Source organism: Lepus europaeus, chromosome 19, assembly GCF_033115175.1.
Source record: "Lepus europaeus isolate LE1 chromosome 19, mLepTim1.pri, whole genome shotgun sequence".
Taxonomy (NCBI): domain Eukaryota; kingdom Metazoa; phylum Chordata; class Mammalia; order Lagomorpha; family Leporidae; genus Lepus; species Lepus europaeus.
The window spans coordinates 34,418,062-34,682,123 of record NC_084845.1 but is presented as its reverse complement, the minus strand read 5'-3'; the positions used below and the strand labels follow the sequence as shown (position 1 = coordinate 34,682,123).

The following is a 264,062-nucleotide window of genomic DNA, read 5'->3' as shown; positions in this document are numbered from 1 at the left end:
CCTGCCAACCACATGGGAGACCAAGAAAAAACTCCTGGCTCCTAGCTTGGGCCTGGCCCAGCCCTGGTCATTGTAGCCATCTGCGTCTCTCCCTCCCTCTCTGTAACTTTGACTTTCAAATAAATAAATCTTTAAAAAGAGGGGGGAGGGGAGTATGAAAAGGTAAATACTGTCTTGCTAATTTTTTTTTTTAAGATTTATTTATTTATTTGAAAGGCAGAGTTAAGAAAAGTAGAGACAGAGGGAAAGGTCTTCCATCTGCTGGTTCACTCCCCAAATGGCACAACAGCCAGAGCTGCACTGATCTGAAGCCAGGAGCCAGGAGCTTCTTCTGGGTCTCCTTCACGGGTATAGAGATCCAAGGATTTGGGCCATCTTCTACTGCTTCCCCAGGCCATAGCAGAGAGCTGAATCAGAAGTGGAGCAGCCGGGTCTCCCAACTGGTGCCCATGTGGGATGCTGGTGGTAGTTAAATGGGTGATAGGCAGTCAGAGTGGTCCCTTCATAGAAATTTTGAATTGCGAGGTGCCTGCTCCCCCCAAAACAAGTCTATCTTTGGCAAATCAAATTATGCTGCTTCCTTACAAATCTCTGCATTATCTTTAGCAGATCAGTGTGTTACAAATTTACCATTGAAAATAGCCAGGAAGTGGTGAATCCTCCTCTGCCCTTCAGGGATGATTTTTATCTTAAACAAGGCAAACAGGATGGAGAATTGTAAAACAGATCTTTTGTTGAGTTTGTTCCCACCTCCTTGGTTGACTGTTACCCAAGATTGTACTTAAAATCTTCATTACCACCAGCCCTTTGGGTCTCCCTCTCTTGGACCCCCCCCCCCCCCTTTGCCGCTCTGGCAGGAGGTTTCCAACCTGAATAAATCCTACTTTACTTTCAACGCTGTGTCCACGTGATAATTCTTGTGCCTGAGACAAAGAACAGGCAGCAGATTTACCCACTAAGCCACAAGCACCGGCCCAATGGTGGGTATTTTTAAGTGATGGGATTACTTGTAACTAATTTTTCTTTTTTCCTTAATGTATTTTCAAAGTTCCAAAAACTAATAAAATTTAAAAATAATGATAAATTTAAAATATAAATTTAAAAAATAAACATGGAATTACCATATGTTACAGCAGTTTAATTTCTGGATATATACTCAAGAGAAGTGAAAGCCAGGACTCAAACAGATATAAGGATACTTTAAAAAGCTCATTGGCAAATGGAATGAAAGGATTATACAGATTTTCCATAAACTTGTTGAAGGCTCCACCTATTTGTACACCAACATTCATAACAGCCTTATTCACAATAGTCAAAAGGTGGAAAGGATCCAAGTGTCTGTTGACAGCTGAATGGATGAATGAAATGTGGTACCTGCGTAGCAGCCTTAAAAAGGAGGGGAATTCTGACATAAACTACAACATGGATGTAATTTAAAGGTACTATGTTAAGGAAAGTAAGTTAGACACGAAAAGGACATGTTTTGTATGATTCCACTTACATGAGGAATGTAGAATAGTGTTGCATCCGCTCATCAGCTAAAATAGAGTATTACAAAAACCAGTGACAGTCACACATGAATTTTACTGAAAATGAGAGACAAATGAGAGGCAAGGCAACCAATCGGGACCGACACTCCTTACCAGAGTGCATCCCCCAACAGCGGGTTACACAGCTATTTATAGTAATCTGTTCACTAGGGCTCACAATTTCGAACTGGCCCCTGGTATGCAGTGAACAATAAAAAGAAATACGGTTGTAAGATAACAGTAAAGGACACATTTCTGTCAACCTAGCTGGCACACCGCGCTGATCCGGAGGCAGGAGCCAAGTGCTTCTCCTGGTCTCCCATGCGGGTGCAGGGCCCAAGCACTTGGGCCATCCTCCACTGCACTCCCGGGCCATAGCAGAGAGCTGGCCTGGAAGAGGGGCAACCGGGACAGAATCTGGCACCCCGACCGGGACTAGAACCCGGTGTGCTGGCGCCGCAGGCGGAGGATTAAGCCTATTGAGCCATGGCGCAGGCCTGCAATTAGTTTTTAGCCACGCTCACTCCATTTTGATTCTGATTCTACAATAGTCAAATTCATAGACACAAATTAGACTAGAGGTAAATGGGGGCCAGCCAGGTAAAGCTGCTGCCTGTGGTGCTAGCATCCCATATAGGTGCTGGTTCTGTTAGGTAGGAAGTCGGATATGAGATTATGTGTGTGTGACAAAAGGCCTAAAGAAAAGACATCTATGTCCAGCATATGCATCTGTATCTCAAAGTCATCCATTTCAGGGGCAGCCCAGTGTTCGCATCCTGCCCTGCCCCTTCTACCCAATAACCTGCCAGGTGGGGGTCCTCACCCCTTCTGCCTGACAATCTTCCACAATCTCCCAGATGCAGCCCAGTATCTGCATTTCAAACACCCTGCTCAGGATCCCCATTCTCCAGGGCTCTTGCTCACTTTTCCTCTAACAGGCCAGGCATCAGCCAGACTTCCCCCTGTCTGATAACTTCAGGGAGAAAACTCAGAAATTTTTCTATTTACATCCAAAAGTCCTTTGTTCCAAGAGGAGCAGAGGTGGGGAAGCAAGACCCATCTCCTTAACCACCCTCCCCCCAACCCCCCACCCCGGCCTCAACGGGACTGCTCGCTCAGCCCTCTGCTTCCCTGCTGAGCCGCCTGCCTGGCCAGGTGTAATCTCTCCACTCAACTGGGCACTCTCTCAGGTCCTGTCTGGAGAGGTGTCCATCCGTTCTTACAGATGTCCCTTCCCTAATAAACCTTGCTATGTTACCTCCCACTGCTCTCTGTCTCATGCCTGAATTCTTTCTTGCACGAAGACAAGAACCCTGCCATTCTCCGGTAACAGTTCCAGTCCCAGCTGCTCCGCTTCCAATGCATTTCACTGCCAATGCGCCTGAGAAAGCAGTGTAAGATGGTCCAAGTGCTTGGGCCCCAGCACCCTCATGGGAGACCTGGAAGAAGCTCCTGGCTCCTAGCTTCGGATTGGCCCAGCTCCAGCCATTGCAGCCATTTAGAGAGTAAACTAAGGGATGGAAGATCCGTGTGTGTGTGTGTCTGTGTGTGTGTCTGTGTGACTCTGCCTTTGAAACAAATAAATAAATAAGAAAATAGAGGTGACTGAGGGGAGGACGAATGGGGAATTATAGTTTTGGTTTAAGACAATGACAGTGTTCTAGATATGGATGGCTGTGATGATTACACAATAATGCATTTGTTCTTAATGTGAACTGTACACCTTAAAAGGGTTAAAATGGTAAAGTTTATGTATATTTTGCCACAAGTTAAAACAAAAGAGTAATGATTTCCTGCATAATACAAAAAAAAATTTAAAGGGGGGGGGGCGGCGCTGTGGCACAGCGGGTTAAAGCCCTGGCCTGAAGCACTTGCATTCCACATGGGCGCCAGTTCTAGTCCTGGCTGCTCCTCTTCCAATCCAGCTCTCTGCTATGGCCTGGGAAAACAGTAGAAGATGGCCCAAGTGCTTGGGCCCCTGCACCCACGTGGGAGACCCGGAAGAAGCTCTTGGCTCCTGGCTTCAAATCGGTGCAGCTCCGGCCGTTGCAGCCATCGGATGGAGGACCTCTCTCACTCTCTGCCTCTTCTCTCTCTGTGTAACTCTGCCTTTCAAATAAATAAATAAATCTTTTTTAAAAAAGAGAGAGAGAGAGAAAAATTTAAAAGGGATATGACATAAATCTTAAAGTGCTTATGACCTGATTTCAAGGATGGCTACTGAGCCATTTCTGGAGATGTTAGGGGGTATCTGCCTGTAGTCACTCTCTGTTCCTCTATCCCTCTTCCTCTCTCATATATTAGTCTGCTCTGCTTCCATCCTAACCAAAAGCCTCAAAGAAAAAAAAAAAAAAGGTCAGGGTCAAGATTTTAGAGCAAGTTTAGGGGGATTTCATTGAGATCCCATGTGCTCTGCAAAGCATATCATTGCCACTCTAACAAGCAAATATTAGTTGAGGAAAGCTAACAGCTAGGACACACATTTCAGTAAACTTTCAACATGACGTGCAAAGTGGGTTAAAGATAAACTGGTGATACCAAACTAAGCTTTGTATGGGCAACTGGCATGGTCAATGTTTATGCAATTTCAGGAGATTGAAACTGAATAACAACACTTCACAAAAGTGGTATTTACAGTTCAGTATTGCTGTGATAACATTTCAGAGCAAATGCAGGCACATTGTGTCCTTAGGAGCCAAGTCAACTGAATCCAGGTGGAGTGAGGAGAACAAGGAGAGGAGGGGGCAGAAGAGCAAAGGAGAAAGGGCAGTTGTATAATCTTCATGAACAAATAAAACCTCTTTCATTCGCAGTGTGTTTGTTGTTCCACATTCATCAATTTCTTGCTTCCTGGTCATGCAGGGATCTGAGGACTCTCTTACTTCCACCATGGACGATGTTTGGCAATGTTTTCAGAAGCAGTCCCAGGGACTTAACAGAGGATCCTTAGCAGCAAATTCAGGGACTTCAGCTACTGAGTGCCCTAAAACACAGACAAAATATTAAGCAACAGCTCGAGTCAATATTTCCAAATGATTCACTCATCAAGTTTCCCCAGATATTTTCTTAAAAAAAAAAAAAAAAGAATCTTTCATCTAGAGAAGCTTACAAAACAGTTTTAGGCCCTACAGACTTAGGAGAAAAATAATTGTGCAAGGGCATAAACCCTCTGTTGTATGCTTCTCACTTTTTTTTTTTTTTAAGATTAATTTATTATTGAAAGAGTTATAAAGAGAGAGAGAGAGAAAGAGAGAGAGAGAGAATGACCTTCCATCCATTGGGTCACTCGCCAAATGGCTGCAATGGCTGGAGCTGCATCAGTCTGAAGCCAGGAGCCAGGAGCTTCTTCCAGGTCTCCCATGCGGGTGCAGGGGCCCAAGCACTTAGGCCATCTTCCACTGCTTTCCCAAGCCATAATAGAGAGCTGGATCAGAAGTGGAGCAGCTGGAACCCATTCCCATATGAGATGCCGGCACTGCAGAGGCTCTACCTGCTACGCTACAGAACTGGCTCTTCTGTATTTTGAATTCTAGTTCTCATTTATTCTTCAGATGTGTCCATATTTTAAAAAAGGAAATATGTTTCCTAGATTATGACTAGAGAACCAGACACAAATATGTACCTAATACATACCTACTTGATTGTATTACCAGAGTGGACTGGCACAAAGCTTGCTTTATTAATAATACTGTTATTAAATTTTAAGCTAATATTTATTGAGTGTTTTTAATGTGACAGACACTGTGCTTTGTGCTTTATTACATCATCTCATATATGCCTCAGAACAACCCAGAGACGCTATTATCCAATCCCATTACACAGAGAGGAAAACTGATGTTGAAAGAGGTTAGATTACTTGTCAAGGTCACCTAGAAAATATAGCAGAACTAAGACTCAAACGTGAGCTCCAAAGGTTAAGGACTCAACCCTTCAAAACTGCTCCCACTTCAGACACCAACCACAAGTGTGGTCCTCAGCTACCTCCCAGCTAACTAAAAAGTCAGGAGTTCCCATGACCCAGCCATAAATTTGGTAATTTTCTAGAACAGCTCACAGGACTCAGGAAAGCACTCTACTTTTGATTATAATTTTGTTGTAAAAAATACAACTCAGGGTCAGCCGAATGGAAGAGATGCATAGAGCAATGTATGGGAGGGTGGCAGGAGCTTCCATGCCCTTCCTGGGTGTGCTATGCTTCTGCACATTGGTGTGTTCACCAACCTCTTAGTCAAGTTACAAAACAAAATTACAGTAATACTGGTTTTCATATTTGTTTGTGTATTTTTTACCTTTTTAAGAAAAATATTTTTCACCTTTATAGGAAAGAATGTAGATTTTGAGTTGCTTTCTAATGTTATTTCAACTTGAAGGACTCCATTTCACACTTCTTGTAGGACAGTCCTGGTTATAATGAATTTCCATAGCTTTCATTTATCTGGAATTGTCTTAATTTCTCACTTAAAATATACATACATACATACATACATACATACATACATACATATATTTGAAAGGCAGAGTGACAGAGAGAGAGGGCGAGACAGAGACACAGAGAGAGAGAGAGACAGAGATTAAGAGATCTTTCATCTGCTAGTTCACCCCCACCCCCCAACCCCAAATGCCCTCACCATGCACATCCAGGGCTGAAGCCAGACTGAAGCCAGGAACTCCACCCTGGTCTCCCATAGGCCCAAGCAGTCCGTCATCCTCTGCCTTCCTAGTGGATTAGCAGGAAACTGGATCACATGCAGAGCAGCTGGGACTAAAACTGGCACTCCAGTATGTGATGCCTGGATTGCAAGTGGCAACCTAATGCCCTGCACCACAATGCAGGCCACCCCGTTGTTTCTGAGGAGTAGTTTTGCTGGATATAGAAATCCTGGTTGAGAGTTCCTTTCTGTACTTATGTCATCTCAGTTATTTCTGGCCTGCAAAGCTTCTGCTGAGAAATCTGCTGGTCATACAATTGAGGATCTCTTGTGTGTCTTGAGTTGCTTCTTTCTTGCTGCTTTGAAGATTTCCTCTTGTATCCTTCTATATTTTGATTGTAAGTGTCTCACTGAGGGTCTACATAATTTGTACTCCTTGAAGTTCATTAAGCTTCTTGAATTATTATATTCACATCTTTCCTCATATCTGGTAACTTTTCAGCCTTCATTTCTTTAAGTAAACTCTTTTTTCTCTTTCTTTTTATTTCTCTTTCTCTTCTCCTTCTGGAATTCCCATAATGTGTATACTGATCCACTTAATGGATTCCATAAGTCCTTTAGGTTCTATTCACTTGTCTTCACCCTTGTTTCTTTTGCCCTTCAGAGGATCATTTCAAGGACCTCTTCTCAAGTTTGCTGAGTCTTGTTCTGCCTGTTTGAGTTTGCTTTTGTGTTCCTCTAGTGAAATTTTCACTTCAATTATTGTATTTTTCAGCTTTACAACTTTAAAAAATGTATTTATTTATTTGAAAGGCAGAATTACAGAGAGGCAGAGAGGTCTTCCATCCACTGGTTTTACTCCCCAAATGGCTGCAATGGTCAGAGCTGGGCCGATCTGAAGGAAGAGCCAGGAGCTTCTTCTAGGTCTCCTATGCGGTACAGGGACCTAAGCATTTGGGCCATCTTCTGCTTTCCCAGGCCATAGCAGAGAGCTGGATCAGAAGAGGAGCATCCGGGACACAAACTGGTATCCATATGGGATGCCAGTACTGCAGGCAGAAACTTAGCTACTACAACACAGCACCAGCCTCCGAGGTTGCTGTTTTTTTAATGCCAATTTTTCAATAAAGGTTGCAAACCACACCATGCCAATCTGGTAGAACAAGGGTGAGTAAAATTCCATGAACATCCTTCCATTTTCATTATGGCTATTTCTTGATTAGGCATTCATTTGGTTGTGGTAGATCTTTGACTGATTTCCAGAATTCCTAATAAGTTATCTTAGCCAGTTTTGTTGTTTTCTGTTTCCATGGAGGGAACAAAGGCACAGAGTTTCCTAGTCATCACCTTGCAGATGTCACTATGAGCATCTTCTTAATAGGGTATGCCTAGTAATGCAGAAGTTCCCTGCGGTCTCCATCAGATGAACCGGGTAACAGGTAACAGGTGAACTGGGACCCTGTTGTCTTTATTTCCCCTGCCCTGAGAAAAGTGCCAGGGTCCCTGTAGTTGTTCATCCCCAACCACATTATAAGAATAGAGGCCAGTGGGGACTGTTTCTCTTATCTTGCCCAGCAGGGAACTGAGATGTGAAATGAAGTGCTTCTGTCTCTCTTCCAGATATAAAATTAGCTGTCCACATTGAAAACAACCTAGAGTTTGCTATGTGCTTTCCCTTTAGTCTTCTCATTCAATATCTAACTTCTTTGAGAATGGTTGCCCTCAACCTGCTGGACAGATAAGAAAACAGGGATGGAGAGAACTCGAGATTTCCTTTGGGTGACACGGGTTATCTAGCGGCAGAGTCAGAACTTCCAAGTGGACACCAATGTCTGGGCCATGATGTAAGCCCCATGACTCTGCCCATGGCTGAAGTCACGTAAGGACAGTGTGGATCAAGGGCATGCTGCTTCCTCCTGCAAGTCACAGGGTAAGGGGCGGGGAAAGCCAGATTCCAGGACAGGAAGGGGGACTGACCTTTCGAGACTGTTTCTGATAGAGAATACAGAAAATGCAAACCGGTCTCAGATGGATAAGACTGCTTGTTACAGGCTTCTTCCCAAAAAGTGCAAAGAAAAGTGCCAGCTCATAGGCCAAGAGCACTATTCACAAGGAGGAACTGGAAGTATTTTTATGTTTAGTGAACCAGTGCCTCAATCTCCCACCTTTTCTTTCTTGCCTCGAACTTAAGTCCTCAGATTGCTGAATTAGATGTTGATTAGACAGCTTTGGCCTCTAGAGGAAGGCTCCTCTTTCTGGCTGCCTCAGGACATAGAACAGGAGCTTCTGGCTTTTGAAGAGCTTTGGGGAACCAAAACAGACAAAAATAACATAAATGAGAAAAAGGTAAATCTTTTTTAAGATTTAATTTATTTATTTGAGAGGTAGAGTTACAGACAGTGAGAGGGAGAGACAGAGAGAAAGATCTTCCTTCTGTTGGTTCACTGCCCAAACGGCCGCTATGGCCGGTGCTGTGCCGATCCAAAGCCTGGAGTTAGGTGCTTCTGTTAGGTAGGAAGTTAGATATGAGCTTATGTGTGTGTAACAGGCCTAAAGAGAAGACGTCTATGTCCAGCATATGCATCTGCATCTCAAAGTCGTCCGGATAATGTTTCAGGGGCAGCCCTGTATTCACATCCTGCCCTGCCCCCTTCTACCTGATAACCTGCCAGGTGGGGATCCCCGCCCCTTCTGCCTGACAAATCTTCCACAATCTCCCAGATACAGCCCGGTACCTGCATTTCAAACACCCTGCTCAGGATCCCAGTTCTCTAGGGGGTCCTGCTCACCCTTCCTCTAAACCCAGGACAGAGCCCGCTAGCCTTCCTCCTGTCTGATACCTTCAGGGGAAACCCCAGAAAGAAGTTTTTCTATTTACATCCAAAAAGCCCTTTGTTCCAAGAGGAGCAGAGGTGGGGAAGCAAGACCCATCTCCTTAACCCCCCCCCCCCCCCACCCAGGCCTCAACGGGACTGTGCGCTCATCCCTCTGCCTCTCTGCTGAGTCACCCTCCTCCCTGGCCAGGTGTAATCTCTGCACTCAACCATGTAACCTTGCTCCTTCCCCCTGTCTGAGCAACTGCGCACTCTCTCTCAGGTCCTGTCTGGAGAGGTGTCCATCCGTTCTTGTGGATGTCCCTACCCTAATAAACTTTGCTACTTTTACTTTCTACTACTCTGTCTCACGCCTGAATTCTTTCTTGGGCGAAGACAAGAACCCTGCCATTCACCTGTAACACTTCCTCCTGGTCTCCCGTGCAGGTGCAGGGGCCCAAGCCCTTGGGCCATCCTCCGCTGCCTTCCCGGGCCTCAGCAGAGAGCTGGACTGGAAGAGGAGCAGCCGGTACTAGAACCTGGTGCTCACATGGGATGTTGGCGCCACAGGCAGAGGATTAACCAAGTGAGCCATGGTGCCGGCCCCGAAAAAGGTACGTCTTACATAGACCTAAGAGCACCTAGGATCCTACTATGATGAGCTCTGGGAGACGAATAAAAGCTAGAACCAATTCCATGTTTGCAGATCACTGTCTAATTAAGGGGAAGGAGATCCAAGACAGGGTACAATTGTGCTTATTTTTATTTAGTAAATTTTTTTAAAAAGATTTATTTATTTGAAAGTCAGAGTTACACAGAGAGAGAAACAGAGCAATCTTCCATCCGCTGGGTCACTCCGCTGATAGCTGGGCCAGGCTGAAGCCAGGAGCTAGGAGCTTCATCTGGATCTCCCACGTGGGTGCAGTGGTCCAAGTACTTGGGCCATCTTCTGCTGCTTTCCTAGGCACGTTAGCAGGAAACTGGATTAGAAGTGGAGCAGCTGGGACTTGAACCGGCATCCTTATGTGATGCCAGCCAGCTTCACAGGTAGTGGATTAACCCGCTATTCCACAACGCCAGCCCCAGTCCTACTATCCTTGGGGTCTTATAGAAGTTTTCAAATGAATGAATGAGTGAGTATATGTGTTTGCTCTTATTCACTAAGTATGTGCCCATTACTATAATAGGCTCTGGGGACCCCAAGCCCTTGTCCCTTTGACATTACAACCTAATGGAAAGATATAGACTAGGTTAATGGTCACATATATCACCATATAATCTTGAACTGGTCAGAGCTTTAAAGGAAAAGATTGGATAAACAGGACTTTTATCTGGGGAGGAAGGGAGAGGGAGGGCCAGCAGTGCCTTCAGGCAATAGGTCTAGAGATAGGCTGAATGAGTAAATAGATGAGTGATCAGATAGCAAGGCCATCTGTCTGGCCATCTGGCCACCATGGGACCCTGCTGGCTTTCCTTGTCTGGTGTCCCTTCTTCAGGTGGCTAATCAATTTTATCCTATATGCCTGACTACATCAGCAGTACACTATTTTTTTTTTTTTTTAAATCCAAGTTCTCAGCGATTCTCATCCTGATATACTCCTCTTTCTTGCAAAGGACACTTGACTTAGCCCAATGCATATGTCAGCTTCCAGGTCATCATTAGAGATGAATTTTAACTTAAGTCTGGGACTTCTAGCATAACTGTATCTTTCTGCACTTGGGAGATTGTGCCTGAGAGAGAGGGGTAAAGATGGATAGAGACAAATAGATTCCTGATGATTGTTTAGAGAACCTGGTTCTAGCCATGCCTGAACACATGTGGATACAGTTGTGTCTAAATTCACATATGTATGGCTCTTAAATCTTTTAACTAAATAATGTGGGTTATTTTCTGCTGCTTTTTCAGGCCATTAGCAAGGAGTTGGAGAGGAAGTGGACCAGCCAGGACTCAAACCAGTGCCTATTTGGGAAGCTGGTATCACAGGCAGTAGCTTTACCAGCTATACCACAGTGCCAACCCGTATTTAGTAAATTTTTCATGTGAAAATTTTCCAACCCATCGAATAATAGGATGCATATATACACATCTCCCAGATTCAACAACTGTTAACATTTTGCCATATTTGCTTTATCTATATATGTTCTATTCCATCAAATCAAATCAAAGATGGCATTGCTTGTAAGATACTCCAGTATTTTTTGTAACAGTAAAAACCACTACTATTTAATTGTTAGACACTACTGATCTCTAAGATATTAGGGATATTGCAATGTAAAAAAAAGTGCTATCTGAAGAATATCCATTATATGATTTCATTTGTATGAAGCTCCAGATCATGAAAAACTGATAGGGAAAGAGATAAGAATTCTGGGGCCAGCATTGTGGCACAGTGGATTAAGCCACAACCTGGGATTCCAGCATCCCATGGGGTGCCAGTTTGAGTCCTGGCTACTCCACTTCTGATATAACTCCAGACTAGTATGCCTGGGAAAGGACAGCAAGATGGCCCAAGTCTTTGGGCCCCTGCCACCCAGGTGGGAGACCCAGGTGAAGCTCCTGGCTTCTGGCTTTAGCCTGGTCCAGCCCTGGTTGTTGCAGCCATTTGGGGACTGAACCAGTGGATAGAAAATCTCTCTCTCTCTCTCTCTGACTGCCTCTCATGTAAATAAATAAATCCTTGAAGAAGAAGAACTGGGTTTCCCTCAGTATGGGTGGTAGAAGGGATTCGCTAGAAAGAGGCAGGAGTGGGGGCCGGCGCCGTGGCGCAGTAGGTTAATCTTCCGCCTGTGGCGCCAGCATCCCATATGGGCACCAGTTCATGTCCCGGCTGCCCCTCTTCTGATTCAGCTCTCTGCTTTGCCCTGGGAGAGCAGTAGAAGATGGCCCAAGTGCTTGGGTCCCTGCACCCGAATGGGAGACCTGGAAGAAGCTCCTGGCTCCTGACTCCTGGCTTTGGATCAGCGCAGCTCTGGCCATTGCGGCCAACCTGGGGAGTGAAACAAGAAGGGAAGACTCTCTCTCTCTCTCTCTCTCTCTCTCTCTGCCTCACTGTCTGTAACTCTACCCCTCGAATAAATAAATAAATCTTTAAAAAAAAAGAAAGAGGCAGGAGGAAATTTTCTGGGGAAGCTATTCCATCCTTTAATAGGATAATGGCATTTGTCAAAACCTGTTTATCTACAACTCTTTAAGTCTGCACATAGTACATAATATTGTATGTATTGTACTTGAAATTAAAAAATTTAAAGAACAGGGCCGGCATTGTGGCCCAGTGAGCTAAGCTGCTTCCTGCAATGCCAGCATCCCATAACACAAGTTCAAGTCCCAGTTGCCCTGCTTCTGAGCCATTTCCCTGATAATGTGTCTGTGAAGGCAGCAGAAGATGGCTCAGATACTTGGGCCCTTGCCATCCACATGGGAGACCAGGACAGAGCTCCTGGTTCATGGTTTCAGCTGGGCCCAGCCCTGGCTATTCTGGGGAATGAACCAGCCAATGGAAGATCTTTCTGTCTCTCTCTGTCACTCCCTCTCTCTGTAATTCTGCTTTTCAAATAAATAAAAGCAAAATATGTTTTTAAGACTTTTTAAAATAGAGGCTGGTGCTGTGGCTTAGTAGGTTGAGCCTCCACCTGTGGCGCCGGCATCCTATATGGGCATTGGTTCCTGTCCCAGTTGCTCCTCTCCTGATGTAGCTCTCTGCTTATGGCCTGGGAAAGCAGTGGAAGATGGTCCAAGTGCTTGGGCCCCTGCACTCACATGGGAGACATGAAAGAAGCTCCTGGTTCCTGGCTTCTGTTCAGCTCAGCTCTGGCCATTGCAGCCATTTGGGGAATGAACCAATGGATGGAAGATCTCTCTGTCCCTCTCTCTATCTGTAAATCTACCTCTCAGATTCTTGTACCTGAGCAAGTACAAATAGAGGGGAGTCACACACTGATAAAATTTGATGGCCCTAGAGGTGCCGCATGACGGATCCATGTGTGACCTTCTCTGGTCAGATCCTGAAGACACGATAGGCTAGGGCGTGAGTCCCCACGGGGCCAGCTACCATTTTGGCAGTGATGTGGTGGCCCAGTTCAATGCAGCATCCACCAGCTGGTGATGGAGGGTAACGAGCGGCTTTTCAATGAGACGGCGCCCAGCTACTGCTGCCGCTGTGGGAATGTGGCAGTGATCTTGTTGCTGGATGAGCATCTGCGCAAAGATTGCATCATCTTTGAGGCCGCACCCAGGAGACCCGGGGCTTCCCCTCCAAGAAGCCTGTGGCTGACTACCTCCTGTGACCCCTGGTCCCTGCCCCTCCACCCCTCTGGCCCTCAGACCACTGTGACTCTGCTCTCTTCCCCAGATGGAGGCTGGGTAAGGTGGGGGCGGGGGGGGTAGGGCTGCCCCAGCTCTGCTCTCCCCACCCCAGGGCACTTGGAGGGTGAGGACTTCGTGGAGAGGTTGGAGCCTAGCGCCACTGTTACCGGAGAAATTGCAGGGTTCTTGTCTTCGCGCAAGAAAGAATTCAGGCGTGAGACAGAGAGTAGTGGGAGGTAAAATAGCAAGGTTTATTAAGAAGGAACATCTGTAAGGACGGATGGGCACCTCTCCAGACAGGGCCTGAGAGAGAGTGCCCAGTCCCTCAGACTGGGGGAGAGCGGGGCTGCATGGGTGAGTGGAGAGTACACCCGGCCAGGCCAGGCGGGCGGCTCAGCAAAGATGCAGAGAACTGAGCGCGCAGTCCAGTTGAGGCTGGGGGTTTTTAAGGAGATGGGTCTTGCTTCCCCACCTCTGCTCCTCTTGGAACAAAGGGCTTTTTGGATGTAAATAGAAAAACTTCTCTTGAAGGTCTGAAACAAAGGACTTTATGGATGCAAATGTTATCAGACCTGAGGAAGGAGCAGGGTGTTTGAGATGCAGATACTGGGCTGCACCTGGGAGATTGTGGAAGATTTATCAGGCAGGAAGCAGGAGGGGTGAGGGCCTCCACCTGGCAGGTTACCAGGTAGAAGGGGGCAGGGCAGGCAGGATGTGAAGAAATCTGGGCTTCCCCTGAAACATTGTTAGGATGACTTTGAGATGCAGATGCATATAGATGTCTTCTCTTTAGGCCTGTCACACACACATAAGCTCATAACTGACTTCCTACCTAACACCACTACCTCCTCTTCTTTCTTGCCACTTGAACCATGAAGTTTCCAGTAATTTTTGGTTTTATTTTTTCCTTTTTTTTTTGTTGGTTTTTAGATAAACATTTTGAGGGAAAAAAAAAAGGAAAAATTCTACTAAAAGATGAAAATTGGAAAAAAAAATTTGATGGTTCTTTATTGCCAGTGGTGGAGATCAGGCTCATGCCCAAAGAACTCTCGACCCTGAAGCCCAAAGCAACAGGGTTTATAAAAGCAAAACCCACAAAATCAGGAGGGGAACACATGGTTGCTAGGATCAGGGAGGAATACACAGTTACCGGGGTCAAGATGACCTAAAACCTATGGGAAACTAATATCAATTATAATCTGAACAATACTAGTTACAGTCTTAACAATTTCAATTATAATCTTGACATTAGTCCAGGTATTGGCTTAAATCACATGTAGGACACGGACAAGTTATGGTTTTATCATTAACTCAGGTGCAGCCTATCCACTTCCAAGCTTGAGCGATCATGCTAGGGGGTTTCTGTGTTTTGCCAAGTGCGATGTAGTGGACTGCTATTGTCTGAATGTTCTAGGTCATAGTTTCAGACCAGGGTCTCATGGTGGGGGGCAGGGGGTGCTTTCTCAAGATGGAGTCTCAGGTGCTCCAAAATGGAGTCCCTACTGTCAAGGTGTTACTACGAGATAAATAAATAAAATCTTTTTTTTTTAAAGTTATAAAATTTAAAAAAGTTCATTTTGCCTAGACCCTTCAAATCTTATCAGAGGCTCCTTTACTCAACCTATATGGGAGTGGGCAAACCCATCTCGCGGCAGCTGCCTTGCTCACTTTGGCTCACTGTTCCTTCCTGGGAACACCTATTTGCTGCCCCATCAGATGCCCTATATCCTCCCTCTGCTTTCTGCTGCATAAATGTGGGTATCATGCAGATCTTACAGTACTGCTGGTGGTTTGATCACGCTCTTATATTTGTAAAAGAGACTTAAAAATTACCCCACTGCTTTGTTCTTCCAGAACTGTGGATGAAAAAAGAGTCAGCAGAGTTTTGGAAGTAAATTATTTTGTTTGCTATGACAGCCAGGCCAGGACCAATTGCCACAAACTGAACCACAGATAGGTGTGATTAGAAGAAGGTGGTTCCCAGAGAGAGGCTGTCATTTTCTTGACAAAAAGGCAAACACAACAGATGTTCACTACTGTGTTTCAGATAAGGGTCCATTCAAGGTGTTCCATTACTTTAAGAGGGATGAAAATCTTCATCAAGACAGTGTTAATAATATAACTTGTCCTTTAACTCCAACTTTTTTTTTTTTTTTTTTTGACAGGCAGAGTGGATAGTGAGAGAGAGACAGAGAGAAAGGACTTCCTTTTTGCCATTGGTTCACCCTCCAATGGCCGCTGCGGCCAGCGCATCTCGCTGATCCGAAGCCAGGAGCCAGGTACTTCTCTTGGTCTCCCATGCGGGTGCAGGGCCCAAGCACTTGGGCCATCCTCCACTGCCTTCCCGGGCCACAGCAGAGAGCTGGCCTGGAAGAGGGGCAACCGGGATAGAATCCGGCGCCCTGACCGGGACTAGAACCCGGTGTGCCGGCGCTGCAAGGTGGAGGATTAGCCTGTTAAGCCACAGCGCCGGCCTAACTCCAACTTTTTAAAGTTAATTTTTAATCACATGAATAATCTACAAATACTTTCCTCTGGAATAGATTAACATGTAGATAAGGCTAAAGTCCTCTACGGCTACTCCTCACCAACCAGGTCCCCTGGCTGGGTTTTCGATGCCTGACTGCACCATCTTCAACAGCCTCTGGGCTGTGGCCCTCTCTGCTGCTGAGAAAGCATTTGAAGTCATTTTAACATTAGCCAGAGTTAAACATCCTTATGTATGTGAGTGTAGTTGTGAAAAGGAGTCCATTAAGAGCAGTTTGAAGGATTATCCGTGCTGTTGCTGTCCTTACGCTGAACATCTTGTAAATGCAGTCCTGGCTGCGGTCATGGTCTTCAGTCATAGTCTCATCTTTGACCAGTGAGCTCAGAGCCTTGGTACCTAATGGACTTTTTGGCTCAGCTTTCTCTAGGCTTATTGAGGTTTTTGTTTTTAAGGCTCCTTTATTTATTTGAAAGGCAGAGTGATGGGGAGGAGGGGGAGAGAGAGAAAGAGCAAGAGAGATCTTGCAATTTCTGGTTCAGTCCCCAGTAACCCACAACAGCCAGGCAGATCAAAGCCAGAAGCCAAGAACTCTATCTGGATCTCCCACATGGGTGGCAGGAACTCAAGTACCTGAGCCATCATCTGCTGCCTCCTAGGGTGCACATAAGCAGGAAGCGGGATTGGAAGCAGAGGAGCTGGGACTTGAACCTGCACTCTTATATATAATGCAGGTGTCCCAAGCAGGGATTTCATCTGCAGCAGCACAACACCAGCCATGAAATTGTTTTGATGAGGAAGTATCATGGGGCTGGCACTGTGGTGCAGTGGCTTAAAGCCCCAACCTGCAGTGCCAGCATCCCATATGGGCACCGGTTCTAGTCCCGGCTGCTCCTCTTCCCATCCAGTTCTCTGCTATGGCCTGGGAAAGCAGCAGAAGATGGCCCAAGTCCTTGGGCCCCTGAACCCACATGGGAGACCTGGAAGAAGCTCCTGGCTTTGGATCAGCTCCGCTCTGCTCTGGCCGTTGCAGTCATTTGGCGAGTGAACCAGCAGAATGGAAGACCTCTCTCTGTAACTCTGCCTGCCTCTCTCTGTAACTCTGTCTTTCAAATAAATACAATAATTCTAAAAAAAAAAAAAAAAAAAAAAAGAAAGAAGTATTATGATTCAGATGGCAGAAAACCTTACTTATGCTGGCTTTTGAAAAGGTGTATATGGACCTATGGAACCAAATTGTGTGGAGATAGTTAGTGCCTTAGGAGTGACTGGATTCAGAGCTCACATCAGGTGATGGAAATACTGCCTGGCCCAACCCCAAGGGTCAGATTTGTGTGGTATACAGGAGTCCTGCACCTTGTACACGTGGGGATGTATCCCGGAATCATCACTGCGGCCCCTGGCACATAACCTGGGTCCTTCCCTCTGCTCTGCTCTCTGGGCCTTGAATCCCCTCAAATGGCTGCCATGGCTCCTCTCTGGTCCTCTTCCTGTCATCAAAACCAGGCATAGCAGAGGACTGCTTTCTCCCTGATGTTTTAGCACAGGTCCCCTCGGGACTCACTGGCTCTTTCTGGGTCACAGCCCCAGCCTGAGCTGATCTCCGAGGTCAAGGGAAGGCTGGCGCCTGGACAAGGCTTCACTGCTACAGTCAGTGGTGGTGGTGGTGGGGAGCAGCTGCTTCAGAACCTTTGGAACGCAGGTGGAGGGAGGAGGGGCCGAGGCTCTAACAAAGGAGGGCGGTGACGGGGAGAGCTCAGTGTGGCTTAGCTGGTACCTGCTGTAGTCTATTTTCAGTGACTATCTCAGAATACCTGAGACTGGGGGGCAGTTAAAAAGGAGAGAGTTGTTTTGCCTAGTGGTTCTGAGGCTGGAAAGTCCAAAATCAGGATGCCATCTCTGGTGAGCGCCTTGTGCTGCTTTAATTCATGGCAGAGGACACGTTCAGAAGACAGAAAGGGGGCCAGGGACAGGCGTTTGACACAGCGGCTGAGATGCCACCTGGGGCACCTGCATCCCATATCAGAGTGCCTGGACTCCGGTCCTGGCTCAGCTCCCCATTCCAGCTTCCTGTTAGTGCACACTCTGAAAAGCAGCAGGTGATGGCTCAAGTATTTGGGTAAATGTAAAATGTAAAATGGTGCAGTCTTATCTATGATGCTATCTACATCCTGACACCATCCTAGGCTCTAGCCCCCGCTGCCATTGTTGGAAGCCAGGTGGCCACATGGCCCAACCACCGGAGTCAGCTCCACCCCCATCCTAATGGGATTCACTGCTCCTACTTCCCTGCCCGCCCACAGCAAAGTTTTAAAAGGACCTGTTCCTGAACACATGGCTCACTTTCTCTTCATCTCCTGATGTTTCTGTCTCTCTCTCTGTATCTCTCTCTTACATTCTCCTCTCTCTCTCTTCCCTCTTCACCCCTTCCCTCTGGTCTCCCCCTTACTTCGGTGTTTGGTGTGTTTTGTGGTGGCCTTACAGGGTTCCTGCTACCCACTGGGAGATCTAGATAGGGTCCTGGCCCCTGATTTTAGCATGGCCCAACCCCAGAGACTGCAGGCATTTGAAGTGAACCAGTAGATGGATGTCCTCTCTCTCTTTCTCTCTCTCTCTCTCCTTTCTTCTCTTTCCCTTTTTCTCTTTCCTCTCCTCTCATCCTTCTTTTCCTTTCTTCTCCATTATTCTTCCTCTTCTTCAGGTTTACTTGTTTATTTGAAAGGCAGAGTGACAGAGAGAGAGGGAAAGACACACAGAGAGATTGTCCATTCTCTAGTTCATTCCACAAATGGCCACAGCAGCCAAAGCTGGACCTTTTGAAGCCTTGAGTCAAGAACTCCAACTGGGTCTCTCGCATGGATGGCAGGGACCCAAGTCCCAGGGCCATCATCCTCTGCTTCCCCGGTGCACATTAGTGTTAGTGGGGATCGGTTGCTCAGGGTTCTTGTCTTCACACAAGAAAGAATTCAGACGTGAGACAGGCTAGCAAAGTTTAATGAAGAGAAATAGTAAGGACCGTATACCTGACAGAGTAGGGAGGCATCTCAGTGAGGTATTGAGAGCCGTGCCTGCATTCAGGTGGCAGTTTTTATGGATGTTGGGTGTGGGCCTCCTTGCTCTTCCCCCTACACCTGTTTTGGGATATTGTTGGCTGGAGGGCTTTCTACGTGTGTGGAATTCCTCCCAGAACTTCCTGACAGTCTCCTCGGTGAAGGGCAGATTGAGATTCCCCAAAGCTGCTCCTAGGGAGAGGGGATGGGACTCACCCAACCAGGTTCTTGAACAACAGCAAGATTTTTTGATATGTACATGCTGATCTGCTTCCAAGGCTTGCTCCCTTATTCCATCACACAGAAATTTCCATTGTTATTCTGCTCTTCACACACACAAAGACTCATGTCCACCTAGCTACCCCAACATCAGCAGGAGGCTGGATGGGAAGCATGGGGTAGCCAGACCTCTGACCAGGCACTCTGATACAGATTCTGCATTCACAGCCGCTTAACCTACTGAGCCACGCCAATAGCCCTGGGAACTCCTGCTTAAGAGGTAGCATATCACAGTGGCTGAGAGTGTGAACTTGGGTGAGTTAGCAAACCTCTTTGTGCCTCAGCTTCCTCACCTATGAAATGGCAGATAGGGGCGAGTGCTGTGGGTTAAAGCCCTGGCCTATAGTGCCAGCATCCCATATGGGCACCAGTTCGAGTCCTGGCTGCTCCACTTCTGATCTAGCTCCCTGCTAATGCACCTGGGAAAGCAGCAGATGATGGCCCTAGTGCTTGGGCCCCTGCACCCATAAGGGAGATCCAAATGAAGCTCCTGGCTCCTGGCTTTGGATCGGCTCAGCATGGCCATTTGGGGAGTGAACCAGTGGAGAGAAGACTTTCTCTCTCTCTCTCTCTCTCTCTCCTTCTCTTTGTAATTCTTTAAAATAAATAAAATAAAACTTTTTTAAAAAAAGAAATGGAGATAGTTATGATTTATTATGTGTAGAACACTTAGAACACCCACTGGCATGGGACAAGATCTCAATAAGCCTTTTCTGTTACTGAGATTTGATGATCCTTAGGAGAGAGTCTGGGAAATCCTCAACACAGCAAGTGTTTGAGGAAAGGAAGGATCCTTGGAGTGACTGGAAATGACTTCTTTGTCAGCGTCCAGCTTGCACCTGTTGGTATGCTGGGTAGGCTGTGGTTTGCCTGAAGGCTGGTCTGGAGGTGAGGGCATAGCCGGTGAATGCCATTAAGAACAATGCGTTGTGAGATCTGATTCACAAACCTTGTTCAGGAACATTAGACTGTGGTTCACAATTCTGCTGCCAGCCTGTACAGCAGCAACTGCTTCAATCTGTGACGCACACACCGATTTATAAACCATTTATAGCTCTCCTCTCTGCTTAACAAAGCCATTCTGCAAATGCACATAGTGGAGAAATTGGGGACCGCGATTGCACTTTCTCTTTGATGAAGTGTAAGCTGTCTTTTTGAGTAGTTACTTCTTCACAAGTCCCAGGTCTCCAACCCCATGAATAAGAGAAGCCTGAAAAATAAGAGGCTTGTGTCCAGGCCTCCGTTGCAGACCCCAAATGTTGAATTCTCTGTGCCTCTGTCCTGCACTGGCATCTTGTTTCCCTCAACCCCCTCCTCCCACCCCTTTCTTAGTCAACAATCTGAGATCCTGGCAGCAAACAGCATGGTAGGCTGGGCACATTTTCACACTACACAGACAGGGTTATGTAAATTTTCCTGTTTTAAAGTAATTTCTTTTGCTCTTTATTTCTTTGGATGCCTTTAGGAGTCTGCTTGGATTCTTAATGGGTTTTATCCTTGGCTGCCTTTGTTCTCTGTTTTAAGAAAAACATATCAACCTCAGTTACTTTTATCCAGGCATTCACATATTTATTGAGAGCCTACTATGTGGCAGAGGCCCTACAAAGCACTCACGTAATCAGTTTTCCATGTCTTTCTTTTTTTTTTTTTTTAAAGATTTATTTATTTGAAAGTCATAGTTACACAGAGAGAGGAGAGGCAGAGAGAGAGAGAGAGGGGCCTTCCATCCGATGGTTCACTCCCCAATTGGCTGCAATGGCTGGAGCTGTGCTGATCTGAAGTCAGGAGCCAGGAGCTTCTTCCGGGTCTCCCACGTAGGTGCAGGGGCCCAAGGACTTGGGCCATTTTCTATTGCTTTCCCAGGCCATAGCAGAGAGCTGGATCAGAAGTGGAGCAGTCTGGTCTTGAACTGGTGCCCATATGGGGATGCCAGCACTTCAGGCCAGGGCGTTAACCTGCTGTGCCACAGCACTGGCCCCTTCCATGTCTTTCTAAGCCAGTTCTTTGCCTAAAAAAAAATTCTATTTTTGATGCAACTCCTTTTATTTTCTTTTTTAAGATTTATTTATGTATTTGAAAGGCAGAGAATTACACGAAGAGAGAGAGGGAGAGAGATCAATCTTCCATTCTCTGATTCACTCCTGAAATGACTGCAATGGCAGGTACTGGGCCAGGAAAAGTCAGGAGCCTGGAGTTCATCCCGGGCTCCCTTGTGGGTGCAGGGGCCCAAGTACTATGCCATCGTCTGCTGCTTTCCCAGGTGCACTAGCAGGGAGCTGGATTGGAAATGGAGCAGCAGGGACTTGAACCTGCACTCATATGGGATACTTGTGTTAGTAGTTGGCGGTTTAACTAGCTGTGCCACATTGCCAGTCCCTTGTTTTCTATTTTTTTTTTTTTTTAAAAAGACATTAGCTCAGCTAAAGGTACTTCCTGTTCTGGAGAGTTAATGCAGTGAGTCTGAGACCATCAAGTCCCCCTAGAATATCAGGCTATGTTGTGTTGAAGGGTGGGTGAATCCAGGTCTGTATCTCCAAAGCACAGAGGAATTTGAGGACGAGATGTAGATAAAGGCTAGCAGAGGAATACAATTTCTTAACAAAGTGAAAGTACACACTCAACAGCGAGTGTGAGCAAACTCTAGAATGAGCTGTGACACAAGGTTTAGGGCCATTGCTTTATATGATCTGGAGGCATAGTGTACAGTGCTTTAGGTAGAGTTTTCCAGGAAAGGGTGATGATTTTCAGAAATTTGGTGACTGCCCATTTTCTGGCCCTTTTAGGAAGTCTCAGAAGTTTCATGGCATCAGGTGCATGATGGGAGCAGGAATGTCAGTCAGGGTAATTCTATTATATAGTTCTTTCTTTCTTTCTTTTTTTTTTGTATTTTTCTTATATAATTCTACTTTAATTAGCTGTAGCTCATGGCTGGAATGCTGCCTGTAGCCATGCTGGATATTTTTATTTGGCTTTGGTTTTGGGCAGCCACTTTGCTACAATGGTGATTTCAGGTTGCAGGCCACGAAAGAATTTCAGAGACAACCATGGTGGGAAGGGTATGGTGTGCATTCCCTCCAGCTCTTTCTCTGGTCTCTGTCTCCTCCAATGTGCTTCAGAGGGTACCTTCTCCACTCCTTCATCTCACTAACACCTACTCATCTTTCTAAAGTGAGGCCAACACCAAGCCTCTGCCAGGAAACTTTACTGGATCCTTCTGATGTGGACAGTCCTTCCCCGGACTCCCTTGAGTCCACCATTCTTGGAGAAAGCGTTGCAGCTGGACTGTGATCATTGATTATGTGTCTGTCTCCTTCACTGTAGCAGAAGCCAGGAGAGGACTATGTCTGATTGGCCTTACTATCCATTTTTAACAAATATATTTTATTTATTTGAAAGGTAGAGTTGCAGAGAGAAAGAGGGGGAGAGAGAGAGATCTTTCACCCACCGGTTCATTCTCTAAATGGTCGCAACAGTCAGAGCTGGGCCAGGCCAAATCCAGGAGCCAGGAGCCTCAGACAGGTCTCCCATGTGGGTGGCAGGGACCCAAGCACTTTGGGAGCTGACATACCCATTTGACTAAGTCAAGTGCCCTTTGCAAGAAAGAGAAAGAAAAAATGGCCCAGTTGCTAATGCCCTTTGCAGGCACATTAGCAGGAAGCTGGATTGGAAGTGGAGTAGCTGGGACTCAGAGTGGCACCCATAAGGGATACCAGCTTCACAGGCAGTGGTTTAACCCCTTATACCACAACTCCAACTGGTCCTACTATCCTTGGAGTCTAATAGATACTTTTCAAATTTACAACCTGGTGGAAAGATACAGACTAGGTTAATGATCACATATATCAGCATATATCTTGAACTGATCAGAGCTTTAAAAGAAAAGAACAAAGAATTAGGAGACTATGATAGGAAAATACAGAGATTGGATAAACAGGACTTTTATCTGGGGAGGAAGGGAGAGGGAGGGCCAGCAGATTGAATGAGTAAATAGATTAGTGAGTGGATAACAAGGCAAACAGGACTGGCTGTGTGGCCATCAGGGGACGCTGCTGGCTTTCCTTGTCCGGTGTCCCTTCTTAAGGTGGCAGAACTTTTTTTTTTTTTTTTTTTGAGAATCCAAGTCTCAGTGATTCTCATCCTGATATACTCCTCTTTCTTGCAAAGGGCACTTGACTTAGCCAAATGGGTATGTCAGCTCCCAGGTCATCATTAGAGATGAATTTTAACTTAAGTCTGGGAGTTCTAGCATAACTGTATCTTTCTGCACTTGGGAGATTGTGCCTGAGAGAGAGGGGTAAAGATGAATAGAGACAAATAGATTCCTGATGATTGTTTAGAGCACCTGGATCTAGCCATGCCTGAACACATGTGAATACAGTTGTGTCTAAATCCACATATGTATGTATCTATTAACTAAATTTCTCACCTTTTTATTTGAGTTAAGCTAGTTTGCGCAAGTCTTCAGTTACTTTAACTAGAAGCTTCTTTATTAACACAATGATTATGACTAAGGTTATTTATTTGCTAAGTCCAAAGAGGATGAGAGAGGCCAGCTAAAGCGATTGTGGAGGTCATTGAGCCAGAGGAGGGACAGCCCGCACACACAATAGTTCCTGCATCAGAAGTGTTCCCCCAAGCCTCTGTGTTCTGCAGCCTTTTCCCCAGAGGTCCGGGCCCTTGGGTCTGCGCCAGTGTTTTGGTGTTTGGCAACAGGGGCACTGAGGGAGGGCAGATGGAAGAAGACACAAACAGGAACTTTCCTAGGGCCTCGCAGGATAGGGAGGTCCAGGTACCCAAGGTGCTGGAAAACCACGAGCTGCTTCCGCATTGGAAAAAATGGAAAAACCCTGACTTGAGAGAAGAGAGCTGGCAGGAGAACCGGCTTTTGCTGGACTCTGAATAGTGAACCTGCAGGGCCAGGAGAACTGAAAAGTGTTCATGGGCTTTTGTGAGCAACCCCACTGGTGGGGCGTAGCTGCCCTCTAGTGCCAGATGTCAGCTTTGCATGTTGTTTACTGGCTGTTTCCGCAGGAAGGCCTCGGAGGAAGGATTTTTGGGGAAGCGGAGGTGGGTCGTTACTTCTATCCTCACATTCAGGAAGAACCTCAAAAGCAGACTTTCAGTATTTGCTCTAAATCAGATTATCACACATATAGGCCCAGAGCCAAGTTGACTGGATGGGGAAAATTCTCAATCATTCCACACCACTAAACTGTGCGTCACTCCAAATCTCTCAAGTGCCATGAATTTTATAGATGGCTTAGATGGACAGGTGTTCTTATTTTATTTAAAATATTTATTTTAAATTTATTTAAAAGGCGGAGAAACAATGAGATCCTCCATCTACTGGTTCTCTCCCCAAATGCCCACAACAGCTTGGGCTGGGTCAGGCCAAAGCCAAGAGCCTGGAACTCACTCCAGATCTCCAGGGAGGACAGCATGGATCCAAGTACTTGCACCGTAACCTGGTGCCTCCCAGAGTCTGCATGAACAGGAAGCTGGAATTAGCAGAGCTGGACTCAAACCCAAGAACTTAGATACGGGATGCAAGCATCCCAAGTAGCATCTTAACTGCTGCATCAAATGCCCTCCCTGATGGATATGCCCTTAAGAAATCCTCTTATGCTCATATTTATGGTCAGATTTCCGGTAGGGATAACTGGGGAGATTTTAACTAAAGATTATTAACAAAGATGTGAGAAATGACTCCCAGAAATAACCAAAGACCAGGGTTAGTGACAGTCAGAAGCAGCCACCACCCATAGACCTGATGGGGCAAAGAGAGGGAAGAGTTCCCATCAGGAACTGCTCTGCAGGACAGAGTGCTGGCCGGGGGCTGAGGCTCCAGGAGCTGGTTCTGGCTGGGTTCCTGAGAAGCATGCCCTAGGATGAGGATGCACGTGTAAGTGAATTACTAGTGAAGCACTCCCAGAGTGCAGAGAAGGAGAGGCTCCCAGACCAATCCCTGGGGAGAGCAGCTTCAACCCCATCCTGCAGGAGAGCTCTGGTGGGTGAGTTGCGCTCCAGAAGGTTGGGCTGCCGGAAAAGAGGCTTGACTCTGAAACTCCTGACTGGTCAGGCATTGATCAAGTGGAGGGGAGGAGAGGCAGTGAGAGAATTATGTCCAGGCACTGTGGACTTTCTGCATTTCAGAGTGGGCAAAGTGGCTTCAGTACTGAGAGCAGATGACCTGAGCAAAGCTGAAGTTGCTGGGTGTTGGAAGAGAACATGGAAAACCAGTACAGGTGCACTCGGACGGATATAGGTAAAGCAAAGGCGTCCTTTTCAGATGGGCGTAGGAAGTATTATGACAGTTGACAACTGAAGGAGGATGGAGTTAGGCATGCAAGAGGTTTGTTTGGAGGAAAGGGTAATGCCTGTGAAATACAAAACAGGAAGTAGGGCTGGGCAGGGAGAGGCTCCGAACACAATCAGAACTGACATTCTCAGAAAATGCCATGGGTAGCTCTGGAGCATAGGAGCCATCGGGCAGCAATGACCAGGCCCTGGTACACCTCTCCACGTCTAGTTGTTGGTTGGTGGTCGAGGGAGGGCATGGCCCTTGAAAGTGGTACAACTGGAAGCTGTTAACCAACTGTATTTCTCGCAGTTGAATGGCAAGTTATTTTTTGAAGAGAAATGCAAATAGAACTCTTTCCTGGTTGCCCCACTTAATGCACTGTAGCCTCTTTAGCTGTTCCAGTTATGCCCCAACACCAACAAGGAAAAGCCAACCTGCAGGGTGTGTAGAAATGTGGAGGTAGAGGAGGCCAGTGTGGTGGTGGAGTGGGTTTACCTGCTGCAAGCAACACTGGCATCCACTATGGGCACCTGTTTGAGTCCCGATTACTCCACTTTCCATCCAGCTCTCTGCTAATATGCCTAAGAAAGCTGCAGAAGATGGCTCAAGTGCTTGGGCCCCTGCACCCACGTGGGAGACTGGTATGAAACTCCTGGCTCCTGGCTTTGGCCTGGCCCAGTCCTGGCCATTGTGACCATCTGGGGGAGTGAACCAGTGGATGGAAGATCTCTCTGTTTCTCTCTCCCTCTCTCTGTAACTCTGCCTTTCAAATAAATAAATAAATAAATAAATAAATAAAATATTAAAAAGACTGAAATGTGGTTGTCACATGAACACACATATATATCCAGGTATGCCTGGATTCTTGGCGTTTTTGGTTGTGTGAGCAGAAAGCACTCTTTCTGTAGTCTATTTTGAGTTGGGTTTTTCATTTCAGTAAAGGTTCAGTTTCTTGATTTTATATACTCCCTGGGCTTTTCTTTCTTTAGCTGTAAAATGGGACTTAGGATACCAGCTCACAAGGCATATGAAGGAAGAAAGGTATATTTACTATGGTGTTTAATACTTTGAAAGGAAAAGCAAAGGAGGCAAAGAAAATTATGAGACTCATGGAGGCCTATCTGTAGAGGGCAGGCCAATGGGCTGAGTCCAATGCTTAATGAAGTCTGGTACCTGACGTGGTCTGTCCAGAGCTACCTAGCCCTAAAGGAAGACTGCCTTCTACGATGTTTGAGCCTGTGGCTTTTCTCCAATGACTGTTCTTAACCCGTGCATTTTTAGCCGTGAAACAGAAAAAGAAAAGCTCTCTTTCTGTCCAAAAATGAAGCTTCTTATGCTCTTTCTCTTCATCTGGATAGTTTTTGGTCTGCATTTTTGTTATTTGCAGACTATTCCTTTGTGGAAATATATAAAATTTGTAATAAAATAAGAAGAATGAATAAGCCATGACCACATTTGCAGCATTGTGATGATTCCGAGCCTTTTTTTGGGAAAAAATTAAAAAAAAAAAAAACAGGAAAGAACAAAGACTTCTTATTTATAACTCAGGAGCTTTTTTTTTTTTTTTTTACAGAAATGAAACAGTTTATATTTCAAAGATCTACTGAGCTTCCTACTGCTTCTCCCTTTTCCTACCAAAAATATAAAAGCTGTAAAAGGTTCATCAGTAGAGACTTTGTGTTCTGAATATTAAAACAACGCCAACAGTGGAGGTGAGGGCTGCAGCGTTTCATTCCTCCCTGTCTCCCCTGAGCAAACTCGGGTCCCAGTTACAAGAGGGAACAAGAAGCGGCTTTGAATAGCCATTTTGGTTCATCGAGCACTTAATACCTGTTATTAAAGAAGCTCCTACCTGGTCTAATTGCGTATCACAAGACTAGAACACCTACAGCCACTTTAGCAGCACACATGAAAGATCTTAAGCAAGGTTAGAAATAGGATGAAAGCCAGCGAACAATAGACTCCCCTGCCATCAGCCCTGCTTCCCTGTTTCCTTCTGTCTTCAAGCCAAGGGAAGACAAGACTTCTGCTGAGCCTTCTCTGTTTTCTCAGGGTCCGCCTCTTATGTGACTTTCTCTGCGAAGCCCTCTCCAGCAAGCTCGGACACAATCGGCTGCTTTACTGGGGTGCCTGTGTAAGACCCCCGAAAGGTATCTCACACTTCTACCGACCCCAGAAACACGAATTCCAGTCCAATCGATGCAAGTGCATGAGGAAGTTTATTACATCTGCGCAGATGGGCCAACTCTAAGCACAACAACACCCTCTGGTGCAGTGCGAGAAGAGAGGCCCCGATCATCAACCGCACAGAGTATTTAAGATTTAAAACCACAACATTAGCATATCTCCACAGCATTACAGAGGATCACAAGATAAACCACAGCATGACGAATTATCACAAGGTAAAGGGTTTTTCCAGGGTGAGGGGACAAAGTCCTTGAGCAAGCACAAACATGGGGTCATCATGACCAAAAACTTAACATAGCTCCTAAAATAATTGTCATATGCTCCATTATCTCATAAAAGCATTAACACATTCATCACATGGTTCAACTAGCTCATGAAAGCATTTTGCAAGCCCAGCTATTTTGTACAAAAGCAGAACAATATGCAGTTAGCCAAGCGACTCCATTTTAACCCCTTCCTGCCTTATTTTCTCACCTGTAGACAGCATCCAAATGGCCCCAGCGAACCTGGACATGTGCTCTTCCTTGTCCTGTCCCACACTGCATGGGCTGACCTGTGGAACCACGAGGATAGTGCAGAAACGACGGAGCGTGACTTGTGACATTAGGTCATGGAAGGTGTTGTAGGCCTCTCGTTCTCGCTTAGATCCATGCTCTGTTGGAAATCCAGCTGCCGTGTCGTGAGGACAGTTCAGCAGTCCTGTAGAGAGGCCCACGTGCTGAGCAATAAGACCTCCGGACATCAGCCACTGTGCTGGTTTTAAAATTGTCCGCAAATTCTTTGATCCACCTCCCTTCAAAAAGTGGAGCCTAGGTGCTGGCACAGTGACACAAAAGGTTAAACTCTGTCTGTGACATCAGCGTCCCATATGAGCATTGGTTCGGGTCCCAGGTTCTCTGCTTCTGATCCAGCTCCCTGCTAATGTACCTGGAAAAACATCAGAAGATGGCCCAAGGGCTTGGGCCCCTGCCACCCACACGAGAGACCTGGATGCAGTTCCAGATTCCTGGCTTCAGCCTGGCCCAGCCCCGGACATTGTGGCCATTTAAGGAGTGAATCAGCATCTCTCTCTCTCTCTCTCTCTCTAACTGCCTTTCAAGTAAACAAATATTTAAAAAAATTTTATTAGAGGTAGAGGAGGAGAGAGAGAGAGAGAGAGAACCATCCATTGATTCATTTCCCAAATGGTCACAACGGCTGGAGCTGAGCTGATCCAAAGCCAGGAGCCAGGAGCCACGAGCTTCTTCCAGTGGTCATCCTCCACTGCTTTCTCAGACACATTAATAGGATTAATAGGGAGCTGGCCCCAGTAAATAAATCTTAAAAAAAAAAAAAAAAAGATAGCGCTTAAATTCCCTCTCCTTAAGTGTGGGCTGAACTTGGTGACTCACTTCTATTAAATAGAATGTAGGAGACATAATGGTTTCTGTCTTTTTTTTTTTCTGACAAGCAGAGTTAGACAGTGAGAGAGAGAGACAGAGAGAAAGGTCTTCCTTCCGTTGGTTCACCCCCCAAATGGCCGCTACGGCCAGCGCGCTGTGCTGATCCTAAGCCAGGAGCCAGGTGCTTCCTCCTGGTCTCCCATGCGAGTGCAGGGCCCAAGCATTTGGGCCATCCTCCACTGCCTTCCCGGGCCACAGCAGAGAGCTGGACTGGGAGAGGAGCGACCAGGACAGAATCTGGCGCCCTGACCGGGACTAGAACCGGGGGTGCCGGCACCGCAGGCGGAGGATTAGCCTAGTGAGCCGTGGCACTGGCTTTCTGTCTCCTGAGACTTGATCATGAAAGTTACAGCAGAGCCAGTGCTGTGGCATAGTGGGTAATGCTGCTGCCTGCAGTGCTGGCATCCCATATGGGCGCCAGTTCGAGTCCCAGCTGCTGGGAGACCTGGAAGAAGCTCCTGGCTCCTGGCTCAGAATCAGCCCAGACCCAGCTATTGTGGGTATTTGGGAAGCGAACCAGTGGATGGAAGACCTCTCTTTCTGTCTGTAATTCTGCCTTTCAAATAAATAAATAAATAAATAATAAATCTTTTATTTTATTTTTTTAAAGAAAAGACAGTTATGGCAGTTTCACCCTTGGGCTGTCTTCAATCACACCATTTACAGGGAAGCCACATGCCTTATCATGAGGACACAAAGCATCCATGTGATGAGGACCTAAGACCTCCTGTGATAGCCATGTGAGTGAGCTGTCTCAAAGCATCTCTAGCTCTGGACAAGCCTTCAGACGCTTGCGGCCCCGGCTACAGCTTGACAGCAACCCCCTCATGTCAGCCCTTGAACCAGAGCTACCGTTACACTGCTCCCCAACTTACAATAATTTACATTGTTATTTAGGCTGTTCAAAAGATATGGTTCAACATTATTAGCCAAGTTGGGGAAGTAAATTTATTTTCATCCTAATATGACAAAACACATTTTATTGTTTTTGTTTTTTCTTCAAGAAAACCAAAATGTATGGTCAAGAGCTGAGACTCTAGTGTGTTATTTATGGAGATAATACTGACTAGCCAAACAATGAAACCATCCAAACTTAAATGACGTTTGCACACAAAACACAAAAATAAGAGGGGTTGAGGCCTGTGCTGTGGTGTAGTGGGTAAAGTCGCCGCCTATAGTGCTGGGATCCCATATGGGCGCTGGTTCTAGACCTGGCTGCTCCACTTCTTGTCCAGCTCTCTGCTATGGCCTGTGAAAGCAGTAGAAGATGGCTCAAGTCCTTGGCCCCCTGCATCCATGTGGGAGACCTGGAGGAAGCTTCAGGCTCCTGGCTTTGGAATGGCACAACTCTGGCTGTTGTGGCCAATTGGGCAGTGAACCAGCGGATGGAAGACTTCTCTCTCTCTCTGCCTCTCCTTCTCTCTCTGTGAAACTCTGATTTTCAAGTAAAATAAATAAATCTTAAAAAAAAAAAAAAGAGGGGTTGAGTGTTTGGGGTTGCTGATGCGGTGCAGGGCATAAAGCTGCCACCTATGACAATGGCATCCCATATTACAGCAGTTTTGAGTCCCAGCTGCTCCACTTATGATAAAACTCATGCTAATATGCCTGGGAAAGCAGAGGAATATGACCCAAATACTTGGGCCCTACTACCCATATGGGAGACCCAGACAGAGTTCCTGGTTCATGGTTTTGGCCTGGCCCAGCGCTGGTCATTGTGGACTTTTTGGGAGTGAACCAGCTTTCTCTCTGTCACTCTGCCTTTCAAATAAATCTAAAAATTAATCTGGCTCCCTGGTAATGCGACTGGGAAGCAACAGGTCATGGCTCAAGTACTTGAGTCCCTGCCAACCACGGAGAGACCCAGATGGAGTTCCTCATTCCTGGCTTTGGCCTGCCTAGCCCTGGATGTTGTGGACATTTGGGGGAGTGAAGCAGCAGATGGAAGATCAATCTCTGTCTGTCTCTCCTTCCCTCTGCCTTTCAAGTAAATAAACAAATATTTTAAAAATGAAAGGGGAAAAGGGTAAATATGGGGGCAGGCCTTTGGTATAGCAGTTAACATTGTACTTGAGACACCTGCTTCCCATATCAGAATGCCTGGATTTGAGTCCTGGCACTGTTCTACGTTCCAGCTCTCTGCTGATGCATACTCTGCTCAGGTATGGTCTCTGCCTCCCATGTAGGAGTTCTAGGCTCCTGGCTTTAACCTGGCTGTTGTGGGTATTTGAGGGTGAAACCAGTGGATAGAAGAGTTCTTTCTGTCTTCCTGTCCCTGTCTGCTTCTGTCTCTTTGCTTTTCCAAAAACTAAAAAAAAAAAAAAAAAAAAAAAAAAAAAAAAAGTTTCATTTAGTCTAGCAGTTAAGACATCCATATCCCACATTGGAGTGCCTGGGTCTGATTGCTACTCTGGCTCCTGCTTCTAGCTTCCTGCTAATGCAGACCCTGTGATGATGGCTCAAGTAACTGGGTCCCTGCCACCCATATGAGAGGCTTAGATTGAGTTCTTTGCTCCGGGCTGTGGCTGGGCCTAGTCCTAGCTCTTGTAGGGATTTTGGGCAGTGAATTTATGAATGGAAACCCTTTCTCTGTCTATTTTTCTCTCTCTGTCTCTGCCTCTCAAAGAAAAAAAAAATAACAAACACAGAGTTACAAATAACCTCACAGTTCCACTCCTAAGTATTAGCCCAGAGAAAAGTAAATATATATCCATACAAAAACTTGTATGTGAATGCTTATAGCAGCAGTTTTATAAAACAATCCAAATGTACATCAACTGATGAGTGGGTAAGCAAAATGTGGTATTTCCATACAATGGAATATTACTTAACCAAAAAAGGAGTAAAAGATTGGTAGATGCAACAACATAAATCATCCTTGAAAACATTATGCTAAGTGAAAGAAATGGACACAAAAGGCAACATACTGTGGATTTCCATCTATAGGAAATGAATAGAGCAGGTAGATCTGTAGAGAGGGATAGTAGCTCACTGGTTTCTAGGGGTTGAGAAAAGAGAACAGAGAGTGGCCACCAATATGCATGTGGTTTCGTTCTGGGGTGATGAAAATATCCTGGAATTCAATAGTGATATTGGTGAGTATATAAAAACCATTGAATTGTACATTTTGCATGGTATGGAACTTATATCTCAATAAAATTATTATTTAAAGTAAGCTAACGGGGCCGTCGCTGTGGCACAGTATCCCATATGGGCGCCGATTCTAGTCCTGGCTGCTCCTCTTTTGATTCAGCTCTCTGCTGTGGCCTGGGAAAGCAGTGGAAGATGGCCCAAGTGCTTGGGCCCCTGTACCCACATGGGAGGCCAGGAAGAAGCTCCTGGATCCTGGATTTGGATCAGCCCAGCTCCAGCCATTGCGGCCATTTGGGGAGTGAACCAATGGAAGGAAGACCTTTCTCTCTATCTCTCCCTCTCACTGTCTGTAACTCTGCCTCCTAAATAAATAAATAAAATCTTAAAAAAAAGTAAGCTAAGAGGAGCAGACCTTCTATATTTCCCACATAAGTATTACTGCTTTTTTATTTTAGCTTTTTTTTTTTTAAAGATTTTATTTATTTATTTGATAGTTAGAGATACAGACAGAGACAGGGAAAGACAAAAGAAAGGTCTTCTATCTGCTGGTTCACTCTTCTGAGTCTCCCATGTGGGTGCGGGGGCCCAAGGACTTGGGCCATCTTCTGCTGCTTTCCCTGGCCATAAGCAGAGAGCTGGATGGGAAGAGCAGCAACCAGGACACAAATGGGCATCCACATGGGATGCCAGCACCACAGGCAGAGGCTTAGCCTACTACTAAGCCAGTGTTGACCCTCCTTTTAGTTTTTTAAAAAATATAATTATTTATTTGAAAGTCAGAGTTACAGAGAGAGAGAGACAGAGAGAGAGAGAGAGAGAGGAAGAGAGAGACAGTAAGGTCTTCCATCCACTGGTTCACTCCCCATATGGCTGCAACATCTGGTGTGTGGCCAGGCCAAAGTCAGAGCTTCCTCCAGGTCTCCCACGTGGATGGCAGGGGCCCAGTTACTTGGGCCATCTTCTGCTGCTTTCCCAGGGGCATTAGCAGGCATCTGGATCATAGGCGAAACAGCTGGGACTCAAACTGGCACACATATGGGATGCCAGCATTGCAGGCCCTGACTTAACTCACCTCACGCCACAACGCTGGCTCCTGCTTTTTAGCTTTTTCTAAGATAACACTGGAACCAAAACGATCACTTGATTGCCATGCTGGTGTGAAAGATTGCTTTAAAATTATTTATTGTGAATATTGCATGACTCTGTGGCAAACAATAATAAAACAAAGCAACAGGCCGGCGCTGCGGCTCAATAGGCTAATCCTCCACCTGCGGCGCTGGCACACCAGGTTCTAGTCCCGGTCAGGGCACTGCATTCTGTCCCGGTTGCTCCTCTTCCAGTCCAGCTCTCTGCTATGGCCCGGGAGTGCAGTGGAGGATGGCCCAAGTGCTTGGGCCCTACACCCACATGGGAGACCAGGAGAAGCACCTGGCTCCTGGCTTCGGATCAGCGCGATGCGCCAGCCACAGCACACCGGCCGCGGCGGCCACTGGAGGGTGAACCAACAGCAAAAGGAAGACCTTTCTCTCTGTCTCTCTCTCTCACTGTCCACTCTGCCTGTCAAAAAAAAAAAAAAAAGTAAAAAAAAAAAGCAACAAAATATGCTCTGTTGCAACATGATAAATGCAGAGATGTTGCTAAGATATGCAAGTTAAACATGATGGTGAGATAAAGAAGTATTTTCTTCCATTCCTCTGTTCACAGGTACAACTGGCTCTGAAGTAGATGCAAAACCATATTGATTATATTGTCAACAAGTATGGATTAGAGTTCAAGAATTGTGGAGGGACCAGCGCCGTGGTGCACTGGGTTAATCCTCTGCCTGCGGCGCTGGCATCCCATATGGGCGCTGGTTCTAGTCCCAGTTGCTCCTCTTCCAGTCCAGCTCTCTACTGTGGCCTGGGATAGCAGTAGAAAATAACCCAGGTGCTTGGGCCCCTGCACCCTCATGGGAAACCCGGAGGAGGCTCCTGGCTCCTGGCTTCAGGTCAGCGCAGTTCTGGCCGTTATGGCCATTTGGGGAGTGAACCAATGGAAGGAAGACCTTCCTCTCTCTCTCTCTCTTTGTCTCACTATCTATAACTCTACCTGTCAAATAAATAAAAATCTTAAAAAAAAAAAAAGGAATTGTGGAAACATGCATTTGGATGGCCCAGGTACAACAGGGTAATATTTGGGAATATGTTTAAGGAACAAGGGTCAGAATGTGAATCACAGCACAGATTCCTTCATTAATGAAGTCATGGTATATAAAAAAGTCACCCACAGCAAACTCTGCACATGGGGATATAGTAAAATCATCAATTATATAAAAATGGATGCAATTATTTAAGGTTATTCTTTTCATTAGGTGATAATATGGAAGCTAACCATAAACAATTGCTATTGTATGCCATTGTAGCTTGTGGTATGCCTCCAAGGAGACAAACCCCCCCCCCCCAATGAATGAGGCTTTCTGGCATTTATAATCAATCTTCATAATTAGAGATTCTGTATTAGAAATTTAACTACTCACCAAATTGTATTTGTAACACCAACGTTAATAGTTGATGTGCTTTTTTAAAAGATATCATTTTAAAAAAAGTTATTTATTTGAGAGGTAGAGTTACAGAGAGAGAGAGAGAGAGAGAGAGAGGTGTTGAGAGAGGTCTTCTATCTGCTAGTTCACTCCCCAAATGGCTGCAGTGGCTGCAACTGTGTGATCTGAAGCCAGGAGCCAGGAGCTTCCTCTGGGTCTCCCATGTGGGTGCAGGGGCCCAAGCGCCTGGGCCATTTTCTACTATTTTCCCAGACCATAGCAGAGAGCTGGATCAGAAGAGGAGCAGCAGGGACTAGAACTGGTGCCCATAGGGGATACTGGTGCCACAGATGGAGGATTAACCTACTGCACCACAGTGCCAGCCCCATATAGTTAATGTGTTTTTATGGTCATTTATGAACATGCTCAATGAAACACAAAAAAAAAATGGAGTTGACTGACACACATTTCCAATTGAGGTTGAGCAAGATGATATGTGCAGTCTCATTTCAGTTCTCATATTGTAAACAAATTTTTTGTGGTCTCTTTAGTGAAATTTTAGTGTTTTTTGTTGGTGATTTCACTGTTTAAAATGGCTGAAGTGCCGTCTAGAAGCCTGTGATGTGCCCTACAGAGAAACTACAGGTGTTAGACAAACTTCAGGCATGAGTTGTGGAGCTTCTGGCCATGAGCTCAATGTCAAATCACCAACAACATATATAACAATATACATGAAATGAGGTGCCTTTAAACCCATATAAACCAAGGCTATGGATTAATGAGTAGAGAAAATTGTGACCAGATGCCTGTAGGAAACTAACTTTGCATTTCCCCTAGGAGCTATGGTTTATAGTTTGCTAATTTGGTGCTCATGGTGGCTTTATAGAATCTGACTTCTGCAAATAATGAGCGTCAACTGTATGTCCTTGTGTAGTTCCCTTTCACCAGGCCAGTGAGTATGGCTTAACCTCATGTCACCAACAGAGAACCATAGAAGGGATTCTCCATGACTTCTGAACTCATAGAAACCTGGAAGCTTCCATCTTGGTCTCCAGAAAAACTCTCACCCTTGGAGCCCTGAGCCACTACTTAAGAGGCTTTTTGGTTTTGCTTTTTTATTTTAAAGACACTGATTTATTTATTTTTATTCATTTGTTGTTATTGCATTTGATCCACTGGTTCACATCGCAAATGGTAGCAACAGCCAGGGCTGGGTCAGACCAAAGCCAAGAGCCTAGAACTCTATCCAGATCTCCTATATGGGTGGCACATGGGCCATCCTCTGCTGCCTTCTCAGGATTGGAAGTGGGGCAGCTGAGACTCAAACTAGAGCTCATATTGGGTACCAGGGTCATAGGTGGTGGCACAATCCACTGTACCACACCTGCTGACTTTCAAATAAACAACTAAATATTTTACAAAAAGAAAGAAAAGGAGAGAGAGTTTTCTGTCCATATGTTCACTCCCCAAGTAGCTACAAAAACCAGTGCTGGGCCAGGCCAAAACCAGCAGCCAGGCACTCAATCTGGATATCCCACACGGGTGGCAGGGACCCAACTACTTGACTATCATATGTTGCCTTCCAGGGTGCACATTAACATGAACCCAGGCATGTCTTAACCACGGTACCAAATGTCTACCCTCATAAAAGACGTGTGACTATCCTTTTGGAGTGAACACACAGAGAGGTACTAGGTCTAAGTGGAGAGGGAGAGAAGTCCAGTCAATTCCAGCTTTCTAGCCATCCCGGCCAAGGTGCTGGAATTGTGAGTGAAGTCACCTTGGACCTTCCACTCCTGCCCGGCTTCCAGATGAGCACCACTGGGTGACCCACAAAACCGTGAGATACAACACAAAAGTTGTTTTCCTTTTTTTTTTTTTTGACAGGCAGAGTTAGACAGTGAGAGAGACAGAGAGAAAGGTCTTCCTTCCATTGGTTCACCCCCCAGATGGCTGCTACGGCCGGCGCGCTGTGCTGACTCGAAGCCAGGAGCCAAGTGCTTCCTCCTGGTCTCCCATGCGGGTGCAGGGCCCAAGGACCTCGGCCATCCTCCACTGCACTCCCGGGCCACAGCAGAGAGCTGGACTGGAAGAGGAGCAACCGGGACAGAATCCGGAGTACCGGCGCTGCAGGCAGAGGATTAACCTAGTGAGCCATGGCGCTGGCCAACAGTTGTTTTCAATCACTAAGTCTTGTTTGCAGTGAGCAATAGAAGCATTTGAAATATGATGGCTGCAGGGGAAAATGTTCTATTGAAATGTTTAAGTTTTGGAACAAACTTCTAGTTTTTCCACAAGATAAAACAATGAGTATAGTGAATTCCATTTCTGAGATGGTGGCATGAGGAGCTCCATGGACATTCTCTTCGGAGAAGCAAGCATGACTGGTGAAAACCCAAAAGCAGATTTTGGAAATCTCTGGAAACCGTCCTAAGGGCAGGCAGCAAATGAAAAATGCTCAAGAAAATCTACTACAACTTGGTAAGAGTAACAAGAGTGTATGGCAGCGGAGTCATGACTTGGCAAAGGCAGTACTCCAAGTGTTTATGGGAAGACAGGGTTTCCTTTCCTCTTAGCTTCCGATCAAGGGAAATGGAATCTCACCAAAAGGGCCAATATGTCTCATGCCCTCCGTTTCCCAGATAAGTGACTAAATTCCTGTTCAATGAATCTGGTTGAGTTGAGCAGCTCCCTTCCCCCGCCTAGCTCATACCCATAGGAACTGAGAATCATACCTAAGAATCATTGCCTAATCCAGAGTCATGAAGATTTATGTATATTTTTTCTGAAAGTTGTTAGGTTTTACATGTAGGTCTTTGATCCATTTTGTGTTAATTTTTGTATACAGTGTCAAACATCATTCTTTTGCATGTGATACAGAATATACACTTGTCTCAGCATCATTTGTTAAAGAGTCTATTCCCTCCCTATTGAATGGTTTTGGCACACTTGTGGAAAACTGAACAACTGTAAGTGTGAAGGTTTGCTTCTAGACATTCAATTCCATTCCATTAGTCTATATGTTGGTCTTGTGTTAGTACAACATTGGCTTAATTCATTAACCTAGGTTTGCAGTAAATTTTTTAAAAGATTTATCTATTATTATTTATTTAAAAGGCAGAGCCAAAGAGAGGCAGAGGCAGAAAGAGAAAAAGAACCATCTGCTGGTTCATTTACCAAATGGCTGCAATGGCCGGAGCTGGGCCGATCCAAAGCTTCTTCATGTGTGGGCCTCCCACAGTGGTGCAGGGACCCAAGGACTTGGGCCATCTTCTACCACTTTCCCATGCCATAGCAGAGAGCTGGATCGGAAGTGGAGAAGCTGGGACTCGAGCCGGGGCACATATGGGATGCTGGCGCTGCAGGTGGCAGCTTTACTGGCTACGCCACAGTGCCAGCCTCAATTTGCAGTAAATTTTAAATCTGGAACTGTAAGCCCTCCAATTTTGTTCTTTTTGAAGATTATTTTCTTCTTTTTTCAAAACTTTTTCAAAATTTCAAAATTCAGGTATGAAATTCTGAGTCTCTGGAATTTATATGTGAATTATAGGATAAGTTTATCAAAGTTTTTGAAAAAGATCAATTGGATATTTTTTTCCTCTTTTCATTTGAGAGAGAGAGATCAATAAACCTTTCATCTGCTGGTTCATTCGTCAAATAGCTGTAATAGCCATGGGTGGACCAGACCAAAGCCAGGAGCCCAGAACTCAATCTGGGCCTCCCAAGTGGGTGGCAGGGAGCCAACTATTTGAGTCATCACCTGCTTCCTCCTGGGGTGTATGTTAGCAGGAAGTTGAATTAGAAGCAGAGTAAAAAGGCTCTTGAATCAATCATTCTAGTATGAAATTTGGGCATCCCAAGTGACAACTTCACCACTGCACCCAAAGCCTGCCCCAAGACATCTGGATAGAGATTGTGTTGAATCTGTAGATAAATTGGAGATTATTGTTATCTTAACAAAACTAAGCCCTCCAATCCATGAACGTGGAATACATGTCTATTTATTCCCATCTTTAATTTCAACAGTTTCTTATAGTTTTTGAGGCCATTTTGTACTTCTTTTACTAAATTTATTCTCAAGTACTTCATTCTTTTTGATGATATTTTAATTGGGATTTTCTTGAATTCCCAGGAACCCCAGTGGCTGGTGGTTGGAGCGCTGGCTGTTGGCCAGACCGAGTGAAGAGCAAGAGCCATACTGGAGTACAGATCTTCATAGGAGAGAGGCGTGGAGTAAAAGGGCAGCAATGCAGAAATCAGAGTGACCTGGAGGTGTATAGCTGAGAAACAGAGTAACAGGTAACTGATCACGGGTCATCGTCACGTACACAAATATAGCACGGGACTACAGTCCAACCAAGCAAATTCTCATCATCAACCAGTTCTCCAGAGACCGCCAGAAAGATTCATCCTTGACCAAGTGATAAATTTAACCCTAAAGCAATGAACCCTTTTAGTGGTCATAAGCCCCTTCTACATTTGCAGTTATTTACTCTAAATAAGGTGTTCCCTGCAGGTTAGTGCGTGGTTCAGTAAAGCACAGATTACACTGGGGATGTCCTGAAAGTCTCTCATTTGATCTTTTTATTACTTTAGCTGAGGGTCTGAGAGACTAAGCATTCATATACCTTTGCATCCAAGGAGTGTTTTAGAGAATTACTTTTTGGTCAAAGGTTAATATGGGAATCTGCAATCCCACTGTAAACATATGCAATCCCATAGTAAAGGTTACTCATTAGCAAAAAGTTAATAATGGAAAACTACTAAAATTTCTAACTTTAATATTTTTATCATTTGTATGAGAAACTGTTTATGTGATCAGATGGATTGGTACATATTTATTTTCTAGTGCCTTTTAATTTATAATACCCCTTTTGCAATCAGTTTGTAGCTGTGTATTTTTTAAAAGATTTATTTATTTATTTATTTATTTGAAAGAGTTACACAGAGAGAAGGAGAGGGAGAGAGAGAGAGAGAGAGAGAGAGAGAGAGAGAGAGTCTTCTATCCACTGGCCGCAATGGCCGGAGCTGAGCTGATCCGAAGCCAGGAGCCCGGAGCCTCCTGCGGGTCTCCCATGCGGGTGCAGGGGCCCTTTCCCCAGCCATAGAAGAGAGCTGGAATGGAAGTGGAGCAGCCAGGAGTCGAACCAGTGCCATATGGGATGTCGGCACTGCAAGGGGAGTTTTACCCTACTACGCCAAAACGCTGGCCCTTGGTATTTATTTTTATATATAGTTTACATTTCTGGTATTTTATCTTTACCAAGGCTATAGAAATTGAAAACAGGGAAAAACATCTGAATTCACAATTATTTTCAAATATGTATTTTATAATATAGAATGCTTGGAATTTTTAAAAAATGTACTTATTTATTTGAAAGGCAGAGTTACAGAGAGGCAGAGGCAGAGGCAGAGAGAGAGAGAGAGATCTTCCATCTGCTGGTTCACTCCCCAGATGACTGCAACAGAAGCCAGGAGCCAAGAGCCAGGAGCCTCTTCCAGGTCTTTCACATGGGTGCAGGGGTCCAAAGACCCTCTCTCTCTGTTCTCTGTCTCTGCCTTTCAAATGAATAACAATTTTTTTTGAAAATTAGAAAAAAAGAAAAGTCATTCAGTTTTTTATATAAATGTATGCCTACACAAATACAGAATGATATTTTTAAGAAATAAGTTATATCTATACATATAATTTCATAATTCCCCAAAACACAAGTGTATACACGAATAAATATATATACATGTATATATACATACAAAAAGTAAGTTGAAAAAGAAGTAAGATTATTTCTATGTGCAGGTGATATGATTTGTATATAAAAAATTCTAAGAAATCTACCCAACAATTATTTGAACTAGTGCTTGAGCTCAACTATATTCTAGGACATACAGGGGCTGGTGGTGTGGTGCAATGGTTGAGCTGCAGCCTGCAACACTGGCATCCCATATCAGAACAACGACTTGAGGCCCAGCCACTCCACTTTCAATCCAGCTCCCTGCTAATGAGTCTGGGAAAGCAGCAGAAGATGCGCCAAGAACTTGGGCTCCTGCTACCCACATGGAAGACCCAAATGGAGTTCCCGGCCCCTTGCTTCAGCCTTGCCTAGCCCTGGCTGTTGTGGAAATTTAGGGGGTAAACCAGTGAATGGAAGATTCTCTCTCTCTCTCTCTCTCTGTATGGGTTTTTTTTTTTTTTTTTTTTTTTTTTTTTTTTGCGTGTGTGTGTGTATGTTTGTGTCTCCCTCTCTCTGTGTCATTCTGCCTTTCAAATACATTTTTTTAAATTTTTTTTTGACAGGCAGAGTGGATAGTGAGAGAGAGAGAGAGAGAAAGGTCTTCCTTTTTGCCGTTGGTTCACCCTCCAATGGCCGCTACGGCCGGCGCATCGTGCTGATCTGAAGCCAGGAGCCAGGTGCTTCTCCTGGTCTCCCATGCGGGTGCAGGGTCCAAGGACTTGGGCCATCCTCCACTGCCTTCCCAGGCCATAGCAGAGAGCTGGCCTGGAAGAGGGGCAACTGGGATAGAATCCAGCGCCCCAATCGGGACTAGAACCCAGTGTGCCGGCGCCGCAAGGCAGAGGATTAGCCTGTTAAGCCACGGCACCGGCTCAAATACATTTTTAAAAACATTAAAAACATATACAAAAATCAAATTTATGTCTCTACACTTAAAGTCAACAATATGAAAATGAAATTAAGAAAATCTTATTTTTTTTGCTTGTTTTTAAACAGTTTTTAATATTGTAATTTCTGAATATCTTTATGTGCACATCAGTTTTTTTTAGGTTATGAAATGCAAAAATAACATTTATTGAAATAGAATCAAAACCTAAAGTCTAGGTAGTTGTTTTTATAAGATTTATTTTATTTATGTGAGATTTATTTATTTAGGGTTATAGAGAGAGGGAGCGACAGAGAGAGAGGTCTTCCGTCTGCTGGTTTACTCCCTAAATGGCTGCAACAGCCAGGTCTGGGCCAGGCCAAAGCTGGGAGTCAGGAACTCCATTCCGATCTCCCGCCTGAGTGGTAGAGGCCCATACAATTGGGCCATCTTCTGCTGCCTTCCCAGGCATGTTAGCAGGGAGCTGGACTGGAAGCAGAGCATCCAGGATTACAATCAGCACTCCACTATGGGATGCCGGCACCTCAAACAGCAGCTTAGCCTGCTATGTCACTGATGCCTCCTATTAGCCATGGGTCCTTGGATTCATCTTTGATATTACCATCCACTGTTACATCCTCCAAACTCCATTGCTAGCAAATAATTCACACTTTTCTTTCTTTCCTTTCCTAAATTGTGTGGCAGAGAAGCTGTCTCTTTCATCCTTTATTATTTTCTGTATACATCTTCAGTCAAAGTCCAGTTTGCTATCTCTCAGCCAATGTCAACTACTCAGTCTTTTTTTTTTTTTTTTTTTAAGATTTATTTATTTGAAAGGCAGAGTTACAGAGAGGCAGAGGCAGAGAGAAAGAAGTCTTCCATCTGATGGTTCACTCTCCAAATGGCTGCTACGGCCGGAGCTGAGTCGATCTGAAGCCAGAAGCCAGGAGATTCTTTTGCACAGGGCCCAAGCACTTGGGCCATCTTCTACTGCTTTCTCAGGCCATAGCAGAGAGCTGAATCAGAAATAGAGCAGGCCGGCACCGCAGCTCACTAGGCTAATCCTCCGCCTGCAGCGCCGGCACCCCGGGTTCTAGCCCCAGTCGGGGCGCTGGATTCTGTCCCGGTTGCCACTCTTCCAGGCCAGCTCTCTGCTATGGCCCGGGAAGGCAGTGGAGGAAGAAGCACCTGGCTCCTGGCTTAGTATCAGCGCAATGCGCCAGCCGCAGCACGGCGGCCATTGGAGGGTGAACCAACGGCAAAAGGAAGACCTTTCTCTCTGTCTCTGTCTCTCTCTCATTGTCCACTCTGCCTGTCAAAAAATAAATAAATAAATAAATAAAAAAAACCAAAAAACAGAAAAAGCTTTAAGTGGAGCAGCGGAGACACTTCCTATTCCAGCTTCTTGTCAATGCACATCCTAATGCCCACTTGGGAGATTAGGATTGAGTTTCTGGTTCCCCACTTTGGCCTGGCTCAGACCTGGCAATTGTTGGAGTTGGGGGGCAGTGAACCAGTACCTCAAGTTCTGTCTCTGTCTCTGTTTTTTTTTTTGGTCTCTTCCTTTCTAATGAGATTAACAAATAATTTTAAAAAATTCATTGAAAATGGAATCAAAAGATGTTTATTTTGTTTAAAAAAGTTTTTTTTTTTTGGAATCCCTGCATTGTTTTTCACAGTTTGTACTTTCCATGAATTTGTATGAGGAGGCTTCGAAGAGCTTGTGGGAAAGTGGAATTAAAAGATAATGCACACGGGCTGGCATTGTAGCCTCGCAGGTAAAGCCGCTGGTTCCCATATGGGTGCTGGTTGGAGTCTCAGCTGCTCCACTTCTGATCCAGATTCCTGCTAAGGACCTGGGAAAAGCATCAGAAGATGGCCCAAGTATTTGAACCCCTGCCACTCACGTGGGAGACAGAACTCTTGGCTCTTGGCTTTGACCTGGGCCTAGCCTTGGCCATTGCATTCATCTTGGGGGTGAACCATTGAATGGAAGATTTCTCTCTCTGTCTCTCCTCTGTCTCTGTAGCGCTTTCAAATACATAAATAAATGCAAATTTTCCACAAAATTTTTAAAAATTTATTTATTTTGAAAGTCAGGGGGGCTGGCTCTGTAGTGGATAAGGCATCCACCTGCATCCCATATGGGCACCGGTTCAAGTCCTGGCTGCTCTACTTCCCATCTGGCTCTCTGCTATGGCCTGGGAAAGCAGTAGAAGATGGTTCAAGTCCTTAGGGCCCTGCACCAACATGGGAGACCCAGAAGAAGCTCCTGGCTTCAGATTGGCACAGCTCCGACCATTGTAACCAGTTGGGGAGTAAACCAGCGGATGGAAGACCTCTCTCTCTCTCTCTGCCTCTCCTTCTCTTTGTGTGCAACACTGACTTTCAAATAAATAAATAAATCTTAAAAAAAAAAAAAAAGAAAGAAAGTCAGGGTTACAGAGAGAGAGGGAGAGACCGATCTTCCATCAGCTGGTTTACTTCCCAGATGGCCACAATGGCCAGTGCAGGACCAAGCGGAAGCCAGGAGCCAGGAGTTTCATCTGAGTCTCCCATGTGGGTGGCAGGGGCCCAAACACTTGGGCCATCTTGTGCTGCTTTTCCCAGGCCATTAGCAGGGAGCTGGATTGGAACTGGAGCTGGATTGGGATGAACTGGCATCCAAATGGGTTGTGGATGTGAGCATTGCAGGGGTCGACTTTCCCTGCCATGTCACAATGCCGGCCCTCCACAACTTTCTGAAGCCCTCTGTATGTATTCATATTTACACATATAAAAGCACTTAAGAAAGTTTGTGGAGACGTGAAATTAAAAGAAAATATGCTTTTTCCAAGAACTTTTTACAGAATCTGCACCTATTTGCCATTTTAAATTTGGGTCATTTGCCATGACTGGAGAGATTTTTTTTTTAAAAGCTTAATTTGGGGCCAGCATTGGGGTTAAGCCACTGCTTTCTATACTGGTTTCTCATTTTGGAGCAGCTGGTTTGGGTCCCTGGGAGGGCAGTTGAAGGTGGTCTAGGTGCTTGGGAACCTGCCACTCCTGTGGGAGACCAGGGTGGGGCTCCTGGGACCTTGCTGTTGTGGCCATTTGTGGAGTAAGCCAGCAGATGGTAGATCTCTGTCTTTCCCTCTCTGTTGCTCTGCCTTTCAAATAAATAAATCTTAAAAAACAAAAAACTGGTTTTAGTATAGTGTTTGAGGAATAGGCTTATAGGCTTTTAAATCTATATTATGTTTTACACAAATATATTTATGGGGGCTGGCGCTGTGGCATAGCAGGTTAAGCTGCTGCCTGCAGTGTTGGCATCCCATATGGGCCGGTTGAAGTCCTGGCTGTTCCACTTCTGATCTAGCTCTCTGCTATGGCCTGGGAAAGCCGTAGAAGATGGCCCAAACGCTTGGGCCCCTGTGCCCATGTGGGAGACCTGGAAGAAGCTCCTGGCTCCTGGCTTTGGATCGGCTCAGCTCTGGCCGTTGCAGCCATCTGGGGATGGAAGACACCTCTCTCTCTCTTTCTCTTTTTTTTTTTTTTTTCTCTCTCTCTCTCCCCCTGCCTCTGCCTCTCTGTAACTCTAAGTTTTAAATAAATAAATAAATCTTTTATTTGAAAGACAGAGTTATAGAGAGAGGTAGAGACAAAGAGAGAGGTCTTCCATCTGCTGGTTCACTCCCCAGATGGCCTCTAGGCCAATCTGAAGCCAGGAGCCAGGAGCTTCCTCTGGGTCTCCTACGTGGGTGCAGGGGCCCAAGGACTTAGGCCATCTTCTACTGCTATCCCAGGCCATAGCAGAGAGCTGGATTGGAAGTGGAGCAGCCAGGACTAGAACCAGCGCACATATGGGACGCCGGTGCTTCAGGCCAGGGCATTAACCCACTGCGCCACAGCGCCGGCCCAAAAATAAATAAATCTTTAAAAAAATCCAAATATATTTATAGGTCGTGGTAGAAATGTAATCAAAGAGAGATATGGCTTGTATAGTTTCAGTGCCACCAAGCATTAACTGTGTGTTATATAAAAATAATTTAGTGAGATTTACCAAAGCAAAGTATTTCTATTATTACTTTAAAATTAGATTTATTATATTCTGATATAATTTGACTTGATGAGTATTGACAAACTCTTTGTAAGAAATAGTTTTAATTTCTAAAACATTTTCATTTTTTCTGGTTAATTGAGTAAAAGCTTCCATTTTCTTTCTGTCACAAACCATTGCAGACCTCAAACTGTTTTACTTGGCATAAAATAATTATTTGGGAGAAGAAACTTTCTATTTTTATTTTAATTTTTGATCAATAATTGTAATCTTTATGAGGTATAGTGTGATTTTTTTTGTCCATTTCCACACTAACCAACTTAAGAATACTTGGGTTATCATTTCAAATATTTATCATATTTATCAATTTTTAGTCATGAGAACATTAAAAATCCTGTCTTGTATCTGTTTTAAATTCTGTGCTATAATTGTTAACTATTCTTACCCTCTGTGTAATAGAATGCCAGAACTTATTCCTCCTTTTTGGCTGTGACCTTGTGCAGAAGCCCGTTTTTCTGATTTTTTTTTTTAATTTTTAAAAATTTTTTATTTTTTGCCAGGCAGAATTAGACAGTGAGAGAAACAGAGAGAGTTATAGACAGTGAGAGAGAGACAGAGAGAAAGGTCTTCCTTCTGTTGGTTCACTCCCCAGATGGCCTCTACGCCAATCTGAAGCCAGGAGTTGGGTGCTTCTTCCCGGTTTCCCATGCTTGTGCAGGACCCAAGCACCTGGGCCATCCTCCACTGCTCTCCCGGACCATAGCAGAGAGCTGGACTGGAAGAGGAGCAACCGGGACTAGAACCCAGGGTGCCAGCACCACAGGTGGAGGATTAGCCAAGTGAGCCATGGCGCTGGCCATGTTTTTCTGTTTTATAAATTTTTATTTATTTATTTATTTATTTATTTTTGACAGGCAGAGTTAGACAGTGAGAGAGAGAGAGAGACAGAGAGAAAGGTCTTCCTTTTGCTGTTGGTTCACCCCCCCAAATGGCCACTATGGCCGGTGTGCTGCAGCCGGCACACCGTGCCGATCTGAAGCCAGGAGCCAGGTGCCTCCTCCTGGTCTCCCGTGTGGGTGCAGGGCCCATCCACTGCCTTCCCGGGCCACAGCAGAGAGCTGGACTGGAAGAGGGGCAACTGGGACAGAATCCGACGCCCCAACCGGGACTAGAACCCAGGGTGTCGGCGCTGCAGGCAGAGGATTAGCCTAGTGAGCCATGGCGCCGGCCTTAATTTTTATTTGAGAGAGAAACACACACACACACACACATACACACACACACATAGGAAACAAAAATACAGGGAGAGTTCAGTGGCCAGGGCTAGACTGTGGTGGGAACAAGGTACCAGGAAGTAGTCCAGTCTCCTCTATAGGTAGCAGGGGCCCAGTTACTCGAGCCATCACTGCAGTCTCCCAGGGTCTTCATTACTATTACTCCCCCCCCACACACACACCTTAGGGTATTAGGGTATTTATCAGCTGTCATAGCCCTTAAGGGTATATCATTTAGCATGGAAGTTAAATTATAATGAACTTTTAAGGTCACTCAGGCAGCCATATTGAGTCTTACAGGTTCTGACTGGCTATCCTGAGAAGGAACTTTTGTCTGCAAGGCATCCTGTTCTTAAGGAGAAATAATGCCAGGGTAAGGGTAGAAACAGACAGTGCAGGCATTTCCCTAATTAACATTAGCAGGAAGCTGTATTTAGGAGCTGGAGCCAGGAATGGGACCTAGGTACTCTGATATGGGATGTGGCATGCAGGCACTCTAAACACTAAGCTTAAAGCCCACTACCCCAAATCTGTTTTTAATATATTGGCTTAAAGAAAGATGGTTTCAAAAAATCCAAGAGCAATCAGAAATGTTTCTTTTATTAAGAGCCCAATTTTGGTCTGTCATTGTGGCTGTGGGGGTTAAGCTGCTACCTGCAATGCTAACATCCCCATTTGGGCACTAGTTCAAGTCCCAGCTATTCAGCTTCAAATCCAGCTTCCTGCTAATGTGCCTGGACCTACCCTGGCTGTTGCTGCTATTTGGAGGAGTGAACCAATGGGTGGAGGATCTCTCTCTCCTTTTACTGTTACTCTGCCTTTCTTTTTGTTTACTTAAGATTTATTTATTTATTTAAGATTTTATTTATTTATTTGATAGGTAGAGTTACAGACAGTGAGAGAGAGATATAGAGAGAAAGATCTTCCGTCCTTTGGTTCACTCCCCAAATGGCTGCAATGGCTGGAGCTGCACCGATCTGAAGCCAAGAGCCAGGTTCTTCCTTCTGGTCTCCCATGTGAGTACAGGGGCCCAAGAACCTGGTTCATCTTCTACTGCTTTCCCAGGCCATAGCAGAGAGCTAGATTGGAAGAGGAGCTGCCAGGACTAGAACCAGTGCCCATATGGGATGCCGGTGCGGGCGCTGTAGGCGGAGGATTAACCTACTGCGCCACAGCAACAGCCCCCTTAAGATTTATTTTATTCAGTTGAAAGGCAAAATGAGGAAGAGAGAGAGAAAGAGAGAGAGAGAATCTTCTATCTGCTGGTTTATTCCCCAAATGGCTGCAATGGCAATGGGCACTGTGGCACAGTGGGTTAAAACTGCTGTCTGTAGTGCTGACATCCCCTGTGGGCATTGGTTTGAGTCTCAGCTGCTCCGCTTCTGATCCAGCTCCCTCCTAAGGTGCCTAGGAAATCAGTGGGCCTCTGCACCCACGTGGGGCACCCAGATGAAGCTCGTGGCTCCTGGCTTTGGCCTGACCCAGCCCCAGTCATTGTGGCCATTTTGGGGGTGTACCAGCAGATGGGAGATATCTCTCTCTGTCCTCTTTCTCTCTCTGTAACTCTGACTTCCAAAAAGAAGAAAAGGAAAGAAAATGGCTAAAGTTACCATTTTAACTATGTTTTGTATATTCTTATTGAATGTATTGAATGTTACATAATTACATAATTATATATATATAAAAGTAAGCACATGTATATGTATATACACAAATTAAAAACATGTTTTATTCTTTAAATACTTAAGGGAACATAATCTTTTAGTAAAAATAACTGAAGAAAGTAATTTTGATTATAGTTGTGTCTTTAAATTTTTAAGCTCAGGTTTTTAATTCTTTTTTTTCCTTAAAGGTAGTTTAAAAACATCTCTAACATATAAATTAGTGAAGTGATAAACCAAAAAATTTTTATTTTTGGTTTTCGACTGTGTAGCATGTTAGAATACTAATGGTCCTATAGTACATGAGATGTGTTATCTTAAAATGTTATATGTAGGGTGGATGTTGTGGCTTAGCAGGTAAAGATGCTGCCTGTGGTGCTGGCATTCCATATGGGTGCTGGTTCATGTCTCAGCTACTCCACTTTCAATCCAGCTCCCTGCTAATGGCCTGGGAAAGCAGCAGCACATAGCCCAAGTGTTTGAGCCCTTGCCACCCATGTGGGAGACTTGGTTGAAGCTCCTGACTTTGGCCTGGCCCAGCACTGACCATTGTGGTCATCTGGGGAGTGAACCAGTGGATGGAAGATCTCTCTCTGTCTCTGCCTCTCTCTCTCTCTCTCTCTCATTTTCAAAAATAAATCTTTAAAATATATTATGTGTTTAGTACATAAAATGTAAAATCTTAATTTTCCCAATCAAGTGTGTACTGTGCTTTTTATTTTTTCTTGAAGATTTATTTATTTATTTGAAAGGTAGATTGATAGAGGATGAAACAGAACTCTTCCATCTGCTGGTTTACTCTCTGGGTGGCTATAAAGTCAGGTCTGGGCCAGGACCAAAGCCAGGAACTCCATCCAGGTACGTGGCAGGAACCCAAGCACTTGGGCCATCTTCCCCTGCTTTCCCAGGCATATTAGCAGGGAGATGGATGGAAGCTGAGGAGCTGGGACTTGAACTAGCTGGGGTGCTGGCAGCTCTATGCCTGATATTATAAAGAAATAGGTATTGACCCTCTTAGTGATTTTCAAACAAGCAGGAGCAGTTATTGTTTTTTTGAGTCCTGAAGGCAACATATACAAATTGTATTTAAGTCTATTAATAGATGTTGTTACTCAACTGTCTTGGACTCCTGGCAACAAAATTATGCAGAATCTGTCCAAATTGGAATATAGCAGTCAGTGTCATTACTACTCCAGAGAGCTCTTCATTATTAATGCTTTAGCAACTTCTTTAGGCCTCCTGGAGTCTGTAGACCACCTATTATAGGCATAAGAGGTCTGCAAAATTCTGATGTAATAATCTGCCCTCCTCAGCCTCATCCTGTACATTGTGGCAATTATTGACAAGCATACTGGGATTTCATGGACATGGAGGTGCCTGGAGGCCTTTAGCACATTAATCCTCTCTCCTCGGCTACCCACTATGCCTTTGCTCATGGAGGCAGCACCTATCAAGGCTTCCTTGCTAAAATGGAAGTAGTACCCATAGGATAGCTAAACTTGAGCCCTCTGGCATATCCTACCTATAGGAGGGGTTATCTCCTCTGGTCTCAGTACTTTGCTAGATGCCCAAGTGCTAGAGGATGTTCCCACTCAAGTGGACCCTTTGGATACTAAGCAAGCCTCTTAGGATCCACTGAGTGAACAAAAAAAGGAGTTTGCACAGTTGTGGATGGCATCATAGATGATGGGGCCCCTGGAAAGCTGTGGCTGACTGTTTCTTAAGATGTTCCTCATGGGCTGGCACTGTGGCATAGAAGGTTAAACCTCCGCCTGCAGTGTCAGCATGGGTGCCGGTTCAAGTCCCAGCTGCTCCACTTCCAATCCAGCTCCCTGCTAATATGCCTGGGAAAGCATCGGAGGATGGCTCAAATACTTGGGCCCCTGCAGACCAGGATGACGTTCTTAGCTCCTGGCTTTGGCTCGGCCCAGACCCTGCTTTTGTAGCCATTTGGGGAGTGAATCAGTGGATGGAAGATGTCTCTCTGTCTCTCCATCTCTGTCTGTCACTCTGCCTTTCAAATAAACAAATCATTAAAAAAAATGAAATGACTGAAGTCTGTCCAATTTGATCTTGATGAGGAAGATTTTAAAAAAAGATTTATTTGAAGGCCGGCGCCGCGGCTCAATAGGCTAATCCTCCGCCTAGCGGCGACGGCACACCAGGTTCTAGTCCCGGTCGGGGAGCCGGATTCTGTCCCGGTTGCCCCTCTTCCAGGCCAGCTCTCTGCTGTGGCCAGGGAGTGCAGTGGAGGATGGCCCAAGTCCTTGGGCCCTGCACCCCATGGGAGACCAGGATAAGCACCTGGCTCCTGCCATCGGATCAGCGCGGTGCGCCGGCTGCAGCGTGCCTGCCGCGGCGGCCATTGGAGGGTGAACCAACGGCAAAGGAAGACCTTTCTCTCTACCTCTCTCTCTCTCACTGTCCACTCTGCCTGTCAAAAATAAAATTAAAAAAAAAAAAAAAGATTTATTTGAAAGTCAAAGTAGAGAGAGAGAGAAAAGCAGAGAGACCTTCCATCCACTGATTCACTCCCTAAATGGCTGCAACATCTGGGGCTGAGCCAAGCTGAAGCCAGGAGCCAGGAGCTTCTTCCGGGTCTCCCATGTGGGTGGCAGGGACCCAGGCACTTGGGCCATCTTCTGCTTCTTTTCCCAGGTCATTAGCAGGGAGCTGGATCAGAAATGGATCAGCCAGGACATGGATTGGTGTTCCTACAGGATGCTGGCATCGCAGGAAGCAGCTTTACCCATTATACTACAACACTGGCCCCTTCTGTCTATTTCAAATAAAATTTTTAAAAAAGTTGTCACCAATCAAACATCAAAAATAGTCACGTACTTTATTACAATTTACTTCCTGGTGTTTATGTGATGATTGAAATGTGCTGTTTTTGATTTAACTGGATGAAAACCTGTTAAAGCAAGGCATTTGATACTATGAGGCCTGTAGCCTGAAACCAGCAAGGAAATCTGTGAACGTTCCGTTGAGTCTTCCAATCCAGCTCCCTGCTAATGTGCCTGTGAAAGCAGCAGAAGATGGCCAAGTGCTTGGGTCCTTGCTACCCTGGTGAAGCTCCTGGCTCCTGGCCTAGCGCTGGCTGTTGTGACCATCTGGTGAGTAAACCAGCAGATGGAAGATCTCTCTCATTATTTCTCTCACCCTCTCTCTCTCTCTGTAACTTTGCCTTTTGAATAAATCAATAAAAAAACAGAAATAGAGAAGGAAGGAGAGAAACCGAGACAGAAGAAGCTTACGTTCACTGATTCACTCCGTTTCCCACAGAAGTCAGGGCTGGGCCAGGCTGAAACCAGGAGCCTCGAATTCAATCCAGATTTCTAGTAAGTGGCAGGGTCTCAACTACTTTGGGCCATAACCTGCTGTCTCTCAGTACGTTAGGAGGAAGCTGAAATCAGAGGGGAGCCTGAACTTGAACCCCGGCACTCCCATGTGGATGTGGGCAGATCAACTGCCATGCCAAACACCTGTCCCTGCTGACAGTTTTGAAGCCTCACCACTGTCTCTCATCTGGTCAAGCTGAGAAAGCCCGTGTTCCTTCAGTACTTGGCACGAAGTTCGAAACACATAAGCCCCTGTGACCTTCAGGGGCTGGTATTGTGGTGCGGCAAGTTAAGCTTATGATGCCAAAATCCCATATAAGAGTCCCAGCTGAGTCCCAGTTGCTCTGCTTCCAATCCAGCTGCCTGCTAATGTGCCTGGGAAGACAGTGGATGGTAGCCCATATACTTGGGCCCCTGTCATCTATGGGGGAGACCTGGATGGAGTTCCTGGTTCCTGCCTTTAATATCACCTAGCTCTGGCTGTTGTAGGCATTTGGGGATTAACCAGCAGATGAAACATCTCTCTGTCTCTGTTACTCTGCCTTTCAAATAACTCTTAAAAAAAAAAAAAGAAATTTGAGCTTTTCTTTCCAGCTTCATTCCCTAATCACAATAAAAATTGATCTACTCTCCCTTTCCTGTTCTATCAAGCCATTTTTGGATCTGCTTGATGTCTTCCCTGCTCTCCCCAGAAAATCTCATTGTGACAAATTTTTCATGCCCTCTTAGTGTGTGGTTGGATGGAGTCATCTGTGTCAACATTGGAACTGAATTTTGGATGAGGGGTACATCTGTTTCTGTAGTGTGTCCACAACAGAAGAGGAAGGACTACATAGAGGGGAAAAAAATATATATATTTTTATATATTATATATATTTATGTATATTATATATATATTTTTTTCTTCAGTGAATGACACTGGAACAACTGGGGGTAAAAAAAAGGACATCTTGGTTGCTTTTTTAAAAAAATATTTTATTTATTTGCAAGGTAGAGTTACAGATAGAGAGAGGGTGAGACAAAGAGAAAGGTCTTCCATCCATTCGTTCACTCCTCAAATGGCTTTAATGGCCCATCCAAAGCCAGGAGCCTGGCAGGTGCAGGCTTGGGCCATCTTCTGCTACTTTCCCAGGCACATTAGCAAGGAGCTGGATTGGAAGAGGAGCAACCGGTACTAGAATTGATACCCATGTGGGATGCCAGCGCTGTAGGTGGAGGCTTAGCCCACTACGCCACAGCACCAGCCACATTGCTTTTAAGTCATTTGGGTAAATACCAAGAAGCACAATTGCTGGGTTATGTGACAAGATTATGTTTTTGTTTTTAAAGAAGTCACCAAACTATTTTTCATTTTCACCAGCAAGGAATGAAACTTCCTGTTGTTCCACATTCTTGTCAGAATTTGTTGATGGTGTGTTCTGGATTTTTGCCATTCTAATAAGTGGCATCCTGTTGTTTTACTTTGTATTTCCCTGATGGCATGGTGTACAGCATTTCTGAAAATGCTTGTTTTTCATCTGTATATCTTCTGTGAGATGTCTGTTAAGGGCTTTGGTGCAAGTACGTATCAGATTGTTTTCTTATTGTTGAGTTTTAAGAGATCTTGTGTGCATGTATGTGTATATATGTAAGTATGTATATAGTTTTAAATTTACCTGTAACAATTTTTAAGTTTGTTAATTTATTTTTATTCATTTGAAAGGCAGAGAGAGTTTAAATATAAGTGATTTCTTCCTTTAAGTAACTTATTGTAAGTTGGAGAGACTACATAAATACTTGAGAAATTTGATAGTAAAATAATAATATATTGTTTTCTTTTTTTAATCTCCAGGTTGCATATAAATCTTGTCCTTGTGGTTACATATTTATTAATAGGAAACATCTAAAAGTAAAACATCCAGAGAAATCATCACTTTTTACAGGTAATTGCTAGAGTTTACCACTTTTCCACCTTGTTTTTTTCTATTATTATAAATATAAAATTTTTGTGAGTTAAATTTTTTTCTTGTGGAAAAGATTAAAACATTAAAATCAAATGACATAGTGTTCATTTTTATTATATAAAATAATGTAGTTTATGACTATTTTGTTTATCCAGTTTAAGAGTTTACTCCTTCACAACTTCACAATAAGCTTGAAATAGCCCCCTCCTCAGGACATGGTCTACATTTTATTTACATTCAAAGACTAATTTCCAAACCCCAGATCCCTGTATCTATTTCCTTTTTTGTTGACTTAACTTAAACTTAAATACATGACTTGTTAAACAAGGACTTAGGGGGCCAGCATTATGGTTTAATGGGTTAAGCTGCTTCCTGGCTTCCCATATGGGTGCAGGTTTGAGTACTGTCTGCTCTGCTTCGGATTCAGCTCCCTGTTAGTGCACCTAGGAAAGCAGTGGACTATGGCCCAAGTCCCTAGGCCTCCACACCTGTGTGCCCCCACACCTAGATGGAGAGACCTAGATGGGACTGAAGTAGCACCTTGACAGTAGGGACTCCATTTTGGAGCACTTGAGACTCCATTCTGGGAAAGCACCCCCCCCCCCACTGTGCGACTCTAGTCTGAAACAATGATCTAAAACAGTAGAACAATAGTAGTCCACTACATCACACTTGGCAGAGCATAGGAACCCCCTAGCATAATTGTTCAAGCTTAAAAGTAAAAAGGTTGCACCTGGGTTAATGATAAAAATGTAATTTGTCTATGTCCTACATATAATTAAAACCAATACCTGGATTAATGTCAGGATTATAAGATTGTAACTGGTATTGTCAAGATTATAATTGATACTAGTTTCCCATAGGTTTTAGGTCAGCTTGACCCCGGTAACCATGTATTCCCCCCTGTTCCTAGCAACCATGAATTCCCCTCCTGATTTTGTGGTTTTTGCCTTTATAAACCCTGTTGCTTTAGGCTTCAGGGTCAAGAGTTCTTTAGGGCATGAACCCACTCTCCACCACTGGCAAATAAAGGACCATCAAATTTTATCAATGTGTGGAGCTCCTTTGTTCATACTCGCTCAGGTACAACAGGACCTAGATGGGAGACCTAGATGAAGCTCCTAGATTCTGGCTTCAACTTACCCAGCCCTGGCTGTTGTGGCCATTTGGAGAGTGAACCAGCAGATGGAAGATATCTCTCTCCCTCTCTCTGTAATTCTGCCTTTCAAATAAAATAAATAAATCTTTTAAAAAAAAAAAACAACCAAAAAAACCTCCTAGTTCTTTCCACCACCTCAGTGTCAGTAATTGGTTTGCTGTGCATCAGGCCAGAGGTAACAGATTTGGGGATTTTACAGCAGTTCCTCCAACTAGTTTAGAGATGTTTCATAAGAATATTATTCTAGAGGTTAATTGGAAACCTACTTTTGCTTGAGGTGACATTTTAGCTAAGATCTGGATATAGTAAAGGGGCTAGTCGTAAGAACTACAGAAAGCAGATTCTATGTAGAGGAAAAATCAAAGTCTGACATTATGAAATGGGATTTATGCCAGGCATGCCAAGTTGGTATAACATTAGAAACCTAGTTATATCATAGTAACGTATCTAAGGGGAAAAAAATCATAGGATTATCTCCATAGATACCTTTGACAAAATTTAGTACTCATTTATTATAGATAAGAAAATGGGAATTGAAGAATAATTTTAAAACATGATAGAGGGAGAGATGAAGGAAAGTATCATTATAGTGTTAGAATTGTATCTATGAATTACATGGAATCTGTTCTTTTTGTATTAATTTCACATTAACATGAGAATTGATGAAAATTGGATTATAGTAATTATCTTACATTTGGTGTGACTCTGTGAATCTAATGTTTAACAAATTCCTTTGCAAATTATATATATATATCTTAGTAAGATATAAAGTGTATATCTTAGTGTTAAGGTTAGTATCTTATTTAAATGAGGAAACACTGCAGGAATTTCCATTAAAATCGGAAACAAGGTAGGCATCTTCACCATCCCCACTGCTGCTCAGTGTTGTATTAGAGGTCAATCAGCTAATGCATGTAAAGAAGAAAAGTCAATTAGGAGTTATAAGAATGGATAATGAAGAGGTAATGCTGTATCTATTTGCAGACCATAGAATCAGAACCGATAATAGAGAATCATAATCAGTAATAAAACTAACTCAAACAGTCAAAGAATTCAGTGAAGTGACAGGATTTAAAATAACAAAAACAAATAGGCTTTCATATATTTAAACCATAAACAGAGAACATAATGTTAAACTCTATTTATAGCAGTAATATGAAAAATTAAATACATAGGAATAGATTTACTAATATACAAAACCTCTCAAGGAAAATTTAAAACATTCCTGAAAGATGTTAAAGTAACTATAATCAAATGGAAAAAATATTTTGTTTTTTATTATTTTTTTGGTAGAGATTTATTTATTTATTTGAAAGGCAGAGTTACAGAGAGGCAGAAGCAGGGAGAGAAGGGGAAAGGCTGTCTATCTGCTCTTTCACTCCCCAGATGGCTGCAACGGCTGGACAGATTTGAAGCCAGGAGCCACAAGCTCCTTCCAGGTCTCCCACGCAGGTGCAGGGGCCCAAGGACTTGGGCCATCTTCCACTGCTTTCCCAGGCCATAGCAGAGAGCTGGATCAGAAATGGAGCAGCTGGGACTCGAATTGGTGCCCATATGGGATGCTGGCACTCCAGGTGTTGGCTTCACCTGCTACACCACAGTGCTGGCCCCAAATCTCTTTTTTTTTTTTTTTTTAAGAGAATGACAACATTATAAAGATGTCTCTACTCCTTAAATTAATCTATATAATCAATAGAATCCTAATAAAATATCAATGTTATTTAATGGGATTAGACTGATTTTAATGTCAGTGTGGAAAAACAAACATGCAAAATTAACTAGGATGGTGCAAGGAAGTTAAATGATAAAGAATAGTCTTTACCACGGATGGCATTGAGATACCACGTTGGATATCCATTCAGAGGAGAAAAAATGAAATTGGGACTCTATCTCATACCATACACACAAATTAACTCAAAATAGATCATAGAGATAAATGTATGAGCTATAACACTCTCAGGAGAAAGCCTAGCAGTAAATCTTTGTGACCTTGGATTAGGCAGTGATTTCTTGAATATGATTAACATCAGCAAAAGGAATCAAAGAAAAAAAAAATTGGACTGCCTCAAAATGTAAAGCATTTATATTGGAAATAATACCATCAACGGAAAATATAACCTGTGGAATGTGAAAAAAATTCACAAATCACATATATGTGAAAGTATTTGTATCCAGAGTACATAAATAACTCTTATCTCAATAATAAAAAGAGGTCCAGCTTTGTGGTGTAGCAGGTGCTTCTGTCTGGGATGTGGGCACTGGTTTGGCAGGGGGGATCAGGGAAACATCCCCCAGAGGGCTCTGCAAGAAACAGCCTGCCAGTGGTGCTCTGCCAGTAATTTTGGGTACAAATGACTAGTGACCAAGGGCCCAGGGTGAGGAAACCTGGCAACTCACCCTACAAGTGTGTGTTTTGGGGCCCAGCATTGTGGTGTAGCAGGTAAAGCATCTGTCTGCAATGCCAGCATCTCATATGGGATCCTGGCTGCTCCACTTCTGAACTAGCTCCCTGCTAACGTGCTGGGAAAGTGGCTGAAGATGGCCCAAGTCCTTGGGCTCCTGCCACCCATGTGGGAGATCCAGAAGAAACTTCTGGCTCCTGTCTTTGGACTGGCCCAACTCTGGCTGTTGCAGCCATTTGAGGAAAGAACAAGCAGTTGGAAGGTCTCTTTTTCTGTTTCTCCCTCTCTCTGTATCTCTGCCTTTCAAATAAATCTCAAAAAAAGAAAATAAAATAAAAGGACTCAGTTAAAAAACGAGCAAAGGATTTAGGGGGTCAAAGTTGTGCTGCTTGTGATGCTGACATCCAATTTGGGTTTTTTTTTTTTTTTTAAGGTTTATTATTTGAAAGGTAGAGTTTCAGAGAGGGGGAGAGACAGAGAGATCTTCCATCTCTTGATTAACTTCCCAAATAGCCACAATGATCAGAGCTGGGCAGGTCTGAAGCTAGCAACCAGGAGCTTCATCATAGTCTCCCTTGTGGATGCAGGGGCCAGCCACTTCAGCCATCCGCTGCTGCTTTCCCAGGCACATTAGCATGGAGCTGGAAGTAGAGCAGCTAGGACTGGAACCATTGCTCATATGGGATGCCAGCATCGCAGGTGGTGGTTTTACCTGATATGCTACAATGCCTGCCCCCAAAATACACATTTGTGGGAGACCTGGGAGAAGCTCCTGGCTCCTGGCTTTAGATTAACCCAGCTCCAGCTGTTGCGGCCATTTTGGGGGGTGAACCAGTGGATGGAAGGCCTCTCTGTTTCTTCGTATCTTTTTCAAAAAGTTAGACATAGGAAGGACTCAGAACACATGCTTCTACATCATGTTCTTAGCAGCTTTTTTCTTTATTCAAAGACCAAAAGTAGGAACAGCCCAGATATTCATCAACTGATGATAAATAAAATACATATCTTAATAATTGAATGTTATTATTATTATTTTTTTTTGACAGGCAGAGTGGACAGTGAGAGAGAGACAGAGAGAAAGGTCTTCCTTTTTGCCATTGGTTCACCCTCCAATGGCCGCCGCGGTAGGCGTGCTGCGGCCGGCGCACCACGCTGATCCGATGGCAGGAGCCAGGTGCTTCTCCTGGTCTCCCATGGGGTGCAGGGTCCAAGGACTTGGGTCATCCTCCACTGCACTCCCTGGCCACAGCAGAGAGCTGGCCTGGAAGAGGGGCAACCGGGACAGGATTGGTGCCCCGACTGGGACTAGAACCCGGTGTGCAGGCGCCGCAAGGCGGAGGATTAGCCTAGTGAGCCGCGGCGCCGGCCCAAATAATTGAATGTTATTTTAAAAAATATTTTATGGGGCCAGCGCTGTGGCACAGCAGGTTAACGCCCTGGCCTGAAGCACCAGCATCCCATATGGGTGCTGGTTCGAGACCCAGCTGTTCCACTTCCAATCCAGCTCTCTGCTATGGCCTGAGAAGGCAGTAGAAGATGGCCCAAGTCCTTGGGCCCCTGCACCTGCATGGGAGACCCGGAAGAAGCTCCTGGCTCCTGGCTTCAGATGGGCACAGCTGCTGCCGTTGTGGCCAATTGGGGAGTGAACCAGTGGATGGAAGACTTTCTGACTTTCAAATAAATAAATAACCTTTTTAAAAATATTTTATTTATTTATTTGAGAGGTAGAGTTACAGATAGAGAGATGGATAGACAGAGAGAAAAGTCTTCTATCCACTGGTTTATTCCCTAAATGGCAGCAACGGCCGGGAGCCGGGAGCTTCTTCTGGTCTCCCATGCAGTTGCAGGGGCCCATGCCTTTGGGCCATCTTCCACTGCTTTTCCAGACCATTAACAGAGAGCTGAATCTGAAGAGGGGAAGCCAGGACATGAACTCGTGCCCATATGGGCCGCTGGCATCACAGGCATAGGCTTAGCTCACTAGGCCACTACACTAGCCTCTGAATGTAATATGACAATAAAAAGAAAGGAAGCACTGATATATGCTACCATTGAAAGCATTCTGTGTGAAAGAAGCCAGTCACAAATGCCACACATTGTATGATTTCAATTATATTACACACAGACCAGTTTATTTATAGAGATAGAAAATGTGCCAGAGATTTAGGAATGGGAGAGTGGCGGGGGATGAATAGGGAGTGAACCTTAATGAGTACAGAGGTTCTTTGTTGGGGAGGATGAAACTGTTCTAAAATTAGACTCACACTCTTGTGAAGATATAAAAATTACTGAATTATATACTTTAAATGGGTGAATTATGTGACATATGAATGATATTTCAGTAAAAAAAAATGGCCACCAAAACACTTAAGAAGAAAAACTATGAGGGCTGATTGCCCTATCAGTCATTAAGTATATCAAAACCTCTGTAATGAAAATTGTGACATTGACATATAAATAGATAAATACACCAGTGGAAAAAAATATAACATGGAGAACTAGACCCAAATTCATATGAGAGAAATGGCATTTCAAATCAATAGGGTAACGATGGACTTCCCTTTTTCTTTCTCTTCCTTCCTTCCTTATTTCCTTCCTTCCTTTTCTTTTTCTTTTTTTCTTTTTAAAAGATTTTATGTATTTATTTGTACAGATAGAGTTATAGACAGAGAGAGGTCTTCCATCTGCTGGTTCACTCCCCCAAATGGCCACAATGGCCAGAGCTGCGCTGATCTGAGGCCAGGAGTCAGGAGTTTCTTCCAGTCTCCCACTTAGGTGCAGGGGCCCAAGCACCTGGGCCATCCTCCACTGCTTTCTCAGGCCATACACAGAGAGTTGGATGGGCAGAGGAGCAGCTGGAACACAAACCGCGCCCATAGGGGATGCCAGTGCCACAGGCAGAGGCTTAACCTGCTATGCCATAGCACTGGCCCTTCCTTTTTTCTTTCTTTCTTTCTTTTTTTTCATATTTATCATTCTAGCCATTTGTAGCCATGTAGTTCAATGCCATTAAATACATGTTCAATGTTGTGTACCCATCACCACTTTCTATACCTAAAACTTTTTCATCATTTGCAATAAAACTATGTAACCAGAAAGTGTACCCTTCTTTCTTGCTCCTCTATCCCCTGATAGTTGCTATTCACCCTTGTCTTTGTGAATTTGCCTGTGTTGCTCATGTAAACAGAATTATATAATACTTGCCTTTTGTGTCTGGCTTATTTCACTATCCATGATGTTTCCAGATTCATCTATGTGTAATATATATCAAAATTTCATTCCTTTTTATGGCCAAATAGTAATCCATTGTGTGGATATACTACTTGTTTACTTACTTTATTAATTTACCCATCTATTTATTGTGTCTTTTAAGATTTATTTATTTCAAAGGCAGAGTGACTGAGAGCAAAGGAGAGACAGAAAAAAAAAAAGAGAACTTATGCTGATTCACTCCTCAAATGGCTGCAACAGTTGGCAGAGGGCCAGGCTGAAGCCAAGATCCAGAGACTCCATCTAGATCTCCTGTGTGGGTGGCAGGCCCCAAATACTTGGGCCATTTTCTGCTGCTTTCCTAGGTGCATTAGAAGGGAACTGGATCAAAAGTAGAGCAGCTGGGACTTGAACCAATACTCTGATATGGAACATTGGTATTACAAGTGGCACAATGCTAGCCTCACATTTTATTTATTTATTTTTTAAAGATTTATTTTTATTTATTTGAAAGACAGAGTTACAGAGAGGGAGAGGCGGAGAGAAAGGTCTTCCTTCCAGCTGGCGCCGTGACTTAATAGGCTAATCCTCCACCTACGGTCCAGCATCCTGGGGTTCTAGTGCCAGTCAGGGCGCTGGATTCTTTCCCCGGTTGCCCCTCTTCCAGGCCAGCTCTCTGCTATGGCCCGGGAAGGCAGTGGAAGGCCCGGGAAGGCAGTGCTTGGGCCCTGCATCCACATGGGAGACCAGGAGAAGCACCTGGCTCCTGGCTTCGGATCAGCGCAGTGCGCCAGCCGCAGTGTGCCGGCTGCGGCGGCCATTGGAGGGTGAACCAACGGCAAAGGAAGACCTTTCTCTCTGTCTCTCTCTCTCTCACTGTCCACTCTGCCTGTCAAAAAAAAGAAAGAAAGGTCTTCTTTCCATTGGTTCATTCCCCAAATGGCCGCAATGGCCGGAGCTATGCCGATCCGAAGCCAGGAGCCAGGAGCTTCTTCCGGGTCTCTACATAGGTGCAGGGGCCCAAGGACTTGGGCCACCTTCTACTGCTATCCCAGGCCATAGCAGAGAGCTGGATTGGAAGAGGATCAGCTGGGACTAGAACCGGCCCCCCCATATGGGATTCTGGCATTTCAGGCTTCTAATCCGCTGTGCCACAGCACCGACCCCATACATTTTATTTGCTTTCTTTTCTTTTCTTTTCTTTTCTTTTCTTTTCTTTTCTTTTCTTTTCTTTTCTTTTCTTTTCTTTTCTTTTCTTTTCTTTCTTTTTTTGACAGGCAAAGTTAGACAGTGAGAGAGAGAGAGACAGAGAGACAGAGAGAAAGGTCTTCCTTCCTTTGGTTCACCCCCCCAAGTGGCCGCTATAGCCGGCGCGCTGTACCAATCCGAAGCCAGGAGCCAGGTGCTTCTCCTGGTCTCCCATGGGGTGCAGGGCCCAAGCATTTGGGCCATCCTCCACTGCCTTCCCGGGCCACAGCAGAGAGCTGGACTGGAAGAGGAGCAACTGGGACAGAATCCGGCAGCCCAACCGGGACTAGAACCCCGGGATGCCGGTGCTGCAGGCGGAGGATTAGCCTAGTGAGCCGTGGCGCCGGCCATTTTATTTTATTATTATTATTTTTTTTTTACTTTTTGACAGGCAGAGTGGCTAGTGAGAGAGAGAGGCAGAGAGAAAGGTCTTCCTTTGCCATTGGTTCACCCTCCAATGGCTGCCGCGGCCGGCGCACCGCGCTGTTCCGAAGGCAGGAGCCAGTTGCTTATCCTGGTCTCCCATGGGGTGCAGGACCCAACCACTTGGGCCATCCTCCACTGCACTCCTGGGCCACAGCAGAGAGATGGCCTGGAAGAGTGGCAACTGGGACAGAATCCGGCGCCCCAACCGGGACTAGAACCCGGTGTGCCGGCGCCACTAGGCAGAGGATTAGCCTGTTGAGCCACGGCGCCGGCCCGGCCATTTTATTTTTTAAAAATTAGTTTTTGCTGTTCTCTCATGCATGGGGAGGCAGCCTGCTCCTCCCTCCTCCCAGCAATAAATCTTCTCCCTTACTCTGGTGTTTGGTGTGTTTTGTGGTGGCCTTTCACTGGTGCTGAAATCCAGGTCCAGGCTCTCCCGTCAACCTGGCTCTCCTCTCGCAGATATGAGCTGCTTCAGGATCCTGGACTTCTGCCTACCACAAAACTCACCCCCTGGACCTCCTTCTTTGCCACCGAACACCCTGATTCCTGCCCACACACCAGCCCTCCAAACCCTGAGTGTTTACAGGAGGTGATAATGGAACAAAACAAAGCCTTTGCCAATCAGCCATTAAACTGCTACAGGGATATACTCAGCTCCCCACCCAGGAGATCACGACTTGAGACATCGCCCCATGCCAGCAGAGAGTAACTCATCACCCCATGTCAGTAGGAAGCAGCTCTAGAAGATAATCAGTGTCCCTCCACCGCTCCTGGGCTTTTGTAACCCCATACAAAACTTGCTTTACAAAAAACAAAGCAGGGGAATGCTTGTAAAATGGTGTCATCTTATCTGGGGAACCATCTCAAGCCCTGTACTCTATCTTAGGCTCTGACCCCATTGCCATCTTGTACAATAAGCTACGATCCTAATGGAGTCTATCCATTTCTTCTAGGTTTCCCAGTTTGTTGGCATACAGCTCTTTGTAGTGGTTTCTGATGATTCTTTTTATTTCTGTGGTGTCTGTTGTTACATTTCCTTTTTCATCTCTAATTTTATTAATTTGTGTCTTCTCTCTCCTTTTTTTGGTTGGGCCAATGGTGTGTCAATTTTGTTTATTTTTTTAAAAAAAAACCAGCTCTTTGTTTTGCTGATCTTTTGTGTGTGTGTGTGTGTTTTTGTTTCAATTTTGTCGATTTCTTCTCTGATTTTAATTATTTGTTTTCTCCTACTACTTCTGGGTTTGGTTTGCTGTTCTTTTTCTAGATCCTTGAGATGCATTGATAACTCATTTATTTGGTGCCTTTCTAGTTTCTTGATGTAGTCACCAATTGCTATAAACTTTCCTCTTAAAACTGCTTTTGCTGTATCCCATAAGTTTTGATATGTTGGATTGTCATCTTTGTTTGTTTTCAGAAATGTTTTGATTTCCCTTCTATTTCTTCTATGACCCACTGTTCATTCAGGAGCATGTTGTTCAGTCTCCATGTGTTTGCATATGTTCTAGAGATTCCTGAGTTGCTGATTTCCAGCTTCATTCCATTGTGGCCCAAGAAGATGCATGGTATGATTTCATTTTTTTTTTTTTTAAATTTGATGAGCCTCTCTTAGTGGCCTAACATGTGGTCAATCCTAGAGAAAGTTCTGTGCACTGCTGAGAAGAATGTGTATTCTGCATTAATAGGATGAGAAGTTCTGTAGATATCTGTTAAGTTCGTTTGGTCTACAGTGTTGCTTAACTCTACTCATTCCTTGCTGATTTTCTGTCAGGTTGATCTGTCCATGGCTGAAAGTGGGGTATTGAAATCTCCCATTACTATTGTATTGGACTCTATGTCTCCCTTTTGATCCATTAACATTTCTTTTAAATAACCATGTGCCCTGTAATTAGTTGCATGTGCATTTATAATAGTTACATCTTCCTGTTGAATTGATCCCTTAATCATTACATAGTGCCCCTCTTTGTCTCTTTTAACAGTTTTTGTGTTAAAGTCTATTTTGTCTGATGTTAGGATAGCCATACCAGCTCTTTTTTGGTTTTTGTTATCATGGAATATTTTTTCCATCCTTTCACTTTCAGTCTTTTTTTTTTTTGTCTTTGTTGGTGAGATGTGTTTCCATAGGTAGCAAATAGATTGATATTGCTTTCAATCCATTCAGCTAGGCTGTATCTTTTAACTGGAGAGTTGAGGCCATTTACATTTAAGCTGACTACTGATAAGTAATGACTTGGTCCTGCCATCCTTCCAAAATTATTCCTATTTTTTACTTTGGATTTCCTTTGTATTTTTACTGGAAGCTTTCCTTCCTTTAACTTCTTGCATAGTGATGGCCATGTTTCTGTTTCTGTGTGCAGCACATCCTTAAGCATCTTCTGCAGGGCTGGATAGGTGGTGGCAAATTCTTTCAATTTCTGCTTGCCATGGAAGTTCATTATTTCACCTTCACTCATAAATGAAAGCTTTGCAGGGTATAGTGTTCTGGGTTGACAGTTCTTTTATCTTTTGACTTGGACTATATCTCCCCATTCTCTCCTAGCCTAAAGGGTTTCTAAAGAAAATTCTACTGTGAGCCTAATTAGAGATCCTCTGAAAGTAATCTGGTGTTTCTCTTGTGCACATTTTAGAATCTTTTCTTTACGTTTACTGTGGAGTTTGATTACAATGTGTCATGGTTAAGATCTTTTCTGGGGGCTGGCACTGTGGTGCAGTGGGTTAACGCCCTGGCCTCAAGCGCCAGCATCCCATATGGGTGCCGGTTCAAGACCCGGCTTTTCCACTTCCCATCCAGCTCTCTACTATGGCCTGGGAAAGCAATGGAAGATGGCCCAAGTCCTTGGGTCCCTGCACCTGCGTGGGAGACCCGGCGGAGGCTCCTGGCTCCTGGCTTTGGATTGGCGCAGCCTTGGCCATTGTGGTCAACTGGGGAGTGAACCATTGGATGGAAGACCTCTCTCTCTCTCTCTCTGTGTAACTCTGACTTTCAAATAAATAAATTAAATCTTTAAAAAAAAAAAAAGATCCTTTCTGGTCATTTCTATTAGGAGTTCCATGTGCATCTTGTACTTGGATGTCCCTTTTTTTCTCCAAATTAGGGAAGTTTTCTGTAACTATTTCAGTAAATAGTTGTGTTCTTTTGGGGACGTCATGTTGTCTTCCTTACTCTTGTTTCTTGAATTGGTGTGTTTGTTATTCAGTATTTGTGGGGATACTCATTTAGCTGTGGCAACTTTTGTCTTTGAATTATGTCTGCTTTCAGGAAATTCCTAGAGGTGTGTGGTAGGTATGGCCAAGGAGCTCTGTTCAAGGAGCTCCAGGGTGAAGTGCATGTCTGAGGTGACACACCCAGGTTTGGCATGATAAATTTCCTTTTTTTTCTTATCAGAGGGGAGGTTTGTTCTTGTTTGTTGGTGTAGACTCAGCTGAGCTCCTCTCCTCAAAGGAGACCAGTGCCTGGGTTCTAGCCACAGTGGCTATATTATTTGTCTGCTCTGCCACAAGGACCACACAAAGGATCTGTGCAGTCCTCAGTGTAAGCTCAGATTTCCCAGCAATGTCCCTCACCAGGTAACCAGGGAGCCCTGAGCATGGGAGCATCCCTCAGTGACTTTCCAAAGTCCTGGCCACACCCTGAGTCCTCCCATGCAGCCTCAATGTTTTCACAGTCCTGGCACACAAAGCCTCCCACAGTCACGAGCACCCAGCCCCTTGTCTGTTCCCCCCATCAGACTCAGGAGTCTCTGCTTGGCTGGTTGCTGAGTGTGGACATGAGCTGGTACAACTGTCACATATGTCCAAAATGGCCCTGCTCGCTATCATCTTGTTATAGGATGCTGTTGCAGGTGATTGGGGAGAGAGAAAAGGAGCCTCTCCCCTTGCTTTTTCTCCTCCAGCTTGGAAGATATAGTACCCCCCCATAGGGCGCCAAGCCAGATCCCATTGCCAGTGGCTTGGGCTGCTGCAGTCTGGTCTCACCTCACTCGGAGGCTCTTGGCTGCTGGAGTCCTGAGTTGTGCGCATCCTTGCCCTGCACGTAGGTCCACTGTGTCCCTCTAATGAATGTAGAGTTTCCTCTGCCATTTTCTCCCTAACTCTTCCCTGAGACTGCACTCTCTCCACTTTTTTTTAAACTATCTTCTCCTAGACTACAGCAGCAAGCTTCTTCCTTACTCTAACATCTTAATCTCTCCTCTTGGTTATGTCTTAGCTATTATATTTATCTGGAGTGGAAGAGGTGGCTTCTTGCCTCAATTAAATCTACTATACTGATAGGAAACCTCTTTCTCTTATTTGTATTACTTTCAGCAGTATTATCAAGGACTAAAATTAAACTACTTACTTCCCTACTTATAATTACAATGTATTTTTTTGGTAACAATATAACATAATAGAACTCAAGACACCCTCCCCCCATTTTATTAACAGTACATTAATTATCAATATACTTGAAATAGTTCAAGTGAAGAGAAAAAGAAATCTGTTGTCTTTCCATTCCATGCCCTAGAGGCAGATAAGTTGTAGAACAACATGTATTTTATAGGACTAGAATTAAACCATCACTTCTTGGCCATTTGGCTAAGATCAAGTGTAGGACTAGAATTAAACCTTACTTTAACCTACCCCAAGATTACTGTCAATTTAATCATTGATCAGAGTTTGAATTCTACTGAATCACTCTCCTTTAAAAACAAATAAACCAAATTGGCCAGTGCCATGGCTCACTAGGCTAATCCTCCGCCTGCGGTGCCGGCACTCCGGGGTTCTAGTCCCGGTTGGGGTGCCGGTTCTGTCTCAGTTGCTCCTCTTCTGGTCCAGCTCTCTACTGTGGCCCGGGAAGGCAGTGGAGGATGGCCCAAGTGCTTGGGCCCTGCACCCACATGGGAGACCAGGAGGAAGCACCTGGCTCCTGGCTTCGGATCGGCACAGCGCGCCGGCTGTAACAGCCACTTGGGGGGTGAACCAACAGAAGGAAGATCTTTCTCTCTGTCTCTCTCTCTCACTATCTAACTCTGCCTATGAAAAAAAAAATTGGCAAGATTTCCTCATTTGATTTCATTAGCAACAGATGTGGAAACTAACAGAGCTGTTTGAACTACAAAGTGTTCCTGGATTCCTACAAACATAAAATTGTAATTTCACAGCTGTAATAAACTTTTTACACAAAAAAAAACCAAAAATTATACAAATTTTATTACATGCCTGACTCCTTTTATTCATTACTTACTTACTTATTTATTTGAAAGGCAGAACAGCAGGAAGGGGGAGAGAGAGAGAGAGAGAGAGAGAGAGAGAGAGAATCAATCTTCCATCCACTGGTTCACTTCCACAGGCCTGCAGCACTGTAGCAGTTGAACTCCATCCAGATCTCTCACATGGGTGACAGGAACCATATCAATCACTTGAGCCATTACCTCCTGGCTCCCAGGAAGCTGGATCAGAAGTGGAGGCGGTACTTGACCCTAGAACTTTCATATGGGATGAGCCAAATGGTAGTTTAACTTGCCATGCCACATGCTCACCTTTATAAATATATTTTTATTCCATATACTAAAATTAAGCCCAGAGGAGTCAGAGAGCTTAGGCAAAGGAAGGAATTTCTTCAGTAAAGAAGATTTAGAAAATATAAAGACGCCAGGAAGTAGCAGTCATTCAGATCATATGAAATGAGGAAGAGAAAGATCTAAAAATACTTCTGTCAAAAAAGGTAAGAAACAAGTAGTTGTCAATTTATTAGGGGAGAATTTTTTCCTAAGCAGTAAATAGACTTGAGATCTTGATAGTACTGAAGAAATTGTTTGGTAGGCATTACGTTCCTGAATTCAAAAGTACAGCTCTTATTTCATTATTTTAAATTTTTGTTTATTTGAGAGGCAGAGAGAGACAGAGTGAGCTTCCACGCTCTGGTTCTGTTGTAGCAATGGAGGGTGGAAAGGCAAGGACCAGATATAAGTTCTTTTGAGCTTCAGACAATGACTTGAATGATGCTCACACAGACAATAAGTGTAATAGCAAAAGTGTGTTATAGGAAAAGAAAGTACACTTAAGAAAGTAGAAGCAGGCCAAGACACAAAGCTCAGATTGAGACTGAAACTTGAGGCCCTGAATGTGAAAAATGTATTTTTTGGGTGAGAGGCCCTTAGTGTGGCTTTGAAGATACCTGGTGTATAGGTTCTCCATTATCATATCTATATACTGCTTCTAAGTGAAGGCTTTTTAGCTTAAAGTTTTTTTCAGGTTCCCAATTAGCGCCATCCCCCCCCTCCCCCTTTGTCTTCTTCCTCGAGGATACAGAGACAAAGAGACAAACTGTGAAAGAGTTTTTGAGTTTGCTGTTCTCATCTTCCTGAGTTAGCCCTTAACTGTCTCTAGCCTCAGTTTCCTCCTCATATGTCCACGTAGCCCTGATCTGGGCAGGAACTGAAACCTGGAGCCAGGAGCTCAATCCAGGTCTTCCATACTGGTGGCAGGGATTCAATGACTTGAACTGTTACTGCTGCCTTCCGGTGTCTGCATCAGGGGAAGCTGAACTCAGAGGTGGAGCCATAACCACTGGGCTAAACAATTCTTATGTTTTTTTTTTAAGATTTATTTATTTATTTGAAAGGCAGAGTTACAGAGAAGGGGAGAGATAGATCTTCTATCTTCTGGTTCACTCCCCAAATAGCCACAATGGCCAGAGCTGGGTGAGTCTGAAGCCAGGAGCCAGGATCTTCATCAGGGTCTCCCATGTGGGTGCAGGGTCCAAGCACTTGGACTATCTTCTACTGCTTTCCTAGGCACATTAACATGGAACTGGATTGGAAGTGGAGTAGATGAGGCTGGGATGATTGCCCATATGGGATATCAGGTAGTAGCTTTACCTTCTATGCCACAATGCCAGCCACCCATGACTCCTATTTTAATTGAATGCATTTTCTTTTCCATGGTAGGTGATTATGAAATTACTAGAAATTGTATTCCTGTTGGAAGACAAAAAGCTTAAGAGTAGCATTCACCTGATATGAAATGATAGCAGCCAGAGTACAATGACAAAAATATGTGTCGTCCAAATGAAATTGGTGACATTTGACCAGTTGAAATGTAATCATGATTGGCAAAATTGATATCAGGTCTGTTTTCAGTCATGCTGTTAAGTATTTGTAACAGTAATACGCTCTTCATTTTTCTTTGATGATTGAGTTTTTATTGTTCAATGTTTCTTTTCTCCATAGAAGTGAGCAGTATCTAACTGATAGAACCAAAAAAAGGAGAGAAGGATCCAACATGGGAAGGGGGAGACACAGCAGACTCATAGAATGACAGATGTCCTAAATAGCACTCTGGCCTCAGAATCAGCCCTTAAGGCATTTGGATCTGGCTGAAGAGCCTATGAGAGTATTTTAGGCATGGAAAGCCAAGACACTCTGGGAAAAAAAAAAAAGAAAAAAAAGATGAAGAAGAAGAAGAAGACCTAAATGAAGGATCTCAGCAAGTGTGATCCCAGTGGAAAGAATGGACCATCAAAGTAGGAGGTACCTTTCTCTGAAGGGAGGAGAGAACTTCCACTTTGACTATGGCCCTGTCGGAATAGGATCGAAGTCGGAGAACCCTAAAGGCTTCCATAGCCTTGGCAACTCATGGCTAGATCCTAGGGAGATTACTGACGCCATAAACAAGAGTGTTAAATTGTTAAATCAACATCAGGAGTCACTGTGTACTTACGTCCCATGTGGGATCTGTCCTTAATAGGTTGTCCAAGGTGAAGTAATGATATAGCTAGTACTGAAACAGTATTTTTACACTTTGTGGTTATGTGTGGGTGCAAACTGATGAAATCTCTACTTAGTATATACTGAAGTGATCTTCTGTATATAAAGATAATTGAAAATGAAAACAACAACAAAAACCTTGGTGTTAAATTGGAAATTACATAGAAAAGTAATCAATCTTTTTTAAAAAATATCATGCAGGATCTCTGTCATTAATGTGATGTACACTGTTATTTAATGCTATAACTAGTACTCTAACAGTTTTTTTTCACTTTGTGTTGCTATGTGAGAGCAAACTATTGAAATCCTTATATATACTAAACTGATTTTCTGTATATAAAGAGAATTGAAAATGAATCTTGATGGGAATGGAAGGGGAGAGCGAGTGGGAAAGGGGAGGGTTGCTGGTGGGGGGGAAGTTGTGGGGGGGGGAAGCCTTTGTAATCCATAAGCTATACTTTGGAAATTTATATTCATTAAATAAAAAAAAAGTGAGCAGTATTGTATCTTTGAAAGAGTTATGGATACTTTTTTATTTTTTATTTATTTAACAGGCAGAGTTATAGATAGTGAGAGAGAGAGAGACAGAGAGAAAGGTCTTCCCTCCTGGTTCACTCCCCAAATGGCCGCCATGGCCAGCACTGCACCCATCCAAAGCCAGGAGCCAGGTGCCTCTTACTGGTCTCCCATGCGGGTGCAGGGGCCCAAGCACCTGGGCCATCCTCCACTGTCTTCCCGGGCCACAGCAGAGAGCTGGACTGGAAGAGGAGCAACTGGGACTAGAACCTGGTGCCCATATGGGATGCTGGCACTGCAGGTGGAGGATTAGCCAAGTGAGCCATGGCGCCAGCCCCCACGGATACTTTTATATATCTATAAATTTAAACTAGGACATAGTGCAGCTAAGGCGAGCAGAAACATCAATTCTGTCTTTGGAGAAGGCTTTGTTAGCGAAAGGACTATTCGGTGCTGGTTTGAAAAATTTCGTTTTGGGGATCTGAGTCTGAGAAATGAGCCTTGAGGGAGACCAAAATCTGTTTTAAATGAAGGTCATCTGAGAGCCATTTATCCCGAAACAGCAATTCGAGGTCTTGCAGCAAATTTAGGAGTTTCTGCCTCAACAATTTCTCAACTCCTTGCTGCAATAGATAGCAAAGGTCAAAGAGTTGGACGAGTGGGTAGGTAGCATGCCAGTTGATGGATGGTCATAATCAGAGATGGTTACATTGGGAAGAGCAGAGACTCATGTCTGATGCATGGATATCTATTGATATCTCTGTCTCGACTTCTCTCTGTAACTCTGTCTTTCAAATAAATAAAATACATATTTTTTAAAATAAAAAAATAATGAAATAAAAATTAAAAAATAAAGATTTATTTATTTATTTGAAAGACAGAGTTACACAGAGATAGAGGCAAAGAGAGAGAGAGAGAAAGAGAGAGAGAGAGGTCTTCCATACACTGATTCATTCCCCAATTGGCCACAACGGCCAGAGCTGCACCTATCTGAAGCCAGGAGCCAGGAGCTTCTTCTGGGTCTCCTACATGGGTGCAGGAGCCCAAGCACTTGGGCCATCTTCCACTGCTTTCCCAGGCCATAGCAGAGAGCTGGATCGGAAGAGGAGCAGCCAGGACTAGAACCGGCACCCATATGGGATGCCGGTGCTTCAGGCCAGGGATTTAACCTGCTGTGCCACAGCACTGGCCCCAAATAAAGCATTTTTCTCAAAAATAGAATATTTTCATGTTAACCTACAAAAAGATAATTTCATATAATTCAATCTGACACCTTCTCAGCTTTCGGCATAACATGAAGACTGAAAGATACCCAGAGTGCTGGAAAATTATAAGTTACTACTGAGTTTTGGTCTTCTTTCTTGAAGAATGTGGAGTAACCCTGAGTGTATGTGTAAAAAAGATGCTTAAGAGTGAGACATGCAAAGATATGCAGAAAGGAGATGTGAGATAAGGGAGATAAGGGAGATGGAGAAGGCTTTGAAAAGGCCCTCAGTCTCTCAGAAAATAATTTTTGAATAAAGAAATGAAAACTGCTGGTGCTGTGATAAGGTAAGCTAAGCCTCCTACTGCAGCACCGACCTCCCATACGAGTGCCCATTCAAGTCACTGCTGCTCCTCTTCCGATCCAGCTCTCTGCTAACGGCCTTAGAAAGCAGTGGAAAATGGCATATGTGCTTGGACCACTGTACCCACGTGGGAGACTGAAAGAAGCGCCTGGCTCCTGGCTTTGGTTCAGCACAGCTACAGCCATTGTAGCCATTTGGGGAGTGGACCAGCAGATGGAAGACCTTTCTCTCTGTCTCTCCCTCTCTTTGTCTGTAACTTTACCTCTTAAACAAATAAATAAATCCTTTTAAGAAAATGAAAGCATGTTTCTTTTTTAAAAAATGTATTTATTTATTTGAAAGGCAGAGTTACAGAGAGGCAGAGGCAGAGAGAGAGAGAGATGTCTTCCATCCTGTTCACTCCCCAATTGGCCGTAACAGCCAGGAGCCAGGAGCCAGGAGCCAGGAGCCAAGAGCTTCCTCCAGGTCGCCCATGTGGGTGCAGGGGCCCAAGGACTTGGGCCACTTCTACTGTTTCCGAAGCCATGGCAGAGAGCCGGATTGAAAGTGGAGGAGCCGGAACTTGAACCAGTGTCCATATGGGATGCCAGCATTGCAGGCAGCGGCTTTACCCTCTATGTCACAGTGCCAGCCCCGAAAGCATGTTTCTAACACAAAAACCCTTGGACACAGTAGACCTGGCTTAGTGAACGCTTTTGGATAATATTTATTCTGTCAAACAAAGCCAGTTTCTTTTTTTATGTGCTTCTCATTCTAATTCTCGATTTTGTAACAGTATGGGTGGCACATTACGGGTACTAATTAGTGGCCTGTGTGATTTATAGTTACTCTTTGTGGCTTCTAGGGGTTGAGCTGGGATAAAGAAACAGAAAGTCCTCTTTCTGCCTCTCCCTGCTGACTTCTGCTACGTCTCTTCCATAAGGGAGAGAAGAGTTAAAGAAACCTAAGAAAATGAGGAAAGGACATCCTGGAATGAGTTGTAGTTGGAGAGGAGAAGAGAGAGCATATGAAAATCACCAAAGTTGAACTGAATGTGAGTCCAGGATCAGGCCATGGGACATTAGCACAAATTTAAAAAGCGTCCATTCTTTTGGGTAGCAGTAGTCCTATACTGACATAAGATTTGGTGAGCGGAGTGTAGGTTGTTTTAAGTCCTAATTTACCCTCTTGCCTGAATGCCCTGGTTTGGGGTCTGCCCAGTTACTGCTCTGTCATTTAGTTTGTTGAAGAATCTATTCAGTTTTGAGTGAACAGACTCTTAGTCTCTGGCATAGATGATAGTTGTTTTGTGGCCATCGGCTCTGTCCCCCTCGGATACCTCATGAAGACTTAGAGCAAGATGCTGGACTTTGGTTTAAAACAACCAGTGGATATCTAGAGTGGCTCAGAGGTGGTAGGAAACCCAAACAGAAACAGTGAAACATGATGAGATAGGAAAGGGGACAGATATAAGACACTGCATTATCCTAGTGATCTTCCCTACCATCTCCAGCAAGGGGTACAGACCTGAGACACAGAAATGGGCCCTGTGGGCGCCAGCGCTGTGGCACAGCAGATTAAGTCACTGTCTGTGATTCCTATTGGAGTCCCAGATAAAGTCCTGGCTGCTCTGCTTCCAATCCAGTTTTCTGCTAATGCTCCTGGGAAAGCAGTGGAGATGGCCCAAGTCCTTGGGTCCCTGCCACCCATGTGGGAGACCTGGATGGAGTTCCTGGCTCCTGGGCATTTGAGTAATGAACCAGCAGATGAAAGAGATCTGTCTCTTCCTCTCTCTCTCTATTAGTCTTTCAAATACATAAATCTTTAGGAAAAAAAAAAAAAAAGCTCCTGCCTGATCTAAAATTGCACATTGTGAGATGAGATTGCCTGCAGCCACGCTAGCACCACCTATGATAGCTCTTGAGCAAAGTTAGTAATAGCATCAAAACCCAGCGAGAAGTCGCGTGATTCTTCAGCACCTGTCCTCGGTATGTTGAATTCTCTCTTCTTCTTTCTCTTGGTGCTGCAGCTACACTAGAACCTCTTTCACTTCCTTTCACCCTGGGTAATTTGCCCATGCTGTTTGAATATTTGCTGCCCTTCTTCGCCTCATTAAGTCTGCTCTCATGCAGATTTCCTCAGGGAACTCCTCTCTGATTCCCATACCCCAGAAAGGCCAGGTGTCCCCTGCCTAGAGCCCCAGTGAAAGAAGTTTGAGTTGGAATGGTATAGGGAGAACACAGAGGCCCCTCCTGCAGTGTTGAACATTTTCTTAGCCTAGCTGGGAGAGCAGCCTGAGATAGAAAGCAAGTGAGATACAAAAGAGACAGAAACAATTTCATTGATTAGTCAGAGAAAAACAGGCCCTGCTATAAAAACAGGTCACCCAGAAGACTGGTGGCTGAAGGTTCCTGTTACCAGTCTTGAGAGTACAACAAAGTCAAACAGCTCCCCACTGCTCCCCCACCCCAGCAGACCCCAGGATAGAACTTGTTTTCTGTCCTGTAAAAGTCACAACCTAATTGCAGGAATGGGAAATAGGCAGGCAGAAGGAGCTCACCACACAAGAAATGCTTTTCTTAACGGCCCCTGTACAAGCTTCCCTAGGGGCACAAAACCCTCAGATCCCTTCCTTCAGTGACTTCTTCCTTCTGCGCCCCTCCCAGCTGCTTTCCCAGGATTTCCTTTAAATTTCTCTCTGCTCTTTTCAATAAAATTCTTTTGCTGAAAGTTGCCTTCTCAGTTTGTTCATCAGTTTCATACTTCATCACAGATAGAACAAGTTCCTAGGGTTCAAATCAGCTGTGACATCTTGGTGCATTGGTCAGGAATTCTCCCCTCTACTATCGGCTGTAACACTGGTTCCTTCATAATTTCATAGTAATTACATATTTGTCTGATAGTGTTTATATGTTTATTTTCTCCAGTAAATATAAGATTCACAACAGCTGGGACTTTGTTTTACCCGTAAGGTCATAATGCCATCAAAAGAACACAAGTTCCCGTGTACAGTATGTACCTAATGGATATTAAATAAATTTCATTCACTTTGTAGAAAACTTGTTTCAGTATCAGTATAAGTTTGGGAGCAAATAACAAAACCTAATGAACACTGGCTTAAATAATTTGGATTTGTTTCCTACAGTAAATATATTACTATAATTATGGTAATTTGATATAGTTTCCTATAGAAAATTTTATGAAAAATTTCAAACATAAAAATAGTTGAAATTTATGGTGAATACCTATATACTGATTGTACCATTGACAACTTATTATATAGTTTTGCCTTATTGCCTTACCATGTATCCACTTAGTCATCCCCCATTCATATTTTTTGATTCTTTTATTTTACCTGAAAGGCAGAGAGAAAGAGGGATAACTCCAATTCACTGGTTCATTTTCCAGAGAGCTGGGGCTCAGCTAGACTGAAGCCACGTTAGGAACTCCAGGTCTCCTATGTGAGTTCCCAAAGTGACCCAAGTACTTGAGACACCACCTGTTGCATCCCAGGGTGTGCATGAGCAGGAAGTTGCAATCTCAGCTGAGCCAGGACTTTAATCCAGGCACTCCAGTACATCCCTGGCAGCATCTTAAACTCCATGCAAACAGCCCACACCAGATGCATTTCAGTGGGAATTGTGCATGAGCAGCTTTCATCCTAAACATGTCAGCACACACATCATTATGTAGGGTTCAATATGTGCTCGAGGTTCTTGTTTGAGACTGCTGTTGTGGTCCAGCAGGTTAAGCTGTTGTTTGTGACAACCTGCAATCTGTATTGGAGCATGGTTTGCATCTTGGCTGCTCCGCTTCTGATCCAGCTCTCTGCTAATACACTTGAAAAAGCAGCACATGATGGCCGAAGGACTTGGGCTTCTGCCACCCGCGTGGGAGACCCAGATGGAGTTCCTGGCTCCTGGCTTGTTGGGGCCATTTCTGGGGGGGTCAATCAGTGGATGGAAGATTGCTTTCTCTGTCTCTCATTCTGCCTTTCAAATCGATCAATTTTGAAACAATATTTTAAAAAAGTTTTCTTGTTTGAGGTAAAATTTAATTCAATAAGATGTTTAGGTCTTTAATGTACTGTTCAATAAGTTTTGACAAATGCAGACACCTGTGTAACAAAAACCTCTATTATGATACAATCACTAAATTACTATTAGCCCACAATATTCCCTTCTACCTCTTTTTTTTTTTTTTTTTTTTTTTTTTTTACAGGCAGAGTGGACAGTGAGAGAGAGAGAGAGAGACAGAGAGAAAGGTCTTCCTTTTCTATTGGTTCAATCCTCAATGGCTGCTGCGGCTGGCGCGCTGCGGCCGACACACCGCGCTGATCCAAAGCCAGGAGCCAGGTGCTTCTCCTGGTCTCCCATGAGAGTGCAGGGCCCAAGGACTTGGGCCATCCTCCACTGCTTTCCCGGGCCACAGAAGAGAGCAGGACTGGAAGAGGAGCAACCAAGGCAGAATCTGGCACCCCAACTGGGACTAGAACCCGGTGTGCTGGCGCCGCAGGCGGAGGATTAGCCTATTGAGCCGCGGTGCCACCCATCCCTTCTACCTCTTTATATAATTTATTTGGAAGGCAGAGTGCCAGAGAGAGAGAGAGAGAGAGAGAGATCTTGCATCTACTGTTCCCCAAATGTCCCCAACACCTAGAGCCGGACTGGATCCAGGAGCCAAGAACTCCATCTGGGTCTCCCACATGGGTGGCAGGGGCCCAAGTATATGAACCTTCATCTACTGCCTTCTCAGGCACATTAGCAGGAAGCTGGATTGGAGTGCCAGTGTTGGGAGTGGCAGCTTAACCTGCTACGTTACAACACTGGCCTCTGTCCTACCTCTGTATTTCCATCCTTACCTGCCCAAAGTAAATACCATGCTGATCTTTTTTCTTTCTTTTAATCATAGAATAGTTTTTCTTATTTAATAACTGCATTTAAATGAAATCATAATCTTTTGTTTAAGACTGTTTTACTAAGGCATGCTTTTGAGAGTAATCCATTATGGTGTATAAATAATTCATTTCTTTTTAAAGTTGGTTAGTAAATATCAAAAGTTGGTTTTTTATCTGTTTTATCGACCTTTTTTCCTTTTTCCTATTATGCATAAAGCTGTTAGGAATTTTTTTTAAAGATTTATTTTTTATTTATTTGAAAGGCAGAGAGTTAGAGAAAGGGGAGGAGAGAGAGATCTTCCATCCTCTGGTTCACTCCCCAGATGACTGCAATGGCGGGGCTAGGCCAGGCCGCAGCCAGGAGACAGGAGCTTTCTCTGGATCTCCCACGTAGGTGCAGGGGCCCAAGCACTTTCCTAGGTGCATTAGCACATTAGCAGGGAGCTAGATCGGATGAGGAGCAGCCAGGATTCGAATCGGTTCTCATATCGGCCTGTGTTGCAGGCATCTGCTACACCACAACGCTGGCCTCAGGAATATTCTTGTACAAGCCTTTTGTGGACATGTTTCATTTCCCTTGGATAAATACTTAGGGGTAGATATACTGGGTCATATTTAGATGTATATTTAGATTTTCTAGACCTTCCAAATTGTACCAGTTTACCTCCCCACCCCCAACAATGTGTGAGAGTTATGCTTGCTTTACATTCTCACCAACTTTGATGTCATTAAAAGCATTTTAATTTTATCTATTTTGGTGTACATGGAACTTCACTTTTAATTTTTAATTATTCTATATCCCACCTCTTCACCCCAACCCCTACCACACATGCATACACAATAAGGAATCTGCAGGAGGTAGGATGAGATTGAGGCATCTACTCAATGAGGTTGCCAGATTTTCAAACATTTTTAGCTTTTTTCCATCCCTAGTGAATTGGCCATAATCCCATGCATGAGACCTGTGGATAGGCAGCCTCTAAAATGGCTCCCATGATCCCTGCCTCTTGGTATTCTTGCTCTGGTGTAATCTCTTTCCTTCCTGGATGGCCTGGATTTAGTAACTTGTTTCTAATAGCATACAGCAGAAGTGATGGGATGCTACTTCTGAGATTAGGTCACAAAAGAGTGGCTGCTGGGCGGGATGCTCCCTCACATCTGTCAAATGAGTATCTCAGATCAATAATCAGGAGTGAGCTTTGGAGTGGATTTCCTCCTACTTGGGCCTTCAAGGTGAGACCAAAAAGCCATTTCTGGATTCTTGGCCCTCAGAAATTGTAAGATACTAAATGTTTGTAGTTTTAAGCCATTACATTTTGGGGTAGTATATAACAATTGATACCAATATAATACCCTCTTTGTCTAATTGTCAAGATGGCTACTTGTACCTTAAGGGCTTCATATTCTTGTCCAGACAGAACTGTGAAAGGCATTTTGAAGAGATGAATCTGTCCATTTTTATCAGGAAATCAAAAGCCTTGCCATCAATCTCACCCAGCAGGTTTAGGTTTTATCTTATTGGCCAGAGGTAATGCCATATGACTACTACTTGTTGGAAGGTGGCTACAGAGAAATGGCAATGTTTGCCATATTAACCATTGCACAAACCCCACAGAGTTAAAGACCACTTCTTTAACACTCACTCCAGCCAAGTGGCCTTTCTGGGAGGTTTCCAGAAAAAGCCTCCATTCAAATGAAGCTTTAAGAAAACTGTTGGGGCCAGCGTTGTGGTGCAGTGGGTTAGGCTGCTGCCTGCAATGCAGGCATCCCATATGCATGCCCATTAGAGTCCTGGCCACTCCACTTCCTATCCAGCTCCCTGCTAATGCACCTGGGAAAAGCAGCGGAAGATGGCGCAAGTGGTTGGGCCTCTGCCACGTGGGAGACCTGGAAGAAGCTCCTGGCTCCTAGCTTTGGCCTGGCTCACCTCTGGCTGTTGCAGCCATCTGGGGATTGAACTAGTGAATAGAAGACCTCCCGCTGTGGCTCTCCTTCTCGCTCTAACTCTGCCTTTCAAATAAATACATCTTAAAAAAAGAAAACTGTCGACAGGGCCTAGACGGAAGGACCTTGGCTTGCGGCTTATACTACTCTCCTCAGGGGAAAACTGAGATACTTACCTTCCTCTACTACTTCTGGGCCTTCACAACTGAAATTTGAGCGTCACCTAGGAAGCAGCCCTGTCTCTTCCCCTCCCCCAGCAAAACAGCCCAAGGTTTGTTAATATTATAACCTGCACTTTTTTCACTCTTGTCCCTATTTTCTCTACTGTCCTTCCTCTTCTGTCTCAGGAGACTATTCCTAAGGCATTTGCTGGACCAGTCATTGATGACCTTAAATCTAACCCTGTCTTACCTGCCAACTTAAAACTGTCATTGCCCCACTGCCTTTAAGATGAAACCAAATTCCTCTCTATGGTACTGAGCCAGACACAGGTGGATACAGCCCACCCTTCCAGTTGTAACTCTGCCCTGCACTGGGTGAATCTACATCAAACTGCAGGCCTCCTTGTTTCCCTCGCACTGTCCCATCTAAATGAAGTATGGAAGCCCTCCAGTTCCTTTTCTGTATGCATCTGTAAGCATAAATACAGTCATTTTTTGTAGAAGTAGCTTACATTTTGAGCAACATTTGATTTTTCAACACTATTTTGGAGATCATCCTATTCCATATACACCCATCTCATTTTTTTTTTTTTTTTGAAGAGCAGTGATACTCTGTACGTGTACCTTTGCTCACACAATTTGTTGATGAGCACCTAGGCTTTTTCTGAAATTTCGCTCTATCAAGCAGTGTTTTGAAGTGCAATATCGTTGCACAAATGATTGGATGATTCATGGTGGAGGATATAATTTCTTCAAATCCTGGAGGTGGGTAATGAGGTTATAGTCTAGGGGGAGTTTAAACAATTTTTAAAAAGCTTTATCTATTTGAAAAGCAGAGAGACACACAGAGAGGGAAAGACAGAAAACTTCCATCCACTGGTTTACTCCCATCAAAACCAAAACAGGGCTGGGCCAGGCTGAAATGAGATGCCAAAACTCCATGCCACATGAGTGGCAGAAACCCAAGTATTTGAGGCATCATCGGCTTCCCCTCAGGGTACACATTAGCAGGAAGCTGGATCAGAAGCAGAGGCGGGATTTGACCCCAGGCACTCTTATAAATGGGATGCGGTTGTCCCTTGCAGCAGCTGAAGCTGCCGTGCCCCAACACTCACCTCTTAGTTGATTTTTTTTAAGATTTATTTTATTTATTTGAAAGAGTTACACACAGAGAGAAGGAGAGGCAGAGAGAGAGAGATGTTCCATCCCCTGGTTCACTCCCCAAATGGCCGCCATGGCCGGTGCAGGGGCCCAAGCACTCGGGCCATATTCTACTGCTTTCCCAGGCCATAGCACAGAGTTGGATCGGAAGTGGAGCAGCCGGGGGACTAGAACCAGCATCCACATGGGATGCCGGCACTGCAGGCGGTGGCTTTACCTGCTATGCCACAGCGCTGGCCCCTCTAGCTTGGTTTTAAAAGCCAATCATTTTACCGTTATCAACAGCCCCAATCTGCATATTTGAATGGGTTAGGCTGCCCGCAAAGCTACAGATTTCTAGCAGAATTGGCTCTCAAAGTACTTTTGAGTCAACAGATTTATATCCCGCAGCGAAGAGTCCACGGTTAGGCATATAGTAGACTCATCAAATGTCTATTGCAATTTCCAGCGACTAGCCTTGGTAACACTTGCTGAAATTTTAAAGGCAAGGACCTACGTCCAAGTCCTTTATCCACCCCCTCCTCTTTCACTCTCGCGCCGTCGGCCGGGGGAAGGGGCGTGCCCAGCACTATGGCCCATCCCACTAGTGCGTTCAGTTGTTAAGCTCGACGCTCGTTATTGCTGAGTCCCGCCCAAGCCACGCCCCCACGCAGCCCGCCAGACCGGGAGTAGGCGTGGTCACTGCCACGCCGGGCGGTCCGGGCGGTCTCCTCAGCACAGAATCCGGGGAGATCTAGGGTGGGAAGGGAGTGGGGAACTAGCTGTCGTGAGAGCGCGTGTCGCTGCCGCGAGGAGTTGGCGACACAGGCCAGCGGCCCGCCGCCGGCCAACGCCGTGCCCCGCCCCCTCGGCACGCAAGCCCCGCGCGAGCACGCGCACGCGTGCGCGAATCCGCCAGAGCCTGAGTCCGGCCAGCGGTGACGGGGACAGGGACGGGGCGGGCAGAGGCTGGGCTGCTGAGGTACGAGGGGAGGAGCCCGAGCCGCCGCTGCCGCCACTGCCACCTCCGCTGCCGTCGAGGGAGAGGAGCATGTCTGCAACTCGAGCCAAGAAAGTGAAGATGGCCACCAAATCATGCCCGGAGTGCGACCAACAGGTGGGCGCCGAGGCCGGGCGCGCGAGCCGGCGGACCGAGTGCGCGCGGGCTGGCGGCCGTTGCTGGGCGGCCGTTGGCTGAGGAGAAGCGGCCTCGCTGGGGTCCCGGCGGCCGAGCGGGTGGGCAGGCCCTTGGGTGGGTGGCGGCGGCGGGCGCCCGGGACCCTCCGGGGTGAGCCAAGGGGTGTGGGGAAGCCCCCGGGCCGCAGCCTGGCCCGTACCCTGCGGCGGCGGTCTGACGGGCGAGTCCCTGGGTTGCACGGCTGGGGCCGCGGGAGGGGGCGTGGGTTTATGGTGATCTGACGGGGTGGGTGCCTGTCGGGACCCTCTGGGAGTCGCCTCGCAGACTGCGAGTGACAGCGCTGGGAGCCGGGGAGCCGCGGCCCACGAGCACGAGCGCGGCCCCTGGTCAGCCCCCTTGGCCTGGCAAGAATGCCCAGTGTGCCCGGCTCCGAGTCCAGGCCCCTGGCTCCGCAGCCCCTTCCAGCCACCCAGGGTTGCTTTGTTCCCATTTCTGCTGTGCACTGCGGCTCCCCAAAACTCCCCACCGCGACCTAACATGACAAAAGGGACCCCAGTGGAATGATTTTAAGATTAGGCAAATTGTGAGATTTCTCCCCCTGATGAATTATATTTTTGGTGTTGTATAACCGTGCAGGCTTTTCTTACATTGTTTTTAGTGGAACATTATTGAATAACATCCCCATTGAATCTTTTCCTTTCTGGGCGCTCCTTACTACCCCACCTCTTGTGGTATCCACTGTTACAAATTTGGCAAGTCTGCTTTCAGATCTTTAAAATACATACACACACATATATGTGCATACACACACATAGTCTTGTGATTTTTGAGTGATTCCTTTTGCCCTGAATTCATGGTATAGTTAAGATTTGAAAAATCTAATTTTGGTATTTCCTACGTGTAAGCCTGCCTCATTCTTTACTGGAATAATAGACATTCTTCTAAGCTTTACGGTCTGATGAGTTAAAAGTCTCTCAATTAAAACCATTTGTAAGGCCCTCATTTCATGCCAACATGCAGATCTGGGAGTGTTTTTCCTTTTCCACTGAGTGAATTTTTTCAAAGTGACTACCTCTCTGTCCTCCCCTTTTCCTTTTTTTTTTAAGTCCAGAGTAATTTGAAATGACTGGAGACTTTTTTTTTTATAAACTGATTTTAATGCACTCCTTAAGGAGCAGTCTTGTAGGTTGATCAGATCTTCTGACAGCATGTTAACATGTTTGATTCAGTATCATTTATGGGCAGTGGTAAAAATGATGTTCAGAGAAAGATTGTGTCAGAATAGTTTATTGAACTGTACTAGTATTCAGTATAAAAACAATTTAATCATATTTTCCAGAATAATTACTTTCATTCTTACATTAAACCAAATTTGTTAAATTCTGACTATTGGCCTTTTTTTGCACCAAAATAAACACATATTTCAATTGTATTTTTCCATCAACTTTTTGAAACACCCTACTTAATCTCTTTGCAGGCAAAGGTTATAGGTTATTTCAGTGTTTAAACATTTCCACTTATTCTGTAGTTAAATTGTATAAAAGTATAAGGTTTATGTGGTATGCATTATGCATTCCAGTTTCAGTAGAGCACAAGTCATTGCAAATCCTGTCCTTGTTTTAGTTGGCTTAAAATAACCTTTAGGGGGAAATAACCTGTTTTTAATATCCTGGTTGAAGAAAGAGTAAAGGATAATAAACTTTAGGAGTCCGTAAAACTGTTCAACAAAACATGATCAGTTATTTGGAAAGATCACATTAATTTTGTTTTACACAGAGACATCCACAAATGTTCTTAGATTCTTTTGTGTAAAATCAGCCATATCTTGGTGTGGTCTGGCAGCCAAAACAAAATACCATAGACTGGCTTACAATTTTTCTCCCTTTTTGGAGGCTAGAATTCTAAGATCAGGGTGCCAGCATGGTTGTGCTCTCTTTTTGACTTGTAGATGACTGTCTTCTTGTTTTCACATAGTGAAGAGAGCATTCAGACTCCTATTAATGTCATCAATCCTATCGTGAAGGCCCCACCCTCACAACCTTATCTAAACCTAATTATCTTCTAAAGGCTCCATCTCCCATTACGGTCACATTGGGCTTCGGTCTATGAATTTTGGAGAACACAAGTCTAGCCCATAGCAAGTTAATACATAACTTGTCCCTTATATTATATTCTCTTAATATAACATACATGAAGGCAATTAAAATTGGTATTCTTAAAAGGAATTTTCTTTAGTAAAAGTTACTGTTGAAGAAAGTAATAGGTTAATTTTAGCTTTCTGATTATTTAAAGGTACGAGCTTCTTTTAATTATATACCAGAAAAAAATTATAATCTAGAAAGCCATTTTCTAAACATCATATTAGAATATGGCTATGATTCTAAATTGCCTACCAAATACTAAATTAGAATTTAGGTATAGTTTATAAATGTAAAATATAAATTTTGAAATTTCTATAGCCGACTGTATTTATATGTCATGAGTGTGTTTGTGTGTAAATTTAAACAAGTAAAAGCTAGGTAAGGACAATGAGAAGATAATTGACTGATTTATAATATCTCCTTTGCAAGTCTCTTGAAAATTGGTTCTTGGGACCAGTGTTGTGTTTAGGGGTGAACCAGCAGATGGAAACTATCTCTGTCTCTCTCTCTCTACCTGCCCTTTTTTTTTTTTTAATAATTTTATTTATTTATTTGAGAGGTAGAATTACAGAGAGAGGGAGAGACCGAAAGGTCTTCCATCCACTGGTACACTCCCCAAAATGGCTGCAATAGCCGGAGTTGGGCTGATCTGAAGCCAGGAGCCAGGAGCTGCTTCTGGGTCTCCCACTCAGGTGCAGGGTCCCAAAGACTTGGGCCATCTTCCACTGTTTTCTCAGACCATAAGCTGAGAGCTGAATTGGAAGAGGAGCTACCAGGATGCAAACTGGTACCCATATGGGATGCCGGCACTGCATCTGCCTTTCAAGTAAAATAAATCTTAAAAGAAAAAAAAAATTAGATCTAAAGCATAGTACTTTTCATTTTAAAGGGATTTCACATCCATTAATCTCTCAAAATTACTGAGCTGTTTTGTGTGTAATAGTGGTCAGGACTGTTGCCAGTTTTTTGGGTGTCTGTAGTATATGTTTCTGTTTGTCTTTTGTAAAAATAGAACAGATTTTTTCATTTATAGGAATTTTTATGTCACATAGCAAACATGTCTGCTCTTGGTACCCAATTCTCTTAGCAGTAAAGAATACATAGTAGTCACCCTCTCCTCTGCCTTATCTGTGGGAAAAACATTCCAAGACTATCACTTTGCCTATCTTGGATAGTACTGATACATTATTTTTGTGTCTTTTTGTTGTTGGTGTTGTTGTTTTGAAAGGCAGAACAAGTGATTGAGAAAGAGAGAGAGAGAAAGACCTTCCATCTGTTGAATCACTGCAACAGCCAGGGCTGGGCCAGGCTGAATGCAGGAGCCCAAAACTCAATCTGGGTCCCCAATGTGGGTGCCTGAGACCCAAGTACTTGAGCCATCACCTGCTATCTCCCAGGGTGCAGATTAGCAGGAAGCTGGATTGGAAGTGGAGTAGCCAGGACTCCAACCAGGCACTCCAGATATGGGATGCTGTAGGATGCATTCATTCCAAGGGGTGACTTAATCACTGTGCCACAATGCCTGCCCACCCTGTTATTTTTTTGTTTTGTTTAATTTTTTGAAGAGAGATAAAAAGGGATCTCCCATTTACAGGTTCACTCCCCAAATGCCCACAAGAGCTGGGGCTGAGCCATCACTGCTGCCTCCTAGAATATGTGTTAGTAGGAAACTGGAATCCAGCAACAGATCTGGGACTCAAACCCTGGCATTGACATAGAAGGCAGGCACCCCAGTATGTGTCTTAATCATGGCATCCACCAAGTATCTACTCCTCTACTGTGTTTTTTCTTATACGCATACTGCTGATAAAGTTTAATTTTTAAATTAGGTTTAGTAAGAGATTAACAGTAATGAAACAATTAGGACAATATACTATAAAAAAGTTTTGTGAATATTGTTTCTCTCAAAATATTGTACATGGGACCAGTGCTGTGGCATAGCTGGTAAAGCTGCCGCCTGCAGTGCTGGCATCTCATATGGGTGCCAGTTCAAGTCCTTGTGGTGCCACTTCTAATCCAATTCCCTGCTGTGGCCTAGGAAGGCAGTGGAAAATGGCCCAAGTCATTGGGCCCCTGCACTTATATGGGAGATCCAGAAGAAGTTCCTGGATCCCGGCTTCAGATTGGCTCAGCTCCAGCTGTGTGGCATCTGGGGAGTGAACCAGTGGATGTAACACCTACTTCTCCCTCGCCCCCTCTCCCCCCCCCCCTCCCTCTCCCCCCTCGCCCCCTCTCCCTTACCCCCTCTCCCTCCCCCTCTCCCCCTCTCCCCCTCTCTCCCTCTGCCCCTCTCCCCCTCTCCTCCTCTCTCCCTCGCCCCCTCTCCCTTCCCCTCTCCCCCTCTCCTCCTCTCCCCCTCTCCTCCTCTCCTCCTCTCCCTCGTCCCCTCTCTCCCTCCTTCTTCCCCCAACCTCTCTGTAACTCTGCTTTTCAAATCTAAAAAAAAAAAAAAATTATACTTAGCCTTTTTGACTGTGGGTAAATTAAAACCTTAGAAAGTGAAACCATAGATAAGGGGAAACTGGTGTAAATGAGTTCTCGGTAATGTGATTATTTTGGAGTTTTTAAAAATCATAGGGTGAGCTTTCAACTTGGTAGTTAAGATGTCCTTGTCCAACATTATAGTCCCTGGTTCAGGTTCCTGAATCCAGCTTCTTGCTTATGCACATCCTGGAAGGTGGTGGTGATAGCCCAAGTGATTGGGTTCCTGCTACCCATGCAGGAGACTGGGATTGAGTTCTTGGTTCCTGTCTTCAGTCCCTGCCCCCATTGCAGGCATCTGAGAAGTGAATCAGTGGATAGGAACTTTCTCTGTCTCTTGCTCTCTTAGTCTCTCTCCCTATTTATTTATTTGTAAAGATATAAGTAAGGGCCAGCACTGTGGTAAAGCTACCACCTGTGACATTGGCATATAATATGGGCATCGATTTGAGTCCTGGCTGCTCCACTTCTGATCCAGCACCTGCTAATGCACCTGGGAAAGCAACAGAAAATGGCCCAAGTCCTTGGGCCTGTTGCCCCCATGTGGGAGGCCCGTATGAAGCACCTGGCTCCTGGCTTTGGCCTGACCCAGCTCCAGCTGTTGTGGCCATTTGGAGAGTGAACCAGCGGATGAAAGATCTCTCTCTGTTTCTCTCTCTCTGTAACTCTGCCTTTCAAATACATAAAACAAATATTTTAAGAAAAGATACAAATTGGCTGGCGCCGCGGCTCACTAGGCTAATCCTCCTCCTGTGGTGCCAGCACACCAGGTTCTAGTCCTGGTCGGGGCGCCGGATTCTGTCCCAGTTGCCCCTCTTCCAGGCCAGCTTTCTGCTGTGGCCCGGGAGTGCAGTGGAGGATGGCCCAAGTGCTTGGGCCCTGTACCCCATGGGAGACCAGGATAAGCACCTGGCTCCTGCCTTCGGATCAGCGCAGCGCGCTGGCCACGGCAGCCATTGGAGGGTGAACCAACGGCAAAAGGAAGACCTTTCTCTGTCTCTCTCTCACTGTCCACTCTGCCTGTCAAAAAAAAAAAAAAAAAAAAAAAAAAAGAAAAGAAAAAAGAAAAGAAAAGATACAAATAAATAAAAATCAGTGAAACAACATAGGACCACATATGACCAGGATTGGAAGTAGTGGTGGTGGTTTTTTTACTTTTTTTGCAACTTTTTTTTTTTTTTTTGACAGGCAGAGTTAAACAGAGAGAGAGAGACAGAAAGGTCTTCCTTTTTCCGTTGGTTCACTCCCCAAATGGCCGCCACAGCTGGCACGCTGTGGCCGGCGCGCTGCGCCAATCTGAAGCCAGGAGCCAGGAGCTTCCTCCTGGTCTCCCATGCAGGTGCAGGGCCCAAGCACTTGGGCCATCCTCCACTGCCTTCCCGGGCCACAGCAGAGAGCTGGGCTGGAAGAGGAGCAACTGGGACAGAATCTGATGCCCTAACCAGGAGTAGAACCCGGAGTCCCAGTGCCGCAGGCGTAGGATTAACCAAGTGAGCTGTGGCGCCGGCCCACAATTTTTTTCTTTTTACCTGTTTTACTTGTAAAACATACAACCCAACTACGCTTTTTTTTTTTTTTTTGAACAAAATATTTATTTATTTGAAAGGCAGAGTTACAGAGAAAGAGGGACAGACAGAGAGATCTCCCATCTGCTGGTTCACTCCTCAGATGGTTGCAATGAACAGTGCTGTCAGGCCAAAGCCAGGAACAAGGAACTTCATCTGGGTTGCGGGGGCCAAGCACTTTGGCCCTCTTCCACTACTTTTCCCAGGCCATTAGCAGGGAGCTGGATCAGAAGAGGAGCAGCCGGGATTCAAGCCATATGGGATGCTGGCATCGCAGGTGGCAACTTTACCTGCTATGCTGGTACACTGGCCCCCAGCTATACTTTTCAAGGAATGAATTGATACAGAATAAACCATCAGTAAACATGCTCTAAATATATTTTCCATTTTAAAATCCTTAAAGTGTAGCATTAGAACTTTCATTACTGTTATCTTTCGTATTATCAATTGAAATTTAAAGGAAGTTTAGGGTGTTTATAATCCAAATTTATCATTTAAAAGATACTATAAAACAGTATAAAAGATTATACTATAATCCAATAAGATTAGTATTATCAATGCTAATTAGTTGACCGGTGCCTTGGCTTAACAGGCTAATCCTCCACCTTGCGGCGCCGGCACACTGGGTTCTAGTCCCGGTTGGGGTGCCGGATTCTATCCTAGTTGCCCCTCTTCCAGGCCAGCTCTCTGCTATGGCCCGGGAAGGCAGTGGAGGATGGCCCAAGTCCTTGGGCCCTGCACCCGCATGGGAGACCAGGAGAAGCACCTGGCTCCTGGCTTCGGATCAGCACGATGCGCCGGCTGCAGCGGCCACTGGAGGGTGAACCAATGGCAAAAAGGAAGACCTTTCTCTCTGTCTCTCTCTCTCACTATCCACTCTGCCTGTCAAAAAAAAAAAAAAAAAAAAAAAAAAAGCTAATTAGCAATACTAATAACTAAGTAGCTAACCTTTTTTCTAATCATTTTTATGGCATCTGGGTTGTAGTGGTTGGCTTTTTGTTTTGGGGGTGGAAACTACGGATGGTGGGGGGAAGGGACTTTCCATTTTAAACACAACCTTAGAATGAATTATCTCAGGCATGTGGGAGATTCTTGGTCATGAAACACTTCCATTAAGGGATGAAAATCAACCTATGAATTAGTCGGTGTTTATGCATTGTGAATTCCAAAGCCAAATGTACATTTCTCACATAACTGCCTCACTCTGTGGTGATTCTGGATATGTATTTGAAAGGATTTTCTCATCTAAAAGAGATCTGAATTCAATTTTATTGAGGTCTGGTAGCTAGAAGAAAATGCCTGCTAATTAGCAAAGGAGCTGTTCAATGAGAACATCATGCTTCTGTCTTTTTTGGGTAGCATTAATTTAAAACAACTTACATTGCTGTGGATGTTCTTAATGATACGTGTAAAGGAAATGAGTCAGTAGCTTTGAGCTTGGTTTCTATCAAGATGTGAAATTTAAAAAAATGACAGACATCTATTTTCAGCAGATTTTTCCACTATTTAAAAAATGTAACATTGCATTTTCCATCATGGTTAAAAGGATTTCATTCGTCACATTCTTAATAAGGAAGTTGTTAGACCTGAAGTTTGATTATTTTTATGGGATTCATTGTTAGGTTTCTTAAATGTAAATTAGAGTTCCTTTGTCTAGTATTTTAGGCAAGGAAAAAGAACTCTGCTAAAATTTCAGTTTAGTTTAATTAAATGAAGTATTTATATTTTAGAATATGAAGCATTCTGTACATACATGGATAAAAAGCTTTATAACAAAATGTGTAACACCTAAGTAGGGCATCTAGCAAATGGAATTTATCTTACAAAGGGAATTATAATTTTCTGACTGTTACAAATCTGAGAATGTGTTTTTGTTGAGACTAATTTCTGAGTTTTGGTGAACAGTCTTGATTCCAAGGATCATTAACCTTAATATTAGTGAAACAATTGAAAGAGAAAATAGAAAGTTTTTTCCAGTGATTTTTCAATAACATTTGGCTTAAGGAAATATTTATAGGCTTGAAATAGAGAAGGGAGCCATAAATATTTAGTAGATTTAGAAACAGAAGCCTAAGAAATTTAAGTATTTTCTGGGAAAAAAGGGAAAAAAAAGAAAAAACAACACGAATTCAAGTGTTTTTATCCACAGTCCACTTCTTGGAGTTGAGACTTTAAGGCCCTAGATCTCAATCCCTGTATTCTATTTTTTTATACTTTGGCCTCTCAAAGTAGTTGCTATAAGCTATTCTTTTTCATTGGTAGTCATTGGCATTTTTCCCCTCTCATCTAAGAACCTTAAGTTATTTTTAGTCTTTCCACTTTATCACCAGAAATTAATCTGGGTCTGAGCCTTGTTTTTCCTAGTTTGAAGGATCTGGCAGCTCTACCTTTTTTTCATTTCCATTCTCACTATTCCAGTTGGACTCATAATCTTACGTTGGGATTACTTTCCTGACTTCCTATTAGCCAGTCTCCCAATTCCATTTTGTTATGAACTGAAATGAAAATAACATTTTAGGAAATGCTACCTTTAACCCTTTAACACTCCTACCTGACCCTGATCACACTATGGTTTTCTACTGTGGAAGTCACCTGGACACCTGGCAATAAGCAAGCCCCTAGTAAAAATTCCCAGCAATAAGGAAGTCACTAGTAATGTAAAATCCCCTAGCCAGTGGCAGTCTCTCAGATATGCATCTCCTAGTTTATAACCCATGTTGCAGCAGAAGTCTGTTTTCTTTCTGTCTTGCTCTCCCACTGTTCCCTTGAAGTGTATTTGAATAAATCTTAAGTGCTCACTCCTCTCTGTTCTGCTGATGAATTCCTTCACCACCTGTGACACTGTCTTTAGTCTGTGGCTTCCTGTGACATCAGCACATTTGCATGTATTTATCATGCACTTCCTGCTAAATTATTGGTATAGTGTGGTATTCATAGCATTATTAAGCTATGAATATGTATATTAAATGATACCCATCTCAAATAATTTGAAGTAAGGAGTTTTTTAAATAAATATTTATTTATTTGAAAAAGGAGTCGAGTCAGAGAGAGAGAGAGAGACAAAGGTGGGGGCAGGTGGAGAGACAGATACAGAGAGATAGATGTCTTCCATCCACTGATTCACTCTCCAAATGGCCACAACAACCAGATATGGGCCAGACTGAAGTCAGGAGCCAGGAGCTCTTTTGGGGTCTCTCATGTGGGTGGTATGGCCCCCACATATTAGGGCCATTCTCTGTTGCCTTCACAGGCACATTAGCAGGAAGGTGGATTAGAAGAACAGTAGGTGGGAAGCACAGTAGGTGAGTGGTGACTTAGCTGTGTCACAATACCAGCCTCTATGAAGTGATGTTATTTAAAATCTATGATTCCTTCTTCAAGTAATTTATGATTCATTTGAGGATGCTCCATAAAAAGAAGTTTAATGGTAGAAAGATATTAATAATATGATTTTTCTTTTTTCTACAGGTTCCTGTTGCGTGTAAATCATGTCCCTGTGGTTACATATTTATTAGCAGAAAACTCTTAAATGCAAAACACTCAGAGAAATCACCACCTTCTACAGGTAATGGTCAGAGTTTAACATATTTTTAGCTTTTTGATGTAGAAATTCAAAGTTACTTTTTGTGAATTTACTATTTATATTTTTTGTTGATGTTAAAATGCATTGAAGTATGTCTTTGGCTTCTATTAACCATTGGAAATCAGCTTACAACATTGGTTTTGTATTTATTCCATTTAAATGTTAACTATTTCAGAATGCTGGTTAAGTTTCTGGCACTTTTTTTTTTTTTGGAGAATGGAAAATCATTGAAGGCTTTATACAAAGGAGTGACTTGATGTGATTTACAAACACTTTTTTTTAAAGGTTTATTTATTTATTTGAAAGAGTTACACAGAGAGAAGAGAGGCAGAGAGAGAGAGAGAGGTCTTCCATCCGATGGTTCACTCCCCAGTTGGCCGCAATGGCTGGAGCTGTGCTAATCCGAAGCCAGGAGCCAGGAGCTTCTTCTGGGTCTCCCATGCGGGTGCAAGGGCCCAAGGACTTGGGTCATCTTCTACTGCTTTTCCAGGCCATAGCAGAGAGCTGGATTGGAAGTGGAGCAGCTGGGTCTCGAATCAGTGCCCACATGGGATGCTGGTGCTTCAGGCCAGGGCGTTAACTCACTGCACCACAGAGCCAGCCCCAAACACTTTTTAACAATAGCTTAAGTAATAATTAACATTCTGTGGGGCCCGGCACTGGCGTTTAGCGGGTAAAGCTGCCTCCTGTAGTTCCTGGCATTCCATATGGTTCGAGTTCTGGCTGCTCCACTTCCCATCCAGCTCTCTGCTATGGCCTGGGATAGCAGTAGAGGATGGCCCCTCCTGTACCCATGTCGGAGACCCAGAAGCTCCTGGCTCCTGGCTTCGGATCGGTACAGCTCTGGCCGTTGTGGCCATCTGGAGAGTGAGCCATCAAATGGAAGACTTCTCTCTCTCTCTCTGCCTCTCCCTCTCTGTAACTCTGCCTTCAGATAAATAAATAAATCTTTTAAGAAATTAACATTTTGTAAGACATTTAAAGTATATAATTCGATAAGAGTTTTGATATATTATACACCTATCACCACTATCAATTTTATGAATATTTATCATTCCCAAAAGTTTTCTGGTTCCACTTTGTAATCCCTTCTTGCTACCCCTATCCTAGTGAGCCACTGATCTGTTTTTTGTCTCTTCATATAAATGGAACCATATAGTATATACAGTGCTCTTTTTTTGCTTTCTCACTGGGAATAGTTATTTAAGATTCAACCATGTTGTGTGAATCATTGAGCCCAGTCCTTTTTATTGCTTAGTAATAGTTTCGAATGTGTATGCCACAGCTTGGTTATCCATTTATCTGTTGATGGACTTTTTTTTTGTTAAAAGGTCTTTTTGTTTATTTTGAAAGTAGAGTTAGAGGCCAGCTCTCCTCCCAGGCCAGCCAAGTAATGAAAGTCAACAGAGTGCCTTCCCCTAGGAGGTTCACACCTCCCTTAGGATATACCCCATGTGAAGAGATAGATAGGTCTGGGCCTCTTAACTTACAAGGCCTAAAACCCAACAGATTATTATCAAGCCCCTTCTATCAGGTTCTATTTGCCTCTCAATCAGAAAAATTACTTGTAGCTTAGACAGCACCTTTCTTAGCTCCTCTAATAATGACTCTGTCCTTTGTTCTAGACCCTGTCTAGTGCACTTGAGCCTCATTCCTTTGTAATCATAACCTCTACTCTACCACCAATGGCTCTACTCCCAACCTGTGTGTACTGATGGTCCTCTTCCCCACTTAATGCTGTATAATTGTTCAGACCTGGTTAAGGCCACTCTTAGGATCATTGGTTACTATCCTCACCCTGTCTTTTATGACCTTGTCTAAATATGATCAGAGTCGGCGAACTTGGAAGGCTTCCATAGCCTTGGCAACTCATGACGACAGCCTAGGGTGGTTACTGGCGCCATAAACTAGAGTGTCAATTTGTTGGGTCAACAACAGGAGCCACTGTGCACTTGCTCCTCATGTGGGATCTCTGTCCTTGATGTACTGTACATTTTGATTTAATGCTATAACTAGTACTCAAACAGTATGTTTCACTTTGTGTTTCTATGTGGGTGCAAACTGTTGAAGTATTTATACTAAATTGATCTTCTGTATATAAATAGAATTGAAAATGAATCTTGATGTGAATGGAAGGGGAGAGGGAGCGGGAGAGGGGAGGGTTGCGGGTGGGAGGGAAGTTATGGGAAGGGGAAGCCATTGTAATCCATAAGCTGTATACTGGAAATTTATATTCATTAAATAAAAGTTAAAAAAAAAAAAAAAAAAAAGAAAGTAGAGTTAGAGGGAGAGGGAGAGAGCTAAAGTGTCCATCCACTCGATCACTCCCCCAAATGACTGCAACGGGCAGGTTGGAAGACAGGAGCCAGGAGCTCATGTAGGTGTCAGAGGCCCAGACACTTAGGCCCTCTTCTGCTGGAAATAGATCTGAGGTTGAACAGCTGGAACATGAACTGGTGTTCTTATGGGACTCCGGTGTTACAGGAGGCAATGCCAGCCTTGTTGATGAACATTTGGGTTTCTTCTTTCACACTGCTGGTTAAAATTTGCAAGTTTTGGTAGTTTTTTTCTTTTTTTGGTCTTTTTTATTGGTGTGTGTGTGTAAATTAGTACCTATGGGGAAAACATAACTTGATTTGGTTTGAATATAATTTTTAGACATTGGTTATTTTTTCTAATTCCTAGAGTGAGATTTTTTTAACTTTATAAACATATGATTAACTGTGTACTAAGTAAACTGTATATTAAGTAACTGTATACTAACTCAATTTCTCTATTGAGCTGATTGTATGTTTTTTGTTTGTTAGTGTGATGTATCACATTGATTGATTTGTGAATGTTGAAACATCCCTGCATACTTGGTCTGGGTGAATGATGTGTTGTTGGATTCAATTGGTTAGCATTTTGTTGAGGATTTTTGCATCTGTGTTCATTAGGGAAATTGGTCTGTAGTTCTCTTTCTCTATTATATCTTTTTCAGGTTTAGGAATTAAGGTGATGCTGGCTTCATAGAAGGAGTTGGGAGGATTCCCTCCCTTTCAATTGTTTTGAATAGCTTGGGAATAATTGGAGTTAGTTCTTCTTTAAATGTCTGGTAGAATTCAGCAGTGAAGCTATCCAGTCCTGGGCTTTTCTTTGCTGAGAGGATCTTTATTACTGATTCAATTTGTGGTTATTGGTCTGTTCAGGTTTTCTATGTCTTCATGGCTCAATTTAGTTGGGTTGTATGTGTCCATGAATCTATATATTTTTTATAGGTTTCACAATTTGTTGGCATAGAGCTCTTTGTAGTAATTTCTGATGATTCTTTTTATTTCTTTGCTGTTTTGTTATGTTTCCTTCTTCATTCTACTTCTATTTATTTGGGTTTTCCCCCTCTTTTTTTTGGTTAGTTGAGCCAATGGTGTGTCAATTTTGTTTATTTCTTCACTAATTTTAATTATTTCTTTTCTTCTACTACTTCTGGGTTTGGTTTGCTATTGTCTTTCTAGGTCCTTGAGATACATTGATAGCTCATTTATTTGGTACCTTTCCAGTTTCTTGATGTAGTCACCAATTGCTATAAACTTTCCTCTTAACACAGCTTTTGCTGTATTCGTATTTTTTTAAGATTTATTTATTTATTTGAAAGGTAGAGGATTACAGAGAGGCAGAGGCAAAGAGAGAGAGAGAGAGAGAAAAGTCTTCCATCCACTGTTTTACTCCCCATATGGCTGCAACCGCCATAACTTGGCCGATCCAAAGAGAGGGGCTTGGAGCTTCTTCTGGGTCTTCCACTCAGGTACAAGGACTCAAGAACTTGTACTGCCTTCCACTGCTTTTTCCCAGGCCATAGCAGAGAGCTGGATCGGAAGTGGAACAGCCAGGACTCGCACCAACACCCATATGGGATGCTGGCTTTACTTGCTACACCATCGCGCTGGCCCCTCCAATAAGTTTTGATATGTTGTATTGTCTTCATTCATTTCCAGAAATTTTTTGATTTTTCTTTTGATTTCTTCAATGAGCTACTGTTCATTCAGGAGCACATTGTTCAGTGTCCATGTGTTTACATATGTTTAGAAATTCTTGAGTTGTTGATTTCCAGCTTCATTCCATTGTGGTCCAAGACGATGCATGGTATTATTTCGATTTTTTTGAATTTGCTGAGACTTGCTTTATAGCCTAGCCTGTGGTCTGTCCTAGAGAAAGTTCCATGCACTGCTGAGAAGAATGTATATCCTGCATCTGTAGAAGGAAAAGTTCTGTAGATATCCGTTAGGTCCATTTGGTCTATAGTTTGATGAACTCTGTTGTTTCTTTGCTGATTTTCTGTCTGATTGATCTGTCCATTGTTGAAAGTGGAGTACTGAAGTCCACCAATACTATTATATTGGAGTCTATGTCTCCCTTTAGATCCATTAACATTTCTTTTAAATAGCCAAGTGACCTGTAATTAGTTGCATATATATGTTTATAATAGTCACATCTTCCTGTTGAATTGATCCCTTAATCATTACATAGTGCCCCTCTTTGTCTCTTTTAACAGTTTTTGTGTTAAAGTCTATTTTGTCTGATATTAAGATGGCCACACCAGCTCTTTTTTGGTTTCTGTTATCTTGGAATATCTTTTTCCATTCTTTCACTTTCAGTCTTTTTGTATTTTTGTTGGTGAGATGTGTTTCTGTAGGCAGCAAATAGATGGGTCCTTTTTTTTTTTATTTTAAAGATTTATTTATTTATTTGAAAGGCAGAATTACAGAGAGGCAAAGAGAGAGAGAGAGAGGTCTTCCATCCACTGGTTCACTCCTCAGTCGGCCACAATGGGCAGAGCTGTGCTGATCCAAAGCCAAGAGCCAGAAGCCAGGTGCTTCTTCTGGGTCTCCCACATCGGTACATTGGACCATCCTCTATTGCTTTCCCAGGATATAGCAGAGAACTGGATTGGAAGTGGAAAAGCTGGGACTCAAACTGATGTTCATATGGGATGCAGGCACTGCAGGAGGTGGCTTTACGTGCGTCACAGCGCTGGCCTAAGGATCTTGTTTTTTAATCCATTCAGCCAGGCTGTATCTTTTAACTTGACAGTTGAGGCAATTTACATTTAAGGTGACTACTGATGGCCCTGCCATCTTTCCATAAATATTCCTGTTGTTTACTTTGGATTTCTTTTGTACTTTTACTGGGAGTTTTTCTTCTTTACCTCCTTCCATAGTGATGGCCATGTTTCTGTGTTTCTGTGTGCAGCACATCCTTAAGCATCTTCTGCAGGTGTGAATGGGAGGTGAGAAATTCTTTCAATTTCTGTTTGTTATGGAAGGTGTTTATTTCACCTTCATTCGTAAATGAGAGCTTTGCAGGGTATAGTATTCTGGGTTGACAGTTCTTTTCTCTTAAGACTTAGACTCTATCTTGCCGTTCTCTCCTAGCCTATGGAGTTTCTGATGAGAAGTCCATTGTGAGTCTAATTAGAGATCCACTGAAAGTAAACTGGTGTTTTTCTTGTGCACATTTTAGAATCTTTTCTTTACATTTTACTGTGGAGAGTTTGACTACAATATGTCATGGTGAAGATCTTTTCTGGTCATGTCTATTAGTAGTTCTGTGTGTTTCCTGTACTTGGAAATCCTTTTTTTCCTCCAAATTAGGGAAGTTTTCTGTAATTACTTCACTAAATAGGCCTTCTAATCCATTTTCTCTTTCCACGCCTTCAGGAACTCCTAGAACCTGTATGTTGGGTTGTTTGATAGTATCACATAAATCTCTAACACTGTTTTTTAGTTTTCTAATTTCTTCTGTTTCTTTGATCTGACTGTAAAATTTCCAGTGATTTGTCTTCTAACTCGGATATTCTTTCTTTTGCCTCACCGAGTCTGTCTTAGGGCTTTCTATTATGTTTTTTATTTGTTCTATTGAATTCTTTATTTCCAATATTTCATTTTGATTTCGCTTTAAAATCTTAATTTCATGGGAAAAATTTCATTCATGTCATGTATGGATTTTTAGTTCATGAATTTGCTTCTGATTACTTCTAAGGAATCCTACAATCAACTTTTTGAATTCTGTTTCTGTCATTTCTTCAATCTCTTCATCTTTACATTCTAGTATTGGAGTGTTCTTTTGGGGGTATCATGTTGTCTTCCTTATTCTTGTTTCTTGAATTGCTGTGTTTATTATTAGGCATTTGTGGTGATATTGTTGATTTTTTTTTTTCCCCCTGTGATGGCTTTTATCTTTTAACTGTGCCTCTGTGGCTTAGTGGAGTGTCCACTCTTTCAGTGAATATCCAGAGGCGTGTGCTGGGTGTGGTCAGGGAACTCTGTTCAGTGCTCCAGGGTAAGGGGAGTATCCAAGGTGACACCCAAATTGGGGGTGGTAAATCTCTTTTTTTTTCTTTTTCATTAATTAGAGGGGAAGTTTGTTCTGCTGTGCTCACACTCACCTCCCCTCAGAGGAGACCAATGCTTGGGCCTTAGCCCCAGTAGGTATAGTTTTCATCCCTATTGCCACAAGAACCACACAAAGGATCCCTGCAGTCCTTGGTGTGAACACGGATCCCACAGCAGTGACCCTTACCAGGGAATCAGGGAGCACCGAGCATGTGGTGTCGCCCAGTGACTGCCCAAAGTCCCAGGCACACCCTGCACCCTTGCATGCTGCCACAGTGTTTTCACAGTCCAGGCACACAAGGCTCCCACAGTCACCAGCTCCCAGCCCCCTGTCAATTCTCCCAGCCAGACTCAGGCATCTCCTCTTGGCTGGTTGCGGGCACATGGGCATGAGCTGGTGCAGCTGTTATGTATGTCCAAAATGGTGCCCACCCTATCTCAGCTAGTTACAAGATACCCATACTGGGTGGCCCGGAAGAGCAAAACGTGCCCCCTTTTTTCTCCTCTAAGTTGGCAGGTACACTGTCCCGCTGAGCATTCCAACCCCGACTTAACGCCAGGCTCTTCCTGCCGCTTTATTGCCAGTGGCTTGGGTCCTGCAGTCTGGTCTCACCTCACTCCAAAGCTGATGCTGAGGCTCTTGGCTGCTGGGGTCCTGAGTTGTGCATGTCTACACTCTCCACATAGCTACACAGTGTCCATCTAATTTGCATGGAGTTTCCTCTGCTGTTTTCTCTCTAACTCTCTCCACTTTTTTTTTTAACTCTCTTCCCCTTGACTAGAGCAGTAAGCTCCCTCCCTATTCCACCATCAGCAATTAATTGAGAATTTTTAAAAATAATTTTATTTGAACTTGTGGCTTTCTCATTAATGTAGACAGATTGGATTTATTCAATAGATATATTTATTAAAGGAAAATTTTGGGGGCTGGACTTGTGGTACAGTGGTTTAAGTTGCCACCTGCAATACCATCATACCACATGGGTGCTGGTTTGAGTTGTGGCTGCTCTACTTCTGATCCAGCTCCCTGCTAATGCACCTGGGAAAGCAGTGGAACACAGCCCAAGTCCTTGAGCTCCTGTACCCATGTGGGAGACCTGGATGGAGTTCCAGTCTGGAGTTCCTGGGTTCTGGATTCTACCTGGCCCAGCTCTGGACATTGTTGCTGCCATTTGGGAAGTGAACCAGTGGGTGGGAGATAGATCCATCAACCAACCTCTGTTTCTCTCCTCTCCTCCCCTCCCCAACTCCTCCCTCCCTCCCTCCCTCCCTCCCTCCCTTCCCTCTCTACTTCTCTCCCTCTCTCTTTAACTTTGTTTTTCAAATAATTAAATCTTAAAAAAGAAAATTTTATTACTATTTCTTTGATGAAATCAAAACTTCATGCAGTGGTGACCTCAAAATAGGAGTAGATTGTTACAGATATTTATATTAAGAACCTGCTGTATATGCTAGGCACTATTCTAAGCCTAACAGTGAATTCACATCAAGACATGGTGCTTAAATTCTTGTGAATGAGAGATAAAGAGTAAACAGATGAACATAAAATATGGCCTTATGATAGATGCTTTGTAGGAAATTAAAATAAAGCTGTCTTAGACTATTACTGGAAGGCTACTTTTGATTTACTAAAGATGGCTTCTTTGGGCAGATGACATGTAAGCTGAGTCTGAATCAGAATAAGGAACTAGCCATGATAAGATCATGGAGAAGAATGTTCTTGACAGATGGAAATAGCAAATAGAGAAGTTCTGAGGCTGGACAAAGTTTTGTATACTTTAGGAACAAAGCGATCAGTGTGGTCGTAGTATAGATAGTAAGAGAGAATGTGAGATGAGTTCAAAGCAATAGGTAGGGCTCGGGTTATATGGGGTTTTGTAAATTATTGTAAGAAGTTTGGATTTTGTTTGTAAAATGTAAGAAGAAACTGTCCCTGGACTTAATTTATAATTAAATTTTTAAAGAAGATTGATGGTGGTAGTTTGGAGGGGCATGTGGCAAAGCAGGTTAAGCCACCACTTGGGAGGCCTGCAACCTATCAATGTGCTGGTTCAAGTCTGTGGGCTGCTTTGCCTCTGATCCTGCTTTCTTCTAATGCTTCTGGGAAGTAGAAGATGATGACTCAAGTACTTGAGTCCCTGCAACCCAACCCTTATGCAGTTTCTGGCTCCTGGCTTCAGCCTGGCCCAGAAATGTTGGGTTTGGTGAGTGAGAGTGAACCAGTGGATGGAAGATCTCTGTCTCTCCCTTTGTGCCATTTCAAATAGATAAATCTGTCATTTAAAAACAAATAAGAATTTAAAAAAGTAAGATTTATCTTCTGTAATATGTATAGTATTAGGATATCGAAAAGAGTACAATTTCAAGATTACTATAATTCGGCTGGCACCGTGGCTCAATTAATCCTCCACCTGCGGCCCTGGCACCCCGGGTTCTAGTCCTGGTTGGGGCGCTGGATTCTGTCCTGGTTGCTCTTCTTTCAGTCCAGCTCTCTGCTGTGGCCTGGGAGTGCAGTGGAGGATGGCCCAAGTGCTTGGGCCCTGCACCTGCATGGGAGACCAGGAGGAAGCACCTGGCTCCTGGCTTCAGATCAGCGCAGTGCGCTGGCCGCAGCGGCCATTGGGGGGTGAACCAATGGAAAAGAAAGACCTTTGTCTCTGTCTCTCTCTCTCTTACTGTCTAACTCTGCCTGTCCAAAAAAAAAAAAAAAAAAAAAAAAAAAGATTACTATAATTCAAGGAGAGAAGTGCAGTTGAATTGAAATACCATTCTTGGGGCTGGTGCTGTGACGTAGCGGGTAAAGCTACCTGCAGTCCTAGCATCCCCTATGGGCTGCTCTTTCAATCTAGCTCTCTGCTATGGCTTAGGAAAGTAGTGGAAAATGGCCCAAGTGCTTGTTCCCCTGCTTCCAAGTGGGAGACCAGGAAGAGACTCCAGGTTCCTGGCTTCAGATTGGCCCAGCTCTGGCTATTGCAGCCTTTTGGGGAATGGACCAGTGGATGGAAGACCTCTCTCTGCCTCTGCCTCTCTGTGTCTTTGCCTTTCAAATAAATAAATAAATAAATAAATAAATAAAATCTTTAAAAAAGAAATATCATTCTCAGGGACTGGTGTTGTGGTGTAATGGGTTAAGCTGCCGCCTGCAATGCTTCACTTCTGATCCAGCTGCTCTGTTAATGCATCTGGGAAAGCAGCAAAAGATGGCCCAAGTCCTTGGCCCCTGCGCTCACGTGGGAGACTCCTGGCTTCTGGCTTTGGCCTGACTAAGCCCTGGCCATTGCAGCCGTTTGGGGAGTGAACAAGTGGATGGAAGATCTCTATCTCTCCCTCTCTCTGCTTCTCTGCCTTTCAAATAAATAAAAATCTAAAAAAAAAAAAATTTAAAAAAGAACAAAAGAAATACCATTCTCTTTGTCCGAATATGACAAAAAATGTTCAGAATTTCTTAAGCGCTTTTATGAGTATGGCAAATTGGATACTCTTACAATAGTAGTGGGAGCATAAATTGACACAGCTTTATTTATTTATTTATTTATTTATTTACATTTATTTATTTGAAAGGTGACACAGAAAGAAGAAGAGATACAGAGAAAGAGAGAGAGAGAGATCTTTTTTCTGCTGCAACATCCATATCTGAGCCAGGTCTGGTCCGGGCTGAAACCAGGAGACAGGAACTCTATCCTGGTATCCCATGGGGGTGATAGGGTCCCAAGTACTTGGGCCATCTTCCACTGCCTTCCCAAGCACATTAGCATGAAGCTGGATTGTAAGCAGAGTAGCTAGGACTTGAACCAACACTCTGATATGGTATACCAGCATTTCTAGTGGTGACTTAACCCACTTCAGAACCTCAATGACTCTTCTGGCACAGCCTTTTTAAAGAACAATCTTAAATTAGGTGTTAACAGTTTTAAGAGCTTTGAATCTGGAGTTCTTTATCATTAGCTATGTAATATAGAAAGCCTGATTGTATATACACACAAAGAAATGTTCACTAGGATTTTTTGAGGCAATACATCATAATGTCAAAAAGCTGTTAATAAGCCAGATGCCATTAGGAGGGGGAGAGTTAAATAAAGTAGGGTACATCCTTTAGAGAACAGTATGTGTTAATTAAGAGTGATGTAGATTTTTATGTACTAACATAGAAAGATATCTGAAACACTGTTAATTTGAGAGAAGTGCATAACAATACTTGTAGTATGAACCTGTTTGTTTTTGAGTTTTTATTTTTTATTTATCAGAATGATAGAGAGACAAATAATGGGTATCAGCATTAGCCAAGTAAACAAATAGCCTTCTCATTTTCTTGGAAATATTTATTTTCATCTACTTGAAAGACAGAGTGACAGCTTGATTGATCTTCTATCTGCTGATTCATTCCACAAATGCCTGCAACAGCCAGGGCTGGGCCAGGATCCCAGAACTCCATCCGGGTTTCCCACTTGGATGGCTGGGGCTCAAGCACTTGAGCCATTGTTTGCTACCTCAGTTAGCAGGAAGCTGGAAGCAGAATAGCAGGGATCAAATTGGCTCTATTATATAGAATGTGGATGTCCTAAGTGGTGGCTTATCCCACTGTACCACAATGCCAGCCTCAGCCTTCCCATTTTTTTAATGGGAGAGGAAAAGGGTAAAACATTAAACCTAAACTTTTCATTTATTTTCTAAGGGAAGTTAACAGGCAAAGACTGATAAACAGTGACATATAAAAATGACAAATTCACTGTAATTTAAAAAAATAGAAAAATTATAATTATCACTTGTACCTTGTGTAAACCTCAAGTTTTTGAATATCAGTTCAGTAATAAGTGGTTCTCAATTCTGAATTACTTGAAAATGGATGTTTGCTGTTATTTCAGAAAGCTTTGTTCTTAATACTGATTGCTTAAAAATGCTATATATTCATATATGGAACATGGTTTTCACATAATTTTTCTTTTGCCAAAAAAATGTACTCTTACCTCTGGATCTATACGTTTAAGTTCTTAATCATATGAAAATGTAATGATGTCTATATTCAAATTTAAGATGTTTTCCTTAGATTTCTCTGATTTCTGGTTAAGACATTGCTTTTAGGTTTGCTGCATAGCTCTTGCTCTAGGATTTCTTTCCATTTTATTTCCAAGATAATTCCACTCTCATATACCAAATATTAGATCAATTTTATTTTATTAGAGATTGTGCCCATTCTTTGGTTTGCTCCCCAAATGTCCTCAATGGCCAGGGCCACGTGGTCATGCTAAAGCCAGGAGCCAGGAACTCAGTCTGCGTCTAATGGTTTGGCAGGAACTCAGTTACCTGAGCCATCACTTGTTTTCTCCCAGGGTGCAAATTAGCAAGAAGCTGGAATCAGGAGTGGAGCCAGGATTTGAACTCAGGTATCTGATATGGGCTGCAAGTGTCCCAGGTGGTAGCTTAGCCACTAAACCAAATGCTTACCTCCATTTATTTATTTTTTAGCCTATGTGTTTTTATTTCTGTAACAAATTCCATAGAAATTGTCTCAAACCTGGAAAATGTCTTCAGAAAAGACACATAATGGTACATTTCCTATCTTTCATTGTGGAAAATTTATTTTGCATTTATTCTGTAATGTTCTCATTCTTTCTTGGCATTCTTCGGGTCCTTTCTGTGTGAAGACTCAAGAATTCAACTCAAGGCAGTTTTTATCCATTATTCTTTTTTTCACATTCCATTTTCTCCTTCTGGCATATTTACAAGGTGAAATACGAAGATTAAAGCTCACAGAAACTGACTTTGTATTGGACAAATGTTTACTTTTCCTGTTTAGTGAAAAAGGATAAAGATAGGCAGGCAGGAGTAGTGGATCTATGATGTCATTGAAGACCTGAGCATTCTTTCTTTCCATGCAGAGATGTGCACCTCCTGGGCTATCATAAGCATTCTAAGCAGGAAGAAAAGAGAAGAGCAGAGGAACAAAGGGGCAGTGTTAGCCATGTTTATCTCAAAAAGAGGGGGGAAAAAAACCTTTCTGAAAATGTTAACCTTGTTCCATTTTATATGTCATTGGCCAGAGTGAGATTTCATGGTCATCTGTAGATGAATCTTGAGAAGATATATATTTTATTTGTATTCATTGCTCTCTTTAAAAAACAGGATTCTGTTCTTGATGAGGAAGGGGAGGAAGAATATTGGGTAGTTAATTAGCAATCTATCATAGATTATATATTAGTTTTTTTTTTAAGATTTATTTATTTATTTTGAAAGGGTTACAGAAAGAAAGAGATCATCTATCTCCCCAAATGGCCAGGATGGACAAGACTGGGTCAGGCAGAAGCCAGGAGGCTGGAACTCCATCTATGTCTCTCACATTGGTGAGAGGGGCCCAAGCACTTGAGCCATCTTCTACTGCTTTCCCACGCGCATTAGCAGGGAGCTAAATCAGAAGTGGAGGAGATGGAACTTGAACCAGTGCTCATATGAGGTGCTGGAATTGAAAGCTACAGCTTAACTTGTACTACAACATCAGCCCCATATTAGGTTGTTTTTGATCTTTCATTCATTTCACTCTCTGTCACATTCTTTTTTTCTTTGTTGAAGGAAATTTTATTGAATTCCATTTCCAGATTTGTATTTCTGTCATCTGACATATCCATTATTTAGCTTATTTTTAGCATTTTATCACTCTGTATTACTTTTTTGTTACTAAACAAATACATGAGATAAACTACCTATGAAGGAAAAGAGAGGATTATTTAGCTCACAGTTTTTATTGCTGAAAGTTCAAGTGACATAATACACGCTTTGGCATAAGCCTCATGGCAGGTGGCATTGGTGGAGCAATGTAGAGGATCACATGGTGAGCCAGGAAGCAGTCTGAGAGGTTGGGCCCAAACTCAGGTTTTTATAATAAACCTCTTCTGAGATCTAGGCCCAGCAACCTAAAGACCTCCCACTAGGCCTACACCTCCTCATAATCTCCCTACAGTGCCATATAGGGACCAAACCTTTTAACCATGGGCCTTTAGAGAATATTAAACATCCAAATTAATATCCAAACCATTGTTCAGTTTTGTTTTCTCCTCCCTCCCTCTCTCTCTCTCTCTCTCTCTCTCTCTCTCTCTCTCTGTCTTTCTACAATTTATTGTATTGTTCACTCCACCAGATTGCCTGGAGATTCCTTTTCTTATATTGTTTTCAGAGTGACCTAATACAACAAAATCTACGTTTACAAAAACTTCTGCAAATAGGTCATAGAATCTGCATGCTTTTTTTTTTTCTCTCCCAACAGATTAAATTATAAATCCAGGAGATTCTGACATTTGACAGCCTACAAAAAAACAATGCTTCCCTGGAAACTGGGCTAAGCTAAAAAAAGCCATCTGCTGTTAGGTAAAATTCCAAGAACACTTTATTTATTTATTTTTTTGACAGAGTTATAGACAGTGAGAGACAGACAGGTCTTCCTTCCGTTGGTTCACTCCCCAAATGGCCGATTATGGCTGGAGCTTCGCTGAGCCGAAGCCAGGAGCCAGGTGCTTCTTCGTGGTCTCCCATGCAGGTGCAGGGGCCCAAGCACTTGGGCCATCCTTTACTGCCCTCCTGGGCCACAGCAGAGAGCTGGACTGGAAGAGGAGCAACTGGGACTAGAACCTGGTGCCAATATGGGATGCTGGCGCTGCAGATGGAGGATTAACCAAGAGAGCCACAGCACCGGCCCCTTCCAAGAATGCTTTATTAAGAACATTAAAAGACTAATTTCCAGCATTTACTTATTTTTTTAAAGATTTATTTATTTGAAAGAGTTACACAGAGACGGAGAGGCAGAGAGAGAGAGAGAGAGAGAGAGAGGTCTTCCATCCACTAGTTCATTCCCCAATTGGCCACAATGGCCAGAGCTGTGCCAGTCCGAAGCCAGGAGCTTCTTCTGGGTCTCCCACGTGGGTGCAGGGGCCCAAGGGACCACCTTCTGCTTTCCCAGGCCATAACAGAGAGCTGGATCAGAAGTGGAGCTGTGCCACAGTGCTGGCCCCCACTTGTTTATTTTTTTAAACAAAAAGTTTTTTTCCCAAGATATAAGCAGTTTTTGTTAAATCTAATTTCTTTTTCATAAAATATTCTTTTTTCATGTTTTTAATTGTAAAATATGCAAAACATAAAATTTTCTACTTTAACAATTTTTGAAAAAGATTTATTTATTTATTTGAAAAGCAGAGTTAGAGAGAGAGGCAAAGACAGAGAGAGAGAGAGATCTTCTATTCACTGATACACTCCCCAAATAGCCATGATGGCTGGAGGTGGGCCAGTCCAAAGCCAGGAGCCAGGAACTTCTTCTAGGTCTACCATATGGTTGTAGGGGCCCCAGGGACTTGGGCCATCTTTCACTGCTTTCCCAGGCCATAGCAGGGCATAGCGGGTTAAGCCCCATACTTTAACAATTTTTAAGCATGAATTCATAGCATTAATCACTCGTATTGTATACTTGTCACCACCATGCTCCTCCAGAACTTTTTTCTTAAAGCTCTGTACTTATTAAACAGTAACTCCCCATTCCCTCTACTGCTACTATGGTTCTGTTTGCTGTGTTTGTGAATTGACTACTCTTAGTACCTCAAGTAATGGAATCATACAGTAGTCATCCTTTGGGGTCTGCTTTATTTCACTTGGCATAATGTCTTCAAGGTTCTCTAGAATTTCCTTTTTCAGGTTGAATACTATTCCATTGCATATGTATTCTGCATTTTGCTTTTCTATTTATCCATCAGTGGACACTTGGGTTGCTTTCATGTTTTGGTTATTGTGAATAGTGCTATAGTGAACATGATGTATGAGTATCTTTTCTAGTTCTTGCTTTCATTTCTTTTGAGTAGATACCCGGAAGTGGAATTGCTGAATCATATGGTAAAGCTGTTAATATTTTGAGGAATCACCATGCTATTTGCCACAGCAGCTGTACTATTTTACATTTCTACCCGCAGTGCACAAAGGTTCCAATTTATCTTCATCAGCATTTGTTATTTTCTGTTTTTTTTTTAAGTAGTATACAAATGAATATGAAGTAGCATTTGTGGTTTTTGATTGGTATTTTTCTGTTGATTAGTGATGTTAAATATCTTTTCCTGTGCTTGTTGGCTATTTGTGTATCTTTAGAGAAATGTCTGTTCAAATCTTTTGCTTATTCTTTAATCATGTTCTTTGGTTGATTTTTTTGCTTATTTACTTTTTAAAATATTTCCTATTTTTTAGTTTTTAAAAAAATATTTCCTCATTCATTTACTATTAGTATTTTCTTTTTTTAAACTTTTTTTTTTTTTTTGAAAGGAAGAGAGGGAGAGAGATAAGTACAGAGCTCCCATTACCAAGATGAGCCAGGCTAAAGCCAGGAACCCAATTTAAATCTCTCTTGTGGGTGGCTGGTCCCAAGTACCCCTGCTTCCCAGGAGGCTTTGAATATAGAACAGAGTGGAGACTCAATGACAGGCACTTCAGTATGGGGTGTGGACATCCCAAGTGGTGTCTTCACTGCTGCACGAAATGCCTTCTCTTGTTTTTTTTTGTTGTTGTTGTCAAGTTGTAGTTGTTTATATATTCTGGATATTAGTCCCTTATTTGATAATAATTTGCACGTATTTTATCCTCTTCTCTGTGTTGCCATCCCACTCTATTTGTGGTGTACCCTGATGCACAGAAGCTTTTAATTTTGATCAAGTTCAGTTTTTTTTTTTATTCTGTTGCTTGATTTTTGGTGTTCTACCCAAGAAATTATTGCCAGAATCCAATGTCATGAAGCTCTCCTTTTTTCCTTTTTAAGAGTCTTTATAATTTTAGTTGTTATGTTTAGTTAAGCCTTTAGCCCTCCTCCCCCCTTTTTTTAACCTTTGATTCTTAACATTTTTATTTAATTTGAAAGAAAGAGAGGGCACACTGGAAGTGGAGTAACTGGGGCTTGAACAGGTACTTCAGTATGGGATGTAGTTATCCCAGGTGGCAGCTTAACTCACTGTGCTACAGTGCTGACCCCAACGAATCTTCTTAATGATATAGTCTTTCAGATCTCTCTGAAGGTGTATGTTTGAGTTTTTTTTTTTGTTTGTTTGTTTCCTGAACAACTTTTGTTCTTGTTTTAGCCTGGTCCTTGTCTTTTGTGCTTTTTTGTTTTCCTCAAATAGCTGTTAATCCTTAATTGCCTGTTTATGTTATTTATAAATAAGGACTTGGTTTATTAGTATAGATAACTTGCATCAGTATCCTACGCTGTTTTAAATGTCTCTTTTGGCAGCAGTTCTCTTTAGTGTATAATTGGGAAGAGTTTAGTGGCAGGTGTTTAGATGTAAACTATATTAGGTGAGCAGGCAGAATAATTCTCTTATTCAAGGAATAGGTGGACTTCATTCTGAGGCAGAATATGTAATCTGTTATAGTACTTCACTCCTTGGAGAAGCTTTCCAGTATTTTGGAGATTGGAAGTTCCCTTGTACATTGCTGTATTCCCTAAGAAATTCTTTTTTGTTTGTTTTTATTTTTAAAGATTTGTTTATTTGAAAGGCAGAGTGACAGAGAGCAAGTGAGCGAAGGTGTGTTTATATCTACTGGTTTACTCTCCAGATGGCCACAGCAGCCAGGTCTGGACCCTGCTGATGCCAGAAAGTCCATTCTGGTCTCCCACATGGGTGGCAGTGGCCCAAATACTTGGGCCATCTTCCTCAGCCTTTCCAGACATGTTAGCAAGAAGCTGGTTCAGAAGCAGAGCAGTCTGGGATGCCTGGGATACGGCATTGCAAGCAGCAACTTGGTGTGCTATGGTGCTGTCTCTGAGAGCTTTACTTCTGTCAGTTGCTGTGTTTACACAGACTCAGCTGTTTTGCAATACTCATAGCAGTTCAGATGAGCACCTTCACTATGCTTTTCGTCCAATACTGGGAATATCTTTGTGACTCCTTTGGGAAGGACAGCTTCCCTTTCAATAGGAGCCATCGCTTACTCATATTTTGGATTATATGCTCATAGTTGTTTTTTTTTTATTTATTTTTTTTGATAGGCAGAGTTAGACAGTGAGAGAGAGAGACAGAGAAAAGGTCTTCCTTTTTCTGTTGGTTCACCCCCCAAGTCACCGCTACGGCCAGTGTGCTGCTGCGGCCGGCGCACTGCGCCGATCTGAAGCCAGGAGCCAGGTACTTCTCCTGGTCTCTCATGCGGGTGCAGGGCCCAAGGACCTGGGCCATCCTCCACTGTACTCCTGGGCCACAGCAGAGAGCTGGACTGGAAGAGGAGCAACCGGGACAGAATCTGGCGCCCCAACTGGGACTAGAACCCGGGGTGCCGGTGTCGCAGGTGGAAAATTAGCCTAGTGAGCTGCAGTGCCGGTCTGCTCATAGTTTTTAAAGACATTTTATTTTTTGTTCTATTTGTAAGGCAAAGAGGGAGATGGAAAAGGGAAGGGTGGGGCGGAAGATCTCTCTTTTTTTTTTTTGACAGGCAGAGTGGACAGTGAGAGAGAGAGACAGAGAGAAAGGTCTTCCTTTGCCGTTGGTTCACCCTCCAATGGCCGCTGTGGCCGGCATGCTGCAGCCGGCACACCACGCTGATCCGATGGCAGGAGCCAGGTGCTTCTCCTGGTCTCCCATGGGGTGCAGAGCCCAAGCACTTGGGCCATCCTCCACTGCACTCCTGGGCCACAGCAGAGAGCTGGCCTGGAAGAGGGGCAACCGGGATAGAATCCGGCGCCCCGACAGGGATTAGAACCCAGTGTGCCAGCGCCACTAGGCTTGCAGAAGATCTCTTCCAGATTGCTAGTTCACTCCCTAAGCGCCAGCCACAGCCAGGAGCTCAGGACTCAGGTGGGTGAGGACTCATTCTCCCACATGGATGATTGGGACCCACCTGATGCCTCCCAGGGTGTGCATTGGCAGGAAGCTGAATTGAAAGTGGAAGAGCCTAGACTTGAACCAGGCACTCTGGTGTGGAATTTGGATGTCTAAAGTGGGGACTTGACTGCTGTGCCACATACTCACCCTACTTGTAGTTCCTTCTATTCTAATTTCTTAATCAGAACCATTAGCTTGGTAATTGCTGAAATTCATAATTTTGGATCATTAGTAGTACCTTTTCCTTGTTCCAACACTAAGGTTTTTGTTTGTTTGTTTGTTTTTCCTTTCTCCCCTTTGCCATGTTTCTTCTCATTTGTGGATTTTGAGCAAATGGTAAAATAATACATGTGCTCAATCTGATTTTATTTATTCAGCTCTGTACTTAATATGCATAGTCTGTTCTAGATTCTGAAATATGATAGAGTTCTAACTTTCAAAAGATTATAATTAATTCAATGCTGGAGACTTTGAGCAGATAAGTAAATGAATAACAGATTGTAGTTGTAGTAGAATATAGGAAGTAATTTCAGTTAGGAATGACCTATAAACTTAATATCTGAAGGGAAAAAGCCTGTCAAAGGAAGAATTTCAGGAGAAGAACTCTAGGCAGAAGGATTAGCAAATACATAGATTCAAGCAGAGGGAGGAACTTATTTTACTAAAAAGCATCATGTCTGGGTAGAGAGAACAATGCAGAGTGTTACAAAAAACAGTTTGAGTAAGAGTCAAGTGTGAGATCCTATTGGGGATTTGTAGTCTTTGGTAAGGGATTTTGACTTTAAATATACTGAAAAGCTGGGGCTGTTGTTGTGGGTTAAACTGCTAGGATGCCAGTATCTCATATTGGAGTACTGGTCCGAGCCCTGGCTGCTTCACTTCTAATCCAGTTACTTGCTAATGTGCTTAGTAGGTAGCAGATGAAGGCCCAGGTAGTTGGGCCCCTGCCACCCATGTGGGAGATGATGGAGTCTTTGGCTTTGACTTAGCTCAGCTTTGCCTGTTTGCAGCTATTTGGGGAGTGAATTAGCAAATGGAAGATCGATCTCTGTCTCCCTTTCTCTCTCTCTATCACTCTGCCCAAATCTTAAAAAAATTGTTTAAAATTGCAGTGGGTAGGGCTACCTCCTGGAGCACCAGTATCTCTTGTAGGTACTAGTTCAAAGTCCAGCTGCTTCACTTCCAATCCAACTTCCTGCTGATGTGCCTGGGAAAGCAGTGGAAGATGGCCCAAGTGCTTGGTCCCCTGCACCCCCATGGGAGACCTGGAAGAAATTCCTGGCTCCTGTCTTCAGCCTGGTTCAGCTCTGACCATTGAGGCCATTTGGGGAGTGAACCAGCAAATGGAAGATCTCTGTTTCTTTCTCTCTGTAGCTCTGCATTTCAAATAAATAAATCTTAAAAAAAAAAAAAAAAAAAAAGGGAAAGCTAATGAAAAAAGCAAATGAAAGTCCTTATGAAGGGAAGCTATACAATTTGCTATATATTTTAAAATATTTATTTATTTGAAAGGCAGAGAGAGAAAGATTGAGAGCAATCTTCTGTCTACTGGTTCATTTCCCAAATTTCCCTAATAGCCAGGGCTGGACCAGGCCAAAGCCAGGAACTAGAAACTCAATCCAGCTTCCTGCTAATCATATCCTAGGAGGCAGCAGTTGATAGCTGAAGTCCCTGTCCACCCACATGGGAGACCAGGATTGAATCAAAATTCCTTACCAAAGACTACAAATGAATTAAATCACAATATTAGTTAAGGTCTCCTATTACTATTCCATTTATAGAACACAATGCTCTTATGTCAGAAATTAGCTCATCTGTGGCTGAAATGAAAACTCACTTCTCTAATGTTTTCTGTGGATGCTATTTGATATTATTGTAACCTTAATATATATACTAAGCTCATTTTGCTTCTATGTATTTGTAATATTTCAATTTGTAACACAGATAAGAGACAAAAAAGAATAAAATATTTTTTCCTTTCCTAATTCTTCACCATTTTTAGTTTGGAAAAAGAAAGGAGGAAAAAGGCAGAAAGGAGGCTATGAGTTGTTTGAACTTACATGAGCTAAATTTAAAGCTCCCACATAAACTTATTTTCTTGTCTGACATTCCTTTTATCTCATTTGTTATGTGGATATGAATTCTGTTGAAAAATTTTTTTTCAATGTGGGTGTGGGAGCATTTGTGTTGTGGTTGTAGTTTTGTAAACGATGTCAGGAACTACAGTGATGTTTAGAGAGTAAAAAGAAGAGAATGAGAACTTGGGCAAACAGTTCTTGCTAAGCCCTAAAATATATCACTTTTATTCATCCATACAGAAAACAAGCATGAGGCCAAGAGGAGGCGAACAGAGAGAGTTAGGAGAGAGAAGATAAATTCTACAGTAAATAAAGATTTAGAAAACAGAAAGAGGTCTCGAAGTAACAGCCATTCAGATCATATCAGACGAGGAAGAGGAAGACCAAAAAGTGCATCTGCCAAAAAACATGAGGAAGAAAGAGGTATGAATAAATCGAAGCAGTTTTTGTTTTTTTGGGTTTTTTTTGAGAATTAAATTGATCTGAAATTTTAATTAGATAGTAGGGAGGCATTGTACTCCACACAACTCATATTTTAGTTTGAAAGCATGCCCTCTGGTAGATGCTTAATTAAAAAAAAAAATCACAGTACATTAACTCTACTTGGAAAAAACTAACAGCTTAAATTAGGTAAAATCCACCTTGGTATATAAACTACCATTAGTAGAGTTTAGAGATAATTTGTGTGTGAAATCCTCAATTGAGAAGCCTGTTAAAATGATTGAACTTTTTACAAAGGATTAAGTTTGAATCTTTTATAATTTATTTTAAACTGTATATACAATGAGTTTTAGACATTTACTATTTAAAATGTTTTTGTTATGGATTTTAATTTTGTTTTGTTTTGCTTTTTAATTTGAGAGACACAGACTGAAAGAGACTTTCCATTAACTGGTTCACTCCCCATATGAATACAGTAGCCCATGGGGGAGGGGGAAGAGCCAGGAACTGAGTCCACATCTTCCACATCTGTGGCAGGGACCCAAGTACTTCAGCTATCACCACCGTTGTTCCAAGGTGCACATTAGCAGGAAACAAATTGGGAGAGGAGCTGGGATCACAAACCCAGGCACTCTGATAATGGATGTGCACGTTCCATGTGGTATCCTAGCTGCTAGGCCAAATGCTTGCCCCAGTATGAATTTTTAAATTGCTCATTGGGAGATTTATATGCTCTCTACTTTGAGACAGATTTTGCATAGTTAGATGAATTCTTGATCCAAATTACATTTCTATTTTTCCTTAAAAGTCCTGTCTTCTAATAGGTAATATATCTACCAATAACTTGCTTTTAGCCATTAACTAAAACTTAACCTTCTCTTTTTGATTTACACATCTTTTTTTTCTTTTTTCTTTTCTTTTCTTTTTTAAACAGGCAGAGTTAGTAAGAGAGAGAGACAGAGAGAAAGGTCTTCCTTTTTCTGTTGGTTCACCCCCAAAGTGGCCACTACGGCCAGTGTGCTGCTGTGGCAGGTGCACTGCGCCGATCTGAAGCCAAGAGCCAGGTGCCTCCTCCTGGTCTTCCATACGGGTGCAGGGCCCAAGGACTTGGGCCATCCTCCACTGCCTTCCTGAGCCACAGCAGAGAGCTGGACTGGAAGAGGAGCAACCGGGACAGAATCTGGCGCCCCAACCGGGACTAGAACCTGGGGTGCCGGTGCTGCAGGTGGAAGATTAGCCTAGTGAGCCACAATGCTGGCCAATTTACACATCTTTTTAAAAAGATTTATTTATTTATTTGAAAGTCAGAGTCACAGAGAGAGAGAAGGAGAGGCAGAGAGGGAGAGAGGTCTTCCATCCACTGGTTCACTCCCCAGTTGGCTGCAATGGTTGGAACTGCACCAATCTGGAGCCAGGAGCCAGGAGCCTCCTCCCGGTTTCCCACATGGGTGCAGGGGCCTAAGGACTTGGGCCATCTTCTTCTGCTTTCCCAGGCCATAGCAGAGAACTGGATCAGAAGTGGAGCAGCTGGGACTTGAACTAGTGCCCATACGGGACGCCAGCACTACAGGCGGTGGCTTTATCAGCTATGCCACAGTGTCAGCCCCATGAATGTCTTTTTAACATTTTAGTTTAATCCCTATATGCCCATTAAATGCCTTGTATATGTTTTTTTTTTTAATTTTTTTTTTAATTTTTTTTTTTTTTTTTGACAGGCAGAGTGGACAGTGAGAGAGAGAGACAGAGAGAAAGGTCTTCCTTTGCCGTTGGTTCACCCTCCAATGGCCGCCGCGGTAGGCGCGCTGCGGCCAGCGCACCGCGCTGATCCGATGGCAGGAGCCAGGTGCTTCTCCTGGTCTCCCATGGGGTGCAGGGCCCAAGGACTTGGGCCATCCTCCACTGCACTCCCTGGCCACGGCAGAGAGCTGGCCTGGAAGAGGGGCAACCGGGACAGGATCGGTGCCCTGACCGGGACTAGAACCCGGTGTGCCGGCGCCGCAAGGCGGAGGATTAGCCTAGTGAGCCGCGGCGCCGGCCTGACCTTGTATATGTTTTAACTTTCAAGCCAGTAACTAACTAAAAAGAGGAATAGTTGCTCCTTTTTTTTTTTTTTTTTTTTTGGACAGGCAGAGTGGACAGTGAGAGAGAGACAGAGAAAGGTCTTCCTTTACCGTTGGTTCACCCTCCAATGGCCGCTGCGGCCGGTGCATTGCAGCCAGTGCACCGCACTGATCCGAAGCCAGGAGCCAGGTGCTTCTCCTGGTCTCCCATGTGGGTGCAGGGCCCAAGCACTTGGGCCATCCTCCACTGGACTCCCTGGCCACAGCAGAGAGCTGGCCTGGAAAGGGGCAACCGGGACAGAATCCAGCACCCCGACAGGGACTAGAACCCGGGGTGCCAGCGCCACAGGCGGAGGATTAGCCTATTAATCTGCGGTGCCAGCCATAGTTGCTCTTTGTAATTCTTTAAAAAACTCTGTCAAAATTATTTTATCTTCAGTGAAATCCCTTTATATTTTGTTATAAGTTGTGCTTTGCTTCTTGAGGTATTTATTTTTAGGAACCCAAGTGCTTTCTGCATAAATGTAAATTTCTGCTATTTTAGACATTGAGGATTTTTACCTATTTGCCATTTCTTTATATTTGTGTGCTTTTAATTGAATAATGTTAACAACCATTAGGTAAAATAACACTGGTTTGCGTGTACTTAGCTTTTGTCAAACTTAAAAATGTCTTAATATTTTGTAAGTAAAGGAATAAGGCTTATATCATATTTGACTATATTTCCACGAAGGCTGTATTTAAGTACTGTTTAAATCCATGGGTGATTTTACTTTTTTTTTTTTCCTCTTCTAGAAATTTTGAGTTCTTTGCTCAGTTTGAATATGCTGCTTTATTTTTGATTTATTTATTTGTTTATTTTAATTTGAGAGGTAGAGAGAGAAACAGAGAGAAAGGTCTTCTATCCACTGGTTCTCTCCCTAAATGGCCACAACAGCCAGAGCTGAGCTGATCTGAAGCCAGGAGCCAGGAGCTTCTTCTGGGCCTCACATGTGGGTGCAGGGGCCCAAGGACTTGAGCCATCTTCTACGCTATCCCAGGCCATAAGCAGAGAGCTGGATGAGCTGAATCAGAAGAGGAGCCACCAGGACATGAACTGGCGCCCATGTGGGTGGCTGGCGCTGCAGGCAGAGCCTTAGCCCACTATCCCACAACATGGGCCCCGAATATGCTGCTTTAGTAATGGGATAATCAGAAAATCAATATTAAAGACTGTTTTAGAAGGAAAACTGATTTAAAAAAAAAATTGACAGAGAAAAAGAGAAATACTGCTTGTCCCCGAAATCAGAATATTTCTTTGCAGTTGGAGTTAAGGGGATATAACTGAAAGAACAGAGAAGGAATGATTCTAGTGGTAAGAGGAGATGAGAAAACAAATAATGAACGGTCTTTTAGTTAGAGAAAGGAAGTTTGTATAATTGTGCTGGGACTTTATATATGTGGTCTTGAACTTTCACTTTATAACTTGAAAAAAGATGCATTTATTTGGCTCTAAATATTTTTCAGGTGTTTTTAGTTTACTATTGGAGAATTTTAAGAAATTTGTTTTTAGAGAAAGATATGCTTTTGATTTATTTGCTTTTTATAGCTATGATAAGATGTTGCTTAACGCAAATTTTGTAGTATTAACAGGCATTTTTTAATACAGGCCAGGGTATCAGCAAATTTTTTCTGTACAGAGCCATATATTTGCTATTTTAGCTTTGTGGGTCACAAGATTTCTGTCACAACCACTCAGCTCTGTCATGGTAGCTGGAAAGTAGCCATAAGCAATATGTAATCAAAAGGGCGTGATTGTAATCTAGTTAAACATTAAAAAAACCTGGTGATGGACCAGATGTGGCACCAGGGCTGTTTATTAATCCTTGATGTAGGCCATTGTTCTTTAAATATAATATAGATAGCAACAATAGACTTTTGAAATGTTTAAATAAAATTCTTTTTTTAGAATAGATTTCTTTGATATACTTCTTAGGCTTAAGTAGCTTACTTGCTTAATTAATTTTTTTAAGATTCATTTATTTATTTAAAAGTCAGAGTTACACAGAGAGAGCAGAGGCGGGGGCGGGGGGCCTTCCATCCACTGGTTTACTCCCCAATTGGCCACATGGCTGGAGCTGCGCCAATCTGAAGCCAGGAGCCAGGAGCTTCTTCTGGGTCTTCCATGTGGGTACAGGGTCCAAAAGACTTGGGCCATCTTCCCACTGCTTTCCCAGGCCATAGCAGAGATCTGGATTGGAAGTGGAGCAGCTGGTTCTCGAACTGGTACCCATATGGTATGCTGGCACTTCAGGCCAGGTCATTAACCTGCTGCGCCACAGTGCCAGCTCCGCTTAATTAATTTTATTAATTCTCCGCTCTTAGGACACTTGGAAAACCAGAAGCAAGCTTTAGCTTCATTTTAACATAGGGATTAAGGAAAACCTGTCAATATCTGTGAAAAACAAAACTTAATAATTGACTATTTTCTATTTTGGAAAAGATTAGGAAGAATGGAAAAGGAAATCTCCCTTTCCCCCAAATTTATCTTTTGAAAAAGATGAGAAAAAAGTCTCTGATCTTTGGGGCTGGCGCTGTGGCATAGAGGGTGGAGCTACCGCCCGCAGTGCTAGCATCCCATATGGGTACCAATTTGAGTCCTGGCTGCTCCACTTCTGATACAGCTCTTTGCTGTGGCCTAGGAAAGCAGTTGAAGTTGGTCCAAGTCTTTGGGCCCCTGCACTAGCATGGGAGACCTGAAGGAAGCTCCTGGCTCCTGGCTTTGGATCAGCACAACTCCAGTTATTGTGACTATCTGGGGAGTGAACCAGTGTTGGAAGACCTCTCTCTCTGCCTCTGCCTCCCTGTAACTCTGCCTTTCAAATAAATTTTTAAAAAAGAAAAAGTCTCTGATCCAAGGAACACCAGGCTTTGGCAGGGAAACTTATTAGGATCAGGATGATGGGTAAAAATTGAACATGATAAATGTTGAGTTCTTCAGTTTATATCTTCCACATAAAAATAGAGTTTGGACATATCTTCTCTGGGTAATCTGAAGAGCCCAGGAGAAAAGCACTAAAATAATAATACTTTCATTAGTGATTTAAGAGAAATGGCTTAGTGAGATAGTCCTGATCTGATGACTGGTCAAGCTCCACATATGTGTACCTGCTTCTAATCAGCTTTTTTGGACATATTCCTAAATATGAATATTGCCAAGAATTACCAAGATATCTGGAAGCAAACAGTATGAACAGCTGAGTCTAACTCAACAGGAGAGAAAAAATAACTTAGGAAAGCAAGTTTTTGCTGGTGTTTGGGAGGAGAAAAGTATCAATATCCTTAGCAAAAAAATACATTGTAATCATGAAACAGAAACAAAATTATATTTAAAAGGAAATTGCAGAAGTCGAAACACACCTGGAAAATGAACTTTAACGTGAGCAGGCATTTAGCCCAGTGGTTGAGATGCCTGTGTCCCATATCTGAGTACCTGGGTTCGATTCTGGGCTCTGTCCCCTGACTCCAGCTTCCTGCTAATGCAGACTCTGGGAGGCAACAGCGATGGCTGAAGTAGTTGGGTTCTTGCCACTCATGTGGGAAACCCAGATTGTGTTACCTGCTCCTGGCTTCAGCCCTGGCCATTGTAGATATCTGGGGAGTGAACCAGCCGATGGGAGCTCTGCCTGTCTGTCTCTGTCTCTCTTCCTCTCAAAGGAAAAGATGAACTTCAAAATATTAAAAAGTTCCAAAATATGATTCACATAAATGAAGAACTTTAATGGAAAGATTAAAGATAAAATTGAAGGAAGGTAAAGAGATGAAAAGATCAGAAATTTAGAGGACTAGTCTGAGGTCTAACATCTGTAAATATTTGAAGTGTCAGGAAAAGAACATAGAAGGAGAAAGAAGTCATCAATGGAATAATCTAATAAACTTCCCCAAACCTGAAGAACATAGTTTCCATAGTAAAAGGCCCCACAAAATTCCTAGCCCTATGCATGATTAAAAATAAAAAGTATATCAAAGCATATCATCATATTTTATATCTCTTTGGTTAAGGAGAAAGTCATTAGATTTTCAGAAAAAGCATAGAAATGAATCAAATGGATACTGGAACTAACAGTGGAATGCTACCTAGCAAGGAACAGAATACTGAGAAACAGCATCAGTGAATTTCAAAAACATCAGAAGGAACAAGCTAGACATAGAATAGTATATATTATATCATTTAGAGGAAGTTTAATGGCAGAGAAAATGAAGCTGTGGTAATAGAGATCAGAACAGTTCATTGCTGTGAGGATAGGGAGGGATTAACAGGAAAAGAATGAGGAACTTTCTGGAGTGAAGAAAATTATCTTGGTTGTGTGGATTACATGGCTATATATATTTGTCAAAACTCATCCAGTTGTTTGCTTCAAGGACCTATGTATTTCACTGTATCTAAGTTTAGCAATAATTTTGAAAATAACTATTAAAAAGATACTAGTTTTTCTCAACATTGGCACCAGTAGTCAGAAGGCAGTTTAATGCCTTCATAATTCTAAGAGGAAACCTACATGTCTTTGCTTAGACAAACTATGAATGAGTGATAGAATAAACATATTTCGTGATATTCAGGGTCTTGGAAAATTTGCTACTCACACTCCCTTTCTCAGGAAGCTATTGCAAGTTACATGCCACCAAAATGAAGAAGTGATCCTGGGCTCCAGTACAAAGAGGATCCAACTTGAGAGAGAGAGATGAGGATTTCCAGTGATGTTGAAGAAGGCATGCAAGATAATTGTGCAGTAGGCCTAGCAAACAACAATTACAGATTGGAGCAGGTCAGAAGACTTAGAGGAATTTCTTCAAGAAGATGAAATTTATAGAATACCTGATATGTGTAAACAGCCTGAAAGAAGACTTATACAGTGGGGACAGAGTTTGAACTAGAAATGAAAACCAAGCGAATGGAAAAGAAAATCACTTCCAGGAAAAAACTGTGTGCAGGAAAAGTGAGGTCACTTACATAGTCATCATAATGTAAACACTGAAAAATTGATGTTACTGAAATTGTAATTTGTAATGACAAGATGAGAGAATGAGCATAGTGTTTGTTTTGGGAGCAAGAGATGCTAAACAATAAAATCCTAATTTTACATAATGGGAAGTGAGTGAGTCATGCCTAAGATTAAGCAGTGGCATTTTATAAAAATATTACTTAGAGATAGATTTGTTCTTGTAAAAGCAAAAAGGAAAACTAAAAAAAAGTGGTTGTATTTGGAGAGTGGAAAGTAGAGGGAGAACTGTTTTTTTGTAACCTAGTAAAAATAATTTGACTATAAATTATATACATGTATAGCTTTGATTAAAATGTCAAGACAAAATAAATAAAAATAGAATCATAATGAGCTTGAAAAAAGAATTTGGAAGAATACATACTACAGTGTTAATTGTGATTTTAGTTGGCTCAAGAGGTATATTTTTTTTCCTTATTTTTCAACTTTTTTACCCTGAATTTGGGTTGTATTTGTAATCAGGAGGGGAAAAAATACAAATAAATGTTGGTTTTATTTGTTTCCTCTAGCAAAGTTCAGGTAAGGCTGTTAAAGACACCATTGAAGGGACCATGTTCTAGGGTGAGAAAATTCATTTTATTTGAGACCTGGGAGCCTGATACTAGTGAGGAGAAATACTTGAGATTCTTTCAGAAATGATGTAGCTATTAGGCTGTATTTGTAAGAACGTATATAATCTCCACTTAATTTTCATTTCAATACTTCATTTATATAATTTTTAAAATATTTTGTTTAATATATAGTACTGTATAATAAATGTACATTTTATGTATATTTATTGTCATTTAAAGAAATACTTGACAGCTCAATTTTTAAAAAATGATTGCCTCTAGTGCCTTTGTGTTAAACTTTCCCTTTTTCTTTCAACAGAGAAACAGGAAAAAGAAATTGACATCTATGCTAACCTCTCTGATGAGAAGGCTTTCGTGTTTTCAGTCGCCTTGGCAGAAATAAATAGAAAAATTATCAATCAAAGACTTATTCTCTGATACTTGTCTGCAAAATCTGTTGACATTTTCTTCAGGATTACATCAGCAAATTCTCAAACAGTTAAGGACTCTCAGGAGCATTCTGACTGCATCTATAAGGGCCATTGATTGTTTTTTCCCCCATCATTTAGCCTGCGCCACACTTTGGGAACAAAGTGTAGGCTTGGACTGTTCTGGGATTTCCTTGTTTACCAAGGAGTATTGTCAGTGTTTCGTGTTTGGAATATAAGTACGTGTAGTTATATATATATTAAGAAAAAGCTGGATAAAGAAGGGTGGGTGGGTGTGCAAGTATGAGAACTAGGGAAGAAAATGTTTGTTTTCAGGTTTGCCACCAGAGATGCAATATTTTAAATACTGTCAGAAAGAGTGACTTTAAAAATATATATTTCAGATTTTCAGCACTAACAGATGCCATATATACAGTTCATTTACTTTTACTACATTGGCAATTGATATTTTATTGAATGGGAAATTAAGAATATAAACTGTAAATTTTGTCTTAAATTGATTTTTTCTTGGCCTTTATTTTTATGACTTATGGTATGAGTTATATTTTAGGATGTACTTTCTGGACAGTTTGGAAGTTTGGGTGCTATATGAAGAAAAACATTTAGGAATATATCATACTTCAGATATAAACACCTGTTTTCTTGAATGTAATTTATTTATTGGTTAAAAAAACAACTTTTCTGCTCTCAAGATGGTGCCTGTTAACCTAAACATAAAATATATTTATTACATGTGAAATATTTCTTAGCCACTTTTAAGCAGTAATGTTTTATCTGAATGGATGTTCATTTATACATCCTGATAATTATTTAAATTGTTACTTAACCTCACTCTGAAAGAAAAAAATAAACCTTAATATTGAAACTAAGTAGATTAAATAGTACGGTGTAACCTTTTTGTTCTAATGAAGTTTGTGAAATATATTTAATTTTTCTTGTGTTAAATCATAACTGTTTATAGTTGATTTATACTAATGCTTATGCACTTTGGCATACCAGTTTAATGATTAACATTCAAATTTGGCAATCACTTCCTTTATCTTCAATCTCAGTTCCCCCAATCTTTCTCTTTTACTTTATTTTACTTTACTTTCTTTTTCTTTTTTCTTTTCTTAAAAAAAAAGATTTGTTTATTTGAAGGCAGAGGGAGAGAGATCTTCCATTTGTTGTTTCACTCCCCCCAGGAGCCAGGAATTCCACTTAGGTTTCCTGCATGGGTGGCAGGGACTCAAGTACTTGAGCCATCATCTGCTGCTTTCCCTGTGCATTAACAGGGAGCTAGATAAGAAATGGCTGTGACTTGAGCTGGCACTCTTGTATGGGATGAGGGAATCCCAAGTGGTACACGATGCCTCCTCCCCACCCCCCAATCTGTTTTGTAGTCCTAAAACCTTAAATTAGGGAAGATAGTCATCAAATAGGCTTATCTCCTATATATGAGAACCTCCTTATATAAATATTTTTAATTGATATATAATTTTAATATGAGGACATTTTAAAAAGTTTTGTGGAAAAGTGGAGTTAAAAGGTAAGTTTACTTTGGTACAAAAACTTTTAAAACTCATGTGTTATGTTTTATATGCATTTCTTATAAACTTTTTGAAGACCATCATATTTGTGGGACACAATGTAATTTTTTTATGAAGTTGTAAATCACTTAATTTTTTAAGGCAGTCTTTTTTTAAGATTTATTTTATCTATTTGAAAGAATTACAGAGAGAGGTAGAGCCAAAGAGAGGGAGAAAGAGGTCTTCCATTCACTGGTTCACTCCCCAAATGACCACAATGGCCAGAGGTGAGCTGATCCAAAGCCAGGAGCTTTTTCTGGGTCTCCCACACGGGTGCAGAGGCCCAAGGACTTGGGCCATCTTCTGCTGCTTTCCCAGGCCTTAGCAGAGAGCTGAATCAGAAGTGGAGCAGCCAGGACTCGAACTGGCGCCCATTTGGGATTCTGGAGCTGCAGGCTGGGGCTTTAACCCACTGCACCACAGTGCTGGCCCCAGTGTAATAGTTCAGTATATATATGTAATGTGTAATGATCCAATCAGGGTAATTAACATATCCACCACCCTAATCATCATTTGTGTTGGAAACATTTGAAAACTTGTCTACTAATTTTGAGGTACTCAATGTATTGTTCTCAACTTTAACATTGTCAGTTTCATCCTACATTGCCTATCACTTCCCCGAAGAAAAAAGGTCTGCATTTTTTCTTTTATTTAAATATGGCAACAGGGCCAGTGCTGTGGTGTAGCAGGTAAAAGCCACCTCCTGCAGTGCCAGCATCCCATATGGGCACCACTTGGAGTCCTGGCTGCTCCTCTTCTGATCCAGCTCTCTGCTATCATGGGAAAGCAGTAGATGATGGCACAAGTGCTTGGGCCCCTGCACCTGCATGGAAGACCTGGAAGAAGCTCCTGGCTCTTGGCTTCAGATTGGCTAAGCTCTGGCCATTGTGGCTATTTGGGGAGTGAACCATTGGTTGGAAGACCTCTCTGACTCTGCCTCTCTGTAACTCTGCCTTTCAAATAAATAAATTAATCTTTTAAAAATAAATAAATAAATTATAAAATATTTATTTATTTAAATAAATAAATAAATAAATTATTAATACATATGGCAGCCAGCAGAGGGAGCTTAAGAGATACTCCAGAAAGGACATAGAGTTTCCCCAAGAATGCCTTTTCCTTTAATCTTCATATCTACCTGCAGGTATTACTGCAATTATCTTGTGTACATTTTAAAGTCCTGGTATAAAGTTTTGCCAAGAATGTAATAATGGTTTTATCTTTTAAAGAAAATTTTGATTTTGAACCAGAAACCTTAAAATTGTTTAATATCTAAAAAATGCTTATGAACATCTATATGCTCTCGGAAAGGCAAGAACAGCCTGTGAAGCAGACATCTCTATGAAAAATTAATGTAAGAGTGTATCAATTTAAAGCTGAAGACCATTAGAGTTATGTTAAAATATTCATTGGCCACAGAAAAAGGGAGTACTCATGACTGGGCTGACACTTCTCATGTAGAAAAGTAATTGTTTTACTTGAGATACTCATAATGTTAAGTTGGCTTATTTAAAAATTTCTTTGGCAGAGGGGCAAATTAGGTTTCCCCTGTTTGTAAGAGAACCCATCTAAACGTCTGCTCTAAATGTTGTATTCTCTGAGACATATATTATATCTTGTTATAAAGCTAAAAAATTTAAGGCTGGTGTGCTGCAGTGGGTGAAAGCCCCAGCCTGCGGCGCCAGCATCCCATATGGGCACTGGTTTGAGCCCGGCTGCTCCACTCCTGATCCAGCTCTCTGCTGTGGCCTGGAAAAGCAGTGGAGGATGACTCAAGTCCTCGGGTCCCTGCACCTGCATGGGAAACCTAAGAAGCTTCTGGCTTTGGATTGGCACAGCTCTGGCTTTTGTGATCATTTGGGAAGTGAACCAGTGGATGGAGGACCTCTCTCTCTGGCTCTGCCTCTCTCTTTCAAATAAATAAATCTTAAAAAAAAAAAAAAAAGCTAAAAAATTTAATTTGTCTAGACTTGTTGTAATGGATCCATAAAATAATGCTCTGTCACTGGTGTTGAAAAAACCTCCCTTGTCAGCAGATGTCCTAAGAGTATAATTTTAGTTATTTAATAACTTAATCCAAAATTTGTTCTGATATCCGAGGTGATGTGATCACGCAAAATTTTCTGAAATAGTTAATGCTTAAATTTGATCTCCTGAAGATATTGAGGTATTCTTAAATGTAAGCAAGGTTAAATAAAGTGATTTGGGAGAATTTGGGAATTGTTAGGTTAAACTATACACATTTATCTGTTTACCCTCAGCACCCCCAACTCCATAGCATTGCAAAATGTTTGAGAACACTTTTATGCCATTTGTTAGGTTTTTTAAAATTAGCAATTTTTGGCTGGCGCTGTGGCTTAACAGGCATATCCTCCGCCTTGCGGCGCTGGCACACCGGGTTCTAGTCCCGGTTGGGGCGCCGGATTGTATCCCGGTTGCCCCTCTTCCAGGCCAGCTCTCTGCTGTGGCCTGGGAAGGCAGTGGAGGATGGCCCAAGTGCCTGGGCCCTGCACTCCATGGGAGACCAGGAGAAGCACCTGGCTCCTGCCTTCGGATCAGCGCCGTGCGCCGGCCAAAGCAGCCATTGGAGGGTGAACCAGTGGCAAAAAGGAAGACCTTTCTCTCTGTCTGTCTCTCTCTCACTATCCACTCTGCCTGTAAAAAAAAAAAAAAAAAAAAAAAAAAAATTAGCAATTTTTTTTACCCATTGATACTGCTTGTTTCTTCTCAACAATCAAAAAACAAAGTTCAGTACAATTGAGCCATTGTTTTGGTTATACATAATGTGTGTGCCTCCAAAAACACAAGAAAAATAGAAAAAATACCCTCACTAAAGTTTTCCCAACACTTCTTCCAAGCACATCCCATGAAGGTGCCTTGGGGGACTTGGGAAAATACTTAGAAAGCTGCCTGATGAGGTATTTATGCAAAAAATGTTGCTCTGGAGTTAAGAACACACTTTTATAGGATACTCATCTATTTCTCAAAGAGATCAGAAAAGTAACTTTTATATATAATATATAAATAAATATAAATGACCTTTTTTTTTTTTTTAAGATTTATTTATTGGGGCCGGCGCTGTGGTGCAGCGGGTTAACACCCTGGCCTGAAGCGCCGACATCCCATATGGGCACCGGTTCTAGTCCCAGCTGCTCCACTTCCAATCCAGCTCTCTGCTATGGCCTGGGAAAGCAGTAGAAGATGGCCCAAGTCCTTGGGCCCTGCACCCACATGGGAGACACGGAAGAAGCTCCTGGCTTCAGATCTGCACAGCTCCAGCCGTTGCGGCCATCTGGGGAGTGAACCAGTGGATTGAAGACTGACTCACTCTCTCTCTGCCTCTCCTCTCTCTATGTAACACTGACTTTCAAATAAATAAATATTTTAAAAATTATTTATTTGAAGGAGTTACACAGAGAGAGAAGGAGAGGCAGAGAGAGAGAGAGAAAGAGAAAGGTCTTCCTCTGGTTCACTCCCTCATTGGCCATAATGGCCGGAACTGAGCCAATCTGGACGCAGGTGCAGGGGCCCAAGGACTTGGGCCACCTTCCACTGCTTTCCCAGGCCATAGCAGAGAGCTGGATTGGAAGTGGAGCATCTGGGACTTGAACTGGTGCCCATTTGGAAAGCTGGGACTGCAGACAGCAGCTTTACCTGCTATACCACAGCTCCAGTCTCCGTATGTTTTCTTTTTTTTTTTTAAGCTTCATGTCTATTGAAGTGACTCAAAAATGAAGACATTATTTATAATAAAAATAGATAAGAGACAACAGTAACCACAGTTATCTTACTTTTTTAAGCTAATGACATTTGAATAACAGATAAGCAATTTTTACATTTTTAATTTAAGCTTATATTCATTTTTTATTCTACACAGTAAAATACTGGTGAAAATAAATAAAATGGTGTATAGAAAGATTTTTCTACAACCATTGCACAACAAACCAATGTGAGAATAAAATATGCAAGTAATATAAAATGCATTTAAATTGTCACAACATGTTTCATAAGTCATAAATATATTTCATCTACTTACTTATAACAGTCTCTGAGGTCTGAATTGGATGATTTCTTACCAATTCATTTCCATGTAGTACACTACAATATTTACTTGCTACTGTAAAATTCAGTGTAAAAATCAAACACATGCCAATTTATAAAATAACTTAAATTCCTTTATCTACCCCTGCCTTAAGCACACAAAAAAATTTGTCTTAAAAAAAATACTTGAAAGAAGATAGTGTTCATTCCTAAGATAAAACAAGTGTTCAGTGTTCTTCATGTGATTTTTAACAATTAGGATGGAATAAAAGTGACTGAAACGGAAATCTAACGTGTACACTAGTCTTTTAAACACATTATTGTTTATTCTAGCTGATATCTTCTATTTTTTTCTTTTTATCCATATGATTGAATATGATAGCCAGGAAAATATTTTTCAAAATCAGGAAGAAAGCATAATGTACATAAAATAACAACTCCTATATCACTAAGTTTAAACTCCTGCTCAAAATTAAACAATAAAAAAGCAACTAACCAAAACTAAAAAAAGTACATTTCAGAAAAATTATGCACTACAATTTTCTACGTTGAACCTTACAGTTGACCAGAACCATAAATGAGCTAGAAATTACGTAAATATAGATGTGCTTGTGCCTTTATAAGAGCAAAGCTGGGGCGGCGCCATGGCTCACTTGGTTAATCCTCCGCCTGTGGCGCCCGCATCCCATATGGGCACTGGGTTCTAGTCCCGGTTGCTCCTCTTCCAGCCCAGCTCTCTGCTGTGGCCCGGGAGTGCAGTGGAGGATGGCCCAAGTGCTTGGGCGCTTGCACCCACATGGAAGACCAGGAAGAAGCTCCTGGCTCCTGGCTTCGGATAGGTGCAGCGCTGGCCCTAGCTGCCATTTTGGGTGTGAACCAACGGAAGGAAGACCTTTCTCTCTCTCTCTCTCTCTCTCTGTAACTCTACCTGTCAAATTAAAAAAAAAAAAAAAAAAAAGCAAAGCTCACTTATGTTTAACTGAATTGAAATTACTACAAAATTACTGATTCCCTTCTAAATATTATGTTACACTGAAAGTGACAATGATTGAAAGCTCTCTTTTAGTCAAGTTGAAGAGAAAACAAATTTCTGTATATGTTTAGTTACATAACAGGTCAGTTATGCATTAGACATTTTTCTTTGACTTTCATTGAGATGTGAATAATGATTCAACACTAAAGAAAATGAGTAGGAAAAATTAAATATTCTTTTATCCTACTCATAACTACATTTAAGTATACATCAAGGAACTAATATTCAAATACTTTTGACCTGCATGCTCAGCACTAACGATTTTTTTTTTTTTTTTTTTGAACAGGCAGAGTGGACAGTGAGAGAGACAGAGAAAGGTCTTCCTTTTCCGTTGGTTCAACCCCCAGTGGCTGCTGCGGCTGGCGCACCGCACTGATCCGAAGGCAGGAGCCAGGTGCTTCTCCTGGTCTCGCTTGTGGGTGCAGGGCCAATGCACTTGGGCCATCCTCCACTGCCTTCCCGGACACAGCAGAGAGCTGGCCTGGAAGAGGGGCAACCGGGACAGAATCCGGCACCCCAACCGGGACTAGAACCTGGTGTGCCGCCGGTGCTGCAGGTGGAGGATTAGCCTAATGAGCCGTGGCGATGGCCGAGCACTAATGATTAATACTATGGTTATTACTTATTAGGTGAGGCAGTTTTTTGTTTTTGTTTTTTTTTTTTTGGACAGGCAGAGTTAGTGTGAGAGAGAGACAGAAAGGTCTTCCTTCCGTTGGTTCACCCCCAAAATGGCCGCCACAGCCGGCACACTGAGCCGATCCGAAGCCAGGAGCCAGGTGCTTCCTCCTGGTCTCCCATGCGTGTGCAGGACCCAAGCACTTGGGCCATCCTCCATGAGGCAGTTTGTTTTAAAATGCATTCAAAAGGGCCTGCGCCGTGGCTCACTTGGCTAATCCTCTGTCGGCGGCGCCGGCACTAGCATCCCATATGGGTGCCAGGTTCTAGTCCTGGTTGCTCCTCTTCCAGTCCAGCTCTCTGCTGTGGCCTGGGAAGGCAGTGGAGGATGGCCCAAGTGCTTGGGCCCTGCACCCGCTTGAAGACCAGCAGGAAGCTCCTGGCTCCTGGCTTTGGGTCTGCGCAGCACTGGCCGTGGTGGCCATTTTGGGGGTGAACCAACGGAAGGAAGACCTTTCTCTCTGTCTCTCTCACTATCTGTCAAAAAAAAAAAAAATTAAAAATAACTTCATCTAAATTCAGTTACACAGAAACACAATCTTTTTAAACATGTAGGATATAACAAGAAAGTAAAATTTGGGAACATAATCAGAATGTAAGAAGACTATATATATGTTCAAATAATCCACACCGAAGTTAAAAAAGCTCAGTTAAAAGACATCTGTATTTTTAAATTTGTGTTTCTGGAAAGGAAATGCATAATTACATTTTCACAGAATGAGTGTAAAGATCTTTATATAATTTATAATATACCAAGAGCAACATAAACATGGGGTTTTTTTCTGTATTTTTTTAAGATTTATAAAATTAGTTATTGAAGATCTCAATAGGAAAATGACCTCACAAACCTATACAGTTAACTAAGACCATTATCCTGAATTACAAAATACCAAGTTTCCCATCCTGCTACAACACCATCGGAAGATAGGTACCAACTGTTAAAAATGTTCATTCTGATTTTTTGTTCAAAGTTATGGTTACCTTAAGTTTGAAGAGCTAAGCATACAGTCTGAGAATTTGTGTACATATGTACTTAACGTATTTTAACAACAAGAGAAATGTAATACCTAAGTTAATGATTCCACTTGAAATGATTTTCTGACAGATAAGTGAACATTTCCTTGAATGGCACAGTTTAGGGTATCAGGTATTTATTATATACAGTATATGTACACGTATATACAAACAGATTTAAGATTATGTGCTAAAAATTACTTAAAAATGTGTTTAAAAAATTTTTAACACAAAATAACTAGAGGAAGGGCTCTAGCTGTCCATGCAGCAATAATCAGAGAATTCTGAACCTGGTTCTTTTTCTTTTGGGATATTGTTCACAGAATCATTCTCTGAATGCCACATTCACAACAGAACTTTGCCCTTCATGGCAGAATTTTGGTAAGTGTCCAGTTGAATTTCCTTCAAGGCCTTTACTATTTTCACCATTAGAGCTGGCGCCGCGGCTCACTAGGCTAATCCTCCGCCTGCGGCGCCGGCACCCCGGTTCTAGTCCCTGTCGGGGCGCCGTATTCTGTCCCGGTTGCCCCTCTTCCAGGCCAGCTCTCTGCTGTGGCCCGGGAGTGCAGTGGAGGATTGCCCACGTCCTTGGGCCCTGCACCCACATGGAAGACAAGGATAAACACCTGGCTCCTGCCTTCGGATCAGCGCGGTGCGCTGGCCGCGGCGGCCATTGGAGGGTGAACCAACGGCAAAAAGGAAGACCTTTCTCTCTGTTTCTCTCTCTCTCTCTCACTTTCTAACCGCCTGTCAAAAAAAAAAAAACAAAAACAAAAACAAAAACAAAAAAAACACCTGTCCACTCTGCCTGTCAAAAAAAACCAAAAAATATTTCCACCATTAAGTGAAGATGTATAGTCTCCATCTGGCCTTGCAATGTAACTGTCAGTGTATGTTTTTCTTTTGCTTGTAAGCACACTGGAGGCAGGGTTTCTTGCCAGACTAGGTGGTGTGGAATTTCGAGGTTTGGTGTTAGTTTTGTAAATGGATAATAGCTCATGTCTTTTGATGGCACTGTTTGATTTTGTATCACAGTCATACTGCCTTTGTACATTTCTTCGAGTTCGAAGTGGAGGGCCTAACATGCCCATCTTACCTGCATGAAGGGCTGCTGTCCCTTTATGAGAGGGAGATAGGGTCTGAAGTTTGTTTCCCAAAGAACTTAACTGAAGACACTTGACCTGAAGGCACACCTACAACAGCTTTGCTAGTGCCACTTGGTTGTGGTAATCTTGAAGATCCTGATGACGTGGTTCCAGGGGAATTTGACTTTTTACCTGCAGGTGACTTACACTGTGTCCGAGAAGCTGGTTTTCCTTTGGTATCTGTAGAAAATTTCCCTTTGTTACTAATACGTACTGCTTGTTCTTTACAGAAATTTCTGTCTATCAGCTGCATTTTCATTGAATCTCCTATGGCTCTATGGGCATTATATATAATCAGGATCGTGGGAAGGTGGAGGAGGAGGAGGAAGTTTTCCACCCTTTTCCAGTGCCTGATCAAGGCCTTTAGCTGCTTGTATGGTGGCGATGAATTCTTCATGTTGTCTTCTCCAATCAGATGGTTTCTTTGGTGGTTCTGGCCTAGGTTTCAGAGGTTTAACTTGGAATATCCATTCCTTCAGCTCTTTGTCTGTTTTAATCAAAAGTCTTATGTTTTTTGGTGGCAGTTTTCTGGCAAATAGGCCCATGTCTTTTTTAATGCTACTGGAAAGATTGTTCTTCCACAAATCTTGCAAGGTAACAGGTCTCCAACTTGGACAACACTTCCATTCTCTTCCAGTCCCTCCGTTGTGCCACCGCCTTGGAATCGGATTGACTCCTCCTGCTGCACCTGCCACCGCCCCTGTGTGTTTTCTAATCTGAAGTCACACCTTGGCTGTAGGGACTCCATTTTAGAGCACAGGAGGCCCCGTCTTGAGAAAGCACTCCCTCGCCATGAGACTCTGGTCTGAAAACTGCGATCTAAAACACTCAGACAGTAGCAGTCCACTACATCATACTTGGCAAAGCATAGAAACCCCCTAGCCTGATTGCTCAAGCTGAAAAACAGGCTGCACCTGGTTAATGATAAGATTGTAATTTGTCTATGTCCTACCTATGATTTAGGCCAATACCTGGATTTATGTCAAGATGATAATTAAAATTGTTAAGACTGTAACTGGTATTGTGAAGATTGTAACTGATACTAGCTTCGCATAGGCTTTAGGTTAGCTTGACCCCAGTAACCACATATTCCCCCTCCCATTCTTGTGGTTTTTGCCTTTATAAACCCTGTTGCTTTGGGCTTTGAGGTTGAGCGTTCTTTAGGGCATGAGCCCACTCCACCACCAGCAACAAAGGACCATCAGATTTTATCCATGTGTGGTGCTCCTCTGCACTTGCTCAGGAACAGCAGTATGACTCCTCCTTTTATGTTCTACCTCCCAGGGTTTTTTTTTTATTAACCTTGGATTTTTTGAACACTTGTCAGTATTATATTTTATCTATTGCAGTTTTTGACTGCATCTCTTTGTATAGTTTTTTAGTGTTTGCTTTAAGGATTGTCATAAATAATGCATAACATTTACAGTTCATTTAAAAGTAATATCTTGGGGCTGGCACGGTAGCGTAGCGGGTAAAGCTGCTGCCTGCAGTGCCAGCATCCCATATGGGCACCGGTTCTAGTCCCAGCTGCTCCACTTCCAATCCAGCTCTCTGCTGTGGCCTGGGAAAGCAGCAGAAGATGGTCCAAGTGCTTGAGTCCCTGTACCCACATAGGAGACCTGGAGGAGGCTCCTGGCTCCTGGCTTCGGATCAGCACAGCTCTTGCCATTGCGGCCAACTGGGGAGTGAACCAGTGGATGGAAGACCTCTCTCTCTCTGCCTTTCCTACACTCTTTGTGTAACTTTGACTTTCAAATAAATAAATAAATAAATAAATCTTTAAAAAATAAAATTAATATCATACCAATTCAATTGAGGTGTAGAGGTCTTACCATCATTTACATTCCTTTACTCTCTCCCCTTTATGTTATGGTTATAAGTTAGAAAACTCATCAGACACTTGTAATTTTTGCTTATTAATTTTAGATTTTTTTAAAAATACCCATATATTTATCATTTCTGTTTCTATTACTTGATACTTGATTTTGGTATCATGTGCTTTCTATCTGGAAATTTTCTTAGTGGTCTAATTCTTTTAATTTTTTAAGATTTATTTATTTGACAGAGTTAGAGAGAGGGAGTGAGAGAGAGCGAATGAGAGAATGAGAACTTCCATCTACTGGTTTACTCTCCAATAGCTGCAACAGCTGGAGCTGAGCTGATCCGAAGCCAGGAGTCAGGAGCTTCTTCTGGGTCTCCCACATGGGTGCAGGGGCTCAAGTACTTGGGCCACCTGCTGCTGCTTTCCCAGGCACTTTAGCAAGGAGCTAGATTGGAAGTGGAACAGCTGAGACTCTAAGCAGTCCTCATAGGGGATGCCGGCACTGCAGTTGGTCGCTTTACCTGCTGTGCCACAGCACCGCTCCGTGGCAGTTATTTTTTTGCCTCCCTGATTTCTGACTGCAAACAGCTTGCTGGGGGATCTTGGGTTGCTTTATCACTGCTCCTGTGTAACAATGGATTTCAGCCATAGAACAAAGGTTGCTTTTGCCACCTGAAAGGTTCACAAGTATTTATTGTGTATTTAGTGTATCACTTGGAATGGTGAAATTTATTAAAGTCTTTAAAAAAAAATTTTTTTTTTAGTTGAGAGAGAGAAAGGTCTTCCTTCCGTTGGTTCACCCCCTAAATGGCCGCTACGGCTGGTGTGCTGCGGCTGGCGTGCTGTGCCGATCTGAAGCCAAGAGCCAGGTGCCTCCTCCTGGTCTCCCATGCAGGTGCAGGGCCCAAGGACTTGAGCCATCCTCCACTGCCTTCCTGGGCCACAGCAGAGAGCTGGACTGGAAGAGGAGCAACCGGGACAGATTCTGGTGCCCCGACCGGGACTAGAACCCGGGGTGCTGGCTCCACAGGCGGAGGATTAACCTAGTGAGCTGCAGCTCTGGCCAAAGACTTTTTGAAACCTCCTTGTGCAGAACAATAATGTTAAATGTATTAGAGGATGTCGCTGATAAGTTGATTTTTCTTGGTGTAGAACAACTCAATTTGGAGAAGTTTAGAATTTGGGTGAAGAGAACTGTTTCAGGATGAAGACTGGCTAGTTAGAAAGTGATAATGTTCTGTAAGTACTTGTTTCTTTTTCAGGTTGTGATATGGCCAATTCCAGGAGCTTTTGCTGAGAATGTTGTTTATGACTTTTGTTTTGTTAGTAAACATTCATTTGCAACAAAGTTTTGAAGGTGCAGAATGGAAAACAGAAATATGTGGTTATTGCACGTTAAACCTAGAATCAAATAATTAAATATTTAACAAGCCATTTTTTAAAAATTTCATTTTCCATGAACATTTTATTTTTAAAGATTTTAAAATTTTATTTGAAAGGCAAAGTTACAGAGAGAGGAGGAGAGACAGAGATCTTCCATCTGCTGGCTTACTCTAAAAGATTGCAATGGCCAGGGCTTGGCCAGGCGAAGCCAGGAGCCAGGAGCTTAATCCTGTCTATCATGTGGGTGGCATGGGTTCAAGTACTTGGGCCATCTTCTGCTGCTTTCCCAGGTGCATTATCCTAACAAGCCATTTTTAAAAGAAAGCTTTTATTGAATGAACACAAATTTCATAGGTACAGCTTTAGGAATATAGTAGTTCTTCCCCCCATACCTGCCCTCCCACTCCCACTCCTGTCCCACCTCCTACTCCCTTTCTCATCACATTCTTCATTAAGATTAATTTTTAATTAACTTTATGTACAGAAGGCCAACTCTATACTAAGTAAATATTTCTACAGTTTGCACCCACACAGACACACAAAGTATAAAGTACTTTTTGAAAACAGTTTTACAGTTAATTCTCATAGTATAACTCATTAAGGACAGAGGTCCTACATGGGGAGTAAGTGCACAGTGACTCCTGTTACAACAAGCCATTCTTACATCAAAGATTGAAATGCCCAATGTCCCACTTAGACCTTTGATAGAATGGAGGTTCCTAGTCAGCAAGAGCACCAGGACAGTGCAGAGCCTTCGTTTATGACCAGATAAATAAATATGTTCCTAGAGACTAATAGTATCTATACAGAATATTAAACTGCTAACAGCGTTCAAGGACATGGGCTGTCTTTTTTATTGGTGCAGAGTATTTAGGTAGAAGACAGTTGCACCTTAAGATTAAGTATAAATCATCTAAACCAGTGGTTCTCTACCTTGGCTGTGCTTTGGAGTTACTTTGAAGTGTGTTGCTAGAAATACTGACTTCTGGCCGCAACTGCTAGGGCTGCGCCGATCCAAAGCCAGGAGCCAGGAGCTTCTTCTGGGTGTCCCACATGGGTGCAGGGGCCCAAGGACTTGGCCATCTTCTTCTGCTTACCAGGCCATAGCAGAGAGCTAGACTGGAAGTGGAGCAGCTGGGTCTTGAACCGGCATCCATGTGGGATGCCGGCACTGCAGGCAGCGGCTTTACTGGCTACACCACAGTGCCAGCCCCGCTCTTGGAATTTTAATAGTGACTGTATTAAACCTGTATGTCACTTTGTGTAGTATGAAGATATATATATATATATATATATATATATACACACATACATACATACAGCACCGGCCCCAGTATGGATATTTTAACAATATTCTCAAATACATAGTTGTGGAGTATTTTCCATTTATTTGTGACTTCAATTTCTTCAATTAATGTTTTATATTTTTCAGGGTTCAGATCTTCTCTCTTGGTTAAGCTTATTCCTAAGAATCTTATTCTTTTGATACTGTTGAAAATGATTTTTTTTCTTAATTTTTCAGAAAGTTTGTTACTGATATAAAGAAATGCAGATGATTTTTGCATCCTGACACTTTAATGAATTCTATTTATTCTAACAGTGCTGTTTGGTAGAGTTATGACTTCTGCAAATGGGAATAACTTTACTTTCTTTCTAATCTGAATGCGTTTAATTTATTTTTTTTCTCCGATTGTTCTTTCTAGTACTTTCAGTAATGTACTGATTGGACATGGTGAGAGTGGGCATCATAAACTTACACAAGTCTCAGAGGTAATGCTTTCAATTTTCCACCACTAGTTATGGTTAGCAATGGCCTTAACTGTTTTTGGAGCTTCGTTTTGGTCTTTGATTTGTAATGTATTTCCCTGTTTCCTTGATTTTGTGATTGTTTCTGTGCATTAAATAAGATAATCAGTTGTGTCAGAGATTCTCATGCTAGGGGCCTCTCAAATCTTTGTGGTGTGGCACAAATATTGAGGGTGTAGCAAATCCTGTTAGTGTCCTAAGACAGGCAAGATAAAAGCCCGTTACCTGAGATGCAGCTGGAAAGTGAGAGTGCTAGATGGGTGTTCTGTCCTCGGGGAGAAGATGAGAGCTGGAGTTTTTCTGCTGTTTGCTTTGCCAAATTCTTGCTCACTAGGTCAACTTGCACACTATGGGCTTTAAAGACTAGCTACTGGAAATGAGACCTTAGATCACCTTTTCTTGGGGGGAGGGGTGGGGGGAGGGGGTTGAGATGCCTACATTCCATATCAGAGTGCCTTGGTTTAATTCCTGACTCCGACTCCTGACTCTAACTTTCTGCTCTTGTAAACCCTGAGAGCCAGGATGCTGGTGGAGCCGGACTGAGTTCTGCCCCCAGTTTCAGCGGTAGCCCAGCCAGCCCTGGCTGTTGTAGGCAGAGCTTCCTGTTCTGCCCCCTCGCTGATGTTTGTTGAGTTTTCTTGTGTTGTCTTTATCAGAGTAATGCTGGACTCAGGATGAAGTATGGCATGTTCCCCTCCTCCAGTTCTTTTTCTTTTTTGGGGGGTGGGGGGGTGGAGTGGGGGAAGAGCTTGAGCTTGAGAAGGATTGGTGTTAATTCTTTAAATGCTTGGTAGAATTCATCAGTCAAGCCATTTGGTTCTGGGCTTTTGCTTTTTCTTTCTGGGTTTTTTTTTTTTTTTTTTTTTTAAAGATTTTATTATTTATTGAGTTAGAGAGAGCACACATGCATGCTTCCATCCACTGGTTCACTCCCCAAATGGCTGCAACAGTCAGGGCTGGGCCAGGCCAAAGCCAGGGGCTTCATCCAGGTCTCCCACATGGGTGCAGGGGCCCAAGCACTTGGGCTGTCTTCTGCTGCTTTCCCAGGCCCTTTAGCAGAGAGCTGGATTGGAAATGCAGCAGCCGGGACTCAAACCGTTGCCCATGTGGGATGCTGGCACTGCAGGCAGTAGCTTTACCCACTGTGTCAGAGCACCGGCACCCCTGGGATTTTTCTTGTTGGGAGGTTTTTGATTGTTGATTCAATCTCCTGATACAGGTCTACTGGGATTTTGTATTCTTGAGTCCAGGAAATTTGTGTTTTTCTAGGAATCTGTTTTCATGTGGGTTATTTAATTGTTGGCATACAATTCATTGAACTTGAGAATGTGGGTTAAGGTAGTTACAGGTTTTTTTTGTTTTTTTTTTTAACTGTAAAATCTGTAAAACATAAGATTTACCAATTTACCATTTAAATCATTTTAAGTGTAAAATTCAGTGACACTGTGTACATTCACAGTGTTGTGTAATGATCTCCAATACCGATTTTCAGAATCTTTTCATCATTCCAAACTAAAATTCTATATCCATTAATCAATAACTCTCCATTCTGTCCCCCTCTCCGCGCCGAGTCCCTGGTCACATCTATCTTACTCCTGTTTCTGAATGTGCCTATTCTGGTTATAATGAAATCACAGTACTTGTGTTTGTCCTGTAGTGTCTGGCTTATTATAAGTATTTACTTAGCATGTTTTCAGGGTTCATCAGTGTTCTAGCATGTATCAGAATTTCCCTCCTTTTTCAGACTGAATATCTATACGTTCACTACATTCTGTTTATCCATTCATCTGTTGTTGAACAGTTGGTTTGTTTCCATCTTTGCACAACTGTGAATAATGCTGCTGTGGACACAGGGGTACAAGTATCTGTTTGAGTCCCTGTTCTCAGTTCTCTGGGGTATGTTCCTAGGAACTGCCGGATTTTAGCATAATTCTATGTGTAACTTTGAAAAACAACCAAACTATTTTACATAGTGGCCACTTCATTCTGCATTCTCACCAACAATACACAAGGGTTCTGATTTTTTGCACATTCTCACCATTTGTTATTTTCTGGTTTTTGTTTGTTTAAATAATAGCCACCAAAATGCATATAAAGTGATATCTCATTATGGTTTTGATTTGCATTTCCCTGAATACTAGTCATATACTGAACATGTTTTCATGCGACAAAGACTAGTTGTTTATGTTTCTTGGAGAAAATGTCTATTCAAGACCTTTGCCCCTTTTTGAATAAGTTGTTTTTTTTAAATCATTTTGGAACTTTATATTTTTAATTGTCAAATATATTTACTCTTCCAAAGATTTAGGATTTTAGATACTCATTTTAATATTTTTTAAGGTTTTTATTTATTTGAGAGGTAGAGTTACAGACAGTGATAGGAAGAGACAGAGAGAAAGGTCTTCCGTCCACTGGTTCTCCCTGCAAATGGCTGCAACAGACAGAGTTGGGCCCGTAAGAAGCCAGGAGCCAGGAGCTTCTTCCAGGTCTCCCATGCAGGTGCAGGGGCCCAAGCGCTTGGGCCATCTTCCACTGCCTCCCCAGGCCATAGCTGAGAGCTCTATCAGAAGAGGAGCAGCCGGGACTAGAACCAGTGCCCACATGGGATGCCAGCACAGCAGACGGAGGATTAACCTACTGTGCCATGGTGCTAGCCCCTTATTTTAATATTTTATATGGAACATATCTAGAAAATGCTCCACAGAAAATTGCTTTGTGTTTTCTTGATAATTGGCTAAATGTGACAGATCTTTCTTTGTTACAGAGGAAGCAGATGGTGATTCCGAGTTGCTTTCCATGTGTCTGGGCTGTTTCCAGAGAGTGCTCCTTCTGTTTCCATTTTGGAAAACTCAGAAAAAAAAAAAAAAAAAAATGACCGCCTGGGCTCTTGGGATATTATTTGGTGGCGAGGCTCCCCAAGGTTCCAGTGATAGACCTGTTAAGCTTCAATTTTTTTTTAACCTGCAAAGTTTTATGTTTCCAGTGAAACACAGAACACAAACAATATCCTCACCCCTTGACATCTGGTTGTTAGTTATACCTGCAAATTAGAATTTACTTTTTTTCTTTCTTTTTTTAAAAAATCATTTAAATCTGATGTATCATCATTAAGAACATCTGCTTCCAGCAGGAAGTTTGGATACAAGTTTGCCGTCTATCAATTTTGGGTTGGAGCCACATATATTTGGTGCTGTAGATATAGATTCTAGGGTTCTTTAAAACATTAATGGAAATGTGCATATTATGCAAAAGCTGTGCATGGATTCAAAATCTTTTTGTATTCAGGGTGGGCATTGTGCAGTGGTTAAGTTACCTCTTGAAGCACCTATATTCCATACTGGAGTGCCTAGTTAGGAGTCCCGGCTTCACTTCTGATCCAGCTTCCTGCTAATGTGCACCCTGGGAGATACCAGGTGGTGGCTCAAGTATTTGAACCCCACCACCCACATGAGAAACCCAGATTGAGTTCTAAGCTTCTGTCCTCAGTCTGGTCCGGCCTGGTTGTTGGAGGCATTTGGGGAGTGAACCAGTGGATGGAGGATCTCTCTCTCTCTCTCTCTCACTGTATGTCCGTCCTCCCCTCCCTTCCTCCCTTCCTCCCTTCCTCTAGATAGTCCTTTTTTTCTTTCTTTCCTTCCTTCCTCCTTTCTCTCTCTTTCTCTTCCTCCCCCTTCTTTCTTTTCTTTCTTAATATTTTATTTATTTGAAAGAATTACAGAGAGAGAGAGGGACAGAGAGGTCTACCACCTGCTGATTTGCTTCCCAGATGGCCGCAATACTCGGGACTGGGCTAGGCCAGAGCCAGGAGTTTCATCAGTCTCCCACATGGGTAGTAGGGGCTCAAGTTCTTGGGCCATCTTCTGCTGCTTTTCACAGGCCATTAGTAGGGAGCTGATCAGAAGTGGAGCAGCCAAGATATGAACTGGGGCCTATATGGGATGTCAGCATCACTCAGTGAGTTTACTTGCTACACTACAATGCCAGCCCTGTCATGCTGCCTTTCAAATAAATAAATAAAACTTTAAAACCTTTTTGCTTAAATATCTTGTAATTCCATTTTTATGAACTTAAAAAAAAAAAGATTTATTTGAAAGAGTTAGAAAGAGAGGGAAATATCTTCCATTTGCTGGTTTACTCCTCAAATGGCCACAGTGCCCAGGGCTGGGCCAGGCCAAAGCTAGAAGCTTCATTTGGGTCGCCCACCTGGGTGGCAAGGACTCAAACACTTGGGCTGTCATCACTACTTTCCTAGGTGCATTAGCACAAAGCTGGATCAGAAGTGGAGTAGCTGGTGCCCATATGGGATGCCTGACTCACATGTGGCAACTTAACCCACTGTGCCACAATATTGGCCCCTTCCATGAACTTTCTGGAGTACCTCATAACTGCAACTTCTGCCCTTCATCAGGAGGCTCAAGGTTAGAAGTGAATCAGTTAGACACATCTGAGTTCAGGTGTTTGTTTTTTTTATGGTAGTGCCAACATTTCATTGTGATTAAAAGGAAGGACAGGGGCTGGTGCTGTGGCAGAGCAGGTAAAGCTGCCCCTGTGGTGCCAAGCATCCCATATGGGCACTGGTTCAAGAACTGGCTGCTCCACTTCTGTTCCAGCTCCCTGTTAATGCACTTGGGGATGCAGCAGAAGATGGCCCAAGTGCTTGGGCCCCTGCATCCACGTGAGAGACTCAGAAGAAACTTCTGGCTGAGGCCTGGCTACTCCACTTCAGATTCAGCTCTCTGCTAATGCACCTGGGAAAGTGCCTGGACCCCTGCCACTCACTTGGAAGACTGGGTGGAGTTACAGGCTCCTGGCTTCAGCCTGGCCCAGCCCTGGCTATTGCAGCCATGTGGGAAATGAACCAATGAATGGAAGATCTTTCTGTCTCTGTTTATTTCAAGTAAATAAAAATAAATCTTAAAAATGTTGGAAATGTTATCTAAAAGTCCGGAAGCCACGTTCTTATTTAACTTCATTTATTTCTATTTGAATATTTATTTATTTATTTGAAAGGCAGGGAAGGAGAGAGAGAGAGAGAGTTCTGATAGTTCAATCCCCAAATGGCAGCAACAGCTGGGGCTGGAGCAGGCTGAAGCCAGAAGCTTCTTCTGGGTCTCCCATGTGGGTGCAAGGGCCCAAGTACTTGGACCCTCTTCCACTGCTTTCCCAGGCACAATAATAGGGAGCTAGATGGGAAGTGGAGCGGCTGGGACTTGAAACAGCTCCTGTAAGGCAGAGGCTTAGCCTTCTACGCCAAACTGCTGGCCCCTCATTTATTTTTATTTGAAAGGCAGAGAGAGATCTTCCATCTGCTGGTTCACTCCCCCAAATACCTGCAACAGCAAAAGCCAGGAGCCTGGAACTTCATTCAGGTCTTAAAAGTGGTGGCAGAGACTCAAGTCCATAACCACTGCTTCCCAGTGTACACATTAAATCATAAGGAGCTAGAATTGGATGTGGAGCCAAGACTTGAACCCAAATACTCCAGTATGGAATGTAGGTGTCCCAAGCAGCAGCCTAATCACTGTGCCAAACTTCCCACTCCAAGTGCTCACATTTATTTTATTGATTGATACAGGTGTTCTGTCCATGTGTGCTACAGAATTTCTTTTCAGATTCTAATTTTGTATTTGAGCATTTTGTATCTTGACCAGCTTTTATCTTTTTTTTTTTTAATATTATTTATTTATTTGAAAGGCAGAGTTACAAAGGCAGAGAGAGAGAGGTCTTCCATCCGCTGGTTCACTCCCCAAAAAGCCACAATGGCCAGAGCTGGGCTGATCCAAAGCCAGGAGCCAGGAGCTTCTTCTGGCCCTCCCACGTGGGTGCAGGGGCCCAAGGACTTGGGCCATCTTCTGCTGCTTTCCCAGATCATAGCAGAGAGCTGGATCAGAAGTGGAGCAGCTGGGACTTGAACCGGTGCCCCTATGGGATGCCGGCGCTGCAGGCGGTGGCTTTACCCGCATCGCCACAGCGCCGGCTCCCAGCTTTTATCTTGATTACTGCATTCTCATTGGCCTCACCACCTCTTTCTGTATAAAATATTCCAAAGATCTCCTTTCCTGAGAGTTCTGCCTGGAAACCTTGACAGCCTCTCTGAGCTTGTACTTTAGAGGATTCGTGCTGCTTTGTTTGAAGTTTTAGAGTCTATAGCTGATCTACTTCTATCTGTATCATATTCCCATGCCTTGTTTCTCCACAAACATACTTTGGAGCCTTTTTTCTTGTATGTCCTTATTGTGTGTTGGTGGTGGTTGGGGGGTGGGGTCCCATGCTGTCCTTTTCGGTTTATGGGAGTTCTCAGCCCCTCCCTCTAGGCTAAACCTGAAGACTCTGTAGAGCCTCTGTCTCACCAGATTAATTTTCAGCTTCCTAGGAAGGAGAATCCAGTTGCTCAAATTTTGGAGATCTCCCCTTGGGTCAGTGAGTGGGAGCCAGAGGTTGTAGTGGAACATGAATGCTGGGAGTGCATCAGTGCAGACTGTGTTAGGGACATTCTTGGAAAAGGCAGAATGTTTGCTTCACTAGGCACTCACCCAAGAGATGCTCGCTACTCTCTGTAGACCTGGGCATTGGAAAAAGTCATGATATTCTAAACTAAACATGGTGGAGAAACAGTCTGCTAGCCTGCAGGCAACTCACCGGCAAGGGGAGGAGTCCAAGGGTTCAGCTGCGCCCCACCCCCTGATTTTAACATTTCTGCCAATGGCTCAGACAAATTTTCCATCCCTAGAGCACATAGGCTGTGGTTCTGTCTTTGCTGGTGCTATTTGGGCACAGTCAGAAAGTGGGACACATTTGTTAGTGTTTGGTCACCCTCCTTCAATTCCCTTCCCTGAAAATACCCAGCCCCCGTCTTGGTGGGATGGGACATCCAGGAGCGGCAGTGATCTCTGGAACGAGTGATGCGGGACAGAGAACTGGCTGCAGGGAATTCATGCCTCTCCTTGTCGTGGGACCCCATTTAGTGTACGCTGGTCTTTTGGATTTGTCCTGTTGAATCTTGTCTGCCCTTTCTTAAAGATTTATTTATTTATTTGAAAGGCAGAGAGAGTGATCTTCCATTTGCTGGTTCACTCCTCAAATGGCCACAAAGCCATAGCTGGGGCAATCCGAAGCCAGGAGCCAGGAGCTTCTCCCCGGTCTCCCATGCGGGTGCAGGGGCCCAGGGACCTGGGCCATCTTCTACTGCTTTCCCAGGCCATGGCAGAGAGCTGGATGGGAAGTGGAGCAGCTAAGACTCAAACTGGTGCCCATACAGGATGCTGGCACTGCAGGCGGAGGCTTAGCCTACTATGCCACATCTGGCCCCGTGTATTGTCTGCTCTTTCACATTTTCTCTGTCTTCCCTCCCTGTGTTCTAGGAGATTTCTTTTATGATTTTTTTTTTTTTTCTTGACAGGCAGAGTGGATAGTGAGAGAGAGAGACAGAGAGAAAGGTCTTCCTTTTTGCTGTTGGTTCACCCTCCAATGGCAGCTGCGGCCGGCGCATCTCGCTGATCCAAAGCCAGGAGCCAGGTGGCCAGGTGCTTCTCCTGGTCTCCCATGCGGGTGCAGGGCCCAAGGACTTGGGCCATCCTCCACTGCCTTCCCGGGCCATAGCAGAGAGCTGGCCTGGAAGAGGGGCAACCAGGATAGAATCCGGCGCCCCAACCGGGACTAGAACCCGGTGTGCTGGCGCCGCAAGGCGGAGGATTAGCCTGTTAAGCCGTGGCGCCGGCCAGATTTCTTTTATGATTTTTAAAATCATACTTTTAATCTCTAATTGTTTCCTCTTGTCCTCTGATTGTTTTTTCAGACTGACCTGCTCTGGCTTTGTAAAAATCTTCCTTAAATCGTGAGTCAGATTTCCTTCTACTCTCTGATGCTGTTTGTTTCCGCCAGAATTTGTTGTTCACCTTCATCTATGTTGGCCTTCCTCTTTCAGGCCTCTGGTTCTACTGAGAGCTCGTCCTTCTTTGTGTGGTCATATTTCAGAAAGGAGGTTTCTGTAACTCGGAGGCTTCTCCCCAGTGAGAATCCTGACTGTGTGTCCAAGGCATGGTGTGGGGAAAAAGGTTGGAACTCTTTTTGGGGCTGAAGCCTCCTGCTTATCAGAATAATGGCTAAAAGTCTTAGGTTCTCCAATATGGGATTGTTTTATTAATTTTTTTTTTTTGAGAAGGGCAGTCAGGGGCTTGTTTACTTGTGCCTGAGGGTAAATGCCAGCTGCCAGTACTTGCTGAAGCTGTGTAAGAGGGACTGTGTGTGGGGGGAAGGAGGCGTGGGTACAGTTGATCCACCCACCCAGCATGCCTGGTCTCCCGCGGGCTGGCTGGCAGTCCTCTGCAGCCTGCTGTCCATCTGTTAACCCTCTCCCATCAGCTGGCCACTTGCACATGTGTGCTGACTCTGTCATCGCTGTGTGGCACCCTTGTGCCTTGCCTTGTCCTCAAGGTATGGGTTTATTCCTTTTTCTACTTCTGTTCCTTTAAACAAAGGGGCAAGGCAGAGAGAACATGTCTGGTTCATTAATAAAAATTATAAAAACCACACACACGTAGTGTTTCCTATCACACCTGTAACTGTAAGTGAATGGATTATTTCCATTAAAATGTTTTGCTTGCTTACAGCACCCTCCCTGTAAAAAAGCAAAGACAAAAACGTCTGTACTAGGAAGGGGAATTGGCTTTTCCTTTCTTTTGTTTCTCCCACTCCAATTCTGTTCTTTTCCCAGGAAGTGGGTGCTGTTAATAATCTAGTGTATGTCCTTTCCAGCTGTTTCTAATGGGTTTACATAACTGTGTCCACCTATCTGATTATCAGTCTATCTTTTAAATTGCACTGGGATCAAATTTTATATGTTGTTTTATGATTTTTTTTTAACTTGGCCATGTGCTTGGGTAGCTTCCGTGTTGACAGAGCTGTCATTCTTTCTCCTACGGATGACATTTATTTAGTTTGTAGTCTTTCTAAAAAGGAAAAATTTGTTACAGTGACTCTTAGCTTGCTTCTAAAAAGGAAAAATTTGTTACAGTGACTCTTAGCTTGCTTCCCACTCAAACTGATAAATCCTTGTCCTATCTGTGCAGAATCCTGGTGGATTACATGGAACAACCTAATTGGATGAAATACGGCAAGTTGAACAGATGATACATCATATATGATACTACTTCAAAGTGCAGTTCAAATACAAACCAAATGATATACTAAAACTTCTTTATTAAAATTCATGTCATCCTATCCCGTTCAGGCATGGAGCAGAATCAAATCACATTTCTTTTGCCCAGAGTTAAGACAAGCCAGCTTGCAATTCATATTCATGACAAATACCCAAGTTTAAAATGTCCTCGTTCTCCCTCCTGTTCTTTTCTTATGATTCCCTGCCTATTTTTCTTAGTTTATTCTCCATGCTTTACCGGGGGGAGGGGGCGGGGGGGATGTCCGAAGCCTGGGCAGCATAAGGCCTGTGAAATATTTGGTCTGGTCCTGCCAAGGCAACACAGGTGGACTCGAAATTCAATAAATCTATAGCGGGCTAATTTTAAAGTTGATAATTTTGTATGGCCTGCAAGCGATGTTATAAATATCCAAGTGTTCCCTGGCAGCAAAACGGCTCCCCACCCCTGCAGGCTCTTGCCTCATCAGGTTCTGCTGCGGGTCTTGACGCTGGAGTCAGTTTGAGCTCAAACAGCTGCCAACAAGAACCCACGTGGGGGAACCAGATCCACACCTGCCTGCAGAAAGGTAGCCATCTGTTCCTGGGGAGAGTGGAAAGGCTTTCACGGCCACTTCAGGCAGGTCTTTTAAGTTGTGCCACACCAGAAGCCTCTGAGCATTCTGCTACGCTTATGTTAGCTCCGCACTTCCCTGGTCATGAGGCAGAGTGACCTCACCCTGCACGTTCCTTCATCTGAGGAGACCACTGGGCTCCCTCTGCAAGGCCGGGTCAGGACTCCGGCTTCCACCCTGTTTTTAACATTCACTTAATGATGTGCAGGCACTGTGGCCTGAGTTCCACACGCATTATCTTACGTAATCCTCAAAACAGTCCCATGCAGTAGGCCCTGCTGGGGAAACCGAGGCTGCAAGAGGTTAAGTTACTTGCTCAAGTCACACGGTATGCGGCAGAGCGAGGCTTCAGATGCAGGTTTGCCACTTGTCAAAACCTGGGCTTTTAACCTGTGTGTTACACGTTCACCAGTGAACCCTCATGAGCACGAGAAGAGAAACCTGCAGGCACCGCCTACTCGTGGGTGACTGTGGTAGGCATGGTTATGGCCCTCCAAAAACACTCACTTCCTAATCCCTGGAGCCTGTGTCACTTCCTATTTACAAAAAGGATTTTGCTGATGTGATTAAGTTAAGGATCTGGAGGTGAGGGGGATGATCTTGGATTATCCAGGTGGTTCAGTGCAGTCACATGTACCCTGACGAGAAGCAAACAAAGGCGATTATACAGAGGGGGAGGGTGGGAGCAGGGTACGGCAGTGAGGTCACTGAGACACAGACTGAGCAATGTGACCACACACCTAGAAATGCCAGGAGCTACCAGGGGCCAGAAAATGAAAGAGCAGATTCCCCGTAAGGGGCTGACACCTTGATTTGCCTGACAGTGCTGGTTTAAGACTTAAGGCCTTGTGGAACAGTGTGAGAGAATAAATGTTATTTTATGACCACAAAAATTTGTCATTGTTACAGCAGCTACAGGAAACTAGTGCAGTGGCTTTGGGACCTCTGAGAGCATCAGTTTTTAATGGCACGTACCTGGCATTGTTTAATGAAACCTAAGTGCTGGCATGAGGTAAATGTTCAACGGAGAGGAGGTACTGTGATACTCATGGGCTCTGACATGTGGACGTGGACGGAATGTGTAGGAGGAGGACATGGGAAGGCCAAGTCAGCTAACTCATGATGCACATGACCAGCCAGGAAAATCAACAGGACATTTTCAAGGCAAAGAAATGAAAATTAATATAAAAATAACAATTTATGGCATTAATTGACCAAATGGCAGAGAACTGATGAAAAAATCCCCACCTTGTCTCTCACAGTGACGGCAGCCATCAGGGAAACCCTTTTCCGGTAGTAACTGCTGTGACAACGTGGATGCCCCGGGAGCTTTCTTATTTTTCTGAATCTGATTCTGAGAGGTTACTCCAGGACACGTTAATCAACATGAAAGTAAACACTGCAACTGGGAGTGGTAGGGGGAAGTCGAGTGGCCTATCAGTCATGCACCCAGTGAGCGGTACGCTTCGCTTTCTTGTGCACAGAGATGAGCGGGGGGGGGGGGGGGGGGGGGGGCCTGGGTCTGGAGCGGGACCAGTGGCTTTGCCTTTGCGGTGTTCCCGTTTGTGCACCCAGCTCCAGCAGATGTCACGGCCTTCATTGTGAGTTGGCCTGGAGAGGCTCTGGGCGGGCCTGGGCCAGCTGACACACGCCACTTAGGTTTCCAAGGAGCCAAGCTGTCCCCACTCACGCACAGCTGATGGGCTTGTGGCTAAATGCGGTGCAGTCAGGGCCCTGGGCCAGACTCAGGGCAGGAAATAGAATGCCAGCTCCATCACCAGGGAGACAATGGTCTGCGTGCATGATTTATACTGGGGCCAACGAGAAAGCTCAAAGGGCAGTCAGCAGAGGAACGGAGACCAGAGGGCAGCCTGTACGGATCTTGTCTTGCGTGACAACTGTTGACAAGCCACTTAGCAGGCCGCAGGTTTAGGTTTGTCTGCATGTAAGATGGAGGTAACAATATTTACGCATCTCACTGGAGACTTATGAAAATAATCTTCCTGCCAGTACACCTGGGACCCATGGATGGAAGGTGGTATGTAAGTGCAGGTGACAAACCGACCGTGTGGCGTGTGTGCTCAGCCGTGCAGTAGGGGCGTGCAGACCCTCCAGCCCACAGGGTGTTGGAAACCAAACAACGTAACAACTAACAGCTCTCGGTTTTAAGTGCATGCGTTTGGCTTTGGATTTGGAGATGGTCAGAAAATTGCATGTGTAACGTAGACTTCAGAACTGTTTCCCCAAATCTGCTGCCGTAATTAATCATACCCGTGCTTCAATCATTTGAGAATGCTGTAGTTGCTGATGGTGTACACATATTTGCCAATGTTGCTTTAAAAAACCCCAAATTAATTCTACAGTGTGGTTTATGAGTTGTGCAAAGAGTCTAGAACATTTCTTCCCAAGTTGAACCAGGAATTTATTGAAAAAAAAACAACAAAAAAAAACCGTACAAAGGAGTTGCTCCTTCTCTGTCAGATGGCCTGTTCTGAGGAATCCTCCAGAACCCGTTAAGTGTTTTCTGTTCTTTAAGGCACAGTGTTGACCTCAGACCTCCTTGCAAGGTTATTACATGTTTTCTGTCAACTGGAGTCCTAAGAGAGACTAAGGCTTTGTGTTCTCGGTTAATGAAACCTCTCTCTGGTGCACATTGTCTGGAATAATTCCGTGATCTAGGTGGATGTTGACCACTCTAGAAAAACACTTTTGTTGAATAACGCAGATTATGCATTTCATATTTTAAAAATTAGAAAAGAGATACAGAGAGACTAAAGATGATCTTCAGTTCTCTCACGCAGAATTAACAATTCTGCCAAACGTGAATGCATGGTCTTCAAAAAGTTTGTGGAAAACTTTTTGTGCACTATGACAAAAACCCAACACAAACTGATCTTTTAATTCCGTTTTCCACGAGCTTTTGGAAGCAAAAGTGCGATTCTAATGTTCGTCCTTGCTGGGCTGTGGTCTGCTTTGGGGGAGAAGTCTGATTACTGGATCTGGGAAAACCATTAGATCCTCAGGGTCATTGTCCAGAGTGCAGAGGGGGTCCTGCCCCTGCTGCCAGCCTGCATGTAGGGTGGTGGAGTGAGAGCTTTGGAGCTGAGGCAGCGCCTACAGAAGAATTTCAAAGACTTGCTGTTTTGGGTGCTGCTGCACTCCATAGCGCTCCTGGGTCTTGGCAACAGCACATAGTGGTCAACACTTGGTGATTTGAGTCTTTACAACTCCTTTCCCTTTTGTTCCATGCTCACAGAGCTTGCCTAGGCAGGGCAGCACACACAGAGTACATGCTGTGGAGTTTTAGTGTGTACTCCCTTAGGACGACCACCCAAGATATAGAACATCTGGGTCCCAGAAGTGGCTTTATGTCCCTCTGTTACAGGAATTCCGAGTTGGCTCTGCACTCGTGATGATAAAGAATTATCAGGTGGACAACAAAGGGGACTGAAAGTAGATTTTATTGAGAAACAGAAACTCCTGCTTACAGGGAGGGGTCCCTCAGGGTCTGGGTGTTGTATAAGCTCCAGGGAGCTTCTACAAGGAGTACATAGCAGTTGATCAATTCTTCTGTATAGTTTTCGATACATCAGGGCTCTGGTTTGGTTTTTCTGTGTCTCTGGTAGGGTTCCTGATCAGTTAACAAATGTTACTTCGCGGATCACTTGAGAAATGTGGCAGCTGGGGACACGCCGCTTTGTGGTGTGTGCTGGTGTGATGCCAGAGCCTGGTTTCTCAGATCCACTGTGTTCCCTATCAGCCTTCTTAGGGCAATGTCATTTGTCTAATCAGTGGGTGGCAGGGCGCACCATCAATAAGCAACACTTGGTTCCTTATTCCCGTAGGAGCCCTTCTAAGTCCTCACATCCACTCATTCCTAAACCCTGACTTTGTCATCTGACTCCCCACCTCAAAGCATTTCATAGGATTCTTATCCTGTCTGGCTCCTTCAGGTCTTAAATATCTCTGCCTTCCAGGTCCCGGCCACTGGGTCAGCTGGGTCTCATTGACACCCCCTGACCTGAGACACTTGGCCCACTCAGACTCTCCTGGGGTTTGTCCACTCTGGGTCCTCACCAGGGCTGCCCTTCCTTGGCCTCCCTAAGTCTCACTTATCCTCCAAATCGCAGCTCAAGCCCACCCCCCCCCCCCAATTTCTTTCCCTCCCTCTTGTGTCCAGACTTAGGGGGACCATATGGCTGAGTTTCAGCAGAGACTTGGAGCCACGGAAGCCCAGCCAAGCCACTATGCCACTCCTGCTTGTTCCCAATAATCACAGACATTGCCCAAGCCTCCTTCTGTCTTCACCCCTCTCCCACATCAGGGGCCTACCTGAGGGTCTGTCACTTCGCAGACCCCCGACCCTCCTCAGTGTCTGTTGCTTCCCTTTCTCCTTCCCTGCTCTTGGGCCTTTGCTACCCAGAGCAGCCAGGTCGTCTCCTGGAGACCTTCAAGTTCCTCCCCGGCCACCCAACAGTCCTGGCACCGGCTCTCCTTAGGGTGGTGGTAGGCAGAGGGGAGAGGGTTTGAGCAGATAAAGATAAAATCCTTGCCTTCAGACGTGGGGATTCTGCCCCATCCCACCCATGTCCTTTGTCCCCAGCTGCAGTGACTCTCCCACTGTCTCTGTTCCTGGGTGTGAACCTCACTCCCATCCAGACTTTCGGGAGTTCCCAAGGCAAAAGCAGAGCTCTGAGCTCCCTAGCCCAGGAGAGTAAACAAGATGTGACAGCTAGAGTGCTCAGCACAGGGTCAGTCCGTGGTCTGACTGAGAAAAGTGAGCTAACCTCAAAGCCTGCGTCCCTTCTCTAATTCCCATCGGCAGGGCAAGTGAGGCCAGGGCTGGAAGCTGTGTGTGTGCTGGTGGAGGGACAACTTCCAGAAACCCTCTCATCTATAGTAAGCACGGGCTCTAGCCTGGGGCTGTAGGCCCAGATCCACAGAGCTCACAGTGAGCCTGTCTCCAGGAGCTGCACGGGGATGCTACTGGATCCTCCTCGGATGGGCACCGGCCAGAGGGCCTTGTGATGGAAACACCTTCCCAGAGAGGGCAGGCGAGAGGCCGTGGGAGGGCGTGAAACTGGTTGGCCTGGTTGTAACTTACAAATGTAATTGGGTTTTCTGGACTGGCACGTGGCAAGTGCAGCCCACCCAGAGAAATTCAGATTCTGGACAGAAAGCAGTTTTCGTTAGACTGCTCACCATGGAAGGCACACTCTGGAGTCTGGCTGCCTGTTTAAGTCTGGGTTTTCATGCTAACTTTGCCTTCATCACTCTAAGCCTCAGTTTACTTGGCTGTAAAGTGGGGGATAACAGTCCCTTCCTCCTCGAATTGCTGTGAGAGGCAAATAAGGTTAATTTTGGGGAAGATGTAGTGCAGTATCTGGCACATCAAAGTGTTTAATAAAATCAGTGCCTTTATTCCCTACTCGAGCTTTAGTTGATGCTCAGTGAATGAGTGAATGAGGAATGAGTGGCTGCTGGTCCAGACTTGGCCCTTGAGGGTGCCTTTCTGTTCTCCAGTGTTTTCGGGCCGAGCCGTTCTGGGCTGGCTGGCACAGGGAGCGATTTGACCAGGCACATGGGAAGGCAGAGATGAAGCAGATTTCAGCCAGGGGCAGGAATGCTGAATATGGAAGACGGAGATCCCGGGAGCTGGCAGGGCACCCCCAGGGATCCCTCCCCCACTCCGGGTCTAGGCGATGTTTCCATACAGCGTCATTCCCCGCTGTGCTGCTTCCGAGAGGCCAGCTGGATCCTGGTTTTATTCCCAAGCACGGTTCCTGGATTCCCCCTGGCAGGGCTGTGGCTGTTGTATTGCCTTTCTGGGGGCCAGGATGAGACAGGTTGTAGACCGTTTACTATGAACGCACAAGCAGCCAACAGTGGTATCTGGGAGTCCCTGCCTCTTGGCTTTCTCCTTGTCTCCTCACACAGGCCAGTCTCACCCCCCCCAACACACACACACACACCTCCCAACCCACAGAGCAGGTCAGAAGTTCATAATCACTCAGGGCATCAGTTTTACCATCTCCTTCTTCTGTCTCAGCCATTGACTTGCTGTGTGACCCTTGGAAAATGTCTTGCCCTCTCTGGGCCTCCATCTATAGAATCAGGGAATGAGCTCTTCAGTCTCCGAAGGCAGCAGAGCGGTGAATGTACATGAGGTTGGAACTCTGCCTCCATTGCTTTCTGACTGCGTGCGACCATGACGTTGGGTAGATGGTTTCCCTCTGTAAAGCGGGGACGATCAGCAGATGTCTACCTCATAGGCTGCGGGGGGTTTAAACACAGGGACAGAAGCTGAAGTGCTCAGCATATGGTCTGCCCATGTCAGGCCCAGACACGGGAGCTAATACCAAAAGCCAGCAGCCCCTTCGCCGATTCCTGTGAGCTAGGCTAGGTAATCCTCTGTCTGCGGCAGTGTGTGTGTGTGTGGGGGGGGCCTCCCCGGCACTCTGGGAAGGTTGTTTTTTTTCCCCCAAGAAACCTTTTATTTAAAGAATATAAATTTCCTAAGTAGAACTTTAGGAATATACAGTGATTCTTCCCACCATACCTGCCCTCCCACCCCTCCTCCCTCTCCCATTCCCAGTCCCATTCTCCATTTTCATTTTCTTTCTTTCTTTTTTTTTTTTTTTTTTTTGACAGGCAGAGTGGCTAGTAAGAGAGAGAGAGAGACAGAGAGAAAGGTCTTCCTTTTTGCCGTTGGTTCACCCTCCAATGGCCCCTGCGGCCGGCGCATCTCGCTGATCCAAAGCCAGGAGCCCGGTGCTTCCTCCTGGTCCCCCATGCGGGTGCAGGGCCCAAGCACTTGGGCCATCCTCCACTGCCTTCCTGAGCCATAGCAGAGAGCTGGCCTGGAAGAGGGGCAACCGGGATAGAATCCGGCGCCCCAACCGGGACTAGAACCCAGTGTGCTGGCGCCGCAAGGTGGAGGATTAAGCCACGGCACCGGCCATTCTCCATTTTCATTTTCAGTTAACTTTACACACAGAAGACCCACTCTCTATACTAAGTAAAGATGTCAACAATTTGCACACACACACACACACACAAACTGGGAACAAGTTTTACAGTTAACTCTCATAATACAACTCACTGAGGGCAGAGGTCCTGCATGGGGAGTTAGTGCACAGTGACTCCTGTTAATTTAACAATAAACACTCTTACATATGACGTCAGTGACCACTCTGGAAGATTTCACCTTGGCACCCTCCCTGGCACCTCACGTCGCAAAGCTGTGAGTCATGGCTGCCTCCCTCCCTGCAGTGGGCCCCGGTCTTGGGGAACCCTGTGCCTCAGTTACTTCCTGAGTAGTTTCACTTGGACAGGCAGTAGCCAGACCCTGCCAGCCTGGAGGTGAGTGGCCATTGACGGGGAGCAGGGCCGGCCGCCCGCCCAGTCAGCTGCTGCCAGAGTCCCAACTGCACTCCTGGGCCCCTGCAGCAGGCTTCTGGGGTTTAAACTCCCGTCCACTGCACTCCACGCTGAGACTCCCGGCCTCCTTCCTCCCTTTTTGGACCGCACGGTGCTCCCCTCACAAGTGGACACTCTGCTAAGTGATGCAGGAAGTAGGCCCCGGGGAGGCAGATAGAGTGCAGCCGAGCAGATAACCGAGGAAGCCTCTGGACGCCTGTGGGGCCTGGGGCAGGGTCAGAGATAAGGGGAAATGCCAGGCTTATCGCTCCCGCTCCAGCCTGCGTCTCCCAGAGAAGCCATCCCTGCCTGCCGGCCGCGGTGCACCTCACTCCCAGGGCTCCAGGCGGTTGGGCGGCATCCATCTGCCCGGACGAACCCGGAGTTGGCACAGCCCGGCGGCCGCAGGATGGGGACTCTGTGCCCCGCTCCCGCACTGCGCAGTCCCAGCGCCAGAGGCCAGCAGCGGGCGTCGGGTTACCGGCAGATACTCGCGGTAAGGGCAGCTCGGAGGCCGAAGGCTTTGACGTGGGAGCCTGAGGAACACTTGGGAGGGCCGTGGGACTGAGCGAGCCCGGTGACAACTGTTCCCCAGACTCGGGGCCTCTTGGACCACGAATCTCCGCGGGCAGAAAGTGTGGGCAGCAAGTGCTGGCTGATGGGCGCACGGTGGGGACGGCGGGGGCAGTGGTGCAGGGGCAGCCGACACCCCAAGCCGTCCACTCTTTGCTGCCTTTCGGAGGTTCCTTTTCCTCTCCGTCTTCCTTTCTTGAGGGAGCACGTGTTTGTGCGGTCTGGGCTCCCACCAGCGACCGGTGTGTGCAGGGAGGCCTGGCTGGGACCAGGTACCTGGGATGGGGGGGTGCCGATGGAGGGTTCCAGAGTTGTCCCCTCTTCTGGCTCCTCCCCCAGCGCACAGTGAGGTGGTGACTGAGCGCACCGCCCTCTCCCTGGGCGGACTGTGTGGACAGCAGGAGCAAGGTGGGGTGGTCTGCGGGTGCTGTGCTGAGTGAGGGTTTTTCTGGGGCAAATGCTCAGACCTGTGGCTTTAGGAGAGCCTCCTGTGCAGGCCACTAAAGCTGCACCCTGAGAGGAGACAGGACTTCCAGGTACACAGCTGTCCGGGGAGGCGCCTTGCATCAAGGAGAAAGGGGCGCTTCTCCTTTCAACACCTGGCTCGCTTCCTGCGGAAAGTTCTCCTGCTCTTTGATTTTGTTAGAGTGACCCTCCCCAGCCACATGCGCTGTTGTTATAAATACACCCATCAACAAAGGGGACCGTGTGTCCCCTTGACTTCTGCATAACCGGCTGCCCGTCCTGGGCCCCAGAGCAAAACACACTGAGGTCTCTTAGCTGTTTCTTCTCATCCTTGCCTCGGTGTTTCTTCATTATCAGTTTTGTACACGACCTCTAGGCTCCATAGTGAGAGAAAGGAAGGCTGAGCTCTCTCCTTGAATTCCCTTGAATTCCCCTTCCTGTCCCCATGATAGGTATACTACTGTTTTTACTTGATAAAGTGCTTATATTATTGTGACTGTAAATATTATTCTTTGCAAAATCGACTATTATATTTTAGTCTCATTCATTCTCCTTTTTAGAATTTTATGTATTTATTTGAAAGACATGGTGACAGAGACAGAGGGAGAGACAGAAAGGGATCTTCTGTCTGCTTCTTCACTCCCCAGATGTCTGCAACAGCCAGGAACTCCATCCTGGTTTCCATGTAGGTGGCAGGGACCCAAGCACTTGAGCCGTCCTCCACTGCTGTTCCAGGCGCATTAGCAGGAAGCTGAATTGGAAGTGGGGCAGCCAGGATTCAAATCGGCACTCCAGGACGAGATGTGGGCGACTCAGCTGGCAGCTTAGCCAGCAGTGCCATGATACCTGCCCCTCATTTTTTCTTATAAAAACCCAAGTTTTCTTCTATAAAAATATTTCTTTGAAACTTAATTTCAACATTATTCACCTCACTCCTAATAAGGTGTATGGTTAATTCTGTGTCACTGTTACCAGGCCTGCCCATTGTCTGCAATGGACTTTGAGAAAATCTATTTTATTTGGCACCCAAAGGCTAAATTACTCTGTTCAAAACATACTGAACTCCCAATACTTGCAAAAGTATTACATGCACCACTTAAAAGATCTGAACTTACATTATGAATCCACATCACTGAGTGTTGAAATGAAGTCATTTTAGGGACAGGTATTTGGCATAGCAGCTAAGACACCACCTAGGATGCCTGCATCCCATATGGAGTGCCTGGTTTGAGTCCCAGCTCTGCTCCTGATTCTGTCTTCCTGCTATTGTATACCCTAGGGGACAATGGTAAAGGCTCAAATACTTGAGTTCCTGCCACCCATGTGAGAGAACTGGGTTGAATTCCTAGCTCCCGGTTTCAGCTTAGTGAGGTGTTGGCTACTGCAGGCATTTGGGGAGTGAGCCAGCAGGTGGGAGCATTCTCTGTTTCTCAAATAAGTAAATGCAATTTTTAAAAATATTTATTTATTTGAAAGGCAGAGTTACAGAGAGGCAGAGGCAGAGAGAGAGAGGGTCTTCCATCCACTGGTTCACTCCCCAGATGGCCACAATGGCCAAAGCCAGCAGCTAGGAGCTTCTCCCAGATCTCCCATGTGGGTGCAGGGGCCCAAGCACTTGGGTCATCTTCCACTGCTTTCCCAGGCCATAGCAGAGAGCTGGATCAGAAGTGGAGCAGCCAGGACTCAAACCAGAGCCCATATGGGATGCTGGCACTACAGGCAGTGGCTTTACCTGCTATGCCACAGCGCCAGCCCAAGCAAATACAGTTTTTTTTTAAAAAAGGCAGCCAGACAAAAAATGACCTAAATGAAAGATCTCTGTGAGTGAGATCCCAGTGGAAAGAAGGGGCCATCAAAGAAGGAGGTACCTTCTCTGAAGGGAGGAGAGAACTTCCACTTTGATTATGGCCTTGTCTAAATAAGGTCGGAGTTTGTGAACTCAAGAGCCATAGCCTTGGCAGCTCATGACAAGAGCCTCGGGTGATTACTGACGTCATAAATAAGAATGTCAGTTGTTAAATCAACAACAGGAGTCACTGTGCACTTACTCCTCGTGTAGGACCTCTGTCCTTAATGTGTTGTACTATGCGAATTAATGGTGAAACTAGTATTCAAACAGTACTTTATCCTTTGTGTGTCTGTGTGGGTGCAATCTGTTGAAATCTTTACTTGGTATATACAAAGTTGATCTTCTGTATATAAAGATAATTAAAAATGAATCTTAATGAAGAATGGGATGGGAGAGGGAGTAGAGGATGGGATGGTTTGCAGGTGGGAGGGTGGTTATGGGGGGAAAAGCCACTATAATCCAATTTGTACTTTAAACATTTATATTTATTAAATAAAAGTTTTCTTAAAAAAAAGGCAGCCAGAAAAATGTTTCAGTTATTTTCCTTTAAAATAAAGTGTGAGGCCGGCGCCGTGGCTTAACAGGCTAATCCTCTGCCTTGCGGCGCCAGCACACCGGGTTCTAGTCCCGGTTGGGGCGCCGGATTCTATCCCGGTTGCCCCTCTTCCAGGCCAGCTCTCTGCTAAGGCCCGGGAAGGCAGTGGAGGATGGCCCAAGTCCTTGGGCCCTGCACCTGCATGGGAGACCAGGAGGAGTACCTGGCTCCTGGCTTCGGATCAGCGAGATGCGCCGGCTGCAGCGGCCATTGGAGGGTGAACCAACGGCAAACAGGAAGACCTTTCTCTCTGTCTCTCTGTCTCTCTTACTAGCCACTCTGCCTGTCAAAAAAAAAAAAAAATAATAAAAATAAATAAAATAAAAAGTGTGAAGAGGAACCACAGTAACAAATTTGCTCATCCCCAGCTCCAGTGATAGATTGGTGTGGTTCAGTGCGGTTCACAGGAACTGGGCAGGTGCATTCTCCAGGTCGCAGCCACGTCTCCTAAGTGTACCGCATACGCCTGCTCAATGCTAGTGTTTCTGTGTTCAGAGGTCATTCCAATAACTTGTCACCACTGGCCGGGACTTAAACATATTCCAGATTCTAAAACCAGTGTTATTGTACCAACCCTTTTCTTCTGCAGGATTTTAAGTTTTAGAAAAAGGGCCTTGAGGCTGGCACTGTGGCGCAGCAGGTGGAACTGCTGCCTGTGGTGCTGGTATCCCGTGTGGGCGCTGGTTCGAGTCCTAGATGCTCCATTTCCTATCCAGCTCTCTGCTGTGGCTTGTGGGGGTGGTAGAAGATGGCCCAGGTCCTTGGGCCCCTGCACTCATGTGGGAGGCCCGGAGGAAGCTCCTGGCCCCTGGCTTCGGATCGGTGCAGCTCTGGCCATTGTGGCCTTTTGGGGAGTGGGCCAGCAGATGGAAGACTTCTCTGCCTCTCTAACTCTGCCTTTCAAATAAATAGATAAGTCTTTAAAAAAAAGAAGAAGAAAAGAAAAAGAACAAGGGCCTCAGTCTTGCCGTTTTCAAACAGGGTCTGTGCATGTCACATTTTGAAGACCACATTCCCTGAGCTAGGAAGGTTTGCAAAAACCACGGGTGCTTTCAGTAACCTTGCTTAGAACTCAGACTTCCTAGGGGGTCTCTTAATTCCTTTTGTTCTCCTCACGCCCTCTGCCATCATCATGCCAAAGCAACATTGGAGCACACCCGTGTGTCAAGCGCTGTTCTAGGTGCCTGACAAGCATTGCCACGGAACTCCAGACAGTTCCATAAAATGTATGTTGGGTTACTCCCATGTTTCAGATCAGCAAGGGCAGATCTGGAGGTTACGTAAACACTGGGCCACCATTGTGGCTGAAACCTGTTGGAGGAAGGGGTTAAGCCAGACAGCCTGGCTCCAGGCTTCATGCTGTCATTTACTACACGTCTTCACTTACATTATTTTGCATACTCGTTCTCTCCCCTTGGAGTCCACCCTGCTGCGGACTCTCCATTCTCCTGCTTCAAGTTTGGGCCTAGGTTGAAGCTTTTGCCTCTTGGAGCTCTTTGTGTTATTTTTTATTCCTTGATTTTTGCTGGAATATACCCTCAACGAAGCTTCCTTGGAAACAGTGGTCTGGGATGTATAATGTGGCGCAGAAGATTAAGCCGCTGCTTGTGACATTGCATATCAGAGCGCCAGTTTGCAGCCATCACCTCTGCTTCCCATCCAACTGACTGCTAGTGCACCTGGGAAGGTAGTAGAAGACTACCCAAGTCACCTTAGGCCCCTGCTACCCACATGGGAGACCTGGCTGGAGTTCTAGGCTTCTGGCTTCGACCTGGCACAGATCTGGCTGTTGCGGCCATGTGGGGAGTGAACCAGCAGATGGAAGACCTCACTCTGTCTCTCCCTCTCTCTTTGTCACTTTGCCTGTCAAGTAAATAAAATAAATTTTTTAAAAAAATTTTGAAGAGTGTATAAAATATTTTGCATCTTTACAATCCTAATATCTTCATTAGCCCTCTAGTAGTCATGTAATGTCTTCAGAATTCTAAAGGGAAGTGTTTTCCATTCTAGAATTCTACACCCAACAAACTTTCCACCATCCAGTTGTTTTTAGGATGAGAAATTCCAGTTCTTTGTTGTGTGATTTTTTTTTAAAGATTTATTTATTTATAGGCCGGCGCCACGGCTCACTAGGCTAATCCTCCACCTTGCGGCGCCGGCACACCGGGTTCTAGTCCTGGTCGGGGCACCGATCCTGTCCCGGTTGCCCCTCTTCCAGGCTAGCTCTCTGCTGTGGCCAGGGAGTGCAGTGGAGGATGGCCCAAGTCCTTGGGCCCTGCACCCCATGGGAGACTGGGATAAGTACCTGGCTCCTGCCATCGGATCAGCGCGGTGCGCCGGCCGCAGCGCGCCTACCGCGGCGGCCATTGGAGGGTGAACCAACGGCAAAAGGAAGACCTTTCTCTCTGTCTCTCTCTCACTGTCCACTCTGCCTGTCAAAAAAATTAATTAAAAAAAAAAGATTTATTTATTTATTTGAAAGTCAGAGTTACACAGAGAGAGGAGAGGCCAAGAGAGAGAGAGAGAGAGAGAGGTCTTCCATTCGATGGTTCACTATCCAATTGACTGCAACGGCTGGAGCTGCGCAGATCTGAAGTCAGGAGACAGGAGCTTCTTTCGGATCTCCCACGTGGGTGCAGGGGCCCAAGAATGTGGGCCATCTTGTACTGCTTTCCCAGACCATAGCAGAGAGCTGGATTGGAAATGGAACAGCTGGGTCTGGAACCAGTGCCCATATGGGATGCCGGCGCTTCAGGCCAGGGCGTTAACCTGCTGCACCACAGCAACAGACCCAATCTTTTTTTTTTTTTTAATTGGGGGAACTTTTGTAATCTTTTTATGTCAATCTAAATTTGCATAATTACTATAGTGTTTCTTTGATAAATTCCTTCATTCTTTCTCTCATTTCTCCCCCGGTTAGAAAAGAGATCAGCTAGATTCATTGTCTACCAGTTTTTTTTTTTTTTTAAGTTTTATTTATTCATTTGAAAGGCAGAGTTAGAGAGGGAGAGACAGAGAGAGATCTTCCATCCGCTGGTTCACGCAAATGTCTACAATGGCCAGGGCTGGGCTTGGCTGAAGCCAAGAGCCAGGAGCTTCTTCTGGGTCTCCCATGTGGTTGCAGGGGCCCAAGCCCTTGGGCCACCTTTGCTGCTTTTCCAGGTGCATTAGCAGGGTGCTGGATCGGAAGTGGAGAAGCCAGGACTTAAACTGGCACCCACATGGATGTCAGCACTGCAGGCAGTGGCTTAACCCACTACACCACAGCGCCGACCCCTAACATCTTTTTTTTTTTTTTTTTTTTTTTTTTTTTTTTTTTTTGACAGTTAGACATTGAGAGAGAGAGAGACAGAGAGAAAGTTCTTCCTTCCATTGGTTCACACCCCCAAATGGCCGCCACGGCTGGTGCTGCACCGATCCGAAGCCAGGAGCCAGGTGCTTCTTCCTGGTCTCCCATGTGGGTGCAGGGCCCAAGGACTTGGGCCATCCTCCACTGCCTTCCCGGGCCACAGCAAAGAGCTGGACTGGAAGAGGAGCAACTGGGACAGAATCCGGTGCCCCAACCGGGACTAAAACCCCGGGGTGCCGGTGCCGCAGGTGGAGGATCAGCCTAGTGAGCTGCAGCGCCGGCCAACCCCTAACATCTTTTCTCTCCTTATCTCTGTCTCTTCATGTTAAATTTTAAAAAATTAATTAATTTATTTAAAAGAGTGACAGAGAGAGAGGGAGAGAAGGAGACACAGAGAGATGGAGCTTCCATTCACTGATTCACTCTCCCAATCACTTAACAGCTGTGGCTGGGCCAGGCCAAAGGCAGGAGCCAGGAACTCCATCTGGGTCTCCCACATAGTGGCAGGGACCCAGATATTTGGGGCATCACCTACCTGCTGCCTCCCAGGTGGGCATCAGAAGGAAGCTGGATTGGAAGTGTGGAGTAGCTGGGACTTGAACCAAGCACTCTCATAGAGAATGTAGGTTTCCCAACTGGCAGCTTAATCTTCCGTACTACAGTGTCCACCCCTTCATCTTTTAGTTCTGTTCTCTGGGATACTATCTTAACTTTAGTATGTAATCCCTGTGATGGTTTTAAAAAGTTTTAATTTCCAGGGCCTGTGTTTTACTCAACAGAGGTTCTTTTTTCAACGACATCCTCCTTTTTTAAAAAAAAGAAAAGAAAAGTCAATTTGTTTTTATTTATTTGAAAGGCAGAGAGAGAGAGAGAGAGAGAGAGATCTCCCATCTGCTGCTCCACTCCTCAAATGACTGCAACAGCTGTGGCTGGCCCAGGCTGAAGCTGGGAACTGGGAAGTTAATCCTGGTCTTCCACATGGGTGGCAAGGACCCAAGTACTTAAGCCATCACCTGCTGCCTCCCAGGATGTGAATCAACAGGTAGCTGGAATTGGGACAGAAATGGAGCTGGGGTTCAACCCAGGCCCTCCGATATGGGATGTGGGCATCCCAAATGGCATGTTAACCACTAGGCTACACCCTGGCCCCTCTTTTTTAATGAACAGAATAGCCTTTCATACTTTTCTGTGGCTACAAATGGAACTTTGTTCTGTTCCGTTTTCCTGTCTCCTCTATGGTTATGTTTATGTTTACTTGTTGTTTTCTTCTTGAGGACTTTCTTTGAATACCTGGTGATCCTGTTTCTCACCTGTGCATATTTCAGAACAAGGTACTACAAATGGTGGCTGCATGAGGCTTGTTAATTGCTTGGCTTTGTTGAGGTGGATCACGTGGAGAGCCCCCAAGGGACCCCTAAAGCCAGGACATGTGGACCCCTGAGTTTCCCCAGAAACAGCCTCTGACCTCTGGGCGGTGGGGCTCTCCTGGCCATACCCTTCTGTGCAGAGGAGTGGAGAAGGAGGAGAGCCACTGTTAGGGAACAGACTCCCTGGTCTTGGGTTTCTGCCACTGTTTATTCTGCCTGGGGTCTCACAGGGCCGCAGCTAGCTTTCCTCTTGTTTGCATATTTGCCTTTGTGCACGGTTAGGTTCGGCTGGGGTTTTCTCCTGCGTGCTTCTCCAACTCCCTCCACAGCTTCCCATCTTCCAGGGTCAGCCCTCAGGGAACTCACGTGCTCACAAACTCAGTCGTCTTGGAGCCTGGGAAACAAAAAGCGATTCAAAGGTGATCTTCCTGCCACTCAAAAGCTAATTATTGGAGCCGATGTTGTGATGCAGCAGGTTGAGCTGTCGCCTGGGATACCATCATCCTATGTTGGTACTGGTTTGTTTCCCAGCTGCTCCACTTCAGATCCAGCTCCCTGCTAATGGCCTGGGAAAAGCAACGGAAGATGACCCAGGTGATTGGGCCTCTGCCACCTACATGGGAGACCTGGATGAGGTTCTTGGCTCCTGGCTTTGGCCAGGCCTAGCCCTGGCCATTGTGGCATTTGGGGGATGAACCAGCAAATGGAAGATCTCTCTCTCTCTCTTTCTCTCTCTCTCTCTCCTCTCTCTCTCTCTCTTTGTGTGTGTGTGTGTGTGTATCTCCCTTTCTCCCTGTAAAAAACTCTGACTTTCAAATACATAAACAAATCTTTAAAAAAAAAAACAACTAATTATTAAGCACACTTTCTGGCACAATGAGTTGAGCTGCTGCTTGGGACATCTGTATCCATTGCTGGAGTGCTGGCTCAGTCGTGGCTGCTCTGCTTCTAATCCAGGTCCCTACTAATGCACCTGGGAAGAGGCAGATGATGAATCAGATTCTGGGGCCTCTACCACCTATGTGGGAGACATGGATGGAGTTCCTGGCTCCTGGCTTTGTCCGGGCCCAGCCCTGGCTATTGGGGAGTATTTGGAAACCACGCTCTCTAGGGCCCTACCAAGTCTTTCAGTTTAGAAACCGGGTGCTGGGCGCCTAAGTGGTCATTATCAGGGTGGCTGGGGGTCTCTGGGAAACGTCCCCCAGGGGGCTCTGCAAGGAACATAGCTCTTGGATGAGCTCGGCCAGTACCTGGGCCAGCGTCCCTCAGTTCTGTTTTTGGGTGAAAACGACTACTGACTAAGGGCCCAGATGGTGAGGGGACCTGGCAATTCACTATACAAGTGTGTGTTTTGGGGGCCGACTTTGTTGGGTAGAGGGTAAAGCTGCCGCCTGCGATGCTGGCATCCCATATGGGCACTGGTTCAAGTCCTGGCTGCTCTACTTCTGATCCAGCTCCTTGCTAATGTGCCTGGGAAAGCAGTAGAAGATGGTTCAAGTTCTTGGGTCCCTGGCCCACGTGGGAGACCTGGAAGAAGCTCCTGGCTCCTGGCTTTTGCCTGGCCTAGCTCTGTCCATTGTGGCCATTTGGGGAGTGAACCCACAGATGGAAGACTTCTCCCTCTCTTTCTCTGTCTCTCTCTGACTACCCCCCACCCCCATAACTTTGTCTTTCAAATAAATAAAATAAATCTTAAAAAAAAGTGTGTGTTGGGCATCAGCAAAGCAGGGGCACTGAAATTTGTAATTTGCAGAAACATCAGCATTTTCATCATGGCTCAAGTCAGAACTTGGTCAATGGTGTCACCTTTCTTTCTATTTTGGTCTTGCTTTTTACCAGGGATCAGATATGTATGGGGCAGGTGAGACCCCATCTGCTCAGTGCTTTGGGTCTGCCCTGGGGTCCCTAAAGCCCCTGGTGATGTTCAGCTGACAAATTTGTTACCTAAGTGACCCTTGTTCTAGCTCCATGAGCCCCTGCCCTCCCTGAGCAGATTCTTAAAATATTTGCCCATCAGCAGCCTCTCAGGGAGGAATGTCAAATGCTGCCATGATGTCAGAGGGGCCCCAGGGAGAAGGGCCTGGGCCAAACTCGGCTGTCACTCATGGCTGTGGCAGAGTGGGAGATAAGCACAGCAAAGGCACAGGGAGAACCCGGTCTCCTGGGCTCCCCAAACAAGCCCAGAGGTCCGTGTGTGTCGGTGCTGTGGGGCCAGGCCGCGAGCTACCTAGGACAATGAGCTTCCAGACACTACGGCCTGTGTGAAAACCAGAAGCCCGGGGCTCCTCCATTTCCTTGCCCTTGCCCTGGTCAAGCCTGCATTAGGATGTCAGGGGCCTCCCAGGAGAGTCTGGGGCCCCGGGAACTGCCGGTGTTGGGCAAGGCCTGCTTAACCACCATGGACAGAAAGCTTAACATGTTGAATGAGAAGGTGGATAAACTCTTGCATTTCCAAGAAGACGTCACAGAGAAACTGCAGTGCGTATGCCAAGGCATGGGCCACCTGGAGCAAGGGCTGCACAGGCTGGAGGCCTCCCGGCTGCTGGGCCCAGTGGGGGCCGACAGTGCCCTTCCGGCTGACACGCAGGCTGGGTGGCCCGAGGTCCTGGAGGTGGTGAGGGCCGTGCAGCAGGAGGCCACCCAGCACGGCGCCAGGCTTGAAGCCCTCTTCAGGATGGTGGTGGCTGTGGACAGGGCCATCGCTTTGGTGGGGGCCACGTTCCAGAACTCGAAAGTGGTGGATTTCATCATGCAAGGGAGCGTGCCTTGGAGGAAAGGTGGCATGGCTGACTCCGAGGAGGTTGGTTCCTGCTTCCCCACCCTGGCTGGAAGGGAGGCCAAGGGCCCGGTAGGGAGACTGCCAGACAGGGGGTCTTAGAGCAGCTGGGGTTATTTCCCACCTGTGTCTCCTGTGTGACCCATCTTTGGGGAAAAGGAGAGATGGGACTTACAGGGGTTTCCAAATGGGCCGCTGACTGTCACTCTCCCCAGGGAAAGGAAGACGCAGTGCCCTGGCCAGGACTGTGGGGCCATGGCAGCCCCGGGCATCTTAGAGGTAGGGGACAGACTGGCAGTTAGGGGAGGGGTCTTGGGCTTCTTTGCCATTCTGGGACTTCTCTTCCCCTCTGGGCCCCTGTTGGCTCCTTCACACCGCCTGGGGTTGGAAGTTGGGGAGTGGTCCGTGTGCCTGGCAGAGCCACTGCTCAGAAACCCAGCCCCCTTCCTGTCCCCAGCTTTGTGCTTTTTCCTGGAGTGGGTGTTGTGTGCAGCTGCCCCTGGGGAGATGTGTTGACAGTGAGACACAGGGCACAACAGGCAGGAGCCGGAGCCTGGGGGTGGAGGATGGCATTTCTGGGAGCGGCTGTTCCCCAAGGTTGCATAATCAAATCTGCTAGCTAATGGAAGCTTGGCCTCCCGGGGAGGACTGGGGTGGGGGCTGGGGTGAAGTGTGTAGAAAGAACACCCTGTTTGGGAACAGCCAAGGATCAGCCATTTAGCAACACTCAGACGGCCTGCAACTACTGTTTCAGACCCCTGCGGTTATGTGCCTGCTTCTGGCAGGAGGTGAGTTGGGGTCTGAAGGGGTCTGGGCTTCACTGTCAGCCTCAGTGGCTGGTAGCGCTCCTTCCTTCCCCCTAAGCCAGGCCACACCTCCCCCTCCCCCTCCCTGCCCTGTGCCTCCATCCCAGATCCCTGCTGTCTGCTCTGCACCTTCCCTGAGAGTTTGGCCTGCAAGCTGAGAGGTGACCCCTTTGCTCTTGTCCCTGAAAACCAATCTCAGTTTTTAAAAAGGAGATCAAGGTGATCAGCCCCATCAATCTAATAACATCAATCTAATCAACAGCATCAAGAGCAAACTTGAACATGCACATGATAAAAAGCATTCATATTGTATAAAGTGCAGGCAGCCCCCTCCTATTCCACCCCAGTCCCCAGAACAGCGCCTCTGTTCCAGCCCAAGCACTCAGAGGCACTGTTTCCTCTGAAGCCTTCTGTGAGCACATGGAGCTGCACACCGCTCTCTTGCTTCTGTTCTGTTTCTGCTCATGTATTCTTCACATTGCTCTTGCCTTGATTTTTTTTTTTTTTTAAACATTGGATTTGGAGCATTTCTTTCTTGTACATAGAATGCTTCCTTGTTTTTTGTTTTTTGTTTTTTTTTTTTTTTTTTGATTTAGTTATTTACTTGAAAGAAAGAGTTACAGAGAGGCAGAGACAGAGAAATATAAGGGTCTTCCATCCGCTGGTTCCCTCCCCAAATGGCCACAGTGGCTGGAGTGGGGCCGATCCGAAGCCAGGAGCATCTTCTGGGTCTTCCATGGGGGTGCAGGGGCCCAGGGACTTGGGCCATCTTCTTCTGCTTTCCCAAGCCATAGCAGAAAGCTGGATCGGAAGTGGAGCAGCCAGGACTCGAACTGGCTCCCATATGGGATGCTGACACTACAGGCGGTGGCTTTACCTGCTATGCCACAGGAACAGCCCCTCCTTGTTCTTATTTCTTAAAGTTGCAGAGTACTCCATTTTAGGGGCAGGGGATGTGTTTGTTAACAAGTCCTGCATCCCTGTTTACATCATTTCTAATTGTTTATCTGTTTTTATAAATAGTGATGTACTGAATATCCACAGATACCCGAAGGAACTTCAAAAACTTCATGGAAAAATAGAACTAAAAGATGTTTATTTTGGTGCAAACAATTTTTAAAAATCCATGTATAGTTTTTTCAAAATACATATTTTCCATAAATTTTGTAAAGACCCCTCATATGTCTTTGAGCATGAGTGAGGTTTTTCTTTTTAAAGAGTTATTCATTTATTTGAAAGTCAGAGTTACAGATAGAGAGGGAGAGACAGAGAGATCTTCCATTTGGTTCACTCCCCAGATAGCCACAATGGCCAGGTCTGGGCCAGCCCGAAGCCAGAACCAGAAACTTCTGGGTCTCCCACGTGGGTGCAGGGACCCTTCCGCTGTTTTCCCAGGCCATTAACAGGGATCTTTCTGGATCAGATGGCTGGCATTGCAGGTGGTGGCTTTACCATCTATGCTACAACACTGGCCCATTTCTGCTGCTTTCCCAGGTGCATTAGCAGGGAGCTGGGTCAGAAAGTAAAGCAGCCAGGACTCAAACCGGTGCTTATATGGGATGCCAGTGTTGCAGGTGGTGGCTTAAACTGCTGGGCCACATTGGCCCTGCGTGAGTTTATCTGTATGACATACTTCTAGCAGTGGAAATGCTAAATCAGAGGATAGGTTTGTGTAGATAAAGCCGAAATAGCTTTCAGTGAAGTTATTTTGACTAGTGTCCTGCCAGTAGTGAATGCTTGATGCTTTCATGAACAAAGCCTGTTTTCCAGTGCTTTGATTCTTCTTCTGTTTGCTGAGTGAAAAATGAAATCTTATTGTGCAAGTTTTTTTTTTCAACTTTTTGGAATGAAAAATCTTGAACATTTATAAAAACAGAGATGAATACAGGTGTCCCTTGGTATCCATGGGCGATTGGTTCCAGAATCCCTGCAGATACCAAAATCCACAGTCAAGTCCCTTACATACCTGCTCATCCTCCCGTATACTTTAAGTCATCCCTAGTTTGTTTATAATAGCTAGTTCAGGGCAAATGCTGTGTAAATAGTTGTTATACTATTACCTGGGGAAAAAAGTCTGCATGTTAGAACAGATGCAATTTTCTCCTGAACATTTTCCATGTGAGGTTGGTTGAATCCTTGGGTGCAGAACCCCTGGAACTGGATGGTCAGCTGTGTAACGAACCCGGTGAGCCTACTTCCCATCTTCACTCATCAACAGAAGGCCAAAGTCATCCCATCCATCCCCCAACTCACAAATATAAGACACTGGCTCTTTTCTTCCTTAAGTGTTCAGCATATATATCTAAAGCATAAGGACTTGTTTTAAAAATATAATCTCCAAACCATCGTATCCAAAAAAGGAACAATAAATTCTTCATATTACCAAGGCCAGTGTTGAGATTTCCTGGATTATGTTAAACTTTTTCAGATGTTTACTGTTTGTTTATTTGAGTCAGAACCAAATGAGGCAATGGGTTGTATCTCATAAAGCTAAGCTTTCTTTCAAATTTATAAAGCATTTGAAAACTTTATCATGAAAAATTTAAACACAACAAAAAGTAGATAGAATGATGGATCTTGTGGTTTTAATTTCCATTTGACTTTACTAGAAGATTGAGTATTGTTCAAAGGGTTAACGTGTTTGTATGACCTGCCTGCTCTTGTCCTGTTTCTCCTTTTATGTTTATTTTTGCTTTTTTCATGCTGATTTTTGAGGACTCTTCATATGTTAATGAAAGTGGCTGTCACATGTGTTTCAAATGTTTATTTAAGGCATTTCTGGATGGGGTGGGGGAAGTCATGAACTTTATCTCCTCTGAGTTCTCGTGCTATTTCTTGTTGGAACTGTGCCACTGGCACTTGATCCATCTCTGTCTGGCCCTTGTGGTAACACACGTATCGGTAGTCATCTACAGGCACGGCCCCAGCCTCTGGATCAGCCTGTCAGCTGCCTGTAGGCCATGACACAAAGCCCCTGCTTCCTGCCGGGGTACAAGGCCAGGGCTGGTCCCACAAGAGGTGCTCAGAGAGTGGACCACGAGCTGAGGCACAGCCACGGCTCTTTAACACACTATCAGTGCTGAATTGCAAGTTAAGCAGATTTTCTGGAGCCCTTTCTTGTGTTTCCGGAGAGGGTAGAAGCATAGTAATCATCTGTGGGACTGAGTGCAATCCCAACACTGGCCGCTCTATCTCCAGACGCTGTCACAATTTCCTGAGGGTCCCCCTTGGGTCTTCTCAGGTGCTCAGTGGCAGGTCATCTGCTGGTGAGTGTGAATTGGATTACTATGAGGAGCCAGGTGCTCTGCCATGAAAGACACATGTAGGCTTAGCCCGGGGTGAATCACGGTCAAGCTGTTAGGTTGCGTCAGGCTTCTGGAATGGGTCTTGGGGTCTCCATTACTTTTCTGGATGCTTTGGCAAGGCAGAGGCTAGAAGGTCGAGCCCTGAAGACAGAACCCCTCTGCGTGTGGGATGCATGTGTGTGCGTGTGTGTGGCTGCGTGCCTGCCTATACAAAAAACAGAGGGAGAAGAGAGAACAGCTTGAGCTCCTCAAGGTCTGCCAAAGGACAGCCTGTCCAAGTCCCTTCCTACCGGTGGGGTGAAACAGGAGGAGGGCTGCGATAATGCCTCCAGTTCCCCCAGCTCTGGAGGTGGCAGGACGGAGCCGCAGGGAGGATAAGGGAGAGCTATCTGCAGAGCAGGGGTGTGAGCCACACTGATGACGCTGGTGCACTCGTAAGAGCAGTTGGCATTTTTTAATTAAGTGCCCGCCACAGCCAGGCGCTGGGCTGTGTGTTCTCCCTGTGCTGTGTCCTTACCATTAAGAGGGCGAAATCTGATGCCCTGGAATCCCAGAGGGGTGAGCATATAGTGGGACTGAGAGAAGTGGGCGCAGAGGAGGAGAAACGGTGGGATCAACCCTCCGCTGTGGGGTCAGGGAATGTTCTGGAGAGGTGAGGCTCCAGCTGGAGGGGACTGCCCCAGCCAATTTTTTGCCATTTGGACCTAGAATTGCTAGATCTTCAGATTGTTTTTTTTTTTTTTTTTTTCAAGAGAAGCTGGAAACCTATAATTTTTTTTCTAGTCAATTTTTCTAAAGTATAATTATGATTACTCCATGGTGGTATTATTTATATACAATATACTGCACACAATCAATGCACATTTTAAATGTACAGTTCAACAATAAAAAGAGAACCTTTTTGTCACCCCCAAAGGCATCCTAGAATTTTGATGTAAAAGTCCCCTACATTTCACATGTTGAAACAAATTAAACATTTAAAAATGCTGTGCAAACCAAACAAAATGTATCCTGAGCTGTTTTTGGCCTCTTGGCTCCCAGCTAAGGGCTTCTGTGGCCAGGCAGAAGAGAGGCCGTTAGTGGATGAGTGTGTTGTGCCTGGGGGTCAGCCCAGGCTCTGGGCTGTGACCAGAGCTGCCGTTATGACTTGGCCAGGAGTTGTCTTGGGCTCAGACCCCCCAGAAGCATCAAGGGGACCCAGCAGGAGGTCAGGCCCTGTAGAATCGTTGTGTGAGAGCTCACTGCTGGATGGATGCAGCTGCTGGCTGTTTCAGAAGTGGAAGTGCGTGCAGGCTGCCACCCAGCAGGAGCAACCCATTCAGGGTTAAGGAGAAAGTTTTGAGCTGCTCTGGGCCAGGCCCCGAGCATCCCTACACATTGGGCTTATTTGATGCCAACTTAGTGAGACAAAAATCACCAGAACTATTGAGCACGTACTATGTACTGTGCACACTTCTCAGAACATCCCATAAATTAACTCTCCCAAGCCTCCCACTAACTCTGCAAGGCATACAATATTATTATCCCTATTTTACAGATGAGGTAAGTGAGATGCAGAGATTTTAAGGATTTTGAGTTTGTGGACTCAAAAGGCTTCTGTAGCTTAGGCAGTTCATGTCAAGAGCCTCGGGTTGTCACTGACGTCATACATAAGAATGTTAATTGTTAAATTAACAACAGGAGTCACTGTGCACTAACTCCCCGTGTAGGACTTCTGTCTTCAATGAGTCGAATTATGAGAGTTAACTGTAAAACTTGTTCCCAAACAGTTTTTTTGTGTGTAAATTGTTGAAATCTTTACTTAGTATAGAGTTGGTCTTCTGTGTACAAAGTTAATTGAAAATGAATCTTAATGGAGAATGGGACTGGCAAGGGGAGGGGTAGAAGGAGGAAAGGTAGGAGGGCCAGACAAATAACTACATTCCTAAAGTTGTACTTATGAAACTTGTATTCCTTAAAAAATTTTAAAAAAAATGAAATAAAAAAGATTGGCGCCAAGGGGTGAAGGTGAGATTCAAACTCAGCAAGGCTGGCTCAAGATCCCACACTCTGGCTACCGTGAGACCCACGCACGCAGCCCTGGGCAGACATTACTAACTGGCTGTGGCGCTTTCCCCAAAGTATCGACTTATTTGACTTTGGAATCCAACCTGAACCAACACTCTGGTAGTCATGAACAACTGACCTGAGTTGACATTTTAAGAGTAAGTTTGGTTTCTATCCTTGGTCTAAGCCTTTGGGGACCAGTTTGTTTAGAGTCCTCTGTCAGGGGCTGGGTCTGTTTGTCATCAGCAAAATAGTAAAGTATTAGAAAGGATTGGGTTCTGGGTTTTAAACTAGTGTCTTCCTCTGTTAAGTGTTATCACCTTGGCCATCATTGCGGTGCAGCCAGTTAAGCTGCTGCTTTCAACACTCCAGCATCCCGGCTGCTCTGCTTCCAATCTAGCTCCCTGCTAATGCACCTGGGAAAGCGGCAGAGGATGTGCAAATGTTTGGGTCCCTGCCACCCATTTGGGAGCCCAGGATGGAGTTCCTGGTTAGTGGCTTTTTGGCTTGGCCCCAAACCATGGCCACTATGGCCACTTGGGGAGTAAGCCAGTGGTTGGAAAATCTCTCTCTCTCTCTCGATCTGTCACTCTTCCTTTCAAATACATACATAAATAAATCATTAAAAAATAAGTTTTATGACCTTTGGAAGGCTTCCATGTCCTTATCTCTAAGATGACAATGGCAATATCCACCTTCTGATATCACCATGAGACTGAGCAAAATCACCAGAGCACAGGAGCTCAACAAAGTCTGCGGCCTGAGGATGAAATTGGCGATAATAACAACAGTTTTTATGGTTGTTATTTTAGAGCAAAGAGCGAGTTGAAGAGAAGGGAGCAAAACCCAAGCATGCGTTAAGCACCAGAGGTGTACAAGCCGACATCAGGGGCCCCTGGGAAGGTGAGTGAGGCCCCATTTCCCATCTCTGATTTTGCACACACAAGTGTTTCACAGCAAACACACCAGCCATGCCACTCACAGTATAATCCCTGAACAACTGCAGAAGCCACTGCTGCTGGTTGTTTTTCTTTGCACTCTTTTTGCCTTTTATGTATATCCTTCAAGAGACATGTAGTGAGATGCTATGTTTTGCATCACTTGGAATAGCGCCTTTCTGTGTGGGCTATGCCACCAACTTGATTCCTAGGCTGATTTATTTCATTTTCCTTTAAATGTTTATGGATTGCTCTCTTAAGTTTAATTTTCTTTTATACTTTTACATAATATTTACATGGATCCAAAGTCAAGTTTTAAAATAATGTATGTATTAAGAGAAGTCTAACTTCTGTACTTGTTCCTAGTACCCTGTTTCCTCCACCCATATGTAACCATTTAAAACATTTTGTCTTATTTTTCCTTTGAGGTCTACTATATCAAGACCACATGATAAGTGTTTGGAAGTCTAGATTCCCACAATTTCTCCCTTCTTAGATAAGCAGGATACTGTACTGGTCTGTCCTGTATTACCATAATGAGCTACCTGAAATGGGCTAACCTCATACAGAAAAGAGGTTTACTTAGCTCACAGTTTTGGAGATTCCAGGGTCTGCATGGAGCAGCTCTGGTGGGGCCCTCTTGGCTGTATTACATGGTGGGTGGCAATGGCAGGAGTGCGTGGGAATTAAGTGATCACACTGCCAGACAGGAAGTGGAGAGACTGGGTGGGGCCAGGCTCAGGCTTTTGTAACAACCCCCTGGTGAGAATTACTGAGGGGTTACAAAGAAAGAACTGAATCCCTTCAAGGGCATGCCCCCAACAGACCGAAGGACCTCTCACTAAGCCCCTCATCTTCAAGGTTCACACCGTCTCCCAGTACTACCAGCCTGGGACCAAGCTCCCAGCACATGGATCCCGGAGGGACAAACCACATCCAAACCATAGCAGTAACATGCACGGCTCACCTTGATGTCACTCCACAGCTGCATGTGGAGATACTCACTTCTCCATTTTACCATTCGCTATGGCTGTGCAACACATCTACTCAGTGGATCAACACACTCTCTCCTGGTGGTCCTGTGGGATTTTTCCAGTCTTCCGCAGTTATAACCATGGTACACTGAGTGACCTTGTGCCTATGCTTTGCAGGGTCTTTGTGATAAACTCCTTCAAATAGGAGTGCCTTTTTATCCTGCTTATTTTCCTGTAGAGAGCCAGAAGGCTGACCTGCCAGAGGGGACAGTGGAGAGATTGCACCCCGTCAGCGCCTCAGGGATGGGAGCTGGCTTCCTCACACAGGCGGGGGCCTCACCAGGGCAGGGAGATGGAGTTCCTGGCTCAGGCCAGGTGCCCCCTGATCACCTGCAGCTGCCCCCAGACACAGAAGCCAAAGCTCCCACGACATCCAGCGAGAACCCCAGGACTGACCCGGAACTGGCTGTGGCACCCGACAGGATCAGTGAAGTTCCTGCCAGCCAGGAGGCTGCTCCAAGTGCTGGGCGAGGAACATCGCCCAGCAAACCTGGGCCACAGCCCTCAGAGGAGGCCATGAAGCTGACTTCAGGGTCCAGGCCCCAGCCCTCAGGGCTCCCAGGGCTCCCAGCTGTGGTCAGGACAGCTCCCAGTGCTGGAGAAACATCTCCAAGGTAAGGGGGCGATGGAAGGAGTAGTGCATCCCCTCTGCTGGAGCATGACCAATGGGCCAGCTGTTGGGGTTAGTGTACTGTGCTAGGCTAGCCCGAGGGGAAGAGAGAAGGCTGACTCTGCACGTGGGAGCAAAGAGCACTGACTGTCTGCTGTCCGACAGAACTGCTTGAGGGATTATAAAAACCCAGTGCCCAGAGATTCTGAGTCCGTGGGTCCAGAGTGAGTCAGAAGCAGTGAGTGACTACAGTGGGGAGCAGCGCTGAGTGCCACCAGCTCTTAGCTCAGTAACAACGGCTAAAAGATGGAGCTCAGAGCGCTTCCCGGTGGCCCAGCATTAGCTGAGCATTTCACAGGCCTCGTCTCATTTCACGTGAGCACGATTGTCATCCTCATCCTATTGACGAGGAAGCTCAGGCTCAAAGTGCCTGGGGCCACCACACAGCCGGGGATTCAGAACTGGGATCCGAATCCAGGTTCCTGGATCCAGACTCTGTGCCCTTAACCGCTGCACCACCCTGCCCCTTAGGCTGGAATTGGATGAAACCTTCAATAATGTGGCAGGGAGAGAAAGACGGGACCCTCAGAGGTGGGAGATAGGTGCCAGCTGAGTCAACCCAGGGCCTCTGGGGAGGATGATGCTGGAGGGTCTGAAGGTGGAACTGTGTGAGCTGCCCTGGCCCAGCAGGTGCAGCCTCAGAGCTGTGCTCAGCAGACGCAGGGTAGGAGAATGGAGAGCCGCTGTCCCCGGAGCCCTGTGGGCAGCACATCCCTGGGGATGGTGCAGGTTACCCAGCGGCCTGCTGAAGGGCACTGTGTTTCTCTTGAGGGGCCTGTGTCTGCCCCGGGCTGCCCTGACCTATAACCAAGACCCCGTGGCCTGGCTCTGGGAGGGGATCTGATGTCTGTGTTTGCTGTGGTGATTGGCAGAGAAGCCTCGATCTTTTGTCTGCCTTTGTTCTGGAAGGAAATGAGAGCCTCCCTGGAGCCCTGACAGGCTGGAGAGAGGAATTCCTGGCAGGCGCCCCTGGAGCGGGGCCAAGGCTCTAAATGTGGAATCTGGAGCTGGGGGTGAACTCTCCATGAACTTGTGAGGGGTCCCAGGAAGATCCTGAGTGGGAAGATAGGATCTCCGTCTCCGCTTCAGCCTGGAGCTGACTTTTGGGCACATGGGGCCTGCAGTGGGGCTGAGGAAATGGAGACATCACCACCTGCTCTTCTTCACCTCGTGAATGGATGTTTGAAGTCCACTGTCTCTTACACTGCTCTGATTGGCAGTGTGGAGGATCCCGAGACCGTTCTCTGGACTTGGTGGCACAGAATGCAGTAATTGATTAGCAATGCCTGCTGTGGGCATGCTGTGTGGTGTGTACAAAAGCTTAGAGTGGCGTGGAACTGCATGGCATCGGCATTGGGGTCCTCCTGTGCCCACCTGAAAATGAGCAGTGACCACTGGCCTCTGCTGACCCCCTGGCTACTCCTCCAGTGACTGGCTTGCCACAGTCCCCTATGTCCCTGGTTCGGGGATGAGGCCCGAGCTAGGTCTGGCTTGGCTTGGGTTGAATGCAACACTTCCCATCCTACATTGTCATCCCTGACCCATACTTGGTCTGAAGGGGCACAGTGTTGAAAGGACTCTGTCTCCTGCCCGGTGCCGCACGCCCCATGTGTGGCTGTGGACGGGCTGCCGAGTCTCAGATGCATCAGGGCAGGCACTGATGACTCAGCTTCCCTCTCTTTCTCTTCTTTGTATTGTGACAAAAAGGACTAACATACGGTCTGCCACCTTAGCCAGTGTGAGGTTCAGTAGCAAGTGTGTTCTCAGTGTTGCAAGCTCGAGAGCTCTCGGACTTGCCCATCTTGCAGACTAAGACTCTATACGCATTAAACAGCTTCCTACTCTCCCCAGAGGTACTCACCCTTCTACTGCAGATAGTGCATAGAAATGGGGTCATACAGGCTGGCGCCACAGCTAACTAGGCTAATCCTCCACCTATGGCGCTGGCACCCCGGGTTCTAGTCCCGGTTGGGGCGCCGGATTCTGTCCCGGTTGCTCCTTTTCCAGTCCAGCTCTCTGCTGTGGCCCAGGAAGGCAGTGGAGGATGGCCCAGGTCCCTGGGCCCTGCACCTGTATGGGAGACCAGGAGGAAGCTTCAGATCGCGCTGGCCGTAGTGGCCACTTGGGGGGTGAACCAATGGAAAAAGGAAGACCTTTCTGTTTCTCTCTCTCTATCTAACTCTGCCTGTCAAAAAAAAAAAAAAAGAAAGAAATGGGGTCATACAGAATTTGTCCTTTTATGCTTCACTTAGTATGATGTTCACAGGGTCCAGCTGTGCTGTAGCCGGTGTCAGGATTCCCCTTGTAAGGCTGAATAATAATCCATTGTGCGTATTGCTACATTTTGTTTATCCATTTGTCCATCAGTGGGCATTTGAGTAGCTTCTACATTTGGCTACTGTGAATAAGGCCACTATGAACACAGGTGTACGAATATCTCTGGAGCCCCTGCTTTTGATTCCAAGAAGTGGAATTGCCAGGACATATGGTATCTCTACTTTCAGTTCTCTTTTCTACTGTGAACTTTTGAAGGCTCTCTGTGGTTTCCCATGGTGACTGCGCTATTTTAGGCTCTACATTTTTAATAAAAAGATTAACTTATTTATTTAAAAATCAAAGTTTTATATGTATATAAAGAGAGAAGGAGGGAGAGAAAGAGAGAGAGCGAAAGAGAGAGAGGGAATCTTCCATCCTCTGGTTCACTCCCCAAATGGCTGCCAATAGCCAGAGCTGGGCCAGGCCAAAGCCAGGAACCAAGAGCTTCAACTGGGTCTCCCACATGGGTGGCAGGGGCCCAAGTACCTGGGTCATTTTCCTCTGCTTTCTGGATTGGAAGTGGAGCAGCTGGGACCTGAGCCGATGCACACATGGGATGCAGGCAGCAGATTAACCTGCTGTGCCGCACGCCTGCTCCAAGGCCCCACTTTCTGAACCCTGCATTTGTGCTTTCCCCTCTTATTTGACCCTCTGAGTGCACCTGTAAAGTGTAACCATTCCTGTTGTCAGAGGAGGGGATGGAGGCTGGGCTTTGTCCAAAGTATCCAACACTCTGACCAAAATTGAGGCCACCTGGCTTCCTGCTCAAGACTGGGCCATGCCAGACACTGTCCCTCCCCACCCGTCAACCCATAGAACCCATGGCAGGGGCACTGTGATTCTGCAAAAAGAAGTCCCACTGAGGGGCAGTCAGAGTCAGGGCTGACTCTGAGCGGGGATCTGAGCCCGGGCAGGAGGTGGCTGTCCGGGTCAGGCTCCCTCCTTTGGAGCATCAGGGCTCAGAGGGCCTTTCCTGGCCCCCAGCTGGGGTCACAAACCCAATGCTGCGGTGTTTGTGTAGTGAAAATGAATGAAGTGGGTTTGGGCCTTGCCAGGGTGGGTTGGGCCTGAGGGGAGCGGGGAGCTGCTCTGCAGCCACTGGGGCTGCAGCTCTCTTGTCCTCTTGAGAGAAACAAAGTCCAATCCTTTAGGAGCTATTGCCTGATTTGTTTTTAAAGATTTGTTTATTTGACAGAGAGATTCCGTCTAGTGGTTCACTCCCCAAATGACTGCAACAGCCAGGGCTGAGCCAGACCAAAGCTAGGAGTCAAGAAACCCATGTGGGTCTCCCAGCACTTGGGCCATCATCTGCTGTCTTTCTAGATGCTTTAGCAGGGAGCTGGATCTGAAGCAGAGGAGCTGGGACTTTCACCTCCACTCTTAAACAGGATGTAGGCATTGCAAGGGGCAGCTTAAGCGCCTACATCACAGCGCTGACACTAATTGCCTGATTCTAATCAGCTACATCTGACCTGGGGCTTCCAGTGTGATGTTTGGCATAATTTCTCATCTTCATTTAGCTGGAAGGGAAACTGAGGCCCAGAGCAGGGTGAGAAGAACCCAGGTCTCCCACCTGCAGGCCACAATCCTCCTGGGACTGAAGCAGGTTTTCAAGGGCCTCAGGAGACATCAAGCCATCACCCTTGTCTTCCCTTGGTTGTCTCAAGCCCAAGGACACCATCTATCATGGGAGCCAGTCTTGTGCCTCCGGGTCCTGTCTGGGTGGAAGTGCTCAGGAATGCCAGAGGCAGGGATTGGAATTTACTGGTTTCAACCACAAGTTGAAACTATTGTTATAACAGCCTAAGGCCCCTATTTTACAGATGAGAAAACTGAGGCCAAGAGGCCACTGTCAGTGAGCGACAGCAGTAGGTATTTGATCTGACTCCAGGGTGGTTGTCTTTAACCTCAGGGCCATATTTCTGTCTGCCCCAGGATCTCCATCCACGTGCAAGAGATGGATACTCCTGGGGAGCTGCTGGTGACCCGAGGGGGCAGCCCCAGATCCACACCCCCTGCAGAGGCTGCAGCGGCTGCCCCACTCGGGCCCAGGTGCTGCCCCCAAGACCCTGGGACTCAGTCAGGAGAACAGACCCCCAGAGGAGCCAGAGAGCTTCCCTCCCTGCAGGAGAGGAGCAGCGATGGGGCTGCAAAAGCAGAGGAGGAGCAAGGGCCTGGGGCCGAGGCGGTCATGGCGCCACACTCAGCCAGCAGGAACACAGGAGACAATGCTGCTGGAGACCTGGGCCTGCTGCAGGACAAAGGCCCAGGAGCAGGACACCCTGAGCCCAGGAAGGACTGCACAGCTGGGGCCTCTGGGAGAGGCGAAGCAGAAGGGAGAACGCCCCCCGGTGCCGAGGCTGGCGGCGTGATTCTGGGTAAGTGATGCTGTTGTCTGGTTTCATGCGGGCTCTGAGGTCAGAGTTTGGAGGCCCTGCTCCTGGGGGGCCTTACTCAGGGGCAAATAATGTGGATCTGGAGGAGTCCACAGCTTGCAAACAGCCTCCAGGTCCAGGAGACCCAGGTGCAGAGACACAGAACTTGCAGTGGCCATGGTGGGAGGGGAGGTGGGGCCCTATGTGGCTGGAGTTGCTCGTGCCACCCACTTACCTTGTAGTTTCATCACTGGCATCGCTTTAGATGGAGGCCAGGAAGATGTGGGGTGGGCGTTCGGCACAGCGGTTAAGATGCTGTGGTTAAGACAGGGCTTGAAAAGGCCCTATCGAGGGCCTGGGTCAAGTCCTGCTCTGCTTCTGTTCCACCTTCCTACCAGTGTGCACCCTGGGAGGCAGAGGTGATGGCTCAAGCACCTGCTTCCTGCTACCCACGTGGGAGACCCAGATTGAGCTCTGGGCTCCTGGCTCTGACCTGTCCCAGCTCTGGCTGCTGGTATTTGGACTGGCCTCCAAGTGTGTGCCTCAGCAGGAAGCTGGACCTGAGGTGGAGGCAGGACTCCATCCCCGACATTCCCATAAGGGATGCAGGTGTTCCAAGCAGGGGCCTGACATGCTGTGCTATATATAGCACCTGCTCTCAGTGAGACGATTCTTAAGTATTTCAAATACCAGGGCTGTACAGAGGGCTGAGGGCTTGTCAATCGGTGGACCAAGTGGGACTCCTGGCTCACAGGTTCTGTGTTGTCTCCCAAACAGATGACAGTCCAGCCCCGCCTGCCCCTTTTGAACACCGGGTGGTGAGCGTTAAGGAGACGTCGATCTCAGCGGGTTACACAGTGCGCCAGCATGAAGTGTTGGGCGGGTAGGTGGCCCTCTGCTTTGTTAAGAGTGGGAGCAGGTGCAGTGGGCATAGAACTGAGCCGGCACACTGCTGGGCAGCTCTAGGAACTGGCTGAGCTAGGAGTAGGAGAGGGAGGTCCTGCACAGCATGAGGGGGAAAGGCATAGCCCCAAAGGACAGGAGAGCCCCTGTGGCCTGGGTGAGGGCAGGTGCAGGGTGTGGATACAGGAGAGCTGACATTCTCTAGGGTGCAAGACAGCTTGTGTGGGATGATGTGAGCAGGGGATATCCCCTGGGTGCAGGATAACCCATGTGATATAGGGGCAAGGGATAGCCCACATCGGGTGCAGGATAACATATGTGGTTTGGGGTGAGGAGGTTTTCCCTTAGGTTATAAGACTGACCCATGAAATGGGGTGAAGAGAGATCTTCTGGGTGTCAGGAGAGCCCTTGGTGTGGGGGTGACAACTCATATATTCTTGTGGTGTAGGATGGTTCACAGGGTGTGTGTGGACAGAGTAGGAGCAGGAAGCCCAGGGGGACCCATGGCCCACTGTGTCTGGGGTAAGCCTCTTGTCATCCCGTGTCACCTCTGTGTCTCCACAGGGGCCGATTTGGCCAGGTCCACAGGTGCACAGAGAAGTCCACCGGCCTTTCACTGGCAGCCAAGATCATCAAAGTGAAGAGTGCCAAGGACCGGGTAAGACATTTGCTGGGGGCCAACCAGGAGCCTCTGGCCAGAGTCAGGGCTCCTCTGGGCCTTCACCTTCACCCACCTCCGTGCCCCAGGCCCCTCCACCAGGAGCAGGGCCACTGCCTCTCCTGCCTCTTTCCCGTGACTCTCATGCTCCTGTCAGCAAGTCGCCTTACACTCCTTCGTCCAAGTGCGGGTGTTCAGGCATGGCTCTGCCAAGATGCCTGTGGGACCCTGACCAACAAGGCCCCCTCCTGCTTGGGCCTCAGGGTTCCTATCTGTGAAATTGGTGGGTTGGACAAAAGTCTGTTATGTTGTAAGAGCCTGGTTTGGGTGGTGAGTCACAGAGGCTTGGTGCAAGGGCAGGAAATTGAAGGATGATGGAAGAGTGTGTGTGTGTGTGTGCGTGTGTGTGTGTGTGTCTGTCTTGGGAGGCACAGCTGGCCCATTTGCTTGGCTACCCCTGTCTTTGGTTCTACCAGGAGGATGTGAAGAATGAAGTTAACATCATGAACCAGCTCAGCCACGTGAACCTGATCCAGCTCTACGATGCCTTCGAGGGCAAGCACAGCTGCACGCTGGTCATGGAGTAGTGAGTGTCTTGGAGGTCGGGCCTGGGTGCAAGGCTGCAGCACGGCTCCCCATCCCATTGCCTCCGCTGGGACATCCAGCGCCTTGTCATCCCCTCTTCTCTGGCTTGCCTATGGAACGCGGGGACAAAGTCATTTTGGCACAAGCCAGTGGCCAGTGAACATGACTTGATATACATGGTATTTATTGGCTTGGCCTACACAATTTTTGGTAGTTTTGAGTTAGTTGTTAACAATTGGAGTACTTGCTTCCCACGCACATGTATTCAAACTGGAACAATACAGAGATCAGCATGACCCCTGCACAAAGATGACGGCAAATTTGTGAAGCATTCCATATTTTTGAAAAAAAATCAATGGGGGTTTGGTATTGTGGCATAAAGGGTAAAGCTGATGCCTGAAATGCCAGCATCCCATATAGGTGGCTGTTCGTGTCCCAGGTGCCCCACTTCTGATCCAGCTCCCTGCTAATGGCCTCAGAAAAGAAGTGGAAGATGACCCAAGTCCTTGGGCCCCTGCACCCTCGTGGGAGACCCGGAGGAAGCTCCTGGCTCCTAGCTTCAGATCAGTGCAGCTCTGGCTGTTGTGGCCAACTGGGGAGTGAACCATTGGATGGAAGACCTCTCTCTCTCTGCCTCTCCTTCTCTCTCTGTGTAACTCTTTCAAATACATAAATAAATCTTTAAAAAAAATTGGAAAGGATGGCTGGCGCCATGGCTCAGTAGGCTAATCCTCCACCTTGTGGCGCCGGCACACCAGGTTCTAGTCCCGGTCGGATTCTGTCCCGGTTGCCCCTCTTCCAGACCAGCTCTCTGCTGTGGCCCGGGAGTGCAATGGAGGATGGCCCAAGTACTTGGACCCTGCACCCGCATGGGAGACCAGGAGGAAGCACCTGGCTCCTGCCTTCGGATCAGCGCCATGCGCCGGCTGCAGCGCGCCGGCCTCAGTGGCCATTGGAGGGTGAACCAACGGCAAAAGGAAGACCTTTCTCTCTGTCTCTCTCTCACTGTCCACTCTGCCTGTCAAAAAAAAAAAAAATTGGAAAGGAGAAAATTTCATTTTAAAATCTCTAATCAGACTTCTCTGAAAGATGCAGAAGATCTAGTAGTGCTGGAGCTGCACTTGCAGCTGGAAACTCGAGCTCACAGTGGCTGCCCCTGATAGACAGGGATGCGAGTCTCCCACCTGCCATGCTGCCCACCCCTCCCAGCTACTCCTTGCACTGAGTCCAAGGGCTGACTTATTTCCGTGTTTGTGTTGCTGGTTTTCTTCTGCTGGGATGGAGGAAAGTGGGACGTTTAGCATGTCATGTCTCTATCAAAAGTGGGAAAACAGAAGACAGACCAAGGACTATGTGTTTTCAGAAACCATTTTTCTCATATATGGTCTGATTTGCTTACTTGGGTTCATTGCCATGTGGGTACTAGCTGGTCCCTGCAGGCAGATGATTCTAGATTACTCAGAGTGAACCTTGGTTATCAATATACAAGATCATCCTTTCTTCCCTTTGGCCATTACTTCCCCCCCCCTTTTATTTTTGGTTTTAGTTTTTATATATATATATATATATTTTTTTTTTGACAGGCAGGGTGGATAGTGAGAGAGAGAGAGACAGAGAGAAAGGTCTTCCTTTTTGCCGTTGGTTCACCCTCCAATGGCCCCTGCGGCCGGCGCATCGTGCTGATCCGAAGCCAGGAGCCAGGTGCTTCTCCTGGTCTCCCATGCGGGTGCAGGGCTCAAGGACTTGGGCCATCCTCCACTGCCTTCCCGGGCCATAGCAGAGAGCTGGCCTGGAAGAGGGGCAACCAGGATAGAATCCAGCGCCCCATCCGGGACTAGAACCTGGTGTGCCGGCGCCGCAAGGCGGAGGATTAGCCTGTTAAGCCATGGCGCCGGCCTTTTTTTTTTTTTAAGATTTATTTATTCACCCCCCCCCCCCCCCCACACACACACAGAGGGAGAGAGAGAGAGAATCTTTGATCCATTGGTTTACTCTCCAAATGGCCATAACGACTGGCACTGGACCAGGCCTGAAGCCAGGAGGTAGGAACTCCATCTGGGTCTCCCTTGTGTGTGGCAGGGCCCACACACTCGGGCCATCTTCCACTGCTTTCCCAGGTGCATTAACAGGGAGCTGGATGGGAAGCAGGGGAGCACTCCAAAATGGGATGCTGGCGTAGCAGGCAGCGTTATGCCCGTTGCACCACAACGCCAGTCCCGTTATTTTCTTTTTACAACCCATACCCTGGGAATTTGCTGGGAATGGGCCAGAGCAAAGGTCTTGTACAACCCCAGGTGGCCGTGGCAGTGGCCCTGTCTCCTACAGGGTATAACCTAGTGCTTAGCTGGGCCAGGTTGTTGGACCCTTGGCAATAATCGTGGAGAAGTACTGAGAGCCTGCCTCTCCTCCTGTCCTGACAGTGTGGACGGAGGTGAACTCTTCGACCGGATCACGGATGAGAAGTACCACCTGACGGAGCTGGACGTGGTCTTATTCACCAAGCAGATCTGTGAGGGGGTGCATTACCTCCACCAGCACTACATCCTGCACCTGGACCTCAAGGTAGGCTCCGCCCTGGGCTCATGGCAGCTGGGCCTTCCAGCCCCTGGGTCTCTGCTGTGTGCTTGTCAGCCAGAGCTGTGAGCAGGCAATCCTGGCATCCGTTCTTGGCTCTCTGCCATTTCCTAGTTCTGGAATCTAGGGCAGTCCAGTGCTGCCCCTCGGAGCCTCAGTTTTCCCACCTGTGACTTGGGGATAATTGTACCTCTTTAAGTGTGATTTGGACATTAAATATTACAATGACTGTTTTTTCTTTAAAAATATTCTTAAGAATACTTTTTTAAAAGTTGAAGAAGAAACATAAGTTTGTGGTAACAAATACATAGAGACAATAGAGTAGTGTAAAAATACACAGGGTTCTGCCCTGTGAAGTCTCCATGCTGAGAAGTGTTTTTTCTTTTCTTTCTTTTTTTTTTTTAAGATTTATTTATTTATTTGAAAGACAGAGTTACACAGAAAGAGAAGGAGAGGCAGAGGGAGACAGAGAGAGAGGTCTTCCATCCCCTGGTTCACTCCCCAGTTGGCTACAATGGCTGGAGCTGCACCCATCCAAAGCCAGGAGCAAGGAGCATCCTCCGGGTGTCCCACGTGGGTGCAGGGGCCCAAGGACTTGGGCCATCTTCTGCTGCTATCCCAGGCCATAGCAGAGAGCTGTATCAGAAGTGGAGTAGCCAGGATTTTAACTGGCACCCATTTGGGATGCCGGCACTGCAGGTGGTGGCTTTACCTGTTATGACAAAGCGCTGGCCCCCTGAGAAGTGTTTTATTATGAGCAATGAGCATGGCACACAAACACCCAAAGGGGGTCATGAGATGCATCTGGTTTCAAAGCTTGCCTTTTCTAGTTAACATCTTTCCTCATTCTCTCTAAGGGCTGTGTGATAATCCCTTGATTATCCACTTTTACATCTTCTTTTGACTCCTAGGAATGTCCTAGCAGGGTCACAGACCAGGAGTCCTGGGCACAGTTCCTGGCTGGTAGTAAGCATGTGATATCTAGTGGCTATTTCTGTGGTTTTCCATTCCATGGAGCCCACAGGTGCATCTCCACCACTCATTTGAGGAAGGGGATGAACTTCAGTGGCTGCATCCGTGGGGTGCACATCGCTCCTTCTGACCACCTTCCCTGATTCACATCAGACTGTACAACTGGGATGCTCAGAAACATGGTGGTGGAGGGGTGGGCTTCGGGTTCTCCCCACTCACTGCAGCTAATTCCAGACCAGTTTTCTCTGAGGAGTGGGGAATTAGGGAAAGCTCAGGAATCCACTCTGTGATTCTGGGTCAAGGACCAACCTTTGGGGAAATTCCTGTGACTCCACAGCAGAGCGGCTCTCATTGCTGAGGCCCATTTCCCGGCAGGCCACGTGTTGATTCAGCCCATGCCTGGTTGTGAGCCCTGGGTGAGTTCCTTGAACTTAGCAATCGCAAGTGGGAAATTACAATCCCTATCTTCTAAGGAAGTTGTGTGGATTAAAATACATATTAAGAGGGGTGGGTGTTGTAGCACAGTGGGTACGTTGCCACTTGGGATACCCCATTAATTTTAATTAATTTAAAATTGACACTTGATTCAGTTAATGAAAAATTTTTAGTATGTTTGGGACAACTGAGACATGTCAATTTATTTTTCAGCTATTAATTTCATGAAATCTAAATACAGATCAAACATTTCTGATGAAAACTTAGGGTCTGAATTGAGATGCACTTTACATGTAAAATACAAACTGGATTTCAAAGACTTACTATATAAAATAATGGAAAATATCACACTGATATTTTTATATTGATAACCATTGATATGATAATATTTTGGATATACTGGGGCAAATAAAATATATTAAGTTTTAAAAAATAATTTGAGTTGAATAAAAATGAAAGCATGGCATGGGATGCATCTAAGCCAGGAAGAAAATTTATAGCTTAAATTCCTAAATCAGAAAAGAAGAAAGACGTAAGATCAATAATCTTTAAAGATTTATTTATTTGAAAGTCAGAGTTACAGAGAGAGAGAGAGAAAGCGCTTCCATCTGCTGGTCACTCCCTGAAATGGCCAGTGCCGGGCCAGGCTGAAGCCAGAAGCCATGAGCTTCTTCCAGGTCTCTCACGTGGGTGGCAGGGGCCCAAGCACCTGGGCCATCTTCCACTGCTTTTCCCAGGCCTTTAGCAGGGAGCTGCATCAGAAATGTTGTGCTGGGACACCAACCGGCACTTGCTATGCCACACCACCACCAGCCCCTAAAATCAATAATCTAACCGTCCATTCTAAATAACCAGAAAAAGAACAAGTTAACCTCAAAGCAACAAAAAATGAGGGAAATAAGAAAACTAGAGCATAACAAAATAACATTAAAAAAGGGAAAAATAATGAAACTGAAAGTTGATTCTTTGAAAAAAATCAATAAATTTTGAAATCTTTAGGTCTGTGGAAAAAAAGAGAGAAGACTTAAGTGACTTTGATCAGGAATAAAAAAGAAGGCCCTTACAGAAATAAAAAAGCATTGTGGGACCAGCATTGTGGCATAGGTAGAGCTACTGCCTGTGATGCCAGCATCCCATATGGGCTCTAGTCCATGTTCCAGCTGCTCCACTTCTGATCCAGCTCACTACTAATGGCCTGAGAAAAGGCAGTAAAGGTGGCCCAAGTGTTTGGGACCCTGTCAGCCACAGGGAGACCAGATGAAACTTGTGGCTTTGGCTGGGTGCAGCCCTGCTGTTGCAGCCATCTGGGGAGTGATCCAGCAGATGGAGGATCTTTCTCTCTTTCTGTGTCTGTCTCACTCTTTCTCTCTGTAACTCTGATTTTCAAATAAATAAATAAATCTTAAAAATAAAATAAAAAAGTATACTATGACAAATTGCATGCTGATAACTTCGATAAAATGGACAAATTCTTAGGAAGGTACAAACTATTGAAATTGACTCAAGAAGAAATAGAAAATCTGAATAGACTTACAACAAGTAAAGAGGTTAAATTATTTGAGACCAGAGGAAGCACCTGGCTCCTGGCTTCGGATCGGCTCAGCTCCAGCTGTTGCGGCCATTTGGGGAGTAAACCAGCAGATGGAAGACCTTTCTCTCTATCTCTCCCTCTCACTGTCTGTAACTCTAACTCTCAAATAATTTTTTTAAAAGTTTTTTTTTTTTTTTTTTTTGACAGGCAGAGTTAGACAGTGAGAGAGAGACAGAAAGAAAGGTCTTCCTTCCATTGGTTCATTCCCCAAATGGCCACAACAGCTGGAGCTGAGCCAATCCAAAGCCAAGAGCCAGGAGCATCTTCTGGGTCTCCCATGTAGGTGCAGGGGCCCAAGGACTTAGGCCATCTATTCTTTCCCAGGCCACAGCAGAGAGCTGGATTGGAAGAGGAGCAGCTGGGACTAGAACCCGCACCCATATGAGATGCTGGCATCACAGGTGGAGGATTAACCTACTGTACCACATTGCCAGCCCCAAAAAACCTTTTTTTTTAAAAAAAGATTTATTTATTTATTTGAGAGAAAGAGTTACAGAGAGAGAAAGAGACAGAGAGAGACATCTTCCATCTGCTGGTTCATTCCCCAAGTGGCTGCAATAGCAAGAGCTGCGCCAATCCAAAGCCAGGAGCCTGCAGCTTATTCCATGTCGCCCAAGTGGGTGCAGGAGCCCAAGAGTTTGGGCCATCTTCTGCTTTCCCAGGCCATAAGTAGAGAGCTGAATTGGAAGAGGAGCAGCCAGGACACAAACCATATGGGATGTTGGCCCCGCAGGCAGAGGTTTAGCTTATTATGCCACAGCGCCAGCTCCAAAAGACTAAATTACTCATCAAAAACTATCCAAAATGGCGGCTTTGTGGTGTACCAGTTTAAGCTGTTGCCTGTGATGCCATCATTCCATATGAGCTCTGGTTTGAGTCCCAGCTGCTCCACTTCCAATCCAGCTCCCTGCTAACGTACCTGGGAAAACAGTGGAAGATGGCTAAGTGCTTGAACCCTGCCACCCAGGTGAGAGACATGCTGGAGTTTTAGGTTCCTGGCTTTAGTGTGGACCAACCCCAGCTGGACCTTTGGTGAGTGAACCAGCGGATGGAAGATCTCTCTTTCTCTCTATCTCTCACACTCTCTTTGTAACTCTGCCTTTCAAATAAAATAAATAAATCTTAAAAATAAATAAATAAAATGAACCACAAAAAAAAGCCCAAGGCCATACGACTACAATGGTGAATTCTGCCAAATGTTTGAAGAATTACTATCAATCTTTCACAAACTTCCAAAAAACCCAAGATGAGTGAATACTTTCTTACTCATTTTATGAGGCCAGTTTTATCCTGATACCTGTTTTTTTTTTTTTTTAAAGATTTATTTATTTGATTTGAAAAGGTAAAGAATGAGAGAGGGAGAGAGACAGGGCAAGCTCTTCTAGCTGCTGGTTCACTTCCCCAAATGGCTGTACTACAACAGCTGGAGAAAGGAGGCCAGGCTGAAGCCAGGAGCCAGGAACTTCAACCGAGACTCCCATGTGGCTTCAGGGGTCCAACCACTTGGGCCATCTTCTGCTGCTTTTCCAGGCACATTAGCAGGGAGCTAGATTGAAAGTGGAGTGACTAGTACTTGAACCAGGGTACATATGAGATGCTGGGGTCTCAGGTGGCTTAACCTGCTATGCCACAACACCAGCTCCCTGATATCAATTTTACACTGATAAAAATATCACAAGGAAAGAAAATTATAGGCCTGATAGACCAATATCCTTTATAAATATAAATGTAAAAATTCTCAGTCAGATGCTAGCAACCAGAATATATAATAGCATATAAAAAAGATTATACCCATGGCAAAGTGGGATTTATCCCAATAATGCAAGGTTGGCTTAACTTACGAAAATCAATCACTGTAATGATGCCCTCTTAATAGAGTAAAGGACAAAATCATATGATAATTTCAGTAAATGCAGAAAAAACGTTTGCCTGGTTCCAACAATTTTCCATGATGAAAACAATACATTAATTGGGAATAAAAGAGAACTTTCTTTACTTTATAAAGGTTATCCAGGGAAAATCCACAGCTAGCATTATACCTTTAAAAAATATTAATTTAGTTATTTGAAATGTAGAATTACAGAGACTCTGGAGAGAGAAATCTTTCATCCACTGGCTTACTCTCCACTGGGGCTAAGCCAAGCAGAAGTGAGGAGCCTGGAACTCCATTGGGTCTCCCACATGGGTGGCAGGGTCCAAGTTCTTTGGCTGTCATTTACTGCTTTGTCCAGTGCATTAGCAGAGATCTGGATTGAAAGTGGAACAGACAGGACTCTAACCAGTGCTCTATGGGATGCCAGAGTTGTAGGCAGTGGCTTGTCCCACTGTGCCACAAGCTGGCCCTGCTAATGCTATCTTTTTTTTTTTAAGATTTATTTTTTAGTTATTTATTTTTTAAGATTTATTTATGTATTTGAAAGTCAGAGTTAGAGAGAGGAGAGACAGAGAGAGAAAGAGAGATCTTCTGTCTGATGGTTCACTCCCCAGATGGCCGCAATGGCCGGAGCTGCACCGATCTGAAGCCAGGAGCCAGGAGCTTCTTCTGGGTCTCCCACACTGGTGCAGGGGCCCAAGGATTTGGGCCATCTTCTACTGTTTTCCCAGGCCACAGCAGAGAGCTGGATTGAAGTGGAGCAGGCAGGACTAGAACCGGCGCCCATATGGGACACCGGCGCTTCAGGCCAGGGTGTTAACCAGCTGTGCCACAGTGCCAACCCCAAGATTTATTTTATTTATTTGAAAGAGTCACAGAGAGAGGTAGAGGCAGAGAGATAGGTCTTCCATCTGCTGGTTCACTCCCCAAATGGCCCCAATGGCTGGAGCTGGGCTTATCTGAGGCCAGAAGCCAGGAGCTTCTTCTGGGTCTCCCATGCAAGTGCAGGAGCCCAAGCACTTTCCCAGGCCATAGCAGAGAGCTGAATGAGAAGAGGAGTAGCAGGGACATGAACACATGGAATGCCGGCATTGCAGGCAGGGGCGTTAACCCGCTGCACCACACACAGCACCAATCCTGCTGATGCTATACCTAATGGTAGAAGACTGAACGCTTTCCCTTATAAGATCAGCAAAAAGACAATGAAGTCTGCTGTTGCCATTTCTATTAAACAGTTTACTGGTGGTTCTGACCAAAACAATTAGGCAGGGAAAGAGATAAAAGGCATTCATAAATGGAAGGAAGAAGTAAAATATCTCCAGCCACAGATGAGAGGATCTTGTGCATAGAAAAGCTCAGAAGCGGAAACTATCAGAATTAATAAGTTCAGCAAGGTTGAAGGACAGATATACACAAATCAATTGTGTTTCTATACACTAGCAGTAAACAATCCATAAATCAAATGAAGAAAACAATTTTCACTTGCAAAAGTGTCAAAAGGATAAAATATTTAGGAATAAGTTTAACAAAATAAGTGCAAGAATTATACTCTGACAACTACATATCAATTTTGAAGAAAAATTATAAAGACCTAAATAGTGCAAAGGACTCCATAGTCATTGGTTGAGTTAATATTATTAGGGTGACAATATTTCCACTATTGGTCTAAAAATTCAACATCGTTTTCATCAAAATCACAGTTGGCTTGTTTTCAGATATTAATGAGCTGATCTTAAAATTCAGATTGGGGGCCAGCACTGTGGGTTAAGCCGCTGTCTGCAGTGCTGGCACTGGTTCGAGTCCTGGCTGTTCCACTTCCCATCCAGGTTCCTGCTAATGTTCCTGGGCAAGCAGCAAAAACTCATGTGGGAGACCTGTAAGAAGCTCCTGGTTCCTGGCTTCGGTCTGGCCCAGCTCTGGCTGTTGTGGCCATTTAGGGAGTGAACCAGCGGATAGATCTCTCCTTCTCTGTAACTCTGCTGTTCAAATACAATAAGTAAATCTTTATAAAAAAAATTCAGATGGGAACTGAAGAACCCAGAGTCATAAAAGCAGTCTTAAGAAAACCATTGGTGGACTCATATTTCCTGATTTCAAAGCTTTCTGCAAAGCTACCAAAATCAAAACAGAGTCTCTGGTGCAAGGACAGACATATAATCCACTGGACTGCAATTGAGAGTCCTGAAATAAACCCTTACATTTATGATTGATTGTTCAATGACAATTCAATGGGAAAAATAGTCTTTAAAAAAATGCTGCTGGGACATTGCTAGATATCCAGAGGATGAAGTTGGACCCTTACTTCACATTACATACAAAAATTAACTCAAAATCGATTGTAGACCTAAACATAAAAACTAAAACTATCAAATTCTTAGAACACATAGAAATAAACATTTGTGATGTTGTATTAGGCAATAGTTACTTAGATATGACTCCAAAAGCATAACCATGAAAAGAAAATTAGATAAATTATACCTCATCAAAATTAAAAACCATTGTGCTTCAGAGAATACCACCAAGAAAGCACCATGGCAGCTCACAGTCTGGGAGAAAATATTTCCAAATCATACATCTGAAAAGAGATTTGTTTCTAGGATTTATATAGAGGACCCTTATAACTCAGCAATAGAAAGACAGATAATTAAAAAACCATCAAAGGATTGTATACACATGTAATCAATGAGGTTGTACAATGGCCAGTAGCACATGTAAAGATTCTCAACATCATTAGGAAGATATAAACTAAGAAAATAAGATACCATTTCAAATTCTCTAGACTGTCTAAATGAGAAACAAAGATATATAGAAAAGAATTGTTGGCTATCCATTTTATTTATTTATTTATTTTCGAAAATAGATTTATTTACTTACTTACTTACAGACAGAGAGAGAGAGAGAGAGAGATCTTCCATCCACTGGTTCATTCCCCAAATGGCCACAATGGCTGGGGCTGGGCCAGGCCAAAGCCAGGAGCTAAGAGCTTTATCCAGGCTTCCAAAGTGGGTACAAGGACCCAAGAACTTGGGTCATCTTCTGCTGCTTTCCTAGGTGCTTTAGCAGGGAGCTGGATTGGAAGTGGAGCAGCTGGACTTCAAACCAGCAGCCATATGGGATGCCGGCACTGCAGATGGCGGCTTAACCCATTACACAATGCCAGTCCCCTACCACTTTATCTTTTTTTAAGTATCTTTTTAATGAAAAAGCTAACAAACTGTCTAGTTATATTACTCACCCCGAAAACACACACACACACACACACACACACCAGGTAGTAACTGAGTCTTCTAGGCAGAGCTAAGAGGATTAAAAATAAGAGCAAGTCCTGAGGTTTAATTAAGGGAGCCCCACTGGGTACAGGCTAAGCAATACCAGTGGTAGTGGCTGAGCAAGCACTGGAAGACAGCTCTATAACCCACTCAGAACATTTACTTCAAGTGGCCTCTTTCCAGTTTCCAACTTGTGAATAAAGAATATTTTCTTAATTCTATTTAAGAAAACTTTTTGAAAGCTGTTTTACTTACAATATGAACTTTTAAAAGACCACTCAGGTAAACCAGACAATAAGCTAAGCAGAAATTGCTTTACAAAAGAGGGAAAGCCCGAAATGCCATTTTCCATTGAGAACCCACAGTTCAGTTTTATTCAGAGCAAAGAAAACAGGAACTTTCGATCACAGTAGAAGAAACTTAGCCATAAGTCTGGAATCTGTACTCAAGCTACACGTGCAGCAAGGACAATAACTCACTAAGCAATTGATTTGCTGCTGCGTCTGTCCAGTGTTTGCTTAATGTCAACAATTATAAACAGAGCAGTGCAACCAGCATTGCGGAACAATCCTTACAGTGTTACAGCGTCAGGCACAGCATTTCTCTCTTCACACCACTGATGCTCTCTTCTTACCTGGGCTTCCTCTTTTTCAGCAAAGCCATTTTTATACTGAAGCTCCTGCGACTCTCCCCAGGAGTCATCCTGGCAATGCTCAATCAGAGCTTTGCTGTCTAAGTAGTTTGCAGCCAGAAAAAGTCAAGAAGCGTTCCTGGGTCAATTTCAGGAATGATTGGTGGCAAGCAGGGGGAGCATCTTTGCTCTCATCATGTTCAGGAGGAGGAAGGCCTTCCTTGCGGTGACCCCCCCCCCTTATTTTTTAATATTCCTGCAAGAACATTTAGTACAAGAACTGGGTCATCATCTCCTTCATCATCCGTTCCCAAATCTTCCAGTATGGTCTTGATAGTCACAGATTGGCAATTTCCACTTCAACTTCAAATATCTCTCCATCAGAACTCTGCAACTGGCCGGTGTGGTGGCTCACTAGGCTAATCCTCCGCCTATGGCGCCAGCACCCCAGGTTCTAGTTGGGTTCTAGTCCCAGTTGGGGCATTGGTTCTGTCCCGGTTGCTCCTCTTCCAGCCCAGCTCTCTGCTGTGGCCCGGGAAGGCAGCGGAGGATGGCCCAAGTGCTTGTGCCCTGTACCCGCATGGGAGACCAGGAGGAAGCACCTGGCTCCTGGCATCGGATCGGCTCAGTGTGTTGGCCGTAGCAGCCATTTGGGGAGTGAACCAACGGAAAAAAGGAAGACCTTTCTCTCTGTCTCTCTCTCACACTAACTCTGCCTGTCAAAAAAAAAAAAAAAAAGAACCCTGCAACTTAATTGTAGGCATGGTGTTTGGGCTAGTGGTGATGGCAGGCAGGAGGCTGCCGAGGAGGGGGCGGTGCCACCACGAGAAGAGAGTGGAAGATAAGGCCATCATTGGTGATCAGATCCACTTTAAACAATAGTTAAGGGGCTGGTGCTGTGGCATAATGAGTACAGCCGGTGCCTTCAGTGCTGGCATCCCATATGGGCGCCGGTTCAAGTCCCGGCTGCTCCACTTCTGATCCAGGTCTCTGCTGTGGCCTGGGATAGCAGTAGAAGATAACCCAAGTCCTTGGGCCCCTGCACCTGCATGGGAGACCTGGAGGAAGCTCCTGGCTCCTGGATTGGTGCAGCTCCAGCTGTTTCAGCCAATTGGGGAGTGAACCAGCGGATGATGGACCTCTCTCTCTCTCTGCCTCTCCTTCTCTCTCTGTGTAACTCTGACTTTCAAGTAAATAAATATCAAAAAAAAAAAAAAAAAGAAAGAAAGAAAGAAAAACAATAGTTAGGGGACTGGTGTTGTCACCCAGTGGGTTAAGCAGCTCCTTGAGATGCTGGTATACCATGTCAGAGTAGATCCAGCTCCCTGCTAATGTGTCTGGGAAGGCCGGAGAAGATGCCCATGTACTTGGGCCTCTGCCACCCATGTGGGAGAAGAGAATGGAGCTCCTGGCTCCTGGTTCCTAGCTCCCGGCTTTGGCCTGGCCGAGACCTGGCTGTTGCAGCCATTTAGAGACTGAATCTCAGATGGAAGATCTCTCTCTGTCTGTTGCTCTGCCTTTCAAATAAAAAAAGAAAAAGTGAAGTATTTATAAAAAACAAACAAAACAGTTTGGTGGTTCCTAAAATGCTAAATATAGAATTATCATATGACCCAGCAATTTCTCTTGTAAGGATACACTTAAAAGAATTGAAACAGAAGTGGACACAAAAACTCACACACAAAGGCTCTTAGCAGCTTTATTCATAATAGCAAAAAGTGGAGACAACCTGGGCGTTCATTGACTGAAGAATAGATAAGAAAACATGGCATGGAATATTATTTAGGTGTGAAAGGGAATGAAGTGTTGTATATATTACAATATAGATGAACCTTGAGAAAATTATGCTAAATTAAAGAAACCAGTCACAAAAGACCACATCTGGTGTGGTTACACTCATATGAAATGCCTAGAATAGGAAAATGCATTAAAAATTGTCAGGGCTTGGGGTGAGGGAGGATCGACTGGGTGTGGCTGTGTTCTTTTTGTGAGGGAATGAAAATCTTTTAAAATGATGGTGGTGATCAATGACCAAATCCAGGTATTGACTAAAAATCACTGAACTGCATACTTTAAGATGATGACTTTTATGGTATAATCATTATTTATATTTAAATAATGTTACAGAAATTAAATTCACTTGTTTGTTTTTACTTTTAAAAATGTGGCTACTAGGAAATTTTAAATTATATATGTAGCTCAAATATTTCTTTTGGGTGAAGTTATTCTAGAAGCACAGAGATTTTTTTTTTTTTTTTAAATTTGAGAGAGGCAGAGACAGAGAGGGCTTCCACCTGCTGGTTCACTCCATAAATGCTAGGGTGCAAGGAACTCAGTCCTGGTCTCCCTTATGGGTGGCAGGGACCTAACTACTTGAGCCATCACTGCTGCCTCCCAGGGTCTGCATCAGTAGGAAGCTGGAATTGGAAGCAGAGCCGGGGCTCAAACCCAGGCATCCACTATGGGATGTGGGTATCCCAAACAGTGTTTTATCCACTGTACCAAACAGCCACCCTGCCACATAGACTTTGAACACCACCAACTACCTGAAGGACTGTGTAACCCCACAGGAACATAAGTAACAATAAAACCTGATGGGAAGAGTACCTGGCACTTGCTGGGGACTCTGGAAAGTGTTTCATGTGTGTTAGGTCGCTTGATCCTCACAGCCTTCCAGGGAGGCAGGCAGGAAGAGGTTATTAGTCCCATTTTACAGATAGAGACACTGAGGTTTCAGGAATGGGGAGGGACTCATCCAGGGCTACAGAACCAGGTAAGGACCCCTGGCCTCAGGCACTGAGCTCTAGGTCTCCAGTTACTTTGGACAGAAGGCCTCCACCTTCACTCAGCACCACAACGCACCCCTTCTCCCAGATTGTCATACACAAGCAGCAAGCATCACACTAAGCAGTCTCGGGGGCTTCTGAACTGATCCGAAAGACCTGAAGGAAGTGTGTCAAGGCCACTGTGCCCTCCCACGGCTCCAGCTGTCGCCACAAAAAGGCGGTGGGCATTTAGCAGCTCTGCCGCCCTTGACCGGCGCAGTGATGCCTGGGATTCTGATGTCACTGGTCAGGGTCGCGGCCTGGGCACCAGTGTCCAGTGTGCAGCCAGGGCTGGGAACGCCAGCCCCAGCCAATAGTTGTGGGACTGATCAGCATCGCTGTGGTGTTCTGTTTGGCTCCCGCACATGATGAATGCCTGTTTGAATTTTATGTAGCTGTCAACACTTAAAAGCACGGGGTTTTCACATAAAAACCTGAGTCTCTGGCTTCTTGTGAGGCCTAAGAAGCTGGCAGTTGTGCCTGCACTCCTGCATGGTGCTGGTGGCTGGAGCTGAGTGTGGGCTGCCCTTTGACACAGGCCAGGAGTCTTCTAGTTCCTCACAGTCCACACCGATCCTAAATGTCTCACCAGTCCACATCATTTTTCTCTGGGCCTCGTAGGGCTAACGTGGGCCATTGATCTGCTTCGGAGGCTGGGAAACTGAGGATTATAAGTGTGGGACCTGCAGACCTAAGTAGATGTTAATTGCACTGAGCAGAATTCTCTTTCTTTCCCAGCCAGAGAACATACTGTGTGTCAATCAGACAGGACATCAAATTAAGATCATTGACTTTGGCCTGGCCAGAAGGTAAGGGAGTTTTATTTTGATGCTTGGACAAAGTTCTCTGGGGTCCCTTTGTGGCTGTGTTGGCTGTGGTTACCCCTGGCCAGGCAATGCTTGAGTTTTGAGAGCATGCAGGGAAGCTCTTGCAGGTAGAGGCTGGTGGCCCTGAACTTGCAGATGAGCCTTGCTGTTACCATTGCTGGGGGTGGCTTTGTGCTGGGGGCTCTGCTTCTCCCTGCCATGCTGAGGGATTAGCTGTGCTCCAGACCACCTGTCTGAGCGGAGAAGGGAGTGGTAGTTTAAGGGGACTGCTGGATGCGGTGCTGCAATTCTGTTGATTCCCCAGGCTGCCCGGCACCAGGCTGTGCTGGGCTGTGCAGTGCATCCCTCCATTCCCAGCCCTGCCCTCCAGGAAATGCCTGGGTCAAATATGAAAGCACCTTTGTGACAGTATCAGGTGGTTTCATGGGTGAGTGGTTCTGGAGCCACTCAGGACTGGGTTAGATCCGGGTAAAACTGGGACATAGTGACATTACCTATTGACACAGAGGCAGTAATGAGTTGAATGGGTTAATACATGGGTAGTGCAAAACCATCCTATGAGAGTGGTTAGGTTCTAAGCATTCACTTCCTAAAATGTATATAATTTAAAAGATATCTTCAAGTCCCTCAAAGTGCTAGAATCCGGGACTGTATGGTTTCATAGTCCTTGGCGTTGGGAGGGCTGCTGCCCCACCTCCGGGCCTTCAGTTCGCACATGTGGCAGTGCTCGTACGCCCAGCCTCCAGGCTTCCTCTACAATTCTGTTTCCTCCGAGAATGACAGCTCTCTGGGGATCACATTATGTTCTGGGTAGGTCCTTCACATCATGGCTGAATTTTCAACTCTTCCCGAGGCTTTTAGTTTTGTGTGTGTGTGTGTGTGTACTCCATGACTTTCTCTCAAGTAAGTTTTGCTCCACCTGCAAGCAGCAGAAGGCAGAGCCTCATTCCCATGGAGGCAGGGCTGCTTTCCTGAGCTCAGCCTCTGCTGGCTTCTCGCACCTGCCTCCCAGCCTGCATCCAAAACCAGTGGCGGTCTCTTGTTAAACTTCATGAGCAGAACTCTTCTAATGAGTCAGGCAGAGAAAAACAAATGCCGCATGATTGCACTTATATGTGGAATCTAAGAAAGATGAACACACAGAGATAGAGAGTTCATGGTGGTTAGCAGATTGTCAACTACGAGTTTGTCTCCTTCCTCACGGCCGTGTGGAGTGTGGGCCTGGCCACTGTGGCCCTGGGGAGGTATTGGCCAAAGGATAAAACAATTTCAGTTAGACAAGAATAATAAGTTCAAGAGATCCATTGTATAGTGAGGTAACAACAAGATTAACAACAACGTAGTATACTTGAAAGTTGGTAAGAGGATAAATTTTAAGTGTTCTCACCACAAAATAATAAGTATATGATGACACACATATATCAAAACAACATGTTGTATGCCATAATTATGTTTTTTAATTAAAAGAAAGAAATTAATTGATTAGCAGAAGAAGAAAAAAATTACCATCTTAATTTTCGACTGTACAATTCAGTAGTATTAAGGCTATTTGCATTGTTGTGCAATCCATCTCCAGAACTTTTGAATCTGTAAAACCAAGCTTTGATAGCAATTAAATAATAACTTCTCATTTTCCCTCTGCTCCCAGTTCCTGGCAAGCACCTTTCCTCTTTCTGTTTCTGTAACAGTGGCTTCTCCAAGTACTCCGGATCAGCAGAAATATGCAGCGTTTCTTGTGCCTGATGTAATGCACTTAGCATAACCTCCTTGAGGTTCACTCATGTGTGGCATGTGTCAGAATTTCATTCCTTTTTGGGCTAAGTGATATTCCATTCCATGTATATCCCATATTTTGTTTATTCATTCATCTGTCAAGGAACACTTGAGTAACTTCTTCCTTTTAGCTGTTGTGGATAATGCTATGAACATGGATGTGCAAATATCTTGGTGAATCTGCTTTCAATTCTCTTGAGTATATACCCAGAGTTGGAGTTAATGGACCCTATGATAATTCTATTTCTGATTTTTTGGTGGAACCACTGTACTATTTACAGTGATTGCCACAGTGGCTGCCCTATTTTACTTTCCCACCAGTAGTGCACAAGGTGTCTGATTTTTCCGCAACCAGTCAATACTTGCTATTTTCATTTTTTGTTTGTTTCTTTTAAAATACAGTAGCCATCCTTGGGGTGTGAAGTGATCTTATGCTGTGGTTTTTGTTTTTGTTTCCCTAATGATTAGTGGTGATGAACATCTTTAACTCTTTTTTCTCATTCTTATCATCACTGCTCCAACATATTGGGTGCGTTCACTCCAATTGGGTGCGCGTGTAGCTGCATGCTGAGTGAGATATCTTGATCTCTTCAGATTGGAAAGGGCTGGAGAATGAGGACTTTTTCTGATTCTACCATGACTTAGAGCATTTGGGGCCTGGGGTGTGACCATTCCCCAGTGTGAGGTCCAAGCAACATAAGTGACTGGAAGAGCCCGGAGAATGTCTCCTCCCACCAGGAACTGGTCCCAGCCTCACTCCCATGGTCCTCTCTCCCCGCTCCCCCAGGTACAAGCCACGGGAAAAGCTGAAGGTGAACTTTGGTACTCCGGAATTCCTGGCCCCAGAAGTTGTCAACTACGAGTTTGTCTCCTTCCCCACGGACATGTGGAGCGTGGGCGTCATCACCTACATGCTGTGAGTGTGTAGGGTTCTGGCTTAGGAGTGAATCAAGGCAGCCAGCTGTTTTACTTCCTTCCCAGGAAACACCAATAGGCGTGTAGGGTGGTGAGATGGGGAAAGAAAGGCAGCCAGTTATGGGTGTGTTATGAAGCCAGGGGCCATATTTACAAGTTGATCCTAATTCCAAATTATCAGTGATAGGTCAATGTAGAAGACATGTTGAGATATGGAGGTGTTAGTTCTCAGAACAGAAGGCCTCATTTCTTGGAGATCAGCAGCTCTGTCAAGTCTTAGGCTGAGCCTCTGAGTCGTTTGATCCTCAGATATAAAGTAATAACTGAAAATATCCAAAGGTGTTAATGACCCAGGAATAAGACCCAACGGTAGGCAACCTGCTTTATTTCTGCCGGAGAACTCCAGAATCCGTCATGGGACAGCCCCTCCGAGTTATTCCAGCTCTGGAGGAGGGAAGTCAGGTATTGATGACCAGTTCCTGTTAGTTATTGCTTGTAGGCTGACCCTGGGGGTGTGGAGGGGGTGGGGGGAATGGAATTAATTTCCTGTTATTTCTGGGTTGGTAACCAACTGAGGTTAAAGGCCTTTGGCACAGGGTGGGGGTGGGTGGGGCTGGAGTGCCCTGAAGGGGTTTAGAGAGGGGCCGGGTGGGCAGGATGGGGCTTGCTGTGTCCTCTGACCTTGCCATTTCTCAGCCTGTGCGCCCTGTTTCCTTCTCTCCCCGAGTGTGGCAGGTTCCTCGGCTGTTTGCTCAGAGGCCTGGCAAAGTCAGGTTTTGCCTCTGGTCTTATCATTCTTGTGTAACTGCCGCTCCCTGGCCTCACACTGTGTATGTGTGCAGCACCAGCTGGGAAGGTTTAGGGCCCTGGGTACAGCCGTGGAGGTTGTCCTGCCTCTCTGCCCTCACTGTAGTAGGAGGCAAATCAAGCCAATTTTCCTTTGGCCAGAGGCCTGGGTATTATCTAAATGAGCCTAGCTGTCTCCAACACATGCAAAACTATTTTTAAATTAAATCAAGATGTACTTGATAGCTGGGTATTGAGTTGGGCCCTCATCTCAATTGTGAGCTCGAATGGAGGCTTATTCTGAACACCCTTCCTGCCTTCAATTTTTCAATCCTTCCACTGCTTCCCCTTAATGAACACATTGCTCTTTTTTTTTTTTCTTTTTTTGACAGGCAGTTAGACAGTGAGAGAGACAGACAGAGAGAAAGGTCTTCCTTCTGTTGGTTCACCCCCTAAATGGCCGCTATGGCCAGCGTGCTGCGCGGATCCGAAGCCAGGAGCCAGGTGCTTCCTCCTGGTTTCCTGTGCAGGTGCAGGGCCCAAGCCCTTGGGCCATCCTCTGCTGCTTTCCCAGGCCACAGCAGAGAGCTGGACTGGAAGAGGAGCAACCGGGACAGAATCCGACACCCCAACCAGGACTAGAACCCGGGGTGCCGGTGCCACAGGTGGAGGATTAGCCTAGTGAGCTGCAGCGCTGACCCGAACACATTGTTCTATACTCTGTGCAGAAGTGAGGGGGTTGCTTTTCTTCTGAACTCTCTTGGTTCTGGTTAGGCCTGCTTGGACCTTGTAAGTTTCTTCTCCCTTGTCTTGATGCCTGTTGGCAAACGTAGCTCCAAAATACTGACGGTCTTTTCTCTCTCCTGTAGACTCAGTGGCTTATCCCCGTTTCTAGGGGAAACAGATGCAGAGACCATGAATTTCATTGTGAACTGCAGCTGGGATTTTGACGCGGAGACCTTTGAAGGGCTGTCGGAAGAGGCCAAGGACTTTGTTTCCCGGCTGCTGGTCAAAGAGAAGAGGTCTCTACAACTTGTCACTCATGCTCCATTCTGATGGCGACCCCTGGGCTGGGTGCTGGGCAGAACTGCTGAGGCCAATGGTCCTTTGTTCCTATGGACAGAAGTAGTGTGCTACTTCTTTAGAACACTAAAGTGAGCAGACAAAGGGACAAAGGGAATTAATTTCCAAATAAATTGCTAGGATTGTAAAATGTAGGTAGAACTTCTAAAGGAGTGTATTTACAAATGAATCCTGTTTCCAAGTTATCACTTACAAGAGGCTCATGTTGAAGAAAAATTGAGACAAGGTGATGTCATTCCCTATAGTGAAATAAAGGGATTTTTCAAATGGGGAGACAGAACACGGGAGCGTCCATTCTAAGAGCGCGCCACTGGATAGCTAGGCGCTCCCACTTTTATTTAGAGGGCACCAGCAAGTCTACAAGCCAGCAGGTACATAGGCAAGGTTATACATCAACTTAAGGATTTGGGAAAAGGAATTCGGTCTGGTGGACTAACATAGGGATTAGAGCTGTGTTGTAAATCTTCAGACAGGCCCATTTAGATGCTCGTGCGCCACATTCCTTTGTCGGGGGGGGGGGGGGGGGGGATAGGTAGGGTGTGTGTGTGTGTGTGTGCCATGCCCTGGCCTGTTTTGGCCTGAGCAGAAACTGTGGCCATGCCTCTAATTTCAGGGGGGTGTGACCCCCTGAAAAGCACTTATGCAGCATCTCTACAGTGAAGGTCTGATGGTGATGAAGGCTGCGTATTTCAGACACTAGAGTAAGAATGGAAAATAACCAAAGTCGTGACTAAACCAGGAGTAAGGCTGAAGAATCTGGGCTCTAACACCGGTCATAGGTCCCTGACATTCACAGTTTTGTTTCTGATTTGTGAAAGGTTGTGTGAGAGGAAACACGTTTCTAATCTGGGCGAATCATTTGACATCGTAGTCTAGAAGGAGAAATGAGCTTCTTTCAAGTCTCATCTTCTTTTTAATTTTTTTTTTTGTTGAAGATTTATTTTATTTATTTGAAAGGCAGAGTTACAGGGCAGGGTGGGGGAGGGGACAGAGAGAGAGAGAGAGAGGTCTTTCATCCGCTGGTTCAGTCCACAAATGGCTGCAAGGCCAGAGCTAGGCTAAGCCAAAGCCAGGAGCCTGGAATTCTTTCTGGGTCTCCCACATGGGTGACAGGAGCCCAAGCACTTGGGCCATCATCCATTGCTTTCCCAGGTACATCAGCAGGGAGCAGCTGAGATTTGAACTAGTGCTCATATGGGATCATGACAACACAGGAAGTGGCTTCACACTTAAGTATGTTTTACTTATTTATTTATTTTTTGACAGGCAGAGTTAGACAGTGAGAGAGATAGAGAGAGAAAGAGACAGAGAGAAAGGTCCTCCTTCCATTAGTTCACCCCCTAAATGGCCGCTACAGCCGGCGCGCTGTGCTGATCCGAAACCAGGAACCAGGTGCTTCCTCCTGGTCTCCCATGCGGGTGCAGGGCCCAAGCACTTGGCCATCCTCCACTCCCTTCCCAGGACACAGAAGAGAGCTGGACTGGAAGAGGAGCAACCGGGACAGAATCCGGCGCCCCAATCAGGATTAGAACCTGGAGTACCGGCGCCGCAGGCAGAGGATTAGCCTAATGAGCCACGGTTCTGGCCTTGCTTATTTATTTTTAATTATTTGAAAGGCAGAGAGACAGAGACAGAGAGAGCTTCCATTCACTAGGTCACTTCCCCAGATGTCTACAACAGCCAGGGCAGGGCCAAGCTGAAACCAGGAGCCCAGAACTCAGTTTCCCACGTAGGTGGCAGGGACCCAAGTACTGAGCCATCACCAATGTCTCTGGTTCACTCTCAAAATGGCCTCAACAGCTGGGAGTGGGCCAGGCTGAAGCCAGGAGCCAGGAGCTTCTTCTGGGTCTCCCACATCTTCCGCTGCTTTCCTAGGCACATTATCAGGGAGCTGGCTTGGAAGTGGAGCAGCTGGGACTAGAACCAACACCCATATGGGATGCCGGCACTGCAGGTGGAGGCTTAACCTTCTATGCCACAGTGCAGGCCCCAAGTCTTCTGTTCTTAAGAGCAGATTCAGGCTGGCCTTCCTATGGCCTGCGTCCATCTCCCAGCCCTGTCTGGGAAGTGGGAGACATTCCCTCTGTGGACGTCAGGGAACACTTCACTGACAACTTTCTGGCACTTTTAAGGAAGGGGAACTTTTGATACAAGGAGTTCCCTTTCTGGTGCACAGCACGAATCTGCCTCAGTCATTAATCTCCATGGACTCAGGCTCCCTACCCAATTGAACAGATTTTTGGACACCTGGAAAAGGGCAAACCCCACTAAATGCCTCAACTGCTGTTTGATTTCGCAGCTGCAGGATGAGTGCCACACAGTGCCTGAAACACGAGTGGCTCAATCATTTGCCTGCCAAAGCTTCCAAATCCAAAGTTCGCCTCAAATCCCAACTACTGCTGCAGAAGTACACGGCCCAGAGAAAATGGAAGGTATTTTGCTTTTCTTTTTGTACAGGCAATGCTTGTCTTAATATGCCTTTGAAAGAAAGAACTGTAGCTAAGTTTTTACTTATACTTTGGTTATCAATAGGAAGATTATTTTGGGGGGGGGGGGGATCTCTCTCGTGCCAAAAACCATTTAGCTTGATTTAAAAATGCCACAGACCAAAAATCACTGGCTTAGAGTGATGTTTGGTTTGTAGTCTCTTGTATTTGTCACTTGAAGTGGTGGAGTGGAGTTGAGCATACGTTCTCCATGGCAGTGCTGCTCAAGTTCCTGTTGTCGCCTGGGGCTGGATCACCCCACGTTTCAGAAATGGGGGCTGGAAAGCCTTGCTAAGGTCTCCAAGTTCATGGTTTTGTTTACAACAGAACTCTTTGGACATAAAGCCTATCTTAAAAGCTGTTGTCGTCTAGGGAAGTGGCTTTCCAGCATTTTTGTGGTGCTCAGACTCTCGCTGAAAACTAAAATGGAATTGTCTACCTAGGGAGGCAGTACACAGGATCCACATACATGTTCACAATATCTCTGTATACACATTTCCTCTAACAGTCTGTGACACACTCTGGTATTTTCCGTTTAATGACATTTAGTCTTACTGAGTAAAGTCCTGTCCACAACCCACAACTTTGGCTGCGAATCAGTCTGAGAAACACTGTTGTAGGATGCTGTGTTTTTCACGTAAAAGGGGCGTGATAGCATCTTATCACTTCCTGTTTACCTCCCACTGCCCCAGAAATGCTACTGTTGTACTGTAATTAGTCTGGAAATTTGTTTGCCCCTTTGGGTGATTAGTTTTAAATGAAATCAAGTGGCAGACTTGCTTAAAACCTTTCATTGTTTCTTCCTAAAGCAACTGGTCTAACAATACACTTTTTCTTTCTTTCTTTCTTTTTTTCTCTTTTACCTCAAGAAACATTTCTACGTGGTGACTGCTGCCAACAGGCTAAGGAAATTTCCAACGTGTCCCTAATCTTCAACTCAGCTGCTCCAACAGGCCTAGAGATTATTGAGGGCAGTGGTGAAGTGAAGAGATGACTTGGCATAATCGGGCCTAAATATTGATTCCACTTGTTTTGTAAAACAGGTTATGACTGTGGCCTTCATTGCAGATAGAAAGTGGCTGTAGGGAATGCACGCTGAGGGCTTTGGTTCTGCCTTGTAAGAGCCCGAAGTTTGAAATGCTGTGTTTATTTACTTTCCAAGTACACCTATTTTTGGTGATAAGTAGGCATGCTTTAGATAGGTAGGAAAGTGGAGTTTAAATTATAAACTTACTGTGATTAAAGAACTTAGCAGGCTTTTCTGCAGGGGCACGCTATTCAGTATTATCTCTTCCAGTACAAGGAAGTCCTAGAATTTCGATTTGCTTAGGTGTGAACTGACATTTGCTTGTATTACCCTGCCATAGTGTCAACCATTGTGGATTTAGAACAGTGATCCTTGAACTTGTTTAACTTGGGCTCCCTTTTGAGAATCAGCATCAATGTGCATCCTCTAATATTGTTTCACATTTCAAAATATATCCACTCTAAATGTGAACAATTAGAATTAAAGGAAAATTTTAAACTCTATATGCACCTCCTGCCTCCAACCCAATTCTTCACCATGATGACCACCCCCCTCCTCTCCCCTCCACCCCCGCCTTCTTGGTCACAAGCTTCTGGTCTTGCATGTTGTTGGGTGTGGGCCCAAATAAAAGTCATGTCCACACTCTTATCCAGCAATTCCAGTTCCATTTCTGGATATGTATCCCTCAGTACTTGCACAAGTATAGAGATTTATGCAAAATGATGTTTCCTATAGCACTATTGCTAATGGCCCAACAGAAATAATCAACATGTGCCTGTCAGCTTGGGCTTAGTTAAATGAATTTTGCTATATCCATGTAGTAGAATACCTTGCAGTGGTTAAAGATAGATCCAGATGTACTGAAGGGCATTTTTTCATTATCAAAATGATAGAACATATATGTGGTATCATCCCATCTGTGCAGAAACATATGCTTCCATGTACATTAAAAATTCTAGGATATGCAGAAGAACAGTGGGGTATAAAAAGTGGGTGACTGGGAGAGAGAGAAAACCACTTTTCACTTCATAACTTTCTGAACCATTTGAATATTTTGTTTCTTTTTTAAATGAGCATGTACTGCTTTTATAATTAAAAATTAGCAACTCAATGTCAAGTGTGGACTTTGTTTTGACCCTGATTTGAGCAAACAATAAAAAGATATTTTAGAAACTTAGCTTTCTGTTGTTAATAACAGGATACACAGACTGGATAAATTATAAAGAAGTCCATTTTGGCTCCTGCTCCTAGTCCAGGGTTGAGGGGCTGCACCTGGTGATGGCTGTCTCATCAGCAGAGTCCTGAGACTGCACAGGAGCAAGGGGCAAGCGGCAAGCGACAGTGGGTGTCATGTGAGACCCCCTGGTGTCTTCCTACAAAGCTAGCAGTGTCAATCATGGTGCTGTACCTTGAGAACCTTATCTAATCCTCATCCCTCCCACAGGCCACACCTCTAAACCCCAGAGTTAGGTTTCCATTTGCTCTGTTTTTTTAAGATATATTTTTTGAAAGGCAGAGAGAGAGAGAGGGAGAGGGAGAGGACCTTGTATCTGCTGCTTCACTCCCCAAATGGCCGCAATAGCCAGGGCTGGGACAGGTTGAAGCCAGGAGCCAGGAATTCCATCTGGGTCTCCCATGTGGGTGCAGGGGCCCAAGCACTTGGGCCATCTGCTGCTGCTTCACAGGTGCATTAGCAGAGAGCTGGATCAAGAGTGGAGCAGCCGGGACTCTAACCTGTGCTTGTATGGGATGCCAGTGTCACAGGCGGCAGCCTAACCTACTGTGCTACAATGCCAGTCCCTCCATTCTTTCTCTCTCTCTCTCTCTTTTTTTTTTGACAGGCAGAGTTAGTGAGAGAGAGAGAGAGAGAGAGAGAAAGGTCTTCCTTCTGTTGGTTCACCCCCCAAATGGCCGCCACGGCCGCCGCACTGTGCCAATCCGAAGCCAGGAGCCAGGTGCTTCCTCCTGGTCTTCCATGTGGGTGCAGGGCCCAAGCACCTGGGCCATCCTCCACTGCCCTCCCGCGCCACAGCAGAGAGCTGGACTGGAAGACGAGCGACTGGGACAGAATCCGGCGCCTCGACCGGGACTAGAACCCAGGGTGCCTGTGCCGCAGGCAGAGGATTAGCCTAGTGAGCCGCGGTGCTGGCTGCAGCTCAGTTCTTGGTGCAAGGTTTCATCTCATTGACTTCAGGCTTCTAAAACACATGGGAATACTTGAAATTTCTTGGTGCTTCTTCACTGGGTCAAATCGAAAAGAACTGAAGTATACTGGAAGTCATTCAAATACATTTCAAACATTACATATAGATTCCATATAAATTATTGGTATCAAAGCAGGAAGAGAAAGATTTCACAGAACTCGTATCATAGGTTATCAAATATCCAGGTCTATCTAAGCATAGAACAGCTTTCTCTAATATATAAAATTACCAGCAAGCATAGAAATTTCTTGATTCACTCTGATCTCAATCAAAGACCAATGTCTTTTTCATTCTTTCTTAAGTTGAGAATACTGTTCATTAAGAGGTGTTTTTTTTGTTGTTGTTGTTGTTGTTTTTTGTTTTTTTAAGGTTTGTTTATTTATTTGAAAGCGTTACAGAAAGGGAGAAAGCGTGCTTCCATTCCCTGGTTCACTCCCCAAATGGCAGCAACAGACAGGGCTGGGCCAGGCTGAAGCCAGGAGCCAGGAACTAGGAGCTTCTGGGTCTCCTACATGGGTTCAGGGGCCCAAGAACTTGCGTAATTTCCCACTGCTTTCCCAGGTGCATTAGCAGGGAGCTGGATTGGAAGCGGAGCACCTGGGACTCAAACTGACACCTATGTGGGATGCTGGTGCTATTTTACCCAGTATACCTCAGCACCACCCCAGTATCTCTGTTTTGCCACCTTTCAATGTCCTTACTCCTCTCTTCCTCCTCCTGGCATCTGGACTTGTGTCTGTCAGGCTGTTGACATGGATCTTCTGGTACTGGGGAAGGGCCTTTGGTAGCAGGGCTGAGTTAAGTCTTACGGCCCTTTGTTAACAGTTCTGGGCAAAGGGAATGAGAGGCTGCTGAATCCTGAGAATTTCCTTCAGTGGACATCCCAAAAGACCGTGGTGTCAAGGTTGTGGTAAAACTTTTGTGGCAGGTCCATAACATACTGGTTATAGCGCTTAGGTGTCTGGATCTCAGGGAAAGGTGTGCTGAACTCGTTATCCAAGATAGCTTGAAAAGAATGAACTAACCCAGACAGACCCTGAAAAACCAGCTTCCAACATAGAGAATTGAAATGAGTGCTTCATTCACTTAATAACAATGGCAATTAAAGTCCAACATATTTAGAAGGGGATGGATTTTAATTATCAATTTCACATCTGATGATAGATTGAATTACTATTAATTTTATTTGGTGTGATATGGTAATTTGGTTAAATGATTTCAGGAAAAATGGTTAGTTAAGCATGTGAGGAAAAATCTTACTAATTGTTGGGTCTGGTTGATTGGTATGGCTTCAAATATGAGGGTACTTGGAAAAGTTCATAGAAAATGGGATTGAAATTTGAGTTTATTTTGTTGTAATACATTTTCTTTCCTTTTGGAAGACCTTCTTTATTGAAAATAAATACAGGATTTTTTTTTTTTTAGTGTAATACATTTTGAAGTTTTCAAAAAGCTCAGGGAAATGCATATTGAGAAAATTTATGTATGTAGTTCAAAATTTTTTGCACCAAAAATAAACTTTTCATTCCATTTCCCCATAGCTTTCCTTAGAAAACTATATTTGAAAACTTTCATAAAACAATTTTTAAAATCAGTTGAATAATCCATGAGGAGCTGTTAAAAAACTATTTCCAAAGTGTTTTTACAGAGACAGACTCACAAAGTAGTAAGTTTCCATAACTGGCAGTGTGAGTGTGCTAAAGTTGTAGAAAGAATTTGTGTCCTAGGAAGGCATTTGGACACAATGACTTTAAGGCAATTCCTCCACAAATTTAAGAAATAAGCAAAGATCTACTACATTTCAAATAATTAACATAATTAACATTAGTTGTTTTAAAGTCATAAGGAAAAAGTCACAAACAGTATTTGTGCTTTTCTCAGCCCATATAGTAGACTCAGAAACTTCAGATTTCTTGGAATTCCATCAAAATAGTATAAAAATGGATATGCTTAATAAACTAAAAATGAAACAAAGAACTAATTATAAGAGTTAAAAATATAAAATTCCTAGAAAATGTAGGGGGGGAGCTTCATGACATTGGTTTGGTGATGATTTATTGGAAATTATAGCAAAAGCAGACAATAACAGTAAAAACAGATGAAGTGGACATCAAAATTAAAAACTCCTGTGCATCACAGCACATATCAAGAGGAAAAAAACAACTTAAGTAAGGCAGAAAAATTTGCTAATCACAGATCTGATAAGGATTAATCTCTAGAATATTTAGAAAACTACAACTTGACAACAAAACCCAAACAACCCAATTAAAAAATGGGCTAAATTGACATTTCCTAAAGGAAATATGCAAATACCTGAAAAGATGGTCAACATAACTAAAAATTAGAGAAATGTTCTAACCACAACACCACCTCATACCTAATATGGCTGTTAAAAAAATAAAAACCCAGAAAATAAATGTTGGCAAGGATGTGGAGAAATTGGAACACTTGTAATCTGTTGTTGGGAATGTAACATAGTACAGCCACTACGGCTGGTATGGCATCTGTTTAAAAACAGAATTATTCTATGATCCATCATTTCAATTCTGGGTTTTTCCCCCCACTCCTAAATTGAAAGCAGTGTCTCAGAGAAATATTGCATATCCAAGTTCATAGCAACAGTACTCAAAACAGCTAAAAGGAGTAATCAATCCATGTGTGCAGTTGATGGATGGATGGATGGATGGATAAACAAATTTGGGACTATATATAAAACTGAATATTATTCAGTCATGAAAAGGAAGTTAATTCTGATGCATCATGAATGAACTTTTTTTTTTTTAGTTTATTTGAAAGGCAGTTAGAAAGAGAGACAGAAGGAGATCTTCCATTCACTGACTAACTCCCTAAATGGCTGCAAGCCAGGAGCTAGGAGCTTCATCTGGGTCTCTCACAAAGGTGCAGGGGCCCAAGGACTTGGGACATCTTCTGCTGCTTTCCCAGGCCCACTAGCTGGAAGCTGGATTGGAAGTGGAACAGCTAGGACTTGAAACATATAGGATGCCAGCATCACAGGCAGTGGCTTAACCCTTTTAAGCCCCAACGCCAGCTCCAACATGGATGAACTTTTAAAGACATTAAGTAAGCCAGTCTCAAAGAAATACTGTATGATTCCATTACATGGAATATCTAGCCAAAATCAGAGACAGAAAGAATGGTAGTTGCCAGTGTTTAGGAAGAGAGAGGAATGGGGAATTGTTCAATGAGTAATATTCTGGAGGTAGGCTGCAAAACAATATCATTATTTGCTAAGCTGCAGCACACACAAGAAATTTTAAGTGGGTGGTGTTTGGCACAGTGGTGGTCTGTGTCAGAGTGCCTGGGTTCAAGTCTGGGTTCCATTTACAACTTAGCTTTCAGTTAATGTGCACTAGCAGGTTGATGGTTTAGGTGCTTGGGCCTCTGCCACCTATGTGGAAAAGATCGATTGAGGAGCTCCTGGCTTCAACTGGTCTCAGCCCTTGCTGTTACAGGCATTTGGGGAGTAAACCAGAAGATGGAAACTCTGTCTTCCTTTAAAAAAATTAAAACAAATAAAAAAGAAAGTGAAAAAAATTAAGGTGTTAAGTCTTGTATGTATTTTATTAAATCAGAAAAAGTGGAGGGACAGATATTTGGCCCAAGTGGTTAAGATGCCACCTGGGACACCCACATCCCATAATAGTACCTGGGTTTAAGTCCTGGCTCTGCTCCCGGTTCTGATTCCAGCTTTCTGCTAATGAGCACTCTGGAAGGCAGCAGGTCATGGCTAAAGTAGTTGGGTCCCTGCTTCCTATATAAGCGACCTACGTTAATTTCTTAGTCCTATTTTTAGCTGAGCCCAGCTCCAGCACTTTAGGGAATTTAGGGAGTGAATCAGCAAATGGAAGACCTGTTTCTCACTCATTCTCTGCCTTTCAAATACATAATAAATAAAAATACTTTAAGACAGTGAGCGTGCTTAATTTTACATTGTGAAGAGTATATTGATTTGACTCAAAACTAATAAATATCTTGGCACCAAATATAAACAAATGACCTTTTTTTTTTTTTTTTTAAAGATTTATTTATTTATTTGAAAGTCAGAGTTACACAGAAAGAGGAGGAGAGGCAGAGAGAGAGATCTTCCATCTACTGGTTCACTCCCTAGTTGGCCGCAATGGCCAGAGCTGGGCCAAGCTGAAGCCAGGAGCCAGAAGCAGGGGCCCAAGCACTTGGGCCATCTTCTACTGCTTTCCTAGGCTATAGCAGAGAGCTGGATGGGAAATGGAGCAGCTGGGACTTGAACCAGAGCCCATTTGGGATGCCACTATCACAGGTGGTGGCTTTACCTATTACACCACAGTGCTGGCCCTGACCTACTTCTTAAAATAATTGAGTCATTTACCCATTCTAGATCAAAGTGGTAGCCAAAACTGCTATTTAGTGAACGTCTTGTCATGCACTTCAAATATAACCTTTAATCCCCACAAGTCAGATATTCCTATTTTATAAATGAGTAAACTGAGGCTAAAGGAAGTTCTGAGATTGTCTGAGGAGAAATGTCAGCCTGAATTTCAAACCAAGTGTGCATGGTTCCAAAGCTCATGTTTGTTTTTCAATACCACAGAACTTGCCAGGTATTGCATATGTTGGGATCTCATTTCCTTAGCATGGTCTTCTAGATTTTTAGAAGGGCTGAAAGAATCACTTTCAGTCACTCCAGGACTAAGCAGCAGGTATAGAATTATGCCTTACTTGCAGAAGATTCAAAGTAACCACTATTATTGCTGATGCCATTTTGAACAGATGAAAAAATCTGGATGCAATCACTTCTGGGTCTCCCACGTGGGTGCAGGGGCCCAAGGACTTGGGCCATCTTCTTTTGCTTTCCCAGGCCATTAGCAGGGAGTTGAATAGGAAGTGGAGCAGCCAGGACTGAAACTGGCACCCATATGGGATGCCAGTGCTGCAGGTGGATGCTTAACCCACTATGCCAAAGAACAGACTGCCATGATCTTAATTTCAGTTAAAAATCATGTCTGGCACGGTGCCCCTAACAACTTACTGCTGCCTTCCAGTTTTAAAGTAAGTACTATTTACTAAGATTATATTTTTCAGTATGAGGCTATCAAAAGAAAAACTGGTTTATTGCTGGATTCATAATATGGTGCTAATGGGTAATTCTTCATGCAAGACCTCCAGTGTAACTCTGTATTCTAATATTTATAGAATACTTACAGCAGGTACTATGCTGAATGCTTTGCATGTATTAGTTCAGATACTTCTCCAAATTATCTAAGGTAGTATAATTTTTGTTCCTATTTATTTTACAGAGGAGGCATAAAGAAGGTGACTAATTTGCTCAAAGTTTCACAGGTGGTAAGTGGGTGACCACAGTTTTAAGCCCAGAGTCTGACACAAATTTGTGCTCTGGTGAGTAGTGAGCTCAGTGTACATGAATGTGGGTTTTTCCCTACTAGACTGGACAGACTTCAGCCCATCAAGGATTCCTCCAAACTGACAAGTGCAACTTGCATATAAAAAATGACATTTATTAACTTAGTCTGTACAACACATCGATTTAGTCAAACCAAAAAGCCTACACAAAGACTTGAGTTAAATCTGTAAGATTCCATTCAGCACATATTTCACACTGCAGATAGGGAAGGACACTGCCTTCTGCTTAAAACAAAAACAAAAAAGCAAAATGGCTCCAATCTAATTTTGTAGTAGAGCACAGACCTGTGGGACGCCCAGACCAAGTGAGGCACTGTGGTTGACCCATTACGATGTTAAGGGTCAGCATACTGCCCAGACATCAGCCGTTGTGTTAGCTTCTTTGCTTTTAAGGCAATAGTCTTTGGAAACTGAAATCACTCTGCTATAGCCTTTTGAGCAATGGCAGCATTTTCCAAAATCTTCCTTTTCCATTCTTCATAATCCTGTGTCAAGTCTTCATCTTTCTGTGGTTTGTGTGAGGTCTCTACTATCTTCTCTGTTTCTGAAAGAAAATTATCAAAAGTAATCTTAACATGGAATCAACCCAAATGCCCATCAACAGAAGACTGGATAAAGAAATTATGGGAATATGTACTCTATAGAATACTACACAGTGGTAAAAAAAAAAAAAGAAAAAAAAAAAAAAGAAATCCGGTCATTTGCAACAAAATGGAGGAATATGGAACACATCATGCTGAGTGAAATAAGCCAGTCCCAAAGGGACAAATATTATATGTTCTCCCTGATCTGTGACAACTAACCGAGCACCTAAAAGGAAACTTGTAGAAGTGAAATTGACACTTTGAGAAACAATGACTAGATCAGCCCTTGTCCTGATGGTCAAGGAACAGCTTACTATTTTATTCTTTTTAGTATTTTCTTTTTCTACTTAATACCATTGGTTGAACTCTTTAATTAAAACACAATTATTCTTAGGTGCTTAAAGTTAACTGAAAATTGATCCCTGTTAAAAATAAGAGTAGGAATAAGAGAGGGAGATGTACAGTTTGGCAAATGCTCACTTACCCCTAATGGTAGAGCTAAAAATGTGCCATGGGACTCCAAATCCCATTAAGCTGGCATGTACCAATGCCATCTTACTAAAGTGATCAGTTTAAGTTCATAATTGATCATAAAGACAGGATTAAGTGTCAAAGGGATCACATAAATAAGAACAGTGTCTGCTAATAATAACCGATAGAATTAAAAAGGAAAGAACGACCCAACATGGGAAGCAGGATACACAGCAGACTCATAGAATGGCAAATACCCTAAACAGCACTCTGGCCTCAGAATTAGCCCTTAAGGCATTTAGATCTGGCTAAAAAGCCCATGAGAGTTTCTCAGGCATGGAAAGCCAAGACAATGTGGCAAACAAACAAACAAACAAACAAACAAAAAAAAACCTAAATGAAAGATCTCTGTGAGTAAGATCCCAGTGGAAAGAACGGGCCATCAAAGAAGGAGGTACCTTTCTCTGAAGGGAGGAGAGAACTTCTACTTTGATTATGGCCTTGTCTAAATAAGGTCAGAGTTTGTGAACTCAAGAGCCATAGCCTTGGCAGCTCATGACAAGAGCCTCGGGTGATTACTGACGTCATAAATAAGAATGTCAACTGTTAAATCAACAACGGGAGTTACTGTGCACTTAACTCCCCATGTAGGATCTCTGTTCTTAATGTGTTGTACTATGTGAATTAACGGTAAAACTAGTATTCAAACAGTACTTTATCCTTTGTGTGTCTGTGTGGGTGCAATCTGTTGAAATCTTTACTTGGTATATACCAAGTTGATCTTCTGTATATAAAGATAATTAAAAATGAATCTTAATGAGGAATGGGATTGGAGAGGGAGTAGGAGATGGGATAGCTGCTGGTGGGAGGGTGGTTATGGGGGGAAAAGCCACTATAATCCAAAATTTGTACTTTCAAAATTTATATCTATTAAATAAGTTTTCTAAAAAAAGTAATCTTAAAATTTTTATATTTACAAATGAAATAAAAAAGAAAATTTGCCTAAAGTATTTAACTAATGAATATAATAGGGACTAGGAATTCAAAGACATCTAATACTGGTTAACATTTATCAAGCACTTATTTTGATCTTGATAGGCACAGAACTAAGCACTTTAAATAGTTACCTCATTTAACCATCACTACAATACTATGAGGTGGGTGCTAACACTAATCTTATTTTGGGGCTGGCGCTGTGGCTTAGCGGTTAAAGCTGCCACCTGCAGTGTGGCCTCACATAAGGGTGCTGGTTCGAGTCTGGGCTGCTCCACTTACAATCCAGCTCTCTGCTATGGCCTGGGAAAGCAGTAGAAGATGGCCCAAGTGCTTGGGCCCCTGCATCTGTGTGGGAGACCTGGAAGAAGCTCCTTACTCCTGGCTTTGGATTGGCCAACCAGGGAGTGAACCAGCAGATAGAAGATCTGCCTCTGCCTCTCCTTCTTTCTCTGTGTAACTCTGACTTTCAAGTAAATAAATATTTTTAAAAATATCATATTTTGTAGATCAGGAAATTGAGGCTAGCTTTTTAAAAAAAATCACAAGCTAACAGGTGGTGATAAATAGGAGACCATTAATCTGAGGGTCTCTGTAGTGCAGCTTTTTACATAAGCAAGCTGGAACTAACATGGAAACATTATTTGTAGCTGATGGAACAAAGACATAATAAGCCCTAGCCATTTTCCCTCATTGCCCAAAAGAGATAAACATTGGAATGTATTCCTTGCCCTTGAATCTCAATTGGGTCTCATACCCTATTGCCTTCATACCCCACCCCCAGGGGCCACCTGAAAAACCAGTTGCTCCAACACTTGAAAGACCCGTTCCAGGAATTCCCCTTTGCCTGCTGCTCCCTACCCCTACCCTCATCCCTATCCCTCCTAAAATATAAAAAGGCCAGGGGTCAGGGCCTTCTTCCATGTGTTACATCAGTGTGTAAGTGGGCACACAATGTGTAAGTGGGCAGTTGGTCACCCACCTCCACAAATTTATTTTCTCTGAATAATTCGGTCTGGCTGTAAATTTGTACACTGCCTCCTCTCTATTCTGAGCCTCTTTTCCTAACATTTAAGGTGCCCCATGTGAGGAGGCACCAATCTGCAACTCTTTTCCTAACAATAGCTATGATGGAAAAGAAAAACAACAAAAATATGCTCCTCTGCCAATCATAAACAGCCAAATCCCTATAACTAAGGACCTCCTATCAGACCATGCCCAAATAAAGCATATGCCTAGCCACAGTTAATCAGGTGATTTCTGTCCTTTGCTTCCTAGCTTAGTCTACAAAAGCTCAAGTTTGGTCTATAAGAGATAGCTGCTTATGTTGCTGGATGGAGGGAACTCTCTGATCCTTTTTCAGGTCTGAGTGCTACCTAATCCACAAATCATTCATCGCTCTTATAAACTAAACTATCAAATTTGTCTGAAGTTCTTTACACAGTGTTAAAGATTTGAACCCAAGTAGTTTGTCTTCAGACATATTCTTAATAACATAATACTTCTGTCATGACCACTTGGAACTGCTTAGAAAAATGGTCTTATCAAATGATTAATAATCATGATTTATTTAAAACTTGACTCTCAGGACTGGTGTTTAGCCTAATGATTAAGATGCAAGTTAAGACACTTACTTTTCACACTGAATATCTGGGCTTGATTCATGGTTCTGGCTCCCAATTCCAGCTTTTTGCTAATGCAGACTCAGGGAGGCAGCAGAGATGGCTCAAATGGCTGGGTTCCTGCTACCTGCATGGGAGACTAGGCCGAGTCCCAGGCTCTGACTTCAGCCATGAAGCCTCTGCCTAGCCTGGTCATTGCAGGCATTTGGGAGCTCCCTCTCTCCATCTGTCTGTCTCTGCCTTTCAAATTAAAAAGGGAACAACAGCAAAATAGACGATTCTTGTCAGGCAAGCTGCTCAAGTGGTACAGGAGTGTTCATGGCCCTAATCACACTGCACTAATTTCAGTTATCAGTAGTGGTACTAAGACTTACTCTTTGCTGGCAATTCATCCACTGCTTTCTGTTTTTTCTGTGGTGGAGCAGCTAAATCTCCAGGTTCTCCTACAAGAAAAAGTGTTATCAAGGTTAATTTTTCTCCTATTCTCAATTTTTTTTAAAATTTTTTTTATTTTTTATTTATTTATTTTTGACAGGCAGAGTGGACAGTGAGAGAGAGACAGAGAGAAAGATCTTCCTTTTGCCGTTGGTTCACCCTCCAATGGCCACCGCGGTAGGCGCGCTGCGGCCGGCACACTGCACTGATCCGATGGCAGGAGCCAGGTGCTTGTCCTGGTCTCCCATGGGGTGCAGGGCCCAAGGACTTGGACCATCCTCCACTGCACTCCCTGGCCACAGCAGAGAGCTGGCCTGGAAGAGGGGCAACCGGGACAGAATCCGGTGCCCCAACTGGGACTAGAACCCGGTGTGCCGGCGCCGCAAGGCAGAGGATTAGCCTAGTGAGCTGCGGCGCCGGCCATCCTATTCTCAATTTTAATATTTGGGCATATTTTAGGTCACAAATAAAAATTAGGAACCTTGACTGACCAATAGCTAGGATAAAGAGAAGGCAAATATCTCGTCCTTCTCTTTACTTTGGCTTCTCTTGTCAGACTTCAGAATCACCTCCATTCTGGCCTATGTATATGGAGGCTGGCAGCTACATTACAGTATGTTAAAAACAATCTATTTTTCCAGGAATGGATTCATAAGTTAAAAAAAATTACCAGTCTACTTTATTAAAAAAAAAAGAAAAATAAATCTTCTTACTAAAAAACTGGCTTCTATTATTAAATTATTCAGAATTCAGAAAGCAACTAATGCATGTATGCACACTGGGGCTGATACTGTGGTATAGCAGGTACAGCTGCCACCTGTGGCACTGGAATCCCATATGGGTGCTGGTTCAAATCCTGGATGCTCCACTTCCAATCTAGTTCCTTGCTAATGTGCCTGAGAAAGCAGCAGCAGAAGATGGCCCAAGTTGGGACCCTGCACCCACCATGAGAGACCCAGATGATGCTCCTGGCTTTGGCCTGGCCCAGCCCCATAAAATTTCTCTCTCTGCCTATCTCTAATTCTGCCTTTCAAATAAATAAATAAATCTGAAAACAAACAACTTGGCTTTTACATTTTCTTTGTATTTAAAAGACCTATTTATTTATTTGAGAGGCAGAGTTACAGAGAGAATTCTTCTATCCACTGGTTACTTGCCAAATGACCACAACAGCTGGAGCTTGGCCAATCTGAAACCAGGAGCTAGGAGTTTCTTCCGGGTCACTCACATGGGTACAGGGACCTAAGCACTTGGGCCATCTTCCACTGCTTTCCCAGGCCATTAGCAGAGAGCTGGATCAGAAGAGGAGCAGCCGGGAAACGAACTAGTGCCCATATTGGATGCTGGCACGGCAGGCAGAAGCTTAACCTACTATGTCACAGCGCTGGCCCTGGCTTTTACATTTTCAAATGACACATTTTTAAATTATATAATACTCACTGTCAATCTGTTGTCCAATCTTCTCTAATTGTTTACACAGTCGGTCAAATATGGCTTTTTTTACACCAGATGCAGCTACCATTTTGTTTTTATCCACTTTCAGTTTTAGAATCCTACAAAAGATTATAAATTGGTTTTCTCAAGACCAATATAGTTTTCCTGTCTGGTCAAACAGATTATCAACCTATTTCCTTTCCTATCCACGCTTTGTTAAGGGCTCCCAACTATCTAGTGCTTCCTTTATTCCAAGCATGTCATCAGTATAGCATACAAATCTGCTTTTGTAAGCTCTTTATTTCATCACTTATTGGATCAAGAGTTAAAATGCACATGGGATCTGTTTTATAACGGAGCACAGAAAAAACATTTGTTGTAGTCCTTCATGCCTTTTGGAATGCTTTTTAATAAGTCTCAGGTGTTCCTAATTTGCTGAACGACAATCACAGCATCTTAATCCATAGTGCCAAAACACTTCCAACCTGGGAGTGGGAGGCACCAAACCCCAAACCCTCCTAATAATGCTCCCCAGGAAGCACTAATCAAAAACTTATTCAGGATAACAGATCTGTGTAGACCTTTTACGCTCAGTGTAATGATTTCAAAAGGGGTTACTTGACCGTTCTCACTGGTTTCTTTTTATTTCTTTTTTTTTTTTTTAATTTATTATTATTTTTTTTGACAGGCAGAGTGGAAAGTGAGAGAGAGAAAGAAAAAGAGAAAGGTCTTCCTTTTTTCCGTTGGTTCACCCCTCAATGGCCACTGCCGCCGGTGCACCGTACCGATTCGAAACCAGGAGCCAGGTGCTTCTGGTCTCCCATGCGGGTGCAGGGCCCAAGAAACTGGGCCATCCTCCACTGCCTTCCCGGGCCACAGCAGAGAGCCAGACTGGAAGAGGAGCAACCGGGATAGAATCCAGCGCCCCAACTGGAACTAGAACCTGGGGAGCCGGTGCCGCAGGCGGAGGATTAGCCTAGTGAGCTGCGGCGCCGACCCCTCACTGGTTTCCAAAATAGCCTTCTTCTCTCCCTATATACACATACCTTTGTTGAATTAAAGGGACATTTTCTACAAATATCAATGAATCGCTCTTAAGTATGAAGGTAACAAAGCTAAGCATACCAAAATTAGTGGCTGGGTAGTGAGAAACCCATTCTTTAAAGGCCAACTGAATTTTGGTTTCTATGTTTTCTGGGGAAAAAAAAAGACAACTTTAGATATCAGTTTTCATATAGATAACATACAACCTTAAGATTTAGGTAAAGAATACTGCAATGTTTTATAAATTACTTGTCAGAACTTCTGCAGTCAGTATTTGCAAAAAATCACATATTACCACTGTTTTAATGACAGACTTCAACACTTATAAAAGACTCTGAATACTGAGTTTATGTATATAGCTAGCAGTTGGCAAGGTGATTTGTGGCAGTACTATTTCCAAGTTGTCAGCTACATTACGGGATAAAATGAGAATGTGGTCACTTGGCCACTATTCTTAATGTTATTTACAGGGGAAAACGTGCTCCGAGTTGAAAATCAACTAAATTAAAGTATTCCTTGAGAATTAAAAAAACCCACTTTCCTGAATGTTAAAGGAACACTTACTTGCATGCTGAGAGTACTGCAGCAGTGGTGAAAAGCGGCCTGGACAAATCAAGATCTACTTGCTGTGTCTGAGGAAGACTGGATTCATACCTAAGTGACAGGAGTTTTACAGAATTATTTGTCAGAAAATATAACCATAGAAAGAACTGAAAATGCAAATCAAAACTTACAAGCCTTTAAAACACATGAGATATATGCTGTCATTCTGGCCTATTATTTGTTTTGAGATAGAAAATTAATCAGAATAGAACAGTAGACAATTTTGCTTTATCAGTATAAATTTTCAATTAAGGCTCTTTATTTCTCATACCTTTGCAGTATCTTTGAAGCCATGTTCACTGCTTCTGTACAGCTAAACTGTACTGCTAGGTCTCTGATTCCAATATTTGAATTCAAGCCCAGTAAACACTCAAAAGATTTAAGACAGCTCTGATACATCTTCTTGTTCAAACCAGAAAGTTTAATTAAATAAGCCTTTGAAAAGAAACATACACATAAATCATAGGTTTCATATACTAGTATCCTTAAATACTTACTTAATAAGTGGTATCAACTCTTCAAAATTGGGGCTGGTGTTAAGCCTCTGAGTGTGATGTTGGTATCCCATATGGGCTCTAGTTCAAGACCTGGCTGCTTCACTTCTAATCCAGCTCCCTGCTAATGTGCCTGGGAAGGCAGCAGAAGGTGGCCTAAGTCCTTGGGCTCCCATACCCACTATAGAACCGGAAGAAGCTTTAGGCTCCTGGCTTAGGCCTGGCCATTTTGGGAGTAAACCAGTGGATGGCAGATCTCTCTCTCCTCTACTCTCTATAACTCTGCCTTTCGAATAAATAAAAAATAAATCCTAAAAAAAACCTCTTCAAAATGAATTCTGTGGCAAGTCCCGTTACCTTAAATGACTTCATTTAGCTTCATTTAGTCAGAATCAATCACGTCAAGTAGAATTAAGTATTGCTTTTGAGGAGACAAATTTAAATTATCACCTAGTATTAACATAGTCAAGTTGTGAATTAAAAAAACATGGGAGACACATAGATGGTTAATTATGTTTTCAACAAAGGTGCCAATGTGCAATTTATTTGGAAAAGGAAGGAGGAAAGCAGTGACAGTGAGGAGGGCCGTGTATAGAGGGGGAAAGGGAGAGAGCAGGGAACCAAGAAACAGATCAACACCCTGGGAACCCAGTGACTTAAGGACAGCTTCACAGAGGATGTCACTGCAAGGCAGGGTCACATAAGACACACAGGCACTTGCTGGAAGAGCATTCTATGATAAGAAAGGTGTTGTATTTACAAAGCCATGAGTCACTGAAGTGCATGGTCTGTTAGTGAATACTGTAGCTTCAGGTCTGGGTTCAAGAGAGGCTGCAGAATCTGATGGTAAGGGAATGGGAGGCTAACACAGCTTGGTTTTTAAATAAGTGTATCCACTGTGACACAGGTACTGTTAGGTATGTTATATACAGCATATTGTTTAATCCCCATAACAATCCTGTGAAATGGATATTTTTATCCTCAATTAAACGGTGAGGAAACAGCTTGACATTTGGTCCCAACATACAACTCTTCCCAAGCCTGTTCTCTGTGACAGGGGAAGGAAACATACATGGGTTTTAAAATGCACACTTTAGGAGAATGAGCTAGAGCAGTGTGAAAGATGGCCTCTAAAAAAAGAAAGAGGTGGTCAGATTATAAAGAGAGAGAGATTATAAAGAGAATAGTGCCAAAAACAAAAAATTTCCCAACTCAACAAAATGATTCTAAGAATAGTCAGGGTGAGTAAATGAACAGATGGAAGATCTCTCCCTGTCCTCCTTCCCCACCAAAAAATCAAAACAAAACCCAAACAACAACAAAGCATGAAAGTTTTGACCAGGGTCTAGTCCAACTAATAATCAAAATGTAGAATGTTCAAGTTCAGTGTTGCACTGGAGTACAAGATATTCCAAAGGATCTGCTTACCCTGTCCAAGGGGTACTTCATACAGGAAGCTGCAAGGTCCAGGCACATGACCGCATTGCTGGTTTCGGTGGTATGGGCAGAGAGGCCAACACACTTCAACTGGGACAGTCGTAAGTACTCCTCTGCTTTCCTAGTTACAAAGGCGATGTGTTCACTAATACTCTTTTCCCGAAGTTTGCCCAGTAACTACAGCCTGCTGGACTTCATCCTGAGCCCAACTACCAGGGATGGGAATGAAGAGACATCTCTCGGGAGAGGAAGCTCTCAGACACAGAACCAGCACCCAGACCCCAGGCATCACTGAGCTCAAGAGGTTTCTGGCAAAAGTGTGATCAAGTCCTCCATAAAGCAACCTTTCTGCCCTTGCCCTGCTAGGACGAGCATGAACAATCACAGAGGCAGGCAGGTTAGGCCAGGTCTCCTGCTTTTCCCTTTCCTTTAAATCAGCGGTTCTCAAACTTTAGGCATCCAGCAAACACCTCGGGGGCCTGTTAAAGTGGCCGGCCGGCTCCCATCCCGTTTCTGAGCAGCAGGCCGGGGGTGGGCCCACGAACTCGTACTTCTAACAAGCGCCAAGATGCCAGGAACCGCTGGGAATGGCTGTCCCACGCGCCGATCGAGGGCAGGAGGTCTGGCTTCGCATTTTTTTAAGAGGTGCTCTTTCCCTTCCCTCCCCCGACCTGGCTGACTGCAGAGGCACCCACGCTTTAGCTACAAGGGCTTCATTTCGAACCCCGGATCCCGCAGAGATCTTTCCCGTAACAGGGCTTTTGCAGACCGCCGTCTCTCTCCGGGCCGTTCCGGCCACATCTTCCCATAGCTGCCGGCTCCACCTTCGAGGCCGTTTTGAAATCTTGTTGAAGGCAGCCGCCAGGCCGCACTGCTGCCCACCTCTGGTTTAATGAGTGCCCTCCGCAGTTTCTGCCACTGCAGGCGGTGACTCCCACAGGGTCCGCCTGGTCAACAGGGGGCTGCGGACCGACGGACGTTCCCCGACTCGCTCCTTTTCCTACTGCCGAGCACCCCCCAGACCTCGTCTTCAGCCGCCCCTTCTTGTCAGCTCACAGAAACCTACGGCTAGCAAGTTTTCCCTGAAGCGAGCCTAAATCCCGCCGAGCCCCGGCGCACGCCGTCTCTCCCGCACTGCCTGTCAGGCAGGAGGGGGCGCGCCTCGCCTGAGAGCCCAGGGCCGCGAGGCTGGGGCCCCACCCGGGCGTGCGCAGCCAGACTCACCTCAGCAGGTCGGGATCGGAGAGGCCCAGCCTCGGGGCTAGGCGTTCGAGGAGCCCGGACCCCATGGCGCTGACCCTAAAGACGAAGCACTCGCGCGAACGCCTGCCGCGCAACGAAACCCGCGCGCAGACACCGTGTCGGCCAGTGACAACCAGGCCCAGCCCCTTGCGCACTCTGATTGGTTGGAACGAGAGGCGGCCTCCGGCTGACAACCCAATCCTGTTCTTTATCCTGCGCTTGCGCACCACAAGTGCGCTCGAAAAGGCGGATGTAGCCAACGCGGAGGGCGGCTCCCCCTTCCTAAATTCCTTCCTTCTTGAGAAACTCCTTTAACAGTGCCTTTCCCTCCTTCTGTCTCGAATGTGCCCTGGAGAGCTCGCCCCTGCCTTGAAACACCCGGCCTATTGTCACATCGTGGGAACAGACCGGCTGGCGCCCAAGCCTGTCAGTCCAGCGTTAAGTGGCATGGGCCAATAAACACGCGAGACTTGGGTTCCTAGAAGCGGGCCAATGGAGGAGCTGTCTCCCCGGCTGGAAGGCGGGGCTAGAGAGGGCGGGGCTTGAAGGGGCCGCAGCGTCACCTGACCGCGGGAGGTTCCGCGCGGGGTAGGTGCTGCTTGCAGCAGGCTCGGGGGAGTCGCCATGGTGAGTGCTGAAGGGTTGGCAGATCGCGGGCCTAGCCTTCTCTTGCAGCCCTTGTTGGCTCTCGTTACCCTGGAGCCCCGAGGGTGGGGAGGGGAGTCCCTGCGGCCGGATCGGGGCTAAGACCAGCTCGACTTGGCCTTCGGGATAGGGGACAGGCCGCGGAAGGCCGCGAGCAGGCAGATCCGGGCAGGGGTGGGCGGCGGCTCCTGGCTGCGGCCGTTGATCTGAGACAGAGAGAGAACCGAGAGGCTGTATCGACCTGTAGGCTTTGGAGGGTCCTTGAAAGACCTGAGGCCGCCTCTCAGTGGAACCGGCCACCTCCCTGTCAAGAGGGAAGCCAGAGTCCCAGGTCCGAGCGTCCGGCCGGGTCGGGGGCATGCGGAGGGCCTGAGGCTTGGAGGTGGTGCCGGGACCCGCCCAGATGTTGCGTTTCCACCTTTGTGCTCAGTTAGTTGTGCTCCATTGGCCACTCGCCCTTTCCTGTGCAAGAAATTCGTCCCGTAGGGGCTGCGAAGTGTGCCGGCCTTTCTTGGGCGCTTGGACCCCTTAGGCTGCCGAGTTTGTCCGCGAATTCTAGGGACCTGCTTTCGTGATTTTCCGGGAAGGATTCATGCAGTCTTCCACTAATCCTGACACTCGGAAAGGAGAATGCTTGTTTCCTTTAGCGTTTGTTCACTGGGCATCCTGGCGCTCTTGTTTTCCCCATTGATGGAATCCAAGAATTTCACTTGCTGGAATAGTCACTTTAAAACCTCTTCATAATGGCAGCACATCGTGGTGTGGCTGTTGGCCAATAAACTTGAACTTCCTAAAAATGTGAATGCTTGTGTCTAGTCGCCACAAAGGCAAGTTGTCACTTGCTTTTTATGAGCATTTGACATAACCTGCACTGGGTAAATAATGGTTTTGGATGATGGTGTACTGTATGTCAGTTTTAATTATCTCATTATTCACTTTGCAGACAGGCTTCCGTAAGCCTGGAAACAGATTGTTAATTCCAGAAAGCAACTAAATGTTTGACGTATAGTTCTTTAGGTTGCCATACAAAGTGATTTTACTTATTTCTCAAGAATTTTTACAATTGGGAATTGATATAAGACCAGTATAAAAATTTAACTTTAGTGCCAGTGCTGTGGTGTAGTGAGTAAGGCTGCCATCTGTAGTGCTGGCATCCCGTATGGGCACCAGTTCAAGTCCTGGCTGTTCTACTTCTGATCCAGCTCTTTGCTATGGCCTGGGAAAGCAGTAGAAGTCCTTGGGCCTCTATACCTGTGTAGGAGACCCAGAAGAAGCTCCAGTCTCATGGCTTCAGATTGGTCCACCTCTGGCTGTTGTGGCCATTTGGGGAGTGAACCAGCAGATGGAAGACCTCTCTGTCTCTTTGTAACTCTACCTTTCAAATAAGTTAATTAAAAACCTTAACTTTAGGATTTGTATGTTTCTCTGCTTTTATAGGGTTTTGTAATGAAAAGCACTTGATTGAAATTCTGTTATACACCCCAGTTCTGAAATAGGTGAACCAGTTTGGAGCAGTAAGCCAGACACAGTATTGTCCTCATAAATTTTATTGGGAAAGGTAAACTGGGTATCAGACCTGTCACAAACGGCGGTCACTCAGTCTTGTTTGAATCTCGCTTTTACGTCTGAAAACAAGTGTTGGCCTCTTTGGCCCTTTCCAGTCCTAAAATTCTAGGATCCAGTTCAGTCCATCAAATATGCGTGTTCCTTCAGTGTCATAGATTGTACTAGGCACTGATTGCAAATGTGGTCAAACTTCACAGTTCACTTGGGAAGACATGCCTGTGGAACTTACGGTCACGTGGTGTGAAGATTGCTTTGCTTGCACTGTCAACTTGGTGCTTTGGGGTCTTGGAGGGAGGGAGAAAGAGTTTTGCTTGGTAAAGACCATAGGAAGTAATTTGGGAACTGAGGCTCCCGTGGAGAAGAAAGATTATTTCCATTAATGAAGCCATAGGAGTGAATGTGCATGGTGTGCTCTACCACAGGATTCCTCGGGAGAAGTATTGAAAATTAGTTCCAGTCTGGTATTGAAGTTCCCATTGCATGTCTTTAATTCCCCCTGTTTCAGTTGTTAGTTTGTGCCAAATCATCATTTCCTTAACATAATAATTGTCTTTGTGAGATTAGTTTACATTATATGATTGATTTTTTATAAGCCTTTGTGTAGAGGTATTAAGAATAACAACTTTTTTTCTTTTTAAGATTTTATTTATTTATTTGAGAGGTGGAGTTACAGACAGTGAGGGAGAGACACAGAGAAAGGTCTTCCTTCCCTTGGTTCACTCCCCAGATGGCTGCAATGGCCACAACTGTGCCAGTCTGAAGCCAGGAGGCAGGTACCTCCTCCCAGTCTCCCACATGGGTGCAGGGGCTCAAACACTTGAGCCATCCTCTACTGCTTTCCCAGACTACAGCAGAGAGCTGGATTGGAAGAGGGGCAGCTGGGACTAGAACCGGTGCCCATATAGGATGCCAGCACCGCAGGCGGAGGATTAACCTACTGCACCCCGGCGCCAGCCCCTATATGATTGATTTGTGTTGTATTGTCAGATTACATCTATAGCATATGAGCGGGAAATTGACCAAGAAATAGGCTGCTAAGATGGCTGTAGACAGGGGCCAGCGCTGTGGTGTAGCAGGTAAAGCTGTCACCTGCGGTGTTGGCATCCCATATGGGTGCTGGATCGTGTTGCGGCTGCTCCACTTCTGATCCAGCTCTCTCCTATGGCCTGGGAAAGCAGTGGAAGATGGCCCAAATCCTTGGGCCCTGCACTGGCCTGGGAGACCTGGAAGAAGCTCCTGGCTCCTGGCTTCAGATTGACACTGCTCTGGGCATTGCGGCCGTTTGAAGAGTGAACCAGCAGATGGAAGACTCCCTCTGCCTCTGTCTCTGCCTCTCTCTAACTCTGCCTTTCAAATAATAAATCTTAAAAAAAAAAGGCTGTAGACAATTGCTTGTATCTAAAAGGTATATAGTAACAATTCAAACACTTTTTGCTTACTACTAAGTGCTAGACACATTTTTTTTGACAGGCAGAGTGGACAGTGAGAGAGAGAGAGAGACAGAGAGAAAGGTCTTCCTTTGCCGTTGGTTCACCCTCCAATGGCCGGCGCACCGCGCTGATCCGATGGCAGGAGCCAGGTGCTTATCCTGGTCTCCCATGGGGTGCAGGGCCCAAGCACTTGGGCCATCCTCCACTGCACTCCCTGGGCACAGCAGAGAGCTGGCCTGGAAGAGGGGCAACCGGGACAGAATCCGGTGCCCCAACTGGGACTAGAACCTGGTGTGCCGGCGCTGCAAGGCGGAGGATTAGCCTAGTGAGCCGCGGCGCCGGCCATTAGACACATTTTTGAGCTTTACCTGTGTCATTTCATTTATTTATCATAGCAGTGATGCAAGTACTTTTTTTTTTTGTTTTGTTTTGGTTTTTTTTGGACAGGCAGAGTTAGACAGTGAGAGAAAGACAGAGAGAAAGGTCTTCCTTCCATTGGTTCAGCCCCTAAATGGCTGCTACAGCCGGTGCGCTGCACCGATCCAAAGCCAGGAGCCAGGTGCTTTCTCCTGGTCTCCCATGCATGTGCAGGGCCCAAGGACTCGGGCCATCCTCTGCTGCACTCCCGGGCCACAGCAGAGAGCTGGACTGGAAGAGGAGCAACCGGGACAGAATCTGGCGCCCTAACCGTGACTAGAACCTGGGTTGTCGGTGCCGCAGGTGGAGGATTAGCCTAGTGAGCCGCGGCACTGGCCCTGATGCAAGTACTCTTATTATACCTGTTTTATAAAAGGTGGGGAGAAAGCATGTCGTTTGAATGGAGAGTGGTTGTATCAGTGATCAGTTCATGATGGTCTTTGTTTTTCTCTGTACCTTATATCTGTGTAGACTTAAAAGAGCTGTTTCTGGTCTCAAGCTAAAATGGGCAAATCACAAATGTTATTTTGATCTTGATTCTCTAATATTTACATTTTTCTCTTACCTGATAGATACAGAGTCATTTGCAAATTGAAGACCAGTGTCACATGTGTGAAGATGTTGGTTATCTGGCTTATATTTAATGATGGCAAATTATGCTATAATTGATCTTACTGTATGCAAAACTTCTCAGCAAGGGCCTCAAGAGTAGCCCTTAGGGCTGGCGCCGTGGCTTAACAGGCTAATCCTCTGCCTTGTGGCGCTGGCACACCGGGTTCTAGTCCCGGTTGGGGCGCCAGATGCTATCCCAGTTGCCCCTCTTCCAGGCCAGCTCTCTGCTATGGCCCGGGAAGGCAGTGGAGGATGGCCCAAGTGCTTGGGCCCTGCACCCGCATGGGAGACCAGGAGAAGCACCTGGCTCCTGGCTTCAGATCAGCACAGTGCACCGGCCGCAGCGGCCATTGGAGGGTGAACCAATGGCAAAAAGGAAGACCTTTCTCTCTGTCTCTCTCTCTCACTATCCACTCTTCCTGTCAAAAAAAAAAAAAAAAAAAAAAATTAAAAAAAAAGAGTAGCCCTTAGCAGAGACATTTGGAGATGGGCATTTGGCCTAGTAGTTAGGACATGCTCACATCTCATATCTGAGTGCCTGGATTTGATACTGTCCTCTGGCTCTTTTTTTTTTTTTTAATTAATTAATTTATTTGAAAGGCAGAGTTACAGGGAGGCAGAGGCAGAGAGAGAGAGAGAGAGAGAGAGAGAGAGAGAGAAAGGTAGGTCTTCCTTCTGCTGGTTCACTCCCCAAATGGTCACAATGGCCAGAGCTAAGTCGATCCGAAGCCAGGAGCAAGGAGCTTCTTCCAGGTCTCCCATGTGGGTGCAGGGGCCCGAGTGCCTGGGCCATCTTCCACTGCTTTCCTAGGCTGTAGCAGAGAGCTGGATTGGAAGTGCAGCAGCTGGTACCAGAACCAGTGTTCATATGGGATGCTGGCATCGCAGGTGAAGGATTAGCCTGTGCCACAGCACCAGCCCCTCTGGCTCTTGATTCTAGCTCCCTGCAGATCCAGGGAGGCAGCTGTAATGGCTCAAATAATTGGGTCCTTGCCACCTGTGTGGGAGACCTGGATTGTATTCCTAGCTTCTGGCTTTGGCCTCACTCAGTCAGGTGCTATTGTGGCCATTTAGGGGAGTAAATTGGCAGATGGGAGCATACTCTCTCTCTCTCAAATAAACAAACACAAAGCCATTTGTAGTATAACTATATGTCTAAGTAATATGTAAAAGTACATTTCTTTATGATAGCTTTATTTCATTTATAGCCTGTGTTTAAGACAGTATGCTAAATGAAATAACCAGACAAAAGAAAAAATATTGTGTGATTTGATTTGTATCAGGTAACTAGAAGAGTCAAAAGCAGAGAAAGAAAGTAGATTGGCCTAGGTGGCAGTTAGTCTTTTTTGTTTCTGTTTTTGTTTTATAGAGTTATTTATTTGAGAGGCAGAGTTAAAGAGAGGGAGAGTCAGTGAGAAAAGTCTTCCATCTGCTGGTTCTCTCCCCAAATGGCCACAAAGGCCAGAGCTGGGCTGATCTGGCACCAGGAGCTTGTGGATAGTGGTGATAACTGTCCAACAATGTGAATGCACTTACTGCTACTGAACTGTACACTTGAAGATGGTTAAAATGTAGATTTTATGGCTTTTATCACAGTAAGAAAAATATAAAAATATCTTGATGTATCATTACTTATTGCTAAGTTGAACTTTTGAACTTAGTGAAATCCACAGATTATAATTACTGTTAACTCTATTACATCAAGAGGTTAGAAGCCAAACTAAAATTCAAATGATAGCTTGGTTTCACTATAGTTAAAGGGACTAGACCATGAAGAGTTGTAAATTTCATTAAGTTAATATTCTTAAATGCTTCCTTACCCATGAAACCAGCTTTTTATGGTAGTAGAGTTTCTGTAGAAATTGTTTCCTTTAAGTGAAGTTTAAAGGGCATCTTTTTCTTAGATTTATTTTTACTTCTGAGGAACAGTGGTTGCATGGGAACTCAGTTTGTCATAGGAAAAAAAATAAACGGAGATGTGTGGCATCATTGCTTATTATTGAATTCATTTTTTTCCCCCAAATTAAGTAAAGAGAGTTTTCAGTTTTAATAAACTATTCTAGTTTAGAAGTAGGTTTTGTGAAGCTTATGTTTCATTGTTAATCTCAAAAATGAAGTTTTTTTGTTTTGATTGTCTTGGATAATGGAACAGATTGAATTTTACCTTCATGTTTGTGTAAGCCTTTGCTCTCTGCCTTTGGAACTCATTGTATAGGACACATTCTATCTTTAAGAATTATTTTTTTTAAATGTGAAACGGGTATTATGTAAGTTAACTATTTGAAAGTGAACAATCAGTAACATTTAGTACGTTTGCAGTATTGTACAATTACCACCTCTTCTGTTTAGTTCCAAAATATTTTCATCACCTCAAAAGAAAGCCTATACCCATCGAGTTTCTCCCTCACTCATGCTGCTGGTAACCACCAGTCTACTTTGTTTCTATGAATGATTTATTCATTAGAGATGTTTCATTTAAGTGTTATCATACAATTTGAGACCTTTTTATGTGTGACTTCTTTTATATAAAATGTTATCTAGGTTCATTTGTATATCATGTCAGTATTTCATGGCTAAATAGTATTCTGTTTTATATATATATATATCACAGTTCGTTTATTTATTAATCTGTTGATTCTTTGGCTAAAAATAAATTAAACATATAACGTAAAAACATTGCAAAATGAACTTATTCATTTGTGCATTGAACATTCATGAAGTATCCATTATGTTTCAGGTCAAGGATATAAAAAATGACCAAAATTTATAATTATAGTGTGATGTAGTCTATGGTAGAGGCTTAGATACTGTTTATGCAGCATGAAGGAGTGGTTATATTCTGACAGGGAGGTCTAATTCCTTTTGCAAATGGATTTTTGCTGATGATAAAGAGAGTAGATTTGTGTATTTGAAATGAGCTGTGTGATGTGAGTATTCCTTATCATTTTCTACTAGTCATTAATAATAATTTCAGCCATGAAGAGCTTCAAAAGGTTTGCAGAAAAATGAAATTAAAGATAAAAATCGGGGCTGACATTGTGGCATAGCAGGTTAAACTGCTACCTGTAACACCGGCATTACATATGAATACCAGTTTGTATCCCAGTTGCTCCACTTGCAGTCCTGCTCCCTACTAATGTACCTGGGAAAGCAGTGGAAGGTGGCCCACATACTTGGACCCCTGCCACCTACATGCGAGACCTGGGTGGAGTTCAGGCTCCTGACTTCAGCCTGGCTCAGTCCTAGATGGAGCAACCATTTGAGGAGTGAACCACTGAGTGGAAATCTCTTTCTGTTTCTCCCTCTCTCTCATGTTTCTCTGATGTCTTATTTCAAACTGATATATTATTCTTAAGGCCTCAAACTGTTGAAACATGACAGGTTAATATGAGTTAATTTTGGTGCAGAAAAATTTTGAATTCTGCATAATTCAATGAGTTTATTTGAGAGGCTGAGTGATGGGGTTGGGGGGAGGGAGGGAGAAAGAGAGAGAGAGAGATAGATTGGTTTTTCAACTGCTGGTTCACTCCCCAGATGGCTGCAAGGGCAGGGCCAGGGCAGGCCAAAACCAGGAGCCCAGAACTTCATAAGGTCTTCCATGTGGGTGTCAGGGACTCAAGCACTTGGGCCATCCTCCACCACTGTCCTAGGTACTTTTGCAGGGAGCTGGATTGGAAGCAGGGCAGCTGTAACTTGCTCACTCTGGTATGGAATGCTGGTATTGCAAGTAGCAGCTTAACCCCCTCTGCCACAATGGCAGCCCCTAGTAATATACATTTTCCGTGGACTCTTTGACAACCCATTGTGTTTTATTTCCAAGCTGTTTAGTTCATTGTTGTATATTGTCTCTGGGTGGGGTCAGTGTTCTCGTAAACTCTTCCTTAAACTAAGAATTAACAAATTGCTAGCACCTCAAAAGTCCAAACTACTATAGGAATGTTGAATCAGTTTTTGAGAAAGAAGCAGCTCTTTGACTACATTACTGTTCTGCTTCAACAGTCTTACGCTGTTAACTTTAGTAGCTGTCACAAACTGACAAATGTAGAGCTGGAATGAGCCTTTGTGGAACGTCTTGGAGAGGGAGTATGGTTGGAACTATAGAAATAACTGATTTGCTAAAAGAATGGTCTTCTGAAACATTAATGGGAGTAATTTTTTTTTTCAGCCTACAACACAGCAGTCACCTCAGGATGAGCAGGAAAAGCTCTTGGATGAAGCCATACAGGCTGTGAAAGTCCAGTCATTCCAAATGAAGAGATGCCTGGTAAGAATGAAAATGTGGGAGGCACAATCGAAGTCTTCAGGTTCCTAAAGAAGCATCTGCAATGTTTTCTAAAGTTATGGGCATTCCTGCTTCTGGTAAATTAAATCTAATCTTCAGTGTCCATCAGCACCTGTCTTCTGTTCCACTTCTCTGATGTACTATGTCAAGTAATTCCAACAGAGAGCATGTTTACTCACACATACACTTAAGTTTTACGATTGGCCCGTGAGAACAAGTAAGTAAGTAAGCTCATGAGAACAAGAGACCCTGCCTTTTAAAAAATAACAACACTGTTGGCCTGAGTTACTAGTCTCTTTGGTTCCATTCCTCAAATCTGTGGAGTATTTGAAATACATAGGTCTCAATAATCATTTGTTGAATGAATGAATTTAGGTGTTTTCATTTTGAACTATTCAACTTTTTTCCTGAAAATTTAGAAAACTGTCATTTCCATCCTGAATAGATAATATTTATTCGAGAAGCCAATTTAAAAATTAAACTTATGTGTATTTTTGTATTTTACAAGAGAGGGTAGAAGAGAATCTGTGTAGATACTATACTATACTTAGATCCTGTGGATTAAAATTATTCATTTGAAAGATAGAATTAGTGGGAGAGACTGAGAGAGAGATTGGTCATCGCTGTTCACTCCCCAAATGGCTGCAATTACCAGGGCTGAGCCAGGTTGAAGCTAGGAGCCTAGTGTTTCATCTGGGTCTCCCACATGGGTGGCAGGGACCCAAGATAACTCAGGTTTTCTGTTGTTTTCCCAGGTGCATAGCAGGGAACTGGTTTGAAAGTAGAGCATCTGGGACTTGAACTGGTGTGCATATGGGATTCTGGCATCACAAATGGCAGCTTAACCTGCTGTGCCATTACGCTGGCCACAATGATGATGATATTTTACTTTTGTAAAGTACTTTAGTTTCTAAAGTTTAGTAATATGCTCTTGTATTTTACTGTATTGGTTTCCTTGCAAATAAATTTGGAAAGAAAAATAATCTTGGAATGGAGAAAATGGGTTTGCTATTGCTTGTTTCTTTTTCTATGTTTGGGTAGAGTTTTTTGTATCTCAAGGAATTGTCTTCATTTATGAGTAGAGTGGGACATACTGGGTTTTGTGAAGATTTGAAGGATACTGAAGGAAAGCCAACTTATGTGGGTAGTCACTCCTGATAGTGCCAAAGAGTCTTTAACCTGTGACAGAGCCTTTGTTATATGATAGTAGCTGTTTTGGAAGAATGAGTGTGCCAGCCCTCTTGATTGCAGGTAAAATGTGAATTAACAGATAGAGTTTTCTAATCTCTAGATGTTGAAAAGATGAGAATTATACCAGGCAATTTGCAGCTCTGGATATGAAGGTCCTACCAAGCTTTGCAGGCCTGGTGAGAAATTGTGCATCTTTTTCATTTTGGTAGAGAGAAGGTGAAATTATTTAAGGTTGATTTTTATGTGATTAAAGCAATTTAAATGGTGTGTACTTTAAAAACTATGTAAGTAATCTTTGATGTAAATGGTTTATGTAGCCAAGATAAATGTTTATTTGAAGTACACATTCTCATCAATTCTCTTGGTATTTTTATAGGATAAAAACAAGCTCATGGATGCTCTGAAACACGCTTCTAATATGCTTGGTGAACTGCGGACTTCTATGTTATCACCAAAGAGCTACTATGAACTTTGTATCTTTTGAATGTTGAAGAATAAACATTTGGATTATACTTCTTTTTCTTTTAATTTTTTACTTATTTTCATTTTATTTGAAGGTCAGAGATATGGACACAAAGAGAGATCTTCCATCTGCTGGTTCATTCCCCAGATACCTCCAACAGCTGAGGTTGGGCCAGGCTGAAACCAGGATTCTGGAACTCAATCCAGGTCTCCCACAGTGGTGGCAGTGACCCAAGTACTTGAGCCGTTATCTGCTGTCTTCCAAGGTGCACATTAGCAGGAAGCTGCATAGGAAGCAGAAGAACCAGGGCTCAGACCAGGCACTCTGACACAGAATCTGAACATCCCAAGTGGCATCTTAACTGCTGCACCAATGTCTACCCTAGTTTATACTCATTTCTTGATAAGGCTAATTTTGTTTTTTATTATATTTTTCTGGAGTTCCATTATTCATTGTCTTAAATGGTACTCCATGCAGATGTGCTAAATGAGAAAAAGAAAAACTTTAAGGATACCCCTTTTCTGTGCTTAAACTTCTGTAAGTGGGCAGTTGTCATATCTGTTTTCAAATTCTTCATGAAGGATATGAGGCTGTTTGGCGGTTGTTTTTTTTAATGCTTTGATTTTGCCATGTGGGACTCTGAAATGGAAAGGAATTAAATCATTTGCCATTCTAAAACCCATTAACATAGTATGACAGGAAGCAATGGGAGATGGTCCAAGTCCTTGGGCCCCTGCACCCACATGGAAGACCTGGAAGAAGCTCCTAGCTCCTGGCTTCAGATTGTCGCAGCTCAGATGGGTGCGGCCAGTTGGGAAGTCAGCAGAAGGAAGACCTCTCTTTCTTTCTGCCTCTGCCTCTCTGTAACTCTGCCTTCAAATAAATAAATAAATCTTTAAAAAAAAAAAAAAAAGGCAGAGTGACAAAAAGAGGGATTTTTCCGTCTACTAATTCACTCATCAGTGCCCACAGCAGCCATATGTGGGCCAGGCTGAAGCCATGAGCCAGGAATTCCATCTGGGTCTCTTATGTTGGTGGCAGGAACCCAGGTACTTGGACCGTCATCCATTGCCTTCCCTAGGCACATTAGCAGGAAGCTGGATCCGTAAGGGTCCTAGTTGGTGGCTTAACCTGCTGTACCACAGTATGTTTTTAAAGTATAGAAAGCCCAACTGAAATTCTGTCTATACTTTCAACCCTCTGTCTTAAAGACAAAAATTTATAATAGATACCCATTAGGTTTAGTGACTCCAACAAATTAATTGTACTTAGATTGGCTTTTTTTTGTTTTTGTCCTTAATCATAATTGAAAGATATGGCTATTTCTGATGAACTGCACTACTTAGAGGTCTACCTTACAGATGAGTTTGCCAAAGGAAGAAAAGTGGCAGATCTCTATGAACTTGTACAATATGCTGGAAACATTATCCCAAGGCTGTAAGTAATGAAGAATCTGAGGACTTTTTTTTTTTTTTTATTTCCTCTTTGTCTATATAATTAGCAACATTTTTTTTAAGCCAGTGTTATTTAATTTCTTAACAAATTGAGGTTAACATTTTGGTAGATATTCTGCTATTTAAGATTTTAGAGTAAATTTATTTTTTACTTTTTTAAAAAGATTTATTTATTTGAAAGGCAGAGAATCAGAGAGGAGAGAGAGAGAGAGAGAGAGATCCTCCATCTGCTAGTTCTCTCCCCAAATGCTGCTGAAGCTGGGCCAGGCCAAGGCCAGGAGCCAGGAACTCCAACTATGTCCTCTACTTGTGTGGCAGCCATCCTTTTCTGCCTTCCCAGGCACATGAACAGGAAGCTGGATCTGAAGTGTATCAAGGACTTGAACCAGCACTCTGATATGGGATGCCAGTGTCATAGATGGGAACCAACCCAGCCCCCAAATTTACTTTTATAGATGTCTGAGAAATTTTGGAAATAAAAAAAAAGAACATGCTATTTTAACGTCTTAACTACTATTCTGTTTCTAATATGCTTAAAGATGATCTAGAGCCATATGGTAGTCATTCTCCTTCTCTTCCTTCCAGTTTTTCTCTTTCTGTGGTTTCAGTTACTGGTAGTCATCTGCAGTCTGATAATATTAAATGGAAAATTCTAGTAATAATTCATAGGTTTTCGATTGTGTGCTATCCTGAGTAGCATGATGAAATTTCGTTTAGGACATGAATCATGCCTTTGTCCAGTGATCCATGCTGTATATGCTACCTGCCTGCCAATTAGTAATTAGTAGCCGTCTTGGTTATCAGGTCAACTGTTATATCATTGCAATGCTTGTATTCAAGTAACCCTTACGTACTATAACACTACCTCATAATGTCTATGTTGTTTACCTAATTTCATCTCATCTTGTAGGCATTGTGCATATCATATCATCACAATTATGATAGTATGTTATAATTGTCTTATTATTAGTTGCTAAATTCTTACCATTTGTAATTTTTAAATTAAACTTTATTATGGTTATGTAAGTATGGAAAATAAATACTATCCATGGTTTCAGGCATCCAGTGGGAATCTTGGAATGCATCTCCCCAGGAGTAAGAGGAGACTACTATATATTTATTTTTAGGAGTTAGTCAGTGGTTGTATTTTAAATAAAATGATATTTTTTAATCATGCAGAATAAAACCACACAGTTCCTGTTTTGTTTATTTATTTTATATTCATGTGTTTGAACCTAATCAAATTCTTTTTTTTTTTTTTTTTTAAGATTTATTTATTTGTAAGTCAGAGTTACACAGAGAGAGGCAGAGAGAGAGAGATCTTCAATCCGCTGGTTCACTCCCCAATTGGCCGCAACGGCTGGAGCTGGGCTGATCCAAAGCCAGGAGCCAGGAGCTTCTTCTGGGTCTCCCATGCGGGTGCAGGGGCCCAAGAAGTTGGGCCATCTTCCACTGCTTTCCCAGGCCATAGCAGAGAGCTGGATTGGAAGAGGAGCAGCCGGGACTAGAACTGTTGCCCATATGGGATGCTGGCGCCTCAGGCCAGGGCGTTAACCCGCTGCACCACAGCGCCGGCCCCACCTAATCAAATTCTTGATTTGAACACTTTATTTCTTTTTTTTTCAAAGGTGTATTTTATTTATTTGAAAGGTGGAGTTAGAGAGGTAGAGATAGAGATCCTCCATCCACTGGTTCATTCCCTAGATGGCCACAAAGGCCAGGGCTGGGTTAGGCCAAGCCAGGAGCCAGGAGCTTCTTCCTGGTCTCCTATGTGGGTATCGGGGGCCCAAGCAATTGGAACATCCTCCGCTGCCTTCCCAGGTGCATTAGCAGGGAGCTGGATTGGAAGTGGAGCAGCCAGGGAGTAGTTTAACCGATTACACTACAATGCCAGCCCTTGAATATTTTGTTTCTAATCGAATATTTTTTTTATAATTCTTCCAGTTATCTGTTGATCACAGTTGGAGTTGTATATGTCAAGTCATTTCCTCAATCCAGGAAAGACATTTTAAAAGATTTGGTAGAAATGTGCCGTGGTGTGCAACATCCCTTAAGGGGTTTATTTCTTCGAAATTATCTTCTTCAATGTACTAGAAACATCTTACCTGATGAAGGAGAGCCAACAGAGTAAGTATCTTTTTCCTAATTTAGTGGCATTTTTTGTTATAGAGTGTATAAAAATGCATTAAAGTACAGAAATAATAAATATCAATTTTTTATTTTTTATTTTTTTGACAGGCAGAGTTAGACAGTGAGAGAGACAGAGAGGAGAGTTATAGACAGTGAGGCAGAGTTAGACATTGAGAGAGGGGGACAGAGAGAAAGGTCTTCCTTCCGTTGGTTCACCCCTCAAATGGCTGCTACAGCTAGTGCGCTGTGCCGATCCAAAGCCAGGAGCCAGGTGCTTCCTCCTGGTCTCCCATGCGGGTGCATGGCACAAGAAACTGGGCCATCCTTCACTGCCTTCCCGGGCCACAGCAGAGAGCTGGACTGGAAGAGGAGCAACTGGGACAGAATCTGATGCCCCAACTGGGACTAGAACCCGGGGTGCTGGTGCCGCAGGCAGAGGATTAGCCTAGTGAGCCGCGGCGCCGGCTTAATATCAATAATTTCTCCAATGTCAGTTAACTGTTGGTAGCATTTGTATTTAGATTTCCTTTGTGATAAAGAACTCCTCAGTGTATATGGTATGATTCAAAGCAAATTATGTCTTTGGATTATTAGAACTTACTTTTTTTTTTTCTTTTCCTTTTTTTTTATTTAAAGATTTATATATTTATTTGAAGGCAAAGTTAGAGAGAGGGCCAGAGGCAGAGAGAGAGATCTTTCCATCCTCTGGTTCATTCCCCAAATGGTCACAACAGCCGGAGCTGGGCTGATCCGAAGCCAGGAGCTAGGAGCTTCTTCTGGGTTTCCCACGTGGGTGCAGGGGCCCAAGAACTTGGGCCATCTTCTACTGCTTTCCCAGCCCATAGCAGAGAGCTGGATTGGAAGTGGAGCAGCTGGGACTCAAACCAGTGTCCATCTGGGATGCCGGCACTGCAGGCAGCAGCTTTTACCCACTATGCCACAGCACTAGCCACATGAACCTACTTTTTTCATTTAATATAATGAAAGCATTTTCCCAATATGTTAAATAGTCTTTTAAAGTATGGCTTTTTTTTTAAGATTTATTTTTTTTTTAATTTATTTGAAAGAATTACAGAAAGAGGTAGAAACAGAGAGAGGTCTTCCATCCGCTGGTTCACTCCCCTGATGGCCGCAATGGCTGGAGCTGTGCCGATCTGAAGCCAGGAGCCAGGAGCTTCATCCGGGTCTTCCACATGGGTGCAGGGGCCCATGACTTGGGCCATCTTCTACTGTTATCCCAGGCCATAGCAGAGAGCTGGATTGGAAGAGGAGCAGCCGGGACTAGAACTGGCGCTTGTATGGGATGCTGGTGCTTCAGGCCAGGACGTTAACCCACTGCGGCACAGTGCCGGCCCCAAAGTATGGCTTTTAAAATTGGTTAAATTTAAAAATTATACTTAGGATCAAATAATAAAGTAGAAGTATGTTTAACTTTTTTTATGAACCAGCTTATTTTTGTAGTTTATGGGCTGCTGGTCAATCTAGAATATGTAGGGTTTTTTTTTTAAAGATTTATTTATTTGTTTGAAAGGCAGAGTTACAGAGAGGCAGAGGTATAGAGAGAGAGAGAGGTCTTCCATCAGCTGGTTCACTCCCCATTTGGCCACAATGGCCAGAACTATGCCAATCTGAAGCCAAGAGCTTCCTCTGGATCTCCCATGTGGGTGCAGGGGCCCAAGGACTTGGGCCATCTTCTACTGCTTTCCTAGGCCGTTAGCAGGGAGTAGATTGGAAATGGAGTAGCTGGGACTCAAACCAGTGCCCATATAGGATGCCAGCATCATAGGTGGAAGCTTAACCTACACCTCAGCACCAGCCCCCACCATACTTTTTATCCCTAGCAGTGGCAGTTGCTTAGCTATCAGTGGTCTTCATACAACTTAGTGAAATTGTGACAGGTCCCTGGATTGAAGAATTTAACTTAAATTATATATAGTTACCCTACTGTGCCATATAACACTAGAACTTCCTTCTCTATAATTTAGTACCCATTAGTCAACCTTTCCTTACCCCACCCTCTCCCTTTTTCTCCCAAGCCTCTGATTACCAAAATACTACTCAACTTTGATGGGATTGATCTTTTTAAAATTCCACACAGGAGTGAGGTCATGTGGTACTTGTCTTTCTCTGCCTTATTTCCCTTAACAGTATGATCTCCAGTTCTACACTACAAATGACAGGATTTTTTCCTTTTTAATGTTTGAATAGTATTTCATCATGTATATGTACCACATTTTCCTTTTTCACTCACCAGTTGATAGACACTTAGGCTTCCATTTCTTGGCTGTTGTGAATAAACAAACAATAAATGTGAGAGTGCAGATGTCTCCTTGACAGGGTGATTTAATTTCCTTTGGATATATATCCAGTAGTGGGCTTGCTGGATCACATGGTAACTTTTGAGTAATCACCATACTGTTTTTCACAATGAGTGTTTTTCCATTTATTTATATCTTTTTCAGCTTTTTTCTTTTTTAAAAGATTGATTAATTTATTTAAAAGGCAGAGCAACAGAGAGAGAGAGAGAGAGGGAGAGATAGAGTTCTTTCTTCTGCTGATTCACTCCCAAAAAAGCTACAACAGCTGGGGTTGGGCCAGGCGGGAGCCAGGGGCCAATAACTTTATTTAGGCCTTCCAAGTGGGTGACAGGAACCCAAGTACTAGAGCCATCATCAGTTGCCCTTCCACTTTACCAGTGAACTGGACTGGAAGTAGGGTAGCTGGAATTGCAACTGGCACTCTGAAAGGGGATGCTGATGTTGGTTAACCTGCTCGGCCACATACTGGCCTCTTTTTTTCTATTCCTTTCCTTAGTGTTTTAGAGTTTTCATTATACGCTTTACCTCTTTGGTTAAATTTATTCCTAGATATTTTATTTTATTTGTACCTATTGGAAACAGGATTGCTTTCTTGATTTCTTTTTCAGATAATTTGTTATTGGTGTATTACAATGCTAATGCTTTTTATATGTTGACTTTGTATCCTCTCGCTTTGCTGAATTTAGTTTTTCTAGTCATTTTTTGGTGGAGTCTTTGAGGTTTATGTAAGAACATGTCATGCAAATGGTGAGTTTGACTTCCTCCTTTCCAGTGTGGCTGCCTTTTGTTTCTTTCCCTTGCCAGTCACTCTGGCTAAGACTTCCAGTTCTATGGTGAATAAAATTCGGTGTTTTTGTCTTATTCCAGATCTTAGAAAGACTTTGCCTATTCAATATGATGTTAACTGTTGGCTTGTTATGTATGTTTATAGCCTTTATTATGCTGAGGTGTATTCCTTCTGTATCTAATTTGTTCAAAACTTTTATCAAGAAAGAATATTGAATTTTATCAAATGCTATTTTTGCATCTGTTGAAATGATCATATAGTTTTTGCCCTGTTAATGTGGTATATTAGGTTTATTGATTTGTGTATGTTGAATCACCATCCTTGCATTCCTGGCATGTATCCTATTGATCATGGTGAATAATCTCTTTATTTTTATTTATTTTTTTTAAAGATTGATAATATCTGCTCTTTAAGAGGTTTTTTTTTTTTTAAGATTTATTTATTTATTGAAAATCAGAGTTACAGAGAGGCAGAGGCAGAGAGAGAGAGAGAGGGAGGGAGGGAGGGAGAAAGGGAAATGAGAGAGGGAGGGAGGAAGAGGGAGAAAGGAGAACCATCTGCTGGTTCACTCCCCAGATGGCCTCAATGGCTGGAGCTGAGCCAATCTAAAGCCAGGAGCTTCTTCCAGGTCTCCCATGTGGGTGCAGGGGCCCATGACTTGGGCCATCTTCTATTGCTTTCCCAGGCCACAGCAGAGAGCTGGATCAGAAGTGGAGCAGCCAGGACTTGAACTGGCACTCATATGTCAGCACTGCAGGTGGTGGCTTTATGGGCTATACCACAGCGTCAGCCCTGAATAATCTTTTTAATGTGCTGTTGGATTTGGTTTGCGAATTTTGAGGATTTTGCAGATCTGTGTTCATCAAGGATATTGGCCTTTAGCTTTTCTTGTCTTTTTTTTTTTTTAAGTTATTTTGTTTGAAAGCCAGAGAGACAGAGCCCCCATCTGTTGGTTCACTCCCCAAATGCCTGCAACAGCCTGGGATAGGGCAATCAGAAGCCTGGAGCTGGGAACAGTTCAGGTCTCTCATATGGGTGGCACAGACACAGCTATTTGAACCATCGCCTGCCACCTCCCAGGGTATACATTAGCAGGAAGCTGGAATTGGAAGCAGAGCCAGGACTTGACCCTAGACTCTCTGACAAGGGAAGTGAGTGCAAACATGTGTCTCCTTGTCTGGTTTTGATGTCAGTGTATCAGTTCCTTTTAAAAAGAAATTGCCATAAGAGCAAGTCCACTGGCCTAGGATGGGGAGTTGGGGAAGATAATTTTGTCCCTTAAAACTTGACCTGGGTCCTTTTCCTGGCACTTTCCCCCCAAAGGGTCTGTTTCCCCTGAAATTTAACAAAAAGCCAAGGAACTTGTGGTTTTTATAAACTGTTGGTGTATACGAGGTAAGAAGGAAATACAAAAAAGGAGAAGAGATAGTAGTAAGTTGTTCCTGTAATTTAAATACCATATAAAGATTTTTCCAACTATTTCTTTGCAGTGAGGAAACAACCGGAGATATTGGTGATTCTATGGACTTTGTACTACTCAACTTTGCAGAAATGAACAAGCTCTGGGTGCGAATGCAACATCAGGGTCATAGCCGAGATAGAGAAAAAAGAGAACGAGAAAGACAAGAACTGAGAATTTTAGTGGGAACAAATTTGGTGCGCCTCAGTCAGTTGGAAGGTGTAAATGTGGAACGTTATAAACAGGTGTATATTTTTTTATTTGTCATCTTATGTTGTAAGAAGTCTGATTTTTAAAATAAGAATACTTTTGCTAAGTAAACTTACGTTGAAAAACATTTTAAAATGGCTAAATAAACTGAAAGGTATACCATGTTTGTGTATCAGAAGACTCAGTATTGCCTAGATAGCAGTATTCCTTAAATTTATCTATGGATTTAGTATCATCTCATTCAAAATTCCAGCCGCATTTTTTTGGGTAGAAATCAACAAGCTGATTTTTAAAATTTTATATGAAAAAACAAAGAACCTAACTAGCCTCAGCAGTTTTGCAAAAAAAAAAAAAAAAAAACCAACTGAAGAACTTTATGGTAAATATTTTTGGTTTTGCAAGCCATATTGTTTACAACTGATAAACTTGGTAGATACAGTACAAAAGCAGCCATAGACAATATGGAAATGGATAGGCATGGCTGTGTTCCAATAAAACTAGATTTGCAAAAACAGCCAGAGAGCTATATCTGCTGATTGTTAGGTTAGATAATCCATAGTAGACCCACATACATATGACCAGTTATTTTTGATAAAGATGCAAAGGCAACTTTTTTTTAAAGATTTATTTATTTGAAAGGCATAGTTTTAGAGGGTGAGGGAGAGACAGAGAAATCTTCCATCTGCTGGTTCAGTCCCCAAATGGTTGTAATGGCTGGACCTGGGCCAGACTGAAGCTAGGAGCCATGAATTCCATCTGGGTCTTCTACATGGGTGCAGGGGCCCAAGCATTTGGGCCATCTTCCACTTCTTTTCCAGGTGCATTAGCAAGGAGCTTGATCAGAAGCAGAGCAGCTAGGACTCAAACTGGTGCTCATATAGGATGCTGGCTTCACAGGCAGCAGCTTAAACCACTGTGCCACAACATGGCACCCCAAAGGGGACCTTTAAACATGGCTTTGGAATAAAAATGTAAAAGCTCAACCTTGACCCATTCTTTATGCTATGTAAAAAAAAATCTCTTAAAAATGGATCAGAGATCCATCTTAAAATCTAAAACCTAAAACTGTTAGGAGAAAATAGAGAAATGTTTATGATCTTGAATTAGATTAAAATCTCTTAGTACAGACAAAAAAGCACAAACCATAAAGAAAAAACGTTGATAAAGTGGGCTTCTTTCTATATGACTTTTACTAACTAGGAACCTAGGATTTTGTATTTAAAACATTTGTAAAATTGTAAAATTTAGAAATAAATTATGGGTGAGGAAAATCTAAAATATGATTTTCGAGTTAGTAGTTCAAATGTATCGTTAGAGGAGCAGTTTAGGATTTTGAAATTCTATTGTTTTTTGTTAACCTCCCTCTCTCTGCTTTTTAAGATTGTTTTGACTGGCATATTGGAACAAGTTGTAAATTGTAGGGATGCTCTGGCTCAAGAATATCTCATGGAATGTATTATTCAGGTAGGTGGGAACATTTATTTTTTAGTGTGGCCCATGATAGCTGTCATTATTTTTTTAAAAATCTAGACAAAAAAGAAAATAAATAAACTTTTCTGATTAAAGAATTCTCCTTACTCCAACAAATAACTTTTTTTTTCTTTTTGTATTAATGTGGTTTTTCCCCAAAATGTAAGGAAGAGTAATCGCCAAGTTTTCTAGGTCTCAGTAGATTTAGCTTAATTATAGGAGTACTTTAACTAGTGGTATATTTCTATCTGGGCAACTGTTTAGAGAGGTTCAAAAGTAACATACTTGAGTTTAGTTGAATAAAATTTAAATGAGGTTTTCCACAGATAAAATTTTAAATGTCATATGTGAGTTCAGACTGTTTTGTGAAGTATTTTTAATTTTTACTTGTATTAGTCATGTGTTTTTGATTTTCAGGTTTTTCCTGATGAATTCCACCTCCAGACTTTGAATCCTTTTCTCCGGGCCTGTGCTGAGTTACACCAAAATGTAAATGTGAAAAACATAATCATTGCTTTAATTGACAGGTAAGACCTTTCTACTCTGAAGACAAATGTTCTGGCTTAGAAGTAATGAATTTAACACATTTTGTGAATTATTTGTTGCTGTTACATCTTTATTATATCAGTGATTTTAATGTAATTATACCATAAATAATTCAGCTATGTGAGTAAGAGTATTTAATTGTGCAGGACATGTAGAGATAATGAGCACTTTTTAATCTATTTTAATTCATTGACATGTGCAGACATTGTATATACCCATCATTTAGTCTTACAAATCCAAAGATCACTGAAGAATAAACTTAGTTTTTGTACCGCGATGCAAATTATCTTTCAGTGGGGATGAAGACTCATATTGAGTCTTTACTAGGTAGACATAACATATAGTTGATTAAGAATTAAGGTAAACTAAAATTAATCACTGTTACCACATTTTCTTATAAAACTTTAGATTTTCTAATGTGTTTAGTGTATCACATTTAAATTTTTATTTTTTTTTAAGCCACTGGTCTTGATTGGTTAAAATTATAAAACTTGGCCTTTGATAATGGCTGTAATAAGTGCCTGGCAACCATGCTGCATGGTTGTATGTAATGTGTGTCCTACTAAAGAACATATATATCATTGTCAGTATGAAGCCAGAAACCCAAGCAAAGATTTATTTCTGCAAATACCTTTAGTTTATGTTTTAAACTAGTATATTAAGTTATTAGTTTTAAAGATGGAATTCTCCAAAATATAAATTTAATTTTAGGGAGCCAGAATTGCAGGCACAGTGGCCCAATCTTAAAGGAAGTTAGTACTTGTAAGTGGATTTTCCTGTGTTGAATGTGATGTCGCTTAGCTATCTCTGACAGTTGTGAGTCTTCTGTGTGTAACAAAATGTGTATGTAGTTGTGACTGTGATAGATAAAAACAATGGAGTAGACATTATTTTGAATAGCTTAAGATACTACTTAAAAATAGTATATTAACACTAGAATAGTGGTAATTAAGCATTATTACTTTTGGAGTTAGTTGTGTTTCAATTTTTATAGTAGTAAAACTGCAGTATTTTTAAATAGTCTATGTACTTTTTATCTTTTATAGATTATTCATTTAAATCAAGGCCATGGAATATGTCACTTTAGTGTATTTCTATCCATATCTCTTAATGGGGCTTCAAAGAGTGAGGAAATCAGCCTGTTGATATCTGTTTAGTATGGTATAAAGTAAGAAAGCCAGTGAAATAAGATATCATTGGCAAAGCTGTTGTTAAAAATAAGTTGAAGGAATAATCAGCTACATTCAGTATCCTCTTTTAACAACCTTTGTTAATGTTCTAGAAGTACATTTGGAAAATTCAGAAAAGTAATAAAGAAGAAAATGTCATTTGTGATACCCACTACCCAAATCCCTGTATTATTTTAAAAATAAAAATTTTCTTTTTTAGATTAGCTTTATTTGCCCACCGTGAAGATGGACCTGGAATCCCAGCAGATATTAAACTTTTTGACATATTTTCACAGCAGGTGGCTACAGTGATACAGGTTTGTTTAGCTTTTCTTCTGAGTTCTCAAAACTTTGAAACAACTCTGCTGTAGATAGTTTTGAAATAAATTATATGGTTTTCTAAATATTCCAGTCTAGACAAGACATGCCATCAGAGGATGTTGTATCTTTACAAGTCTCTCTCATTAATCTTGCCATGAAATGTTACCCTGATCGTGTGGACTATGTTGATAAAGTTTTAGAGACAACAGTGGAAATATTCAATAAGCTCAACCTTGAACAGTAAGTCAAAGTTACATTTTGTAAAAAACATCATAAAGCACTTTTTTTGGTCCCAAGTTTCCTTCTCAATTACTTTTTTTTTCTTCAATTGCTTTTTAAAATGTTAGTATTTGTCTTGTTTTAAGCATTTGTTAAGATTTTCATGTGTAATGCTAATCAGGGCAGGTAGCAACCAATTATGTGATTGTGTACAGTAATGAAATACTGGCACTCATGGACCAGAGATAGCCTTTAGCGACCAGTATCTCCTATTCAGAGCCTGTTCTATATATGAATGATCTCATTTTTAAACTGATAAGTAAACTATGTGAAGTCATATTTCCATAAGAATTGGTTTCCTGGGGGCCAGCCTTGTGGCATATTAGGTAAAGCCTCTGCCTGCAACCCTAGCATCCCACATGGGTGCCATTTGGTGTCCCGGCTGCTCCACTTCTGATCTAGCTCCCTACTAATAACCTGGGAACAGCAGCAAATGATTGCCAAGTGCTTGATCCCTGCTACCCATGTGAGAGACCCAGATAAAAGATCCTGGCTCCAGCTTAGTCCAGCCTTGGCTACTGGGAGATTATGTGGGGAAGTGAAGCAATGGATGGAAGATCTCTCCTCTTTCTCTGTGTCTCCTTCTCTCTTTAACTCACATAAATAAATAAATAGATAGATAGATAACTAATATTATTATTTTGTTTTTGTTTTTTAAACTTTTTTTTTTTTTTGACAGGCAAAATGGATAGTGAGAGAGAGAGACAGAGAGAAAGGTCTTCCTTTTTGCCGTTGGTTCACCCTCCAATGGCCGCTGCAGCCGGAGCATTGTGCTGATCTGAAGCCAGGAGCCAGGTGCTTCTCCTGGTCTTCCATGCAGGTGCAGGGCGCAAGGACTTGGGCCATCCTCCACTGCCTTCCCGGGCCATAGCAGAGAGCTGGCCTGGAAGAGGGGCAACCGGGATAGAATCCAGCACTCCGACCAGGACTAGAACCTGGTGTGCTGGCGCCGCAAGGCGGAGGATTAGCCTATTAAGCCACGGCGTTGGCCGATAACTAATATTTTTAAAAAGTGATTTTCTAAAGATGAGTAAATTGTGAAAAATTAGTGGCATATGCGTATTTAAGGTGTTGAAATTAAATTAGTTTAAAGGTAGTTTTCTATTTTGAGCTTGGATCTTGATGCCATCAAAGAAAGTATAATAATTACTATATTATGTTCTCTATTTAAATCTTTTTCAACCATCCTGTCATAGTAAACCTCTGGCATCCTCTAGTGGTCACTGTGGATATTCTTCCTAGCAATTCCCTTGCTGTCCTAATCTGCTTCTGATCTTGGGTCAAGCCAGGAACTCCTGTTTTCTGTTATTCAAAATTTCACCTAATGTAAAATATTTCTCCTTTCCATATACCTTCCAGTAGTTCAGCTATATCAGGAAATCTTTCATTTATTTCCTTTTTTTTTAATTATTATTTTATTTTATTTTTTTGACAGGCAGAGTTAGACAGTGAGAGAAAGAGACAGAGAGAAAGATCTTCCTTTTTTTACCGTTGGTTCACCCCCCAAATGGCCACCACGGCCAGCGCACTGAGCCGATCCAAAGCCAGGAGCCAGGTGCTTCCTCCTGGTCTGCCATGTGGGTGCAGGGCCCAAGCACTTGGACCATCCTCTGCTGCCTTCCCAGGCCACAGCAGAGAGCTGGACTGGAAGAGGAGCAACCGGAACAGAATCTGGCGCCCCAACCGGGACTAGAACCCGGGGTACCGGTGCTGCAGGAGGAGGATTAGCCTAGTGAGCCGCGGTGCAGACCCCTTTTTTTTCCTTTTTTTAAAGATTTATTTATTTATTTGCAAGTCAGAGTTAACACAGAGAGAGGAGAGGTAGAGAGAGAGAGGTAGAGAGAGAGAGGTCTTCCATCCGATGCTTCACTCCCCAGTTGACTGCAACGGCCAGAGCTGTGCCTATCCGAAGCCAGGAGCTTCCTCCGGGTCTCCCACATGGGTGCAGGGGTCCAAGGTCCTGGGCCATCTTCCACTGCTTTCCCAGGCCATATTAGAGAGCTGGATTGGAAGTGGAGCAGCCAGGTCTTGACCTGGCGCCCATATGGGATGCTGGCACTTCAGGCCAGGACGTTAACCCTCTGAACCACAGCGCCAGTCCCTCATTTCTTTCCTTTTTAAAAAATGACATATTTATTTTAAAAGCAGAGTGACAGTGAGAGGGGGGGCGGAGAGAGAGAAAGAGAGATCTTCCATCTGCTGGTTTACCTACCAGTGGCTACAGTAGCCAAGGCTAGGCCAGACTGAAGCCAGGAGTACAGAATTCCATCTAGGTCTTCTATATCGGTGGCTCGGGCCTAAGTTCTTGAGCCTTCATCTACTACTTTCCCAGGTGTAGCAGGAAGCTGGATTAGAAGCAGAGCGGGGGCTGGCACTGTGGTGCAGTAGGTCAATCCTCCACCTGCAGCGCTGGCTCCCATAGGGGTGCCGGTTCTAGTGCCGCTGCCTCTCTTCCAATCCAGCTCTCTACTATGGCTTGGGAAAGCAATAGAAGATGGCCCAAGTGCTTGGGTCCCTGCACCCACATGGGAGACTGTGAAGAATCTCCTGGCTCCTGGACTCGGATCGGCACAGCTCCGGCTGTTGCAGCCATCTGGGGAGTGAACCAACGGAAGGAAGACCTTTCTCTCTGTCTCTCCCTCTCGCTGTCTGTAACTCTGCCTCTCAAATAAATAAATAAAATTTAAAAAAAAAAAAAAAAAGAAGAAGAAGCAGAGCAGCAAGGACTCCAGGCAGCATACTGATATGGATGTGAGCATCCCAAGTGAGGGCTGCAGCTGCTGTAAAACAACACCTTCTCTGAAAACTACTTTTACTTATTTTTATTACCCTCTTTTCTTTTGCTCTTTCTCATATTTTTGTGAACGGAGAAACAGTCACAAGAGAGGGAATTAAATTGTGTCTTTTTATCTTCCCCCAAGTGAGTTTTAAAGTAAAAGTAGATGAAATAATTAGAAATCCCAACCTCTAAAAGTCCAGATATGCTTGTCTCCATAGAGTGTTCCTACATAAGCTAATCTCTTAAATTCAACCTGCTTTTCCTTAATCATCAACATTTTTAAATATATATTCATTTTTGGTATGTATTCCTTTTTTTTTTTTTTTAAGATTTAATTTATTTATTTGAGAGGTGGAGTTACAGAGAGATAGAGGAAAGAAAGAGAGAGAGAGAGAGAGAGGAGTCTTCCATCTACTGGTTCACTCTCCAAATGGCCACAATGGCTGGAGTGGGGCCAGTCTGAAGTGAGGAGCCAGGAGCTTCTTCTGGGTCTCACACATGGGCGCAGGGGCCAAGCACTTTGAGCCACCTTCTACTGCTTTCCCAGGTGCATTAGCAGGAAGTTGGATCAGAACTGGAGCAGCCAGGACTCAAACTGTTGCACATACAGGATTACGGTGCTGCAGGCAGAGGCTTAACCTACTATGTATGCTACAGCCCTAGTCATCAACATTTGATGCAGAAGAGATAGTTTATATATTTATTCTATTGAATTACTGGTTTTGTATGGCTCTTTTTCCTACCTATTTTTTATTGTGAATATATAATACTTGTTGACTGCCCTAGAAACCAAGCTACTCCTTAAAATATTTTCCTTAGAGATGTAAAATTGAGGTAGGCATTTAATGCAGTGGTTAAAATAAAATGGTGCTTGGGATGCTTGCGTTCTATATCGGATGCCTGGGTTTGAGTCCTGGCTTTGCTTCTGATAGAGCTCCCACCATGCCGATATGCATCCTGGGTGGCCGCAGTAAAAGCCTCAGTATTTGGGTTCCTGATCCCCATTTGGGAGACCTGGATGAAGTTCCAGGCTTCTGGCTTTGGCATGGCCTAGCCCTGGCTACTGCAGGCATTTGGGAGAATGAACCAGTGGATGGAAGATCCCTCTCTGTTTACCCTGTCTTCTCTCCCTGTTACCTGCCTTTCAAATAAATAATTTAAAAAATATATATAAAATTCTAAACCAGGGCTGTGGAATCTTTGTTCTGCCAAGGGCCATTTAGATATTTATAACATAATTCATGGACCATACAAAATTATCAGCTTAAAAATTAGCCTGCTGTAGATTTATTGAATTTTAAGGCCCACCTGTAGTTGCCTTGGGGGTGTCAGATATTTCCAACCCCCATTAGACAGTCATCTTAACTCCAGTACAATTTGTTCTTGAGTTGGAGACTATTGTATCTTATTTTATATCAACAGAACAATAATAGATGAGAAAATATTTGTGCTTAGATAGACATCTTTATCCTTTTAGAAAGAGATCATTGGAGTATTTAGGGGTAGTGTGATTTACTTGACTCACCTTTAAGGTGTAGATGAACATTTTTCAATTTTTATAAAACAAGTGCTATTTGTATATATTTGTATATATAGAAAGTCAATTTTTTTCACTAAAGTGCTTCTGTTTTTCTTTTTGTAGTATTGCTACCAGTAGTGCAGTTTCAAAGGAGCTCACCAGACTTCTGAAGATACCTGTTGATACTTATAATAATATTTTAACTGTATTGAAATTGAAACATTTTCACCCTCTTTTTGAGTACTTTGACTATGAATCCAGAAAGAGCATGAGTTGTTATGTGCTTAGTAATGTTCTGGATTATAATACAGAAATTGTATCTCAAGACCAGGTAAGTGAATAATAGCATGCTATTTTAGGGAAACAGATAATGTAGTTATCATTTTAGAGACCTTGAGACATAGACACATGAGATGGGAGGGGGGGATAACTTAATATTAAAAAAAAAATTCCAAGTGGTTTATTCATTATATGAATTAGAAAATTAGGGAATGGGAATAATCACTGATAATTAACATTGGGTGCATCTGTTTTCAGACTTTTTGTCCATATATGATGATTCTTCAGAATTTTTTGGAAATTTATATTATGAAAAAATTGTGCATGTATTTCTTTTTTTTTTTTTTTTAAAGATTTATTTATTTACTTGAGAGGCAGAGTAACTAACAGAGAGACAGAGAGAGGTGTCTTCCATCTGCTGGTTCATTCCCCAGATGGCCACAATGGCAGGAGCTGGGCCAATCTGAAGCCAGGAACCAGGAGCCGGGAGCTGGGAGCCAGAAGCTTCTTCTGGGTCTCCCACGTGGGTGCAGGGGCCCAAGCACTTGGGCCATCTTCTACTGCTTTCCTAGGCTATCAGCAGGGAGCTTGATCGGAGGTAGAGCAGCTGGACTCCAACTGGCGCCCATATGGAATGCCAGTGCTGTAGGTGGATACTTAACCTACTATGCCACAGTGCTGGCCCTGTGCATGGTTTTCAAAAATTTTTTGCATCAAAATAAACTTTTAAAAAAAGATTTTACTTTGTTTATTTATTTAAAAATAAACTTTTAACTGTTTTCCCACAGACTTTTGAAGTACTCATATGTGTGTATTGACATGCATATATCAACTTTTTTACAAAAGAAGGAATTGTTTTATTATTAGTTTGGAAATATTTTTGATGATGGCTTCATATGTTGACAGTATGACCTCAGGAGGGTTCTTATGCCTCTCGTGTTACAGGTGGATTCCATAATGAATTTAGTATCCACGTTGATTCAAGATCAGCCAGATCAACCTGTAGAAGACCCTGATCCAGAAGACTTTGCTGATGAGCAGAGCCTTGTGGGCCGATTCATTCATTTACTGCGATCCGAGGACCCTGATCAGCAGTACTTGGTATGACTTAATACCTACTGTAACCCTTTATAACCTCCTTCTGAAGTCACATAGTTTAGAAGGCTTAAAATGGTTTAATGAAGCTTATGGTCTTAGAAAGTTTTTTTCTTTAAAAACTTTTTATTTCTTTATTTGAGAGGTAGAGTTACAGACAGTGAAAGGGAGAGACAGAGAGAAAGTTCTTCCTTTGGTTCACTCCCCAAATGGCCTCAACTGCTGGAGCTGTGCTGATCCGAAGCCAGGAACCAGGTGCTTCTTCCTGGTTCCCATTCAGGTGCAGGGGCCCGAGGACCTGGGACATCCTCTACTGCTTTCCCAGGTCATAGCAGAGAGCTGGATTGGAAGAGGAACAGCCGGGACTAGAACTGGCACCCATATGGGATACTGGCGCTGCAGGTGGAGGATTAACCTACTGTGCCATGGTGCCGGCCCCAAAAGGTTTTGAAAGAACTGCAACCAAATGGGAGATACATAGCATCCATGGGATTTTAATTTGCATATAAACACTAGAGCCTGTGAGGTACAAGTTTCTAGGTTCTTTTGAAAACTTCTTGAGAACCGCAGCAAAACCTGTCTTCCTTTACTTGGGTGTCCCATAACTATGCTGTGTTCATTTGCTTTTTCAACTGTGTATTTACTTTAGAAGTGTTCAGTTGCTTATCAAAATAAACTTTAAAGTATAAGAAACATCTTTATATTCAGTTTAATTTTTATGGTTTACAAATATAAATTATATTTTCTTGTTACATTGAAAATGTGTAAAAGACTTTAAGATTCAGTTTCCCTTTTAACCCTTTTTTCCTGGTTAAGAACAATCAGATGAAGTATGTCTTCAATGTTGGTCCTCAGTATATCTTTGTGAAATGAATGGAACATATTGGCAACTGATACTAGATAGTTTTAATGATGGGAAAGTACAGTTGATTCCTTAATTATTGTTTGGACCAAGTAGTTTCACCATTGTTGGTTACATAGGCTGTTTGCTAATGTAATGGAAATCACTTTGAGGATGAGTCCTGAATGTCTCCCTTTGTTGACGATCTTTGTGATCCTTGACACTTTTGTATTCCTTCAGGATCAGTCTGAAGTAAGAGGCTGATTTTGGCTGGTGGTGAGATAGTAGTCTTTGACTTGGCCTAGTGACAAACATTGTATGTCGGTATTGTGTCCTGTGTATGATCACTCACAATGACTGTTCTAGTATTTTGATTCCATTCTGTGAGATTGTGTGTGTGTGTGTGTATGTGTATGTTCATTTGCTTTGCAACCACATGTAGCTTACCAGATAGTATTTCTTGAATTCTTTGGTTTTCTTACAGTTTTTTTTTTTCTGAAACAATTGAATATTTATTTCATAGTGGCTCTTTTAAAGTGGATTGACATTTCTGTTGATTTAAGTAGTCCTGATATTTTTCTGAATTAGGTATAATATACCAGCAATGTGTATATAGCTTTTTAAAATTTTTAAATTTTTTTTTTTTATTTTTTCTTGACAGGCAGAGTTAGACAGTGAGAGAGAGAGAGACAGAGAGAAAGATCTTCCTTTTTTTTCTGTTGGTTCACCCCTCAAATGGCCACTTTGGCCAGCGCAGTGAGCCGATTCAAAGCCAGGAGCCAGGTGCTTCCTCCTGGTCTCCAATGCAGGTGCAGGGCCCAAGCACTTGGACCATCCTCTGCTGCCTTCCCAGGCCACAGCAGAGAGCTGGGCTGGAAGAGGAGCAACCAGGACAGAATCCGGTGCCCCAACCGGGACTAGAACCCGGGGTGCCGGCGCCACAGGCGGAAGATTAGCCTAGTGAGCCGCAGCACCGGCTGTATATAGCTTTTTTTTTTTTTAAGATGGAACACCAATATCTCAGAGTGCCTGGGTTCTAGTCCTGGCTCCACTTTTTTTTTTTAAATATTAATTTTCAATTCTTTGAAAGGTAGAGTTGCACAAAGAAATCTTCCATCCACTGGTACATTCCCCAGATGGCTACAACAGCTGAGGCTGGGCCAGGTCAAAACTAGGATGTCTTCTTCCAGGTCTCCCACATGGGTGCAGGGGCCCCAAGCACTTGGCTTTGCAGGCAGAGGCTTAACCTGCTACCACAATGCTGGCCCCCAAATAGGTATTTTTATATCATAACAATATAATAGTAGCCAATGTTTCCTGAGTATGTGTAGGTATTAGTAACACTTATGTCATTTGATTTCCCAACAACCCTAGGAAAAGTATCCTACCTTATTTCTCTAATGGAACTTGTAGCCAAGAGGTCATTTGCCCAGAGTACCACAGGTAGTAAATATTAGAATCTACTTTTAAATGTAGTCCTCTTACTGTATTTTGTACATTGGTATATGAAAATCTGTTTAAGTAGATCTCTGCTCTTGACTAGCTACCTTGAACAGTTTACACAGCCTCTGAACCTCAGTCTTCTCATTTGTGAAATGGGTTTAGTATCTACTGATAGGGTGATTTTGGTAACTCAGGAGACAGGAAATATCTAAATGTCTAGTGGTAAGCCTGGGTTAGTCTGTGTTTTTATTTATACAATGGGGGCAATGATGATGATTAGAGCCCTTTTTAATTAATGATCAATCATGTATAATAAAAGATGTATTTATTTATTTATTTTGTTTTTGTCAGATTTTAAACACAGCACGAAAACATTTTGGAGCTGGTGGAAATCAGCGGATTCGCTTCACACTGCCACCTTTGGTATTTGCAGCTTACCAGCTGGCTTTTCGATACAAAGAGAATTCTAAAGTGGTGAGTTTACTTTTTAGTATGTCACTACTTTTTTCCCTTGTTCCTCACTGTGTGTATGTGTGTTAGTTTTGCATTCAAACATATAACAATAGAAAACAATGTAATAAAATTCCATTTTCAGTTAACTCTTTAGTTAACTCTTCATTTATTACTTACCCAATGTTAAGTCTTCCTGATGCTTATAGATCACATACCATTTGAGGGATCACACTTAGAAATAAAAGATTAAGGGGCTGGCGCCGTGGCTCACTTGGTTAATCCTCCGCCTGTGGCGCCAGCATCCCATTTAAATTTATGCTAATTTGCTAAATGAAATTAGTATTTGCTTAATGAAAGGGCTCAGCATTGTGTGATCACTTTTTTTCTAAAACATTTAATTGAATGATGTCATAGGCTCTGTGAATTTATTTCTTCCTCAAACAGAATCAAGGCTTAAGTCTTCAGCAGTGTAGTTTTGAAGAAAATAACCTTAATCTCTTACCTGAAATTAGGACTGACAAGTTTGTGTTAAAGAATAAACCCCAGTAAACTTAATAGGAAGGGGAAGAGTAATTATTCAGTAGATCTACCAGCATGTTATAAAAACTTTGGGCCAATTTTTATTAGGCCAGCGTCATTTTATAAATAGGTATTTGTGGATCTAACAGTTGAAAATAGCAACTAGAGATAGGCATCATGGCACAGCAGGTTAGGCTGCCTCTTGGGATGCTCATATGCCACACTGGAGTGCCAGTTCAAGTCCCAGCTACTCTGCTTCCAATCTAGTTTATGCTAATGCAACTTGGGAGATAGTGAACTTGAACTCCTGCCACCCACATGGGAGACGTGGGTGGAGTTTTAGGTTCCAGACTTCAGCCTGGCCCAGCCCTGGCTGTTGCAGCCATTTGGGAAGTGAACCAGTGAATGGAAAATATCTCTCTGTCTTTCTCTCCCTTTCTGCTTTTCATGATATCCACATGCAAAATAAACATTAAAAGCAATACACACAAAAATATTTTTTAAAAAATAGCAATTAGTTTATGTTACAAAGTATAATAATTAAACAGTATGGTACTGGCATAAAAACGGACACATAGACCAATGGAACAGTACAGAGTTTAGAAATAAAATCCTGGGGCTGGTATTGTGGTGTAGCAGGTAAAGCTACCACCTGCAGTACTGGTATCCCATATGGATACCAGTTGGAATCCTGGCTGCTTCACTTCCTATCCAGCTCCCTGCTAATACACCTGGGAAACCAGCAGAAGATGGCCCAAGTACTTGGGCCCCTGCACCCACGTGGGAGACCCAGATGGAGTTCCTGGCTTCTGGCTTTGGCCTGGCTATGTCCTGGCCATTGCAACCATTTGGGGGAGTGAACGGGTGAATGGGAGATCTCTCTCTGCCTCTGCTTCTCTATCTGTAACTCTGCCTTTCAAATAAGCAAATAAATCTTTAAAAAAAGAAAGAAAATCATATAATAGTAGACCACTAATCTTTGATTAGCGCAACAAGAATACACAATGGGGAAAGGGTAGTCCTCGCCAGATATCCACATGCAAAGGAATGTAGAGTTGGACTCTTTTCTTACATTATGTAAAAATTAACTTGAAATGAATCAAAGACTTAAATGTAAGGCTTGAAGCCATAAAACTCTTAGAAGAAGACAGAGGAGAAAACTCTGACACTTGTCTTGGCCATGATTTTTTTTGATGTTATATTAAAAGCAGAGGCAATAAAATAAAAAATAAGTAAGTGGAACCACATTAAATTAAAAAGCATAGGGGCTGGCATTGTAGCATAGCTGGTAAAGCCGCCACCTGTGAGACTACCATCCCATACAGATGGGCTCAGATTCGTGTCCCAGCTGCTCCACTTCTGATCCAGCTCCCTGCTTATGGCTTGGGAAAAGAAACAGATGAATATAGGAGACCCAAATGAAGTTCGTGGCCCCTGGCTTTTGACTGGCCCAGTCCTGGCCTTTGCAGCTATCTGGGGAATCAACTAGCAGATTGAAGATCTGTTTCTTTGTCTCTCCCTCTTTCTCTGTAACTCTGACTTTCAAAAATAAATGATTAAAAAAAAAAAATCCTCTGCACAGCAAAAGAATCAACAGAATAAAGAAACAACTACAGAATGGGAGAAAATATTCCCAAACCATATATCCGAAAAGGGGTTGATATCCAAAATATCTGAGGGACTCGAATAATAAGAAAACAAGTAACCTAACTGAAAAGTGGGCAAAGGATCTAAGTAGACATTTTTCAAAAGAAGACATAGAAAGGGCCAACAGATGTATGAATAGGTGTCCAACTTCACTAATCATCAGAGAAATGCAGATCAAAACTACAAGGAAAAGGGCTGGCATCGTGGCATAGTAGGTTAATCCTCCGCCTGCGGCGCTGGCATCCCATATGGGCACCGGTTCTGGTCTTGGCTGCTCCTCTTCCTATCCAGCTCTCTGCTATGGCCCGGGAAGCACCCGCATGGGAGATCTGGTGGAAACTTCTGGCTCCTGGCTTTGGATCGGTTCAGCTTCAGCTAATGCAGCCATTTGGGGAGTGAACCAGTGGATAGAAGACCTTTTTCTGCCTATCCCTCTGACTGTCTAACTCTACTTGTCAAATAAATTAAATATTAAAAAAAAAAAAAAAAACTACAGGGAAAAATAACCTCATACGTGTTAGGATGACTACTGTGAAAAACATAAGAAATGACAAGGATGTGGAGAAAAGGAGACCCCGTGAACACTGTTGTTGAGATTGTAAATTGATGTAACCTATGTGGAAAAGAGCATGAGGATTCCTCTAAAAATTAAAAATAGTATCACCATATGTTACAGCAATCCTTCTTCTGGATTTAAATGAAATTAGAGCTCAAAGAGATATCTATATTCTGTATCTGCAGCATTATTCACAATGACCACAATATGGAAACAATGGAAATGGTATAATGAGAATTCACCCTCATTCAACAATGGTAGAATGTGGATTACTAGTTTTCTAAAAAATGGCAATATGTAATTAAAGATCTTTTTTGTTTTGTTTTCGTTTTTTGAAGATTTTATTTATTTGAAAGCAAAGTTAGAGCAAGAGAGAGAGGGAGAGAGAAATCTTCCATCCACTGGTTCACTCCCCATAGGGCCGCAACAGCTGAGACTGGGCCAGGCCAAAGCCAAGAGCCAGGAGTTTTTTCTGGGTGTTCCACATGGGTGGCAGGGACCCAAGCACATGGGTCATCTTCCACTGCTTTCCCAGGCACATAAGTAGGGAGCTGGATTGGAATTGGAGCATCTAGGACTCAAACTGGTGCCCGTATGGTATGCCAGCACTGCAAGTGGCGGCTTAACCTGCTACACCACAGCACTGCCCCCTTAAAGATCTTTTTAAGATCTAATAATCAACTTTTAAGAATTTATAACTGGCACTAGCCCCACCATTAGAATGTTAATAGTGATTACCACTAGGTAGTAGATGAGAGATGATTTTAACTTTGAAAGTTCTGTTGTGTATTTGCCTGCTTTCTCCAATTTGGGAATGCATTGCTTTTCTTATAAGAGAAAACAAATATATAAACATTACAAAGGTGATAACCTCAAATGGATGTTTTGAGAAGACATCCTGCTTGATTTGTGTGGTTTGTAGGTGAGAAGGAAGGAAAATGACAGGACTGTGGGCTGGATTTACTACTTTGACTGTTTTTTTCTATGAAAACTTTAAATGAAATGGATATTGTGAACTTAAGGTAATCTAAAATATTTTCTCATTTCAGGATGACAAATGGGAAAAGAAATGCCAGAAGATTTTTTCATTTGCTCACCAGACTATCAGTGCTTTGATAAAAGCAGAGCTGGCAGAATTACCCTTGAGACTTTTTCTTCAAGGAGCACTCGCTGCTGGAGAAATTGGTTTTGAAAATCATGAGACAGTAGCGTATGAATTTATGTCCCAGGTGATGATCTGTTCTCCTTTCTGGTTGTCTGGTAATCAGTTTTGCTGACTTCAGTCACTTGTTTGCAGTTATGGCGGTAATGCACATGGAATTACTCTTCACTGAATTAACTACTTTCTGCTTTCCCACTATCTTGGAACCTCCTAATATATTCATATTGATTAGTATGGAGCAGCAAAATTGATCATTTCCTGGGTATGATGAGTTCTAAGATTTCCATGGGAGTCATAGTAAAATTGCTTCATGGAGATAAAGTTCCGTTATCTCAATTCATTTTGGAAACTCTTTGTTAAACAAAGGTGGAGCACTGTTCTTTATTGCAATTTATCAACCTCTTTCCCATCACAGCTGTGTCCTGTCATCTCCACGAGAGGGTACAGCATGTTCTGATATGAAGGAGCCTTTAGAACATGCCTGCATGGGGCTGGCACTGTGGCTCAGCGAGTTAAAGCCCCAGCCTGCAGTGCTGGCATCCCATATAGGTGCTGATTCCCATCCTGGCTGCTCCACTTCTGATCCAGTTTCCTCCTAGTGTGCTTAGGAGGGCAGTGGAGAATGATCCAAGTGCTTGGGCCCCTGCATCCACCTGGGAGACCCAGAGGAAGCTCCTGGCTCCTGCTTCAGCTTGGTTCAGTCCTGGCTATTGCAACCATTTGGGAAGTGAACCAGTGGATCGAAGATCTGTCTCTCCTTCTCTCCTTCTCTCTGTCTGTAACTCTGCCTTTCAAATAAATAAATAAATCTTTTTTTTTTTTAAAGTGCCATTGGATGGGGTTTTCGTGGGAAGAACTTAGGAAAATGCTGGAGTGGATGATTGGTCCCTAAAAGTTCTTGCTGTTTTGTGTCCACCAGGCATTTTCTCTGTATGAAGATGAAATCAGTGATTCCAAAGCTCAGCTGGCTGCCATCACCTTGATCATTGGTACTTTTGAGAGGATGAAGTGCTTCAGTGAAGAGAATCATGAGCCCTTGAGGACTCAGTGTGCACTTTCTGCATCCAAACTTCTGAAGAAACCTGATCAGGGCCGAGCTGTGAGCACCTGTGCACATCTCTTCTGGTCTGGTAGAAACACAGACAAAAATGGGGAGGAGGTAGGTCATCCCTGACCATGTTTTGGGAGGTAGGATCGGTTGCTATGGGCTTGTGCTCTGGAGGTGAAACATTTGGAGTACTTGGAAATTTCATACAGAAAACTACATTGTTATGTGAAAGGAAGTGGAGGAGCCAGTGTTGTGGCATAGCAGATTAAGCCACTGCCTGTACCATTGACATCCCTTACAGAAGCCGGCTTGAGTCCCTGCTAACACACCTGGGAAAGCAGCAGAAGATGGCCTGAGTGCTTGGGCTCACACCACCCACGTGGGAGACCTGGATGAAGCTACTAATTCTTGGCTTTGGGCTGGTCCAACCCTGGTTGTTACAGCCATCTAGGGAGTGAACCAGTGGATGTAAGCTCACACTCTCTCTCTGTGTGTAACTTTGCTTTTCAAATAAAATAAATAAATACTTTAAAAAAAAGAAAAAAGGAAGGAAGTGGACAGTAACATATAGACAATCTCATCCTGTGGTAAAGCCTCTGTTTTGAGGGCATTGAAAATATATTTTATACCACAACCTGTTTTAATTCATTAATATTTCTAAAGATTTTTATTTATTTGAAAGGCAGAGTCAGAGGGAGTTTGATCTTCCATCTGCTGGTTTACTCCCCAGATGGCCTCTACAGCTGGGGTGGGCTAGGCTGAAACAAGGAGTGTGGAATTCCATGTGGGTCTCCCAGGTGGGTAGCAGGGGCCCAAGCACTTGGGTCATCTGGTGCTCTTTCTGAGGCGCATTAGCAGGGAGCTGGATTGGAAGTGGAGCCCTGGAATTTGAACTGGTGCTCATATGGGAAGACAGAGTAACAGGTGGCAGCTTAACTTGCTGTACCACAACTCTGACCCCTGTTTTTAATTTTAAAATAAAGCAATATACTTGAATAATGAAGAGGATTTAAATTTGGTTAAAACAAGAAAGAGCACTGTAGTGTTGTGAAAATAGGACGTTTGTTTCATTAATGTTTTTGATAACTTCCTGCCCTTTCATTTTCAGCTTCATGGAGGCAAGAGGGTAATGGAGTGCCTAAAAAAAGCTCTAAAAATAGCGAATCAGTGCATGGACCCCTCTCTTCAAGTGCAGCTTTTTATAGAAATTCTAAACAGATATATCTATTTTTATGAAAAAGAAAATGATGCGGTAAGTGAACTTTTAAGTGTTGTTAGGACTAAGGTTTTCCCTTGCTGCTCTTAGGAGACTTGACACATACAAAAGTATATTCTGTTCGGTTATGAGGGTCAGAGGTGGCAGAGTCCACCTACTGGTTTCTTTCATCCTTTTCTTCTACATCACTCTAGTGGAAGAACTAATATGTGAAGAAAATTTTCATCTCTTGTTTCCAATTATAGAAATAATCCTTGCCCATTTCAAAAAATGCAGAAAAATTTACAAATGGCAAATAGGCTGATCTGTCATCTTGTACTGGTTTCAGATACTTCCTAAATGCATTATTCTTTTAGCAGTATGTATTGGTCAAAATTTGTTGATTAAGTGAAATTTTGCTTTTATTCTTTTACTGGATCTTGTTACTCTGTATTTTAAGATATTTATTGATTGAGGAATAGCCAATAGTTGTGTCCAAACGAGGTTCATGTTTTCATAATTACTAAGGTAATTGATGAGAGTAATATACCTTCTCAAAACAGTTGTATTAAATCGTCCTTTTTGTTTGTACATGCTTGATCATAGTTGTATGTATTCTTTTCTAGGTAACAATTCAGGTTTTGAACCAGCTTATCCAAAAGATTCGAGAAGACCTCCCAAATCTTGAGTCCAGTGAAGAAACAGAGCAGATTAACAAACATTTTCATAACACGCTGGAGCATTTGCGCTTGAGGCGGGAATCACCAGAATCTGAGGGGCCAATTTATGAAGGGCTCATCCTTTAAAACGAAACAGCTCATCGTACTCCTTCCCATGTACATCCAGTAAGGATTTGATTACACTAGGTTTCCCTTCCATAGATTGTGCCTTCCAGAAATGCTGAGGTAGGTCTCCCGTTTCTAACCTGTGATGTGTTTTACCCAGCACCTCCGGACACTCACCTTCAGGACCTTAATAAAGTGACTGGCTTTGTAAGTGTTCAGGTTTGTCTGACCGCCCCACATAGCATGACCGATCTGCTATTTAAAATCTGTGTGATCCATTAAACAGCAACAACACATAGCGCAGCTCCTGATGAAGCTCCCTTTCCTTGCGTTTTGTTCTGTTTCATTGCTGACTGTGTATATTTTCTTCATTGCTGGGGAGTACTAACCCAGAGGTGTCTGTCTCTGTTCTGTAGTCCAATCTGAGATTAATTTAGAGGAAAGGAAAATTGTACGTGAAATTCAGCTTCGGCTTTTCCCTAAATGCAAGATAAGGCCATGTGAACTATTTTCCCTAAAATTAGAATATATTAATGCATGTTTGAAAATTTTAAAGCACCATGGTCAAAATCAGAAGCTATATTTTGCATATTTTAATGGACTCAGTCATTCATTCAGAACCTATGTTGTCCTCTGGACATATTTATCAAAATAATTTGATTCTAAGTAGTACAAAATAGAAAATTTGTGATCTATATGATTTATGTTTAACCTTCATTGTAAATTTGATGGGAAATGCATCACAGTTATCATGATTTTTTTTTTTTGCACCAGTGAACAATAAAAGTTGCTATTAACAATTCTGGACTTTTCTTTTTCATACCACCTTGCTTTATAAAGAAGCTAGTAGAAATCCTAGAAAGTTTCATAGACTTTCTTATATGTTCACAGAGCTTGCTTATTCAACTCTGATTTTAATCATTTATTAAATAAGGCACCATCTGCCTTATTAAGTCATTTGTTCCCTGCTGTTCCTAAGCCATGATGAATTGCTGAAAGGCTCACTGACTGAATTACCCACTATGCAAAAAATTACCTCCAAACTTAGTATCTTAAAACAACAAATGTTTATCTCACAGTTCTGTAGATCAGAAATTTGGAAACAGCTTAGATGGTCGTTATGGGTCAAGATGACTCATAAGGTAGCAGTCACAATTTTGGCCAGGGCTGTTGTCACCTGAAGAGTTGATTGACTTCCAAGCTCTTGCTAACTTGGCTGACAGCCAGAGGCCTCAGTTCTTCCTGTGGTCCCTTCCATAGGGCACAGCTTGGCAGTGGCTTCCTCAGAGTGAGGGTCAGAAGGAGATGGAGGGCAAGGAAGAAACCATAGTGCCTTTTTTTACATAACCTTGAAAGTTACACCCTGTCATTTTTACCTTAATTCTTTTTTTTTTTTTTTTTTTTTTTTGACAGGCAGAGTGGATAGTGAGAGAGAGAGGTCTTCCTTTTGCCGTTGGTTCACCCTCCAATGGTCGCTGCGGCCGGCGCATCGTGCTGATCCGAAGCCAGGAGCCAGGTGCTTCTCCTGGTCTCCCATGCAGGTGCAGGGCCCAAGGACTTGGGCCATCCTCCACTGCCTTTCCGGGCCACAGCAGAGAGCTGGCCTGGAAGAGGGGCAACCGGGATAGAATCCGGCGCCCCGACTGGGACTAGAACCCGGTGTGCCAGCGCCGCAAGGCGGAGGATTAGCCTGTTAAGCCACGGCGCCGGCCAATTTTTGCCTTAATTCTTTTTATTAGAATGGAGCCACTTAAGTTTGTCCCATACTCAAAGGTAAGGGGAATTTGAAGGGAGAAGTAGCAAAGAATTTACAGAGATTTTCAAATGACCACATTACTTAATCCCTCACCATCTGTCTCACGTTGTTTTAGCACTGCTAGGTTAAAAAGAACATGTTTCCAAAATGACTGCCATCAAAATCTGTCACATTTACTAAGTCTTTCTGTGTTAACTTCCTAGTCCTGCAAATGTTTCCTGTCCTTGGCAGGCAGTAATTTACCCTGCATAAGTAAGATTATAAATTAAGAGGTTCACATGCCATTTTTTTTCCATGTTCTGTGAAGTTTAGCTGGAAAAATAATAGACATGACTTGAAAATACTTGAGTTTGAGCTCAGAAGGAGAGGGCCAGTCAGGGCTAAAATATTTCTGTGTAGGATGTAAAGTAGCTCATTTTTGGGATTGAGGTAGAGATCAGATTAATATTTTTTTTAAAGCTACTGCTTAGGATTTTTTTTTTTTTTTTAAATTGAACAACAAACTGAGTGCCTCCTATATGTCAAATGTAATTAAGCATATGCAGGTGAGCAAGATAACAGTCCTTAGCTTTAAGAATTTTAGTCTGGCGGGAAGGCATCTAAGGTTACAAACAGGGATAAGGGCATACCCAGGAGAGCAATGAAGAATGACGGGGGTCCTGGGGCATCGTGGAGTCTTAGGATTCTATGAATTCCTAAATAACCGACCTAGGCTGGGAACTGGCAGGTCCCCAGGACTCAACCTGGCCTTGGCCTCCACTTCCATTGTCAGTTATACCTGTTTCGGCAGTTTGCTTCTCGGGTACGGTAGCTTCCTTGCCTCCTCCTCGTACCTAATGACACTGAGCTGAGCTTCCACTTAACCTGCAGTCCCATTCTTCACAGCCAGTCAGGCTACTCAGTGAGCCAGGAACCAACAACCCAATAAGTTAAACTCTTAATTGTCTGGAATGAGGTGAATATTTTTTAAAAATATCATGTGCAGATTTATTTCTTTGAAAGAGTGACAGGGATAGACAGAGATCTTCCACCATCTGATGGATTCCCTAAATGGCCACAACAGCCAGGTGTGGGCTGAGGTAAAGCCAGGAGCCAGGAACTCCATCCAGATCTCCTACATGGATGGCAGGAGACAGGTACCTGGGCCATCTCGTGCTGCTTTTCCAGGCACATTAGCAGGAAGCTGGATCGGAACCAGAGAAGCCAGGACTCAAACAGGCACCCTGACAGCCAGTGTTGGAAGTGAAGGCTTAAGGCATTGCACTGTAACACCTATCCCTGGAATGAGGTAAATAGTAACTGACCAAACAACTGAAAGGTTTTGTAACAATTTGGTGATTTGTGTGTGTGTGTATTTTGTATATCTGCTACCCTCGGTTTGTTTTGTTTTGTTTTAGTACTTTTTATTTTATCTTATAAAAAACTGTACTTAAAGATGGAGGGAAAAATCCTTCCATAGGTGGATAGCAGCACTGAAGTAGAGCGGACTCGGTGGTGCTGAGTGGCACTGAATTCCCACTTGGGCATAGTCACAGGGGACACATCTGGGAAGGTGTTAGGAGTTGCAAGAAATATGTTAGGACTTTGCCGCCCTCCCTGTCTCCAACTCAGGAACCAGAATCGCTGGTTGTTCATCTAGAAATTCATGCTTCTGACCTGAGATTGGCAGTGGTCAGGTTAATGAACTACAGCATTACCCTGACCATCAAGGGCCCTGGCCAGGTAGGAAGCTGATAGCATGCAGCTGAATGTGTGTGTGCGTGTGTGTGTTTGTGTGTTTTGACTTGATTAGCATCACTGAACACTTTTTTTTTTTTTTTTAAAGATTATTTATTTGAAAGGCAAGAGTTAACAGAGAGAGGTTTTCCATCTGCTGGTTCACTCCCCAGATGGCTGCAACAGCAGGAGCCATGCTGATCCGAATCCAGGAGCCAGGAGCTTCTTCTGGGTTTCCCATGCGGGTGCAGGGTCCCAAGGACTTGAGCCATCTTGTACTGCTTTCCCAGCCCATAGCAGAGAGCTGGATTGGAAGTGGAGCAGCCCAGACTGGAACTGGCGCCCATATGGGATGCTGGCACTGCAGGCCGCAGCTTTACCTGCTATGCCACAGCACCAGCCTCAATCACTGAGTACTTTCAAGGAGGATGATGAGCAATTGTAAAACTTATGAGCAACTCAGAGCCACTGAGAAATATGACAGATCAGCAGGAATAAATTCACCATCATAGGCACTGAGAGGGGATTTAAACACAAAGTTTAGATTGCAGCGGGGTCTTACATTACATTTTCACTCTCATTCTGAGAACCCAAAGTAATAAAGTTCAAGTAGAATGGAGTTGAAAGCACTTCTGAATAAAACTGATGACGGGGAGCTCAGACAACGTAATGTAAATGAGAGGTGTTGGGTGGAAAATCTGGGGAAGGAGGCCTTTCTGTTTGCTTCGGTTGGTCCTGTAGGGATGCCTTAAGGATGCACAGCAGATGCCGATTCAGCTGCCAGGACCTACACATTTGCTGTACACTTGAGCTACCTACAGTGTAGACTTGATGAAAGACGAAAGTTTTCCTGCCTTGTGTTAATTCAGACTTGTCATTTGGAAGTGGGCTAGGATAGATTTCATATTGCTGTTCTTGTCTCTTGGTCACCTCGCAGTATATCAATAAAACTGCTGTGCTTCCCAAATCGAGCTGGACTGCGTACTTTACCACTCACAGTAGTGTTTAGCTTTGGTCAGAAATCCTCGCTGCTGTTGAGGGGTATTCAGTCCTGGCTGGGCTTGATCCAAGTCCTTGTCTCTGCAAGAGAAGAACCCAAGGTATACAGGAAAGCAAAATTTGTTGAAAGGAATACTACACACTCAGACGTGAGTGTGGGCAACCTCCTCATGAGGAAGGAAGGGCTGATGCCCCCACCAAAGTTGGAGTTGTCAAAGGTTGGGGGTGGTGCCCAGGGCAGGTCCAAAATTTGAATATTCAAAGAAGGAGGAGTTTGGGTGGGGTTCGAGTACTGCCTGCTTTTGTGTGTGTTTTTTGGGATCTCTGACATGTCATGGTATCTCCACACAGGGCTGAAGCATACACGTGGTTCTCTCTAGAAAGTGGCATGGCATCTCCTGCATGGTGGGACCTGAGGCTCAAGTGTACAATGGGGAAGGGTGTGCCAGACCCAGTCAAGTTGGATACTTCCAGCTGGTGAACACAACAGGGGATGGAGCTTGTGCTCGCGTCAGCAGGTACTGCTGGCAGTCCTCGGCTTCTCATCTACTGGTGACCTGCCTATCCACATCCCTATGGCTAAGTAAAATTTTAGGCTGCGACTTAATAAAGTCTATTTGCACTCAGCAGAGAGAGCTAAATGCAAATACAAGGACACCTTTGGAGGCTCCATGACCATTAGGCAGAATTTCTTGCATTTAAAAGGTGTGCATTTGCTATGGGGCCGGCGCTGTGGTACAGTGGGTTAACACTGTGGCCTGAAGTGCTGGCATCCCATATGGGCGCTGATTCAAGACCCGGCTGCACCACTTCCGATGCAGCTCTCTGCTATGGCCTGGGAAAGCAGAAGATGGCCCAAGTCCTTAGGCTCTTGCACCCGCATGGGAGACTTGGAAGAAGCTCCTGGCTCCTGGCTTCGGATTGGCGCAGCTCCAGCTGTTGCGACCCATTGGAGAGTGAACCATTGGATGGAAGACCTCTCTTTCTCTATCTCTCTCTCTCTCTCTGCCTCTCTTCTCTGTGTAACTCTTTCAAATTAAAAAAAAAAAAAAAAAGGTGTGTATTTGCTATGTTTTTGTAAACATAAAATCTGATATATTTTGTAAAACCAGGTTGTATCATTTCTTTTTTTTTTTTTATTTTTATTTTTTGACAGGCAGAGTGGACAGTGAGAGAGAGATAGAGAGAAAGGTCTTCCTTTTTTTGCCGTTGGTTCACCCTCCAGTGGCCGCCGCGGTTGGCGCGCTGCGGCCGGCGCACCGCGCTGATCCGATGGCAGGAGCCAGGTGCTTCTCCTTGTCTCCCATGGGGTGCAGGGCCCAAGGACTTTGGGTCATCCTCCACTGCACTCCCTGGCCACAGCAGAGAGCTGGCCTGGAAGAGGGGCAACTGGGACAGGATCGGTGCCCCGACCGGGACTATAACCCGGTGTGCTGGCGGAGGATTAGCCTATTGAGCCGCGGCGCCGGCCGTATCATTTCTTTGTTTAAGCCTTACTGTCCTTCATTATGTTCATATCCACAAAAGTGTTAGGGTACTACCAAAAAAGAAAGAGTTCAATGAATTTCAACTGGTGAGCCTTATCAAGGAACAAAACTGACTAATAGGGTAGTGTGTGCAGATTTCAAAAATTCAATACAAACCTGAGTAGCAGTGATTTTAAGCCTTAAATAAGGTATCTGCACAGGAGATAAAGTTTTTTTTTTTTTTTTTTTTTTGCCAGGCAGAGTGGATAGTGAGAGAGAGAGAGACAGAGAGAAAGGTCTTCCTTTTTGCCGTTGGTTCACCCTCCAATGGCCACTGCGGCCGGCGCATCTCGCTGATCCGAAGCCAGGAGCCAGGTGCTTCTCCTGGTCTCCCACGCGGGTGCAGGGCCCAAGCACTTGGGCCATCCTCCACTGCCTTCCTGGGCCATAGCAGAGAGCTGGACTGGAAGAGGGGCAACCGGGACAGAATCCGGCGCCCCGACTGGGACTAGAACCCGGTGTGCCGGCGCCGCAAGGCGGAGGATTAGCCTGTTAAGCCACGGCACCGGCCGTATCATTTCTTTGTTTAAGCCTTACTGTCCTTCATTATGTTCATATCCACAAAAGTGTTAGGGTACTACCAAAAAAGAAAGAGTTCAATGAGTTTCAACTGGTGAGCCTTATCAAGGAGCAAAACTGACTAATAGGGTAGTGTGTGCAGATTTCAAAAATTCAATACAAACCTGAGTAGCAGTGATTTTAAGCCTTAAATAAGGTATCTGCACAGGAGATGAAGTATTATACAACTGTTTTTCTCAACCATTTGTATCTCCTACACATCTCCCGGATCCATGCTTCTCAAACTTCATTAAACATAAGATCACCTGGGGATCTTTGTTAGGTGTAGATGCTGATGTTCAGCAGGTCCTGCTTGGGGCCCGAGATTTCAAACAAGCCCAGATAACCCCTGTGCTTCCAGCCACCATTTAAAAAAAAAAAAAATTTTTTTTTATTTATTTTGAAAGATGGAGTTACAGAGAGGTTCAGACACACAGAGAGGTTTTCTTTTTTATTATTATTTTTTATTTTATTTATTTAT

The 264,062-nt window shown here is 44.1% G+C and overlaps 4 protein-coding genes, 1 non-coding gene and 1 pseudogene across 9 annotated transcripts; 4 read left to right on the top strand and 2 right to left on the bottom strand.

The window, feature by feature from the left end:
* Positions 1-80,809: 80,809 nt before the first annotated feature.
* On the top strand, positions 80,810-120,456 carry C19H16orf87 (chromosome 19 C16orf87 homolog). 3 transcript variants are annotated; one of them, XM_062177091.1, is made up of 4 exons: positions 80,821-81,019; positions 90,696-90,792; positions 111,325-111,507; positions 118,223-119,290. In XM_062177091.1, exons 1-4 carry the CDS (start codon positions 80,954-80,956, stop codon positions 118,261-118,263), a joined length of 387 nt encoding a protein of 128 aa, XP_062033075.1. In that variant the 5' UTR covers positions 80,821-80,953; the 3' UTR covers positions 118,264-119,290. The 3 variants fall into 3 exon arrangements, with proteins under 3 accessions (XP_062033076.1, XP_062033075.1, XP_062033073.1); XM_062177089.1 differs by lacking the exon at positions 118,223-119,290 and adding an exon at positions 119,495-120,446 and having other exon boundaries at positions 80,825-81,019; XM_062177092.1 differs by lacking the exons at positions 111,325-111,507; positions 118,223-119,290 and adding an exon at positions 119,495-120,456 and having other exon boundaries at positions 80,810-81,019.
* Positions 120,457-128,272: 7,816 nt separating this feature from the next.
* LOC133747697 (zinc finger C2HC domain-containing protein 1A-like) lies at positions 128,273-129,848 on the bottom strand (annotated as a pseudogene).
* A 15,886-nt stretch (positions 129,849-145,734) lies between these two features.
* Positions 145,735-202,152, top strand: MYLK3 (myosin light chain kinase 3). Of its 3 annotated transcripts, none has more exons than XM_062176836.1 (13): positions 145,735-145,921; positions 169,242-169,332; positions 170,580-171,015; positions 175,323-175,765; positions 176,540-176,645; positions 177,230-177,323; positions 177,800-177,909; positions 180,329-180,470; positions 192,817-192,887; positions 195,466-195,594; positions 197,249-197,401; positions 199,762-199,894; positions 200,818-202,152. In XM_062176836.1, the coding sequence occupies exons 1-13, from the start codon at positions 145,868-145,870 to the stop codon at positions 200,875-200,877; spliced, it is 2,022 nt and encodes a 673-aa protein (XP_062032820.1). In that variant the 5' UTR covers positions 145,735-145,867; the 3' UTR covers positions 200,878-202,152. The 3 variants fall into 3 exon arrangements, with proteins under 3 accessions (XP_062032820.1, XP_062032819.1, XP_062032818.1); XM_062176835.1 differs by lacking the exon at positions 145,735-145,921 and adding an exon at positions 151,708-151,794; XM_062176834.1 differs by lacking the exon at positions 145,735-145,921 and adding an exon at positions 161,633-162,296.
* LOC133748949 (U6 spliceosomal RNA) lies at positions 178,149-178,251 on the top strand. Its single transcript, XR_009864545.1, has one exon. It is a non-coding gene; the product is annotated as a U6 spliceosomal RNA (small nuclear RNA).
* A 6,036-nt stretch (positions 202,153-208,188) lies between the features above and the next one.
* ORC6 (origin recognition complex subunit 6) lies at positions 208,189-219,241 on the bottom strand. The gene is made up of 7 exons (XM_062175791.1): positions 218,939-219,241; positions 217,706-217,835; positions 216,055-216,218; positions 215,745-215,834; positions 214,143-214,255; positions 212,642-212,710; positions 208,189-209,141 (listed from the first exon to the last, which is right to left on the bottom strand). Exons 1-7 carry the CDS (start codon positions 219,001-219,003, stop codon positions 209,014-209,016), a joined length of 759 nt encoding a protein of 252 aa, XP_062031775.1. The 5' UTR covers positions 219,004-219,241; the 3' UTR covers positions 208,189-209,013.
* Positions 219,242-219,390: 149 nt separating this feature from the next.
* On the top strand, positions 219,391-257,826 carry VPS35 (VPS35 retromer complex component). Its single transcript, XM_062175790.1, has 17 exons — positions 219,391-219,583; positions 227,792-227,890; positions 229,476-229,572; positions 230,876-230,999; positions 232,961-233,143; positions 237,742-237,955; positions 239,301-239,384; positions 239,808-239,917; positions 241,326-241,422; positions 241,518-241,666; positions 246,127-246,334; positions 247,228-247,383; positions 250,013-250,135; positions 253,886-254,065; positions 254,918-255,157; positions 256,155-256,298; positions 256,868-257,826. The coding sequence occupies exons 1-17, from the start codon at positions 219,581-219,583 to the stop codon at positions 257,045-257,047; spliced, it is 2,391 nt and encodes a 796-aa protein (XP_062031774.1). The 5' UTR covers positions 219,391-219,580; the 3' UTR covers positions 257,048-257,826.
* Positions 257,827-264,062: the final 6,236 nt, after the last annotated feature.

Excerpts from the sequence above, each read along its gene's own strand:
- C19H16orf87 (XM_062177089.1), top strand. The coding sequence starts at position 80,954 with ATGTCTGCAACTCGAGCCAAGAAAGTGAAGATGGCCACCAAATCATGC. Across the intron at positions 90,793-111,324 it reads GAAATCACCACCTTCTACAG|AAAACAAGCATGAGGCCAAG; the intron begins GTAATGGTCAGA and ends TCATCCATACAG. Across the intron at positions 111,508-119,494 it reads AAAACATGAGGAAGAAAGAG|AGAAACAGGAAAAAGAAATT; the intron begins GTATGAATAAAT and ends TTCTTTCAACAG.
- MYLK3 (XM_062176834.1), top strand. The coding sequence starts at position 161,823 with ATGTCAGGGGCCTCCCAGGAGAGTCTGGGGCCCCGGGAACTGCCGGTG. Across the intron at positions 175,766-176,539 it reads GGCTGGCGGCGTGATTCTGG|ATGACAGTCCAGCCCCGCCT; the intron begins GTAAGTGATGCT and ends TCTCCCAAACAG. Across the intron at positions 195,595-197,248 it reads GGCGTCATCACCTACATGCT|ACTCAGTGGCTTATCCCCGT; the intron begins GTGAGTGTGTAG and ends TCTCTCCTGTAG.
- ORC6 (XM_062175791.1), bottom strand. The coding sequence starts at position 219,003 with ATGGGGTCCGGGCTCCTCGAACGCCTAGCCCCGAGGCTGGGCCTCTCC. Across the intron at positions 215,835-216,054 it reads GCTTCAAAGATACTGCAAAG|GTATGAATCCAGTCTTCCTC; the intron begins GTATGAGAAATA and ends CCTGTCACTTAG. Across the intron at positions 209,142-212,641 it reads GGATGAATTGCCAGCAAAGA|AAACAGAGAAGATAGTAGAG; the intron begins GTAAGTCTTAGT and ends ATTTTCTTTCAG.
- VPS35 (XM_062175790.1), top strand. Across the intron at positions 239,385-239,807 it reads TCATGGAATGTATTATTCAG|GTTTTTCCTGATGAATTCCA; the intron begins GTAGGTGGGAAC and ends TTTGATTTTCAG. Across the intron at positions 254,066-254,917 it reads CGTATGAATTTATGTCCCAG|GCATTTTCTCTGTATGAAGA; the intron begins GTGATGATCTGT and ends TGTGTCCACCAG.